At 39.8% G+C, this 288,358-nt stretch overlaps 3 protein-coding genes across 8 annotated transcripts; 1 reads left to right on the top strand and 2 right to left on the bottom strand.

Moving 5' to 3' along the window:
- Nucleotides 1-23,231: 23,231 nt before the first annotated feature.
- On the bottom strand, nt 23,232-51,664 carry PLPPR4 (phospholipid phosphatase related 4). 2 transcript variants are annotated; one of them, XM_068405712.1, is made up of 7 exons: nt 51,519-51,664; nt 36,847-37,032; nt 34,908-35,037; nt 32,975-33,170; nt 28,007-28,064; nt 26,584-26,757; nt 23,232-24,569 (listed from the first exon to the last, which is right to left on the bottom strand). In XM_068405712.1, exons 1-7 carry the CDS (start codon nt 51,594-51,596, stop codon nt 23,232-23,234), a joined length of 2,160 nt encoding a protein of 719 aa, XP_068261813.1. In that variant the 5' UTR covers nt 51,597-51,664. The 2 variants fall into 2 exon arrangements, with proteins under 2 accessions (XP_068261813.1, XP_068261815.1); XM_068405714.1 differs by lacking the exon at nt 26,584-26,757.
- Nucleotides 38,002-157,502, top strand: PLPPR5 (phospholipid phosphatase related 5). 4 transcript variants are annotated; one of them, XM_068405729.1, is made up of 10 exons: nt 38,002-38,087; nt 83,690-83,726; nt 88,189-88,270; nt 93,604-93,678; nt 112,568-112,756; nt 134,549-134,681; nt 136,924-137,174; nt 146,179-146,355; nt 148,006-148,125; nt 156,860-157,502. In XM_068405729.1, exons 1-10 carry the CDS (start codon nt 38,054-38,056, stop codon nt 156,890-156,892), a joined length of 1,131 nt encoding a protein of 376 aa, XP_068261830.1. In that variant the 5' UTR covers nt 38,002-38,053; the 3' UTR covers nt 156,893-157,502. The 4 variants fall into 4 exon arrangements, with proteins under 4 accessions (XP_068261830.1, XP_068261832.1, XP_068261833.1 ...); XM_068405730.1 differs by lacking the exon at nt 38,002-38,087 and adding an exon at nt 47,446-47,769; XM_068405732.1 differs by lacking the exon at nt 88,189-88,270 and having other exon boundaries at nt 38,043-38,087.
- Nucleotides 157,503-200,548: 43,046 nt separating this feature from the next.
- SNX7 (sorting nexin 7) lies at nt 200,549-231,469 on the bottom strand. 2 transcript variants are annotated; one of them, XM_068405727.1, is made up of 9 exons: nt 231,214-231,469; nt 224,627-224,809; nt 222,648-222,758; nt 222,065-222,229; nt 220,883-221,084; nt 218,768-218,967; nt 215,273-215,359; nt 209,190-209,342; nt 200,549-200,825 (listed from the first exon to the last, which is right to left on the bottom strand). In XM_068405727.1, the coding sequence occupies exons 1-9, from the start codon at nt 231,397-231,399 to the stop codon at nt 200,745-200,747; spliced, it is 1,368 nt and encodes a 455-aa protein (XP_068261828.1). In that variant the 5' UTR covers nt 231,400-231,469; the 3' UTR covers nt 200,549-200,744. The 2 variants fall into 2 exon arrangements, with proteins under 2 accessions (XP_068261828.1, XP_068261829.1); XM_068405728.1 differs by lacking the exons at nt 200,549-200,825; nt 209,190-209,342 and adding an exon at nt 209,716-210,452.
- Nucleotides 231,470-288,358: the final 56,889 nt, after the last annotated feature.

The following is a 288,358-nucleotide window of genomic DNA, read 5'->3' on the forward strand; positions in this document are numbered from 1 at the left end:
AAATGTCATCCAGTGCTTTCATAAAATTCAGTAGAAGGTGCAAGCATCCAGTGCTTTTGGAAACAAAGCTGTGCTTCATTAGAATTGGTAGCTAAAAAATAATTGCCTTTAATTGAACTGTGAATCCAATCTGGATATTTAAATGTGCATTATAATAGAGCCTGGACACCAGATGTCTGCGTGCCATTTGTGCTTTAAAATTTTGGCCTTTATAGCCCACTTTCAAAAACCCAGGTCTGAAAATGTGGAGAGTTTTTCTTAACTGGGAGAACAACCTACTAATCAAATATCTAAAAGTGGGCTTCCATGTTAGTATTCTTCAAATTTCAGACATTAAATACAAAGTTGTATCAGTATTAAAACAATATTAAAGATATTGAAATGTTAAAGAATATTCTTTTCATACCACAGTTGGGTGCAGTATAGTCATGGAGGTGTTATGGCAAGGTACCACACTGAAATATAAATGCTATTGTTACAATCCCATTTATGGCTGGTTTAAAATGAGCATTTATTCTTAACTCTTAAGACACCAAGGGTACGCACACACGCGTGCACACATATACACACAAAAAGCAGTTGCTAGCATTTGTAAAAGCGTCGAAGTATATTTTTAATTAAAGACTAAAATATAGTAATGTTTTTTTATTTTATTTTGTTCAAAAACAGCATCTCCATATTATAATAATTGTTTTGGTGCTTATATATGCTAATATGTATATATTATATGTATATATTTGAGGGAAAAAAGTAAGACTTCAGGACTTATAGAGGGCCTAAATCATATTCCTAATGCTGTGTTTGTTGATCTTTCTGGTGTATCTAAAGTTTCTTCTCCACTTTTCACTTCTATTACTTATAACATTCTTTACAGATATTGTTAGTGAAGCTGTGATAAAAGGTGGCAGTGGTAAATGATATCATTGATAGATTGTTGGGTTTTTGGGTGTATTTTTTTTCTAGGGAACTGAGATTAAAAACTCTTTGCTGTAAAAGTGTCCAAAGTACTCTTCTCTTCAACCATTGCTCCCAAAAATGGGCTTATATTTACTACTAGTGTTAATGGTGCTTCTTCTAAAAGGAAATTTTATCAAAATCATAATCAGTGTTTGTATCCCCTTTGCAGAGAGAATTTTGGAGTAGCTCCATCCACTGTCTTAAGGGAGCATTATACATCCCAAACACAATTAAAACTTAGGATCAGGTACTTCAGTCTGACAACTTACAACACTCCTCCTTAGCTACAACATTTTTCTTAGATTATCAGGGTGATTCTGTGCCCTTTGACCAGTGCCAGGAGGCTTACTGTTACCTCTTTTATGGAGAAATGATCAAGGTCAAAACCTCTGTATCTTAGTACTAAGACTGAACAATCTGGCTGCTAAATTACTTTTAACTTTCCACAATGACTTTGATGGAAATAATCATGGCTCTTAAGACATGCCAACCTAATATAATACTTTAGCTCTGATCACTCCTGTGGTTGTGAAGAAGAGAAGGGAAAACATGCAGGTTCACAAAAGCAGAAGGGAAAATGTTTTTTTCATTGGAGTTCTGGCTTTTCAAATGATTTTGAGAACAGGTGTGTACTGTAAAGAATTCTGTTTTAACTAGCTCTTATGTGTTTCCTTCTCCATAAGACATTTTAGCAACACCAAATGATTTTTAAAAATAATAGTTTTAGGCTGTGTCTTTATGAATGGGTGGATGGATGAATATCTGTCATTGCATATGACAGGCACCTACTCTTACAGAGCTGTCAGGCTTTTAGTGTTATTGTTTCCAAGAAAGACTGCTGTTGTTAGGAGAGTTCTTACAGTAGAAGGCAGAAGAGAAGGCATTTAAGAACTCTTTTTCAGCAAAGCTGAGGTTTCATATGACAGGGTACTAAGTAACTGAAGTACTCCTGCACTTCCATTTTTCAAGGCAAAAATCAACAGGGAGAGGTATCTAAATGAAGCTGACTGGTGGTGTGCTGGTGCAGTATTGTTCTGGTCCTGATTTTCCAGCCATGCTGCTTTAACTGAAGCTACTTAGAGTTTTCCATCTACTGATGGAAGAAAATTGTATCTATGAATTCTTTTCTAGTTTATGCTTGACTACCTCTGTATATCATTTCACAGCAGCCTGTTTATGCCTGTACGGAGGCCCTAGCCTGTCCTTCAAGGATGAGATCCATGGAGATACATTATGGAATCTGTGTGAGCATCTGGAAGTGCTTAAAAAGCTTTATATGTTAAATGTCATATCTAAATGAGCCATCTGGTCTGCCAAAGAAATAACTCACCTTAGTGAGTGTTTTATTTAGAACCACTGAATAAAAAATATTAACATGTTATTCCAAAAGCAAAGGAAGAACATGAAAAATCACCTTGAGAAAAACAGAAAAAAGTTTTAAGTGAAAAAACCACACACACACAACTAATATATATTAAGCTTGTTGTCTTCATTTTTTTTGTAATGTGAATTAAAGTAGGTAACCATTATGAGTTAAGATTTCTTTCTTTTTGCAAAAGCGAGAAGTATTTAGAATAGATTTGTCTGAAGTTTTGAGTCATTTTAGTGTGAAATTCACTACTGAAAAGCAAGAAGAAACGTAGTAGGCTGAAGAGAAAGAGGCAGAATTCTTCATTCTCACATTATGGTGTGGAAATATTCTGCTAGAAAGTGGGAACTTTAAATCATGGCTGCCTCCCTGTATTGAATGACAACCCACTGAAAAGTGTACTTCTGGAAATTATGGTACTGAATATTGTGGTCAAGACTGCCAGTGGAAGCAAGGGGTTAGGATGAAACTGGCAGCTGTGGAGATGGAGTAGATGGAGAGAGAAGTGAAAAAACAGAAGAGAAATCTTTTCAGCAGTTATATGCAAATGCTGCCTTTGTTTTGTTTTTCTGCTATGTAGTAATGAGTGACAAAGCCACAGGGAAAGCAAATGTGATTTCAATTCATCCGTTATGAAAACACATAAAAGTGTTTTTATCATTAGCTAATTCCAGTTAGAAACCAATTTAATCATAACTAAGACCAGTTAAAAGATGACAAATATTGAGTTTTGTAGTTATAACTACAAAAATTAATCCCATGACAGATGTGAATTTAAGATACAAACCTATGATGAAGATATTAAGTGTTTCGTTAAATTCTTGCTATGTATCATTAATTCAATTCTGAAACATCTGCTAAAAATGAAAAGGAAGAAAGGGTACATAAATGATATTGGTGCGTGGCAAGTTACCCCACATTAAACCAATATTCTGCACTGACAGTAGCTAATGGTGATTATGTCAGCTAGACCAAGGTAGAAGGTTACTAGACTTCTGTAGCAACTAAATCTGCATGTCTTTGCATGCTCTCCTTGTAAGACTTTTTTTTTTCTCCTTCTCTCTCTCTAATGCAAAGTTGTTACAGGGTTGCTGTAAATATTTTTGAAAAATATTGATTTAGCAGTCTTAATACTGAGTCTGTGCAAAAGACTGGAGGGTTTTGTGTTCACTATCTTAGACTCATTTAAAATAATCTGTTGTTTTTTTTTTTTTTCCCTCTACTTTTAAGTTTGTTTCATTAGGGATATTACAAAGTTTAAAGCTGCACCTGTAGGTCATCTTATATTGTGGGTGAGATAAGGCATGTGGTGGGCATATCACCATCCTCCTAATGGTGATTTCAGATGTATTTCCCTACAGTTGCAGGCTGTGGTTATTCTCTGTTACTCCAGTGTAATCTTATTGACACGTTGGACATGAAGAGTGAAGTTATTAGTTGGTGTATTTTATAAGGATGCTTAGCACTGGTGACACATGCTATAAATATGCAACTGGGATAGCTTCTGTTTGAGATTTCCAGACACATGAATGTTTTCCAAATAGGACTGACTGGATTCCTGGGAATTCTGTCTAATTTTGCAGGGAAATACTAGACAAGTTTTAGAAAAATAAACTTGCTCTGTTTCTTTAATTTGTATGAGTTTTACATTTTATCAATCATAGGACTGCACAGTTTATATTTGTTTTTAATCTAGTTTATATTTTGATGAAGCTCTGTCTTTTAACAGTAACTGGTTGAAGTAATTTTCTTGTAAATCCTTAATTTGTCAGGCACTCAACTGCTTTTAATATTGTGCTGCTGCTCCAAATGAGACACAAAAACAGCTTTTTAATGTTTTGTGTTTCACAAGTTGCATTTTAGAGGCTTTCTGCGGGAGGATCTATAAACAAGGTCTCATCTGGAACTAGAAAAGGGAAGTTGACATTAATATTCTGGTACAATCCTAAAGCAGTCTGCATTTTTAACCATTAGAAACTGTGCAGAAATACAATGTCAACTTTGCTCACTTTTATTCCTAGTGTCTTTCTTTTGAGTGCATTGCAATTGCACTTTGGAGTGAAAGTTATCATCAGGGTAACATGGTTCATCAGAGGTATCACATAATGTCTGTGTGAGTTTGTTCATTTGTAACTGACATGGATGAAAAGAATGAAAACAAAAATTATGGCTTTGTGCCTTACTTGTCTATGGAGAGGTGTGATGAGATATTTAAGGACAACTGTTTTATAAAGCCTTAATGTATTCATAGTGGCAGCTGCAGTTTTCTTAGAACAGAATAGCAGCAATGTAAGAGCAGCAGTGTTGTTTGTTTTGAAGGAGAAAGTTTTTATCATCTTCCCATCCATGACCAAACTGTAGATGACAATAAATTGCATAGAAAATGTCAGGAAATTGCATGGTAGATGTTCTTACAAGGGCTCAAATCAGGTACTAATAAAAGGTGGCTCTGATTTAGGTTATCACAGTAATTTAACACGGCTGAATTAAATCCAGTTTGCATCAGGCCCCGTGTATTACCACAATGACATTGTTTGAGAACCCTCTGAACCATAGACAGTTGAGCAGTTGAGATTTTTCTGACATTATTGTATTGATATTTCTGCTTGGTCTTCCATATCCTGAGATATTTTTCTTCATCAAGCTAGTCTAGCACTAATTCTTGTAACACTTTTGGTTTTCATTTTGAAGCTCCAGTCAGTCCTGATTACAAGATACACAAGCACATAGGATTATTAGTCTCAAAGAACTTTATAAATGTCAAGAAAACAGAATATGGTACATTAGACGTGGGTTGTGTATATCAGCAATAGCTGACAGGAAAGATAGAATTCCATAGGCTTTGCTTGTTTTACTGAATTACAGATTTGAAGAATGCTGAGGAGTGGTGGTGAGTAAAAGGGGGAGGTGAGACCTGGATTTACAGAAATGTTGATTCTCATATGTGTCTTGTAATAGCCAGCTGGTAGTCACAAACACTGGATGTATGTTATGCCAGGCTTACATTTCAGCTAAAGCACCTATAAAAATGTGTTGGTACAATTGTAGGAGGATACATTTTAGCTGCTGTTTTTGTATCGTGCTGTTCTTTGTAACTCGGAAATACTTGGTAATATAATTATTTCAGCCACCAGGCGGATGTGCAGCCATCTTTCCGTTCTGCCATCAGCCAGCCTGCTGCTACAGTACTGCCTAGAAAGAGATATTTTGCACTGAGCAGCCAATATCTTTCCTCTTTCAAACTGTCCAATCTGTTTCAGAAATCAATTCTTTTTCCTCAGACCATTTTGTGAACATGCAGTAGATATTTCCCATAGTCAAGCGAGCTTGTTGGGAAGGGCAAAGCTATTCCATCACAGACTGTACTTTTGCTTTGATCTCAAATAGAAATCTGCTTTTATCGTGTTCAGTAAGCTTTCTTTTTCTATTACACTGCACTGCAGTATTTAGAAAAAAAAATGCAGAGAATAAAAGCTAGGTACCATGGGATTTTCTCTTTCTTTCTGATAAGACACCTTCCCAGTAGCCTTTTCCAGGAGTGGAATCTAGAGAGCTGCTCCTGTTTGACTATGTTGACATATTCAGCAGTTGCACTTATATTTAGGGTAGTACAAGTCTGAAAGCTGCTTGAACGTCACTTAGACTGAGTTCAGGTTTTATCAGCTTTAACACTTTTTTTTGATGTTTCAGGTGCTTGTTAGTAATAAAACACAAGAAGTCATGCAGTAATACCAGTTAGTTATTATCTTAGCCATATGGGAAGGTAGAATATCTGTTAACTGCATTTCAGCTGTATTTTAATGTTCATTAGGACACAGTTTATGCAGCGCTTTATCCTAGTCTCTTGTATAGCCCCTGCATAGCATTGGGTAAAGTTCTGAATTTACATTTCATAAAGGAAGGTGTGTTTGATTTTGTTTTAATTTAGAACAAAGGAACTTCTAAAAACTTTCTCTACATAATGGAAATCCATAATATTTCAATTTTAGCATTTGATTTCAGGATTTTGAAAAGGTATTTCAAATTATACCCTGGAACTATATTTAGTATATCCTGAAGTAATGGGGCGGGGTGGGGGAGAGAGAAAAGAATAACAATCTAAAATAGCAAACGTATAAATTCAAGTCTAAACAACCATTGGGAATGTATATATTTTTAATAATTTTTTTTTAATCAGACCCTTTGTTTTTCTAAAAAGAAGTTTTGAGAGGAGAAATTAACTCATTTCGTACTGAAGTAACAAACGAGCTGTTAATGGAATCACCCAAATCAGAGGTTTGCTGTTTGAATCCTGATGCCATTTCAAGTGAACTTTTTAAGGCAAATGTAATTTACTATGTTACTGTCCTGTGCTCTATAGCATGATAGCAGACTGCCTACTTAAATAAAATGCTGTTTGAATGCTTCAGAATAGCCCTCAAGATTAATTTTGCTATATGTCTTATAAATAAAATATAAAAGTGTTGCTGCTATGTTCATTTACTTGTCAGCAAAACATAAAAAAATAGACATGTGCATTTTCATTTTTAATATTATAATTTAATATCCTTGACATGGAGATGATATATTACCTTTCCTGGTGACAATAACAGACCTTGGTGTCTGCAATCAAGGCCACTATTTCTTTGGGTTCAGCCTGTAACTTACCGGACAGAAATTGCCTAGAAGAGAAGTAGTGTGGTGGACCTATGTTGTCCAGCTGTCTGGTCTGGGGACCAGATTTGGGAACAGATTGGGGCAAGAAGTCTGTGTAACAATGAAGACGGGAGATATAAATCACCTGTTGTTGTTTCTCTTCCCAAGCAGAGGAATTGGCATGCAAGCCAAAGTTAATCATTATGTCTGTAAATCTAAAATGGGATTTCTGCAAAAATAATTACATTTAAATTGATTAAAAAATACCTACTCTGCTGAAAGTCAATACAAAGATTTTAAAAGGTAAGGAAGGAAAATACTGTATTCTGGGGTCCTTATGCCTACATTTTATTTGAGCTAATTACACAGAAGATGCAAATGTTATCGATAACGCATTATGAAAATCCACCTTTGAGTTTGCAAACTTGTACATGAACCCTGGGGCATCAACTTGTCATTGTGTGCTCAACCTTTTAAACTCCAAACAAATGATTAATAATAACAATAATATTGAGCTTTGTTTGAGTTGGATATAGAGATCTGTCCCGAGAACCAAAAATGTGTGTGAAATGAATAGCCACTAAAAATCACTGATTAACACCTATATTGTGAACCTTTCTGTCAGATTCCAGAAAACAAAAATCAGTAACATTTTAGAGAAAATAATACTCAGAGAGCTGCCAGTGTCATTTTACTTGTTAAGTGACTAAACAAAAGTGATTGCAGAATCATTGAGCATGAATCTGGTATAACAGCCACTCTCATTTGTAGGGCTCCATTGACTGCATTATAGTTACTTCAGATTGTGCTGGGTTAAATTAATTCTTAATTTGGCCATTGTTATCTGATTTGATTCTTAAAAGATCAAATATTTTATATTGTTTGCAAGATGGAAGACTTGTATTTTCTAGGCTTAGACAAAGCAGTATCATCTGGTGAGGCACACATTTGAATCGGGATTTCTATTGTATCCTTCACCTATTCTGACCTTCTCTAGTTTTACATTTTACTTCCAGAGAGTGGTGGCAATTTTTACTGCCAAAAAGCCCCAACATTGCAGTGTGGTGTCATGAATACATAAGCCACTACATGTGCTAAGGATTTTTGCCAAAGTTCTTAATGGCAAATGTACCCTGGTTTAATCCATGGATTTAGAGAGGTTAGAATTGCTTCTGATTACAGTAAGGAAGGAAAAAAACGAGTTATGTAGGTGGGGAGGAGGAGGTTATAAATGCAAGTAGGGTTATAAATGCAAGAGGGGGGACAGTTCTTTGATTTGAACTCATACTGTACTTATTTGTGCCAGATAGACAGCTCCTTGAATACCTTTATTTTGAACAAGTAGTCATTTCCAGACTAAGGGTGAGGATTTTTTTTAATAAACCTACCAGTATGTCCACACTATAACTGGAAAGTCTAACAATAGTATGGATACGCGTATCTGAGCTAGCATTAACCTAGCTCTGGCCCCCATACCTGTGTACAGACTTCATCGTGTTTTGAACAAATCTGTTGAGGTCAATGTCCTTGAGCAAATATTTGCACTGAAATGTACATTTCTGCTTTTTCCAGCATTTTCTAAAAGGAGAGATGGGGAAGAATGGGAGGAAGAACAGCAGAGGACTCTAATCCCCGAATAATATTCCTCAGTGATGACTATGGAAACAAGCTATGAGATGGGGTTTTAATTTTTATAATAGTCATCATGCTGTCAGCCTTGTCTTTGCTTGGCTGCACCCAACCTCTGACTATGGTGTAGATGCTTTAATGCAAACCAGTCTTTAGAATGCCATGGGATTTGTAATACTCAGTGGTAGATACTTCACTATGACTAATTCGTAAGTGTCTGAGTTCTGATGGGGACTCTCAGACTTTTGTGACTGAGTGACAAGCATAGCTTGAGAACTCAAAGCCACTGTGAGAAGTGTAGGTTTGCAACAATGCAAATGCAGACACTGAATAATTGTATAGAATTAATTTGGATTCATATTCAAACAATTCATGATGACAAAAATATCACTGAGCTAACTGGTTTATTGAGCTCACACAGCTTTATTCAAAGTTCTTTTCAAAAGCTGTTTCATTTGAGTTCAATGGACTTTGAATCAGATCTTCTTTGATACTATTTACCTACTTATATTTTGAGATTCAAGGATTTCCACATGATCTCTCAGTACTCTTCATGGTTTCATTCTTATGGCTGGAATGGTTAGTGTTGATTTAGCACAGCCAAATTACCATGAATCCTGAGTCAAAGCCAGTCGTGTAAGAGTGGGATCATGTTTTTGAAAGAGCAAACTCCTACCCTCCTACTTGACCAATGTAAAGAGACTTGGGCAAGAGGAAGAAACATTTTGTAATTTTGGATTTTAATGTTAGATGTTTCTTGTGTATTGGCTTTAGTAATTGCTAAATTCCATCTGATAGAAATGGCAAATAGTTTTATTTTCCAGCTGACAATTTCTTCATTGTTTCTAGTTTAAAAATCTGAGACTTTATGCATGACAGAGAATTAAGATTCCTTTCCTGAAAATGTAGTGACATCTTTAAAAACTTCAAGAAAGTTGAAAATGGAAATAGTGCAGCTGACTTCAATAAGCATAACCGGAGACAAGTAGAATAAAAACATAATAGCATAATAATTATTACTGCATAGTCGTTCTATCAGACAGTGTACCCTCTGTGAGTTTGGACTGGCTTGATTTGTGTGAAGCTGTCAGTGTCATAGACAGTACAGATTTTCTTCAGTGTTTTTGTTTCTAGAGTTTATCTAGAACAAGTCTAGGGATGCAGAGGAGTTTTACACCATGATCCTCAAGGACAGACAGGTATTTAGGTAGTTACTTTGGTAAGTATTAAGCTTTCACTCTTTTGAAGGAGGATATAGACATGAAGATTTCTTCAGTTGGGGAGCAACAGCGCAAATAGGGGAGCCTTTCTGCCGTCACTGAGTAGGAATGGATATTGTGACAGAGATCTCTGATACCAATACCACAGTGAAGTAATGGGTGAAGTGAGGAAATAAGCTTGAGATTGGTGCTAAAATTAGCAAATGTGGGATGGAGATGTCAAGTCTGGAGTCGTCGTACTTCTCTGTAAATAATTTAATACTAAAGTAATGTCTTCTGTCTGAAAATAGTTAATTGGCTATTTTATAGCAGCAGACTAACCTATTCAGAAATAGAGAAGTTTGGTGTTTTTTTACTTTGTATAGTAGGTGACTCTATACTCCTTATGAATACGTGTATCTGTATGCTGAAATCAGAGTATCTAGACTCTTAATGAAATGTATCCTGAATAATTTTCCACCTTTTGACTTTCTCAGAGGAGTTTAGAAACAGAAGATGGAAGTGTTGCTAATATAAGTGAAAGAACAGATGAAATTTTAGTTATGTTAAACTGACTCAAGTTATTAGCTCTTATGCTAAGGGGGAAATCATGGCAGTGCAGGCCAGGCTTGGGGACCTCTTGTAGCCAGCTGGCAGTAAGTAGACATTGAGAGTCTTTTTCACCCTCACGTATGAGGACATTCAGACAGTTGAAAAAAGCTATGCCAGGAGCTGTATTTTGGTTTTGTTTTATAACCAGAGATACTAACAGAGTAAAGCTTTTGCTGTTGAAGAATTGTAATTGTAATAATTGCAATAACCTTATATGGAAGCCCAGGACTGACTCCTAAATGGGAGACTGGCTTTGGAACAGGGAATTTGGAACAGAGAGATAAACCAGCCTTTGAGCTCCTTGCGAAGAAATGGATGGGAAATTTATTTCAGCTTTAGATGTCTCCCTCACTTTAAAATAAACCTTACTGCAAATCTACATGAAGTAAGTCCTGTTTTGAGTTTGAACCGTATTTAAGAAATAAGTGGGCACCTGCTTCTCTCTTCACTGAAGAGAGAGGTGATTTAACTCCTCTACAAGTCCTCAGGCAGACTACTTTGGCAAAATCATGCTTGTCACTTTAACAGCAATGTACTTATGGCTGAAGTATTCCTCTGCCTTCGCCTGTACAAAGCCCTCTACGTGTCAGTGTAAACAAGAGCAGAATCTACCTCATTCTTGATTTAATAGGAAATGCTGAATTGCTTAACAGGAATTTTTTCCTGTCTCCTTCCCCACTACCCTGCTAGTAAATTAAGAAATCTGCATGCAAGAATGTAAAGAGTGGCCTCATCAGCTGTAGTGAAATAAAGTACTCTGAGATTTCCTATACTGTTGGAAGAAAGACTTGTTAAACCAGACTTGGTAAGAAACTCTTTGCACTGGAAAACAAAATACCACTACGAAAACTAGTACTGAACAAAAATACAGAACTAACTAGTTATAGGTAGTAATATGGCATTCAAGGACAGGTCTCTGTCAGGAGTAAAATTACAGAATCTTGATCATATTAGTGTGGGCATAATTATATAAGAATTCCCATGGATTGCAATAATGTAACTTGCACATACAAATATTTGGTCTGCTGGGCTGCTAGTGGAGTGTTTCCTGTACAAAGATTGCATCTGGGCTTTTGGCTGTGTCGTAAGGCAATGATGGGGATTTTAACAAAAGCCCCTTCTTTTGCATGAGATCTGTATGATGGGCCTAGTGCTGTAAGAATTCAGTTTTGGGGGTCCTGAGAGCATTAGCATTCAGTTATACATTTCTGTTACTGATGGAACAAAGCAAAGTGGCTTTTATTCAATGGAATTTTCCCCATTTTTCATATTTTCCCTCTCCAAAAAAGCAGAGTTATGGCCTATGGTCCCAGGACCAGGAAGTATTAGCCAAGTAATTAATAACAGCAGCTGTCAATGAGAGAAAAATAAAGTTGGTAAATAATGTTCTCAAGGACAATACCTTTTAGTTCAGAGAGCAAATTGAGCCAGTTTGTCTTTTTATCCTTGTTGCTTTCTTTATATTTATGTGGAAACACAGACCATTTTACAACTGAATTTCCTTTGCAGTGTCTGCCTCATCCTGAGCACTGGAACTTGGACTCCATTCTCATTCCTTCGTCCCTTGAAGTAGCTTCCTTTTCTGTGTTCTTGCTGAGCAAGTTATCCAGCCAATTGACCCCTTTCCTCCATCAGACAGCTGTGTCTTCTCCTTTGTCATTCTGGGATGCCACACGTTACCTGCGCCTGCCACTTGTCATGTTTCTTCCACAAGGTAAAGTCCAGGCTAAGATGCGCTTCGCAGGTTTCCATGCAGTCAGCTATATTGTCTCCTTTTCTGCTCTTTTCTAGTGTTTCCTCAATTGAAGTCTGTTTCCTGTTTCTAGTCTATAGCTTTAAAGGACAAGGAAGCAAAATTAGGCCAGAGACCTCTTAAAAATTCCCATGCAAAAGCTCCTGTTGCTGAATTCACAGTACACCCAGCACAGTGAATCTTAGGAACCTGTATTCTATCGACAGTTTATGTGTTATTTCGTGTTATTTCAGCTCAAACTAATTTATTCACAAACATGGAACAGAAGCCACTAAAATGTGAAAGGAGGGAATTCTGGAACACAGATTTATTTTCTTCAGTGTAATTTGATCCTGTTCCCATTTATTTCAGTGGCTTTAGATCAGGCCCTATTGCTAATTTCTGTTCCATTCAGTTTCCCTGGTAACGTTTTATTTTTAGCATCATTATTCTTCAGAGATCTGGCATGGAGGGTTCATTTTGAATATGAACTATTATGATTTTATTTTAAATGTTTAATTTCATGGGCAAAATTGGAAAAAAAACCCAAACCCTCAGCTGTTCCACAAAATATCTATTTTTGTGGAAGATTTTTGGAAGGCAGGTTGTTAAGCATTCATGTATTTTTAAATCTCTTAAAAATCATTATCCTTTTGTACACTAGAGGTCTGTTATTCTGATTTTTCAGATCTGCTATCATAGCAGGCCCCAAACTGTCAGCAGCACAGTGATTCTAAAAATAATTGGTGTAGTGGAAAAGGAGAAATACTTCTTTCATTCATTTTCAGCACTAGTCACCTTCTCTCCCTGCAAACTGGCAGGACAGAAGTAAAGAAGCTGTGGAGATTGTATCTCTTTCCATTTCTAGGTTCTATTTAATGACATATACTTGTATAGTCATCTGAATGCCTTGCCTAAAAATTTCTTCAGTCTCTATAAGGAATGAGAGTAGCTGAAATTCTTAGTTTGGAGACTCCAGCAATCATTACATAATGGGATTATAGCTGGAGGTTGCAGATTTTTTTTGCTTTTTTCTCCAATATTACCTACTTGTCCATTTGAAATCGACACAATGACTCTGACTAAAAAAGACATGTAGCAGTTGCTAAGAAATTTTGGTGTTCGTATGTTGATTTAATGAATTAATTATGGTTAATTTTAACCCTTTCTCTTAACTGGGAAAGTGGCCAGCCTCCCTTACAAAAAGCAATGCTTGAGATCTTAGGCTGATTTAGAGGGAATGAAAATAACTCTAATAAATATTGATAGGGTGAAAAAGTAAAAAAAAACCATACAAACAAACAAAAAACCCTGCGGTCCTATGTCAATATAATGCTTGGAGTTCAGTGATACTACCTCACTGACAAAGAGAAAAATGTAAATTAACATTTTTAAGCTTTTAGTATTTTTCAAGGTAGTTTGGATTTAGAGTGCTGTTTGCCCATTAACAGATTAAGGACTTTCTGATTATGTCTTTCACTCAAGTTGCATAGGAAAGATGATCTGTCAGAATTTATTAGCAGATGAATAATTATTTATCCTCTTATGTAGGCTCCTATTTATAGTATTTTTCAAGCAAGTTCTCTCCTAGGGAGGGATTACAATATGAGCACTACATGGTGTGATGAAAGCCTTCCCATACCTCAGGCTTTGTAATTTCCTTTTATCTGAAATAATTGCCATAATAAGACATAAGGTCTAAAAAGCTCTTAGGGTTTTAACTGGAAGTCCTGTGCTATTCAGAAGATGCCTTGGTTACAAGCAAATGCTTCTATTTTCTGGCAATCCCGAAATCAAGGCTCTTCTATAAATGAAAAAGAACCCCTCATTTTCTCTGTTGCTAGGGAAGTGGTATGAGAGAAATAATCCTTCCTCTTCCTTGAAGAAATGACCAATTCATGTCATAAAATGTGTCATTCTCTGTATTTTTTTAGCTCTAGCTTCATCTGTCCAGTCTCAACTAAGTCTGAGATAAGATAGCCTGACAAGACTTAGATGCTAATTGATCCAATAAGATTTCATCACTGTCTCTTGAGAGGTTAAGTAAAATAATAAGAAAGTGGCTAGTTATGGCCATTGGCCCATCCCAGCTGCCATACCCAAGAGTAGTGCTAATGGGAGTTGATGGGTTGCTTTCTGTGAAATTTACTTGTTCTGTTCACACAGATACATTTTTTCACTTCTTACAGTGAGCAGGAATGAAAGGCTTTCTAAAAGAAGGAATTACTGGAGCTTACATAGTACAAAGGCTCATACAAATTGCCTGTCAGTCGATTGGATTTGATGGGCAGGAAAGACACACTGGTGAGAGAGAGGGTTAGTGCATTTGCTAGGTTCCAGTTAGAACATTTCTAATTTCGAGGTTTTGAATTTTAACACTAAGGGGAGAGCTGAAATGCCGCTGCTTTCATTTGTTAGTGTGGGTTACTAATTAACCCTTGCGTGCGTTGATGGTTTTGTTAGTGCTGATTATTTGATCTGCTCTGGAAGACACTCTCCTCTTTTAAAGCTATGTGTGGTGGTACTGCACATTATTTGCACTTCCCTTCTGTAGATTCTTGTTGTCCTTTCTGAGAAGGGAGAGAAAGAATGGAGAGCATTAAAAATAGTTACCTTGAAGCAGTATCAGCCTGCCAGAAGTGTGTGTCAGTCAGCTTTTGTCTCTGTAGACAAAGGGGCATAACGCTGCCAATGATTCATACTGCCAGTGCAGTAGGGCCCAATAGTGTCTCAATGGGCTGTGGTATAGCAGTTTATGTTGGGTTATGCAGTACCTTCCCTGGTGTCCTGGCTGCCAGCACATAAATGCTTGGCAGAGATTAGCCTCTAGGGTCACTTTTTGACATATATATTACGGCCATCAACATAGGTTACAATCACTATCTTTCTCACTGTGTAATGACAAACACAGGGAGAGATTGCACTTCCCAGAACATGTGCAATCTGAGGAAAAAGAAAAGTAATGATACGGTAAAAGGAAGAAATGGATAAGCACAACTTATTGTACGGAGTTGTAATTTTCATGAGGAAAGAAGGGACGGTACTAGGACATGGCATCAGTGCTATGGTGAGGAGTACTAAATAGTATAAAATTAAAAAAATACCTGATTTTTTCTAAAAGTGTTAAAGGAGAATGGAAGAAACTGGAGACAGCAAAGGTTTCGGGACCTTGTTTTCCCCTCTTGCCCTTGTTCTGTTACTTGTCAGCTATTTCCAAGCTGGTTAATCACTGACCCCTGCTACTACTACCCCAGATTTGTCATTTCCCAGGCTCTTATTGCTATCAAATTGCAAAGCCCAAAGCCTCACACACACTACTTATGCTAGAACAAGGAGAGCCAGGGCTGCACTGAGCCTGTGTGAATCCATGTGTTCTACATAGTCATACTAAGGATAGTGCATCTAGTTTCTTACTGGCAGTTATCAGATAATTCTGGTCATTTCAAGGGAATGTTTCTTTTTATTTTTTTGATCTTTTAGAAATTAATTTAATCCTCCTGTCAATCATATATGTGTCCATGTGTGTGCCATACTTTGACATTATGTCATGTCAGGATTGCTTACCCTGGCAGAGTTCTAAGTGGTAGCAGCAACTAGAAGATTTCCTGGAAGATTTCAACATATGAGGTTATTTAATCTTGGGTTGAATTGACATTATACATTTCCCCCAAACATTCTCAGGGAGTAAAGACATGGCCAACACAAATGGAAGAGTTTTCTTTCCTAAGATTCCTTTCAGGCAGTTAGGATCTGAAGACTCATAGATTTGAACTTTGTATTTAGTGGAGAGACAATATAGTCAACAGAGATGTCGCATAATATGTTCCCAGAGACCAACACTGCTGAGACAAAAGGCAGTCCGTTTCTGAGCAAGGTGAAGAGTCACCAGAATCAACTGGATGCTCAGCAAAATGTCTAAAAATGTGTATTGCTTCCATATTTGGAAAGTATATGTCTTAAAAAGACATAGATTGAAAGTACTTTCAACAGTTTTATGCTTAACATGATAGATCTGTGATATTCGTATCCAGAGGCTTCTGCTTGCATAGGTTGTTCTATGGTATTGGTGCCAGAGATGTAAACATTGCAAATATTTGAACTTCTGGATTAACAGCTTCTTAATTCAATTGAATTTCCTGTTCTGGAAAGACAAAAGATCTTTTCATTAATGCAGGAAAAAATTACTGCAGTTCACATAAGGTCAATTCATGCCTTTTAATACAAAGCAGCATTACTGTGTAAACTGCTGCCACTTGAATACCATTATGCAGTGAAATCCATGTAGGAGTGCATTTAAATGCAACACCTTTTTTTGGTCTCACAAAATAGAGCAAAACTGAATAATTTTCAAACATATATTTTTTTTCCAATTTAAGTGATATCATCAGAATTCTACCAGGAACTGGCAGCACTCAGTAAAGATCAATACTGTTGCAGAAAATTCTAACATCTACCAAATGTCATCTTTGTGCCGTAAATATAATACACATAACAGATATTACATCTCTCCCTGTAAGTTATTATACTACTAATTTGTTTCATGTAGTCAAATCCTTTTAAGGAAGTGGGCTCAGAATTCAGTGTATCGGTTATATATCAATGCTAAACTCTCTCTTGATAATCTAATGCTGCATAGTGCCATAATTTAAAAGCAGAAATGCATTTGCAGTTTACTATAGAATTATGAATAATGAGATACTGACTACCCAGAAATAACATTTCAGCCTTGAACTGTTGTCATTATTTTTTCTAAAAGTTAAATTTTAAAGTCCAATTTCTGCAGTGATTTAGACAGTGGCTTATTTTTATTTGTTCAGAGTTCATTGATTCCACATAAAGCTGTTGCACTCCAGGTGAAACAGGGTGGTAAGCCTTTACAAAACTGGCTATAGTAGAAGTTGAGATGTGCAGTGTTGTTGTGTGTGGTTCTGGCAGTTAGATTCCTTATGTACAAGAAATGACCATTGATTGGAATAGGAGAGATTGTCTTGCACTAGAAATATGGAATTTGAACTTCATTCTGTGGGAAATAGGTATAAAAACTGCACAAGTAAAGCACCCTGTAACTGCAATAGGGGTATTGCCTGGATAAAAAGTGAGGGATCAGGCACTATAGCTTGCTTTCATTTCTCTGAGGATGTAAAGCAGTCTGGACATTGATTAAAGCATCGATGAATCATACTTAACCCTTAATTTTTTAAGAGTTTTTCGTCTCTGGTTTTCTACTAGTTATTAAGTCCTGTTAGAAAGTATGCCAAGTCTGTGCACCTATGTTGTATTATATATAATAATTGATCATCATGTATCTGTTTCAGATTTTAAATTCTTATTGAACAAAGCAAGTTAGATGCAGTTTGTGGTATACTGCTGATTCATGGTTTGTCCTTAGTGTAGCAATGATGCAGTATATCTAGCAGCTACATTTGTTTCTATGGCAGCAGATCTCTTACCATGTCTGTCTACAGGTTTTTCTTTATAACAGCCCATTTATACAATCTGACGCTGCTTAGTGGCACGCAACTGCTACTGCCCAAATCACCATCCTTGCTAAAAATCCCCTCTATGAGCTTGGCCTGGCAATATGCTCCTTTCATGAGTTCTGAAGTATTTCAGTTGTGTTAGTTCCATGACCAGTGTTGAATAAGCTACTCTTCTTTCTTGCTGTAATTTTTCAAATTTTTAATCTTGAATTTCATAAAGTATTCATGCAGCTTTTGTATCACTTCACAGATCAAAATATGCTCTCATCAGTTCCTTTGGTTCCTTCCCTGCCCCCTCCCAATGACAAGAGCTTGGGGGGCTTTGTAAACTAGGCACATTTTGTATCTTAACTATGGGGGAAATTAATTGTTTTACAGTGACCCACTCTTCAATTATTTCATGAATAATTGAAGAGGTATTAAGAAAGCACTGATTGTACTAGTTATCTGCCTACTCTGCTTGATAAACTTCTTGTACAAATTTACAAATGATGATTTTGTGCTTTGTTAAGTGCTGCTTAATCTTCCATTTTGGAAAGCACCTTAAACATTCTCCTGACTCATTTTCTTTTCTTGGGTAAGTTATATGATATTTGCTAACTTGTATCTCAATTCTTCTACTTGCATCACAAAAAAGGTTAGTGAAAGGAGGACTCTTTCATAAATCTCATTAAAAATGAAAGCATTTTAAGAAACCTCTTCCAGTGGTCTGCCTTGGTTTAGCAGATGAGGCGTCTGCAATCTGTTACGCATACAGAGCTCACAGCATTTTGTTTTTTATTACCAAGCAGAATGTTATATATAAGTCTTAGCTGACCTGATCATTTAAACCACATGCTTCTCTTCCATTTTTCTGCTCGTTACTAAAAGGTGGAAACCTCCTTGTCTCTGGTAGTAAACCAAGGCATTAATTTGGCATCAGACCCATGGTAGTTATCAGGAAACTAAAGCCTAGAAGTAGTCAAAGCCTACACCTATTCCCCTGCCACGCTGGTGCACTCTCAGTGTTGGGAAATATAGGTTGCTGGAACCACTTCTGTGAAAAGTCTCCTCTCTGATAAAAGTGAAGAGAATTGTCTCAGACTGTACAGAAATATATGAAGTACCAGAGGACACTGCAACTGATACCACGCAGAGCTTTTAGCTAGTATTTCTTTTGAGCCTGGAAACAGATTTTCAGCCCCTGATGATGCTCTGCTAAAAAAAGTATACACCTGGCACTCTGCTAGTTATCTACACCTCTTCTGGTCTAAAGCAAACAAGTTCCAGGGTGACTGGCCCTCAGGGTGAACTACATAGCTCAGGCAATGAACATCACATGAATACATATATGAAAGAACACCAAAGGAATGCATACTGAAGACTTTGATAAACGTAGGCTGTACTAATTGAAAAAACATTATAGCTAGTTTTGGGGAAAATTAAAATCCGGATATTGTTTGCAAAGTATTGATTATATTATCATATACTTTACAGGTAAAAATGCGCAAAGCTATTGCTCCCAGTTGTATGATGTTATCCTCTTAGCAGACCTAGTTTTCTGGCCCCAGTACAGTGTAGGAACAGACATTGTAATCAACAAGCTCAGTTTGAAGCAGGAACAGAAACAGGAAAAGAATTAAATTCTGTTGATCACATCGCACCCTGATATGCTTCAGTCTCCTCTCAGTGATTTGGTGAGCGAGCAGAGCTTTCCCTTATGCATCATTTAGTAGCTGCAGAGACTTGACAGATCCACAAATCCCCATGACTCTCATTTGTCTCTGAGCATCACTGGAAAAGTAATACAGTTGGAAAAAGCTGAATGGCAGTTGGCCTTTGAAGGTAGGGAGATCTTCCTGGGGAAAAGGAAAAAAAAAAAAAGGCAAAAGAAGGGGCTTAGCAATGCAGCTGGTCCTGCAGAATGATCTAGCAGATGTGTCCTCACGTGGCCTAAAATTCCCAATTCACTTGCTTTCTTTTTTTATAAAATGTTTTTTGGATAGAGACAAGCTTGTCTGGACACTGTTCCTCATAGCTTCTTACAACTACGCCAGGTTTTGAGGTTTCCCACTGATGACCCCTTTTACGTGTCATCAGATACTCAATATTGAAAAATAATTTGGGGGGGAATGAGACTTTGCTTCACCACAGAGATGACTGAACATCAATGAGGAATTTTATCTTTATTTTCATGATGTTAGCACAATAAACTCACACAGTAGCATTGATCTGTACTTATTTAACAAAATACATTTATAGCAATTTACAAATTCTTTTCCATTTGAAAACATTGCATAACATTTTATTAAACACAATACTTTATATAGAGAATTCTCATTTAAAAACATATTTTATATTTGAGTATTTCTTTTCTCAGTAAAGCAGAGCTTAACAAAGAAATTCGTGCCTGTTAGCAAGTAAGAAAATCAGAACACTAAGAAGATGTCACCTGTCAATTTATTTGATTAATTTTAAATTAAGGTATCAGTGGAATGTAAACAGAGAGTAATTTTACAAAAGGCTCCTTATCAAATATACATGCAGAGGTCTGATTTCCAATGTATATATTATTACATTTCTGCTCTCTAACGTAATATAATTTGATAAGCCATTATTAAAAACAGTAGCCTTTGGCACTTTGAGTAAAAAAGAATATATCAATATTTATGTAAAGAACACAATTTCAATGATTACACAAGAGCTTTAAAATCTTTTGTTAAGAAATAGGAAACCTTAGGAAAAATATCACACTGCACTTGAAATAGTGCAGCAAGTTTTAGAGTAATAAAAGCAACTCATATGCCAATATATATCTGACTAAAACCAAGGAATAAAGAACAAACACTCCCACCAGGAATCCTGCTGTTTCCAAAACAGCTAAATTGCCAGAGGGAACATTTTCTCATCTTTGCTTTATTGCCATTATTCTCCATTTTGATTTTCCATTATTTCCAGGTTCATCTACTTATGTTCTTTTCCCCTGCACTTACAAACTAACAAATGATTGCATCTTATTTCCCTGCATTGATAGGCCAACAGTGATTGTGTCTTACCCATTCCTTTAAAGCTAATCCTACCTGCTTTATCATGTACCTAGACTAAACTAAATCCAAAGGGTTTTGTTCATGATAATCCAAGTGTTTGTAATTCCTAGGAACCTTGTACAAAATTTAATATTAAATACCAAGGACTAAAGATTCATCCTTTTAAAAAGAAAAAACAAATCTTGACTTGTAAATACTAGAGTCTGAGAACATATTTCTAAAAAATTATTTTCTTTTTTTTTTTTTTCCCCCTGGCATCTGTGATTATTTTTCCCAGCTAATGTGCCTTAAAGTATGTCTTCAACATACTGTGCCTTTAACATACACAATATGCTGCAACCCTACTGGTTAGCTTCTTACATGTAACCTGCAGAACACTTCCTCCCAATCATCAAATGTATGATGGGGTTGTCTTCTATTACTAGCAGGAAAAGTGTGGTCCTTTCCTTAAGGATCAACACTCTTCCACAGTACTGGGTGATAGGCAGGTGAGGGAAGCATTGCTTGACAGGGTTGGCTGACAGCACTCAGCTAAGCCTGGAGCACCTGTATAACTGGGAAGGTATATAAAGCTTTCCATTGACTCTGAATCCCTTCTTCTATACAGACTAGCAAACACCATCCTCATACTTCAGAAATTACTTACGATTGGGGTTGAGTTTGGGGTTTTGTTTTGGTTTTGAGGTTTTTTTGTGGGTTGATGAGTTGTTTTTTTGGGGTTTTTTTGTTTTTTTTTTTTGGTGTGTGTGTGTGTGTTGTGCTATTTATCTTCTTGAGCTGGGATAATTCTTCCTTCTACTTCCTACTTGGCTGAGGTAGGGTGGACTTTTCCTCAGAGTTCTGCGGGGTAGGGTCTGTAGACAGGTTCTGACTATGTAGTATGTATCTGGTTCTCTGATACTCTACACCAGAAGAGGACTTAGAGCAAAACACTCCTCTTAAGAAGCCAGAGAACAGACCTGATCTGCTACTACTTATTCAGTGAGGGGACTGCCAAGCTATTCCCTCCTGCTCCTAGCAGGGAAGCTGGGAGGTGTCTGACAGTAGTTCTCTTTCAGGTGGAGATAATGTAGAAGAGAATGAGGAGCTGCACTGGGTGAGCACTGCCCTTCACTTTAAGTCAGAGCTAAATGTAATGAGGTCTTTCTTCTACCATGCCCAGGACATGCTAGGCTTATTCCTTTCAGAGTTTATCCTTTCAACAATTTTTGGCAATGGAATTTTTAGCAGGCAAGTTCTTTTGTTATATTTGAAGCTCAATTTACTAAAATAATCCATGTTCTCTCAGGTGCAGAGACCCTCCATATTCTTAAATGGCAGTGGTGGGAAAAAATATAATGCTTAAGAAGGCTCTGGAGGGTGTCTCAAGGGAGGTGAACAGTAGTAGTGGCACAATGCAACACTTAGTGATTCTGCAACATCACGGCATTCCATTTTTAAAGCGAAGCATAAATCCCCTAAATGATGGTGACTGGGGTGAGAATTGTGATTGTTCTTGTGGCATACTAAGCAAGTGAGGTGAATGACTGCTGCTGAGTGTGAGCTATGATATTATTTACTGTCTCCTTGGAAGCTGGTCAGGAAAGCGGCCATTTATTTTTATTTACTCATGGCTCACCTTTCACATTTGCACATCTTGCAGTTATTGGTGTCCTGCATTATATGGTTAAAAACTAATAGAAAAATGGAAGGGTTGCTGAAGGACAGAATAAGAGGTTTAAAAATGTAAAATCGGAATTACTTGTAGTACTTTAAAAGACCCCTAAAAAAACATAATTTAAAACAATTCTACAAGTTAGCCCACTAAGAAGCATCCTCTTCATTAGTAGCACCTGTTCTTAAACAAAAGTTGAGCAGTAGCAGCAAAACTATTCAAAATAGATAGTTATTCCATTCTAATGGAATGTCACCCACACATTTTTTGTTGCAGTAGACATCTTAAAGAACTACACAAAGCCTTTGCAATCTTTGAATGTGACAGATCCACTATAACAAAGCTGTAAATATTTCCTACACTAAATGAATGCAGCCAGCATCATCATAGTATTAGCAATATTACTTTTAAAGTAACTGCACATCAATATGTCATGTGTTTGTAGAGGCTAATAAATATGCAGTTTTTCAAAACATGTAAAGTTATCATCAGCACCATCCTGTATTAAAGATTTGGTGCAAATTCTGCAAAGGTGAATATATACCACTGATACAGCCTCTGCTGTGAAAAATTCAGTCAATTTTGGACACGAATATAAATAAAATAAAAAGTTGGCACATTCAGGAAACAAAGTGTCTGTGTTCAAGACCATTATTTTGATTGACATCATCACCCTCAGATAAACGTTCTGAGTCTGAAGAAACAAGTTGCATGAAAATGTTTCACATTAGTTAGGTTCTGGCATTGTGCTTTTCCCCCCACCACATGCTTTCCACAGGCTCATGCACGTTGCACATCAGCAGTGTTCAACAACAGTTGGGCTGGCAGTCAGTAACTTGGCACATCAAAGGTAAATATCAGCTCAAAACAGAGAGAGCAGAACCTGTGTCAAGATGTGTTTACTTTGTGGTGGTATGGACCAGCTGATACATCTCCTCTCATTCCTTGTATGCTCGTGTGGGGGATGTGCCTTTATAGAAGATGTTTCTGGTGTTCTCTGGACTGCTCCCTCTCTCAGGGATTAAAATGATGTTACCTTTTCTTCGAAGTGTTGAGTCCCGGCTAGAAGAAATGGACAGAGTCTCTGAGCCAATCTCACTTCCCTCCACTGGTGTGACTCTTATCGTAGTGATTCCATGGTGGTGATGCTCACTGTTATCTATGTTGCTCCTTTTCCTGTCACCTGACCCATAACTGTCTTTTAAGGAGTCACAGCTCTCAGAGTCTCTGTTAAGATCATTTAGCTCATATGTCTGACGAAGGGTGACTTTTTCAGGACCTTTCCACTTCCATGACCCGCTTCCTTCACCTTCTGATGGCATCTGAAGTACAGGTCTGTTATTTTCTGGATGGGCCTCAACTCTGACAATGCTGCTTGGCTCATGATCTGTCAAGGTTTTATATCTGATGGCTCCTGTACAGGTGACTGTGCTTCCCTCTGAACTCTTTGGACTTCCCTGAAACACTCCTTGCTGCTTAGACATGGCTATTACTTGCATGATTCTTGGCTGGCTATTGCTTCTACATGCAACACTCTTCTCAGCAGCTTTCAGCCATTTAGCTCTAGCTGAACTACTTTTGGGCGATGTGTTCACGTTCTCCTGAGTCTCTTCAGGAATATGCACTAGCTGGGATGAGCCAGGACGTGACTGAATAGAGACCCTTGGCCCGCCGGAAAGACCTGAGTTGTTACAACCTGGTACACTGCCAGGTTGAATTTTCAGGTATTGGCTAGTTGGGCCATGATGATCGCCATTTACACCCACTCTGGAGGGTTCTGAGCTTGACCTAATTTCGATAGCCCTTGGTGGTGACTGGCCAGATTCAGTCTCTATTACTTGCAGTGACAACTTTCGACTTTCATTCTTGTTCTTCCACTGGGAAAGCAGCTGTTTGGAACGGGCAGAATCCATTGATGCGTGTATTGTTGCATTTCGTCTTGCTGGATCTTCCAAGGATGGTGTGTTGACTCTTGGCAAAGTGTTGCTGAAAGTAACCATATTTTCCTTTCCCATTGGGCTTCGTGGTGTTATTATTTCTACATCAGCATTTGCTCTCTTGATATTGGTCAGAGACCCTGAATCTCTGTGGTTTCTATTCAGGATACTTTCCGTACGGTGAGAGACAATGCCATCACTACTGCTACCATTTTTACCTGGCAGGATTCTGTTGGCATCTTGACTGAGGTCTGTCAAAGACCTGAGAGGTTCCCTGTGAAAATTTGGGTGAAACACATTCTCGTCGCTTGGTAAGAAGTTCCCCACAGCATACAGGCCCTGATATTTGAACAGAAGCATCAATGATCAGTTACAGAAAGAGACATTTTAAGGTATTTTAATTATATTCTTCTGCCTTTAAATAAATATTGAGTGATAGAATTAGTCCAGCTTAACTGACAGGGTATGCTCACTTTCCTTTCCTCACCAGTATATCTTTATTCCAAATTCTGTCCTCAGTTTGGTACATCTAGATATGTATGAAGTAGTCTCAGTAGGATAACTAGGGCACATAGTTCATGGCAATAAATAGTTGAGGAAAAGATTTAGCCTCCTTCAGTTTTCTTCATTTTATAAAGCAGCAGATACAGCTGAAGAAAGAATATTTTGTTACGAACATAACAAAATAAATGTTTGCAGTCTTCTAGGCAAAGCTATTTTACAGCTACACTAGTGTCTGCTTTGATTTACTGAATCTTGTTACAGCTTGAGTTGTTCTCTGCTCTGTGATTCTGCCCTTTCTACTGCATAATAACTGTGTAATACAATATCTACATGATAGAACAATTTATTAACTTTAAATCAATTGCTTTCCAAGCTGCGCAGAACTGTAACAAGATTTAGTTATAAAACATTTTCTTATTCAGCAGACTCACCGTAAAATGCTGTCATTTTAACAAGACTCCACTGAGAGAATATTCCACGAAAGGGTCAAATGCCTGACTCACTCACTGAGGTTACTTGTTCTTTACACTCCTTTCAGAGTTATTTGTAGTTTCACATTATTTCCCCTCCCCTTCCTCTTACTCGTATGTAGTTTTCAGGGAAGATTTGCTGATTACTGAGTATCCAGGACAATGTACTCTCTGATGTACGTTGTCATGCAACAGTATATGAAGAAGACCTAACAAAGAGCATACTTGTTTGTGGATTTCAAACATGGGAACGACAGCTCCATTTATGAGTTTACAATAGCTTAATAATTTGAAATAATATTCTCAGAGTGCCTTTCTGCTCATACTACAATCATAGAAACTGACTTTAGTAGCTCATGGGGCTTCTATTATCTACCCTGGCTGCTATCTCTTCTGCCACTGTGAAAGCCATTTTTCCCCCCAGTCACCTTTGTAGACCATCTGCATGTACCTTAGATTACCTTATCACAGAAAAAAAGAGGGATAGGATATGAACTTATTTTAGTATTATACTAAAATTCATCATTGACTTCTTGGGGGTCAAAACCATCCCACTGGCTGTTAAGACTCTTCTGTTCACCTGCCCACACTAGAGCAAAAACATTGTCAGTAGAAGTTCCTGATTGCTCACAGGCACCTGGGTTGACACTGTGCTGAACAGCTAGGGCAGCAACAGTCGTGTTGGAGACATACTGAGAGCAGCAAGCAAAAGCAAATGCTTGATGAGCTTGCTACTGACAGATACAAACAGGCCTGTCCTACATACTCCCTTACAGGACCCTTCCAAGGTGCCCCATCTGTTTCAACCCAGTACACAGCAAAAGCACAGGAATAACCTGGCTTGGGCATCCTCTTTCCCCTGCATAATTTCCCCAAGAGCTCCAAAGAATCACAAGGGTGTAATATTGCCTTTGATTTCTTGCAGATTCCGCAGTTTACTCCGCTGAGTTGCTGCATATGAATCCAACCATTTTTTTGAGATCATAAAGCTAACGTTGGCAATATAAACTCAGGCTGGCAACACATACCAATTAATCCAATATTTTTCTTGTGTTATGCTTGTAAGTGTTCAGTCGAAAAGACAACTATCTTTATTTAACGAAGCACATAATGTTAGAGCTGTTTCTGTATACAATGCCACACAATTATATACCACTTTGTGCACTGTTTCGGCACTTCTTAAATTAAAATACATATTTGCTTTTTCCTGTTTATTTTTTAAGTGATTACCCCTATCATCATCATCTTCAACACATTTTGAATATATTTTTAATTATGGCATGTGACCATGATGAAAGGTTTTAATAAAAAATACCAGTATTCTTATTAAAGCCTTATCAGGTTTTTTTGCTAAAACTTTAAATGAAAATTATATTTACCAAATAGAGAGCAATCCCTCCTCCTATGAGAAAGCCACAGTAAACATCGACTGGATGATTCTTATACTGGGTGATACGAGTCAGACCACATATAATTCCACAGATGATAAAAGCAAAGACCAAGAGTGGTTTCAGAAGTTTTGAGGAGTCTGTTAATGTAGAATTGAAGTACATCTTGAAAAAAGAAATAAACGAAGAAGCAGTTGAAGAAACTTAAATTTACCTAAGAGGATATTAATTTCTTGCATTCAATGTTTCTTTCACACATAGATCACTATTACACAGTAATACTGCAAATAATCGGTGTAATTTTATTTTACAGCCCTGTTAAAATTCGCTCACTTACTGTAGGAAGATCTGAAATCACAAGGAAAGGATTTCCAAAAACATAGGCAGTGTTGCTTATTGACATCAATTAGTATAAGGATTCTATGCCTAAATACTGTTCACAGTCAGAGCCTGAATGTTCTGTAACTGTGACTAAGGAGCCACCGCTTCTGAAATACAGAAGCCAGATGTCATGCCAGATGAAAGCAATAACCTGTTCTAACAAAAGCCACAACCAGATGCTTTAGAGAGCCATTTCTCAACTGGGGGCCATGATGTCACAGAGGTCACACAAATTAAGTGGAAGTGGTTCATCAGTATTACTGCAAATTTTGGGCTTTCCCTGAGCAGAATAAATACTGGCAAGCTCCCAGTACATGCACAATTCCATTATCTAGTTTGATTAACTGGTTGTTATTGTTGTTTTCCTCTGATTTTTACAGCATGAGTGATGGAATTATTAAAAAAAAACCCAAACTTCGAGTAAGTGGTCACTTATGCAAACATTGTAGCCCATACTGAAGAAATGTCATTGGTCAGATGTGGAAAATCAGCTGTGATCACTGCAGCATGTACTACAATTCCCTGCTAGTTACTGATGGTTTTTTATTCACTTGCTTTGCAGTAGCACCTCAGAGGCCTCTGGGAGTGATTGTGCCAATTCATCCATGCTGCAATTCTATGTAGGTCAAATGAAACTACATTGCATAAATGCCTCAAGTTTAAAAGCAGCAAGTCAAGTGAAGACAGCAATAAAGGCAGAAAGGTTAATTTGAATGGTAAGTTAAAATATCACCCTGTAAGACAGATAAGCACTGCATTTTATATGTGAATAATATGAGGCATCAAATATATTTTAGCATTACACATTTTTTGCTTCTTAACAAAGGATGTGAAGCGGTTGAATCTTTTCTGTATTCTTAATAGAGATGGTTTTATTTTAGCTGTGAGTAGTTTTATTTTGCTTTCAAACTGGTAGGATAAAAACTTGCATCCATCCAGGATATCTAGGCAACACATCACTTTACAATATACAGCAAACGACTTTCTGACTTTTGTCTTGTATAAAGGTAAATGAACAGAGTTGGTTACTCACCGAAATGTACACTGCTGCAAAGGCTGCCAGGGTGGCATGTTGAGAAGGGAATGACTTTCTGCCAAGGAAGGACACTCAAATTATGCTCTCAGTTCAAACACACTGTGCTAGTGTTCACTTGTAAAAAACACTGGGTGGTACGCTCATTTTCAGCTTACACTTCCTAAGCAATATATGATCAATCAGTAACATTTATTTTCTAAATTTCTTTTCTATAATCTGGAGAAAGGACCAATGTTAATGAAATGCCTTTGTTTTGAAGTAAATATTTAGCGTGAAATGCTTTTTGTGTACTAAGAAAAGCATGTGTACTAAGAGAACAGTGGGAATGAGCTAAAGATTGAATGCTTGATTGAGAGAAATATCTATACATTTATTTCTAGAAATAAACTTCCATAATGACTTTTCTGTAACTACCTAATTATACAACTTATTTAATGCATGAACCTTGATCTTATGATTATTCCCACTGACTTCACTCGGACTCTTTTCAAAGTAAGGACTCATGCACTTTGATAATCAGGCCCTAACTTCAGCAACTGAATTCATCATCTTCGTGCCCCTGCTTTGTTGCTCTAATAACGGGGGCATGACAGGGTGACATTCTTCTCAGAGAGGAGCAAACTATATCTTTATTTGCTATGTCTTCAGGTTTATTTTTTAAATTTCAGCACTTTATAACATGATAGGAGTGAATAGAGCACAAGAACATGGAGAGGTCATTTTAAGAGTTACTGGGCCCCTTCCTAAAGCCCAGAACAAGAGGGTAAATGAAAATATGTCCAAACTGTGTGAGACAGTAGGCAGTATCAGGTCTATTCTTGAAATTGCTGAGGGCCTTCTGCTCCCATTGAAAACCTGGGGACTTGAATGATGTGGATCAGGTCTTGAGTCAGAAACTACACATGAAAATTAAAAAGTCACAGCTTAGCTTCTACTTTTCTGACCAAGAAAAGGAGGTTTTGTTTAAGTAGCAGCTACACTGAACCATCATATGAGGCCCTCTAACATTTTAACATTATTCTTCTTACAGACCCATTTCAATCGTCTAAAAAACAACAAAAGAAAAGTGATGGGAACATGAAGCAGAGATTTTTACACAGTAGAGGGAAAAACTTAGGTGGAGGTGGATTCAGTAACACCTGTTCTATGGAGGACATCTAGTTCATAGCTTGTAGAAGCCCTAAAAAACTTTTATGACCTCTGAGCTCTAGAAGTAAGATGCAGTGAAGATATATAGCAGTTTATGTCTGTACATTTATCTCCTTAAAATGGCACGGATGTGTAATGTGATGTGCTGGCTGTCTTGGTGAAGAAAGGTATGTCTATCTTGCAGCCACAGCAGCCACTTTCACCTGAGAAAGCTCAGCTTGGGATAAATACTCGAACAATCGTTCAGCTTCGCAGATGGGTCTCGCCACCCTAACTGGGCTCCATGTACAGCCATTTTCCTAGCAGTACTTGAGTTACCTAGTTTAAAATAGCAAAGACTGAAACATAGTCCTTTACCTGTGGACAAAGACATTTTTCTGCAAAGCAGCAGTCTGCTTTCCAAATGTTTCCTATACATTTTCCCTTGTCTGTTCTAAATAACTCATTGGCAATTAAATGTGTGCATGTAGTTCAGTGTGAATGTGACACTGCTGACCTGAATTTAAGCCCATGGCTTCAGCAGGTTCATGACTGGCCAAGATGAAATCAGTATGATTCCTTTTTTGTTTCTAAAGACATACCTAAATTCTTCTTCTGTTTTTTTTTTTTTTTTCTTACCCCCACCCCAAAGAAACCTTTCACAAATAGAATCCCCGGGAAACAAGTTCAGGGTTGAGGACAGGAGGATAGAGACATGAAAAAAATGTAAATGTTTATAATGGCTAATCAGCTCCTTTACCCTGTGCAGGTTTTAGTGGAAGCATAAATCTACTTACAGTCTCTGTGGAGCTAATGTGTAGATTTCATTCTATGAACTTTAGTACTACTCAGAATTTAACGTGAATTTGATGGCATTTTTATAGTATATAAGATACAACATACTATATACTTATATAGTATATAAGATACTACATACTTATATACTACATTTATAGTATATAAGATACACTATGCTACAGCCAATTTTCTCTTTATTCTATTTTCTATTCATATACTTTCAGGGCAAGCACAGCATGTTACAGACTAAATGCACTCTGTGTACTCTCTAATGGTGACACTGCTCTTGTTCCTTTATTATCTTTTAATCTAAAATGAAAATAATTCAAGCTAAAAATATGTAGCTTTTTTGTATGGCTCTATATTGAAAAGGTGAACAAAGGTCTCCCAGAAAACACATCCCAAACTCGAGATGACAGTGTATCACTCCAAATGCTCATGCACGAGGATGTGGAGAGGGGGAATGACGATGAGAGAGGGTCATACTGAGAGAGAGTCATACTGAGTCAGAACATCAGCAATGATAGATGACAGAGAACTCACTGGAGATCTGAACAGAAATGACTGAAAAGACTCTTTGAAGATAAACAGAGGAAAAGATGGACAAAGGAAACCACTGGATATTTGGGGATGTTGCAGAAAATGATTTAATGTAATTAGCTGGATAATTATGTTTTTTATACTTTTCATAGGGGAGTCTAGAGGCAAATGTCTGGAGCCAAAGTTTCTGGGAAGTACAAATAAAAAATGAAGGCCATTAGCAATCTCAGAAGAACAAGTTCCTTATAAGCTGAAATTATTGAAGTCAAATTAACCTCCTGTGCTGGAGAAGTTATACCATAACTACTACAGTAGATGAATGAAGGAAGTATTGAACCAGTAGCAAGTGCTGATTGCTTTGGTAAAGTTGAGACAGGCATAAGGAAGCAATGAATTAATAAAGGAAAAATGCAATAAAATTGAATTAAGGAGAAACCGAGGGTGGTGCCAGAATATTATAGATCACCAAATGTATCCTCTATGATGGGAATAAATTTGAGATATCAATATATGGTCATCTTCCTAAAGAAACAGAAACACACAAAACCTGATTGCTCAGTCTTAATATGTTATGACTAATTTTGCTGGTTTTTGGAAGTGATGATATTTAAACTTAGGAGTGATCGGCATTTTTGGAATGGCTACAGGCAGCCAATTCAGAGCAGTAGGCATCATATTTGAGATGATAATGAAATGAATGAGATGTAATAATGAAAATTTTTCTGCCTACTCATGTGTAAATCTACACCGATTTCTCTGGGACACCATGTAGGTGTAAGACACTGGTTGCAAACATCAGGCTTCAACAGCAGTATCCCAGTAACAGCAAATGGTTATGGGAGAAGAGACAGAGAGGTAAAGGCTGATACAGTAATTCTGGATATGCCTTTCACCAAAATTATTGTCACCAAATTATGTGGGCCACATAGAGCTGCCATCCTTCATTCCAGCTCCAGATCCTGCCCACATATATAAATTGAAAAGATATGGCAAATTAATCAATGCCAATTATGAGCCTTAGCCCCCTAGACATATTTAAGACCAAATACATCAAATAATTTAGGGTCTTTAAACATCAGTGAAATTGGTTTGTCTCAGTGAAAGGAGACAGATTATGAGATTTGCTGGAAGATACTTACAAAGTGAATGATTTCATGATTCCCAGTGTGTCAACCATTGAAATAAATTGAAAAGCAAACAAACTGGGGGAGAGGTGCCTTAATATATAGACAGAACACTTTAATAATAACCGTGTGACAAAAATGTGATGCCACAAGGCATAAAGTTAAAACAGAAGCTAGCGTCTGGGGCTGCACACAGAACAAGAAAGGAGTGCAAAGCTTTAGTGAAGTGGATGTGGCAGAAGTATCCAGTATAACACAGCTTCATGTCTATTAATCAGGTACACAGAGAAATTATGCATCTGAGTAGAGACAGAAATTGTTGTCATTTCAAGCATTCTATAATTTTGCTGTAACTTTTTTGGAGAGCAGATTTTAAAAAGCACCAAAATTTTAAAGGACTGCAAAACATTCAATGACTAACAGGCAACAAAGGTCAACCTGGTGTGGAAAAGATACGGAGGACTACTATTGTATTCAGTGAAGAGCTTCATAATTTCTCAGTAGTGTAGTGCTTATATTTAGGACACTTCGTACGAGTGAAGTCCTTGAACTAACGAGTAGCAGATGTATTGGAACAGTACAACTTACTGACTTACACCTCCAGATTCTTTGTTTGAATCTATGATCTGTCATCAGTAATAGAATTAACACTATTTTATCACATCGAGCTTGTTTAAAATAAGATATATAGTCTGGTTTATATCTCAGCTCGACCGATATGTATGTCCAAAACCTGCTATTATAAACAATATTAATTTATCTCCTGGCTATCTAAGTAGGGAGGCTAAAGACTAAATGACCAAGGAGGATAAACCACCAGTTAGAAATACCATGAAAGAAAAGGCATGTGTTTGGGAACACACAGATTTGCACTGTTGTGGTCTTTCCTCTAATAAAGGGATTTTTTCAATGCTGTCAATATAAAAAACTTAATCAACTAGAGAGACAGAAAACAAATAAACTCCTCCAAAAAATTCCAAAACCAAGCCTCACAAACTAAGACCAAAATGCCAGAACAGTAAAGTATGTTATACAGAGGTCTCAGATAAAGTACTTGGGTGACTTCTTCCCCTCCTGTTTTGGGGAACTTACCCAGAGCCCGCTGGGAAAAGCAGTAGAAGTTAATATACATTAACAGTTGTATAGGAAATTGTCTCCTTTGAAGGAGACAATTGTAACAGCTACTAACAACTGTGCTTTGGAATCTGACAAAGAAAAACTGAACATCACTAAAAAGACACGCTCTCACCTTTGTTATAAAAAAACTGACAAAACTCATTCAGACTTTAAATAGAAAAAAAATCTTGAAACTGGGACAGAAAATGAAAAATAAAATGAATACTTAAAAATGTACATAATGAAGGATAGAACCAACCTTCCAGCATTGATAATATTGAGATCAGCTCCTGAGCAAATATCTTCGACAACATATGAATTCTCTGAGCAGGATACATTTAAGGATGTATAGTTAGGCTTGCAAACAGTCAGGAAATAGGGTGCCTGATATCCTGTTGATAGCTGTATAATATCAGTTACAAGAGCAGTAGAACAAAGACCAAACACATGAACACCTAGGAAAGAAATCAACAGAGCTTGTTAACTTTATTATATGCATAAATTAGATTAATTCATTGTGACAAAATACATTCAATGGAATTCTGGTGGCCTGTGTCATTGGACTTGAGAGAATTTAACTGAAGAATAAGATGTATTTTTTTTTACGAAAGATTGTTGCAAAGTTGAGTTCTTTAATGTAAAAAATGAAGATTATTTATGCTTGTTTTCTTCCTGTTGATACTTAACATTTCATTTTGATGGCTTGATGTCCTCCAGCATCTTCTCATAGAAGTGAACTACACTGGAGCTGCTTCAATTTGGAAAGCAGTTTTCTGAACTGATTAAAGGACAGCCAACTAGTTGAGAAGAGTATATGCGCTCATCCAGTCCTTCGACTTGCCCTCTGGGATACAGACTTTTAATAATGTGGACAGCCACTCATTAGAACACTGCTCTGAGAACCTGTTCTCTTTTTACCACCAGGGACCCATCAGCTGGCAATAACTTTGGCTAACTTCACACCTCTGATATTTCTTGAGTACCAAGTCCTTGTCACGAGTCCAAATACCTAAGTCTTTTTGGTAACTGATCAATGTTTCTGTCTGGTTAATAATGCCAAATTCACAAGGCAGTTGAAATCAATGGAATTGTTTTACTGAGCATTTTCAGCTGCTTTTCCCCTAAAGATTTACCTCTAATTCCCTGCTTGCATTCATATAAGTAAATTTATTTTTCATCTTAAAATAGAAAGAATGCTCAAGTCATTAAAATATGAAAGAAACTGCAAATTCAGAGTATGAATCAAGAATGAAATTAATGCATTTTTGAGCTTGTCTTTTTTGGTGATGAATGGGATGACACACAGGAGAAGTGGAGAGCATGGGGTATCTTTACAGTCCTCCTTGCTGATGTTGTAATTTACCATCCCCTCTGCTCACTTCCTCACTGCTGCTCTTAAGAGTATGCTTCACTGGTCATAGACTGTATAACCTCTCCTGTTGTTACCTCCCTCCTTGCCAGACTACAGAAACCTAGTGTATAGTCCTCCCCTACCAGGTTTTCAGTCTGCTGTCCTGCAGGTTGTCTTTGCCTAGGCTGCCCTCTCTAATGAAAGATTTCTGGACCAGAGAAAACCTTTCCTTTAGCCACTCACTGGTAGAGGAAATTAACTGTAAGAAGGGGAACAAAGTCCAATTGCCTTTTCAAGTTCAGTTTTCATAAATGACAATTAAAACAAATTAAAATAAAACAATTCAACATGTTCCTCTCTATCATTAGGTTGCCAGATTCTAGCCCTTTTTCAAGAGGTAGATATACACATCCCAGAAAAAGAATGTAAAATCTACTGAAAGTTTCTGACAAGTTTTTAATGTCATGCTGAATACTGTGTCAGGTGGGTTGAATCCTTATGATACACTGAAGACAGGCAGGGGAAACTATACACTGAAACCATGAAAAGGAAGCCAGCTCAAGGTGGGCAGAGAAGGAAACCCAAATTATTATTTTAGAAACACTGACAATAGTACGGGAGAGGAAAAGGAAAATGCAGAGTGTAGATGCTGCATTACTGAGTATGAGGCTGCTCTGTTGCTCCATTTGACAGTTGCTTCTCGCATGTTCTGGCAGAAGATGATCTATGCCAGTGACAGCCCTGCACTGTTCTGAAAGGCTGTTTCAGAGAAGGAAACCTGCATGGTGAAAACTGAACGTATATGGAAAGCTCTTCTTTGTGACTAACATTTGAAACCCACCAACAAATCTGACAGCTCTTCTAAGAAAAGAATTGAAGTTGCATCCTCCTGCGTTAATATTGGCCTCTGTTCCAATCCCATTTCTTCTTTTGGACAGGCAACAGTAGAGAATTCCTTCTCCTATCATTATCTGCAATGACAAAGGAGCCATTAAATTAAATGTAGTAGTTACTCAGAAGACACTGATTGAATTTAAAGGGCTGAAATATGACTATACCACAACCAATGTCATCCACTGACATGTACTCCCCTTTAAAAGATTTGTATCAATATGTAAACAGTCAGTAATGCAACTTAGCCTGAGTGAGGGCAGGCAAAAAGGTGGCACTGAAATTAGATGGAAGTGGCATACAGTATACAGTGCTCAGTGGAATTACGGTCTTGATCCACAGCTGAAATTTGTTGCTTCTACAATAAAAAAAGTAATAATTAGAAAATCTCGTCTCTAAAATAGTCCAGAGCTACTGCAATATCTTAGTGCTCCTGAGGTGGTTTTAGCACTCAGTCTTGGCCTCAAGCCTAGCAATCCCTAGCAGCTTCTAATTACGTGGCGGTTTGCTCTTCTGTATTTGTTTAATTTGGCTTAGCTTTTAAGCAGATCCACAGCAGTGGAAAAAGTTCTGTCCTTATGGTCCCTCTGAACACACCAGGCAAAACAGTTTTGTTTTTGCCACAGTATTTGGTGTTTGCTGCAAGCATCTGTGCCAGGAACACTGATAGTCTTAGCTCCCAGTTCCTAAATGAGCACAATTTTTAGCCTGATGGTTGTGCAAAATCCTTCAAAAATGGGTTCTAAGGCAACCAAAATCAAACACAGTAAGAAAAGTTCCATTTAAAAAAAAGACAAATAAACAAAAAACATTCTGGAAAGCAAAGCGAGAACAGCACTTGATGATTTTTATATGGGCATCACATTTTATAGATTTTGTAATTGCAAATTGGCTAGTATTAGAAAAGGAATGAACTGGTCGAATTTAAAGGAATTCAGAGGAGCTGGCAGCAGAGAAACATTTGCAGCTGGCCTTAGAGAAGTGCCTAACCAAGATGCACAGTCATTGTTGTCAGGGGAGAGAAGAGACCCTTTCATAAGGTTGATTCAGCTTTTTAGGTGCATGGAATCACCCACTCAAGGTTAAGTTCTCTCTCCATTTGCCAAAGAGGAGTGGTGTGAGAATAAGGTTCCTATCTGAGCTGCCTAAAAACAGACACAATGAATTCCCTCTAGGACATATATAAAGTCTTTAGATTTCATTTTAATTTGACACAGCAATTCCAGCAGCAACAATACTCACCTGTATCAGACAATTTATATTTTTTTTCTGTAAAACAGTGACCAAACTGCTCATACTCTGACAGGACATTTCCGTGCTGCTGAAATCATCTCCTTCCTTTGGGTGAAAGATTAAAGCAGCCTTCTTTTGCCTGCTTTTAATGACTAACTTGCAATTTAGAGGAGTCCCAGTGCTATTGGGGGAAGTGTAATTGATTTCGCTGACACAGTTGATATACCTCCTCACTGAGTAAAGCTAGTTCTAACAAAAGTGGCATGTTCAGGGCTGTAAATAAAAGGCTTCCATTTCCAAAAAAATTTTGAATTTTTGGTGTATCTCAGAGTATGGAGATGTCCTGTGGGTAAAAGTTCAAACATTTGTACAGCATAACAGAATGACTCCAGCTGTTCTCACCCAACTGCAGATGCTGTTTCTTAACCTTAATGCCCACAATCAGGATAGTATGAGTAGATAAAGTACTACAGGGAATGTTTTAAGGAGCGTGTCTCCTTCTGTTACAGAAGAGTAGAAGATGAATTTAAAATCCTACGGTAAATAGCCCGGATGACACTCTGCAGCCTAGCTGAAACCAAAGGAGCTATTCTCTTTATGCCAACTGAAACTCTGTTCAAAATCTTTAATAAGTGACAGTGGCACCTCAAACTTACCGTAATTGATGGTCCAGCAAAAACCAGACTAAGCAACATCAAGAAGGGAACAGACTCTTGTGTAGGTTCAATGTATGGCATACTCAGACTCTTGTCATAGCAATTAAATCCAGAGTGAACTGGCTTGAAGACATCAGTAAGTTCAAGAAAATAGAGGCTAACAACAGAAGATGCCAATATGGGCAACTAGAAGAGAAGAAAGCAACAAATTACTGTTTGGAAATGGAATAGCAATGCTTTTACAAAGACAACACAGTCTGTTAATAAATCTCTGTGATGTTTGCTATTTACATCTCACTGCTCCTTGTCATGTCCGTTTTACCATCTTTAAATAATTAATTCTCTAGAGATATGATACTATTCAGTTGATATCAAATAACCCTGTTGTCTACTAAGCTAGTCAAAATACACAATCCAACCTTCATCCCACATAATTTAGCCTTTTCATCTATGAATGATGAAAATAATAGATGAAATTAATAGACAAACTTCGATTTTTTTTTTTTTTTTTAAAGGAAGTACCAGGACTGCAGTCTCCCATGTGAGGCCTCAGCGTTGTGCTGTTCGTCATCACCCTTTCTGGTCCTTTAGCAACTCTCTGTCATGCATATCACACTGTTTATATCAAAGCCAGTTTGCATTAAGTTTCAAAGTAACAGTTAATGAAAAACAGTATCCAGTGCTTCCTTATAATCTAAATACGTGATGATATAGTGTTCTGCTTTCGCACATTCATTTTGTAATTCTATCAAAAAAGCAATTAACTTTGGCAAGACTCAGTTGTTTAGAACCATGATGACTGTGGTTCACAACTCTTTTATCCTCTAGCTGTTTAGTGATTTTACCCTCTGCAATTACCTCCAGTAATTTATTAAGAGTGAAGTTGGCCCCTCTTGGGATAAATTCACCCCAGCTTGCCACCAGCTCCTGAAAACACAGATTCAACCAGTAAGCCTCTGTGGAAGGAAGTCATTCAAGAGAAGAAACAGCAAAAAGGCATTCTGAAGCCACTGGTTTATAAATGAACAGAGAGGGCAGCTCTGCCGCCAGGGTGGGCATTGGGGCATTCAGAGGTGACCAGCAGTGTGTGATTATTCTCTGTATCCTCTTAGTAAATGCTCAGAAATGTTTTTTGTTTGTTATTTCCCAGAGTCCTCACCGAACAAGGCAACATTAGAACTGCTGCCTGCTCCTCCACTGAGATGCAATGACTCCTTCCCTGTGTCTCTACTGCAATGAAGGTACCTATGGATAATATGATGTGAACTGCCTATCTGCTGCTTTTGCTTTTTTTCTTTTTAAGATGGCTATCATATTAACTTTTCCTTGCTGTTAGCTGCAGCTGAAAAGTAAAAGCTTGGAACTACTAAATAGATTCACTTAGATAAAATCATAAAAATCTGATAAGGCTGTATCACATCTCTTGAGAAGAAAATCCTCCTCTTTTACATCAAGCACCTCACATTATGAGAAATAGGGATTGTCCTAACATAATTTCAGGCATACTTAGATTATATTGTTCTTGCAATGTTCAGTACACATTTACAAAAATAATTGATTGATTAAAATCAATGTCGTTCATCACATTCTACAATGGAACAAAAAAGCAGAGGTAAAACTGGATAAATATGTATATTGGAAAAATGATTAATAAAACCTGCTACATATGGAAGAGGGACAATGGTTTCTTGCATTAACTGGCCATTTTCAGATTTTTAAATATTGGGCTTTTAAAATGCAGACTTTTTGTGCATAAAATATAATTCTGGGTGGTTAAAGAAGGAGGCTTCTAGCTAAATTTCACTAAAATATTTTTTAATATGACTTAGTTTTTGTTTGAAAAGAACAGTTTATCTTTGATGTGCTGAAGGACAGATTTGAAGACGGTGACTTGTATCTTCAAAGTGTTCTAAGCAAAATCTGCAGAAGGTGAAGAATGGAAGAACTTTGCCCGTCTGGTTATCTGTGTTCAAGTTGATTGCATCGTAATGTTGCGTAGCATAAAGGCTGTGGTTGTGTAGAAAGGGAGGGAACATGTATTGGCATCCCTAAGTGCTATGAGCTTACAAAAATAACACCAGGCATCTAGTAAGTTTGCTAACACAAACATATATGTATATTTGCACTCACATACTATATTACACATACATATTATGTATAGCATATAACATACACAATACGTGATACATATTATGTGAATACATAATCTATTATATAATGTGATGCATAATATGTATGGAATAATTACATACAATGTAACTAAATTGAGTCCTGCTTCCTGCCCATCACAGGAAGAAGCCCAATTCTTTAGCGGGATGCGTTATATACTACTACTTCTCACTTCCTGCTGGATGCAGTCCCTGATGGACTATAACGCAAGCATGCATGATTAGTCAACATGGGCTAGACTGTTTCCAGCCATTATACAGATGTGCAGGGATGAAAGAGGACTTCCTTGAAGTCTTCATACTCTGGGAATAATTAAGATTGTTGTGGAACTGGGTGCCCTTCTCTCAACACCTGCCTGCACAGACTGTGGAGCTGTTTGGGATAAGGGGCCTCCTGACCAGAAGGCTGGCACAGTGCATGCTGCCCTGGTGTGCGGGGAGCTTGCACCGAGTCTCTGCTGCTCTTGCTGGGACTCTGAAATTCTGCACAGCATTTGAACTCACACGTATTGCAACTTCACTTCTGCACAGCATTTAACTCCTGAAAGCAATGTCTTTTATTATTAACTATTTGAAAGTCATACCTAATGACTTAGCCAGGATCCAGGTCCCATGGGGCAAAGCATCTTATAACAGGACACAAATCTATTCCAATGAGCTAAATGGACAAAATAGGCAAGGTGCCTACTGTCCTTCTTTTCAGAAATTATGCCCTTTTACCTAGATGTCCCCAAAGGTTCATTTCCTAGAACGGAAACACAGAGCAGGCAGACTCACAGAACACCTTCCACTCATAGAGTTTCATCTTCATTGTGTATTTTTCTGTTTCTCTAATGTCAAGAAAAGGAAAGCCTCTCCTTGAACAACAGGCTCTGCATTACCCACAAGTCCACCTCTCCTTTGATTATGGTATTCTTAGGCAGGCAACTGTTTTAAATGGGAATACTGAACTATCAAAAACTCTGAGACACTAAAATAAAAGATGTGGATAACTTTTTTTTTCAAACTACTGTATGCAAGCTATAATTTTATTGTTAATTACAAAATCAAGGAATCGTAAGAATTGCTTTTCACTTATGACTTCACAGCAGGACTCCCATATTATTTCTGACTGTAATTACCCATTCTGCTAAAAGAAAAGAAATAAATTCTAAAGGACTATTAATCTCCAACGTAGCTGCTTATAGTACTAATGAATAGTTTTATAGTCAATTTGCTATATACAGTATGTCAAATCCCACAGGACATTTTTCTCCCTACCTTTTTTAAAATACAAATATAAGATGCATCTTCTAGAAGTCTAACGTTTCTTAAAAAAAAAGCGCAAACATTTCTAAAATCTTCTAAACAGTATAACTGGCTATTTAATATATGAATATTTATGAAGTGTTCTGCTTAAGGCAGCAGTAGTTCTGTAATTATAGACTTCGGCTCCCAACACCTTGAAAATGTCAAATATAATTAGATGGTAGAATGTGTATTGTTTTAATTACAAAATGGAATAGGAATTTTCCTGTTCCTAATTAGAATAATAAAACCCCCAACCTCAGTTCACATATCTTGACTAATAAGTCTTTATACTCTTACTTCCTTGGTTGGCTAATGGAGAAAGATCCCTGTTTAGCTTGCAATTTAGACCTGTAAATGTAGAGTTTGACCCAAGAGGTGAAACCCTGTCCGGCTTAGAGTCTTACACTCAGGACCATAATCAGCATAGCTGCTGAAAAGGTTTGATTTGGAGTTTATTTGTGTTTTTTTAATTTTTTTTTCATTTTCTTCTTGTTATTTTCTTAAACTGTAAGTTAAGAGCCTTTATTAAGCCATAGGACTTTGCTATTAATAATAATGTTATTAATATTTGAAAAGATTTTGCTGTATTGAGCTAGGAATTGTCTAAGCATGAGAAAAGATGATCTCTATTCCCAAGAGCTCAACAAGGATGTAAATACCTTGAGACATTGTGAGGAGAAAGATAAAAGGTGAAAACCTCCTGTATGTTACATAATGCAGGACAAACCAAAAGAGCATTTGGTAGCACAATAACTTCTCTGAACTGATGGGACATGTAACAGATCTTCCTTCTGGCCAAGAGCCACCAGACATATATCACATATTGCAGAGAACTGAAAGAAGAGATGCCTGTGAGAGGAGTTCAGAGGTGGGAGACAACAGTTCTCAGGTTGCCCATTGCTATTCTGTGGGACATGCTGTGATTGCTCCTGGGGCCGTTTTGGGGTGCTCCTGGTTTACTTGTGAGGATTAAGATTATCCAGGACCCACAGTGCCAGCACAATTTGTTATTGGTCATATGACATAGCCTATATGTGGAAGCCACGCTGGTCCTGCCCAAAACCCACAAGTTGGCCTCCCCTTAACCACCAGGCCTAAACTTGCTGGGGCATCCCGAGGGAGATGGAAACGCTTCTGTTAAACTTCCCTATGATTAGTTTTCCATGCCTGCGAATGCATGAAAAGAGGAACCTGTAGAGCTGTAGCTCACTAAATGCAGTATTGTCATTGCTACTAACAAGCCACAGATTTTGTACTGAGTTTGCAAGGACTCAGGACTGGGGCTTGTCAAACATGCTTTGTCTGTACTTGTCTTGACCTACCTGGAGCTTTGTTTTTTGTTTGGTTTAATTGTAACAGCAGTTTTGCTAACAACCTTAGAAATTAGGCTATGCCTAATTTGTTTTACTTTCACATATCTTTGTATGGTACAACTCTGCATGATTTTTGTATCTATATCTAGTAGTAACAAGTAGTTGTTCTGTATAACATGAGCTATTTATGACTCTAGTGTAGCGCATCCCAAATCCTTTGTCAGGAGCACTATGACATTGATGGTGATTCTTCCTCACTCTAGGAAGCACTTGGGTTCATTTTTATGTTTGCTAACGCGCTTTTACACCTTGCTTTTTCTCTTTTGGTCTGTCTTTTCACATTACACCCCAATTTACTATATGTGGCAGGGGTTACATATGTTGGATGCTTGTTCTTTGTACTCTTTGTTACCCCCAAAATCAGTTTTGCCAGCTGCAGTTCTGCATTTCTTTATCTGACCATTGGGGCGAGTTGTTTATAGCCTTGAGGTCTCCAGTACCAGCATATGCCCCATCTCTTACCCTACACCTATAGCTCCTCCAGATTACGCTTTCTGTAATGCAGGAATACAGGTCTGGTATGGCAGCAGAGGTCCTGCAAATGGGGCAGAGGAAGGCCAAGCTTTAGCAGGAAAATCTTATTGGAGTGGATGGAACCCTAAATAGCACAAGGTTGTCCTTTGGATAGCTCAGTATCTGGGGCACTGACTTTTGTCTCTGGCCTTCCACCAGGCACACAACCTGTTGTTCTGAAGGAAACACTGAACTACTTGCTCTTGAGTGAAAATGTAGGACCTTTAACTTTGCTATTCCACAGGGTCTCTACAGAGCCCTACATTTCTAATTCAAGGTGCTCCCTCCCCTTGGAGAACTTCCAAATAATCAAAACTTCACTAACTCTGCAAGTGTTACAAGCAAGTCAGTACCAATCAGATATTGATGGTTTCTTAAATGACACCATGGAGACAGTGAGGCTCAAAGCAAAAAAAAGGCAACGAATAAGCACACCCCCTGCCGCCCCACTCCTTCCCCCCCCCCGTTTCTCTCTTACCTTGAAAGAATATGCAACTGGATACACACATAATTCAAAACGCTCTGGGAATCAGTAGCTTCTACAAATTCCCTTTCTCTAAAACTGAACACTGATAGTTATATATCTAACTCTTATATTTGCCAGCACTTAATTAAGAAAAGAGGACATATTTATCTTCAGGAGAATAACATCTTAAAATCCATGGGCTTTGTGAGAGTGCAACCATGGAGTGTCACATACTCAAATGTCTGAACCTGTTTTGTAGGCTGCAGTTACGTGACCTCTCTTTGCTTTGCTAAAATGCACTACAGGTGCTATTTCTTACCATGAACTCATACCCAGATCCTGGGGTGGTGTTGTAGTGGGCTGTGTTGTTGGCTACCAGCAGACACTCTTTAAATTCGGGTTACAAAAGTGATTAGCCTGGGCTATATTTCAGCCAGGCGAAGTAGGGGGAAAAATGAAATGCCTCTCTTGTAATTGTAGTTGAATATTGAAGTCACTGCTCAGAGAGCTGGCTGGAATGACTTGAGTGATTTACCTTGAGACGGGATGCAAATACAAAGGCTGTGGAATTGATTAGTTTTATCTGCCTGTATAAAAGATGGGCAGAAAAGAGAGAAGCAGTATGTATGTAGCTTTCAGAGGAAGTCAAGGCATGATTAGCCAGATGCAGAATAAAGATAGTATGATGAGCCCACCTGTCAAAAAGGGTTAAGGAATGCCTGATATGCTATTTGGATCTTTTATATTTTGTAAATAATTTTTAGACTTGGATGGCCAGGAAATTCTTAGATCCTTAGGCCGTTCTGCAACACTTCCACAGCAAGCAAGGCGTTCCTGAGCGTGGGAGCTGTCTCCTGGTGTTTCTCGTGTTTTCTGGGAAGCAGGGAATCTTTGTAAGCAATCAAGTAAACAAACAGGATTGCCTCAAAGAGACAGCTAATAAATGCTATCGGTTTATCCTCATGGAAAAAATAGCAGCCGAGTACCTGGGAGAAGGATGGTTTATTTAATAACTATGTTGTGTTCTCACTGCAAGACTGTGGCATTGTGGAAGATTCTATTAAAATGTGTTATAAATGTCAGTCTTTGTGCCAAAGAATTCATGGTCTAAATGACAAGGCACAACAGATGGATGAGAAAAAAAGAGGGCTGTGGTGGGCTGGAGGAGACAAGGTATTCCTATTCTTAGCCAACTACTAACAGCGATTGCAGCTTTCAACCGCCCTGACTATTGTCCTGTTGTACTTCACTGTGAGATTCACAAAAAACAGGAGGAGAGAATGGAAGGAGGACAGGTCCCTCTCATCCTGACAAGAATGAATACTGAGGTCATGACTATGATTGAATATGGTCAGGAAGAAGAAATGGTATCAGCCCAAATTCTGCCATTTTCTCTTGTTTTTGAGAACCCATGGCTCCTACTTAGCTACACCAGCGTTGTACCTTCACCCTCAGTGAGACTGCTGTGCAGGGCTGGGATTAAAATCAAGCACAAGCTCAAATGCATTGCAAACTGGGCTGTCATGAGGACTTTTGAGAGATAGTACTAAGCACAGGATGGCTGTAGAGCAGGGGACTTGCGTGACCTAAAAAGTTTTACAAACCTGACTTTTATGTTCTAAACTTAAGCCTCAGGCTTGTAAGAGGAGGCATTCAGGCTTTTCAGAAGTCTAAGATTTGCATCTGTAAAATGGCTTTTTGCTTTTCTTTCTGAACTCAAGTTTCTGCTGCTGCTTGTCCCTTTTTTTGGATGCAGGTTTCATCTGGCCCAAAGCGATACAGAACTGGTCTTTTCTCCACAGGATTTTTACCTCACCATTGTCCAAGTTTTGTGGAAACTAATTGCAGAGACACGATATGATGTCTTTCTATTGGATTTAATTTCAACTCACAGTTTCACTTCAAATCCCAGGTGTCATTGAAATCTATTATCATTACTATCTTGGAAAGTTAAGTTATCCTTATTTCCAGCATCGATTTTAGAGTTTAATTTAATTGTTCGGTGACTGCCAATTAGACGCTAGCTTTAGAAATACAACAGATATCTTCGTGCAACTTCTCAAACCTCTTGATCTTTTGCCAAATCTTAATAGAAAACCTCTCAGTATGTGTAAGACCAAAAATAGAGCTGATACATCAGTGATAAAATTCCTATTTATTTCAGAAATCTCAAAGTCACGCTGAATGCATAGTAATCCTAAAAGTGCTTATTTCTTTTTTCTTATAAATGTGTGTGAAGCAGCAATTACACAGGAAGAAACCAACAAAATAAAAATTGTTTAACAAAAATATTCTCAGGCAGGAATAATCTAAAAATATGTTTTAAATATTTCTATTTAATTAAGTATATGTGCTTGAATAGAAAGTAAATCCTTAGCCAGAAATTTTACAACACAAAAAATACCATTAATGCATTACTTTTCAGTGTGACTTCAAATGTAATTGATTATTAACTGTAATCATAATTAATATAATGAATCATGATTTTTGATTAAATCAATGATTAGTTATAATCAATGAATAACTACAAACAATGAGATGTAGGATACTGCATGTACTGTTGATTATGAAACTTCTTTTATGCTCCTGCTGCAAGGTTATGGTAAATCAAGAACATCAACACTTCAAAAACAGGCGGTTGTCTTCAGGTCAGAGTGTTACCAAACTTCAGCTAGAAGTTTACTCAAAAACCTCATCTCTAGGGGGCGAAGCTGCCAATCCCTACACAATACTACAATTTATTCTACTCTCTGAAACACACTGGTTTCCATACACACACACACAAAAATAATTCTGTGGGTGCCAACCCTTCCGCAGTGGCTTACTCCCATGCTGTTTTGCCACTTCTGAACTCCCTTTCTACAAATTGAACTTTTAAGTGACAAGATTATCAGTCAAGATACAATGTTTGTAACAGCTCAGCTCCTGTGTACATAAGGTCCCACGACAGGCTGTTATTTATTAATTTTGGCTGCAGAGTAACAGATTTTTAACAATTATAGAAGAAAATCACAGAGAGGATTATAAATTTTTGGAAGAGGTAATCATTTGGAAAAATCAATCCTTTAATTTCTAATGTATTGAGGCCTCCTTTTACTACTGGGATATTAGGTCAGGAGGATGGTGCAGGACTGAAAAGGGAGCAGGGCCTTCTTTTACTGTGAACCACTCAAACTCTACACTTACCAAGCAAGCAGTCAAACACAGAGAGAGATCTAACATGTGGCATTTGCATTTTTTCTCCCAGGACCTTGGCACAGGCCTGACACCTCCCTTTTTGTTCCCTTTTTCTGCTCATCTTGTGCCAAAAGCTGGTAGCATGCAGGCTGTACGGCTCTTCTAAAAGTATAGAAGTGATGCAGAGGATGTAATGTTGATGACTTGGCCAATGACTTATATAGCTGCTTTGAATGCATAGCAGCCTCCTCAGGCCTCAGATAGCCCCTTAATATTTTGGGGATGTTGGTTTTTAATGCACTGTTATAAACAAATCTGACATCTATCCTCTGTGAGTCAGCCACACGACAAGGTCAGCTCAATGAGCAGACTGCTAAGCATATTTCTTCTTCTTCCTCTCCCCTCACACATGGTTGACTCTTTTGAGAGAAAAAGCAATGTATGTGGAAAGTATTATGCTACTTCCACAGTGTGGGGATAATTTCATCTTCTACAGTTGGTGTTTTTTGTTGTGTCCCCCATGCCCCCAGCTAATCTAAGCATAACAGAAAACCTGTCTAGAGAGAAATGTGACTACACTGTGCCTCCAAGACACAGCGGTACAGTTTAACTCTTAGACTAGATCCAAACATCCTGTTCTTAGGAAGAAAGATTAAGCCCTATAGCCTACTCTCCCTCTACTCTTATTCTAATCACTGCACTCCCTTGGCTTTTTGTGTCTCTTGCAGTCACACCTCTACATGACTTGCAGGTGACAAAGTGCGTAATTTAAATGTGGTAGGTCATGCATGGCTGAACAGCTGAAAAAAATTCCAGATGTGACTGAGAAGTGGCACTGAGCTACCAAGTGATGTGTACAAACATTCGATGTTTCAAACCTAGCTCTCTCACTGTATGTTGGAAACAAAAGCACCTGGTGCTCAGACACAGTGAACATTCTCTACATGCACTTATTTCAATGCAAGCTGATGACCTCCTGCGTTTTTGCAGCCTGGAGTCCTACAATGGTAACAGATCTTTGTGCTTTCTGCTGGTGAGAAGTCCAGCTCCTCTGGGGAACAAGAAAAGTGGTCTTCTAGTACTGAAAGAAGTGTTTCCAAACAATCCTGGGATGATTAACTCCTGGCTGTGCTCTGGAAAATGTGGAAAAGGAAGCTACCTGTATCTGTATGCATGCATCATACACAAGTCTAGAAGACAACGTATGGAGAAAATTTAACTGTACAAGGGACATTGTCTGAAATGTCTCAAATTTTAGTCCCTGGAAGTTAAACAACCAACAGGTGAAGGCTGTGCCACAGGAACACAATTTAGCTGGAGAACACAACAAATGCATCAAGTTGCTTAGATAGATAGACAACGCCTTGGCCTTTTGCATGCCCACATTTGGGGCACCGGATGAAGCAATAGTGCCACTGACGTCAAAGGCAAAATTCATAGCGACTTCTGTGAAACCAAGATTTAAACCAGGAGTATTTGAAGTGGGATAGCATGGATGAAGACAGTCTTTTTTCTTCATCAAGAAGAAATGTATCTGTCTGTCCTGCCTCTAAAGTGTGAGGAACAGAAACTACGTAACCCTGGAAGTTTTCCAGAGTCATATTAAAATGCAAGACATCCGTATTTCTTCTGTAAGTGAATATACTTACGATGTACTCTGAATATGCTGAAAAGAAAGTCAGTTAACAAAAAGCAAAACATATTCCAGGAATACTAATTTTCAATATCTCCCAGAGACATGTAGACTTTTTACCATGAAAATGAATTCCCACTACACCAGAGGGACTATGACTTTTCATGACAAGTTTTGTCTTTCTTAGCTATGCAAATGAAGCTCAGATAACCCATACAATCTACAGAACCCTAAGTGCCACAAGCATAATTAGGAATAAAACAGGCCAAACGGCCTGGCATTGCTGATTACCACATGCTTCAGGTAAGCATGATGCACAGGCAATCTAAAATTATTCAGCTCTCAGGAGTGTGTGCTGATCAGAGGCTCTGCTAAGCAGAAGTATTACCAGTGTTTTAAAATAACCTCTAAAACATTCTTATGATACATAGGATAAATCATCAAGTTATTTTACTTTATGAATCATGAACTTGAAAATATGTAATTGAAAATGTGTTAAGATTTATTTCATAATGCTCATTTGTTTGCCTCTGATGTTTTTAGAGAATGATCCATCCACATTTTTCAGAAGCTCCATCTCTTTATTTTATTTGCTTTTCATTTCTATGTCTTCCAAAGCTGAAGCCTGATTCTCTTTTTGCTTTTCCTGTGTAAATGAAGAATAGCTCTAGTGATAACAATGATCTTAAGAGAGGCATATTGGTTTTATGTTTTAACTCTGTCGCTGGTAAAATCTGCTAGTTTGAATTATTCTTAAATTAGACTGAAACCAAAATCAGGCCCAGAGTATTTCTTTTGAAGTTAACCATCAGCTGGCCTGCATACATTCTACATCATCATATTTCATCCAATCCTGAAAGTTGCTGCCACCAAACACATTTGTTTACAGGAGTTAGTTACATCCGTAACACATTCTTAAGGATCTTGATAGCAGAAACCCCTCAGTGTCAGAACTGTATTTGTTTGCTGCTATTTCTAAAGATAAGGTCCTTCTGAAGCAGAGAATCTGTCTTTATGGGTTCTGCATGCCTGAATTATATTAGTTATTACAAATATTTTTTTTCTCTTTACCTGTATAATATATTTCATTTGTATAACACAAACACATCCCTTTCCTACCACTTTGGGATTTTGACTTCCTCCTTGACCCAACATCCTTTTTTCCATGTCTTTCCTTTTGTCTAGTGTTTGAGAGAAAAACCAGCACTTTTTTGTAATATATTTTCTAAACTATCTGCTTTTCCTTTGGCCTAGAACTCCTAGGTCTTGATGCAAAGTGGATGACAGCAAACCCTAATTTTCTTGTTTGAAGGTGCAAACTTAATGTGCTATGGTTTTTTCATTGCAATTCAAGGTGGGGAAGGACTGTCTGCTATGAATGGGACAGGGAAAATTACAGTGAATGAGTGGCAGAATAAAAAACATAAAAGAATTGACAGCATTCAGAGGAGAGATGCTGAAAGCCTGTTTCCCATCATCCATTCAACCACCATTCATGAAAGCAAAAGCTTTAAAATTCCAAGCACCTTAATTAAATGGGTAAGTTTTGTTTTTAAATAGTTGGCTGTTGTTGGATCGCGTTAGGAACTTACCTCCTACTTATAAAGAAAATGCACATTACATAGTAATGCCAGTCAACCACACAGGGCGACTCCTCTATCCCTTACACTTGCAAACTTCTCATTGCAATTAAATTATTAAATCCCTCTTCATGAGGTACAACTCAATCTTTAGTTCTCCTTGAGCCAATCACAATGGAAGCATCTAAGCCATCATGTCCTTTTTCTGATGCTGAAGTGCTGGCATCTGCCTGTGCTACAAAGCTCTAGAAAGGCATTCTCATTAGGCTCATTAGGCTCATTAGAGTTAGTGCGCATGTGGGTAAATGCAGGGTGGGTGAACACAAGTAACACAAGCTAAGTGTTTCTTTCTAACTATCATATGAATTGTTGCCACCCTTTCACTCAAGTGATTTGAGTAATCAACTAAAATGTGGGAAATGGTTTCAAATCCTCCTGCTGTTTAATGGAAGAGGGCTGATAATTCATCGAAGAGCTTCCTAATCAGTGTTCAGACTCAGGTGTATTGCATTCATTTTTTTCTCTTGATGTTGCTTTTACTTGTACTGAATACCTACATGTTCATCAGTTCAAGAGGGGCCATAAGTCTGCAGTTCCATAATTAGAACTTGCTCCCGGGGGAGAAGGGCTTGTGCAGGCTCTAGACTCTGCTCCTGTGACTGAATAACATAGAAGTTCTAAAAGTTCATTAGGAGACCATTCTGTCAAGTGAGGGCTCTGACTCCCTCTCAGAGCAGCTGGGTGTTGAAGAGATCTCCACCTCTTTTAGATCTAAACTGTAAGTGACTTGCTGAAGGTCTTAAGAGTCCATACCAGAGTGGAGAACTTGCCTGCGTCATGTGGGAACTGTACACAGAGCTCAGTCTGAGTTCTTCATTGCTTGCAGAATCCTTTACCTTATTCCTTGTAACAGCTACAGGGAGCTTCTAGGGGAACTACAAGTATGCAATTAATATTACATAAGGCAACTCCTTTGAGCCGCAGGCACACGTTTTGTGCTGTTGCTCTGTATTTCACCCCATCTTGCTGCAGACCAAAGCACAGCCCAGCAAACAGCACAGTTCTGTGTCTTGTAGGATCTCTACGTCCTCCCCTGCACCAGAGTTATGCCCAAGCTGAGGTCTCCAGCAATCTCCCTTCCTGTTTGGATTCCCAAAGCAAGGTAGCACAGAGAGTGAGGAAGACCCTACCTTTTTTTAGCTTCTCCAAGCTTGACCTCTCCCTCCTATGCAAAGCTAATGTAAGATATATGGCACAGCAAGCACCTTCCATTAAAGGGCTTTTCTTGAGCAGGCTTAATTACATTGATAGGATGTGTCTGACGCTTTCATGTAACCCGTCTCTGCACAGCTTTCCAGTTGGTGCAGCTTACTTTGGGTTAGCTCCTGACCATGGCCAGGTGCTTAGGGAGCACAGGGGACAGAGACAATACACTGTTACCTAAAATCCCTTCTACCTCCTAGAGAACCTCCAGAGCCCTTCAAGTGCACCTGAAAGAAAATAATTTTTGTTTTATATTTCACTCAATGTTTATATTTTAGTATTTTATACATTAAGTATTGTATATATTTTTATGCTTTTATTTAGCATACCAGTTATAGTTAACTTACTTACACCACATTTTACTATGAAGTTCTTCACATTATTTTCACAGTCTCTGAAGTAAGTTACATGGAGCCTTAAAGTGCCTCAGTCACTTCCCTGTGAGTGGGGGTCACCTGAAACACTTTGCTCAATCCATAAAACATTTTTATCTCCCTCTTACTGCTGCGCCATTAAACAAATTCACATCACACCAATTATCTTAAGCTTAAACTGTGTCTACTCATGATTGTACTGAGGTACAATCCAGGGGGGCTAAACGCCTCCAAGTGACACACCAAGCAGCTGGTGCCTCTGAAACTCCACCTGCTACCAGCTGAGCAGCCATAGCAGGTTTTGCTCTTTAAGATGTGCCGAGAACCTCCTTCCATTTTCAAATCAGACATTTTTAGCTCTGTTAGAGGAAGCACATAACGCAGGGGTCGGTAAAAACAGACCACTGACTGCCGTTTTGAGAACATTTCTATTTTCCTAAGCATTCCCTTACAAATGTGATTTTTATTCTACGACAGCAATGCGACCAGCGCTTGCCTAGAAGCCAGCCCTTCTTGAAACATGTCTTCCTCCCGAGAGGCGCCTGTGCACCCAGCACGATTTAGTTGAGCATCCCTTTCGTTTGCCGAGTAATTCTTAGCAATAATTCCCCCTTGAAAAGACAGCAAAGAAGAGGTTAATTATGCCTGCTCCTCAGGGGGGCTTCGGTGCTCATTTCGGTAAGGCAAAGCATCACGCAGGGATTTCGCACCAGACGGTGCGGAAACAGCGCGGAGGCCAGCTCCCTCCCCGCGGGGAAAGCGGCGCTCCCCGCGGAAACCCTCCCGCGCCCCCCGCCGCTCCCGAGGGGCCCGCTCCGCGGGGGCGGCCACTCACCTCCACGAAATAGAAGCAGGGCAGGAGGGTGACGCTGTCCTTGGTCACCTTGCCCTTTTGCCGCTCCTGGGCGGACATGCTGGCAGGGGCTGCGGGCGGCGGCCCCGCGCTCCCCCGGCCGCTGGCAGCCGCCCGCCGCGGGTCTCCTCCGCCCGCCGCCACCGCCCGCTCGCGCGTGCCGTGCGCGGGGCTGACGTCAGCCGGCTGCTGGGCGGCGGGGGGAGCGGCCCGGCCCCGCGGTGGCGGCGCGGCGCGGGGTCCGGCCGCCTTAACTCCTTCGCGCCGGCGGTGCGCGGAGCGTCAGAGCGAGCGGGGATGCAGGGGAAGCCCCGCGGCGGTGCGCGCAGGGCGGGGGCTGCCTGGGCTGCAGCGGGCGGGTGGCACACACACGTACGGGCCCCCCGGGACACCTGAGCAGGATCCCTGCAGGCGTGAGGACGCTCCGCGGGGGGAGTCTGGGGCTTTTATCTTGTTTCTGGGAAACCTCTCTCTGAAGCAGAGTAGTACAACGGCCGTGGGAATAGCATCCCTATATGGCCGATGTTCTCTTGCAAGTGCACTGTTTTTGAGATCAAATCGCTAATGACAGCTCAGCCCAGCCTCAGCGGCAGTCAGGGGGAGTGGCGTGACGGGACGGAGCAAAACCGAGCTCCCCGTGTGCGATACCGAGGAGTGTGATTTCGCTCATCTGTGAAGCATCTGGTTCAGTTCCTGCTACAATCTCAAAGAGAGCAGAGTTAACCCGAACAATTGTTTCCATGGCGAAATGTGTTATTTTGAGATCTTCTTTATGGATGAAAGTTTGCAGCCTTTTCTCAGGCAAGCTCCTGTCGATGTCAATGAGAGGTACCCTGGATAAGGCCTGCAGGAGTTCTCTGTGCGGGACAGCATTTTCATTCTTTTGTAGCACATTAATAATGTCTGCAAAGGTTGTCTGGTGCCTGTAAGCTTATATTTAAATTGCGGTGTTTAGCTTTAATGTTCAAGGCGAGAAATGTGACTCAGTCATCATTTATTTCTTGTCCCTCCTTTTTTGGGGGAACATAGGAAATAACCTGCTGTTCTGGTTCAGATGGTTGCTAGTATTTTGGCTGCTGTGGCCAGTGTGCGATGGCAATGGAGGTGAAGATTCTTACCAGCCTCTTTTCTTATCTAGCTGTTCTCCTTTCATTTACCCACAGAGGATGTGCCAATCCATGCTCTGCACTGAGCAGACAAGCAAAGAAGTTTCCTAAGAGGGTAAAGCAAAAACGTACTCCATGCCTGCAAGCAGGTGTGGAAGGCAAATCTGTGGTCTGACTCCAAATCGTTGAAAAAGACTTTTCAGAGCTGCAACAGGTTGCAAGAGTTGCCAAACCAACACATAGTCTTGTCCTAACCCTGTTAGGAGAGATTTCCAGGGTTTCTGCTGACTCAGGGTTGCAGGGGACTCATTGGTACCCCTGTGAAAGGGAGGTCGGGGCACTCCAGGCAGCAGAGGTGGCCAGGAGGGTTTCTGGGAGTAGAGAGCTGGGAGCAGAGGAGGTTTGTGCCAGACTATGAGCACCAAATTCCAGGAGATGATTTTGAGCGGTGTTGGGGTCCCTGGTAGTGGTTCCTACCCATCAGTGGTCTACCCTTTAAGTAAAAACGTCCCTTTTTGTTAGCCTTGCTGCTGGGTTATTCCAAGTAAAACAGCAAGAGTTGAGGAGCTGTAGCAAGACTTTACTGCTGCCAAATACGTAACTGTTATTGGGGAGAGTGGTTAATGAGCAATGACCACTTCGAGTTTCATTTAGTGTATCAGCCTCGCTTGTTCTGAAATCATGAATTTGGCTTGAAAATTATTAGCACACACCATTAAAAATTACTCAAGAGTGCTTTTTCTGCCTTCGTTTCACACACGATTGCTTCATTCTGGAAGAGCAGAGGGGTTAGGGTGCTTCTCTGGTAAAATGAACCAAGAAACTCACATCGTGATGGTAACTTCTAGAACACTGGCAAAAACCCTACTATTATTATATTTATTATCGTACTGCCTACAGGCCAATTAAGAGTGCAGCTGTGATAGTTAGGTACAGTAAAACACAGGGTAGTAACCTGTCCCTGTCTACAAATTCTTACAATACGTAAGTGTGTGGTGGGAAGAATGCAATGCAAGCTGTGTGATGACTGTAAGGGCAGGAAGAGTTGTGCTAATTCTCTGGTTTTGTTTCTCACTATTTTGTGAATGTACTGATAGAGGGAATTAGGAGAGAGGTTATCTATGATTTAGCTGAAGTGAAGCAACTACTTTTTTGTCAGTGACAAAAGAATTTCTTCTTAACAAGAAATTCTTCCCTTTTTCTAGTCAAATAGAGGAGGAAAAGGATCATAAGTGCCTGGGTCCCAGAGTGTGGCAGGTCTGCCTCACACTAGTCTAAAGGTGATACTGATGGGCAAGTACGGACACGGCTAGGGTGCATTTCCCACCCTTCTCTCTAGGCTTTCACTTGTTCTTGGTTGAGACTCGGCTGTAGCAACCACTGTCTCAAGAGTAAGTAACCAAGGTACAGCTAAGGTGCCGCTTCACCATTTCACCCTTGCTGTGCTGCCAGCAATGCATTCATAGCTTCTCCCTTACCTGCCCGAGCCTCAGAGGGTAGCACCTGACGGACTCTATGCAGAGGCTCTGTTATCTCTCTTCGTCTTGCAGTATCCAGAGAGGGCTGCAGTCATTTGGGCCTTATGTCCTGAACTAACATAATGGAGTAAGAATATTTCTTCTCTACTTCTCAAGACTGACATTTAGGTTCCTGTGCCTCTTTCAAGCATGTGTATATTGATGGAAAAAGGGAAGAATCCCTTGCTGAGTATAATGATATGGCTTTTGGATAAAGGGATACATCTATATATTAACACCTGGAAACACACAAGCCCCCTCAATGATGTTGCATTCAGCTCTTTTGACAGTTATTAGAAATTATGAGATTGATTCCTGTTTACATAAAAGCTCATTGGATTGCTCTAAAAGTATAAGCAGCCTTCAAATGGGTATAATATACATTTATATCCTTATTAAACTCCCTTAACATTGATAGAACAGTGTGAAATGGCTTTTGTGTAAATGAGTATCTCATCTGTATGATCTCCTAAAGGAAAATGTGTTAATGGTAAAAAATTCAGAAAACATCTCCTGTCAATTTCAATCAAGCTAGTCTTACAAGAAAGTGTGGTGGTGCATGACTTATGAATGCCTATTATCTATGTACAGGATCTGCACTAGCGCTGGCAGCTTTTTTTACCCACCTTCAAGCAATCTCTCTAACAGGAAAGTGTCATGGAAACATGTTAGCATAAAGTATAAAACTGTTTGCTTATGCTTTGCTTCAGCACAACCAATTGAGTTCATGGAAAAATTTAAAGAACTTGGGGAACTAAAAGACAAAATTCATAGATCTGGAGTATAGGCCTCTTCTGACTCATCTGGAATAAGATTTAAAGAAGAGGCATTTATTCTTCCTTCAACAAAAAGAAAACTTGGCCATCAGTGGGTGCCCCTGGTGATTCCAAGCTGATTTTTAAGAGCTCAGCTTGACACAAAACCTTGCCCCACCTAAAGAAGTATTATCTTTAGGTGAAGAAAGCACCATTCTTTGCACTTGTCAGGCAGACAGCAGCTGCCACAGTTATTAGAAAGATGAATTGAAATTATTTTCCAGCACAGTCTAGTGTGTTGGCAAAGCTGCACTGTATAAAACGTGACTGCAGGTCATCATCTCTTTATCCAGGTGCTCTCTTCTGCAGCAAAGTCTGCCTTTATTCCCAGGCTTTGGTAAGTGCTGGGCACAGGCAATGGCTGAGGTTTCACTGCTTCCATGGGAACAGAAAGCACACTGCATGAGCAGGGACTTGTGCTATATCACTGAATAAATCCCCTTGCAAAAGCAGGATGAAATAATTTGGGAAAGAATTAGAACTGGCCAAGAGCTGGTGGGCCTGTGGCTGTGCAGAGCCACTGGTCAGACAATGGCACTGGTGGGTTTGTAGTAAGCAGAAGTTTGGCCAGAGGCTGCAGGAGCAGCTGCAGTGGCAGTTACCGTTGCTTAGTAGCCTAAGAAAACCTGTTTTCCCTGGTCGCCACACAGTTTCCCTGCACAAAGGCCACTTCTGGGACTGTGTGAATGGATCAGGGTTAACTCATGTTATATAGATGGAATTTTTGGTTTTGTTTTTCCCACTGGGCATGGAATAGGTGATGTGCACTCACCATATTAAAACAGTAATCCTCTTCTGGAGAAAGAGTGGCATATGGGAACTGGGATCTACTGTGTGGAACGGACAGATGATTTTTGTTCTGCTTTGCTTGCCATGTCAGAATTCAGGAATGCAGCAATGTGTGTGTGTGTATATATATATATTCTTATTGTTTTCCCCCAGTCCTTCAGGAAAATGTCTGGTTGGGGGAATTTGCTGTGTGAATTGAAATCAGATGTTATTCCATAAGTAAATCTGCCCTGAGCAAGTGAGAGGACATTGCTCGTTTTACAGCCATCCATTTAAAAGATTGTTGTGGTCATAAAACAGATAAATTTTTACAAATATTTCATGAACAGGCTTTATAATCTTTGGTGCAACTACTTTAATGTAGCCTGTTACTTGGAGACAAGAGAATGGTGGCTCCCAGGACAAAGTCCATGTCAGACAACAAGGCAACATCTTTTCTAGTATCTTAACAAGGTACCCTACGTATAAACCTGGTCAATGTGATGAAAGGGAAAAATGATAGTACATAGCAAAATTGGATAGCTGAATGTTATCAAGAGCATCCCCTTAATTATTAACATTTGCATTAGCTTTTCACAAGTGCAAGATTATTTTTTCCTTACTTTTTCGCGTTAGGGCAAAATTTTCCTCTTTGACCCATCTGTAGCTCCCGTGCGAGCAGCACATAACACTCTTGGATAGATGGCATGTGATGGCACTGGGAGGTTCATAGTGGAACAAGTTTGAAACATACAAAAGAGATCCACAGTGCAGATGGGAGAGTTAAATTCTGCTTTGAAGTTGTATTTGCAACAAGCAATTGTTTCTCCACTATGCTTAATAATCTCCTGTCGCTGTAAAGCTCTGTCTTGTCATGTCTTTTTTTTGGCTACTAGATATAGGTCACAGCTTTAAAGTAGCAGATGACTCTGAATGATTCCTCGCTTTCCTGCTGCCTTTTACACTGCAGTGTTTGCTCTACAAATGAGTTTTACATGTTTTGCATGAGTCATGCTAGGATCATTCTTCTGAATCCATGGCTTTAAATACTACTTATGAACACATCTACATAGTATTTTGCAGACATATGTGCATGTGCTTTTTGGCCTTAGGTGAGTTTGGGGTTGCAAGCTATGTGGCTGAGGAAGCATAATGCTGGACAGTGGTTTGTACAAACTGCTTCCCCTTAAGTCAGATTTAGCACCAGGCTGAGTGGTTATGTGGCTTTTAGTGAAGCTGCCTTGTGGCTGGCTAATGTGGAATATGGGAAAAGGAGTTTATGTTTGTTATGTATTATGCTCAATATGCTTTTATTTTGATGCTACTAATGGAATATTCCTTGGTTACCTGCATACATATGGATTTAAGCTCTTAGTTACAGGTGTGAAGGCATGAAAATGTCAGAATGTGAAAATCCAGACTGTTTATGGGATATAAATGGCTCTTTAAAGCAATTTTGTGTAGATATTAATGAGGCACAAATCTGGATTTTATGCTGTGACCTGTCACAGAGATTTTGCTTGAATCTGGGCAACTTGCTTATCACCAGCTAATTAAACATCAGCTGTTTGGTGCGTGAGCTGAGGCAGAGGTCAAGTGAGAAACTGCAGTCATGCAATTAACAGTAGTACCTGTTTGTCTAAATGGAAATGCAGAAGTCCCAGCAGGAATCCTTTTTGCCCTGCAGTCTGTTTGAAATACCATGTCAGAAAAGGGCTGATATACATGTCTGACATTTTGAGGAGTACTGCTACAATAGCCTGTGTATATGAATCCATCCCTTTCTAACCACTGCACATATTTGCATCTGAACTTAGTTTTTGCCATTTCCAAGACTCTGATGTCATGTTTTTCTGACTTAAATACCTCTTTCTCAAAAATTTTTTTCTTAAAGGTAATATACAAAACCACATATTATTCAATACATTTTAAAATGAAAAAATGTATTCTTCAAATTCTGTGAACAAGACAAACTGTGTGCATGGCTTTGAGAAGGAAATTTAGCAAGTGAATGGTAAAAAACACAAGGATTGTGACTTTCATAGGAGGGTGGCAGGAAAAATATCTAAAATACTAAAATATGTGTTTTTCAGAGTGTTCTTAGATGTTCCAAATTCACAGAAGCAGAAATATTTTATTTTTGCAATGTTGAAGTCCAATGTTAACTTTCCTGTGAGAACATCAATTATTTTGGAAGCCTATAATCACAGTGCTGTTGGTTGTCAAGGGCACAAATTAGGTGGTCTCAGGACTGAGAAAACTCCTGTCCACCCACCATTAAATACTCATTTCGCTGTTACTTATTAAAACCCAGGCATAGAGCCCTACCCTATTTTACATGTGCACATAAATGCAGTTTTTAGGTACTTATGTGCTCTTAAGGCTTAGATGCAATGTGGAAAACTGAATGAAAAGCATGTCAGCTAAAAATGACTGCAATTCCCAATAGCACTCAATATATATCGGCACTAACTATTCATACTGTATAGCACCAGAGAACTCTACCACTGAACTAACAGAAAAGGGAAAACATGAAATACGTATTTTATTATTTGTATAACATTTTCCTTGAAAAAATTCTACATCATCAGGCGGCAGAAAAACTCATTATCAATAAATGTTATGCAGAAATAACACAGCACAAGAATCAGTCCATCTTCTTATTAAACTAAAAGTGAAAAAACTGGTCTGTGAATAAGTTGAGTAGAAATACTCTGATTGTAAAAACTAGTTGAATATTCACAGAGAGAATGTTCTTTATAAAATTAACATTCGGGCAAAAATATCAGAGGTTATACCATCATTTTGTATCTTGGTTCTGTAACGTGAAACTGAAGAGCTGTCAGGTGGCTTTCAGCTCCTTTGTGATCATGCTTAGAAAGTTGTTATAATCAACCATAGCTGAATTAAATGTGGAAAAGTTTGTTAACAGTGGGAATGTAGATGCAAACAGTCAAACAGAGAGCTGCACATAGTTAGCAAACTATCACTGGACAGTTAGGAATGAGTTTCCATTAGTGTTCGAATAAAAAGTTAGTACTTGGCTTATGTAGAGGATACATAGTGGAACGGTTCCTAGGCATTCAAAATTATGCAAATTCAAATGCAAAGGTTCTGAACCAGTTCTTCTCAACAACATCTGTGTGACATTGTTATAGTCAAACAGGTTCTATAGGAAGTAATTTGGTTCCATGAGTTTGGCTTTGGGATTTCCTTAAAGTGAGTCAAAATGTCCTTTTGTTGATCTGAACGTTCCCAGGGTGGGCAGGACAATATCAAGCTTTGCTCTCTGTTCCTATGTATAAATTTGCCCTTGTAGAATTATGCAGAGAAGCACATGAGCTTGTAACACAGATACAGTTTGTTTATTCTTACCTAAAATGTGGCTTCAGTGGAAATACTGTATAGTTTACAATAATACAGAGTTGAAATTCTCTGCAGTATAGCGATTACTCTCAGCCTACTGAAGTCAACTGGACGTGTGTCACTAAAAGACTTTAGTGACAAGTACACCGAGCTTGCTTTCGATCTGAGTAAGCAGAGAACTCTGGTATTTCCTGTTCAGTATTCGGGTTATTATGATTATTCATCTAAAATGCTGATGTAGCTTATCACAGTAAATGAAACACCTCATAATTTAAGATATTTATCCTTAAGGTATCCCTCTTTTGTAACTGAGGAATTGAAATATGAAAGACTAAGACCTTAACAAGACCTTAGCTTTGCTGGAATAGCTCTTTGATTAGATGTAGCTGGCATATTTAGACTAGTAAAAGCTCAATATGGATTCAGTGATATTGCCAGAAAAATTCTCTTTATGACTTTTCACTTGGAGAATAGGAATACATTATCCTAGCTATGAGACTTACTTTGTTGCAGTATAAAATACAACTATCTTTAAGGCTCCTGAAGTAAAAAAGTCACACTTCCCTCAACATAGTTACACAAGCAAATTTTGTAAGCTGTGCCATGGCAATTTGCCCGAAGGGAAGCTGAGAGCTGAACTAGTATCTTCTTGGCAGTGCCTTAAACCACTGGACCCAGCCTTCATTTCTTCCTGTGCCAAAAACTAAGGGCAAAGAATAATAAAACAGACTGAATGAATTAGCTTAATAACTGAAGGAAAATTATCAGAAGTAATGGCGACAGTAATAATGAGAAGATATCCATCATGTAAGGGGGTGATTTGTCTTGGTGCAATTCTTCATTTCCCCTGACTGGAATATCTTAAACACTTTCAAGCCATTATGAATTTTCTCTGAGTTTTAAGGATTGTAACTATTAGGCGTAACTTGCAGAAAAAATGGAGATGCTTGTTTGTAACTTGAGTAACGTGGGCCATATTCTACTTACAGGCATGCCTGTACAATACGCGCTTGAGAGTTAAATGGGTGGCATTTTCTATGATTGTACTCATTCATAACTTGTTTGTTTGGTTTTTTTTTAAATTCAATTACTGATAATTAATTCCTTTAAGTAAATGGACTGCTTTAATAAACAGATATTTCTACACGTGCTTGGGACCATATGCATATTAGGATATATAATTTCCAAGTTGTCAACTTTGTATTTAAATTCAGTCTTTCTTATGGCACTTACCTACAAAAATCTGCAGATTTTTCAGATAGCATTTGGGAGTAGGCAGTTATTGCTGATGGTCCCAGATTCAGTCCCCAGCTAACTGTCCTGCAACAGCTTGTTATATTTGCAGAATGTGTGGGAAATATAAGATGATTTTGCAATAGAGCAAGCAGAAGTGGAGGCTGTGTATCTGCTTGAGCTGTGTGCAGCTCACTGCATAGTGTAGCAGTAAGTTCTTATTTTGTGTAGATGCTCCAGTAAACACCAATGGTAGGATAAAAAGAAATGGGGAAGAGCAGGGAAGTAGACATACATGATGACTTAATTAATGCTTTTAGCTTCATGCTCTTCCATTTAGCACCTGGCTTTCCCTGGGTGGTTGTTGCTGAATTTGACAGTCTAGAAAGAAAATGGCTACATATTGTGGACTGGCTGGTGGAGAGTTCTCCTGCTGGTCTTATATCTCTGCACTGTGTCCCTCAGCCTACTGACACATCTCCAGAGGGAGATGTGACATCTTTATGGCTTCTGTATAATCAGAGAACTGTAAGAAAGCCCCAAATGAGGGACAAAGGCTTTGCTTATATAACTTGAGAGGAGTTAGTCTTTATCTTTGATTTTGTAGATGCATACACTGAATATAACACCTGCATTGATTACATGGGGCCAGCATCATTTAATGGAGTTGTAAACTTTGCCTAACTGGAAGGGTTGAGGACAGATTCTGTTGATGTTATGATCTATTCTTTCTGGAATGACAATAAACAATTTAATTTGTATGGAAAGCCAGTAATATATAATTGCAGACATAATTACAGATACATACTGCCAGAAGATTTACTATATTATATATTTGAATGAAAAAAAACACAGGCCAAAGTTGTCGCCTTTCATATCCCATATTTGAGCTGTAAGAAGATAAAACTTGCCCAATGCATAATTAAATGCATTATAAGGCATCTACTGGTTTGCTTGCCTCCTTGCAGTGTGGTACATGCATCTTTTTAAATAATTATGTGCAAGTGTGTAATACAAACCCACATTCGTTTATTGTTTGCGCAGCTCCAATGCTGCATGTTGGCTTCTGCCTGTAGCCTGACTAGATACATGGATTTGCTTGCAGGATTTTTATTTTGTTTAATTAAAAAAAGGATCTCTGAGTACAAAGATGAAAACAGGATTCCTATTCTGAACTTAAAAATCCATTTTTTTCCAGGCAAACTCAAGTCTCTCAATAGCTTTAAATAATTCAGCTTTGATAACTTCAATCATTCTGTAAAAAATTCCATTTGTGCTTTAATAATTCAGTATCATAAACTGTGATGTTTTCCACATTTTTCCAAGATCCCAATTTCTGTGTATTATAGCCCTTTTACTTAATGTTTTATCCATAAATTCTTCACTGACTTAGTCATTCAGATTGGATTGAAACTTATACCTCATTTGTTTCATAGCTGAAGTTTAGCAGCTTAGATATTTTAATGCCCCAGCAACTGTGAATAAATCAACTTTTCCAAGTTCTCTGTGGTCTAATGATTACAGAAAAGCTTAATGCTAAATTAAATCACATTGCCTTACTGTTTCTTCACCTGGTAGAATAGCTCCAAATGTCTCTACAACCTCAAAACCACAGAAAAAAAATCTTTTGTGACTTGAACATATGAAGGTGGCTCAGAAGAGGCTCTCCAGTCAGCCTTGGTATAATTGTATCCAAATGGGAACAGACAAGAAAGCAGGAAGCCTTAATTCTATTCCTACCAAACTCTGAAAGTAGAATGGAAATGAAATTGAATGTAAATGTACACAATCAAGTGACAAACAAGATGTTCTGCAGTGTGTCACTAAAACCAAGCAGATATAAAGTGCTGAAAGTCCTTTAGGTACCTGAAAGAAACAGATGTGTAACAGAGATGTTGCTTTTCTGAATGCTTTCAGTCACAAGAATCTTGTCCTGCAGTGTTTTCTGAAAGAAACTCAATTCCTCCAAGTAAATGATGTCCCCTTAAAATCATAAGAATTCTTCGTTTTCAGGAAATTCATCCATTAGTCTCGTCAGTAGTGGGAGTAAAATGGAGGCAACTTCTTTGATGAATCTGAATGAATGAATGCCTCATCCTCCTTGACACGCCTGCTGAAGGCTTCATCCTGCACCATGGGAGCTTTTCCCTTCTACCTGAACTCTCACTGTGTTTAGTAGGGCTCGAATGCAATAAACAATTTTGGAACTTGGACCTGATGTCTCTTGATATCAAGAGTTTTTATCATAGAGAAGTACAGGATGCACCCATTTCAGCATACATGTGGCATTAGCAGTGTAAGGAAGAGAGATGCTTAGGAAAGATCATCTGAATTGGTTTGAGAGGGGAGATGCTGTGTAGCCCAGGAAAATTCAGCTGCCATTCCCAGGGAGTTCCAACCTGAGGGGAGCCTGTATGAATTAGGTGGTGAGATCTACAAAAGGGGAGAAGCTCCTTTTGAACAATATGGAAGAAAATAAGAAAATGGCTTTCATGGACAGACAGACCTTTTGACTGGGTAAGTCAGCTGTCAGTTAACTGTGGAGCAAGGAGCTGTGCATTGCCTGAGCAAATCTTAGTGATTTGCTTTGGTAAAAACTGTTAATTGAGCTAAAAAAGTTATTTCATCCAAACACTTGTAAATCTATGAAAAGCAAGGCATTCTTCTTTGAAATATTACTTTAAAAAAAGCCTATAGCATTTTACATACTAGGATCTCAAATTATTATGCAGCTTAATTAGATACCAGAAGCAGTTTAAAATCTCTTTTCCCACTGTGGACAAATGGATGTCACCCAGCCCAATTTTCAGCAGTACCTCTGAATTGTACTGAAATAGAGTCATTTATTATCTTTAATCTAACTCAAATTAAAAAAGCAAACTGATGGATTTTGAAAGAGCAAAAGCCTTGCAAATATTTTCTTAATTCCAAATTAATCCAAATATACGATAGCGTTGTTTCCTTCATCTTTCCCGAGAGTCCATTTATGTTGTTTGAGGGATTTATTTGTTTGGGATTTAAAAGGCTTTGATAACAGAACATCAATATAAGCACTTATTTGGTAGATTGTAATTTTCATGTGTTTTTCATTACTATTATTTGCCTTCCGCCCTGGCAGAATGCTTTCCAGATACAAATTCTAATGATAAATAGGGAACTGTGACCAGTGACAAATTACATGTCTAAAAAGAAGGAAAATATATGAAGGAGGTGATATTTTTGTTACTGCTTAATACTTAATTTTACTGGTCTTTGAATAGGCTCATCTATCTCTCTAATGGCAATAATTTATTTCTACTGTTTTTTTCTGCATCTAATACACCACTTTGGCAACAGTAAAGTTTACCATTTTGATGTAAAATTCTACACTTAATTGATAATAATGAAATAAGAGTGTGGGAATGTTTCCTTTCATTCACATTGGAATTAAGTTCAGATAGTCTGACCTGCTGTTAGAAGACCCTAATGGTTATGAATTTCACTATAGTAGAAGTAGGGCAAGTAATCAGCAAAACTTTCTTATTTATGTGCATGCCACTTGATGAATATGCAGATGAACCATATCATCATCTTGGATACCAGATGGAAATTGTTTATGACTCTTAGATATGATCAGCTAGTTTATTTATGGTGCAAAAGCAAAATTAAAAGCAATGACTGCACCTATCATCTTAATTGAACAGGTTAAAATGCTACATTTTTAATCACTGTGATGTCAAGATTATGACCGCTCTTAAGATGATACAAAGTATTAACACCTTCCCAGGAGATAAAGTGTATCCATTAATCTGTTAATGGATTGGTGGCTGAACCAGTGAATATTGATCTGTCTTGGAATATAGATGTAAGGTTTGGAGATTTGAGGAAAGACGTGGTGCTCCAGAAGCAGTTATCACTGCTCACAATATGGGCTACACATTTCTGTATGTTCTTGCTACACATTTTTATATGTTCTCCTTTTATTTTATGCTCTCCAGATACTTGTGCATTTCTTATTCATGTCTCTTCTATATGATTTCCCCCTTTTACTTGCCATTTCACCATCCCAGTTCAATCACTCAACTTTCTACACACCTTTTCTTTCTTTTCTTCTATCTTCATGTCTTGTTCACTCCTTCTCACAGTTGCTTACTTTTCTTGCCTCCTCCCCCATCCTCCCTTCCTTAACTTTTTCTCTTGTCCAGCTCTTTCAGTCTTCCATTTTAATCTTCTCACCCTCTTTTGTTTACCTTCACCATGTCTATTTCCAAACTCCCTGCCCCTTTCTTCACAGTGCTCCACTTCTTTGCTTTTCCCTGTCGTGCTGTCTCTGGGGTGTTGCCAGCCAACCAGCCTTGCTTAGAGCAATAGTTAATCGAGACAGTAAGCAGAAACCAGGTGACTAAGCCCTCAAGTGAAGAGCAATATGACACCCTTCTCTCTACTTGTGTCTGTGCCCTGTGCTTACCATACCCCTCTAAATATTACCTGTACCAAGGTCATCGCTGCCTGTGTGACACCACCCCATTTTTGCAGGCAGAAGTGACGCTGAGGAGCTGTCCGGGGTATGGCGGGAGGTCCCATCTGTGCTGTCCTGTCCTGTCCTGTTCTGTCCTGTCCCATCCCATTCCATCCCATCCTGTCCTTGTATCTCTTTCCCCTTCAGTATTTTAGCACTGAGCTTTTCAGGAAAGTGGCTGCAGACATAGCCAGGAAGCCTCTCTTTCTCTCATCCTAGTAACTCCACTGCAGTCTGTGGGGAGGTATCTGTTGATCTGTGATGGGCTAATAGAATCCAGGATAGCAATCTCAAGGTGCTGGAGTCAGTAGGATGCTGCAGTGCAGGCAACTCAGACACCACTCCAGCTGAAGAAGATAAGGAACACAGTGAAAAGCAGTATCTCTTGTTGCAGTTTGGCAGAAAGAACATGTGGTTTCTACATGGAGATGGAATTACAGACAGATCACCAGTGTCCTGCTTCCCTAATCATGTGCCTAGCTAGAGTTGTCAGATATGCAGATATGTTGGGGTTTTTTTCTATATCCAAATCATACTATCCAATTTGATTGTTTTCAAATGTTTGGGAAAATGCATTTAAAATGTGCTTCTGTGCACTGCTATCAATATTATGAATTGACACTTACGGACACTTTTCCAGTCTGTTGACCTAACCTTTCATTTAGAATATACGTAATGGATATCTGGTGTATCAAAGATGTGGTGAGAGATATTGACAGGTACAAAGGATCAACCTTTACCTCTCCTTGATCCAAACAATACTGTGTTTTCATGGTCGTTCTCAGCTAAGTAATCATATTTCTTGCCTAGAATATTTTCATCATCTGTTTTAGGAAGTAACATCTCTACACAGGGGATTAGAAAAAGTTTGTCTATTTTTTAGTTTGCTTAATTTGTACATCTGAGAATTCTTTGTGTGTAGTTAATTTATTTCTCCATTGACTCAGTTTTCCCACTTGTTTATGTGACTCTTTCCAAGAATGAATGAAGAAGAACTATTCCTGAAACCCAGAAAAATGGGATTATAAAATCACCCTCCAAAAAGCGGGAGGGTGGCATTGGCACAGTGCATAAAACTTTTGTTGTTTCTTTCATTAACTTTGTTCTATGTCTTTTTGGATCTCTCATAAGCGCTCTATGCTGAAGTTTACGCTTTTGTAAAATGGGGACAATGTCCTTTTCAGTCTCAGGAGATGATACAAGGGTTATGTAAACCGTAATTAAATTCAGTACTGTGAGATCATTAGAAGAAAATCTTTTGTTATTACTGTAACTCTAATCTTTAAAGATACTCAGTTTGGTACAGTTTCTAACAACGTTGATGGGAATTAGAATTTTTCAGGAACATCTAGAGATGTTGGAGACCTAGAATGAACACTTATGATCTTTGCCTCTCTATGCATTTTGATTACAGACTTAGTACCCTTCCCAGAGGAGCTATGGGGATCCTCTAGTATATCTAGAATTTTTAGAATCATGTGTGATAACAAGAGATTTACCCCCTACTCCATTTAACCTCTTCCAATCGCGCAGTCACAAAATGGCAATACAGCAGTTGTTGGCTACTTCTGTGACTCCAGAAGAACAGCCATATGATATATAAAGTTCCTCTAGGAGACAGTGAGCCTGAGGTTGTACCTTCAAATGGATATTTCCATGGCTAGTATCTTTTTTAATGAAATGAGACTTTTTTAATGACACAAAGGGATGACTTTCATGTAGAAATTTCACAGAAAGAAAGAAATGTGGTTATTATTAGTACTGTTCTATGAATTATGTGTCACAGGTTTTCCTTTTAAATATAACACATAAGATTATTATATAAAAGTAATAATTTATCATCTTTTACTATACTTGAATTCTTAAGTACTTTTTTCCTCAATCTTTTCTGGGTCTCCAAGGAGTGTTTTAAAATGTGAAATGGGAAAGAAAAGAAATGAGGGTTGGCAAAGAATTGCTGAGATTTTTTCAAATGCAGTAGCTTTTTTCCAATTTGTTCCCATTATGGAAATGTGGTGAAACAGTAGTGTTAGCCGTGTAATGATCAAATGTCATGGAAATCAGTTCTGAGTAAGATCAGCTTTTGTGTTTTGGAAAATTGTATTGAATATGGGAGAAATGGAAGCTGATTCTTATCCAGTTTTGTAACAAAAATTATAATCACTTCTGATTTATAAAAAGTATGTCTAAAAACACACCTCTGGCATGTGTAGGAGGGCAAAAAAGAAGCACACGTATCTGAAGAGAAGTTTGCCAGGTTAAGTATAGTATTCCTATGTGGATTTTTACTTCAGGAGTTGTGTGGACTCTAGGGATAGGAGGGAGGAGAATCCCCACATGCTTTGTGGATGCAAGTTGCATAGATTTTCAGGTCACCCCTGCTACCACAAGATCTATAGTGAATAGGTTACTTCGTAAAAAAATGAAAAGAGAGACCATTTTTCTGAGTTATTTGCTGCTAGTTGACCTACCCCTAGAAAGAACATTTGCGATAAGATACAGAGCAGAGAGGTGCAGATTATACCTGATGTAATGTGGCATGCATTAATTTTGCATTAAATGCAAAAATTAAAAGGAAGTATTCATAGCTGTTCCTCACCCCTGCCCTCTCCCACCTCCTTCAAATAACCTACTCAGCCTCCTGGGAGTGAAATGCTGCTGTAAGCGCCACTTTTATCTGGAATGGATTTTACAGTAATCAGTGTAGCAGGACAACATCATTCCCTTCAATATTTTCCCAGTAAAAAGAGTTGAAAACCAGCAGCAATCGTTTGTCCCCACTTCCAGCTTTGAGTGATTAACCTTGGATGGGAGAATCATGCTGAGTCCTTTCCTCCAATGAATCCTCACCTGCAATTAAAATCCTGCAGATTGTATTAGTTACTCACTTATACCTGGCAACATCAATGCCTTCAAATTATATTGAGCAGACCCCTGCACTGTGCTGTTTGCCTTCTGCTGGTTTGTGGGAGAGTTATTGATGAGAGTTAGGCCCAAGAAGCTCGCCCTGTACAAGTGCCCAGCAGGGTGTATGTGGAAATGCTGGTTACTGCTCAGCTGGGCACTCTGCTGAGTCTGGCTTGTCTTGGCTCCCGGCTGGCCCTGCGCAACTGGGTTACACCTTCCATGGCTAAGTGGCTCCAGGAAGGCAAAAATGAAGCTTAGGTACCTGAGTGTTCTGACCTTGCTCCTTTGGCCAGTTGCATTAAGTTGTCTTTATTGAGATGGCAGAGATCTCACTGAGATGCCTGAGAGAAACCTTCACATCTTCAGTCAATGACCCTGGCCCCAGAATTTTCAGGCAATTAGGCTATATTTAGGGCCTGGGGACACTAATGGTATTTAGCAAAACAGCCACAATCCCTTTGAAAATGTGTTGCTTAGTAAATCATCATGCTGATCAAAACCAAACAAAAGTGTTTTGCTCCTTCATGTTTTCTTAGGAGTTAAAAAGAAGTAAAGGAAATAGTTTTGTGACTGTGGTCAACAGAAGTTATCCAATATTTCAATGGAGGTGATCCACCACGTAAAAACTGACTAACATAATCACTTTTCAGATTAGTATTGCACTTAAGAGGGAAAAATCTGGGCCCAATTGAAGTTAATGACTTCAGTCAAACTGTGATTTAAAGTATTTCATGAGGACTTACACTCCTTTGTCTCTCTAAGAAAATAGCTTACTGGAATGAATCTATGTTCCTTTTTTTTTAAGCTGAAAAAAGGATACAAGGGAGGAAAAAAGTTAAATCATACATCCATAAAGCTCATATTTATTTGTTATACATACAGGGCAGTTTTTTTCTAGAGTTGCCTGAGATTTTTAAGATATATTTTAAATGTTCTTTCTGAAATTTTGATTCATCTTTCAAAGCACCAAACTTTGTTATAATAATATTGGTATTTCCTGCCCCGCTGATATGGCTTACATCATTTCAGTACCATATAATGTCAGATCATTACTATAAAACATATCTTTGTGAGCAGAAAGAGAAAGAAAAACTCAAGAGTGGCATAGCCAGGAGAAAATGATTCTATCTCTCTGCGTGAATGAAGGGAAATGTCATCATAGATCAGACATTATGCACTACATATGCATAATGTATGTATTTTTTCCTCCCATTTTCTCTCAGTCAAGTCTGATTATGAGGGGAAACTAAAAAAGTAATGGACAACTAGAAACTGCTAGAATGCATTGTTATAGAATGCTTTGAATATTATTAAATGAATTAGTTATGCCATCGGGGGGGAGAACAGCTGCGTTCTGAACCAGGAAATAGCTTGATTCTGCCTTCATTTTGATTTTAATTCAGTGAAACTAGCGTATGACTGAAGTCAATGAACCTAATGAGTCTTTCAAAATATCTTTCTGTTAGGAACTGCTCAAAACATAACCACCTTGTGGGCAAAACCCATTAGAACCAAATATTGCTTCCCCGTGTTTCAGAGTAGCTCCTTTCGTTTTCAGTATGATTTGGGAACATAGCTTAGTGCTTTGTTTTTATGTGTCTCCAAACTATATATTACAGAAAGAAAAGGTTATCAATTCAGCAAATTTGTAGAGCTCCACAGAGTGAAGGAGCTGACTTAGTATAGTTGTAATACAGAAAGTCCATTTGGAACACTTTGCAGAACAAAAGATGCATTGCCTTACAGTGGTTATTTTAGAGCCCTATTTGCTGCATATTTTAGGTCAAGTTGTCTCATATGAATTTCAAAATTTGAAGTAGACAGAGGGCCCTGTAAGGCCATATTTCTCTGAATGTCCTGTGTGCTTGCCCCAAACTTGAGATCCTGGAAAACTGGGACAGTCAGTCTGAAGATGCACCACCAAAGGGAATATGTAGTTTGAAATATATATGGTTGTCTTCACCTTCCTCTGTTAGGGTTTTCCCCTCCTACTTGGAAATGCAAGGCTGTCTTGGCACCTATAACGCAAAGATCATTGTACCTCTCAGGGATATGTGCTGTGGTGAAAATATACGAGGTGGCATGGAGAATAACCGCATTTTATCATTTGTATAAAGTCTATTAATGCTGGAAAGAAAAATTGTCATTATGGAGTGTTCTATGGTCAACTGATAATTTTTTTATGCTATCAGCCTACCAGTGCAGTGATCTGTGTTTAATGAAAATAGCTGTAAAAGTTAAAAAAGACTCGTGGTAAAGCTGTATTAAACGTCTTTCACAGAAGAGAGGTAATTTTGCTACCTCCCCAGTGAGCTGGTAGTGTATAAGCCGCATTGTTCTTGGATGTCTCACGGGGACTGTGATTTGTCTGTTCTGTCATTCTTTGTAGAACAATACTCTCCCTTAGTGCTGTATTCTTCCATCTGGGCACAGACTAATTCTGCCCAAGTTTAGGCACTCAGTCCCCAGGTTTTCCATATAGTCAATGGAGAGAGTGAGTGTGTTTTGTGAGAGGCGCATCTCCAGGAGGTGATCCGGGTTTTAGGAGGACTGGATATACTCACTGAGGTTCCGCTGACTTTTGGTGAACTTGGAAGTTCCTAGCTGAGGTACTTCAGTTACATAACTAAATTTGGACGAATCCAGGCCTTGGTATGTATTTTATCGCTCAGGCTATGCCAGGAAAAATCTGTCTCTTAGAGTGTCAGGATTAATTTGAAAAGAATGCATCTTACATATATAGCATTAAACTAAGACCCACTGTGAGTTGCAATCTTTAGAATGTATCTTCAATTAATGTCATGCCAAATTATGTTTGTGGTGGAAACACACATATATGAAATTTCATAGGAAATATGAAATCACAACTTCATATTTCACAGACTGGAGTCCTCCTTGTTACAGCAGCTCGTGGTTGTACAAGGGTCCATCTGTGCTCCAATTCCAAAAGCACACCAGGCAAGACTGATTTCATGGCTCAGCTGGTAGCCTTTGCTCCACCATGGTAACTGGTAGTTTCGGCTCAAGGCAGAGACATTCTTCTTCCTTTCTCCAAAATGGAGAATTTTGTTCCTCATAGACTTCACTGGGACAAAAGACATGATAAACTTGTAGGGGTTAAGCTTCCTGTCCTTTCTCGGTAAGAGCTAGTTATTTTAACTGCACTCTAACGTTAAACTCCCAGGTACTAAATCCTGCCTTCTATGATGAAGGGTTTCAGTGCAGAGCTACATTTGCTCTGAAATATCTAATAAACTGTTACATTTCTTTCTCAGTAATAGGATAAAGGACCCCTTGAAAATTACTAACTTGGTCCTGATAGTTTTCTATTATTTAAAAAGGAGAAGAAAAATTTGACTCCCATTATCACGGAAAAAAAGCAAACCAAAGAGGAAAATCTGCATGATATGGCACTGTGTGTTTTTAGCACCTCTCATCCTTAGCTCTAAAATGAACTCTAAAATGCACATTTCCTATTTCAAATTGCTGGTTGTGTAATTAAAATAGATATTTTTACTGAGATTACATACCCTTTCTTTTTACAGTGCTATGGTACTTTAGCATATGACAGTCTTAAGTCCTGAATGTACTACCTTGTAAAAAGCTGTTATGACTGTATTCATCCAAAATCTCATTTGTGTATGCATAACTCACTATATAGCCTTTTCATGGCCTGCTCCAGATCTCCCTTTTTTTCTTAATAAAAACTAGTCAGAGAAGGATAGAGAAGCACATTGTGAAAATGGTGTGTTTAAAATCTTCCTGTTTTAATTAAAATAGGTTTCTCGAAATAAGTGGAACTTACAGGCAAAAGAGTGAGGAATCCCTGTTTGTACTAGTTTAGGAATAGGCAAGACTTGCAACATTCCCTTAACTTCACTCCCACCCCAATGCTGCATTTTCCCCTTTCTGTATTTTCTTCTTTCTGATCTTTCAAAATCAGCAGGGAAATAAATACACAATTGTCCTCTACCTGTAGTCCAAAAGAAAAGAGGATGATAACAATGCCAGGCATTGCATGGATACGTACATGTATGGCTGTCATGAGAAAGCCTGCTATTTCTGGCCTGTTCTGAGCTGCAGTTTGCCTGCGGTTACCGTTGTGACATCAGGGCACCTTCTGTCTCCATGTTCGTGTTTTACAGCACCAACAGTACAGTGGTCTGTCATATTACATGGGGCATTAGGGCAATTGTCTTTCCCTTTGAATGTTTTTACCTAGTGAACAAACGAATTTGCCACATGTCACTGAACATCGGGAGGAGTCAAATCTCAGTGTTTTGGACAACATCTCTACCAGAGAAAACCTTCATGTCCAGGGTACTAGTCTTAAATTGAGAGTTTCTGAATGTGATTTCAGCCTTACTAGAATTTCTGTTGAGGGAGGGACGATTGTTTTTTACAATAAATACTGAAGAACAAAAATCTTATTGATATATAAGATATCCCATATGCAAAATTCTCTAAATTTGGATAAAGCTGAAAACATTTATTTGTCAAGTGGACAATCTTGTAGAGAAATGGCATAAAGATCTTACAGAATTGAAAAGCAAAAATCATGTGAAATTCAGTAGGAATATCATTGCTGTCCTCTAGTAAATGCTACAATACAGTACAAAATGTATTAATATACATTAAATTCAATGGGATTTTCTCATGGGGGTTCGACATATCATCAGAATCCTTGGGGTCTTCTTTAGGGTTATAGCTACAGACAGCTTTCAGTTCAGATAAAGTCCGATGTCTGTATCTGTAGCTGCTGTAACTCAGTTGTGCACGCTGTAGGTGAAGGCTGCCCACGTACATGTATACTGTACTGGGTAGCTCTAAGCACATTCTTTCAACTAAGCGCACCCCTTTGTAACTTTGCCCTGTTTCATGTGTATCAATCTGTATGCATATTCGGGCACTCACAATTAGTCTGCTTGTTGGAGACCTGCGAATAAAAATATTAGTGTATGGGGGGAAGGGAAGGGAAGGATGTACAATTGTACATTTGTCCTCTATTGCACAATTGTCCTCTAATGTACAATTAAGGACCATAAAAATAATCAATGGATCTACCACTAATGGAGTAAATATACAGCGCTAAGCACAAAGAAACCTTGCACTTGTTTTTTGAGCATCTAAATATGACTGTAATAAAAAAGAAGTAATAATTGTTTGTATTACCCTCTAGACAACATATATTGCAAAGCACTATATAAACGGTGGGGTATAGACTCTACATATTCTTGTGAAGAGGGCTTGATTTAGAATAAGAGCTGATTTACTTGCAGTGGCACACTTCAGGAGCAACTGTACTGCAGTGAAGGGAGTAATCCCAGCACATACTCAAAATCAGGCCAGTCTGATTGCTTCTGTATTTCATGTTAGGCTCAATTAAATAGCTGTTTCAAATGTTTGCACTTTGTGGTGGTATTATCAACACCTGGAAAGGTAGTACTGCTCTTCTGTACTAAGGCTCAGCTTTGTCTGACTCCTTCAATGTTTTTTCTATAGCCTAGAGAGCACTCAGTAAAGGAGAAGACGGGAGCAGAGACTGACATCCAGGCATGTTTTTTTAAGAACATCTTTAATGAGAGAGAGAACAAGTATTTCATTCTGTTCACTCGAGCAGAACAAGTTACGATATGTCACTAATAGAGAGTGCATGGGCACGTGAACCCAGGCACACTTCCTGCTCTGCTGTCTGCTTTTTTCTGTGTGGTGGATGTTTCTCAGAAACCAAAAGGACATGAGCCATTCTATTTCGGTCCCTGAAGCTCCTCAGTGCAGGAACATCACAGATTTTTCTCTGATAGGAATAATGAAGATCTCCAGACAATGGTATGAACAGAAAACGTGAAGCCTATTTCTTCTCCTTTCAAGTCAACAAATATCTTAACCCTAATTTCAAGACAGGGGTTTGTATTTCCCATGATTGGACAAACTGTGCAGTTTCCCTCTTGTGTGTGGGCTGCCTGCAGCGCCCCTGGGTGCAGGCCGCAGTGAGCAGCCGCCTGCGTGCAGGGCTGGAGCCCTCTGCCGAGCACTGAGCTCTTGCAAACGTGATGGAGACATTGGTCTCCTCTCTCTATTTATCTGTGCATTTTTTTGTCATTTCAGGCTCTTAATTTCTTTTCGTGGTGCAAGAATGTGTCACGAGTATTTTTATGCATCTTCTCATCTGTTGGTCTGTGGGGTGTGTGTGCAGGGTGAGTGGGCAGGAGGCAGAGGCAGCGGGGCCTGGGCCCGGCCCTGCGGTTTGGGCAGGAGCATGAGGGTAAGGAGAGGGGGCCCGGGCAGCGCTGGGTAAAGCACAGTGGGCCTCGGCTGGCGCTGCAGGGGGCGAGCGAGGGCGGTGGCAGCAGCGGCTGGGACACAGCAAGAGTGACACCAAGGGCTGAGTCCGCTTCTGGCCCTGGTGTCCGAACAGCCAAACAGGAATTCTGTTATAGGAGATAGAAATATGTCGCCTTTGAACGTAATTGATCTGTAAAAATCAATCAGCAGTGATCTGCATTCCTTCTTCCTCAGCTATGAGGGACTGTCAGTCATGTGTGCATAATCCTATTTCAGCTGGCGCCTGTGATCCCTGTTGGGATTTTCCACTGTATCGACACAGTGCGTTCTGAAATTCAGAAGTGAGTATGCATCAAACTTGCTCAGTCAAAAAAAACCCCAAACATTTGGGCTTTTTTTTTTTTTTTCCCCAGTGAGCCTATATAATCTAGAAGCAGCCACATGCTGTTAGAGCTTTTCATTTCTACCCTGTTATTTCCGGTGCTCCTTGCAGCAGCTGTAAGCAGACGGCCACCCTGAGCAGCCTTTCTCCGTGCTCGGAGCCCCGCTGTGGGCAAGCGTCTGCTGCCAGCCGAGCACTCTGCGGTGCCCTGGCTCTTCCTTTAATTGCCTTTGTTGAAATAGGTTTTCTTCAACAGAAGCATTTAATTTCAATAAAAGCATGTAAGGTAGTTTGTTTACATAGATGCCTAATGCATATTAAACTTTCCTAAAGACTCCTATTACTTTGCACCTGATTCTATTAATGTTGATTTAACAGGCATAAAGAGTAACTAATGTTGCCAAGAAGGACAGTAATACTTTTTAATATTTTTAATTACCTAAAATTATCTATCTGCTGGAAGAAATGAACCAAAGAGATTGAAATATGCAGTGAAACGCTCTTTAATGCACTGGGGAATTGAATATATTATAAGAACTCACATAGATGAAATGATGATTAGTATTTAGGAAGACTAATCACAGTTAAAGACTGCTCTACTGAGCATAGGCTGATATGCAACCTTACTGTGTCTCCAGAAATCTTTAGACGGTAGGACACAAAACAGACTTTACCTTTTTTGAAATCTGGTACATGTGTATTTGTATGGCTTACAAAATGCTTTTTGTATGCAATGAGTGACGGATTGGTATGTAAATAAGGAGACAAAGCATCACACAGCTGTAGCAAAACTGGATACAACTTCCCTGGAAAAATGGAATCTGATTTCTAGGGGCATTCATCTAACAGGATGAATCTTTGCAAAGCTTGCAGGATGTAAACAGTAATGTTTTTGCTGATATCAAGGGCTTAATGAATGGGGAATAAAGTGTACTGGAAGGCAATTTATGGGATTTAAAAATAAAATATTCTATATTTGCACATTTTTTCCAATAGGATTTTCTTCTAATATACAATTCCACACTCACAAATAATTTGTGGATTTTGACAGAAGGTATTTTCTGCAGTAGAGCTGTTCAATTCAATTTATGAGAGATATGATGCTTTTCCATATTGAACTTTATGTACATTTGCTGGGGTGTGCTTTGCATGCACCAAGAATGTTTAAGCTTTGAGGCATAAAATAATCAGCTACTCAGAATGGGAAGAAGGTCATCCTTCTATCAAACAGTTCATTACTGGAGTTTAATGTTTTCTGGAGCAGTAGTGGTTGTTCAGAAAAGACATAAAGCTAGATGGGTCTTCGATCTTTTCCCGTATAGTGCTTCTAATGTTCCTAAATTTGTACGGACAGTTAAAATAGAAAGAAATGTTGCAAATGTTGGTCCACACAAAACTTGCTTCCTTTACACAAAATGTTCCAAAGAAGGCGGTTGGCTAAATCTCCAAAGTAGTAGGATTCGGTGCAGAACATTATTTTTTATAAAAATGGAAAATATTAAATAGGTGTTCAGTAATATTTATCAGAAAAAATGATAAAGCATATTTCATTCTCCAGCCACCAAAAATCCCCTTGCACGAAAACCTTTTCTCTGAAAATAGAAATGAAACAGCAATTCCATTAAATGCACCAGTGACCAGTGTGTTTCTGCTGAGGTCCCTGATCTGTATTGCTATAGCACTAGGCAGCTATAATGCCCTTCTGCCTAATGTAGTCTCTCACTCCAAGCTAGACACCCAGGATGGGACTTAAGAAGATAGTTTAAAGAGGAAGAACTTAAACTGGTTGCTGAAATTTTTTTTTCTAACTGAAATAATGGTCAATAAGTGACCAAAAATAGGCCAAATGGGCATATTACTTCTGGTCAGGATAGAGAACAATTATTTTCATAGAAGTAATGAATTGTACATCCAACACCAGATGTACCATTACCATAGTCCTAGAGTGAACAGAATCTAACACTTCCCAGATTATGACAGCAGGTAAGGTGAGAATTTTATTCATGTCTTGAATGAATGTTAAAACAACTACTTTCCTAACATTTATTATGAAAATTCTCATTAGAAACCAAACTAAGAGGTCTTAGAAGGAGTGACTTCCACTAAACAGATGTATCACATATCACTTAAATTTTTCTCTAAGCTACATGCACATACAGTACCATTCCTGTAACACAAAATGCCTATCTGCCCACTATTTACCCATCTTCCTACCCCACTCAAACATGCTATACTATTTTGTACCGGATTCATCCGTCATAATCATGCTTGGGATGTTCTTCCAATAGGATGGGGCCAAACTAGGAAAAGACGTGCAGCTTGGTTTGAGATAGGTCTCTGAGCAGCCTATTAGCTGTGGGACATCATCACAATGATGGCTGTACTCTTGATGGAAAATTAGCATGTGGCCTTTGGCCTATGTGACAGCAGAACACAGCAGTTTGTATGGCCACAGCTGAGACCTCTGAGAAACAGAGGTACCTTTGTCACCATCTAAGTACAGAAGGAAACAAAAGGTACCTGGGAACATCAAGAGATGCAGGTATAGATAACAGTAATGGATGGAAGTACAAAAGACACAGGTACTATCTTCTTTTTCAAATTCACGGTCATGTAGCTATAGCCAAAAGATCTTGAGATTTTGTGTGAAGTCTTTCTTTAGCTGCATCCCTTATCCTTGGTTTCCTGGGAAAAGATTGTCAATAACAAAACTAAGGGGTGTTAAGTAAATGCGAAATACAGGTACATGGGGTACAAAAACAAGTGTTGTTCCTTGCAGTAATGCCTACTTGAAAAGTATGGCTGTAAAATTCTACAGAATTTGTTTTCAACTCCCTCATGCCCAGCTCCTCCCCCAAGATATTTCTACAGTACCATGGTATAACATGTTGGGAAGGAAACAACCTTGACAGAGTATTTTATTTTCTGGTAGTGACTACATTGACTATCTTTTTTTCTAGTAGAGATATTTCCTAATATGTGTCATTGTTGGTGTTTTTTTCTGGCTGTGTTTGTACACCATTCATAAAAATCAAGCACAAATGGGTCTTCTTATCGGAATTATAACCTTCAGCTTCCTACTAGCTTTTTACTACCTATGCACTCTGAGGTTTCTTTTGTGTACATTAGAAATAATGAGAAAAACTTATTATTCTTGGAAATCATCAAGTATATATTTACATAGCTTTGGATAATTTGAAGAAAGTAATTATACAAAGAACAAAGGAGAGACATTTTGGTAGAGATTGACTGGTGGGGAGGTAGTGGTGTGATGAGTGACGAGCCAGTGTAAGGTCACCCAGAGACATGCTCAACCTGATGGACCAGTGGTGTCAGCAGTACTCATTCCCCCATAAACAGATTTTCATTTCCTTTCCTCTGTCTTTTTTAGTCCTATGAGTTGCTGAAAAGGAGAAGTTAAGTGACAGTGGACCTCCTGGCACTTCAAATAGGTACACCAGGACATTTTTGCAGAGTATGCAGCAGGTAGGAATGGGCATAATGGACTATAGTTTGTCATGGTGATACTTATACATGTTTATACAGGTGCTTCTGAATTCATGAATTTTAAAAAAAGTGCTCCTGACATTGAGTGCTGTAATCAAGCAGACGAGTTCTCTGTCTAGCCTACCAGTCATATTGTCCAGTAAGAATGTGACATATGCAGATTTTCAGTACGAAGGAGGTTAAGATTGCTCATAAATTCATATCACGCTTGGAAGTGAAGGCAGGCTTTGTGCCAGGGTTCTGCAGGCAAAGAGTAATGGCTTAATCCATTCTGTTACATCCTCCTCTCCACTTTACATTACAGTTTTTCTTAAACTTATACCTACACTGTTCATAAAAATTCATCTCAGATTTACTGGATTTCAAAGATCCACTTATGTATTAATTTTTCTGTGCTATCCGTTTATCTGGTGATTCTGTAGTGTTGCTATTTTAAACCTGACATCATTTACAGGATAGATGTCTGTTGATTTTTAAATTATATGACAGAAAATGTAATGATTTTGGTTATACTTTTTGGAATGCTTTGTAAAGGCATTCAAAGAGAGACAGCAGCATGACTTACCTTGTTTCAAATCTCAGAAATATCCTAGGCAAATTAATATGGCTTTTACCTGCATAGTTCTCATCTCTTTTCTTTTGTCTGCTATATTGCCATCATCACCAGATAGTCTGAAGGCCTCTCAGGAGATTAGTGGGCCATGTAATTTTTTTTTTCAGAACCCATGACATCAGTTCATTCTGCCTCATTCTTTCCTTCAGGTGTGAATTGTGGAAGATGGGCATTATACAAGGGAAGCAGAGAGCCTACACATGCTCATGCTGCCTTAGATTTATCCTAGAGCTGGCAGTCCTCCTGCTGAACTTGGAGCAGGAGGTAGTGAGGCAGGTGATGGATGAGCATTCCTGTGGTAGTTCTTTCATAGCCTTCAACTTGACTGGAGAGGAGTTCTAGTTCCTTCAGTGAAAACCTGTAGATGGTAGAAAAGTCCATTGTGTCCCTGTGTTTATCCCCAGACTTACAGCACTTACAGCAGACTTTCACAATTTTAACCAAAGTGTTTAACAGTCTAAGAATGAAAGCTGAGACCCAGAATGTGACTCAGTGCTTTTGGGGGGATAGCAGGAAGCTTTGAAGCTTTGCAGTGGAGAAGAGCAAAAGAGTCTGATGTACTTGCTTTAGTCCATGTTGACAACGCTGTTAGATCTCTCTGTAAAGACTGAGCACTTCATTGCCTAAAAGTCATACGTAGAAGTCTACGAGGATGACAATATCTACCCTCTGTGAATTGACAGAAGCAGATATAAAGTAGAGCAAGAAAATCTTGCAAGAGTCAATTCTTCCTTCTGTTGTCTTGCAAACACACTTGAAAAGTCACTGTATATGTAAATAACAAACAGCTCTTCAGGACACCTTAAGGTAGCACTTCACTAACTAGTAAGTCTGGATGACACCAGTGTTAAACAACTTCAAAGGCCATTTTTTAAAAGGTATAAATTATATCTCAAGAAATTGTATCACCAAGTATTTGAAATTATGCACAAAAGTATACAAAGTGATATCCCCAAAGTAAAGGCACAAACCTGTTCAGAAAATAGCAGGATGTTGACATCTGTTTTTCTGCACGTTAAGGCCAAAAGTCCAATTCATTTCAGAAAAAGGAAGGATCATTAGTCTTTTCTTTCTCTCTTTTTTTTTTTTTTTTTCTTTTGAGCTTGGAAAGAACTGGGAATAGCAAAAATAAATCCTTATCAAGAACCATTAAGTTCTCTTCCAGAATCTTTCAAATACCACAACTCAAGTTATTCTTCAAACATCAGTGTCAGATTTCAGTGTCAGGTAGTCACCGCCTGTTCTATTATTACTACTGCTGCCTACCTTGAAAAAAGTCTTGTCACGGTTTAAAGCTGGGCTGGCGATTAAACCTGCAGCAGACGCTCTCTGTTAACCCTCCCCCCCCCACCCGAAGGGAAAGGGAAAGGGAAAAGGGAGAGAGACTTACGGGTTGGAAAGTTAAAACAGTTTTAATAAACCTATAATAATGAAAAAGAGTATAATAATATTGGAATAATCAAATATATACAAATATATATACAAAACCAAGATCGAGCTCCCCCGATGTTGGCAACGTCACCACCGGCACTGCAGGGCAGGCTCCGGGAAGGCCCAGGCTGGGCCTAGCAACGGTCGAGAGCTGGATTCAGGGATGCACAGATCAGGATCGGGGGCAGCAGGAAAACAGACAGAGTCCTCCTTGGACACCGGCCATAGCAGAAAGAGCAAGAGCGAGCAAGAGCGCGAGACCCTCGTGATCCCCCCACTTTATACCGAGAATGACGTGTATGGGATGGAATACCCTCGTTGGTCAATTTTGGGTCACCTGCCCTGTCTGCTCCCCCTTGCAGCTGCGACCCCCCTTCGGCTTTTCACTTGTAAGCAGTGAGGAATTCAGCGGTGACCTTGGTTTCTCTAAGAAAAAGTACAGCAAGAGCCTTACTGCACAACATCCCTACCGGTGCCTCAGCGATAACTACAAACTTCGAGCGTTATCAGTCCTGGAAGCAGACACTGTCTGCAAAAACATGCAGTTAGTTTCAGAAAGTGCAGTTATTTAGAGGAGACTTAGCTGTAAGTAAAAATCACTGAAAGGAAAATCGGCCTGGTTTAGGCCAAACCAGGACAAGTCTATTCACAATACATTCTTTTTAAAGATAGGCAGCAAGGTGTTAATCTGTCTTTCCATCTATCTCTTGTGCTGTTTTTGTTGCAATAGCATCTGGGCCTCAGGAACAGACACTATATTAATGTTAGTTAAAAGAAAAACCTAGAAAAAAATTGTGACTGTCTGAGACAGTAGGATGCATTTGTACCCTTTTTTACTGTGTGGTGTTTACCATTCCTGCATTTCTTTCAGGGAAGTTAGCCAGAAGCCTAGTAGAAATACAAAGCGTAGCTGTAGCTAAACTGAAGATGGATCATGGCTATATCGATAGTTAAAAACTTTTTAAAAGATCAGTTTTCAATACAGTGTGTGTGAAATTACGAACTGTGTGGTTAATTCTGGTCTCCTTCTATGACAAAGTGACCCACTTAGTAGATGAGGGCATGGCTGTGGATGTAGTCTATCTAGACTTCAGTAAGGCATTTGGCACTGTCTCCCACAGCATCCTCCTAGACAAACTGGCTGCCCAGGGCTTGGATGGGTGGACTCTTAAATGGGTTAAAAACTGGCTGGATGGCCGAGCCCAGAGAGTGGTGGTGAATGGGGTAAAGTCCAACTGGCGGCCGGTCACTAGCGGTGTTCCCCAGGGCTCAGTTCTGGGGCCGGTGCTGTTCAGTATCTTTATAGATGATCTAGACGTAGGGATTGAGTGCACCCTCAGCAAATTTGCAGATGACACCAAGCTGGGTGGGAGTGTTGATCTGCTGGAGGGTAGGAAGGCCCTACAGAGGGATCTGGACAGGTTAGATAGATGGGCCAAGACCAACGGCATGAGGTTCAACAAGAACAAGTGCCGGGTCTTACACTTCAGCCACAGCAACCCCATGCAGCGCTACAGGCTGGGGGAAGAGTGGTTAGAAAGCGGCCTGGTGGAAAGAGACCTGGGGGTGCTGATCGACAGCCGGCTAAACATGAGCCAGCAGTGTGCCCAGGTGGCCAAGAAGGCCAATGGCATCCTGGTCTCTATTAGGAATAGTGTAGCCAGCCGGTCTAGGGAAGTGATCGTCCCTCTGTACTCAGCACTGGTGAGGCCGCATCTTGAGTACTGTGTCCAGTTCTGGGCCCCGCACTTCAAGAAAGATGTTGAGGTGTGGGAGTGAGTCCAGAGGAGGGCGACCAAGCTGGTGAAGGGTCTGGAGGGTCTGACCTACAAGGAACGGCTGAGGGATCTGTGGTTGTTTAGCCTGGAGAAGAGGAGGCTCAGAGGTGACCTTATTGCAGTCTACAACTACCTGAAGGGAGTTTGTAGTGAAGTGGGAGTTGGCCTCTTCTCCCAGGCAACTAGTGATAGGACAAGAGGACACAGCCTCAAGCTTCGCCAGGGAAGGTTCAGGTTGGACATTAGGAAGAATTTCTTTTCAGAAAGGGTTATTAGACATTGGAATGGGCTGCCCAGGGAGGTGGTGGAGTCACCATCTCTGGATGTGTTTAAGAAAAGACTGGACATGGCACTTAGTGCCATGGTCTAGTTGACAGGGTGGTGTCAGGGCAACGGTTGGACTCGATGATCCCTGAGGTCTCTTCCAACCTGATTGATTCTGTGATTCTGTGATTCTGTAATTGCACAGAAGTCACTTTAGGTTGCATCCCTCTTTGCCCACACGGTTGTTCTTCCAGAGTATGCTAAAGCTTTCAGTGGTTCATTCAAAGGAATATAGGTCATTGCACATTTTCAAGTACTGCCATTGTCCCAGTAGTCTTTGTTAGCTAACCTAAATACTTTAAAAAATATTTCAGCTAAATATTTTTCCTTGTAAGTGTGGACAGTGTAATGATAATCTGAGCCTACACCTTTGTTTTTCCCTTATTTGTTGTTACTGATTTTAAATTACAAGCTGCTTACAGCAGTGACTATCTTTCCCTATCTGCCTGGACAGCAGCTAATACATTTGGAGTATTATTGAAACTTTAATGAATATTACTAATTATGCAACTTCTTTACAGACATCAACAGAGCCACATGGCACTGCAACATTCATTATCACAAAGAAACTCACATAGTACATAAGACATATGCGAGATGCTTTCCAACAGGGCTCCAACCCTCCTTCTAAGATTAGTCATTGAGTCATCTCCCAGTTTATTTAATCTTGTATTTCACACATGTTCCTTCTCTTGAGGCTGGAAGAATTCCATTAAAGACCAGATTAGCTATTCTTTCCCAGCTGGCAGCTCTTTGATGCTGTTCTTGATAGAATCTTGCAGTGACCTTTTTCAGCATGAGGTAGGATTAGTGGATTCTTCTGTTCTCCCATTATGACTTTTTATAGTTCAAGGCAACATGTATTCTTGCTCCTGCCACACTACATATCTTTCTTTCCTCCAGATCAGCTCTCATTACTTGCTTATTGACTCTTTAATGAAAAATCCCTAATCATCCATACATATCTGTTTTTCATGTTCTAAATGTGCTTCTTTCCTTATCCCTCATCTGTTATTTCCTTATCCATTATTTTTGTCCTTTTCTGATCTCTGTCATGATCTTCTGTATGATGCAATTCGTTGTCCTCATGATCCAGTCCCTGCTTATTTTCATTGCCCCTTCCTCTCTTCTTGTGGAGCTATCTACTCTTCTTTTCCCATTGGTGTGTCTGCCAGTTTCTTCTCTTTATTTCTCCACCTTGATCTTTCAGTTGGCTGTCTTTTCTCTTACCTTGTCTTCATGGCATGAATGGCTACTTTTCTTTTCTGGGTCTGTGTGTTTCAGATCCTCATTTTCTTCAGGGATCTACAATTTTTGAATCTTCCATGCTGTCTTGTCTTTTCTCCTCTGTCATGTCCTTAAATTCCCTTTAAAATCTTGATTCTATGTTACCCATGGCAACAGTCAGTTCAGATTCTGTGACCAAAGCAAGCACTGAATTAATTCTGCAGTTCTTTTCTTGTTTACCATATCACATAAAAATGGGAGAGATGAATTTTCTTACCTGGTGATTTATAACTCTCCACTAGAGCTGATGTTTGAATCCTTTTTCTTAGAGCTGAGCGAGCAACTCCTAAGGAACAACTCATTTGGTGAAAGTAACCCTTTTTTCTTTTTTTCCAGTTATCGAAAAACAGAATCGGTTGGATTTTTATAAAGAGTAAGTATTGGATGGTTGGTTAGTATGTACTGAGCTTTGGAATATTCTTCCCAAAACCTTTAGAGAAGAAAGCCAGCAATGGGCAACACGTATCTTGGACGATGAGGGAGGAAATAGGATAAATCAACTTTGTTAGCAGCCATCTGTGCCTCCCACAGATACTGCCGCCTTGTGCAAGAGTGATTAAAAACACATGAAACAATGCAGTAGGTTTAGTCTGAGGGGATGGCTTTGGAAACCCTTGGCAAACACTACTAGGAAGCTGCAAGCACCCCTCAGTCAGTAAGAACAGCCACTGATAAGCTCATCACAACATATGATTGAATGCTACATAGATTCAGAGCACCAACTAGCATGTCAGGGAAACTACACAGGCGTTACATATGGAGCGTGCACGTTATCAACTACAAAATTAGGAGTGAAATGCAGAAGTGGCTGTGATACACAGAAGGATGCTTAATACTTAAGCAGGGATGTAGGTGTATACAAGATTGGTTGATCTTGTGAGATAAGGTGCTGGTGTGGTTTCTCATGTCAGTAATACTAGAAAGAAGCTGCTTATCTGATTATACAGATCGTGGAGAGGACTAGTTCTTTTAGCAGAAGACTCTCCTACAAATCAGATGCATCTTGACCATCTGTTGCCAGATGGAAGTGTTCCTACTTCTGAATCATTGACTGCAATGACATATTTAGAAAATTCATCTTTCATGGATAGATTCGCAGCACAAACTGTTTGTGATGAACCTCACATACACATGCTGAGGTTATATTTTCTGTTTACTTGGCCTTAAGTTATAGTATGGCTATATACTCCTGTGAACATGTTGTTATTTAGTAGACAGCAAATCCTGCAGTTCACACCCACCCTTTGTGAGGTATCCCAGTTGCCTGAATAAGCAGTACATAATTTATCACTGAAAAATGCAAACACAACATAGTGGTCCTATTTCACTTTTATTTTGAAATCTGTTAATTTATTTGAGGAGTCTGTAGGATTCAGCATATGTACTTAGGTGGCCAGTGCAGGCAGTGTTTTGGTATTCAGGCAGGCCCAGAACACAGCCAATCGACTCATACATCTTCACTTACAGGTCTGTACTTAAATTTCCCCTATGGAAAAAAAAAAAAAGACATTTTTTCTTTCTTTTTTTCTTTAAGATATTTACTGTGATTTTTTTTTTTAGGGAACAGATTAAGACGAAAAAAAATTATACATAAACTAACTGTGAACTTTACAATAATGCAGTAAAATTTTAAGTCATTACTGTTTTAATGAAGTATCATGCTTAAGTTCTTTGAAGTTTGATTGTGGCTTTTTACACATATTATTATGCACAAATTAGGTCTTATGCAGAAGATGAAAACTGTCAGTGACTTTTATCTCAGCAGAAAAAATGTCAGGTTTTAGTCTTACATGAGCTGAAATAAACTGAGTTTATTTGGTCAGAAGGAAATAGAACAAATAAGTGGAATCTGAAGAAATAGCATATAGAGACTTATACATGCCAGCCTCCATCAATTTTGTCTAAATGAGAAATAATTGATAAACAGATTGTTGCGGTGTCATAGAGACTCTCACACTGGTGACATGGTGCACCTCTTTGGTTTTGAAAAAGAACCATCCCTGCTCCCATCTGTAGTTGCATCACATCTTTTTAGCAATACAGAATTTGCTTAGATAGTCACATGAGGAAAGTACTTAACATATTTTAAGATACAGTTTAAAGAAAAACAGCAGCTAAAGGCTGGGAAGAAAACCATTACAGTGTGTTCAGCCCAGCTTCCCAAAAATCACCATCAGGAATTCTGTAGATCAGCAGTTCAAGACAACTTGAGATGTAGCTATTATTAAATACAAATTAGTGTTGATATACATGTGACTGTAGTGACTTCTGCTTCTACTTTGTATATACTTTTAGTGAACATTAGAGCAGTTGATTTTTTTCTGGCAAAAAATATTTAGAAATAGCAAATTTAACAGGCTGGCATGTGAGCTAACTTTTAATTAGTACAAAGCGGAAATGATCCTTGTAACAGGAACGATAATGCGTGATATTTATATCTACTCAAAACTAATCAATAAAATAAATCAACTAATCCAATAAAAGTTGGATATTTGGCTATAATGAGAATTAAAAAATCAGGAAAAAAATGTCAATACTGAATAAATTTGAAGAAATGACAACATGACCTCACTTACTCTGTTACTGTTTTGTTCTAATAATACTGTTAATGAGACACACAGAAAGTACATTAATCAGCTGAATAAGTTTTATCAGCAGCTGTTTCACATCTGATTCCAGATGAAGCTATATGACAGATAGGTCAATGTCCATCACTTACAGTGGCCTGACTCTACATCCATTGTTGGTAGTGACTGTGACTGATCAGTCCCAGAGTTGAAATACTCAATGCACAAATGTCCCTGCAGATCCTATATGGCAAACTGGAAAGTGAATAGAGAAAGTGTGGCTGGCCATAAAGTACTTCAGGGAGTCTAAATACTCAAGTGAGCATTGAGTGAGGCAATGAATTGTGGGACAAAAGATGCTTATCATATGTAGGTACAGTCATGGATGCATCAGCAAGTTTGACTCACCCACCGCCTCCACAGCACTACCAGCCTTGACTGTGAGGGACTCTTGGCAGCAGTAATTCTAGTGTCAACAGTGTGCAACTAAAAAAAAAGTTTAAATTCACATAATTATGCTTTATTTGTGAATTATTTGTTCAGAACTTTTAGGACTCAAGACTTACTGGGTTACAGTGGGTTTAAAACAGACCCAATATTGCTACCCCGTTGCATGGCCTGTGTCATTCATACCTCACTGGCCATTGGTAATACACGGAGAGCTGCAGATGATTTTGCATTGCCTGGTAAATCCATTCCTGACTGCAGAGCAAGCTGCAGACTAAGCCTAGCTATTTAAAATACTCCACATATTTGAATATTTTGATTCTAAACCAGAGAAAAATGAAGACAATAAGACATTCCAAGATCTATATGGGGAATTATTCCAGACAGTTACACTGTACTAACTATTTTAGTGAGTACCTCTGCAGAGGTTCCCACAATCAGCTGCCTGACTGTGGGAAGGTGTCTTTGTAGGTACCTTCTGAGTGGTAAGGACTCCCTGTTATTATGGTAGAGGGTTGTTGTCACATCAGTGTTGGATGGGATTTCATGTCAGCACCAGGATTTTGCTCCTTCACTCCAGTGGGCTCTTTTTAAGTACAAAATTATAGGATTAACATTTGTCTTGATTTCACAAATGAAGTAATTTTATGAAACTCTTTTATTGGTTAATCCCATATTAATTTGCCTGCTTGCAAAAGAAGTGCATTCTTCCCTCATCTTCTTAACATAAAAATGACCTTGTTATTTCTGATAATGCAGCTTGTTGGGCAAAATGTAATCTTGTCGCTACGAATATAATCCAGTGAATCCTCTTCTTGCTGGTAACACTTTTCACTATTTGAACTCCTGTGGGAGCTTTTGATTTGGTGTTTGACAGGCTTCCAGGTCCTCCTAATGTTAATCTTCAGATAATGAGTAATCTAAGAAAGAGAGGGATATGGTTTCTCTGGTTCCTAGCTTTCATCTTTCATGGCAATAAGATTGTCTCTCAACACTGTTTCAACTGTTTTACAGGTTTTAAAAACTCGTTTTATTTAATTTCAAGACAGGAGAGCATTATTTATCTCTCAGTATCATCACAAATGTACACCCATCTGAAGGCCAGCAAAGAATGAAGAAACAAGAGACATTTGTGCAACATATGTGGAAATCACTGGGGAAAATATTGTGTTGGTATATGTTGCACTGCCTCCAATCTGCTGATAACATTCTCCTCCACATTTCATTTAATCTTGACCTAGATGTTACTGTCCGTTGGCAATCACTGATGGCCCAGCAGATGCTACAGGTACCTTGCTGACTGTGGATTAATACACTTGTGAGGTGGAAGATTATTTGGAGGAAGTGGCAAAGCGAGTAACTGCCCTGGGCTTCAGAGGGAAAGAGCATCTGAGTTCATTACTAAAGTTCACCAGCTAGTGGCACTCATGAATTTGCAGGTAGCAAAAGCAGCCAAGAGTGCCTTTTCCTGCTCTCATCAGGGTGATTCGCAATTGTTCCTCTCTCATGTGTGTCAGCTGATAGCAACATATTCTTGCACAGTTTAGACTTCATTGGCCTCACACTTTGCTTTTGAATATACATGAAAATATTGACTTTGATCTGTATGATCTGTGTCCAGGTTATCTTAAACAGTAATTTCTCCCCCAGCATCTTTACCATCAGCATGAGCTGTGTTACTTCTGTTCCTTTTTCCTGTTATGTACATAAGAGATATGTTTTGTCTCCTACTGGGGAGAATTGGCTCTCATGTAGTTCTTTTCTTACTCTGGCAGATCTGGAGCCTGAAAGGATCATCATTCCTATTTTTTCATTTTACAGTATTTTTATAGGAGAACAGCAAATTGGAAAAATGTCACATATTTGGCTGAGAACAAACTCCCCAGCATTTTACATGAAAAAGGTATAGACATTAGTGTACAAAAATCTCTGTTTTGTCACTGCTATCTGAAGATGAGTTCTTTGATATTCAGGTTACTTTAGACACCAGGCTTATCTCTATTCTGTCAGTTATTCAAAGCGCTCGTTTGCTGTTCATAGAGTTAGGGTTAGCTTCCCATTGCTTTGTCTGTCCTCTCTCCTTGCACCCCAAGATTAACACTAATATCAGCATCAGGGAAAAGAGACTTCTAATTACTGCAGCACCAAAGCTTAAAATGTAAGAGAAATCCTCATGGAGGAAGAGGAAGAATAGCATGAAAATGTGGAAAACCTAATGAACTGTGTTCTTCTAAAGATTATGCTGAATATATGTTTCAGTATTTCCACTGTGAATATGGTTCAGGTTATTACAATATTTTTCTCTGATTATTTTTCTCAGCCTTAGAGAAACTAAAAAATCAGCTAAAGCTGCTTCTTGTCAGTTTTAGGTCATATAAGAATTCTTTCTGATATAAGAACAGAGACTTCATTATCTGTGAAAGCCTGAGTAGAGTTTGAAAAAGCAGCTGTCTGTATGTATGCATGGAACAGAGAGGTGGCTGGAACACAGGTAAAAATAAAAAAGGGAAATCTCCACTGACAGTATTTTCCATGAGTAGCGTATCAACTACTGTAAAAGTTAACTTTAGAAAGTGGGTTTTTTTGCCCCAATGAAATCCAGTAGTGACAAGAGCTATATGAAATTTAAGTTGTAAGTATGAAACCAAGTTTGCTCTGTAAATATAATTCTTGTGTAGCTGGATGTCAGGGCTGTGCCTTTGTGCTCATCAAGGCAAGTCCACTGGGTAATGCAGGAACTCTTAGTCTGGCCATCTGCAGAGACAAAATAGCAGACAATTTGAACCAATGGACTAACTTGAGACAAAGTGGTTGACTGAATTCTTAGCCACCTTCACAGCTAAATGTTTGACCGATTGGTACAGGAACTATCTAGGGAATTTTAGACTGCATTGAAGGCTTTTCCAGGCAGTTCCTGCCATGCCCAGACCATTGTGTGTGTTTCAATGCATTGGTTATCAGCCTGGGCGGAGAATCTGGACCTTCCAGGCACTCCCCAGACGGTTCATCTTGGAAAATTGATCAAGCTATATATAAATATTCTTTAGCCCACAAACTCTTAAGCTCTCATGCTTTACATTCATGGAGTGCATTTGCCCTCCTTATGAAGAGATACTGATGATAAATAGATAGATACAAATGATACAAATGATAGATATAAATGTCAGTATCTCAGAGGAAAGTATCTTCATTGTTTTTGTTTCTCTTTCTCTTCATTAAAATGTCATCATCTTCATTCTCCATTACCTCTGTGAAGACTATATAGATTTGGCACATAAAAATGGTTTCATATAATGAAGATTGTTTTTTTTTCATAGCACAGTGACCTTATTTTCCTGTTTTCTTGACAAATTCAGCATTCCCCAGACACATTCTCTGTTTACCTTCTGGCAAGCCACTACATTTTTACCACACTGGGGACTAGAAGTGCTACAGATAGTTCTAGTCAGCTTTATTTGCATTTTAGTAGATTTTTTTTTTAGTTCAGAGCATATCTTTACATCTAAATTATTGATAAGTACTTTTTCCTTGGTGTAGGTGAAGTTCACCCATAAATGGAATGAGACAAATGAAATAGAATATGCCATTTGTATTTCTAGCTAAATCTCAAGTTACAGGGAAACCTGTGATGGAACTGAGATCTTGTAATAATACAGTAGTGTCTTATATTTGCCTAGCACTTGTATAACAAGCTATGGAAAATGGGCAGCAGCAGGCTCTCAAATTGCCTTCACACTGGCTTTCACCAAAAAAAGGACATGCCAGAAGACAGTCATACAAATGGCAACTGTGGATAATACAAGTAGTAAAATAGCAAGAAGATTAGGGGACTCCCTTTCAGAACTAAGGATATTTGAGTTCATTTTGTGGCTCTGGCAGAAATGTGGTTTTGAGTAAATCACTCGAAGTCACATTCAAGCTGTGAGACCAAGTATTTCCTCTTCTGTTTCTGAGTAATGTTGGAAGTGCTTAAACTCTAGGCATCTTACTTTTTTACAGTAAAAGTTGTTTAGAGTTTCCCAGAGCTCGTTGCTGATGTCACATCCAAAGAGGAGGTCCCCCTGTGAACCTGAAGTACCTGAGACAGTAGGCCTGCCTAGAAATTGCCTATAGAATTGATTTCCAGGCAAAATGCAGGGCGATGACTGCTTTTGGTAAAAACATTCTGCTGTTTTGGCCATGGTCTTGCTGCCAAACTCCTACCTTCTTTACACAGTAGCTAAAAGTTTAAAAAAAAAACCACCCTAGAAACATGAATGCAATTCTGTCATATTGAGGAGAGGTAATGAGGCTTCTTATAAATTGAATGGATTTTGATCCAAATGGGATCAGAAACACTGAGAGCATGTTTGCAACATCTGTATAAATTGAGGACGTTCAGTTTACAGCTATCAAGTGTGAAATTCACCTGTGGCTCACAACCAGGCATGTTTCACAGCTGCAGGGGGGTACCGCTGCTGTCAAACGCTGTTGTCCAGAGCTCCTTCTGGAGGTGTGTGCTTGCAATCTTCCAAAACCACAGAGAGCACAGATGTGAACAGGACTCCCTAGTCTAGCAGTGAGGCAGATGATTGGTGATGACATGTGGCAGGGGTAGGCTTGTCTGGAGAGTGATCCTGTAGCTTGCTGTTAGGCATAGCCCCAGAACAGCAGCAGGAGGGAGGCAGACTGCCTAATGCATACAGTGGGGTACTGCCAGAGAAACTGTTTCATAGGCTGCCTAGTAACTAGTTACATAAAAAGATTTCATATTACTAAAACAGAACAAGTTCTTTACCAAGAGCTATTTATAGAGATGCTTGTAGCATTTCAGCCATGCCCTCACAGATGGCTTCTTGGTGCCTCATTCAGGTTCACTCATCCTCCTCCAAACTCATAGCAGCAACCTCTGGAAAGGCAATTTCACATATAGTATGCATTTATCCTGTGTAAAGGGTGTTCCAGGCTCCAACCAGTATCCATCTCCATGTTATGGAAAACAAAATTCTGGGACAGGCCTCAGGCTTTACAGTTCATCCCCATTTTGGTGAACTGAGAGCTATAGGCATTGGCAGACACCCATCTGCAGTACTTATGCAACATTAACTAGAACATGTCTCTCCTTTGATGCTATGCTGGAGAAGATGAATCTTAGGCCCTTTTTGTTCTTGAGGTAAAATCTGAAGAGTGGCCATGTATTGGTCCTTAATGCTCAGAGATGGTTCTCTTTTCTTCAATGTTCTGTTAGCACTCAATAAATAATAGGTAACTGCTGAGTTGGTGTCTCATTAATGAGCTGAGCCTATAGTCCCAACGTGCAGCAGCTGTACACGTACATTTCCATGTGCAATATTAATGGTTGTATTATGTAACCGTGTAACAGAGTGTCAAGGAGTCTCTGTGACTCCTGCCTGAGTGAGGATTTGAATGGAATACGAACAGCAGGGTTTGGCCATGGATGCATGCAAGTAAATTGATCAGCAGCAGTGCCACCATTTTCCATTTGCGTGATAAATAAGTTCAGCCTTTAACAATCTGAGAGAGATTTCAAGAACATATGCCATACTACTTGCTCATGAAGCATTTTCTTGTTCATTGCTTTGGACAAACACAAGCGGAATGCAGATAACCACTGCTGTGTTTGGTAGCACCAAAGACTGGGGTAAAAATGGCCAGAGTGACAGGGTCCCAGCTGAAAAGCTCACAGCTCTCAGGGAGACCCCAGCTGGTGCAGGCACAAGTCTCACTGAACAGAGACTGACTCAGAAGGGGAGGGAGGCACAGTGTCAGACTCCCTCAGCCACCTTCACGAGGGGAGGAGAGCATCAGAGATGCTCAGTGCATTGCTGGGAGCCAGGCTGCACACACACATAGCAGAGTTCGTTTTTCCGATATTGCTTGGAACCATATGCTTTCTTTTCTCTTTAGTGTGCTGCCTCCTAGACTGTTCAGCCCCAAGCCCTGTAGGAAATACACACATGCATAGGCAGGGCCCAGGAGGGAGAAAGAGAAGAGTCAGCTGCAGCTTACTAAAGCATCAGAGGAAGAAAGGGAATCAAAGATGGATTTGGGAGGCCATGGAAGAGAGAGAGGAGGAGATGCAAGATGTGGGAAGATGTGCTACATGAGAGAAGCTGAATGAGGAAAAGGGAGTATGTGAAAAGGATAAAGAGAAACTGGAGGGGGAACACAGGGAGACTGGAAGGACAGAACATAACCAAGGATTGAATGGTGAGACAGAAAGGAAGAAGTGTAAGGGGCACAGTTGAGAAAAACAGAAGAGGGCTAAAGGGCTATTTCAGTATCTTTTAGGAAGAGCCTAGAGAGAAGCTTTTAAAATGAGAGTTTAAAAAGTTAAATAATCAAAGCAATAGTATTTTTTTTTTAAGGAAGAAGAGAGCAATCTAGAGGGGCTGCCCAGCATTTAGAAGTTCTGTAATTGTTGAAGATGCTAACTCCTCTGGAGATCTTAGTCTATTTACTATTCCAGTCATGGGCTGATTCCTAGGATCATTACATCCATAGTGCGTTGTTTTCTGCTCTTTTCCTGTGGCAGAGATTAGTATGAAGGTTTTTCTTCCAGGCGGTTATTGCTTTTTGCTTTGGTTTATTTTTAACAACAGATCTTAATTTCTTGCAAGGGAGTAGGAAAGTTTTTGTAGCTGTGGTGCTGAGAATAAATATTCTGCGGATCCTTCAGAACCAGAAATCTACTGTACTGTAATTGCAAGACATGACTTCACAGCTTGTAGTTCCTTCTAGTCCTGTGTTCCCATGCTTCTGTAGAAGCCTAGTAGATTAAAATATTAGTTTTGAAAACTTCTAAGCCTTCAACTAATGCCCCTTCAGCAAAGCCCTCTAGTACAAACTTTAAGAACATGCTTAAGTTTCTTCGAAGTCAATAGAATTAGAAAAGCTCTGCTGAAAAGAGATAAAGGATTTGTTTTGTTGAAGTATGCAGGAATATAATTAAAACAATTTTAAGTACAAATCATTGTATAGATACTGTTATTTGCAACAAAAATGGCTGGAATCGATTTAACAAAATAGTAAAATCTAAATTAACTTGAAGCTCTTTCATACTGGAATGTAGAAGGGCACATGAATAGTCCTCTTCCCTGTTGTAATTCTCACCATTCCCTGTTTTGGTACAAATCTGTGTTTTAAGCAGGCCTTTTATAGTTTGCTGTGGGCACATTATTCTAAACATTGCTAACTTCTTGCAGATGGACACAATATACTTTGTTTCCTTCACAGGTGAACACGATTTCAAACAGCAAGCATCAGTCTCAGAGAAGCTACATGATGTTGCCGTGCTTCGTATTAGTTGAGGTAAGAAAATACTGTAGATACATTGCTAAATTCTTGTGTGTATTTTTTAAGGAAATTATTTCAGCAGCAACATATTTATATTTTACCAACATATTTATATTTATCTCAACATGGACTGCTATCTGCTAGTTGGCAATCACTTGTGGCAGCTGTGAAAAAAATTTCTGTCCCCATGTTGGATTTTTTTTCTCCAGTTCTTTCATGAGAGGGAATGAAGGGGGGTCCCTACGCCTGCAATTTCAGTTTGAGTGGATGTTATATACTGAAGTGCCAGAATCCAAGAGAGTGAAGTACCTCTGAGCTGGACCCATATAGATATTGGTGGTTAAATCTTGATAATAATACTCCATCAGTCTAGAATTCTTCTAGTTCATCAATCTTAAACCACTTTACATTTGAGAGAAATATCAGTATTTTAATTTTAAAGATCGGGAGCAGTGGAACAGAAAGTTACTTTCATTGTTCAAGGTCATTCAGTCTGTTAGGAACAGGAGACATTTTGGAATAATGCATATTGAGTAACTTAAGCATCATCTAAACCAGTTTGCATTTCTTTTGTTTTTATTTTTGAGACTATTCTTACTGAGGCACTATAAACAATTCCTTTTCTTTACTCTGATGGTTATAGATCACGCTCATAGCAGAACTGACCCTGGAGATGCAGCACAGCATAGATCTATTTGGCTCTATTTGATCTGACTTTAAGGTGTCTCACTTCAGCCCCACCATGAACTCAGCAGAACTTGCCACCTGCAGGGATTTTGGAGTGCCTGGATGGCTCTATCCCCACTGTTAACCTAATCATGCTAAAGCTAGCTTAGCCAGGGTTAGATCCAGAGAGGTAAGGATGCTGCACAGCCATAGCTGTTTCTGTGGCCAGGGGCACACTCATTGCACTCGAGTGTGTGAGGCTATCAGCCCCTTAGTCCCTGTAGTAAATCTTGTGCTAGCATTTAGGTGTAAGTGCACTACATTGCAGTCACACAAGGCCTATGGTGTGGAAATGTCCCATTTCTGACTAGGTGCAAGCTCACTTCTAGAGAATGGACCGAACTATATTGTAACAAATATATTATTATATAACAATATAATTGGTTCTTGTGGAACCCAATAAAATATTGGTGTGAAGGAGAATGTAACTTCTTCATAGGGCAGGTTTTACACTGGTAACTCAGTTTAGGGAAGTTGTGCCCATTTATATTGGCAGAGGTTTTGTTCCCATTTCTCTTAAGGCATTTCTATATCCAAAACATTTGGATCACGTATGAAATTCAGGCACCATTTTGCTTATCTTTTAATGCATGGTAATTATAATGAAAAATCCTGATGGTTCTTCCAGGGTTGCCAGCTGATTTGGTATGGGGGAGCCTGAGGGAGATGATGAAGCTATATTTTGAGCACAATCTTCCTGACTTACTTGTGCACACTGGTGTCATTGGATTCTGTGGACTGCAGATCAAAGTAGAACATCCTCAGATAAACATTGCCTAGGCTGAGGGAGAGTGGGGGATTTGCAATTAGGCATTTTAATGCCTGTATTTTAGGCAATCTCTTTGGTAGCAGTTGTTCTGTGGGTTTAGTGGTGCTTAATATTGGACTTCAGAAGGAAAAGTTGAGGAGCATTAAGATTCCCCTGTGGATCTAGTTCCTAGACTCTCTGTGTCTTGGTACCCATCTCCTTACCTCACACTGGTACTGGGAAACCAGTGCTTTGGTTGCTGTAGGATGCTTAGATCCTTCTGTGACACATTTAGAGACATCTGATAAACGGAGAGTGGGGAGTGTCATAAATTGAGGTAGAATATAGCAACATGCCATGGAAAAGTTTTTTATGGTGTAAACATTATGACTTAAGTGACCTTTCCTGAAGAAATTTTCATTCTCCATGGAGTCTTTCTTCTTTGCCTTTTAAATTACAGTGGTTTTTTTATTAGCACATTTTGGAAGTTGCTTCCACGTGGATAGAAAATGGCTTCATTGTCTGGCATTATTTCTGTCACATCATTTCAGCTAGTTTTGTAACTTGGCAATTTATGTTCACTGTTTTCAAGGAATATTTGTAATCCACTGTGACACAAATTACTGCAGATCCACTGGCTTTTCTTGCTTGTGCTGTGTCACACTGAGACAGCATCAAGATGCATGACCTCTGTATCATCAAATCTAATGGCATTAGGGGATCCAAAACTCTGGTGATGTCATGATACTATTATATAAGTTTATGTCATGGAAGTCATTAGGGAGATGGTACAGAGCAGCTAGAGCTGTAGATGGGGATCAGGAGACATGATTTCTATTCCTGAATGTTGGGGGGAATTGCTTGGCCTTATTCAACTTCTGTCTCGTTATTTGTAAAATCTGAATAACAATTCTACACCCACATTTGATAAGATACACAGATAGAAGACAACAAATATGTTGTAGCAGTACTGTATTCTATAATCACTTGTTATTATAATTGTTCTCCAGGATAAAAAGGTGATCCAAATGTTGTAACATCTGTAATTCTTTTTTTTTTTAAAAAGCAACTGGATAAGAGAAGCATGCATTATTTGAGCACCTGGGTTTGGGTATTTGGGTGATGAAAAGGTCTGTGAGCTCTCTCAGCCTTCCTTTAAAAGCCTCATTGTATGTTCCTCACCTCTCTGGCAGAAGAAATTAGTCCACACACATATATAAAAGACATGATAAGGCAATAATTGTGCTTACACTTAGGCTGCAGCTGGAGAGCAAAAGAAGGTATCAGGTAAGGGTTCAAGTATCTGCAGCCATGCAGCCATACAGCCACAAACCCAAGTCCTCTATACTGATGAAAGGGAACAGAAGCCATGACATGCCAGTGGCAGTAGTGGTGACTGTCATTTGGTGGTGATTGCCTGTAGAGGCCTGATGTGTCTGCAAAGCATATAGGACTGGGCTGTCTGTCAGAGAAACTGTTTATTTGCAGAAGCACTGTAGTAACTAAGTGGCTGCGTGTGGCTTTGCCAGCCTGTATTTCAAGGGTTTTATTTTGCATGGAACACAGAAAAAATCCGCTTTCCTGGAAATCTGTCAGCCTTTATTGACTTGAGTATTATAGCATTTGAGCAGACATAAATGGGATACAGGGTATGACACAGGACTGTACGCAAGTCCTAGCTTGTTTCTCAGAGAAGTGTGTCTGAGATGCTGTTGCTCTCCATGCCACTGAACTCCTGGCAGCACTTTCTCCCGAGCTCTACAGCAGCCAGGAAGCAGAGGCTTAGCCCTCAGCCAGGGCTCGGCCGGCAGTCCTGGCTGGGAGGTAAGCAGGGACAGCACAGCATGGGGCAGCACAGCTAAAGCTATATGAAGGTCACTAAGTACCTTAGCCCTGGAAGGAGATGGGAGGGTGCTTGTTGGAAGTTACAGCAGGGAATAGTTACATACATGTTAGTCAGGTTCTATTTCACTCTCTTCAGAAAAATATGACATTTTAATGAGTGACCTGCAGGTTAGGAGCAAAAGAAAAGGTAGAGATAAGAGTGATTTACATTAAGGGAAAGCTAAGAGTAGTTTCTCTCTTGCAAGAAGGCAGGATAAGGTTTTCTGCATTTTTTAGAGCTTTCTTCCAACCTCAGGCTCAACTCTGCTAAGCAATCGTGTTACATCAAGACATTATTTGGTAGATCTGGTTTCTGTGCTCTTAGCCTTTCTAGCAATATTTAGTGGGATATTTTTCCTAACTTATTTCTAACCTTGGGAGAGAAATTATCTAAAGAGGTGATATACAGAAACTTTCAGTGGTAAGAAACAAGGGTCTCTGTAGACTTCATTCTTCTGGTGATAGTAAGCTCTATACCTTTCGAAATGTCAGCTTTTCTCTACAGAACAGCCTTCTAAGCTGCTACTGTCAACCTTTCCAAAAACCTCTATCCTCTTCAGTTCACAAATGATAGAAAAGATGCACCCGGGTATTCTGTCATCTGTTCCAGATACTTTCATTAGTCTAATTCAAAGACATGAACCTCTTTTTATCTGTTGATCCTAGTGGATGGAACTGGGAATCTGTATCTGGCTACCCAAGCTGGAGGAAATAACGTAAATTCTATAAAACTTTGAAAGCTCAAAAACTGAATCTGCATGGCAGAACTTGAGCTGTGCAAACATCTGCTATACGCTACTGCTGTCAAGAGCTTCTGATGGTTCAAGGCATCATTTATGCAGTCTCTTTTTTACTTGATCTTCTGTATCAGACATTGAATTCTTATGGTATATTGCTGCGCTTGTTTATTTATTGTTTTCCTGCTAGTACTTCTTCCATTAAAGAAATTAATGTAAGCATCAGATTTTGAGATTAATCTCCTCAAAGCCATGCAGTATGAGAAGTTAGTTTCTCCAGCAGTACCAGCTCATGCAGCTCTATTATGACAGGCTGTAAATTTAGATTCCAAAGGCCAGTTATTGTCCGAGGGTATTGCTCAATTTTCCTTTGACCTAAGTTTTCCCTACCTTGTCTGTTCTTATGCAAAATCTGATTTATTTCTGCTTCCTCTGGGATGTTTTAACTCATTGGTTCTTTAGTGAAGTATCTTTTTCTAACATGTATTCTGAAAACAGCTGTCCAGGTAACAGCTGTGAGGTAACAGTAGCTATCTCTCTTTAATGCAGATACTATAGACATGGCAGTTACCTGTCAAAAATGCCTGCTGGACTCAGTCTTAACTATCCTAAATCTAACTGTAGTAATCTTTTAACTACATAGTATCACCAGGTGCAAACTTCTGCTAATCTTGCACACTTTTGCAATTTCAGCCTTAGGCATTCTCCTACTAAAAGCATTAAGCAGTACTATTTAAACAATCTATTATTTTATCTGTTTTTTTCTGGTTTTCTGTTCCACTTGTGCATATAAATATACTCACTGGAATCTCTGGAGAAAGTATAATTCTTTCACCTAATATTAACTTTTAGAAATTAGTAAACTTACGTTTTTTGAATGCAGGAATTAGAATATTACTAACTCTGGCAGTGGGCAGATCCTTTAATATATGTACCTGTGAGAATATTGACTTCTATGTACTTCAGATACTCAAGAGTTACATTCATCAACTACCTACCTATATTTTGTGAAATTTACCTTAATGCATAAGGGACTTCTGACTTCTTAGCATAGAGCTCTGAACTGTGCTTAACTACGCTGATAGGCTTTGTCCTTTTTTAGTTTTTGTTGGGGATACGTTTTGTAGCAACACAGCAATGACTTTTTTTCATGCTTCTCAGGAGATCCTGTCTGACATTTATCTCTGCCTTGGTTATGCACTCTGCAGAGCTCTTTACACAATTTATTCTCCATTGAATTGTGAGCTTTCTTATAGCTGAGAATCAAGATGACTCAGACAATTTACAACTGATTCAACAGTAGGAGGTCAATTTTAGTTTCTCCTTTACCCTTTGGGTTCTAAGGATTTATTTTCTGCCTAAGAAGGACATTACTTACAATCTCTCTCTTGTGTAATTTTCTCAGCCTACCATTTTCTTCTTCTCTTTTTTCTTGTTTCCAGAATCTAAGTAGCTTGTCAACAGTCTTAAAAACTGGCCAGTAAGGCATTTAGTGTAGGATGCAGAAACTAGTTGCATACGAATGACTGAACTGCAGTTGTATGAATTTGTGGTGATACTGAAAAGCCAACAAGGAACTAAGTAAAAAGCATTTCACATCTCCCATCAAAATAGTCAACCTTCAAAATCTCAACTTATCGAACAATCTTTATTTTAATTCATAACTCTCAAGACATATTTTTTAACTATCAAAATATATTTTTTCTTTAAAACTAGAATTTTTTTTTTTGCAATGGACCTTAAAGATACTGCACTGAAGTGCAACACTAGACATGTGTATTGGAGTCTGCTCTTAGGTGAATAGAGTTAGAGTGTGGTTTCTGCTTCTACCAAGTATATTTGTTGGTATTAATTTATTTGTGCATTTATTCCCATTCCAAGACTTGTAATCCCCTTTAGGTATGCGGTAAGGTGCCTGATAACTTTTTTCTTCAATGTGAAATGAAACAGCACATGAACAGGGAAGTGCAATATTAAAATGTCACGCAGATTTGTTTCTAATAATACTGTTATATATTGTTGATCTTTTCTCCATGATTTAGCTCTTAAGGCTCTGCATAGCCACTTGAATGCAAAATGTAGGTCCTGAAAGGAATTACAGAAAGTATAAAGATTACGATAGCAGTTCTACCATAATTATAATAACAACAAAACCATCAATAATTTAAAAATATATTCAGCTGGTTTTTAATTATGTTGTAAGAAAATGAAAACTGTTTTAAAGTAACGCAGTGCTGTAAATAGCACGGATAAATGCAAAATGCCAGGACAGGATCAAATACAGACAGTTTTTGACAGAATTGAAGTTATACAGAGATTTCATAGGGAAAATAAAATAAATAAATAAATTGTAGCTGAAAACTCTACTCCATAGCTTTCAGTGACTTTGGCTGTCCTTGGTTTGCTGCTTGATGGAAAGCTGTTCCTTCAATTAGAAGCAGTCCTTTGTCTCGTTTTGACTTAGATAAAATATATTTTTAACTGTCCTGCATATTTCTTGGAGCATCTGAATGGGGGACAGGATTTTTTTTTTATAATCTTGCATTCTATTAACTACTCCTGGCTTATGACTTCAGATACAGATACAATCTTAACAGGTGGCACAAAGAAGTGGCTTTAGGGAAATTCATGAGATTTGAAGTAGGAAGTGAATTGCTTAGGCAGTTTTTGTCATTAAATTTGTCCAGGATGTTACAGAGAACATCTTACAGAGCAATTGTTGTGACTGACTGTCCTCTAGCCCCATTCCAAAAACAGAAAAAAAAATATTGGTCCTTTTAAAATCTTGCTGAATTTGATATATTAATCATTTGACAAAGAACATGGAGGGAAATAGATCTCTAGAAACGGGAGACGGGAAAGTCTCCTGTCCCAACAGATTTTTCTCTTCCTTTGTGAAAATAGAGGAGTTTACCTGCTCAGAATCTGAACCTTGTGAATATTATTGCCGTATATTGATTAGCCTACATTTACTGCACTGCTCATTTAAATAGCTTTTGGATAGAAATCATCTTACATTAAAGTAATTCTTTCACAGTGCTTTTCAGTTGATAATTTCAATAATTCATTTTAGTAACGCTCTACAATGAAAAATATATGTGCCACAATACATATCTGTTCCATCATTGATAGACAGGAATAGTCCACTGTTAGAAACAGTCCCCAGGGCGGCTCTGGCTATCTGTGTAGTATTTTACTTTCAAGAACAGCAACACATTTTATTTGACAATGCCCTGAAAAATTAAACTTCCAACCGTATCTAACAGGATGATAAACATTCAGAGAGAAGAGGATTTCAACACTAATCATTCACTGAGAGCAACGCAACTGAGACAGAAAGAACTGACGCTGAAGAAAAGCACTAACTATGCTAATGAAACTTTTTAATGTCTTCTACTGACGAGGCAAGCATTGGAAAGCTGCTACTTTTTTGAAATGGATAAAGCATAGTAATTCAATAAATGTTCTTTATTTGTAATGTAATCTTCCCATGCAATTTCTGAGCTTAGCTCTCATAAACCAGTAACATCCTATTAAGCAATGTCACTGTAGAATATAATTGTTTAAGGACTTGCATAATAGAGAACAAGATGCCAGTAAATTTCCTGCATGTAAGGGTTGTGTCAGTCACCCCAGGTGATGAAGAAATGAGCCACCTCCCCCTCTTTGTTCATCTTCACCTGCGAGTACTGAATGCAATTGTAGTAGCCAATAACATGAAGCAGGTACTGTTTCTTCTGCTTTTCATAATGCCCGTTTTACTTATAAGAAATAGATCAAAGCACAGGAAGGCAGGAAGAGAAGATGCCAAGGACAGCAGGATCTAAGAGAGCTATAATCTGAGGGAAACTAATCCATGAATGATTTTTTTTCTGGAATTGTCTTGAAGTATGAAGAGGCTTCCAGAATTTTTGCTCTTCTCTGATCCAATGACTTTTCCAGCCCTAATCATGAGAAATGCAGGGAGAAAAAAATTCCTGGCATCCAGTGAATGCGTTATGGTTTACCTTTCCTGCTGGCTGTCCTAGAAGAAGGGAGGGCATCATGAGTTCTGTGTCTGTTGGGTATGAACAAGGAGTTGAACTTTCCTTTCTCTGTGGGATGTTTTTAGTATGCTTTGTGGGATATTTTCAGACAGTGGAAGTCTTATTCTAAGAACTTGTGTAGCATAACTATCCCAACTGATTTATAAGCTTTATTATTCTGTATTTCTTTAAAACACCCACACTGGTGATATTTTTCTTGAAAACTGAAATGAAAAGATTATTTAGAAGTACCTATTCATTACATAAAACTAGTAAGATACAGCTACTGGTGCAGGATTAAATTGCTGTGTATCAACAGCAATGAAAATTTCTCCTTCCAAGATTTTTTTTCTATCTTTGGGGAAGATTATATGACAAAAGATGCTCTGCATCCCCATTTTCATTATCTTTGTTTATGGAGTTGCTACTTGCAACATTATTGTGAGACAGTTGAGATATTAAACAGAGAATGCATGATTAAAACCTGTGTGGATGATATGCATTTTTTAGAATCATACATAATATACCATACATGGTTTTCCTAAACTTATTGTTGACTTTGGCTGTGTAGCTAATGCCAAGGTCAGCTGGGACAAATCTGATATTGTTCCCATTTCTGTGGGATGACTTTTTTTTTTTTTTTCCCCTATCTGAAATTTTAAATGTTCCTAATGGAATTAAACACTGGGCATTAGGATCCCTGATAAGCTAAATAATTTGCTTAAATCCAATTTGGATACTGTCCTAGTTACTGCAGAAGCAGTATTCAGCATGCTGGATATTGGCATTGCTCTATGAAGAAAAGGTTAATGCCATAAAAATTATGTGTCCTAAGATGGTTATATCTTTTTAGCAACTGCCCACTCCATTTCGCAAAGGTTAATTTTTGTGCCGGCTTAGCGAGAAACTGATTCTGCAGCCCTTATGTTCTGTATTTAGATCTCCTACTGATTTTAATTTATATAAATTAGCAGAATTCTTATGGGGAGGAAAGACCAAACACTAATAATATTTTAATGTCTCTCTGTTTCTGAGGTAGTTGTACTTCATATTTACAGCTTTACCACACAGCAGTCAGTTCAAAGTAAATGAGCCTTATATGCTTCTAAGAATGATAGTTTATGGCAATGTGAAGAGTGTAAAAACTGCGTGATGCTTTAAGGCTGTAAGAGTAAAGTCACTAGGCGGTCATAAGAGAAAAGAGATACTGATCTTAGTTCTGGCAGGTATCATTAATCCTCTCCCGAAATGAATCCTGAAGATATTTTATATTCCTTGAATCTATCCCAGTGATATGGCCTTCTTACCCCTGTACCACCTGCCAGGCCTATGAAGAGCCAGGCTGCCTATGCATAATCAAGCTCTCTTCATATTGTGCTGCTGTCACGCCAGTGTACTAGCTGCCTGCGTGAGCTGTTGAGCTGCTACCTTTTAATCCTTTTGCTCTGGCAGGAGCCTACAGAATCCCCCACTTACTGCATTTTCCCACAAGAAACCTGTAATTTCAACTTCTGATGTTCTTGCCAGCTCTGTAAATATACCCTTGCACAAATCTCTCTCTCCCCACTTTTCCTTCTTTAATCATTTTTTCCCACATGATCACTTGCCACTTCTTTCTTTTAGTACAGTCGGTTGTCTAGAGTTAAGCTGGCTAGCTGGATGAATAAGGCATTGAATGAGTAAGGATTTCCAAAAGCAGTGATCAAAGTAAAGAGTTGTGTATTAACCAAACAAGCATATATTTTGTTACATAATAATTTGACAGTGTCCCCTATTATATCAGTTATATTCATATTCTAATCTAATAAATTTCTTACCCTTTAGCCTAACAATTTGTTAAACACAGAGTATTTTTAAAAAGCGATCTCAAGTAAGTTAATTTAGCAAAGAGCCTGAGAGCTTTGGTTGTTAATAATTCACGGTACCAACGATGGCAAGTTACCACAAAGGATCCTCAAAAGCTGGTTTATTTATTATTTTATTAACACTCTAGCTCTTTATCTTTCCAGCTGCCCCTGCAGATCAGGATTCACTTCTCAAAGCAGCAAAGGCTATTGCTATGTCTCTCAGAAGTGACTTTTCAACTGTTTAAGTAATTTCCTTCCTTGCTGCCTTCCTGAGTCTCCTGCTAATGCTTGACAGCATACTTTTTGCCTGGAAGGTAATGATGATGAGAAATGATGACCAAGTCAAAGGAGTAGCCTCTCAGATTACTTTTTTAAGGACCAATCCTGTAACAGGTTTTCTGTAGCACCTTATTGGAGCATACACATATATGTATGTATAGGACTGTCCCTTTAGAAAGGGGAAAATGAAGAGATATCTTTGTTGCTACCAGTGTAAGTAAGTGGATGGGCAGTTTCACTTTGTACCAATTCACCAATTTAGAGGAAATAAGATTTTATTTTTAGATGTGAATTAAAATAATTGCAGTGAATCACCATTAGAATGGATTGTAATCATTAAGACTAAAGACTGCAAATCTGTAGGTTGGAGTAAATCAGAAGTAATTCACAGAATCACAGAAAAATTTACGTTTGAGGGCTCTCCTGGTGGTCCTGTACTCTACCCATGTGTTCAGAGCAAGGCTAACTTCAATTTTAGGTTGGGGTCCTCAGAGTCTTGTCAGTGAAGTTTTGAATGTCTCCAAGGATGGAGATACCTTGATAGGAGGAAAGTATTTGAATAGTGATGGATGGAAATGGATGCTTCCTGCAACGATTGTTTTTTAGGAATCCAGTCATTTGGAGAAATGCACTTACTAACTTCAGTGTGAGCAGGCCTAATGCCTTAAACAAAGGTGGTCTTTTTAGTCCTGCTCTGGGCTTTGCCTTGTAGCCAGAAGGGGTAGTGTAGAGGTGGTGTTCTGCAGAAGGTGGGGCTTCTCAAAGCGCAGAGGCATCTGTCCTGCACCGGCCATGAAAAACGTGGCTTTGTGAAACAAACCAGTGTAGCAAATTCCTGTAAGGTGTGTCCTCGCTGGCATGGTGATGGCGTCATTCACAGCAGTCTCACAGGGCTGTTCGAATGCTTTGTGTCTTTGTAGCTGACTACTTCTTGTCACTAGACTTTAAGTTTTCCACTTTCTTGAGTTTTCTGTCTTCACTGCATGCTCATGAACAAGCTACAAAAGAAAGGGCATTTTTCAGAGAAAGGATGTGTGTGAAAACATGAATGTACCATGAATGTCTTGATGTTGAACGCAAATGTGTGATACCCATGTTTCTTGTAGCTCTGTGGATTGTGAATGCTGCAGGCTACACGAGGGTACAGAAGAGCTGGGTTCTGGGTGATGAGTATTATGAATTGGACTTTAAATATTATTAATATTTAAAATTTTCAAAGTAATCTAAGAAAATAATCAGCTCTATTTCTAGCTTTCTTGAACAATCACCTAGTAGCAATGAATAGTGTCTGTAATCATGTTCGGTAAATTCTGTGGGCTTTCTTTTTTTCCTTTTTCTCCGTGGAACCACTGGCTAAAGGTATCCTGAACTTGCTCTTTCTATGCTTTTCATCTTAATTTTATGAAGTAATGGATAATATCCAACTTGGGAATGGGATTTCAGGTGTAATGCTAATGAGAAATGTCTGGTATAATTTGTAAGAACATAGTTCTACCGCACAACCGTGTGTGAGCTTATCCAGCAGAAACTGTCGCAGAGGATGTATTGGAGTCCTGCCAGGATGAGCGGCATATATTAAATGATAACCAGAGCTGGAAGTATGCAGTGATTATGGTGCCTAATTTATGATATTAGCCTATTGGTCTTTCTGTTTTCAGAGAAAGTTAGTAAGTGGATTAATTTAATCTTATGTACAAACTTGTGCTTGAAAGTAAGTACCTTTGGAGTCTTGTATACCTCACCTGTTCATGATAAAATTGCTAAGGGCCAAAGCTGGTTATGGAAAGAGATAACTCTGCAAGTTTCACTATGTAGCTGCCCCTGAACTGGGGAATCCTCGGTCTTGGAAGGAAGACCTCACAATTCCCTGCAGAGTCCCACACCAAACTGAGTCTAATTTCTTTTACACGCTTTTGGATGGTTTTGCCTTTCCCCTCCTCAGTATCTCAGAATATTTTATTCCCCAGTCATGGAATTAGCAAAAGATAATGATGGCAAGTGTGCAGAGCTAAAAATTAGCCACACTTATGTTTAAGTGTGGTATTTGAAAATGAGAGGGCGAATTCATCCAGGTAGAGACCAGGCTATAAAACATCAACCCTGCAAGCAGACAGGGTGTGATTTTTCCTGCAAACAAACAAGGTCTCCTTCAGTCGAAACAGCAGTTTATCTCCATCTCTCTGGTAACTTCAGCTGTTTCTTACAGATCTTTGAGCAATGTGTTTACAGTATGTGTAAAAGCACTGTGGACTGCTAGGGTCCAGGTCCTATAGGCGGCTAAGCTGTGGGTGAGGGCATAAGTAATCACAGAAAGGTGGCTGGATGGGCTGGCCGTTTCCTTCCTTCATACTTCTGTGTTTTCAGACTGATGAAAGTTTTATACTGACAAAGTAGAATCTTGAGGAGTGGGCACACAGTTGCTTCAAGCGCATCCCCTTAATGACTGTACAGAGTATTTAGCTGATAAATTGTGTTAATTAGTCTCACTATTTATCATAAATAAGGTACAAAAGAGAAGGCAAATTACAACGCAGCAACCTGCCATATTCAAATGAGTGAAATTAATTCAGTAATATGTAAAGGGAGTTTTAGGATTGGCCTATAAAACCTTCAGGCATTGTACAAATGTCAACTAATTTTGGATTATGTACAAAATTGGCTGTACAGATACATACACTGTACTGCACGGGGCAGGTCTGTGTGATTATTTTTTTTCCCGCTTGACTACTGCACCGTGAATAGGCTAGTGCTCTGCTTATGTCAGCTACTGTTCAGTTATCTGCTGCATCAGTCTTCCAAGGTATCGCTGATTACCTCAGAAACATGTTTTCTTTCATCAAAAGAAACGATAAGAATGATGATATTCTGTGAGAATGAGATGAGGAAGTTTATTCCAAAATCCTGAGGTTACTCATGTGATTTTTATCGAACCACTTTTGCCATAGATTGCCAAGTTTACAGTCAGTGTGTATAACATTGCAGTAACAAAAATGTGTCTACAAATGAAGATATTGCATAGCTGCGGTAATAATTTTCTAAGTGGTAGGCTTTTTCCTAAGTTTATCTTAGGTAAAAGTAAATAACCATTAGTTGATCTTTCAAATATCAGTGTTTCATTTCATTTCACATTGACAAAACTGTGTTCTGTATTTTTTTATTTTGACAGTATGGTCATAGATATGCTAATACAGCATTTAGTTCTCAAGATGTACAGGCCTTAGGTACATGGTGTCCTTCTGGCATCCCAAATTTCTGTTCTAACTTATGAGGAACTTGCATGCAATAATAATTTGAAGATACCAAGCAGTTTTAAGACAATTAATTATCTTATTGATGTAAACACTGACTAGGCAACTAATGTGCTGTGACTGCTACTCATTATATCAAACTCAATCATTTTGTTGTTGCCTTGTCCTCCTCCTCACTTGTTTCATCTCCATCTGCTCATTCTCTCATACACTTGCACTGCATTGTATGAGCTGCCCAAGCTCACTGGGGCAAAATGTTGTCTCCTACGGAAACAGGGTCTAGATCTACATAATACTGCAATACAAATGCAATGTTAATGCTTATGCTGCCACTAATATGACTTTTGTCTCCCTGTGTGACTCTTGAAAAGTATCATTCCTATTTTGGAGCTAGTTTAGCTACATGCAAGTGAAAGTTAAGAGTAAAATTGATCACATCTCACTAGAGCCCTTTAAAAGAAGGGTGCTAGCCTAAGCTAGTCATCAAAGCTTGTTTCATTATTGTTACAAGTGATATCATCAGAGGCTGGTATTTCTTAGGATGGAATGAATGACATTGCCAGAGGATGATTCATCCTGCTCTAATGTAGTAGATCTTAGTCACCTACTGGAGTTGTCTCCCTCTGTGAACTACACAGTAAGACCATAAGAAAAGCTTAGATTTGGTGCTAACTTGCCTGAACCATACTGCAAGTGTTCTGGGCAAGCCCCATTTCTGATTCTGTGCTGTGCTCCAACTGCAAAAAAATTATTTTTCTCTTGCATTATGACAGTCCTACAGGCACAGATTTTAGCAGTAAATGCCCTGGGCTTTATGACTTAAATCACTGAATATCATTAAACAATTTAATTAAACAATTAAAATGTACTTTTCGTTATCTCTTAACAATATCTGTTATTAAATACAGAGGAAGAGATCATTGTGTATTGGCAGAGTAAAGCTTGCATCAAATAACTAAGTATTATACAATGGTCTTCTAAAGTTTGGATGCAAGTAAATTTCTCTCCTGCTGTTTGCCAGATTAGGGGTTTTTTCCTAATTTTCTTCCTGGATAAAGCCAGGAGGTCTCTAAAGATTTTATTTCATTTTGTCTCTTCCCTGCTGCTGTGCCATCAACACAGATGCAATATTCCCTTCAGAAAGCGCTGGTTTAGTGTCGTAGTGTGGAGAAACAGGGAAACAGCCGTGGGGTTGACAGCTGCAGTCATTCTGATAAAGCATGAAAGAGGTAAACAGAAAGGTAAAAACAGTGGCATGATTTGATATCAGTTCTTAATTTTTCCCATTGAGAAGGCTTTGTTGGGTTGGCTTTGTTTCGTTACTGCTTTTTGCCATAGCAATGTTTTCTAACTAGAAAATGCTATAAAAAGTGGTGATGTAAGCACATGAAAGGTTAGTGAATTTGGTTTGGAATTGAAAATATCTCCCTGTAATGAAGGTCATAATTTCAAAGTATTGCAAAACAGTGCAGCTAAGGTTTCTCTTTGTCTGCCCCGCTTTACATTGCGTCTGATATTTAATTTAAAATCAAGTAGCAAATGAGAAGGACAAGATAAATCTATGAGGACTATCAGGGGAACTCCTGCTCTGAGATCAGTAGCACTATTCCCAAGAAAGTTAGTTTCAAAAACAGTCTGTCTGTCATCTGAGTTTCAAATGACAATTTTACCAATAGCCTTCGGAAACAAAAATTGTTGATTCTGGGCTTTTCTCTGTCATTCTGCTGTCATTGCATATCACTGATATAAATCAGCAGGGAATACTGTGATTGCAGAATATATTTAGCTCGCTGCATTAGTCACTGGGGATTGTGTTCTTGTGCTTCTATTTGTTTGATTTAATACATGTTTGCCTGTTCAACTGTGCAGCCAATAAACATCATGTTCGTTATAATAAAAAATGTAGCTCTGGTTTTACTTTATCAGCTAACTGCATATTCATGAAGGCAAGCCACTGGTGTGCAGGCTGTGCTTATAAAATACGTCTGCAACAATGGGAATTTGTTTATGAGTATTAAAATAAAGCAATATTTGGTATTATTGTCTTTTGGCTTTTGTAATATTCTAAGCATCTTGTGGAGCTTGGACCTGCCTTACCTATGCATTCCCAAGCATTTCTGCCCTTCATTATTACACCAAATAGTATTCTACATAGTGCAACAGTCAACTTCTATGGGAGAACAGTAGCAAGCATCAAGTGCGTGTGTGTTTTTCAGCTGGTGCAAGTCAGACAGAAGCTAATCCAGATTTTAACTTATCAGCTGCAGGAAACCAAGCCTTTCAGACTTGTTCTAAGGAAAAAAAATTTTCAAAATGGGAGAAGAGTAGGAAGGGGCTGCGAAAGGATGACAGTGCCAGAGCAGGCCTTATCTGTAAGGCCAGAAGAATAAATACACAGTTCATCATTATTCTCAGAAGCAGTCATAAGTTTACAGAGCTTTCAAAGAAAAAATCCATTGAAATTTTTTATACCTTCTGCTTTAAAGTTTCTGGCATCTAGCCATCTATGCTGTAATTGAGCCCCTTGCTATTCAACAAGGTGACCTGATGACTTTTCTCAGCTAGTGATCTTTACTCTAAAAACTGGAGGTTAGAGAAAGGGAATAATTAATTCCCTTAATTCCTCAGTGAAGCATCAAGTTGACAATCAATTAATTTGCCTATGTAGCACTGGGTTTTTTTGAATGAAAAACAGAGCCTGACATTTTCATGTTTTGTTTTTTTTTTTTTGTCAGTGATCTGAGTTGACGCAGATCACTCTGAGCTGACTCTGAGTTGACTACCAATGCAGCTGACTTTAAAACTCCTCTTTGGCTTAAATCCTGTATTCTCTAGATTGTAACTCTATTAAATGGTCAGTCCACCTGTAGTATTTGAAGCATGGGCACTAGATTGAGCCAAATAATACAAGTGAATATTGTATCTAATAGATTTATTCTGGCCTCTTGCACATCATGTTTTTAAATGAATGGAAGCTACATATTAGTGTCGCTGTTGTAGAGTAAGAGAAAAGCATAAAGACAAACTCTCTTCATTGTAATGCCTCTTAATACTTCCTTTAATAGTCTTATGCTTCATTTAATGTCAGCCACTATATTTGCTAGCGTCTGCGTATCAGCAGAAAAGACCAAGTATTCACGATACAGATGTATTCCTGTACCACTAGAAATGTTACTAATTTTGTTTAGCCTTAACGGGAGAAGGCCAAGGGCATTTTTTACTATTGTTTACATCTACCTAATGGTGGGGTGTAGAGAAGGGAGAGCCAGATTTCTCTCTCCAGGTTCCCAGTGACAGGAGGAGAGGCAGAAGGCCCAGGATTGAACACAGAAAATTCTAGCTAAATACATGAGAAAAATGTTTTACGTGTCAGTGGTTGGACACTGGCACGTTGTCTAGAGTGGTTGTGGAATCTCCATCCTTTGAGATACTCGACTGGACTGAGCAACCTGATCTCATGGGACCTGTGTTGAGTGGGTGGTTGGACTATGTGACCTATGAAGATTCTTTCCAAAATCTATGATCCAAAATCCTTCAGAGATTTTGATACTAGCTTCAAAAAAGTTTTGTAAAAACAGAACTTTTTATGTCCTCAAATTCCTATATGCAATAACTCCATTGGTATAGCTATAAATATAGCTATACCAATAATATTGGCTTGTAATAGCAAAATGCAGGAGTATTTTATTAGCTGGTTACTGGAAAAAGGCTGATTTCTCCCAATGCCAGTTTTTGAAAGAAATATGCCACCAGTGTTTCTCTGGGGTGTCCACTCAAACAGAGCTGAAGAGCCAAGTCTAGTGCTCATTGCAGTCCTGCTATTGACTGTGATCTTTAGATCAGGCCTTGTGTCCTAACAATGGGGGGTGTTTGTAAGCGATCTCCAGGATGAAATGAAAATTTTTATGTGTATGGTAATGGATATTGGACTGTGCTAAAGAAATGGGGGAGATGGATCCTGTGCTAGGCAGAATTCACCACAAGATGTCTCATGTCTCACTACGTATTTTTCACAAAGGTAGGGAGCTATCCAGCGATGTCTGGGGAGTGTGATGCGAATGCCATGATTTAGATTCTTCTGGGGATATGTTAAGAACACAAAAAAATAGACTGGATGTGGAATCCAGGCATGAGAGTGTGTTCTTCAAGGGCTGATTAAAAATAAATGCACGGAGACTAACATCACTGAACATGAACAAAATTCTCCAGAAAGGGGAGGAAAATGAACAGTTAAAGCCAAAGTACAACACTAGAAGAACGATTACGCAGGATAAAACAGGGCGATCAAATCTCATTTGTTATTTCTAACAGCCTTTGCTAACTAAACCAAGTGAAATCTGTAAGGCTGAGGTGTCCCTTTAAGGTCTGTTTGCCGGCCATATAACATTTTGGGGCCGGGGGCAGTACCTTTAAGGAGCTTTTTATCTTTTTATCTGTTGGCTTTGGGAATCCAGACTAGAGCCCCCACACGGGGGCATCGGGCACAGTCGTCTATTCTTAAGTGCATGTGTACGTGCCATATATGTATTTTTAAGTGGAACTCATTTGTGTTCATATATGTATGATTTCTCCCAGTACTGGAGCACACTCTCCTCTTACTCTGTGATGTTACTCGGGCGAGGATAGCTTCGTGTGCAGCCACCCATTTTCTTTAGAGCTGTTAAACGAAAGCTTTAAACGTTAATTGCTTTAATAGTTATCCGTATACAAAAGAGTACGTATTCCCGTTTTGAGGCCATTACCAGCCCGGCAAATAGCGGCGATCCGTTCGCCTGCCCGGGCACAGTCGGTGCTGGGGCCGCCGCCGGGCCGGGCAGTGCTGAGCGCCCAGCGCTTCCCGGCGGGGCCGGGCGGGGCGGGGCGGCGGGAGCTCGTCATACAGGTGTGTGTGCCGGTGTGGGGAGCGGGGCTTGCCGTACCCCTCCCCGCCCGCAGGAGGTGGGGAGGGCTCACCAGCTGGTCACGGTGGCGGAGCCCGGCCGTAGGAGCCGTCCCGGGGCCGGGGAACTTTCAGATTGGCCTTCGCCGCCGGTGCGGAGCCTCCCCCGCCCGGGCCGGGGTCCGGCGCGGCTGCTGCTCCCCGGGCGGGGCGGGGCCGGGCCGCCCCCTCTCGCCGCCGCGCTCCGCCCGCCCGCCCGCGGCACGAGCCGGCGCCCGCGCTGGAGCCGGTGCTGGAGCGGCGGGCCGGGCCCCCGCCTGCCCAGCCCAGCCCAGCCCAGCCCTGTCCTGTCCACGCTCCCCGCCCCGCGGGCCTGACCGCGCTGCCGGCCGCCGCCGAGCCGCCTCCGCCCGCGGTGAATGCCGCCGGGGAGCGGGCGGAGCGCGCCGCCGGGGAGGGGGGCTGCCGCGGCCGCCGGAGCCCACGTACATGCGAGTGCCCTCTCCACTCACCAGCATGCTTTACTTCCAGATGGTGATCATGGCAGGGACCGTGATGCTGGCTTATTACTTCGAGTACACGGACACCTTCACGGTCAACGTGCAAGGCTTCTTCTGCTACGAGGGCGCGTACCGAAAGCCCTACCCGGGCCCGGAGGACCGCAGCGCTGTGCCCCCGGTGCTCCTCTACTCGCTGACCGCAGGCGTGCCCGTGCTGGTGGTAAGCAGGGGCTGCCCGCGCCCCCACTCTGGCAACTTGGGCTGGACCGGACCGGACCGGGCCGGGCCTCCCCGCGGGCCCCAGCCGGAGCGGTGCCGCCGGCGGGGTGGCTCTGGGGTGGGCTCCGCGGGAGGGGACCCTCCGTGCTCCCGGCGCTGGCGCGGCCTCGGCGGGCAGCGCTGCCGGGCCCGGCCCCTGCCCCAGCCGCTGCCCACCCTGCGCCTCTGAAGTTTATTTTTAGCACCGATTTATGTAACTGCAAGTGCCTGTATTGCCAGCCCCGTTCGGCTCCTTTTGGTAAAAATAATCTTTTATTTTTGAAACGTGTGTCGGTTGCAGGTAGATGGGCTACCTGAGGGAAACCGGCTTGTTAGCAACCACTTACTAATATTTCACTCAGTACTAATTAGAAAACCCCTCTGTCAATTTATTTTTTTGAAAGTAAACTGGTATGTGCAAGGAATGGAGAGCAGTTCTGCTTGATTTAGTTGTCTCCATATGCCACAGTTACTGATGTGTGTGCAAACTAAACCTGTGTGTCTCTTACTGAATATGATCTGTCAATCAGGTTTAAACAGATGTATCTAAAATGAGACCTTATTTCATTGATTTTCTTTGAGGTTTTGGGAAAACGGCTAAGAGAGAAACGCAGTGAGATGTCTTCCCTTCAAGTTGTTGAATGTACTATTTGTGTTGTCAGATAACAAGGGCATTAGCATCATTTAATAATTCTTGTCCATGCTGTGGAGCAAAGACTGAGAGGGAATGAGATGGGAGTATTTAACCATCAGGAATGGATTATATATAGACTTGCTAGGTGCATGCATGGTTACACATACAGAAACTCCTTATAAAGAGTTTATTTTAATCGGCTGTAAGTATTAGAATAAAAAGAAAATTACAGTAAGAAGCAGCCTCTTAAGATAGTAATTATTAGTTTCACAGATTAATTCTTTTTCAGGAAAATGTAAAAAATTAGAGAAGAGAAAGATTCATCAAGGTGATACTAGGGTAATCCCAGACACAATTCCCTTCTGCATTGTAGCACCATGAGGTCTTGGATGGTATCATCCAACATGAAACCTCATGGTCAAGCTCAGCCTTAGTATTTAAGACTTTGTTCTTTTTTTCTAGGGGTTGAACTACATTGTTTGGCAAACATGTTACGTAGCCTTTTGGTTTCGTTTTCCTTTTTATTTTAACATCAATTTGTTGACCATTTTATTTACCTGTTTGTTTGTTTGCTCTTTTGAAGCCCCAAATGCTGTTGAGATTTTAAAAGGCTTTTTTTTTGGTTGGTGATGTTTTTCTATTGTTTGCATATGGTGTTTCTTTTGCTTTTAATTCTATTTCTTTTGTTTGTCTCAGGAAGTTATAAAGATTGTGTCAGATACTCATGCTGAGCATCTCTTTTTCCTAATGTGTGTCAGCAAAACGCATTGGTACTTTCCATTCATTTCCTGGGTGCTTGATAATTACGTCAGAGAAATCACCATGACATTTTGGTTTAGCAGTCTTGTAATTAGCCTTGCTAAAAAGCTAATAATAGAATTTAATGATATTTAACTGTGTTTCCTCTCCCAGTCACCAGTCTTTCAGGCAAATGACATGCATTGGGAGGTCAGGGCATGGAAAACAACATTGCAGGTGCCTGTGTTGCACTTTAAAAAAATTTTCGTTTTATTTTATTAAATGGAGAATTCAGCCCCTGGGAATGTCAGTCTCATGACTTCAACAGCATTAAGTACGATCATTAACATTATTAAATAAAGGCAACGTTTTTCAGGCTTCAGACAGAATTCTGATTCTCCTTGGGCAATCCTCCTGGACTTAGTGTTTACGAGGGATAGCTCTTGCTCAGTTGTGCAGGATATGGACATTAACTTTGCTTGTTCTTCTCATTGAAAGAAGTGGTGTAGGTAATATTTCTTCACCAAAGCAATTTGTATGCTTTTAGCAGTTCTTGAATTTCCTTCCCAAGATTTCAGAGGTGATTAGATTCTTTTCTATTTCATTTGTTTGTTGTCTGTGAAAGTTTGAACATAGATGTTCTGTGTAATTTTTGTTTTTTTTTAATAAATGAAACATAAAAAAAAATCGTGTAACAAAGCCGTATTTCTGCCTGTAAAGCTACAAAAGCAGACCAGTGAAGGAAATGGATTTCTATGAATGAAATTGTACTCTCTTTTTTTTTTTTTTCAAAATTACTATTGGCATGGAATATAGTTTATTAAATACTATGATTTGTGAGAGGTTTTTAAAAAAATTCCTCTTTTTGTTTTTTTTTTTTCTTCTTTCTGTTAGTTTGGTGTGTGGGGTTAATGCTGTTTCTGGAGTTTTGAGATAGAGCAACAAAGTGTCTTTACCTTGGTGTTCAGGGTAACTGTATTTTTTTTAAGGGGTGGAGCTTTTTGAACTGGAGCCATAGAGTGCTTCAAGGTAAACCACGTTCTCTTAATGTGACTCAATCATAGAATCGTTTTGGTTGGAAAAGACCCTTAAGATCATCAAGTCCGAGCATAAACCTAGCACTGCCAAGTCCACCACTAAGCCATGTCCCTAAGCACCACATCTACATGTCTTTTAAATACCTCCAGGGATGGTGACTCCACCTGACTCCAACAGGTCCCTGGGCAGCCTGCTCCAATGCTTGACAACCCTTTCGGTGAAGAAATTTTTCCTGATATCCAATCTAAACCTCCCCTGGCACAACTTGAGGCCGTTTCCTCTTGTCCTACTGCTTGTTAGTAGGGAGAAGAGACCGATGCCCGCCTTGCTACAACCTCCTTTCAGGTAGTTGTAGAGAGTAATAAGGTCTCCCCTGAGCCTTCTTTTCTCCAGACTAAACCACCCCAGCGCCCTCAGCCACTCCTCATAAGACTTGTGCTCTAGACCCTTCACCAGCTTCATTGCCCTTCTTTGCTCATGTTCCAAACCTGTAGAGGAATCCAGCAGCTGTCCTGTAGGATGAAGAGCTTCTTCCTTTCCCTTTTTCCAGTTGGTTTCCTAGCTTTTATGCAGGTTCCATGAAATGAAAGAGGATACATTACAACATTGGTTTTCTGTGTCCTATGGATTATCTCTAAAGGGGGTATGCACTGTTCCTTATCTGTTAAATCTGTAGTTCATTAATTCTTCCACTGGAGAGTTTTGAGGGCCCAAATGTTTGGGTTGGTTGGTTTGTTTGTTTTGTTTTTTTTTAAAAAAAGGCTGAAAACAACTGCAACTTAACATGTAACAAAATATATGGCCCATTCCAATGTTGAACTGTTATTTGTGGAAGGTCTCCTAAGTCATACCTTTAGGCACATGTAAAGTAATGACTTGAGTGAGTAGGTGTGTTTGCATAAGGAGCATTAGGCAGACTAACAGTAAAATGTTCTACAAAATGTAGATGAGGTTGAAATGCCAATCAGAAGAATGTAAAAGCCCTAAGTATAAGATTCCGTGATGGAAGAATGAGGCTTCCGTGGAGGCAGCACCCCTGTGGGCTCCATTCCTCCCATTTGTCTTTGTGACTCAGGGTTGAAAGAGTACTGCTGGCCTGTGCTCCTGTCCTTTTGCTGTCCGTAGCACCAATATCCAGAAATCTCTGGTATACTGAGGAATTCTTGATACACTTTTTTTAAATTTATTTTTTATCTTCAAGTCAAATGTGAAGATGACAAGAAATATGCTCTTGATTTGAGTCTGTTCAAATATGTAATAAGCAAAAAAGTGCTAGTTGAGAGCTCAGTGCTATTTAAGTGATTTCCCAAAGTGCCAGTTCTTGCTCAGTGGGCTGGTTGCTTTTTTAGACTTGTTATGACAGATGTACCTTGGGAAATATAAGTCAGTCTAATCCTTTAGCTTCCAGTAGCAATGATTTGTAGAACTGTGAGGCTAGTGTCCCATGTTTTCAGAATCTAGAGAGTGATCAGTTCTGCATTATTTCTTTCTGGTAGATCTTAATAATTGTGGCCTCTCTAAAATACTGTTAACTGTGCTCAAGGAGTCTTTTAATGAGTCCGCATGCTAGTATGGATTACTTAAAATGTCAAAACTTTTAAAGCAATAATTGGTGTAAAACTCAATGTATAGGACCTAAGACGTACAGACTGTTGTATAAAAGCCAGGAGGAGATAATGATACACTTTAAGATGTGTAAAAAGTTTTATTACGCAAATGTCGGGGTTTTTTTTATTTTCAAGTTACAAGCAGGTGATTACAGTATTTAATCATAAAATATACACTGTTTGCCTAGATAAATTCCTAGCATATTCATATTTTCTCTGTAAACCAATTAAAGACTAATTTGTTTTAGCATAATCCTCTTAATATCATCATTGAAAAAATATCTGCCATTCAGACATGAGGTATTGTATTCTATTTTTTTTGGTAGACTGGATGAATCTTTAAATTGGCACATCACAAACAAGGAAAGGATGTAAAAAATCAGGCGTTCTGTCTTCAGCTTAGCTTTAGTCAGTAACTTTCCGCTTTCTGATCATTTGAGGATCATTTGAAACCTGGCAAAAAAGACTGTAGAGATTCAACATCATTGTTCTTGTATCCAATTTACTGTACTCTGATGCTTTAAGAAAAACCAAGATCGTTCTGTGAATAATGAGAAAGAGAAGCTACCTTTTGAAGGATTTCATAAGTCTTCTTCAGTGTCTGCTGGTCTCTTAATAGTTCCAGGTCTAAGCAGCTCAAGAGTGGTTGAAGGATATGCAGAGACCTGAAGGGGATGCACCGCTTTTTTCCAGCACATAGATCTAGCTGATGTGATTGGGCATGCTCCTGTCTCGCTCTTCTTTTTGAACCTGCTAGTCCCTATTTTCCTTCTGGCACCTATGATTCCGTGTGCTGTGGCATCAGGGACTGATCTGATTTTATCAGGCTGAGTTTTCAAAATGCTCTTGTCAGAGTAGCTTTCAGTTAACCTGTAGTTCACTGAAACTATTCTGCTCTGATATAACTTAGTACTGTACATGAAGAAGGGTGCTGGATTGTGATCCATTTCTGGGACATCAAAATATTCTGTATTTTATTATAACTTAAACACAATTTCGAATTAAAGTTCTGGAAATGTTCTCTGTGAATTTGCTGTGCCAGGAATCTGTAAATTTACCTCATACTTGAGAACTCTATATGCTTTTTCATTCCTGACCTTAGTCAGAAAAAAAAGTGCTATCTTCACAAATGTTTCTTCCATCTATTTTAGGCTTATTATTTTTCTACTTCATGGCTGGTACCAAGTCACTTCAGCTTCTGCGGACACTTTGATACTATTGGAAAAAACAAAAGCACAGGGGCAGAATATAGAAGTGGCTTCTGTGCATCCTGAAGGAGACTAAGCTGTTTTGTCACTTCTGCCAGAAAGAAATCAAGGAAACTTGATAAATAATGCAAGGATGCACCGTTGCCAGCAGATCTGTGTTACAGGGCAAAAAATTCTAAGAATATGTGGTGGGGTATTCAAGTGTTCATTTTTATGTACATCTTCTAGAGCACGTTAGAGGCATCACCCATCAAAGTGTTCAAGCTGTCCTGGCTCTCTTTGTGGGAGCAATAAGGTTTTTTGCTAGGTAGCTAGCTGCAACATTTGAGCATCTCCCCATGCTGTTTTTGAAATGACAATGGTAATGCAACAGGAGGTTAGAATTGTACATCCAGACTCGTATGAATTGGGTAGACGAAAATTATCCTATGAAATCAAATGGAAATGGTTTTACTTGTATGAGAAACTCTTTAGCTTCTTGATATATGACTTATATCAATAATCCTGGAATATCTTTGATTAGCTAAAGCTTATTTACGTGTCCTTTTCTTGTTGGCACATTTGACAGCTGTTAAGACTTTATGTGAAGAAGGAATTGCCAGAATACTTTGTTTACTCTGTGATCATGTTCTTGAAGGGCCCATTTGTCTTCATAGTTCTGTTTCAACCTGCGTGCACAGCTGCAACATTTTTTCCTTGATAGTTTTCTTCCATTCTCACATCTTTTTTTTGGGGGTGGGAGGGAAGACATGTAAAACTTGTTGCTTTTTTTAATGTGCAAATGCTGGGGACTTCAGAAAGCCTCTTTTTTGGAAGGGGGGCATGCCAGCAGGAGATGTTAAAGCTAAGGGACAATTTATGTCATGCTCTTCATGAAGGGATAATTGCATTGCAACTTTACTTAAGAATAAAAAATAAATCACACTGTTAAGGTCTGCAGTAACTGTGTACCAGATGTCAATATTGGCCTGTTGGGACACACAGCAAGACAAATACATGGCTTGATAGTGTGATGCTGTTTTTATCCCAGCATAAAACCACTAATTCAACAGAGCTGTAACCAGGAGAAACAATAAAAGATTCAGAACCATTGTGGGTTTTCTTGGGAATTCTTCTTTATCCGTCTGTCTGCCTCTTGTGCTGCAATGGCTTACATGAACAGTGCCTTCAGAAGTTATGTTTGTACTTCCAATTGAATGTATAATTTCTGCTATGCTTCCTATGCATGCTGTTTAGAAACACTAACGATATCGAGGCCATATGCTTCATCCCTTGATGGGCTCTCTGAAAGTAAAGTGGCAAGCAGATGTGAACAAGGCAGTCAGGGTTCTGTTTGCAACAGCTGAATGCCTGCTTGTCCTATAAATGATGCACTTATGGTTAAGTCAGAAATTGTTAATCCAACTGATCCTGCATGATTAGGGAATTTGTATGCATTGTTTATAATCTAAAATAGTAGGCTTGGAGTAATAATCAGTTTCTCAACCAAACAATTTTTGCTCGTTGTACATCATGCAGGATTGAGAAGATGGGTGTCCATATGATATGTAATAAATGACAGCCATTTTAAGTAGCATTGTAAGTAGCTTTAGCTGTGTTTTTCAGCCTTAAAAGCAGCGTGATGTTTAAAAAGCTTTACAATGCTCTTGCAGCATCTCTCAGATGCATTGAAGTGAGCGATGGCCCAGCTTTCACCGTAAATGGTTCTTATTTAGCTGAGGTGTGCTACCTCGTAGATTGCACATAAAAAGAGTAGCTGAGGTGGATATACCACATCTCCGGTACTCAGAAAACACGGACATGTGACATGCTGTTTTAATGACAAATATCCATTGTGAACATGCTAGTCCTTAATATTCACGCATAGTACAGTGAACATGGTATTGGAGAGGGAGTAGGAAAGCAAAAGTTATAGCCCTTGCTATCTCTGATCAGCAACCTGGCTTTGATAAGATCACTTCTATTCACCTGCAGGTGGGAATATATTTATTTTCAATGTAAAGCACTAAGAAATCTGCAGTAGGAAAAATTACTGTATATGTTAAGATTTTTTTATCTACTGTTAATCTAAGAAATTGTTCAGTATCATCTCTTCAAAACTGAATCTCAATCCTGAATGCCCTTTACTGGGTACTGGGCAACATAACAAAAACCTCTGGATATACTGGATAAAAACTTAGCAGGCTGTGGATTCTACTTCTGCTTACCATTCTGGACAACATACACTGTTACCTGTAATTTTGCATGTATAATACAAATGTATCATAATTATCCATTGTATAATTATTATACATTATATATTTATATGAAAATTTCCTTAACCTTATATACTTATTAATGTGCAGCCAATTATAAATGCAATATCACAGAATCACAGAATCACAGAATGTTAGGGATTGGAAGGGACCTCGAAAGATCATCTAGTCCAATCCCCCTGCCGGGGCAGGATTGCGTAGACCGTATCACACAGGAACGCGTCCAGGCGGGTTTTGAATGTCTCCAGAGAAGGAGACTCCACAACCTCTCTGGGCAGCCTGTTCCAGTGTTCAGTCACCCTTACAGTAAAGAAGTTTTTCCTCAAATTTAAGTGGAACCTCCTGTGTTCCAGCTTGCACCCATTGCCCCTTGTCCTGTCAAGGGATGTCACTGAGAAGAGCCTGGCTCCATCCTCTTGACACTTGCCCTTTACATATTTATAAACATTAATGAGGTCACCCCTCAGTCTCCTCTTCTCCAAGCTAAAGAGACCCAGCTCCCTCAGCCTCTCCTCATAAGGGAGATGTTCCACTCCCTTAATCATCTTCGTGGCTCTGCGCTGGACTCTCTCCAGCAGTTCCCTGTCCTTCTTGAACTGAGGGGCCCAGAACTGGACACAATAGTCCAGATGCGGCCTCACCAGGGCAGAGTAGAGGGGGAGGAGAACCTCTCTTGACCTGCTGACCACACCCCTTCTAATACACCCCAGGATGCCATTGGCCTTCCTGGCCACAAGGGCACACTGCTGGCTCATGGTCATCCTGTTGTCCACTAGGACCCCCAGGTCCCTTTCCCCTACGCTGGTCTCCAACAGCTCTGTCCCCAACCTGTACTGGTACATGGGGTTGTTCTTGCCCAGATGCAGGACTCTACACTTGCCCTTGTTATATTTCATTAAATTTCTCCCCGCCCAACTCTCCAGCCTGTCCAGGTCTCTCTGAATGGCTGCGCAGCCTTCTGGCATCTCAGCCACTCCTCCCAGTTTTGTGTCATCAGCGAACTTGCTGACAGCGCACTCTAATCCCTCATCCAAGTCATTAATGAATATATTGAATAGAACTGGTCCCAGAACCGACCCTTGAGGGACTCCACTAGACACAGACCTCCAACTGGACTCTGTCCCGCTGACCACTACTCTCTGGCTTCTTTCCTTCAGCCAGTTCACAATCCACCTCACTACCCGATCATCCAGACCACACTTCCCCAGTTTAGCTGCGAGGATGCTGTGGGAGACCGTGTCAAACGCTTTACTGAAATCGAGATAGACCACATCCACAGCTTTACCATCATCTATCCACCGGGTTACATCCTCATAAAAGGCTATCAAGTTGGTTGAGCAAGACTTCCCCTTGGTGAAGCCATGCTGAGTGCCCCTAATGATCCCCCTATCCTTGATGTGTCTAGAGACAGCACCAAGAACAAGTTGTTCCATCACCTTTCCAGGGATGGAGGTGAGGCTGACCGGTCTATAGTTACCCGGGTCCTCCTTCTTGCCCTTTTTGAAGACTGGAGTGACATTCGCTTTCCTCCAGTCCTCAGGCACCTCTCCCGTTGCCCACGACTTAGCAAAGATGATGGAGAGTGGCCTAGCAATGACTTCCGCCAGCTCCCTCAGCACCCGCGGGTGCATCCCATCAGGGCCCATGGATTTATGGACGTCCAGGTTGCTTAATTGGTCCCTGACCCAGCCCTCATCAACCAAGACAGATTCCTCCTCTATCCTGACTTCTTCTGAGGCCGCAGGGGTCCAGGGCTCCTCAGGACAGCCTCCAACAGTATAGACAGAGGCAAAGAAGGCATTCAGTAACTCCGCCTTCTTTTTATCCTCTGTCTCCAGGACCCCCACCTCATTCATCAGTGGGCCTACATTGCCTCTAGTGTTGGCTTTACCTGCAATGTATTTGAAGAAGCCCTTTCTGTTGTCCTTGACCTCTCTTGCAAGGTTTAATTCCAAGGAGGCCTTAGCTTTCCTAGTTGCCTCCCTACATCCTCTGACAACAGACTTCTATTCCTCCCAAGTGGCCAGCCCCTCCTTCCACGATCTGTACACCCTCTTCTTCCACTTGAGTTTGCCCAGCAGTTCCCTGTTTAACCATGCAGGTCTCCTGGTACCCTTCCTTGACTTCCTACCTGTTGGGATGCTCTGATCTTGAGCTCGGAAGAAGCAGTCCTTGAATGCTAACCAACTATCTTGAGCCCCCTTACCTTCTAGTACCCTGTCCCATGGGATTTCCCCTAGCAATTGCTTGAAAAGGCCAAAGTTGGCCCTCCTGAAGTCCAGGGTTGTGATTCTGCTAGCTATTCTGTTCCTGCCAATATACCTATGTTTTAGGGGCTTTCTTCTTTACCAATAGTGTTTTTCCTTCTCTGCAGATGTTACTTCTTCCCTCTCATCCATGTATGGTTAAGGAGTATGTATGAAGGCATTTATTCCTAAACTAGGGTTTTTTGTTTTCTAAATAATTAAAAAAAAAAAAGCTATCAAGCACAGAAGTCAGTTAAGCAGTATCCTACTTTTGTGATTCCTTTTTTCTTTCTCTGTGTAACATTTGAAACACCCATTATTTTAGGCTGGTAAGTTTCTTGCTGTCTCTAAAAGGGATCTGAGTCGTATTTTTTTTTTTTTTGTCATTCAGACTCTGAATAGTATTATGAAGACTTTCTTCGGTCAATTAATAGTTTACCTCCTTGTAAATCAAGTATTAAATATTAGAATTGGTAAGTGGAACTCAGCTTTCCAGTATAGTTATTTTGGGTAGTAATAGGGATTTCTGTGACCTGTCCATAGCAATTTAGGGCTCAGACATGACTGAATTAATTCTGCTTAAAGATTTGTTAACCACGGGTCAGCTGAGCTGCAGCAACCAACCATGTGCAACTTGCAGCCTGAGGGAGCAGGAGGTGAACTATTTGAGCTTGACCTGCTTTAATTAAGACTTAGGCCAATACATGTTACCTTTTTGGATTTTACAGAGCGGGTGCACAGACTGTCCGTAACATGGCTCTGCTGACAAGTGGGGACTCACACGGTCAGACTGCTCCTGGCTGGTGTCTGAAGTCTGACCTCCCCATTCGCAGAAGTGCATGGCTCAGTGCATAAGTGCATCTCTGCAGAACATGTGGATGTGCTGGCGTTTCAGTGCATACTTAATAGTAGCTTGATCGTACTTACATAGATTGAGCTTGGTGTCCAGAGCCTCTCCACCGCTCAGTTTCTCCCTCTCCTGTTCCTGTGGTGGGTGGCCTTGGACCTGTTGGGGTGTATCTGGGCTCTGCCATGAGGCCAAGCTTTAGGCTGGTGCCATTGTGCATTCAAACTGCACAGACATGAGTCTGAGTGTCCGAGAGGCCTGAGGGAGGAAGGAGGAGCTTGTGCTGCATCATACTGTAGGCTACAAGCAAGCTCATATGAATGGTGCTCGGGACAGTGGGGCTGTTACGATGGTCCTCTTCGCCAAGTGCTCACGCTTGACTGAAGTCAGTGCGTCAGTCAGTTATGGGGACTCTTTCCAGAGCATTTAGCAAAGGCAGATGAGATGTGTAGGCAGACTGACCTTAGGGTACGTAAGTAGTTCGCAGACATCTGCAGCTGGCAGAATGAGTGTAGGGAGCTGGGTTGTGAGCTCTGTCAGGCTTTGCCTTGATGAAGGGATCTGGCCACCCAAGCAGGATGTGCATTTAGCCCTTACTGCCTAGCTGTCGAGTGGTAATTGTGAAACTAGGTTTCTCTGTAAAGCACGAGGAGATTTGTGCATGAAAAGAATTATACAAGAGCTAGATATGTACTAATTGTTAATTAATTGTCTTGGTATTGGTGGGATTTAATCACATGCTTCAGTGCTACTGGAAATGGCAAGGCTTTCCTGAGAAGGAATAGTGTATGTGAATGAATGTGGTGCTGATAGAATCTTTTTATGGAACCACATTCATTTTAAGAGTCAGTATTGCAGTTTTACTCAGTATTTCTTTTGTTTGTGAATTGTGATTGTTGTGTGATTAGAAGTAGAAGAAAATCATAAAGCAGAGACTACTTATTTAAAAAAGATCAATGTATTTACATATGTGTGTATGCACAGTGTGCTGCGAGAAAATAGGCACGTTTAAATGGTTGATTTGTACCAATAGTTTAGTTCACATGTGTTTTTAACCTTGAATGCCAGTAGCAAAAAAGTAATGCTTAAAAGAACTAGTTCACCACACCAGAATACCTGAAAATGTTGTCATATCACCGAATGTGTGAAAGCACCTTTCAACACAGCATACTTTGAACTTCTATTTCTAGTAATAACTTAAGTTGCTCAAGTAATGAGATTACATCCAACACTGATTAAAAACACAATATATGTACATACATTTACATAAGAATTATGTATTTTATCTAATACCACTTTATTGTCTTCACAGAGAAGACCAAATGCCAGCTCTTACAAAGTCAGCCTTGAAGACAGCCAATGTCAAAGCTTCACAAGATCGAAAATTTTTAAATAGACTCATTCATCCTTAAAACACTTCTCTCACCACTTGAGCTTTTTTGAAGATATTTGATAAAGCAAGCAACGTGTTTACTATTATTTTACAGTTCTATGCAAAGGAGGTGATCCTTTTTAAGGAAAACCATTATGCCCGATTTTATACGTGGAAGGAGATACAGGCACATATTGCAGAAGAGTAGCTGGGCTTACTTTGGCCTATAGACTGCAATTAGTTTTCAGAATACCATTGCATGCCTAAAAGAGCTGTTTTTATGCTCTGCTGTCTTCACAGCAAAGTATACAATCTCCCCTCTGTCTTGTAGGCATTTCCTGTACTAGGAATTTTTTGCTAAAATTTCCCACTCTTGCTGCTCCTATTTCAGCTCATTGGCTGCTGTGCTAATGAGGGCACTTGGGACTTCCTCTTAATTCAAGCACTGCATTGTGTAAACTACTAAACAGGGTCAGACAACATAGTGTTGCCAGCTGCACATCTGCAGCCATCTGGATTTGTCGCAGGAGCAGTAAAATAGACATTGTGTAGCAGAGTTGAAAGAGTGACAAAAGTGATTCAAATCATATTTGCAGAAAATCATAAAGTAAATGCCCTGTACTTGATCTGCAGGATATACAGAATCACTATTGAAACAGGCTTTCCACATGTATGTGTGTCAAATAAAGACAAATGGGATATGCTACTGCTATGCAATGTTCGGTGAAAAAGCTTGCTGGCTAATCCACTACCATTGCATTGTTGAGAGAAGAGGTAAGTAATTATTAAAACTTCTGATGCTCATAAGCAGTTCTCTGCTTCCACTTCTATGCCTTCATTAAGATTCTGTTTCTAATAAACACTTCAGTTTATTAATTTATTATAATATTCTTAAGGAGAAATAATTGCACACTGAAATTACAGCTTTCATGTCTGAGGAAAGAGATGCAGGTGAATGGTCGGTCACATGTTGTTTTGTATCTGGGCTTACTAGTTGTTTAGGGGGTGTCTGGAAGAGGGACTTCTGATCTCTTTTTCTTTCTAATCCTTTCTCACTGACCAGCATCTCTAGTGACCATTCAAGAAATAACATCATGGGTCTGCCTGAAGTCAGTGAAGCTTCAGAAGTTGACTTTGGTAGAGCCATGGTTTCATTCGCTTTGACTGTGTCGCTGAAGTATCAATACAAGTTGCAGTCTCTGCTTTTCTTTGGAAGCTTTTATTTGGTCGTTTGTTTCCTGGCTTTCACAGGCACTAGAAATGTGGATTAGTACTGTCAGGGTTTGTTACTCAGTAGTTTTACTGCTGGTTTTGTACTGAACATACATATTACACACAAGTAACCCCGATGTGAGACAGCTCAGAATAAAGTCATAATTCTACATCAGATGCTTCCCATGCAATGGCTTTTAAAGTGTTTTAAACTCATTTTTAATGACACCTGGATCCTTTGCAGTCATTGCTTACAATGTGAAGACTATAAAGTATTATATAAGAAGAATGACTTTAAGGTAATATGCTCAGGAGTGAGTGTTACAGTTTTGGACTTCTCTTTCTGATTTATCTGACCTGTTAAACTTCTTTCCCAAATACTAAGTACTACTCCTCTCTAAAATTGACTTGGCTTCCTAGTTTTGTTTTATCATCTTCTTGGGATGGCATTCATAGCTAAGATCCATTTCCACACTTTGGCTGAAGTATTGCTCTTAATCTAGAGTGCCATAGGTTTTCACAGCTAATCCAGCCACTGTTGAATTTAGTGGGGATCTTACCTTTGATTTCAACTGGAAAAAGATAATGACCTTAATCTGTTTGGTGGGTTGGCAGTTATACTGTAGCCTAAGATAATGGTAAAGGAAGAGATGCTAATACAGAGGCCATTATAATAGGAGTGCAGCTAGCTATGTGCTTTCAAAGAAAGCTGTTTTATTGTGAAGATAATTTTTATTAAAAAGTGTAGAATTGTTTTATTGAGCTGTCTATTTAAATTTATCATTATGAATCAAATACTAATTGACAGTAACAAGCATAAATAAAAACCAATTACGTGTGTATGTTTTGCAGACATACATTTTGCCACAAAAATCCAGAAAACAATTTTTGTGCAGTCTTACAGGTATTAATCATATGTGAAGCCTGTTTTTCTCATGGTTATATTAAAACACAGGGTGCTTATACTGGTACAGTGTTCGGTCCTTCAGTTTCAGTTGTTCAATGGCTATGGCATTTCAGTGAAAGTGCCTTTGCTTGAACTGGTCTCAATAATAATATCTCTGCAAAGTGTGGCTGGCCTTGAGTAGAAGTGAGATAGAAGTAAGACAGTGTGAAAAGCAGGAAATTCAGATATTCTCCTTCGTCTGAGAACAGTTGGCTTCAGTCATATACTGACTGTAAAACCACTACTTTGTGACCAGAATCTTTAAGAGATGCCTTTTATGTGATCAGTTTTTATTCAAAGAGGGATGAAAGACCGTTTATGTTGAATTTTGCAATTGAATGTTCATCCTGGGTAGAAGAGGGCAGTTGTATAAATCACCTAAGGTTTAAAGCATAAAGTAACATCGCTGTTGGAAATGATTGTTGGTGTGGGTATCATAAGCATTGTTATTATGCTTATCAAGGAATAATGTTTTCAACATGCACAGAAGGGTTAAGAAACCAATCTCCCTCAACAGACAGAACAAAGCACTGTTCTCTTGGACAGGCAAGAAACAAAGGGGTTTACCAAGGCCAGGCCATAAGCAACCACGGTCTGTTTCACGTGTATCACTTGAAGTCCAATAGAAGACTTCCTTGATGCAGCTGAGTGCAGAGCTGAACACGGTATATGGAATTCACCTTCTAACAGGGAAGATAAAACATTCAAAGCCCTAACATTTGTTTTTCCTTAGCAAATACTATGGTATTTTAAAGGTTGAAGCTAAGCACATGAAAAAAGAAAAATTTTGATGTAAATTTCTCTTTCAAAATCCCTTGTGAAATAATTATATGTAACAACCCTTTTCAAGTATCGCTTAGAGATCCGGAGACTAAAATTAGTTGATCTCTGGTCATATTACAACCCATCTTCCTAAAGAGGTGTGTTTGTAGAGTGAAGTGTGGAGCTTGGAAACTTTGGATAATGGCATCCTTGTTTTTGCAAAAAGAAAATGAGAACAACTTAAAACCTGTATGACTTCCCTATTACAAGAACCTTATCTGGAATATTTCAGCCTGAAGTAACTTTGCCTTTTGAAATGTGAATTGATGCTTTTAGAAGGCAGTTTTGAAATAATTATTTTCTCTTCTCACCATTTCCAGATCAAAATCACTAGGTTTTTTTAGATGTTGAGAATTTCTCTAGATTATTTTTTTTTTCTAGCTTTTGAGTGTTATTTTTTTTTTCATTAGAAAAGCTGGGTGTGTGGGCAAGGGTTCTCACTGAAGTCTGTTATCTACTACCTCTTGGAATGTGTTCACCAAGAGTACTTGTCTCAGTATTGTGAAACTGTGCCAGCAGTTAGATAATTTTGGAGCCAGGTGCCAGACACTTATTTGGCCCCCAGACTGCCATGTTAGCATTACTGAGCTTGTTTTCCTAGTGTCCTGGCCATTTCTGTTTCCCTGGAGAACTGCAGTGCAGAGCAGCTTCATCTCACAGCGATATAAAAGGTTTAGTAGACACGAGTAGGGGATGTAATGCCAAGCGCAGTGGGTAAAGCGGGCTGAATGTAGAGCGAATGTTCCTGTCAAGGCGGAGCCCGGCGGGGCTCGCATACCCCATGGGGTTGCTTGCTTGTGGAGCATCAAATGCAGGACCTGCTGTCGCATGCCAAGACGTGCCCTCTGGCCCTCTGTGGTAACAGCACGAGGCCCTTCTCTTAGTTACACTCAGAATAGTGCGGTCATGGTAACTTTTTCTCAAAATGATCTTTTACATAACCAAACTTCACTCCGGCATTTGTGTAATTCCAGCCCTGGTGACAGTGTGCTGCTATGCGGAGGCTTTGCCTGTTGGATAGCGCGGGCACGCTCTGGAGGAGATGCCGTTTGCATACACGATCAATTGCTCGGGAAAAAAAAAAAAAAGGGTGAAAGAAAAAGAAGCTTTTAGAGACACTGTACTTAAAATTATTTCATTTTTTTCTGTCATGTAGCAAAGTAATGAATGAAGATAATTCAGTGAATGATGAAGTTGTCCATGTCTCTGTGATTATGTGCTCATGGGGTTCACTTGAAGCTCCCTGGTTATAAATGCTTGGTTATTATGTGCCTCTTGCTTTCAAATAGCAATAAAGTCTTCATGAAGTGAGCAACCTTTACCATTGCTACATACTGACTATGTGTACAATGTGTTACAAAGAGCAGTAAAGAATATTTGTCCCTGTCAGAAGTAACAGTGTTTAGTAGCATAGAGCTATACTCTGCATTGCTGAGAAAGAGGAAAGCACATCATATTTGACTATTATATATATAATCTTATACTGCTTTTTTTCTTTTGTAAATGACCATGACCAAATATATTCCAAGAACTCTATTAAAATTTTGTTATTTTTCTCAAAAAAATGGCGAGTACATATTTTTAAAACAAAATTTACTGGAAAAAAAGGCTGAGTATTTTTCCCACATCTTTCTCTAGAAAAGGAATTTTATTTTCACATCTTTTCTCCAGACCTTCAGAAGCTGCTATGCAGTATGGTCCTATATCTCCATGCTGAATGCAAGGAGGGATATTTTGTATTTATCAATAGCAGACAGATTTATCCATGATATATTTTTTTATTTTCCTCAAAACTGCTGGTCATTTTTTACTATAGAAAATGTGGTTCTGTGCAGATCAGCCAGGGCATTTGCTGTCAGTTTAAGCACGCAAGAAGCAACAAGAACAAGAAAAACATGAAGAAAATGGCCTCAAGGGAAAGCTCTGCATAACGAACTTGAAATTACTGCTGGAAATTCTGTTGCTGCTTTTCCTGCCAGGGCTGTTACCTCACATAGCAATTTTAGCTTAAAGTGGAGAGTGGAGCTTATCTACAGCATCACTAAAGACTGAGGTTTATGCTGCTAGATTTTCCAAACTCTAGAGACCACTATGCTCTGTGGTATGTTGATGTCATTTTTAAAGGGGAAATAGGCCAGAAATAGCCCATGGTCTTGCTAAAAGTTAAGAAAAGATCAAGAACAGGAACAGCAAAACCTATGGAAGCCATCTTTTTAAAAGAAATCTACCCTACATGTTTTAAGTGGGAACTCATAAGTGAAATGAATGGGGAGGTCATGCGAATGATAACAATTTGCTGGGAGATACAGAGATCATCCCCAAGATTTTAGCTCCAGTTGCCAGCTTCCCTTCCTGCCTGATAAGGAAGTATGAGGAGGTTCATTCTAGAGAGAAAAGCAAAGCTGTGGACTGCCTGAGATGCTTATTCCCCAAAGGGACAATCCTTTGCCATGTTATTTATTGAAGATGGTCTCACAGAAGCCTTGGTTAGGGTTCAAGTCATGCCTAAATGAGAGAAATACAATGAATGAAAAGAAGTCAGAAGAGAAATTACAGTGCACTCTTCTTAACTTGGAAGTTCATAGGGGTCTTTTTAATGCAATAACTGCTTTTCAGTGTTACTCGTGTCTGAGCAGTTGCTCAAATAGAGATTATCAACCTTAAATTTCAGGATTTATCTTGTTTAAATGCATTAATATACCCTCAGATATCTTGTCATCCACATGAATGTTCAATTCTTACTTGAATCCTGGGTTTTTATAGGAAGTTACGCCATAGATAGTATTTCAGAAGTGCAGATGTAAGGTCATTTGTTTATATAGGTGCTGGCTGTTGTAAACCATACATGATACTAGGAGAAGTTTGTTTATGGAGTCAATTTACTGGAAAATCAACAAGGTCAGGGCTGCTTTAGCTCTTAATATTTGGAATGAATCAGGTTTGATGTTTCAAGTTGAAAAAGAGCTCAGACTTTGGACCCAAGTTAAGAATATACTGGATGGATGATTTTGGGAAGAAATACATTAGTAGTACAAAAACACCATGAAAATAAGTCAACTAATAAATAAATTGGGAGCTAAGAGGTGAAACAAGAAGAAATATTAATTTTAGATCTTACCCCTCCCAAACTCTGTTACTGGCTGTCGAATGGGTTGTCACATCCCAGACAGGATACGATTGCCAAGGAGATGGTTATGAGAACTTTTCCTGTAATTTAGATTTTGCTGGGCTTCCAAAAAAAGAAAGGATTATCTAAATGCTAGTTATGAAGTATATATTAATATTAAATATCTTTATATAGGGTGGTTTTTTTGTATAGTTCCTATTACACTTCATATTGTGAACCCAGGACTAAGGGCCTTCCCTGCGGTTACAGAGGGAAGCTGTAGTAGAACAAGGACAAGATCACTACCTGTCAGAGCTTAGGCTTATGCCTGTAGAGCAATCATTCTTGTCTTGCTCCTTCTTGTAACAGTTATGTACACTGCATTTTTATCTAAGGACTCTGAAAATCATTTATATATATCGTCTTTAGAATACTGGAAAGCCTACACTTTGTATTATTAGTCTTCAGGTGAAAATTGTTCTTTTCCTTTTACTTTACATACTGTAATTATATGTCAAAAGGTTTTCTTAGCCTTAGGGAAGGATGATCTCTGCTTTTAACATCTGTTAAAATATCTGTGAGCTAGGAATTGTAATATATAACATTCTTCAGGAAATCTATACCGTGATCTAAAGTAGTATGAACCTGTTAGACAGAAAAAGGTGAAAGATACTTCTGATATCCTCACTTTTTTTGTTGCAAATTGTATTTCTGTACCTGAACTTGTGTAGCTCGGTCCGAAAGTTTATGTTGTCAGAGTTTTCGGATACTCCATTGCAATACTTCACTGTCAGTTTTTGAATATTCCAAAAACATTTTGCCCCAAGATTTAGCCAAGAAGTACACAAGTAATTCTGTTATTTTAAATGTAATTTGTTGACTGGTTGCACCTTGCATATGCAGTGCAAGGGATAATGGTGGTCCCCATGCCAGAGAGAATACAGAAATTGTTCCTTCCCGGAATATACCAGGCATGCAAATTATGGTAAAGGGCAAGAGGGAGATGGCTCTCCCTTTCTTCTGCCCTGTAGAGCTGATTGTTGCCAGTGGTGCCAGAGAGAAGAAAGGGAAGGAATTGCACTGGGAAACAGAATCTTTCCTGGGACTTACTGAGACTGAAAAAGATTTACCTTCCATTTCTGAAACATCAATAAGCTGATTATTGAGATGAGCAGTGCTTGTGCTGAAGGATGGAGGAAGGAGAACAGCTTTAGCTGAGCTGCCAGTCCAGAAAAATACAGAACCTGTATTTATTGCCAAATTCCAGAAGGATTCTATCAAAGTAAAGTCACAGAAGCATAGAGATGAATGCCTATTGTGCTCAACGGCATATCCCACTGATTACTTCTGAGGGTAGAGCACTAGGCCTAGTATAGCAAAAGTTTTGTCTTTAGCCGCATTCTGTGTCATTCTGACCCTTGCACCTACATCCCCCCTCTAAGAGTATTTTCATTCAGCTAAGAACTTGAACACTGCTCCCTGCTGTTCTTGGAGCAGAGGGTTTTCTTCATCCAGGGCACCATCAAAGACAGGAAATGTAACAAGGAAAAATTGTTGCTGGCAGCAAGGACCTAGATGCAGCTGATGAAGACAGGTTGCTGGAAGTGAGGATCTCCTTTCCTATAAGTGAATGAGCAGTTCTTCCATTTGCTAACCCCTGCTTCCCTACAAACCAAAAAGAAGAACCTGTGTTCCTAGATCAGCAGATGCAGAGACTCTGTTCAGAGCTGGAGGGTTGAGCTTGCTGGCACACTTTCTCTTTGTGTTCTTGCAAGAGGTTGAGCACTGTATATCACAGATGCTTCCCTTGTGCTGGATTCTGCTTTTTCTGGAGTTTGGAAATCTGCAGTAATTTTACTGAAATTTATTTGGTTTGGCAAAAAAAACTCCACCCACCCAGTTAAATGCAGAATCTGACTGTGTTCAGGTTGCCTAGTCCTTGATGTGTCATTATTCCGGAGGACAGAAGGGAGTTACTGTGACTCACTGTAAAAATCTTAGTGTTTCAGTTCTCACCTTTATGAATCATATTAAAATTGTTTGTTTTCATGAAAGCTGTAGGGGTCATTGGGCTGAATTGTCATTGTCATGATTTTGATGAATTCAAGGTTGAGTTACATTTCATATGTGTACCCATAATTTGTTAATTATAGATGAAGAAATTGTACTTCAGTATGCTGAAAATTTGCTTGCATCAAAGTAGAGAGGATACTTGTTAGTTCAGGTATTGAAATTTCTGTTTAATCTAAAAATTCCACTAGGATCTGAAGCCAATCTAAAGTAATAGATGATGACTCTTTCTGTGACAAAATGAATTTTGCTTTTTACATGCTTGCCGCCACAGTTACTTTTGTTATTTGTGCCACATTGTTTATAAGAAGCACTTTCCTCCTCTGTGTGTCACAGTTTAGCCCAAAGTCATCTGTGTAGATCTACGAATAACTAAGGTCATTAATTGCATTCTTCCTGTTGACAACTGTGCTTATGAGCCCTCGCCAATAGTTTTTTCTTTGTAACCAGTGCTGTGTGTAGAACTGTTCAGACATATTGTGATATAAGAAAAGGTTTGTAGTTTCCTGTTAGGTCAAAGGTTTAGAAAAACCTAGGCAATGAATCAGATTTGATGGCATTATTTCTTATATGTGTGTAGTATTGAGACTTCAGTTTGCTGGTCTTCATTCCTGTTTATCAAAGTGTGATGCACCTATCAATAAGCTTTACTGCTTTTCATATAGAAGAGGGGAAGAGCCTTGCCTTTAAGTCCCACAGTGAATCAAAGTTGGAATACTGTGGTCAGTATTTGACCCTTCTACTCTACTCTTTTTGATCATACCTGTGCTACCTGCCATAAGGCTTCAGTGTCATAGGTTTAGATGGATACATGCTTAAGGCTTGACTTTGGCTATTAAGTCTCAGTACCATAATTGTCAAGAGTAAATTAACGTTCATGTTTTGCTGTACAGTTAAATACACATCTTAGAGGGGATATTTTCCATTTAAAATCTATGTTTTTCTTTTTTTATTTGTGATTTTTTTTTTATTTTTCACCAGCTGTATTGTGAATGATCTATAGACGTGAGAACTTTATTTATTTTGGTATAATGAATGTGAAACAGGCCATGCTTAATGTTAAAATATCAGTAGTGACACTTTGTTCAAGCATGAGGAACAAAGCTAAAGCCAGACTTGATAAACTTAGCTGGCAAAATATGAATCAAACCCTGTTAAGTACCTCCTGGCAAACTAATCCTGATGTGAACAGGAGCTCTGTTGTGATTCACCCCCACCCCTCCATGGTCCAAAATTTAGAGCTCAACCCTGTGAAGTGCTGAGTGTCAGTGAAAGCCATGTGGGAACTGAAATGTTCAGCATCTTCCAGGATTAGGCCTTTACTTTGATCCACATCTTGTGCATTATGCAATCTGTTATTCTTGAACTAACAGATTTCTTTCTCTTTCCCCCCTTAAAACTAGGTTATGCTATGTCGATTCCAAGTCCCGGTTATAGAAGTTTATTCTCTTTTAATGCAAATAAAGTAAAGCAAGCCATAAGACATATTTCCCTCATAATATTAACATATAGAACCTGGTTCACTTATGGTGTCTTTTGTGCTGGTTTGGATTTGTTTCCTTAAGATGAGAGAGCCATCTCTGTAATATTAGTATATTTTACTTGCTGTAATCTGATGTACCATTTCTCTCCCCTTTTTTCTCCTTCCCTAAGATTATCATTGGAGAAACTGCAGTGTTTTGTCTACAGTTAGCTACAAAGGATTTTGAAAATCAAGAAAAAACAATATTAACTGGAGACTGTTGTTATATAAATCCACTGGTGCGCAGGACCATCAGATTCCTTGGTATGAGCAAAATTAATGCTTTCGTTTTCTGAATGGTGAGAGTGATCAATTATGTCTTAATTTTGACCTGGGGAAAATATTCAGATAACTATACAACATTTCATGTGTAGTCTTAACTCAGGTCCAGTGAGTTCTCTTCTTTTGGGTAGCAGTGAATTTTCTTGGAAGTTTGGATAAAAAATAGTTGCAGAAACAGTAGTAAAAACAGAAAAAATTGGGACCACAAGGGGGAAAAAACAACCAGCAGGCCTGGAGTAGTGTGAAGTGGAGAAGGGAGATACCCTTGTGCCATACCTATAGTTGATAGTTTTCTTTGGGTTACACAAGCACATAGCAGCCAAAGTTGAAGACATTGGGATATAAATGTGTGTTTGAAGCCAAGCCCAGTTTAGGTACTTTCTTAGCCTGGAGATTGTATTATAGTCTAGTAGAAAACTGTACAAAATCCATGCTCCACTGAAGTCAGCTATAAGTCCCCCATTGACTTTAGTAGATATGAGATGTCATCCTTTCTACTTAGTTCGTTGTAAATGTGTTTGGAGGGAGAAGTACCACCATTCAAAATGTCTGTTGAATATTCCCAGATACTGCTTTCTAATATGTGCAGGGATGCCATAGCAGGGCTCAGTTCTGTTGTTTGCTTCTCGCTTATGGTTGTGTCTAAGAGAAACAGCTGGAGGAACAACGCCTTGGGGCAGCTAATCCTCCTGCGTGTCCCAGTTGCAGGGGGAGGGAGGGGATGTGCAGCTGTGTCTCCATTTGGAGTGTTTGTGTAACAGCCGTGCCTGCCTTCTGAGAGCGTGATTGCTTGCTGTCACACTGGAGTGCTAAAAGTGATTAAGAATGAGACTGTCTTGCATAGGTCCAGAGGAGGTGGGGAGTGATGATGAGGAGCTCTTCCTGCTCCCGTTGCTCTGTGTGTAATCAGTGCTCACGTTTCCTTCCCATTTGGTGGCCTCTCCTTGCTCACAGAAGCAAAAAAATTGGGAGCGAGGAAAGGGATGAACAATGGCCTCTGCACTGTTCTACCAGATGAGGCATCACCACCCATTATGCTCACAGAAAGTGACATGGCCACCTAAGTTGGGGCGGTGCACACCCTCGGGGCTTGCTGAAAGGGCCCTTCTGTTCAGTGACTCGACTAGGCACAATCCGCTGCTTACCAGTGTCTAGCAGCTCAGGGTGAATGAACATTAGTGCGACATTGCTGACCAGCGAGGATCTCAGAGATCATCCTCGGTCCTCTAGCTTTGCTGAAGTAAAAACCTGACCTTTAGAAATGCACGTTTCTGTGGCATCATGTCTACTGTGGTGTACAGCCATTAAAGTCCTCACGGTGCCCCATGAAATTGTGAACTGCCAAAACTCATGCTATATTCACAGTGAATTGAAGTATGGGAAAGGTAAGGTGATTTGCCTGTGGAAATACAGGAGGAAATCTGTAGCTCCAGTGGAATTTGAACATGCACCTGCTGGCTTTGCCTCCCAGTCGGAGTGCTGTGTTTGCACTTCCTTTTAGAGCTCATTTTCTGCTTCCAAAAACACAGAAAGGGACCTCAGAACAGCAGAAATCTGTTTTCTTTGAAGTAATCAGATACATTTCCATTCTAATGAACGAGCACACATGCTTAATGCCTTGCTGATAAGTTTGATAAACTCTTAGATATTGTGATTAATATGCCGCGCATAGAGATGTACCCAGTAGCAGGCAGATGAAGACAACTCGTGCATGGCAATATTGAATTATTCAGTACTTCAGCTTCTTTACAGCTGCAAGGGAAAAGAAGATGTTTGTCCAGTATGTTACGACTTTTCAAGTTACTTCTCCATCAGGGCCTGACTTCCTTTTTCTCAAGCAGGTTTATAGGGTGAAGAATTTGCCTCTGTTGCTTCTGTTTAGTGAACATGGGCAAAAGTTAGGTACGCATATAGCTAGCTACCCCGAACAGTGGAGATTCATGGCTAGGAGGCCTAGGGAAGTGGGCTACTTGTGCAAGAGGTGAGCACGCTCATCTGAAGGATGGAGAGAGAGCACGTGTGCAGGTACCTTGCAGTGTTGCTGCTGCGGTTGTGTAGGAAAATACCATCTCCAACATGAGCCAGGATCTTTAGGGTACAGTACATGTGAGGGTTTTTCATGTTCTTAAATGGCAGGAGCTGGTATCTTGCTATGATAAATACTATAATGTGTTGCCCTGGAGTGAAATTGTCAGGAAATTTAACTCTTTGTTTCCCTCTTTAGGAATTTACGCATTTGGACTGTTTGCTACGGACATCTTTGTAAATGCTGGACAAGTAGTAACAGGGAACCTTGCACCACATTTTCTTGCACTTTGTAAACCCAACTATACAGCACTTGGATGTAAACAGTATACACAATTCATCAGTAGCGTACATGCCTGTACTGGAAATCCAGACCTTATCATGAAAGCCAGAAAGACATTCCCATCCAAAGAAGCAGCATTAAGCGTATACGCAGCTGTGTATCTGGCTGTAAGTATATTGTACTATTTAATGTCACTATATTTTTGAGAACAAACAGCTCACACTGTGAGGGGAGGAGGGTGGAATGGGGAGATGATAAGACAACTATTGGCTGATTTTATATATGTAAATCTTCTATGAGTTACTGTGAGGCCTTTGAGAATTTGATTAATCGGACTGAATTCTGACAATTACAGATGTATTGGTTCTCTGAACCTTGAAGACTAAGGCAATGCTGAGAGAGGGCAAGTTGTCCAAAAAAGGTTATGGATTTAGGGTAATCAGAGTCTTGATTTACTTTTTCCCCATTTCCAGAGAATATGGGAGGAGGCTTTGTTGGGTGGTAAAGAATAAGGCTAGGGATTGCCTGTGACTGGCAGTGGTTCCTTTTGGTGTTCTAACTCAGTACAGATCAGCAGAATTGCACATGGCCATATTCTTTGGTGGTGTGAAGCAGAAGAGTGGGCATCTGTAAGTGTCTGATCTCTGCAGGTTTCTCAAGATCTGTGCATGTCTTTAGGTACCAGAATTGGTATTAATAGGTGCCTCAGTGCTCATGCAAAGTCAGTTTGGCTCTTATTCTGCAATGAAGTGGGCTACAAGACAGCCCAGCCCTTCTTCCTTCTCTCTTCTCTGATACAGGGAGCGATGAGCAGGGCTGGGATAAAAACTGGTGTTTACTGCCTGGCATCAGAGCTCTTCTAGAGGCTATTGAGAAGTGTGGGGAGGCAAATGAGAGGCAGTGTGACTAATGAATCTCATTTGAGTAACTGTGCAGTGCTGCCTGGCTTAGTTTGCAGTGCACATCATTCTAGTCTTAAGCAGAAACACATCTTGATAGTAAAGTTGTCCCTGGGACATGCCTATGGGAGTGTCTTACCTGACCTGCGCTGGTAATCAGAGTCCTTTGTAGCCTTTTGGATGGAGCCAGGGCAGCCCTCATAGTGTCAGTGGGAAATGAGGCAAGTGTGTGTACCTCTGTGGTCATAGCAGGAGGCATCCCTTAAATTCCTTCAGTATTTGAACAGCAGCCTGCCTATACATGTGTATGTACATATGTGTGCTTATATACAAATGTATATATATGTGTGTGAGTGTTTGAGCATATATTTAATGAGCTGACTTTTAATTTCTGATTGATCTGGAAACTGATACCTGCCAACATGGCAAAGATCCCAACCCCATCCACAGACAGTGTGTCAGATCCATGCTTCTGAATATGGTTTCAGAATCAGTTGCTTAAAATCTGCAACACTGACAGTAACATTTACCAAAAGTTCCTTGTGAGCAATGTCTATTTAAGAGATGTGGATCATCAGTTAGTACAGGCAAGTGTTATCTGCAAATGAGAGATGAGCAATAAAATTATATTCTAACTTGAGGCAAGTGTAAGACTCCTAATAGTATTGTCTTTATTTGGGGAGATATCTAAGGCTTTGCTTACTGAAACATATCTCTAAATTTGGTGCAACCTATTTTAGAAAATATTCAGCATTCTTCGTTTTAATTGCTCCTATTTTTCTCATCCATCTGTAAAGTTGGATTTCCACTGTTGCCATGAGTCACAGTAACTAAAGGAAACCAACTGTTCAGCTACTGCAAAGCAGGAAGGAAAATAGTATTAATATGTTTTAAAAGCAAAAAGTAGACATTAGTAAGGTCTAATACCTAATACCAATGGCTTTTGACATGAGCAAGAGTACTTTATGCAAACCTTAAGTTGTCTGTAGTCAATATACAGCTAACAACATCAAAAACTAAAACTGCTGTGATCTGGTTTATGACTTTATAATCTTTAAGTAACTGCAGTAATTAATATATCCTACATCATTACTGTATTGCTCTATGATGCACGATGCTGTCATCATTTAACTAAAGCACTATAAACTGCTCTCAGGATTTCTGAATTCTTATAGGCTGCCTAATGAAGTGAATTGCTATGATGTGTCAGCTGAGTTGTAGCTTGCAAATTTAGGTCCTTGATGCAATATTGGCAGTCTTCTTTTTTTTTTTTTTTTTAAAAATCCTGTTGCATGGTTGCAGGTAAAAATACTGTTTTATTACACACCAGGGAAAGAAATACTATGTTCCAATATTTAGGGTCATGTCCTTATGCTGTCATGATGTTTATCAGGATAGTTGGCCTTGAACAACAACTTTCTCATCACTATTCACTGGAGTAGAAGATTTGAACAGTAGCTTAGTCTTTGTATGAGCCGTGGTACAACAGTTATTGAGAGCATGGACATAAAGACCTCCATATATTACTCAGCTGGTATTTCATGAGCATATAATCTCTGATACAAAATGTGCTTTCTTTTTGGTTAACACAAATATTTGGGAGAGAGGGAAGGATTGTTACAGAATCCTCCCTGGACATTTCAGCCAGCTGTGCACAAAACGAAACCAGCTTAAAGACATAAACAGGCAACAAGCTGATCCAGAGTCCTTGCTCTCCGAAGAGGCGAAGTAAAGACTTGTGTGATTTCACCAATCAACCCATTTCAAAACAGTCTATGCTTTATGTAATAATTCCCCTATCTCGTTCTATTTAAGTGCAGCCATGTCCTTATCACCTAGCATCTGTGCATATTGTCTTGTTAACAAAAGCTTCTTTTTTCATGTAAGTTCTTGAGTCTTCCTTTTTTTCCCCCTCCCCTCTTTTGAGAGTGGGTGGCTGCTATGGTAACTCTGAATTCCTCTCCTGCTGAAAGTACAGTCTTTTTCAAACAATTGTATTGCTAATATTTAGACCTCTCTGTAATGTTTGCCTCTATTACTTTCTCTCAGTACCTATCAAGAAAGACTTAGCAATGGAAATGTTGAATGGCAGCACTGTGATTAGGTGTTTTCTCTACCCTGCTCCAAACACAGACACTTTCAAGGATGCATTACCTGTCTTCAGATTTTTAGGTTTATTTTTCCCAGTGTACCAGAGTCTTCAAAATGAACTACTTTAAATCTATTCCAAAATCTGTAACCAAGCTGGCTGCTACCTGTATTTCTCCTTAGGTTTCTGCTCAACTTGTCTTAGATCTTTTGTTTGTTTGGGTTTTTTTGCTTGAGTTGGGTTAATAAGTTGACTGCATCAGCTTCCAGTTCTTATCAGCATTAACGAATTCAACCCTTTCTCAGCTGGAACAACATCTGCTAACATAGGTATTAAGGCAAACGCTGCAAGTTTATTAAATAAAATATAATTGTATAAGCCACACTTTGGTATGCATAAGCTGACACAGCCTGGACAATTAGAGGTATATTTTGAAGCAGACAAGTATGCACATACTTGTTGTTTTTCCACAACTGAGACACAAAAATGAGAAGTCATGAGTCTTTTTTGGTTATTTTTCAAAGTGATATATGAAGACTTAGTCTATTCCCATGGATTGAAATATGAGACTTGTGACTGACAGTAGTCCTTTAGTGCTGCAGACCTAGGGGATTGGTCATTGCTAATTGTAGTTTAAGACAAATTTTAATTAATTCTACAAAATTTTGCTTTTTCATTGTTTTATTCTTACTGCATTTGACAAGAGCAGTTGGCAGCCAACCTGTCTGTAGGGTAGTGTTTGAACTTGTTGTTACCACATACATTTCAGCCTTGCTTTGGATTTGTAATGATAGAGGAGAAGGTTTAATGTCTTGATAACTGACGTAGCTCTTAGGTCTGTAGGCTGCTTTTGTTGCTTTGTGCTGTAAACCCTTGGCCTCAACTATGGCCTCAGGCAGGGCTAGCAGGTAAAGCGGACAAATAATTTTTTCCTCTCTGCAGAGCTTTTGTTGGGCCCGTGATCATCTTTTCTGCAAGATTCTTGCTCCTGGCATTCTGCTGCATTGTCTTTGCTGTTTACTGTGTTTATAAGTCACTGGGAAAAGACAGCAAGGCAGTCTGGGTCACAGTGCTGGCAACATGGTGATATTCTGATCAGTGTCACTCCTTGATCCAGTCTTTAGGTGTAGGCCTCGTCTCACCTCTCCTTCATCTTGAAGTGCCTGTTTGGCTCCTGCTTAATGGGCAGCTGGCAGAGGCATGACAGGGCTCACTTTGATAGGCTTTAGGAAGTGTTCAGAAGGAAAAGGAGTAGCAGAGCCACCTAATTGAGTTCGCTTTGTTGTCCATTTTTTGTTAGGAAATTGAAGAATTAAAGGATTCTTTTGTTTGCTTTTCAGGGGCAGTGTTAGGAAAGTGGAATTTCTTTTCAGTATCTAGTGCAGCAAGTAAAAGTATCCCTTGATACTGATTGTACAGCATATATCGCAGGTTTCACATATTGGGTGTATTAGTTACTTTAAGGCTGGATAGTAAAATAACATTACAATTCGATCCAGGGATTTATCTAAAGACCTCTAGATACTTCTTGTCAGTCAGTTCTTCATTACAATTCAATTGCTCAAGATAACAACTTCTATAGACTGAATCAGCATTAATTAATATTTGGTTGTATCTTACAGTCCTGGTACATTGAACGATACCTCTTTACTTCTCCAGTGGTTTAGAGTTACAACTGTGGGGAGTTCATAGTGGGAAACTTAATAGCAAGGTCCAGCATTTCTAGAGCTTTCTCTTCCTTTTGCTAACCTAGACCCCTGACTTTTGAAAGCCAGTTTTTGTCTACTATTGATTTTGTAATCAATAATTGCTTCAAAACTTATGGAGAAAACTGGAAGAGGCTTCAAAAGCGCTAAAAAAGTCTTCAGTGGGCAGTTGCAGAAAGGACCAGATGATTTGAAAATATGGCTTGATTTGCTCTAGAAATAATTTGACCTAATAATTATTAATCAAGGAAGCTGAAGAGCTTTTAGATTGTCAAACAGGATTCTAACTGAACATTGAACCTGGTTGTAGACTACCGTCCACTGCAGCCCACTACTTTTTCAGCTTTTTGATCTCCGAGTATCTCTTTTTCTTGTGGGTATGATGAATATTGAAAGTTGTGCATTCCTCAGGTGGAACATCTAGAACATTACTTATATTACTTGAATAGCTCAAGATTCTTTCTTTAACGATACCACATTATAAAAGCAAAACAAAACATGAGATAATTTATATTTGGAGTGCTGCCTGGGGTAGGTGCCTGTACAGTGATTCCTTCCTCTTTCTGCTTGTTGCTTCATGAGTCATTATTTCTGCCCACTAACGGACTGGTCTGTCTCTTTGTCAGTCCCCCAGACCATCTGCTTCAGGGAGGACTGAAACAGCAAGCATAGAGGGGATCTTCCTACCCACATCCCTGGGCCCCAGACTGATGAAATCAGCTAGGAAAATTAACCTCCCTCCTGTCTGGTGCACCCAGCCTGATGACTAGCTCCACTTTAACTAAAATGGGACTCTGGGACCTGTTACGTGTGTGTTTGTGTGCATAGACATTTGTGTGAGTGAGCCTAAAGATAGCTGAAAAGATAACTAGGAAGAGCTTTCAGCATAGCCCAGGAGGCCACTTTGTCCTGCACTTGACATACAATCCCTGTTCTTCTCTTACGTGTTTTGGAATGATTTTGTTTGCACTAGATTTAGGACATATTTCACATGAGTCAGACTTGCAACGTGACACTTTTGAAAGCTTTCCCAGTACAAGCTAAGTGCCAACATGATGATTATTCCTTATGTTATGACCTGAGACAGTCATCTCAGAAACCTCACAGGTAGCTTTGTCCGTGGTGGTGATGGTGATGATTTTGACTCTTTCAAATGCATATTTTCAAAACCACTTCAATTAGAGTTTTTCTTTCAATTTATGAGGTTCTCTGAAGACTTCAGTTCCAGCATCTTGAAGACTGAAGGTCAAATGTTTGCATTTTCCTGAAAATCTAGTAAATATTGGTATGTAGAACAATCAGATAACATCTGCCTCCTTGTATGACTCTCTACCAGTGTCTACTTGCTGGTATCTTCTCTATCTTTTCATGCTAAAATCTTATTTCAGGAAAAAGGAAAAGCAATAGCAGAAGTTCTGCAAGAGAAGATTCACCACTGATCTGATGTTTCAGGAGAACATGCAGCCTGCAAGATTAATTCTAACTACTGTATCAATCCTTGACCTCACATACAAAATCTCTGCTGTTGCTGTTGACTAATTTAAAAGATTTCTTTAATTTGATTCCTCCTCTCCCAATTTCTGTTCTTAAAAGGAACTGAGATGGAGTTGTTCAATAAACATCTTTAGCCATGTAAAAATTTATATGTTTTAAATCACTGAACTATTTTCCTTTGTTGATACTGCATTTAATGTTTATGAAAAGTAAGAGAAGAAAAATCCTGTCATCTTTTCCAGATGTTTATTCTTGGTCAATTGGTGGCTGTGCTGGTTTATAGCTTTCCTTCCAGAATCAAGAAGAAAACAACTGCTTAAATAGACTTCATTCTTAGTGCAAATCAGATCTTTGACTGAATTGGCTGTGTTAATATATTGTACTAGAGCTGCAAGAGGTCAAGTTTAAAAATGGACATCGGTGAATCCTGCCTTGGAAGAGTATACATTTGCTATGTAGAGTTTTGCAAATACACAGACTTTTCTCTATACTGTTTCAGGAAAAGTTTACCCTGTTTCTATCGATTCTTTAATAATATTTTAATATAATACTATTCTTAACATCAGTGGTATCTATTCTTTAAAGAAAAGATAAAAATGGTGCCTATGCTGGCAGAACCCTCAGGTTATTGTGAATAATGGGCTGGGCATGACAATCTTGACTGGACATATAGGAAGGGACTTGGCAAATAGAGGTCTTTGTTACTCACGTGAGGCACAGCATGAATCTGCAGTTGTTTCTGCTCACTCAGTGCTTTGTCTGAGTAGGTATTTGAAGGACATGCTTGATTGTAAAAAGATTCTGAGAATTTTCTGCTGAGCACTTTTCAGTTCAGCTTTGTATTAAAAATGTTAAAGTTTGACTGAAGTACTGCAGAATCAAATATTTGTATTATAATATGTTTTGACTTCATAAAAATTGAGATCATCTTCTTGGGCAATGACCAGCTGTTGTAGGTAACTGAAATATATCACTGAGACCTGCCTTAAACAAGCTACACTCTTTTTTGAGTTAATTTTTCCTTCTCAGTAGTTGTTTTGATTCAATATGCCACAATACAGAATTAAATGCAGGATAGCGTCCTGCCAACTTCCCTATGTCAACTTCACCCAAGCTGTATTTGAAATTTGGTGATCTTGCTGCGTATTCAAAATATTAGAGTATTTCCCCTAGCACTGGGTGTTCTAACATGTAGTGTGAATGTGGGTGATAGTGGTAGTATCCAGGAGTACAACGAGACTCACTAAAATAGAGGGCTGCTGAGTAACTCGGCGTGCACTGCTCTGTCTGTAGCTTGAAGAAAACCGGTGGGGCTAAAAAGCTGGAAATTAAAGTTGCAGTTATCTTATCATCATTCCACATGATAAGAGTAACTCACTGAAGAGAGCCTGCAAAAATATAAGGAGCTAAGATAAAAGGATAGTCAGCAAAGGGAGAAATGCTGTTTCTGAAATGCTCTAGGAGGAAGAGAGGAGGAATGTGGTTTGGAGATACACCCCAAAACTCTTTTTCAAACCTTTGCTCTGTCTGCATTAGTTGAAAGCTTGCTACTAGTTTGCTGTTCATCACGTAAGGTGCACTGAAAATCTATGTGTTGCAGTACTCTGCTGTGATTTAAGCTTAAGCTTTGATTTGTACTCTAAGCCATGGATCTATCTTTAGTGTTTTGGACAAAATTATGTCAGATGTTGCTCTTTTCAGACAAGCTCTGACCACTACTTCCTTCACTTAATTTATCGTAACTGTACCCACGCTTCCTAAACAACTTCTTGACTAGATTATTGCAGCACTTCATAACTGATTATCCAGGAAATTCAGCTGAAGTTTCAGACAGTCCAAAAAAAAAAACAGAGAACTGCCCATTTGTTGGCCAAAAAGGTACTGGTTCTTCAATGCAGATTCAACTGTTTCCCTTTGCAGTTCAAAGTGATGGCATTACGCACTTGGAGTCTCTAGTGAAACTCCATAGAAAATATTTGCATTCTTCAATCTAAAAACTTCAACTCTGTCCAAATGTGAAGAGTTTAGGGATTTCAATGGTTTAATTGCAGAAACATCTTCTGCAGAAAATAAATACTTTTTTCTCAAAAATCTTGTTGGTTGAAGTATAGGTTTTCAGGGGGAACTTTCAAGCAGCATTAATGCTAAGATTCAAGAGAATGGAAATCCGAAGACTTGGTATTCATTTCTTCCATTGGCCCCTCAGAGCTTGGAAAGTGCTGGCTTAAACCTAGTAGTCACTAATGCACCCTTAGGGCAGAAGAGCTGCTCTGTCATCAGGCAGTGCTTTTAATTCAGTAGTATTGCACAGGGTGAGTTAGGCTGCAAGCAGAGCAGATTGAGTTCTTGCAGTTTGATGCATAAAAGTTTCTGCATTTAGATTGGTTTGTGTGCTGGAGGGGATTGGTACTAAACATCCTCAGCCACCATCGCTGAAGTACAGGGGTGTATTGGTTCAGCACTGGTTGAAACTGTTACACATTATTTATAAAAGTAGGTGCTGGCATTTAGTTCAATTTTCACTGCTTTTTGACAAATCTCTAGTTGATCACATGGAAAAGGTGTGTATGAGGAAGAAAGGCATTTGCTAATAAAAACAAGTCCTTGATGTAGTCCCTTTCAGGGTAAAGATATTTTTCTATTATTGTCAACGCTGCACAGTGAAAAATCAGTCTCTTTACCTCTTTGTATAAATAAATGCATGGATTGGGAGTAATAGGATAGAATTATCTAATTTGCCTGTTCTTTTGGGGGCTTTTCAGGTTCACATAAAATGTAATTTTGCTCTGTGATCTAATTCTTTTTCTATATCCCTAGGAAAAGGGTGTGGTGACTATCTAGAGCTCTACTTTCTCGTTTCTTTACCAAAAAAAAAAAAAAGGCAAATACACATTGTCTATTCAAACAAAATGTAGAGATTTTTATCTACCAATTAGTGGGAGATATCTGTCAGTCTTAAACTTTCTTCCTTTCTAATTTTCAGATGTATATCACCAACACAGTAAAAGCCAGAGGAACAAGGCTTGCAAAACCTGTTCTGTGTTTGAGCTTAATGTGCTTGGCTTTCCTTACTGGAATCAACAGAGTAGCAGAGTATCGAAATCACTGGTCAGATGTACTAGCAGGATTTATAATTGGAATATCTATAGCAGTATTTTTGGTAAGTGTATATCTGTGTCACTTCTGTTTGAAAACATCAGTGTATAACTTTGTATCTCAAAAAAAAAATATTGGTAGTCTTGACTTTTCAGACAACTAAATGACAAAAAAGGGGTTTCTAATTTTTGTTTTTAATTAATTATCAGTTTCCTTAGTTATATTTACATACACTCAGAAATGTGAAGTCAAGAACGGTCTGATCAAATGGTCTCTTTTGACTTCCTTATAAAGCAGACTGTAGCATTTCAACCAAAAATTTTTGCATTAAGCCCCACTTTAAGAAAGTGTATATACTTCAGAATGATGTAGTCATGATTTCATGTATAAAGTATCAAATTCAATATAGTGATACCTACACTGATCAGAGAATAAGTAGCATTTCTTTTCTGGCTTTAAAGTAAGCCTATTGAATTTCTTTCATGCTAATTCAGGTTTACATTGAAACTTCATGTTATTCATGTAAACAAATCCTTGTTTAGCCTTTTCCTTTTCTGGAACCATGTTCCAAAACCAGATCTTTAGTTACAGTTCACAATGACTAGTGTCTGTGTCAGCTGCCACTAATCTGTTCATCACCTACACTGATAGCTTCAGTGCAAGATTATGGTAGAGAATAGTCACTGCTGTTTACTGCCTGCAAGTTTGTCTGCCTGGCAGCTTGTAATAGTACTAAATACGGCTTTGAATTTTTTCTCCATGAAAACACTTTTGAGCTTGATTCTTGGATCTCAAGGTCTTGATCTCAAGATCTTGGATCTGAAGACTTGGCTTGGCTGAGAACTCTCACAGGGATGGCTGAGGTGGGTGTTTTCACTCTTCTAAGAAATGTGAGGGCACCTTTAGGTCTCCTTTAAAATACCTGCTTGCACTTGCAAATGTTCCCTTCCACACAAAGTGTCCAGCAGTTATATTTGGTTGTTCATTTTTAAGAAGTTTTTCCTTTGTGTTTGTGTCACAAGTCATAAAAGAGACCAGAAATCTGTCCCAGCATTTTTTCTTATATTTTGTGATGTATGTTGCATAAACTCCTTTGAGTAGCATGACATCAAATTTAGTTATGTTTTGAAGAAAATACAATGGGCAAACATTGCTGCTTGGCTGGGCATCTGAACTAGTAGAAACACTAACAAACTGGTATATATCACATTCCTAAATCCCCATGTGAGAGTCATTGCTGCCCTGAGCAGGTTTAGAGTTTAATTCATACTTGGGGATGATCCTTGCCTTCTTATTCTCCCTTTCTCACTCTCCATTTGAGAAAGTCTTTGCTGGTCAAAACTTAGATGGTATTGGCCCTTCATAGGAATTTAAGGTTATTGACATGTTCTGCTGCACGTGCTCTGGACAGCTATTCATGACACTGCTAGTAATTGGTATTCTATTATTCAGCTTCAGTAATGGATTTGGTTTTAGATAAGAGGGTTTTTTTGGTTCTCAGATGATGCATGTAACAATAAATTGGTTGAAAATCTTTTGTCTTGAAATATTAATATTGGATTTTCTGTAAAACATGAACTTCACATTTCCGTGTTTCTACTGCAAGCTGTGACTAAAGCTGATGTCAGTTCTGCCTAATTATGGATGTCAGGATCAAAGCTCAAAAAAATTAGTTATTCCTTAGCTATTCTGTTTATCTTCTAATCCCTTCTAGGTTGTTTGTGTGGTAAATAACTTCAGAGGACGTCAACCAGAGCATGAACATTCTCATATGGATAATCTCGCCCAGATGCCCATGATCAGCATACCCCGAGTAGAAAGCCCTTTAGAAAAGGTAATGTCTGACTTTTTTAAAAACAATTAGATGAAATGTAGCTTTCCGTGAGGGATGATCCCAAACTATCTTGACAAGAGTGCCAAGGTAATCAGATTTAAAGTAAGGAGACATGGCAATGAAGGAGAAAGGGAAGAATTAATTCAGAGTCCCTCCTTAGGAGACTCTTCATGTCACCTCCAAGAACAATTGCTACATATCAGTCCAGTTTACTGCTGTAGCCACTGCTAAGTCCATGAAGTCAGGCTAAGTAAGAACTGAGGCCCTCTTTCCTTGTGTTACTCAAGTAAGTTTGATTAACACTTTGGCTGAGAGTCCACAGAGCTTGAAGAGCTTAGAAAGATAAAATGTAACCCCTGAGCCCAAGGGGTTACGCAATTCAGGTACCAGTGGCATTTATCCTATTTCTTCAGGGCATGTCCTCACACTAGTGTAGAGCATGGGATGCAGTCCCTTCTGGATCAACTGTGGGGCTTTTATAATCAGGCATCTGCTAGCACCGGGACAGGGCACCTGCTTGGAAACATTGAGGAGCCGACATCTGCTCTAGCAGGGCAAACAACTTAATGTGATAATAATAGAGAGTAACATGGGTCATACAGTAACTGCACAAAAGCCATGATATCTTGGCAAGGCAAATGGGATTTTGCACTAGGACATGCTAGTGATAGTCTCGTGGGTATGCCAAGACTTTTTGCATGAGTAGGTATCACGTTGTGTTTAAAATTTATTTTAGTTTCCTGTAATAAAAATTTATGTTTTTTGAAGATGATGTTGTGCTATGTAAGTGTTTGGTAAGATTATGTCTGAACAACTTTATGAGCAAACAAGCACTGAAATAGATAGCATAACCAAATAAAGAAAACATTTTAGGCATTTTTACTAGGGCGAAAGTTTGAACTACTAATTCAAAGTCTGAAAGCAATTCTACTTTTTCTAATGACTTTATCTGCCATTATTTGTTAAAATCTCTTGTGTTATGCCCATGTTTGAAGATAATAAACAATTCTACACTGCGTAGGGCACCCAAAGTATGTTTCTACGGCATTATTTTAAATCCAAATTACTGCTGGTATTTTTTCATATTAAACATAAGAAGAAATGTTTTTAACCACTTCACAGTCTGTCTTAGTCACTTGGAAGTGGTGGAAGTTGTCCTTTAGTAAGAATTGCTGCTAGCCCTGGGTTTGTTATTCATTTACTTGAAGGGAAAGAAGATTTTTTTTTTTTTCAGAACGATCTAACATGCCTTTTTGAACCAAATGTCTCTGAGCTACTTCTGCTGATATCTTGTCATAAGGAGGTCGGAGTCTCATTTGCTTGAACAAGCATTTCAATGATGAATGTGTATCTATCTTCAAAATAATCCATTCAGTAAACTTTCTGTAAAATGTCAGAACAAAACAAGATGTCAGTTGGCCTAGGACATGCCACATTAATAAGAGCATGTCTTATTTACGTGCTAGGGTCTCCTGCAATAGAAGCAATTTCTGCGGCTCAAAAGCCATCATAGGCAATAAATGTATATTCTCTGGCTGTTGAAATTTTTAATTTTTTTTCTGGGGATAAAGACCTCATGTTAACTTAGTGTTTCTACCTGATTTAACACCCTCTCACTCATTATGAGCAATGTTCTTTTTCTGAGAATTGGGCTAGGCAAGATTGAGGTGTTGTGGGGAAGCTAGGGGAGAGTGTGGAAGGGTGGTGACAAGAATAATGTTTGCTCTGCTTGAGGATGACCTCTACCATTAGTGAACTGCCCAGGACTCTATTATATGAAAGAGCTTCTTTCCTTCTGAACCCATATTCCCATGGGAGTAGAAGGTAGCTGTTTGCTGTCATGGAACTTCTCTCTAGATAATTAAATTGGAGACTGCCAGCAGGGTGTTACACTTGGTGAGATCTTAGTGTACAGGTTTGTCTTTGTCTATGTTGCAAAGCCTTTCTTCTTTCCAGACAGAGAGCTTGAGATGGGAGGATGATGTGGAGACTTTGCTATTTGTTGGGAAATGCTTTCTTCTGTCTCCACCCTCAGAAAGTTTAAAATTGAATTAGCAAATACTTGATGAAAAAGTTACTTACATGTGAGTGCTTTAGGTGTTGAGTTTTTGTGGACTTTTTTCTTTTTTTAATGTTTAGTCTAAAGTTTTAGATAGAAGCCAGACCTTGTTAAATAAAAGGCACTAAGAATAATATTTATGTGGAACTAAGGTCTAAATTGAGCCATCTCAATTAACTGCCATCACTACTAGAATTATTAACTTAGTCTTTGCTTTTTAACTCTCTTCTTATTTTACATCCTGTGGTCTCCTCTGGAGAGAGAGAGGTGCTAAATAATTTGTGTGCTATACTTGCCTTTTGCCTACTTTAGCTGTGTGCAAGTTACTTTTCACTACATTTCAGTTTGGGCTGTTCCAGTTCCATATTCTGAATGCACATACCTTTATTTACATTTGGCTTATTTTAAATGTGTTTTTCCTTATTCTCAGTCTGCAAGCTCCTGTGCCAGTATTAAAGTCAGCTTACTGTTAAAAATTAGCTACTAAGAGTAGCACAAATCCTGACTGACTGAAGTTATCAAGGACTAGGGCAGTGCTAGCATGAAGCAATGCAACTCTGTTATTGGTATTTAGAAGTAATAACAACTGGGAGCGAGAAATTCAAAGATGCTGTCTTAAAGAATGACTTTGTTAGAAATGCCTACCAGATGGGACCTTGCTCATTGCAGTTTTGTTATAAATTTGCCTATAAATGAATAAACACATGGTGCATCACACAGACCTGGAAGCACCTTATTTTTGTGTTTCCAGATCTGCTACTTGCTATTCCAGTGCTTTTTCCTGCTGGAGAACGAATGCTTCTGGCATGCTTGGCATGCTCTCCGTGCTGCTGCTGTCTAAGTTCTGGTGGAGGTCAAGAGCTACATTTGAAGTGCACTTAAATAGGAATATGTGTACTTGTAATATTCTGAATTGAGCTGCTGCTGGTTAATGACGAGGGTAGATCACTGTTTGCATGACACTTCTGTTTAATTGTGGTACATGCAGATGATTAAGCTGTTCTGCATGGGTACCCACTTCTCATGCACTCAAATAAGCCATAGTTGCAGAGTGTCTCCTTGAAGAATCCTTGCCAATGCTGGCTCAGCAATGCAGACTTATTGCTTTCACCTTAACAACATTCATTCTCAGAATTAATGAAAAGAATGAAAGCCAAGAAACCTCATCATTCACCCATCTGCTCCTTTTTCTTCTCTGTCTCTGACCTCCTTCATCTCTTACAAGACAATTCGTGTTTCAGTTAGCTGGCACCCTCCTATAGAGAGGAGGCGCTCTTCCTACCACAGTCAAGGTTAGAGACTCCTGTTCTTTTGCAACAGTTACTGGGAAATAGGGATATTCTGGGTGGTACCTGGAAGAGTTTGAAGTTCAGCTTCATCCAGTGCAGTCACAAACTATTTCTTCTGTTTTCTGTTTCAGGGGAGACTGACATTATTTCACGCTAAAGTCACCAGAAATTGGCCAAGGCTTACAGAGGGCTTGTACACGTCTTGTAGTAGCTGCTGACTCTCCTAGTCTTTTTTTAAAATAAGTATTCTAGCTTTGAAAAAATCAAATACAAAGGGAACATGGAGCATTTTAGGATTAATTGAGGCAGTAGATAGAATACTGAGGTAAGAGGTTTTAGGAGGAAGCGTTGGGTTAGCAGGGACACTATGATTCATCTCCTGTGGGATGAGATGATTACTGTGCCTGATCATCAGTACTTTCTGTAGCTGTTCAATATTACTTATTTGCACAGTGGGTTCTCTGCAGTGTTCTGCTTGACAGCTAAGCTGCATTTATCCCCAAAGCCTCTGCTTGGCATTCCTTCATAGTGCTACTTCTGTCAGCAATGCCCAAACCATGTCCCCAAACACAGTAACTGTTCCTTGTTATGATGGAGTTTCTTATACTTCACCCATAGGACTGACTCTGCAGCATGACTGTGAACTAGAAATGGATAGTTTAGGGTCTTTATAGGTTACAGTCGCTCTCTCTCTCCCCCTTCTTCTCTCTCTCTCTTTCTCTCAGACACAGCCATTTCTAAGTTTTAATGGTGATAAGCATTTGGAATTCCTCTCACAATATGTGACATTCTTGTTGCCTCTCATACCAATTGCTAGTGACTATCAGGGTTAGTTGTCTCAAAAATCTTGTTCGGTTTGACAAAAATCTTGTTGGGATTCTTGTTCTATTGTGTATGTGCCAAAGGTAATGGTGGTGATAAAACATTTTAACAATAGTAAGTAGAGATATTGCAATGGATCCTGATAGTATTTTAAGACTGAGGAAGCTTCCCCCTTCTGTTTTTAATGTATAATGTTTTTTCTATTTACTCCATCTTGATTATTCACGAGACATAGAATAGCTTCTTCACTGTCAGAAAAGGGTATTTTTAATTTTAATTCTCAGTGTTACTGCTTTTTCCTTGGTCTTAAGCATTTTGGTACTAAGAAGTCTTTCATTGGTATGCACACTTGTGTACACGCAGCGTGGCCTCGTGAGTCCGGTCTGGTCCCTGGCGCTCTCCAGGGAGACTGATCGCCTGTCACCGAGCTCACAGGCTAAATGCAAAACACAGAGATGTTTCAGCTCATCATGCTATGGGCAGATGGGGGAGAGGGTTTGTGTCTATTTCTGTTGCTCCAGAATATTTTAGTTGAGAAGTATCTAAATACTGTTGTGCTTGATGTCCAAAGGTGTACATAGGAATCCATACAGTGTTTTAGTACATGTATGTGTGTCTCCAGGACAGCTTGACATGTGCTTACATTAGCTTATAGGCAGATTTTCAGATTTCTCTTGTCATAATGGTTCTCTCTTGATAATACAGTATGTTAGAGGAGATACAATACAACATAGTTTCACACACAGAAACACATACCCGGGAGAAACAGCTTAGAAAAGACCATAAGCAATTTTGTTTCAATGTCAAGCATTTGAATTTGCATTCTCGTCCTACTCTTCTGCTTAAATCTACTTCTGGGGGACTGTACAAGAATTATTTCTGTTTGAATGCAAACTGTGGTCACCACATCTAACATTCAAATAAAATAATACTTAAACATAGAAAATGGAACAATATATTCAGTGTGACCTCCTCAAATATACATGTTGTAGGTGTTACAGAATCAAGGTATTAGTAACAATCAAGAAGATCCTTTTCAACAAAACTCCCTCAAAGCACGCATCATTATGTTCTTCTCCTGGATATCAGGAACGGACCGTTTTGAACGCCTTCATATAAGGCAATAAACGTATGTGCGCAAGAGCGCACATGAGTGTGTGTGTGTGGAATTGAGGCAAGGGAAGGTGCAGCATGGCAGCAGCGTTCTGTGCAGGTCTGCAATGTTTTAAATGGGGAATTTCAATTGAACTCATTCTTTTCTCTAAAAATGTGATTCATTCAGTGAAAGCATAAAATATACTTTGCTGAGCAGGAGAATTGTATGATAACATTATTATTATTATATGATAAATTATAATTTTCCTGAACTACTACAGTAGTATTTTTCTGTTTCTTTTAACAACCTCCACTGTGTGAATGACTACAAACAATTTTTCAAATTCCTGTTTTCAAAAATGGAAACATCTTTTTAGGATGATGACTGTTTCTGAATATTTCTTGCTGTATTCATGAGAGCAGAGCAAAAAAATTTCAGGTAAAAAATATTTAATATATATAAAGAAAAGTACAAACCACAAAAAAGTTGTCATGGCTTTTTTCAATGCTTTAACATTATAGAGTCATTTATAAACAGAAATTAATTAAAATCTTAACAGAAGATACACAGGTACAGATCATTTCCCCCCAGAAACCTGCACTCAAGGCTTAGCCTTTAGCCTTTCATTTTTCTGTTAGTGGTGTGAGAGCATGGTTATGAAGCATGCTTTGTTCATGTGATGCTGGCACCAAGCTGATACTGTCAATTTAGAATGAATAATACAAAGCTGGCATGCCTGTCTCTGAAACTGCTGCCACTGAGCAGACCTTCAGCATATTCTAATTCTTTTGAGTACTGTAGGGGAAATCATTTCCCATGGAGTTGGAGAAGCTGAGGTCTTGTGCATGGTTTTTTGCTTGTCGTCTGCATCTGTGTGAATCTGTTTGCTGATGGTGGTTAGCATCTCACACTGAACTTTGTCACAGTAAATCTAAGCACAAGTAAGAGAGCATAGTAAGAGAGTTGAAGTGCAGTTATTCAAGATGGATGCTGTTTGTGGTTTTTTTTTTTTTCTGTAAAGAGTCTCAGCAAGACTTATTTGTAGTTTTGCCTGAGAGAATAACATATGAAAAAGCATGACTACCCAGACAGTTGCATGAATCTCTGTCAGTGATTCTTGCCGTCAGCAAGTGATCAATTTTGACCGAGTTATGCATCACTCTGCTGAGTCCAGTGGAAATGAATTGACAAGTCTTCACTAGGGTCTAAATCGATAGCTCCGTGATCGGTAGCTTAGCAGTTCTCTCTGAGGGTTTATTGAGAAAGGGGGATTTTCATCTGTGTTATTGTATCCCATGCTCTGCATGTCCTTCCAAGGACTGTGTCCTGCTCGTTTTGGAAGTATAGCTAGCAGAAGTGTAAACCACATCCTCCTTTCCTAAATAGTAGTTATCCGGTCCTGAATTAATGCCACATGAAAAAGCATTTGGTTCTCTGCATCACAGACAAATGTGTGTCGCTTAGAGAAAGGGCTAGCATGTAGCAGGACTTGAAAGAACTGATTAGAATAAATAACGAGGATTTTATTTTCCTCTTAATTCCTCATTTTTAAACCATCTTGCTTATCAACAAAGTGAATAATTTTAGTCTGATGCTAGTTTAAGTTGACAGGATAATTTTCAGGTCTAAATAAGGAAAAGTAAAGTAAATACTGTAAAGAAAATGTCATAATAGCCTCACAGCAACTCCAGAGTCATTGAGGTTGCCTAATGTATCGTCTTTCCTGTACTGAAAGAAGAATATGCTTTGAAATGCTTTGAAATATTAATGTTTTGTTTTCTAATTAGGAAATCTAATTTTGCTTTTCTTCTGCAGAATCAAAATCTGGAAACAATGACATTTGCTAATATTGTTTACTGAAAATGTTTTCAGAGAAAGTTGTACAATAATTCTTTTTTTTCTAATGCTTTTTAAAAATCTGCTGTCTATAGTTTAATCATTGTTATTTATTTAAAATATATTTGTTCTGTTTTGGAGAAGAATGTACATAGATGCTTACTATTTGGTGGTGTTCTCTTATGAAAGCTGTCATAAAATACAGCAAGAACATTGCTGGAGCTAAAATGCGTATTATAGGGGAGGGGGAAGAGAGCTCCTCCTCCTGGACACAGTACAGTTATGGCACAGTGAGAGAGGGAGCAAAGGTGCCAGCCTTGCTTGGAGAGGGGGAATAAGAGGCAGCTCTCCTGTGCTCCTACTCAGGGTACTTCTAAATTCCTTTCTGTAATGTGAAAATCAAAGATGCCTGCCTACCCCAGTACAGGCTGATAGACAAATGTCCAGGCAGTTTAAAGAACTGAGAGATACAAACTTGTGTGGTGGCTGCTGTTTCTCTCCATCACTTTCTATGGTGTGTGATAAGGGATTTTCTGAAGGACTTAGAACAACTGCCCATAAGCAAAAAAAGGGAGATCTATCCCACTATCCATGAGTTGCCTACATCCCACCTCCTCTTCAGCTGACACCTCCTCTCTTCTGTCTTTGGTCTGCTCCAGGAGGGGAGGTGATGAGAGAAGTCTGCAGTGCTTTGCATGGTATTATTTCCCTCTGTGCATTTTTGTGCTGGGGAACAAACACGTGGCTTAACGTCAAGATTCTCTTTATTAATTTTACACATTGCATGTTTTACAAAAGATGGTGGCAGTCAGGGGTAGTGTGTGCCTAAAGGGAACATACAGTTCCTTTGCATCCTGCACATCACTGTGCAGCTGAGTCTTCACCTACCAAATGTTTGCAGAGGCGCTTGCTTAGGTTAGAGCATGAAAAATTAGCAAAGCTCTTTGGGATGCTGCAGTTTTACTGTGTAGAGTCACATGTAGTATATTCACATTCTGATACCCATCTTTGTGTTCGTAAGAATTGTCCTGTTGAAGGAAAGAGGAGAATAACATTGCAAATGAAGAGGACACCATAGTGATTCTGGAAAAGAAATTTTGAATATGAGTTCTCAACTGCTGAATGCAATTTTGTTGTAGCATTTCGCTACTTGATTCTGTGCCATCGAGCTCATGGGGAGCAATTAATCTGTAAAAAAATGCAACATTAAAATTGTACTAATATTGAAATAGAATATTATAATCTCTCAGAATCTGTCATTTTAATTTCTAGGGATTTTGCTTTAAATTATGAATAAGGCAGCAATAACAGTACAGCTAACTCAATTATTCACATTGTTACTTAATTTTCAAAACTCCATCTAAAACTGAAATATTATAGAGCCATCACGCCTAATTACTTTGTTCAGCATACTTACATATCCAGTCTTTCAGCAGTTAACAAAGAATTACTATGGGAGTGAGTGGAGCACTGCAGTGACAACCAGCTTTATTTACATCATCTTGCAATAGTCTCCAAGTGTAAGGCTGTCTCTAAAGCACAAGAGGCAAAAATTTTCACAGTGGCATCTGATTCGATGATGTCTGTGTGGTTTCTGGGTTTTTATCTGTTTGTTTTTCCTTTAACTTGTAGAACCACATCACGGCCTTTGCAGAAGTCACATGATGTTGACGCTGATGTATATTCACTCCATTGGACTTCATCTCTTTTCACAGCCCACACACGATAATTGCAGTGTATCAAAAATAAGAAATTTTTAGAAGTCCTATTTCTGACTTGATTTTTACATCATTAAAATGATACCAACATTTTGAAGAATTCTTAAATATTAGAACGTCACTTTACTTTCTAGCAAAAATATTAACTGTTTACTTTTTGATGGAATGGGACAAACTGAGCACTAAGTACATTTATCTGACAATACCCTCTATTTTGGCTTCTCATTGTTTTTAATGGTTCATGTACCTATTCCAACAGTACTTCATATTTTGATTTGACTTTGACTTTTAAAATCTACTTTTTTAATTCAGCATGAACTTGTTTCCATTTGAGGCTATTTCAGTGTATAAAAACTAGACAAATATTATGTTCTGTATGAAAATGCTGTTTGCACATTGTATTACGCTGTATTCCATGTAAGATATCATTCAAACAGTATGTTATATGTAAGACTGGTGCTTCTGCTTTTGAAGAGGAAAAAAAATGCCAATTTTTACTGTAATAAGTATTGTATCATAAATAAAAGTTTATTTATTTGGGTATTTTCCTGACATAATTGTAGTTGAATTGTTGTTTTGTAGTTCTTGAATGTCTTGGATGATATATATGTATCTACGTTAAAAGAAATGAAAATAATATAGAATGTTTGATCATCGATATATTCTTTATTACTAATTATATCCCGTGAAAGGTTAAGGGCTCCATTCTTAGCTCAGCATATCTGATTGGAAGCTGTACTATTCATAAATCATTTAAACAAATTATTCAAGAAAGGCTGCATCTTCTCGTATTTGTTGTACACTCTGGTATTATGCTGGGAGAACGAGTGCTAAGATAAGAAGAGGGTCACTGGCTTAGTGAGAAAAGTGCATATGAGTTTCTACTCTCCATTTTCATGTTGAAGCACTTATGGAAAACACAAAATGTCTTCACTAATTTTCTTCAGCTTAAGTGACCAGCACAGGCAGACTTTCTCTCTACAAATCTTTCTATCTCTGTTTGTGTTTCCAGGCCCTATTCTTGCAAAAAAATCCTCTGTCAGTCTGTGTGGTGTTGACAAATTGATTTTCTTCAACATCAGGCAATGTTATCATACCTCTCTTATTGCAGTGAATGATCAAATTGAGCCTCCCCTTCAAAAGACTGTTCTCTGACTGCTCATACTGAAGTTGTCCTATAAAAATTGAGCATCAAATGGGTCTGAATATTGTAGATGCTGAAGATGCTCTTAACATCTGCCAGAAAGTTTTCCTCTGGCAACGGCTGATACAACACTAGCACTTAGGCACACTGAGAATAGTAATGTTCAGTGCGGGCTGTTGAACATTCTGGGCCTTAAATTTTCCATAATTCAGTGTATTTCCTGGGCATTAATTATTGTTAGAAGATGTTGGAAACATAAGGCTGTAGAATCGGGTATATATTTTATATGATGAATTTTAATGCATTCCTACATAGTTGTTCAGGTAACACCTGGTTTTTACTTTTTATTTTAACCTCTGCTTTCACTAAAGTACAACTACCTAAATAGTGCTTGGCAAACAGGGCAAGGCCAAGTCATCTTTGAGTGCCATAGAGCGTATCTCACGAGGTCATTGTGCTAAGCTGAGAATTAGAGAAAAAAGAAATACATCAGTGGGGAGAAAAGCCCTAGAATAGAGCCCTTAGCTACAACATTACTTAGGTGATTGAAAGTCCACTTTTATTAGACTATCAACTGTGTTTACAAAATTGTAGTAGGTCCAAAGTTTATATCACCATGTTAGGCACACTTACCCTTCTCTTAGACTAGCTATTTAGGGTCCAAGGTACTAATGATTTCTCTGTGTGCAGATTTAAATAAAATCTTCACTCATTTTTGCATGATAGCAAACCTACATTTTTTAATATCTGATTTATAAGATTGCCAAGAGATTCTTTTATGTTAAAAGAGATGACTCTTTTTCAGTGTACTGTATATCATCAGCTTGTAACTGGTCTCTTTCTCTCTCAGGATCTTTCCCAGTCAAATATTTGGGTTAAATTTATCATATTATCTCTGTGAACCAGCAGTGAGAAAACAAAAAGAGAAACACTCTACTGTATAATGTATTTTTAAATAAAATAATTTTTCATTCATATGTAGTGTGGTTTTTTTAGATATCTGCTCTAGATCTATTTTGGTTGATAGTGTACATATAATGAAATGATGATTTTAAGTCAACTTCATTGGTGATATACTTTCACAATTAACCAGGAATTCCCACAGTTAACTACGTTCCCTTGGAGGTGGTTCTGGTGAAATTGAAAAGCAGGGGAGGAAGAGCTGTATTGCAGAAGAGTCCACAGCCTATTGGTGAAGGAGTCTCCCCAGGACATGGACCGGCCAAGCTCCAGACACTACTTTGATTGATTTTCAGAAGAGGCAAGAATTTACATCTCCCACACCTGTACCTCTCCACTGCCCTGGAGCTTGGGCCTTCGCTCTTCCATCCTAGACCTGAAAAAGCTTTCAGCAGGAACAGTTTGCCAAAACAAAAGTAAGTTGGTGTTTCCTGACTACAATGGCTTTTTGGTGGTTGCTTTTAAAAAAATCCCAGTGAGGAGCCTATGACAAACAAGCATCATCCCTCATTCAGGGAATATTCTGGTGCAGAGTGGTTCCTAGTAAAAACACTGTGGTTGAACCATTTCAGTGGGTTTGAATGCAGCTGGTTTTATGGTCTTTGTGGACCTTTTCTGTGTGTACTTCAGTGAAACAGCGCCACTCTATTTGTAAATGAGATGTTTAAGAAGTGTCTCTAACGCTATGTGCTGCTATGTTCCTAAAAATGGAATTCATAGGGCATATGGGGACACCAGCTGGGCTTGTATCCATACCATTTTAGCTTCCCTTATATGTATTCTGCTGTTCGTAATCATGAACTGCATAAGACATACGGTGATAGCATCTGGGCTCACATCTCTTCAGCTTTTAAAAATGTTCATTTTAACAATATGTATTAAAAGAGGATAATGTTGGTATTTTTCAGCTGCAATTTCCTTTGCTGTTGCCTTCTAATTTTGTTGCTGTCCAAGATCACAATGAGTGTGACAGTCCATTTGCACATTATGTTAGTAGGGAGCTTTTTATACTCTTCTGAAGTCTTATTTTGGTATTTCTGAGGCTTGCCATGCAGAAAGCAGAATGCACTATGTTTTAGGAATAGAAAACCTTGAGTCTGTTTTGATCAAATATATTCCTGGCCAATCTGCATAGGCTTGGCCTTGGGGACACTCAGGAGCATTTGCAGGTGCAAGGGCGAGCAGACCCCCAGACCTCTCAGTCCTGCAGCACCTCCCTGCAAGCACACCAAGAACTTTCACCAGGCTCTGCCTCTGACAGCTGACTTGGCCCCAACACACCACTCCTTCGTGGTGTACACCAGCACTTTTCATCCCCCCTCAAGTACCTTTGAGAAACTGGACAGATCAGGCAAGATACCACACCCTCACCCTGAAGCATACTACAAGCACGACTGCAGCTGGAACCAGCAGCTGCCCAGTTCTCACTTGGACAAGTGGAAAGCTGAATGAATGGGGACCTATCATGGCTTCAGCTCTTGGCCTTCTCTTCCACTTTTTAGGCCTTTTGACTTTCAGGGACTTCCACAAAGGACACTAAAGGAAAACTTCACAGTTTCTCTGCCCACTTGAGCCTCCGCTGCATGTCTAGGGTTGTGCCAACTTTACTCTTGCTATTGGCCACCAGGGACTTTCCACTAAAACAGTGTTGCCTTTTTGTCATCCTCCCTTGTGTGATGATGGCTGAAAAAGCTCCTTAGAGTTTCCAGGCTTGACCTGATGTTCTGGGAAGAGGAAACTGAACACCCCAGAAATACTCCTGTTAGGGTGTGAATTGGAAGCCCTAGCATGACTGTATGATAAGCCTGATTGTTTCCACAGCACTTGCTGAGTTGCCCTGCCAGGGTACGACTTTTAATAGGTTTGCCTTTGATACTAAACTGCCTGTATTTATCTCATCATGAAGCCCCAGTCCACTTCCAACACAGAGGATTAGGTACTTGATTCCCTGCTCAGTACTGCAGCTTGTTCTTTCTCTGTAGAGAATCCTAGGAAGGGCAGCGTATCCTTAATGGTACCTGTCCTCAGTGTCTGATGAACACTATCCCAGACAAGTTGGTGGTAAAATAGCTTTATTAAGGCTAGCCTCAAAGATGCTTAGCTCCCACTTGCCTAAAAGGATATAATGATCCAGGCATGTTTGATGATCACTCTAGCTGGAGACAATGTAACTGGCTAGTGCCCAGGCTCTGACTACTTTTTTTCTGAAGATGATGGTGACATCCAGTTCTCTGCCTATCATATCCTTGAACTCGATTTCTTCCATTCCATTTGTCAGCTCTTAATACTACATTCTGCTGGGAGATGTGATATTCTTGAGGCATGAGGGGAGAGTGGGTGTGTTCATCGGCAGACCATTTTAGATACCCTTACATGTTTTCTGCTCTTGGTGTGTTATCACTAGCTGTGTAAAACATTTGGAAGTAAGTTAATCTAATTTAATTAGGACAGTTTAATTCTGAGTAAAGCATACACCCAGAGGTTTTATATGATTCTAACTAATCCACAGCAAATCTCTAGCTAATTCAGATAAACCGTCCTGAATTGTCCCCCGTGTGGACAAGTCCTAAGCCTTTTTTTTTTTACCCCCAGAGGAGCTCTACTGTTGTAATATCTTCCCCTAGTGACTACAGCCAGAGCAGCAGGTGACACCTAGTTTCCTGAAGTGATCATATCAGCAGAATAATCATCTCTAAATTATGCAGCTGCTAGTGGCTTCGTTAGTGGACTGGATGCAGAGGACTGTTCTTGTACTCTGAAAGTGGTTAAGAATGGGCACAATGGTAATCTCCAACTGTGGAATTACTGAATCCATCCTCGAAGATGGGGACTTCAGTAGAAGCCCCAGAAAAGAGATTTAGTCCCCAAAGCCAAATTCTTTGCACCAGTGTTCTCATCTGAAAGCATTCAGATCTAAATAAATAAATAAAAATAAGAAACCAAACCCTTTTCCTGACAAATCTGTTCCTAAATAACAATGTTTTACTTAAATACATACTCTCTGCAGCTACAGGGGACTCGTAGCCTTGCTAGCAATATGTAATGTGGTTTTGAATGTGAGATCCTTGCGCTGTGAATTCCTAGAATTGCTCTGAAATAGGCAAATAACCCTAAAAAAGACAGTAAACGTCTACAACTGTAAAATAAAAACTAAAGAGCTACAAAATGAGAAGGGGATGAATTTCAGAAGCAGGAAAAATGCCTTCTTACACTCTAGCAAATGTGCCAGTTTGAGGTAGATTTGCTATATTTATCTAACTTAAATCAATACTTTAGTGGATGGCATTTCTACATTTTTTAAATACTGCAGTAGAAGAGAACTGCTGCTCTTAGTCTGCTGTTTCTGCTAAGAAATCATCTGCTGTTTCATCCTCTCGCTACTGTTGCTTAAGGAAGCAGCTACTGTTCCTTCCTTAGCAACCTCTATTTATACAGCAGCGACGGACAACTTAAAGATATTCTATTCAAATATTCTAAAAATAAGTCTGGTATGATGAGAATGAAGTGCTTATTTAGGAAAACAAGAGAAAAGCCCCTTTTGCTCTCATTGAGGACAAGGGGCTTGAAGCTAATCCTAGTAGGAAACACCAGGAATAAAACAAGAGCTTTGCCTTTTGGCAATACTTTGCATTGTTGTCAAGACAAGGTGATAGATCTTTTTTGAGATTAATGCCCTTTTTTTTCTGTGCAATTAGAGAAAACTTTATAAGGATGTAGTCTTGGAGCATACAGTCTTCCAGAGAGAAACAGAATATCCTTGGTTTTGTATTATATTTATTCTATGGAGTTGCACTCAAACACAGTGAGCACCAGTGTAGAAGAGGGGGCATAGAAAGACTAAACAAACTATATATTGTCAATGGAGGGTGAGAATTTTCCCATGCTGAGTCTTTTTAGGAAAGAAACCAAGTGAGTAGGGACTTGATGTCAGCTGATCATGTGACAGAATTATGTCACCCAGAATCTCCTATGGGAATGTTGTCTGCTTATAATGTATATGTTTCAGTCAATTAACATTTTGCTTAGAAGAACAGATAATCATGAGATGTTTGATCTTCAGTTCTTTGTCAGATTAAGAGAAGACGGTACTCCCGTGGCATTGGACAGTATGCTGCTGCTTTTTATTTGCTGCCTGATGACCTGCGTTCCCTGCATATTTAACATAAAAGGCTATATTGTGAATTACTGAATGAATTTTTCTTCAGGAATGTGGTGATCTGCATGTAGAGGTTAAGAAAATCGCTCTCATGGATGTAATTTGAAAATTGGGATTGTACACTCACTTCTACCTGTATACTGCTATAAACCTGAAACTAAAAGCTTCTTATAGTTGAGGGGAAGGGTCGTCTCTCCAGGCTCAATGGAAGAGCCAGCTTCTACAAGTCTTGAGCACCGTGGTGGGTCATCTACAAGGCTCTTTATGACCTGCTTGATCTCAAGTGTGTGATTTGATTTCCAAATGCACCATTCCACTATGGTTGTGGTTTCAGTTGGAAGGAAGGAAGATTGCTGAGAAACATACGTGTCAACACAGAACAGTACTAAAACTTTCCTCTTCATCCTTGCTGGCCTTTAATGTACCTGCCCCTTTTGTTATATGGGTCTGTGCTCTGTCTTCACTTTTTCACTCTACTTCTGGCATTTGTCTTTCTCATTAAATGTTATATATTGCTCTGTCACACTGTGTAATAACCAGCAAGTGTAGTTGGACTTTGCCAACATAAAATGGATTTTTCAGGTGCAGATATGAATATGAAAGTAGAAAAATGTGGTGAGCTACCCATTATTTTAATGAGATTGTGTCAGAAAAAACAGAGGGTTGAGGAAAATTTGATAATAAATGTGAGTGAGATAATCTAAGCTAAAGGATTAAATCTGAATACAAATGGAATTTCAAAGGATATGACGTGTAATGACTTTATAGACAGTGGATGAGAACTTCCTGTACAGCTGGTAAAGCAAACGGATCGTACTAGATTAATTCATGACACTGCAGATCCTGCAGATAGTGGTCTGATAGTCATGTTTACATGGACAAATATGGCCTGAATTTGTGATGGGTCACAAACTAATGGGAAAGCAAAGATGTGCAGGGTTGTGTGTATCATGTCTTTTGCAATATAGCAGAAAAGAAAATTGATCAAGAAGGGACTAGATACTGCTCTTGTCTCTTCTGGTTTGTGTAACTCCGTGTGGGAGTTAGGGGACTTGTTCCAGATTTAAATAAGATACGTAGTGAGGGGTGGGAGGGGTGGTTTTGTATCTTTTTATCATTTGCAAATCAGACCATGTGTTAATTCTTTCAAGTGCATGTGATATTGGGGAGCAGCACTCCAGATATGACAAGTGACCCTTTCCAAAGCAAGCTTCTTGTGTGGAGCTACTCAAAGAAAATCACCAAGAAAGATTTACAGGAGACAACAGGAAAATCCCAATCATCATCACTCCCCTTGAGCCACCTTGTGTCCTCCTGCTTTGAGAGGTCCCCCTTCTGAAACTTGTAGCCCACCCTGATCAGGCTTTGAATTAGACCTCAAATGTAGGCCACCCAGTGCGAACCCAGTACCTTCTCTCCTGTGCATCACTCCTCTGCTCTCGCCCCAACTCCAGCCTGCACTCACAGACCATTAGCAAGGCTTCAAGCACAGCTTTTGCTTTAGCTGTGAGGAGGGGACAGGAGAGCTGCAGCTTCCCCTGTTGTTGCTGTTCTGCAGCTAGAGCTGAGATACACAGCCATGCTCTCTCCTGCCGGGGTGAAAGAATACCAAATGTCTCTGACAGGACAGCATACTGTCAGAAACCAGGCTGTAGTCTTGGTTGCTGATGAGTATTTGCATGTTTGTGTTGTTATGTTGGTATCGTTCTTCCTGACAGACCTAGTTGTGACAGGAGGCTCCAAGCTTACGTAGATCAGTGGTTAGCCCTGGAACAGGGAAAGGCTCTTTCACCTGCCAGATGGAGAGTGGAATTATCATGTGAATTTATCAGCTATGTCTCCCAGAAGCTTTAAGATGTCCTGGCATAGCCCTTTTCCAGGACAGTATGTTATCAGAATAAGCTTTCAGTCTGTCATTTCTTATTCCTTGAGTATGAGATAGATGTGATTTCCATTCATTCTCTGTAACAGATGCCATCTTTTTTTTCATTTGCCAGTTTCTTATTCTTGATTACTTTCTGAACTTATTCACTCTTCCATATTGGTCTTTTATTGCTCTCATTACCAGATGGCATAAAGAGCTTTGCAACATACATTAATCTAGCTTTAAAAATTTTCCATTTCCCTTCAGTGCCATTCCTCTTTGCTGAGTTTTACACTTCAGCAGTGTTTAAGCATGTCATCTTCCTCATTGTTTGGTGTTGGTTTGCAATTTAGCATTTGGCTTAGAATACATCATAGACAAATAGATAGCTTTGCCTTGCACTTTTCAACACCTAGGCTCCCATCTCCCTGTGGCAGTGGTGGAACTATGACGTTCTGCCGTTTTGTGCATTATTGCACATGAGTGCTGGTCTCAGTGCAGAGATACAGGCAAGGAGAAATGTGAGACTTTCCAAAAGCAGGGAGAGACCTTCTGGTCCAGGCAGCAGTGTCTTCGTGTCTCTCTTGGCCCAGTCACTCATGAGATTGAGGAAGCTCTGTCACAGGCAGGTGTGGTCCTTTGGGAGCCCTGTACTTGTGTTCAGTGGTATTGTCACAATAACAGCTGTATTTTGCTGGTTTGCCCATACACTTCTGTTTCTGTATCAGCAGGGTCAAAGCGGATTAAGTAGTGCCAGAAATGCACAGGCTCCCTGACACTTTTTAATTTTCTGTTGTCTACCTCTTCATGCAAGCAGGCAACATGCTGGTATGTCAGTGCAGGTATCACCTCATCTGTTTTCACATCCATCCTTCAGATACGACTGACCATGTTTTCACCAAGGAAGCAACACAATATTTACTCTCTTTCCTCATCTTCCTTCCTCTAGTGACTGCCCCACTACTGTTAGTCCCTTTGACTTTAGTTCTATTTTAACAAAGACCAATAAGCAACAAAAGTAGCACTGCTTTTGACTGTATTTGCCTTCTTACTACATATCTGGCTACAAGTGTGACGTGATTTATATCTATTAGACTGTAGATTCTTTGCACCATGAGTTGTCTGTATCTGGGTCTGAAGGTGCCTCATCAAATAGAGCTTTCATCCCAAATAGGACCTTTAAATGTCATCCATGATTATGTCTATAGACACTTTTACCTGTCTAGGAGACATTTGGGATCCAACTGCTGAGCATAGTATCTCCAGACCTGGAACAGTGGACATAGCACTGAAATGCTCCAGCCAGCCTGTGAACATGAAAGAACAGGCCAGGATATACGAGCGTCTTTTATGCTGCTGAACTGTGCTGCCGCTGACTTAAAATAGAGATTACTGTGAAAGGGGGAAGGCATGAAAACAAAAAAAAAGGAGAGAGAAAGAAATTTAGCTACAGATTTTAAGAGCTATTTAGATACTAAGATTCTGAAGAGGAAAAGTTGCTTACTGAAGTAATTAAGCGTATCAGACAAAAAATTACAAAAAAAATCCATCGAAAAGGGACCTTTCCAAATATTTTGTCGAAGAAACCATATAGACACAAAGAAATGCAAATAGATTTCTGCCTTTTTTCTGAGACGAAGCCTCTTGCTGTGCCATACTAGGCAGGAAATCACAGTATACAGAAGTATAAATTGACTGTGTTTACAGACTATATTCACATAACAGGGATATGTTTTCTGACCTGTTGTTCCCTGAATGGAGCTCATCATGATCACTATGCACAATGAAGTGAAGTTTTGCTGAATATGGGTGTGCAGCCAGGACTTATGATATCAGCTAGATAAAAAGCAGCATAGGAGCTTGAGGTGATGGCTACTGAATCCGTCATTCACTGATTCCCTTATCACACAGCCATGCTCCTACAAAGAGAGATTATAACCAAATCACTCAACTTACAACCTTAGCAATAGAAACTGCCACTGTTGGTAATAGCATTACAGTTTCTAATTACAGCAGTTGAGAGGTTTCTAGATAAACGAACAGGCAATTTAGATGCAGTTTGACTTTAGGGGTCAGAGTCCTGATGTTTCTTGCTGCTCATTTATTTCTGGAGGGGTCTAGGGGAAGGATTTGTCAGGCAGAGGCTGAGGGGACGTGAGAAAAGTAGCTCCACAGCTGTGCAAGTGCTAACTCAGCATTTTAAATAATGATGTAGGGCTCCATTTATCAGATTAGGTACTCTGCCTTACAGGACTCTGTAGCTATGAGAAGGTGCTATAGGAGGATTCACACTCATCATCTATTAAAGGAATTGGTCATTGTGGTATTTAAAAGCAAAATCATGGTAAGAGAGCTTTTTTTCATCCTAGTATAGTCACCTGCTCCCTGCTACACCTGCCCAGCTCATGGATATTTCTGAAACACCTGTGAGACTCCAGAGAAGGGAAAGTTTGATTTGAAGGATCTGAGGGAGTTTTAACATTTTTTCTCTGAAATAGTTGCGTTGTGCATCTTTTAGTACCTTGCCTCAAAGTTAGCCTGATGAACCAAAGCTTGGGGAGTAGAAGTGCAAGATCATGCCAATGGAAGAGCTTGGCTTGAGCTGCAGATAAGTAAACCCTTCAGAATTAGTGGAAGACAGAAAAATTACTGGAGACACATTGAATTTTCTTGAAACTTTAAAAAATAATGCATTTCTCCTTTCTGTTGATTTACTAGGTAGTCCTGTGGCAAAGACCAAACATAGAGGAAACACTTAAAGCTGTATTTCCTCAAAACAAAAATACCATTTAATAGTTGTTTTATTTTCCTGTGTTCTTATTTCTTTCACCTGACACAATCCTAAAACAATTGAAAAAATCCTTCAAATATATGCGTGTTTATAAGATACTTAAACAGATGTATAAAAACAGCAGGTGATTTTGGCTTCCTGGATGTTGACCAGTGTGGTCACGCAAGTAATGAGAACACATTGAAGTTTGACTAGTTTTTCGGCAGCCAATTTGATTCTTACATGTTAGTTTTGATAGAAAAGGGCCTGGTCCCTTGGCTGGTCTTCCCTGACTCTAATTAAAAACTGCTTATTGCCCTGGGGAATCCACTCCTCAGGAAACTTGTGCTTTGCAGCAGCAAAGAAGCAGCTATTAGAAGTGAGCATTGCTCTTGTTTCCATTTCTCTGTTGTCCTGGTCTTCATGTCTCAGCTAGTATCAAAGAAGCAGGACCTTCCAGACAACAGCAGAAATAAGATCTGAGCACGTCTTTGTCTTCTCCTATTCTTCAAAAATGGTGTTGTAAAGGTCACCTTTGGTGCAGATGTAAGTTTGTAGCTATGTCTTGTTTCCTTTTCTAAATGGAGTTTAGTCTGAGTTGTAGTCCAAGATCTTAGCCATTTTGATGAGAAGATCTGTAGTACATTTTGTATTCTGCCTGGCTTAATTTACTCTATGCCACCACAAGACTGATCTGGTTTTCACTCCCTGTTCTTCAGTTTGGTGTGGTGTTGCTGTGCACCACTAAAACAGCCGATCCAAGGGAGTCACTGGGCAAAAATGGTAGTGACTAAAGAGGCTGTCTGTCCTGGGGCCAGGCACTCAATACCCAGTGACGCAGTGCTGGACGGTGGTCTGGGCTCGCTGGCTTACGTGATATTGTTACCAAAGTCCTTGGACAACTTTCACAAGAATGATAGATGCAAAACTGTGTCCAGACTGTTTTTTGAGCATGAAATTTGCCTCATGTTTACCCTGTTTGGAAACACTTTCCTGAGCCACGAAGGAGAACCGTGAGGAGAAATATTACAAGGAAAGATCCATCTGTGAGCCAGGAGAGTCATAAATTGGAAAAGCAGCTAGTTATGTACTGTGTTTCATATTTGCATATTCCGTAGCCTGCTTAGCAGTGCCTTTCAGGGTTCGGTTGAAGTCTGTGGCAGAGACTGGTGGCTAAGGTGTCTCAAACCTTGGTATCTGTCGTACCATAGAAAACAGAATTAACCAAAGGATAGTGAAAGAAATACATGAAACATATTATTGTAAAGTGTGAAAGCACAAGGGGGAGAGGCGGGGAGTACAGAATTGGGAATATGGAAAGTGTGTTTTAAGCGGACATTCAGTCTGGCACGCACTGAATATAAGAATTAGTAGCCTGTGCTTTGAAAGTCATTCTTCATAGAAAAATCACATTCTAATTTGTATTTTGTATGGAGTTGTTCTTTATTATTTTGTAAACTCAAAGAAGTTCTCTAAATGCTTATTAGAAGTTATGTTACTTTTAAGGGTGTATAATTTTATTTGACAGCTATTTTTATACTGATGGATCTCTTTTTGATTACTGTAATCTTCTATTTAGGCCTAAACAGATGCTATTAGAGCTATTTTAGTAGAGGTAGCTTAGTAGAGCTATAGCTGACTTGGGCTTTTCCAAACTGTTGGTAGAAATTTTACCTTTCTGTGTCCTTAGGCCAAAGTTTTCAAATGTATTTTAACTTTCAAATGTTAGCATTTTTTCAAAGGTATTAACTGTCTGCATCTACATGAATGTGCCTATGTCTGGATGAAGCAGTCTAATATTAGGCTGAACACTTGGACTGGGGCTAATGTACTGGCAATTATGAGCTGATGCTGGAATGACCCTACAAGCGTCAGCTTGAAAGTCTTAGTTTTTTGGCTCTATGCGGAGAAATATGATTGCATAGGATGCTGAGCCGTGGAAACACATTACTGTGGGACAGACACAGCAAAGGGCTTCCAGACATGCTGAGGAGCTCAACTTGAGATTTTGGATTTGTCTCAAGCTCCTGATGAGCTCATCCGACACAGCCAGCAGGGACTGAAAGCACTAAGTGCCTCATCACTGACTTAGCGGGGGCAGAGGCGGCCCAAACAGTCCATGCAGAACAGATTAGCCTGGAAAGATTCCCAGGAATGAAAAGTATAAAAGCAGAGATTATTCCTCATTCCAGCAGGATGGTGGAACAGACAGGCCACGAGTTCACCCTTCTAGTGTGTGCCCTGAGCATGGACATGGCAAGAAGTGTTCTCTGTCATGGAGTGGCCTCACTTCTTCCTGCTGGGCATTCGGGCTGGCTGCAGTGCCAGTGCTGCCCAGCCAGCTCCTGTTAGGCCATCAAATAGACTCTGCAGGAGGCAGTTTCTTTGAGCGAAGTAAAGGTGCTTATATACCATAGCTGAGGGATTTGGTAAAGAGTCTGTGGAAATCAAATGTCAAATGCTTTAGCTTGCAGTGGGAGTTCAGTGGATTAACTTTTGGGTGCCTTTGAAAAGCACAGTCTGTGCTATTCATTTGAGAATTTTAAGTGGCAGATGCATGGATTCTGAAGAGCCCTTTCTTGAAATCATAGTTTCTGCATTTTTAAAATCTAACAAGCCCCTTATTGGAATATTGCTTCTGAAGCAAAGAAATCTTCATTTTGTCTCTACTGTGTATTAAGAGATTTCCCATGCTTACAGGGCAGCAGGAAGGAGCTAGGCAAAGTTCAAGCTGGGAAACCTAGTTCTGCAGCATACAGCCATCATGCACTTAGCATGTGTTATTTAGTAATATTTCTGCCCCTACTTGTCTTTGAATAAACCAGAAAGAAAACAGCACAAGGCTTAATTTGCCAGTACCTCTGATGTTGACTCTAAACTTCCAGTTTAGATGAACATCTTTTGGAAGGAGGAGAGAAGAGAGAAGAAAAAGTTTAGAGAGGTGAGTTGTTTTTTGTCATGTAGGCTGAGGTTTTGGTTTTTTAACATAGGTTATCTGTGGAAACCTGGGCAAGTCACTGGGAAGGGAAAGCCTGTGACTCATCCTGCAGCTAGTGAGCAGGCATCTAAGAGGAGTTACTGGAGGATGGATGGCCTTCAGAGAACAGAACACCCTTCGTGCTTTAATTGCTTACACATTGCAGCATGGATGATCATTCATGTTTTCCCAGTGCCAGCAGTTTTTCTTAGGGTGAAATAAAGCAATGGCTCCTACATGCAGGGATGGTGATTTTCAGGGCCAGATTGGTAACTCTCACGATGCTTCTGAACAGGCGATATTTAACCTACTCTAGAGCACAACCTGGATTTTGACCATCCTATCAGTTTCCCATGCATCCTGAGTGGTTGTCACATGCCATCACGATTCAGTCATGGAAAACGTTTTTCCAGTATTTTAAAAATGCATACTTAAATTTGGTTAAATGAGGTCCCTACCATTAGTTCTTGAGAACCATGAATACAGGTCCAGGGCAAATTTATCAAGTTACAAACCATGGAAAAACCAAATTATTAAATGAAAATGCTATCAGGCATTAACTGTGAAAGCACCAATGGTTCTTCTGTAATAAATTTATCTTTGTGCCTGCAAGTAGACTTCTAATGGAAAAGAATTATTAAATTGTGTTTATGACATATGGCATTTCCATCATTCCGTTGCAGAATAATACTCACATGTTAGAAAAAATCTGTGTGATTGCATTTAAGCATAAGAATGTTTCTCTGATGTTCAAGAGTTCATTTTAAAATTAAATTTTACAGCCCTCACCACCATTCATTCACAGATCCTAGCAGGCTTTTATTAAAAATACTTTCTAATGTATTTGTGATAATTTATGCATCTTTGTCCAAACAATTGAACATTTTATTTAATTTAGAGAAGCCTACAATGATTAAAGTATGAAAAAAAAATCATGCAAAAGCTGAGCATCTTCTGTAATGCAATTAATATAATGAAATTCCTTCTGAGATCAGGGGTAGAACCTATATGTATATCTTATTTTTGTCATTTTTTTCAGGTAACAAATTAAACTTTATTAAAATATTTTACCTACAGAGTTATTTTGGTTATCCTTTTCTAGTTTCTATGCAACCTACCCATTGTGCAGTAATATAATATCAATAATACATGATATTTTTATTTGGTAATGTGTACACATTTAAAATAATGGAAGAACAGTTCTCCAGCACTCATCGATGATTCAGTGCAGTGCTCCAAAGTGTACTTGCAGTTCAGTTCTCTTAATATAATCTGCAGCTGTTATAGTGGTGCATTGTACATTTGCAGGCTGAGATCACTTGGAAATAAAAACAAGATTTAAAATACTTCTACGTAGTAAATAAGCAAAGAATGATGTTCTTCATGCTCTTTACTGCATATGCTTTTTCCTTTTACAGGTTATTTCAGAACACTTCAGGGTCTACCTAGTAGTTTATAGATAATAATACCCAATTAAATTATGTAGTTTTCCTCCACACATCACCTCTGTGAAACAGTCTGGTGGGTGAGGAACCAAACAGAGCATGTGGAGGTTTTGTTTTTATTGACTCAGTGTCAATAAATTCCCTTTGGTACCAAATTGCTGCCAACTGAGTAATTCTTTTTTTTTTTCTTTTTTTTCCTTTTCCCTTCAGGAGTTAGAAAACAAAATTCATTTTTTAAGGGGGCTGAGAGTCGCAAGAACCTTATGTGCAAGAAATGAGATGGGGAAATTATCCTTACTCAATCATGCACCTTGCACACTTTTTACAGCTATTTTCAACATAACTGAGTATTTATTTTAATGGTTATTGCTGACACTTGTGAGTACTGTGTACTGTTCATAACTTCTAACTATGTCCGCAGTGCACCCTCTGTGCCCGTGGGTATCACAACAGACTTCTCTCTTCTTCTACGAAGGTCATTTGGGGCTTCTGATAGCTAATTTTTCCACCCTGGCGATTTCCCTCTGCCTCCCCTACCTTCCTGCTGGGGTTGGAAGCAGCTGTGTGCCGTGACTCGAGCTGTCACCCATCCGGCCGTCCCCTTGCCCTGCCACAGCAGTGCAAGGAGTGGTGTTCAAAGGACATCCTCCCACTGCTCCCGGGGGCTTGGAGCAGTCCTGGTGCCTGCACTTCTGACGGAGGGGTTGTCATTTCAGCAGGAATTGTGGCCCCCACAGTGTTCATTAGACATTTTATTGGGAAGATCTGAAATACTGTATTGCAGAAGTCACATTCTGTTGGGAAGAAGGATGGTTCAGAGAAGTTTCTGATGGAATTGCAAGTTGAGGTTCACACTTTTCATTTCTGAACTTGGAACTGGGCTCTTTATAGCTGCCACTCCCCCCTTTGTGTGCTTCTCAGGACAAATGTCTTTGATCTCTGAGGCTTTTCTCACTATGGGCTTATTTTGTTTAGCACACTGTGAGGGGCTTGGTGCTTTGCATATTTTCTAATAACTGCATTTCCTTTAGACAGATTAGACAACACTGTTGAAACATTTTTTTTTCTCATGAGCAGCAGCATCTTCTATGTCCCTGATTTCTGATAGATGAGTAGTCAGGTACCTCAGACATTTTATCCTGTGGCTCTGCACAGTGCACTGGCTGATGCTGGAACTTGGCCTAAGTGAAAACAGAAAGCGCAGGACTGTGTTGAAGCAGGTTTCCAGCCATTGGAAAACCCCAGTGTTAAAGCCAGGCTTTTAGCAGCACTGTGCTCAGTTTCACAGCTGTAATGTGACCGTGTTGTTACCTATCTTTCCATGTGTGTACCTTGCTCAACAAATGAGGCTATAGAAACAAAAAGGCATTCTCATTAGGGTGCTTGGGATTTGCTTCAAGGAAACAGAAGCAAAATGTTTCATGGAGAAAACTGAATATATCTTTATCAAAGTGTCCTGGTTTCATTGGAATTTTGTTTCAGTTTGTGGCCAGCCATGGTGATCAGGGCCATTAGCAGATAAATCCAGGGCAGCTGACCCAGGGTGGCCCACAGATGTATTCTATAGCATTAACAATCAAGTTCACTATAAAAGGGAGGGCTTGCTGGGCAGAGGTGGGGTTGGTTTTGCTCTCCTTTCTTCTGGCCCCCTCCCCTCCCCTCCCCTCCCCTCCCCTCCCCTCCCCTCCCCTCCCCTCCCCTCCCCTCCCCTCCCCTCCCCTCCTTCATTGCTGTGATTGCTATTCCTGAACAACCTGCTGCAACCCTGTAGCTAAGTATACTTTTGTGTCGTTTGTGTTAGCAATTATATTGGTTTCTTTATTTTATTAAATCTGTTTAATTTTAGGCCATGAGTCTCCCTCTTTTTGCCAATTTCCATCCTCAGTTGGGGAAGGGACACTGGGTGAGAGAAAAACTGCTATTGTTTAGCCCTGGGTGTGGGCTAAACAAAGACACAAAGAAAAGGAAAAATATTCAGAGAAACAAATAGTATGTGTCGAGTAGTAATAATTTTGCAAAATAGACATTTTCTTCCAAAAGAAGCCTAAATCTAGTTCAGTGTAGCAACAAGTAAAAGAGGCCATGGGGAAAGTAAGCAAGTGAGGAAATGAGAAGCTCCAGCTCCTCAGGAGCTGTTACTGTGTGTACAAAGGATTTTTTTCTGTGAGACAAGCTTAAAACTGATGACTTTTAAAATTAACTCCAGGCATCTGTTACCATAGGGTTTTGCTGAAGCTAAGAGCTTAGTAAGATTCAGAAAAATAAATTAGATATATAGGTGATGGAAATGTTAATGATTATTGTAGATAGGATTTCAGGCTACTTACAATACAATTAAACCATTAGGCTAAGGAAGCAATCCTAGTCCTGAAGAGAGGACTTCTCTAGGATTGTTATTTCATATTTGCCCTTATCCAACCTCCTGTGAAAAATCCAGTGCTGATACCCACCGGCAACCACAAGCTCGACTAAATGGATCTCGGGTCTAGTCCACAATTACAAATCCTCTCTCAGCTCTTTTATATCTGTGAATTGGCTACAGATGACTTAATAAAAATGTTTAGTATTTACAGTTTGAACTGTTTGGATTGGAAGTGAGCAAATCAGTAATGTGGCGTCTTTTCTGCTTTCTGCCTGGCTAAATATACAAACACTTCATAAAGACAGATCCTTGGTTTGGGCTGTTTTGTCGAGGTGCTTTTGCTTAGTAATAAAGTACAAGGTGATGTCTCATTGTAATGGGGCAATGATGTTGGAAGTTTGACAAACATGATTTGTGTAAATAGCAAATGGTGTATAGATTATAAACAGCTAAGGAAAATAACATAAATCATAGCAGGGCATAATGTAAGGAGTGGATGTTGGAGTCATTCCCATGGTATTTTGGTGCCCTTCCCCTTGACTTTTGAGTGTTAAAGTAGACAAGATACAGTTGCTCTACATGTAGCAACAAGGCATGCAAATACCCCTTGTGATTTCTATTTAAGAAACACTTTAAGTATTTGTTTAATAAGTAATAATAGGAAGGTATTAATTTAAATATGACAGGTCATGAATGAACCTGTAAAGAAGTCAGGTGTGGGCATCCTCTGATCTTTCTATGGTATGACATTTGACATTATTTTGATCTATTAGTCCTTTGCATATGTTGCAAAACCCATCTTTTATCTCTGTCCACTGGGATAAACAAGTGTGGGAGTGGGCTGCAGGCTTGACATGGACTTCTTTGGATTACTTTGAACTTTTTTTTTTGTTTAGCATTGCTACTTCTTAAGGCTTGTTTTCTTTGCCAGATAGAATTCCTTCTAGTATTAAAAACTATGGAAAACTTTTTTTTTCAATTGGACTGTGAACAGTATTGAATATTAAAGAAATTACAATACATTGAAAAGACATTATTTGTTGCAGTGCTAAACACAGAGAGACAATAAACAATTCTAGAGATTACAAGAATGTGAATCACTGAGAAGAAACATGTCAAGACTGTGGTGCAGTTAGTGAAAGTGTGGTTTGAGGGCTAGAGGTGTTTAGCAGTTGGTAGAAATCAGTTATAATCTTAATATTCTTTGCAGTGGTTTAGTTTAAGTTGTGTAACATTTACACTTGCTCCAAAAGGAAGACATGTGCTGTGGAAAGAGACTGGATCAATTTTTATATTGATCTGCAGTTTACTCGGGGGTTTTGACTGCACCAGGATCTGATGCTTTTCCAATAATTCATAAATGAAAAGTAATAAACTGCAGTAAATCTGATTAACCCCAAACCTAGTTTTAGGAGGATCAGTAGTATTTCAATAAAATAAATACATTGTTATCTCTTCCACTGGTGTTTTTCATTTGGAAAGACACAGCTATGTGAATATCCTGTGTGTGAACTGAGCAAATCTGACTCTGTAACATTTTAGGCTTATTGTATAACAAATAGTTTGCCACAAGACCCAAGAGGATGATGTTTTGGGGCAAACTGTTGAATTCCTGTGGGTTATCATTTTGATGTGGTTAATTACATGTACAGTTGGAAGCTTAAGGAATTCTGTTCCTTTCAGCAAAGATTCATCAATGCATGAAATTGTACAAAGCCCCTTGGATTTTCATACGTGAGATCTCCTTAGTTACTGCATTTCAAAAAACCTTCCTGACTTGTATTTCTCTTTGTAATTGTCTTTGTTATAGGAAAAGTAGTGTGTTCAAAGGCAATCATTTAATTTTGATAACATCAGAGCTGTAATACTATTGTTTCCTTGCGATCAGATCTGTCTGTTTCTCTTAGGTTTTCCAAGAAGTATGTTCCCGTAACAAATGCCATAGGCTGCAGAATCCTTGATGTTGAGATGTTGCTCTGATTAAGAGAGAGGCAGACAGCAAATTAGAAATGCTGATCTTCAGATGCTGAGCTGGAACTTTGATTAGTCACTAGCAATAAATACAAAAGTCATATCAAAATATCTTCCTCACTCATAAATGAATATTATGTGTCACGCCTGTCTCTTTTGCAGCAATATCTCCTGTTCTCTGCAAAAATGACCAGCAGCTAAAACGTGGCAGTGGCAACAAGCAGTAAAGAGTGGTCCATGAAATATTATGTCAATTATGTAAGAATGAAGGACACAAAATAATACATATGTCAAGTGCCTTGCATAGACAGCAGTAGCTGCAGCTTACCTGGGCCAATCTGTTCGATATTCCTCTCCCAGTGTATACTGTTTCATAATGGATAATCTGGTCTATGTGGCATCTCCAAAGCCCCATTCAGCTGTGGAGTCTCTCTCAATGGGGTGCACAGGCCAATATCAGCATGTTTTTCAGATGCTTTTGCAAGTGATCTCATTGCTGCCAGACCTGCAGGTGGTGCCTGGGGGCATGCCGGGTGGGAGCTGCAGCTCCAGGCTTCCCCTAGCACTACCCGGGCTGGAGCACAAGGTGTGTCTACATGGAGAGCTGAGGCAGGTCCATAGGAAGAGGCTTTAAAGTGCCAAACTACCAGCCATCCCCCAGCCCTCTGGGGAACACTCCCCACCCCACGTCCCCCTGCAGAATAGGTATGAGGTGCTGGAGCCTGAGCGTCTTCCTGAGTGTCAGGAAGACATGAATCTAGGTGAAAGACCCTCTACGGGACTACGTGAACAGAAGCAACCGAGTAAGAGGGTTGCAACCAGCTCCAAAAAGGAGAAAAGAAAAGTAATTGTTATAGGCGACTCCCTGCTAAGGGGAACGGAGGGCCCCATATGCAGGCCAGACCCGACTCACAGGGAAGTCTGCTGCCTCCCTGGGGCTCGGGTAAAGGATGTTGCCAGCAGGATTCCTCAACTGGTGAGGCCCTCTGACTACTACCCACTATTAGTATTCCAGGTGGGTAGGGATGAGATTGAAGAGAGAAGTCCCAGGGCAATCAAAAGGGACTTCAGGGCCCTGGGGCGTTTGGTAAAGGGGGTAGGTGCGCAGGTGATATTCTCTTCAATTCCTTCGGTGTTTGGTGAAAATAGGGAAAAGACTATGAATGTACAACAGATTAATATGTGGCTAAGAGACTGGTGCCGTAGGTGGGACTTTGGGTTTGTTGACCACGGGGCGGCTTTCATGGCACCAGGCCTGCTTATGCCGGATGGGGAACAGTTGAATCAGAAGGGGAAAAGGGTTATGGCCCAGAAGCTGGCAGGGCTGATCAAGAGGTCTTTAAACTAGGTTCGATGGGGGAGGGGGATAAGACCAGGGCAGCCACAAATGAACCTAGGGGTTACAGGCCTGTGTTGGGGGCAAGGCCGCTAGCCCAGCTGAAGTGTGTTTACACCAATGCACGCAGTATGGGCAACAAACAGGAAGAGCTAGAAGCCACTGTACAGCAGGAAGGTTATGATGTGGTTGCCATCACAGAAACGTGGTGGGATGACTCTCATGACTGGAGTGCAGATATGGATGGCTATAGGCTCTTTAAGAGGGACAGGCGAAGCAGGAGAGGCGGTGGGGTAGCGCTGTATGTTAGGGAGTGCTTGGACTGTGTTGAAATTGAGGAAGATGGTGAGGATGACAAGGTTGAATGTTTATGGGTGAAGATCAGGGGGAAGGTCGGCAGGGCGGACATTACGGTGGGAGTCTGTTATAGACCACCCAACCAGGATGAGCAGGCGGACGAGGTGTTTTACAAGTGGCTGTCAGAAGCTGCCCAGTCGCCGGCCCTTGTACTCGTGGGCGACTTCAACTTGCTGGATGTCTGCTGGAAATACAACATGGCAGAGAGGAAGCAATCTAGGAGATTCCTCAAATGTGTGGAGGACAACTTCCTCATGCAAGTGGTAAATGAGCCCACTAGAGGAGGGGCCCTGCTTGACCTGTTGTCTGTGAACAGAGAAGGACTAGTGGGAGATGTGAGGGTCGGTGGCCGTCTTGGGAGTAGCGACCACGAAATGTTTTCGATAGTGGGGGAAGTAAGGAGGGGCAAGAGTAGAACTTCTGCCTTAGATTTCCGGCGGGCTGACTTTAGCCTGTTTAAGAGGCTGGTGGACCAAGTCCCTTGGGAATCGGTCCTGAAAGGCAAAGGAGTCCAGGAAGGCTGGACGTGCTTCAAAAGGGAATTGCTAAATATTCAGGAGCAGGCTGTCCCAGTCTGTAGGAAGACAAGCCGTCGGGGAAAAAGACCGGCCTGGTTAAACAGAGAACTTAGGCTAGAACTTAAGGAAAAAAAGAGAGCCTACTTGCTCTGGAAGAAGGGTCGGGTAACTTGGGAGGTCTATAGGGACGTGGCCAGGTCGTGTAGGGAGAAGATTAGAAGGGCCAAAGCTCAATTAGAGCTTGATTTGGCTGCTACGGTCAAAGATAACAAAAAAAGCTTTTATAAATACATCAACAGCAAAAGGAGGGTCAAGGAGAGCCTCCACCACTTGCTGAATGAGGAGGGTAGTGTAGTGTCAGGGGATGAGGAAAAGGCAGAGGTGCTCAATGCCTTCTTTGCCTCGGTCTTTAATGTCAAGACCGGTTGTCCTCAGGAGACTCGGCCCCCAGAGCCTGAAGTTAGGGACGGGGGACTGTGTGAACCTCCCGTAATCCAGGAGGAGACGGTTAGTGACCTGCTGTGCCAGTTGGACACCTACAAGGCTATGGGCCAGGATGGGATTCACCCCAGAGTAATGAAGGAACTGGCAAACGAACTTGCCAAACCACTCTCTATTATCTACCGGCAGTCCTGGCTAACTGGAGAAGTTCCAGCTGACTGGAAATTAGCAAATGTAACGCCCATCTACAAGAAGGGTCGGAAGGACGATCCAGAGAACTATAGGCCTGTCAGCCTGACCTCGGTGCCAGGCAAGGTGATGGAACAGATCATCCTGAGTGCCATTACACAGCACATGCAGGACAATCGGGGCATCGGGGGCAGCCAACATGGATTCATGAAAGGCAGGTCCTGCTCGACCAACCTGGTCTCCTTCTATGACCAAGTGACCCGCTTAGTAGATGAGGGCAGGGCTGTGGATGTAGTCTATCTAGACTTCAGTAAGGCATTTGACACTGTCTCCCACAGCATCCTCCTAGACAAACTGGCTGCCCGGGGCTTGGACGGGTGGACTCTTAAATGGGTTAAAAACTGGCTGGATGGCCGAGCCCAGAGAGTGGTGGTGAATGGGGCAAAGTCCAACTGGCGGCCGGTCACTAGTGGTGTTCCCCAGGGCTCAGTTCTGGGGCCGGTGCTGTTCAATATCTTTATAGATGATCTAGACGTAGGGATTGAGTGCACCCTCAGCAAATTTGCAGATGACACCAAGCTGGGTGGGAGTGTCAATCTGCTGGAGGGTAGGAAGGCCCTACAGAGGGATCTGGACAGGTTAGATAGATGGGCCGAGACCAACGGCATGAGGTTCAACAAGAACAAGTGCTGGGTCTTACACTCCGGCCACAACAACCCCATGCAGCGCTACAGGCTGGGGGAAGAGTGGTTAGAAAGCGGCCTGGTGGAAAGAGACCTGGGGGTGCTGATCGACAGCCGGCTAAACATGAGCCAGCAGTGTGCCCAGGTGGCCAAGAAGGCCAATGGCATCCTGGCCTCTATTAGGAATAGTGTAGCCAGCCAGTCTAGGGAAGTGATTGTCCCTCTGTGCTCGGCACTGGTGAGGCCGCATCTTGAGTACTGTGTTCAGTTCTGGGCCCCGCACTTCAAGAAAGACGTTGAGGTGTGGGAGTGAGTCCAGAGGAGGGCGACCAAGCTGGTGAAGGGTCTGGAGGGTCTGACCTACGAGGAACGGCTGAGGGAGCTGGGGTTGTTTAGCCTGGAGAAGAGGAGGCTCAGAGGTGACCTTATTGCAGTCTACAACTACCTGAAGGGAGGTTGTAGTGAAGTGGGAGTTGGCCTCTTCTCCCGGGCAACTAGCGATAGGACAAGAGGACACAGCCTCAAGCTTCGCCAGGGGAGGTTCAGGTTGGACATTAGGAAGAATTTCTTTTCAGAAAGGGTTATTAGACATTGGAATGGGCTGCCCAGGGAGGTGGTGGAGTCACCATCTCTGGATGTGTTTAAGAAAAGACTGGACATGGCACTTAGTGCCATGGTCTAGTTGACAGGGTGGTGTCAGGGCAACGGTTGGACTCGATGATCCCTGAGGTCTCTTCCAACCTGGTTGATTCTGTGATTCTGTGATTCTGCGATTCTGTGAACACGCCTGGGTCTCATGCAGGGCTGCACCAATGCAGGGAGTCTTACAGAGCCTTGCAGGGTTGATCACACCTGAGCAGCCACACAGGTGGGAGATCACCAAGGTGGGAGGCCATAATGGCTGGGCCAAGATGTCTGTTTAAATGGACTGTTGTCCTCCTCTGAGTTGAAGTACTGTAGCATGGAAAGCTGTAACCTGGAGTACTGTGGCAATGAATGGCTGTGCTGGCGTGGAGGGATGATAGGCTGTGTAAGCTTTGATGCCATAATAATGCCCATAAGTATAAATGAGCTGTTGATCATAGCAATTATATGAACATTGATTAATTATTTTCATAGTGCTTTTCAGCTATTTTTTATATTGCATAACTGAGTTTTAACAGATCCCTAATTTCATAAGGGATCTATTTGGATCTATTTTACAGTTTAATTTTAACCCTAACTGCTTGATTTACTTTCTAGTTAGTAGGAAATCCATCATATACTTAAAGAGCAAGTACTGTACATTTTGAGAGAAGAGGAAAAAAAAGGAAACCACATCATCCACATAAATAATGAAGTTGAACCCCTGATTTAAATTCAAAGCTCAATGCAGCCTTAACTATAGAGCTGCAGCTGGCACTTCATAATACAAACGCTTAAGTGGCCTGTTGAATTTATCCTCAATGTCCACAAATGAAGTTAGAAACTTCCTTTAGAGCTTCACTTCTGCTTCAGTGCCTGCCCATGGTTTTAGATCTTCTGCAGGCTTCACAATAGCCCTGTGTTTCCCTGGCTTCGTGGAAAGTGACAGCAAACCTGCAAACATCCTTCGTATTTAGCTCTCTGCAGCTGTGCAAACAGCACAATGCATTTTCAATATTCTGCTTTAAACATGCACATGGATAATTGAACTTCAAAGCAACAGCTCTGCTAATTCTTTTATGAAGATGCAAATTACTAGTGTGACTTCTCACCAGACTGGGAGCTTAATGGAACAATCAGTCTGATCTAAATCCGCCCTGAGGCATGAGCACAGTTGGGGGTATTTCTGCGAGTCTAATCCATACTTTACTCGCTGGCAGGGTACAAAACTAATAGTAGCCTGGAGTTAGCAAAGTTTTCACGTTCAAATCCCAATACTCAAGTTACTTCCCCTCGTAACCTACATTATTTCAGGAACAAGGGCCTTGATTCTGGTATTATTTGCAGGGATCAAGCACGAAGATAAAAGTTTAACCAGGGGAAAAAAAATCAATGCCTTCTCAAATGTTTAGTATGGAAAGATGGAGTATTTGTTAAATTCAGTGTGTTCTCTTTCAGCAAAACCATGCTCAATGGTTGTTAAAGTATATGGTATATTTGGCTCCAGTATGCATATTTCTTGGTATATTTTTTTAAATGAGCCTTAACTTGATAACTGCTTGACATTTTCTCCTCTGACCGTTACCATTGTACAGCCAGCTTTTAAATGAAAGGCTGAAAAATACATTAGGTGCCTCAAAGGCAGCCAAAGCAATTTACTATCTTGCTTTCCAGTTCACAGAAACAGATGTGAAGGTTTAAATTCTAGCTATTGGGAAGTCCAACTCTAATTAATTCAATATAGAAAATTAAGGCCGAAAAGGAGTAAATGGCTTCAGTCATGCCTTCACCCTTTTACCTATCTTCACATACGCCCCTAAAATGAGCTGCAATAACACTTTTTGTTTTTTAAAAAAAAGCAAGATATTGTGAACACTTGAAAATAAGTGCAAATTTTGACTGCAAAATGCAATTTGAATTTCTGTGGAAGGCCACATAAAGACTTATGGCCTATATTTCCAAGTGCTGGCAATTTGTGATACAAGAAGAGAGTCTTTTTTTCAGTAAGTGCTAAGGATCTGTGGGCTGAAATTTTATACCTTTTAAGGTCTCTCCATCTGAAACACGTGTGTGTGTGTAGAGGGAACTGTCTAGCTGTTCTGCAGCCCCAAACATGGCTGGGTTTTTTACGTGTTTTGACAAGTTGCTGACTTTTCAAAGGAAATACAAACAGGACGGCTGTGCTGGTTTTGGCTGGGATAGAGTTAATTTTCTTCATAGTAGCTGGTATGGGCCATGTTTTGGATTTGCACTGAAAACAGTGTTGATAATACAGAGATGTTTTTGTTACTGCTGAGCCGTGCTTAGCCAGGGTCAAGGCCTTTTCTGCTTCTCACACCACCCCACCAGCGAGCAGGCTGGGGGTGCACAAGAAGCTGGAAGGGGACACAGCTGGGACAGCTGCCCCCAACTGACCACAGGGATATCCCAGACCATATGGCATCATGCTCAGCATTTATAGAGCTGGGGGAAGAAGAAGGAAGGGGCATGTTCAGAGTGATTGTGTTCGTCTTCCCAAGTAACCGTTACACGTGACGGAGCCCTGCTTTCCTGGAGATGGCTGAACACCTGCCTGCCGATGGGAGGTAGTGAATGAATTCCTTGTTTTGCTTGGCTTGTGTGGCTTTTGCTTTACCTGTTAAACTGTCTTTATCTCAGGCCTCAAGTTGTTTTCTCAGTTTTACTCTTCTGATTCTCTCCCGCATCTCACCAGGGGGGAGTGAGCGAGCGGCTGTGTGGGGCTTAGTTGTCAGCTGAGGTTAAACCACGACAGTCCTTTTTCATGCCTAACGTGGGGCTCAAAGAGTTTGAGATAACGACAGATTTGATTGGAGTGTGCTAGATCAAATTTATAGCTGTCATTCCTGTTTAGCTATTAATCGGCAGGCTCCTGTGCTTGCCATGGGGCTTGCTTGCCTTACTGTAGATTAAAGTCTAGTTCTCATTAGTGGCTGCTTTTTGCTTTTGCTGCTTGCTGTACAGCTGTACTGCTTATCTTACTCTGCTGTGCCTGGGAGCATTTTGATAACAGCAGTGGCCATGCGCCTGGGCTGGAAGATGGCCAGGGCATCGCTGCTGTTCCTGTGCTGCTGTACTGGACAGGCTGGAACTCCAGCGTGAACTCGAGTTGGGGGGACTGTGACCTTAGATGAGTCCACGTGGGAGCAGAACACCCCAAAGCATCTGTGGCCGTGAACAAGCCCACGCCAGAGCAGGTACATCTCGAAGTGTCTGTTGTCGCAGTGATATCTGTGCCACAGCAGGTATACCTCTGGAGGGATTGTGGCCCAAGGATAAGTCCACACTGGAGAAGGTACACCTCGAAGCATCTGTAGCTGTGGAGAATTCTATGCTGCAGCAGGCACACCTTGAAGCATCAGCGGCTGTGCATGAGGCCATGCTGGAGCACTGCAAAGCGTGTGGCCATGGATAAGCCCATGACAGAGCAGATACACCCCTGGAGGAGCTGCAGCCATGGGTAAGGCCATGTTGGAGCAGGTGTCCTTCTGAAGGGACTGTGGCTGTGGGCAGGGTCACACTGGAGCAGGTATATCTCTGAAGGCATTGTGGCCCATGGAGAAGGCCACATGGGAACAGGTGGACTTCAAAGTGACTGTGGCTATGGGTGAGTCTACGCCACAGCAGGTATACCCCTGGAGAGACTGTGGCTCATAGATAAGGCTCCACTTGGAGCAGATACACCCCTAAGGGACTGCAGTCTGTGGATAAGTCCAAGCTGGAGCAGGGGCAAGGGGAGGAGTTCATTGCAATGTTAAACCCTATGGTCTGGTCCAAAGGGACCAGGGGTGGAGATTATAATGGAAATACCTTTAAATTGTTGTAACCTGGGATTTGAGATGCATGTTATAGGAATTACTATAGCAGGAACCACCTGAACCAATGGAGGACAAGCCTTACAAGAAGCAGTGCAAGTGCTTACTTGCCAGCTGGGGTTAAACCACAACAACGGCAAAGGGTGAAGTGTGGAATGAGAATTCTTTTTCATGGGGTGGAAGTAGCAACAGAGGTACTCCTGGCAGCTCATTAGTTCGTACCTTACTTGCACTATTGCTGTGCAGCACCAGTTCTGTGCACCAGAGCCAGAGTGCCACTGAGCTGGCACAGAAAGCAGGGGCTGGACATGGAGTATGTAGCGTGTACTTATTTATTCATTATCTCTTTTTGCTCTTCTCTCTACTCTTTGATCAGACACTCTCTGCATTTTTTATTCTACCTCCTTGTGCTCCATTTCCCATTCTTTTTTTCTCTACTGAGTTATTTCCTCTAGGTCTTTTTTCCTGTTCATTTTTTCACAGCATTTTTGAAGCAGAAAATGCATCAAAGGTGCTTCGAGTTTGAGCTGAACTTTAAAACCTACAGTCTTTGAGGGACTTCAGGGCTGAGGTGGATTCACTTCCCTCCCTGGTGAGGAGGACAGGGTGGGCCTGGTATGTCCGGCTGGTCAGGCAGCCTTGGCAGGTGGGGCAGGTACTGTCCCCAACAAGGACCAGAACAAAATAGGAGCAGTCTGGTGGGAGCCGCTCACCCAAGCGAAAAAAGCACCACAGCCTGCCACCTAACCACTGCCACCATTGCTCTGCCTCACTGATGGAAACACGAGTACTTTAAAGATAATCTGAAATTTTCCAAAGCCTCAATATTTGGTACGTGAACAAAAGAAATGCTGTGAGTGATAGAAAAAGCCCACAGTAAGAGAGATGCTCTTGTAGTGTCTTACTAGCGAGCAGCATGGAGGTGAGCAATGGTGACCTTCAAACGCTGCATGGAGACAATGATGCAGCTTCTCTGCTAGGGCAATACCATGCAAACCACTTGTGTGAGCTAGGGAGAGGAGGTGGGAGGTGGTGATTCCCCGTTCTCTCCCTGGGAGCTGGCACAGGGGCAGGAGCACAGGTGAGTGTCTCACTGCACACACATGTGCTCTCACCCCCTTCCAGGAGTTTACAGTGCCACCAAATTATCCTCTTAATAGAAAGGAAATGCTAAAAGCCAGTGCAGCCATGTGCAAGCACCCCTGAAAGACGTGGCCTGCTGGCACTTCTTTAAATCTGACATTTAAAATTGCTCAGACAGATGGAACAAAAGTATGTAATAAAATGTGACATTTTATTTATCATCTATATTTTTAAGTGAATTCTTCTGATCACTCGCACTGTCAGTACCACTGAAGGCAAATCAGATTCTGACAATTTGCAGTTTATAAAAACCAACTCCAGGGGTCAGATACAAAAACAATAAGTAATAATTAATTGCAGGATACACATTCATCCATGGAATCTGGCTACAGTGGGTGACAGCTCACCCTAACAGAAAAAAATGATATGATTCCAAAAAGTCACAGCTTCTGTAGTCAATCACTTACAGACTACTTCTCAGTACCAACTGGTCTACTTTGTGGTCTTCCTTATATATGTTTCTACGTATCAAGGTTTTATTAGAAATTCAAAAAGAAAAAATGTCTTCCAAGTTAGTCACACTTGTTTGCTTTGGTATGTAACAGAGCATCTTCTCTCTGTCCTCTTCAAAGCACAGCTCCATTTGATACATGCTGTCTCTCCCTCTTGGCGTTTCACTCCCTGCTGCCCTGGACGCACTCCCAGAGCCTCTGCAAAGCACAGGTACAGCTGGAAGCTCCCACAGACTGCAGATAGCCACACTGATTTACCTTCCAATTTTTTATTCAACAGTAGCTAACCCTGAGGGTCAGCACTCCCCGCTTAGCATTGCTAAGCGAGCCCTGATGCTTTGAAAGATTGCTCCCCACCCCTCCTTTTCCAATTTGGTCAGGGACTTCAGCAGCAATTATATCACTTAATGTTCATTTAGTGCTAAATTGGGAATATTAAGCAGTAAATGATTGAACTTTTAAGTAGCAATTAAAAGCAGCTTCCTCACTGTAAGAGAAATGTCATTCAGAACTAACTTTATATCTGACAGTATTTTGCAAACAGCTTTACTGCATTTTATAGGTGACACTTTTTGGGGGCCTAGCCCTGAGTTTGCGATGACTACTTGCTCCTACTACAAACATGAATAGTTTGCATCCCTAGGACATACCAAAAATACATGCGCAGAGGTAAATATTGATTCCACTGTAGCAGCAAGTAGAAGTCCCAAATTCAGAGCAGAAACGGCTGTGTTAGGTGCTTTATCAACAAAACAAAAACACACCCTGGACTTGAAAGCTAGCAATCTAAGGAATTGCAATATTTGCATAGATGCTTACACAAATGCCTGGAAAAAATAACCATGCTACTACTAAAATTTGTTGTCACTATTTATTTATGGCACCAATTTTCTCACCAAAGTAGCCAACAAAGTCCTGCCGCCTGTTTATAAGGTGCAGAAATGAGCTGGAAGCTGGGGATACAAGGGATGGGCTTGTCCAAGGATCTTCCTTTGAGGATCTCATCAACAGAGGGATTTATAGTCTGGGACGCTCGCTTGGAAACGGCTGTTGCCCCAATGAGAGCAGACAGTGACTGCAAACTCAGCTGCCTGCAGATGGGGAACAGGGCAGAGGACCTGCTGATCCTGCCAGATTTTGGACTCCTGAAAGCCCAGCCCCTTGCTCCCCAAAGTGTGGCATCCCTCATCCGAGTAAACACAGTACCCAAACCCTGACTGCCATTGGTGGCTGAAAAATATGTGGCTGAATGTAAGTGAAGCCTCTTGTTTGCATCCCTCCACTCCAGGATCGATGCTGACCTCTCACTGCTGCCAGCATCGATGCTGCAAGGGAAATTCCCCAGCACTGTCGTTGGTCTTAGTATCAGTGTTATATCTTTCAGGCTTCCTGAAGGCTAGCTATGCAAATCATACGTACAACATTTCACTTTTAAGGAACTTGTCACTTGGGGTAACCTATGCTGTTTGCTGTGCTGAGGAGTGAAGGGAGTAGCTGGATGAAGACAGTGTGGGCAGCCCGTCGGCTAGTTGAACAAGCAGCAAGCTCCTTGTAGATAGCACTCTGTTTGACCACTGACTCTCATGTCCTTTCTTTCTAAGTAGTCTAAAAATATGCACTTATTTGGTGGGTGGGTTTTTTTTTTCTATATCAGCACTTTTAAGTGAACATTGAGGAGTATTTCCAGGAAGCCAGTTTCAAGTGGGGACATTTTCAGCAGGTGCACCAAATGCTGCATCAGAAGAAGAGCTTCCATCAAGGGACGGTTGGATGAAAGCTGGGTTTTTGCCACTTGGGTTTTCAGTTGCACCCCTGAACAATACACAGGCCAAGAATTATTTGCAAAAATTATTCAGCAACACTTTTCAAATAATGAATATTTTAAGTTAATCATTATGGGCCATACTTGAATAGGAAAAGAGGCAAAACGATACATTATTCATGCAGCTTTAGCACTACTGTAATAAATATTACATGGTTTTGGAGTGAAATTAAGGGTTTTGAAATTAAGAAAGAAATTAACTATGAAGGAAAAGCACCTGAAAGTTGGAGAAGGTGAATACACAGATTGGAGATATGTGAATAATAATGAAGAGACTAACAGGAGAAAATAAAAAGGATGACAATTACGAATCACTTTGGGAGGCAAAATACTCTTCCTCTTTAGTTCTTTCTCTACAGAGAATATACAAACTTCTCGAACTTCCTTCAGCTCTGTTTAAAAACAAAACAAAGAAAACAAAAGAAGACCCCCTAGAGTTAGCCAGGTGGGAACATACCTAGGTCTGGCTAAAGGGAATTATGTGGGCCCTAACGTTTGGAGAAAAATACCATTTTTCATACCTAAACATTCTTAGGTTTTTGCTTCCTGGTCTGAATTCCTTCTTTTTTCATAGCAAGGGGTCGGGGAACCCCATGGATCTTCATGTAGAGGCCGCAGGCGTTGCAGATTTCAAATAACATGTTACTTTTATTTTGCTAAGTGACTTTTCTCACCAGCTTAATACTGAATTAGGACAATAGGATTGTATATTTTTTAAGGACAGAATCCATAAGGCTTCTGTTGTGCTTCAGGTAGGCACATTCAGCAGCATTAGCTGCTGTGCCATTAAGCATGTCTGAGTGGTCAGTCAAATCTGCTCTGACATACTGCATCAAGTAACAACATCATTAATTCCTTGTTGCTGTTTTGCTCAGGTGTGGTGTGTACAGGTTCTCACTAGTCTTATCAGTTGACTCTGCATTTTAACATTTGAAAAATTATTATTCTTTTAATCTTATTTTTGCATGAGTGAGGGATTTAACCTTTTTTTTTCCTTCCAAATCCCTTCCTATTTACCTTCCTTTTCAACAGTAAGTAGAAAATGGGAGAGAAGAGAGGAAACAAGTTAAAAAACCCCAACATATTCCAAACAGATTTTGAAAAAACTGATTTTTCTAACAGTGGAAATGGAGACACATTACACATTTTTTCCCCATTGACGGTGGACTTGGGCTTCTTTTAACCTCAGAAATAAAATATTAGAATGAAATGGTTTGTTCATCATTTCCGTAAATGTCTCATTTACAAAATCTGTCATGGGCATACTAGTCTCCTCCTCATTGGACATTTACCAGCCTTGGCATATCAATCCATCTTTTGCACATCTGCTCAGAAAATGTAATTAGTTTTACCCATATGCTGCAGAAATACATGATAAAACTTAAGAAACAGAAAAGGCCAAGGGACTTGACAGCCTTTCTCCTTTCTACTGTGGGTATTTTGTCGAAGACTTAGAAAAGTGAGAAGCTTTTCTGGCCCTCTGCCATAGGGTAGGGATATCACTGTGTCCTAAGCAACTTCAAGAGATTAGGCAAAAGCAATTTATAGTTTATTCTAATACTTTTGGTTCTATTCGCTTGAGAACAATTATTTATACTGTAAAAAGATGTAATATTCCCCAAATAGTTATACCTTTTTCCCCTGGTCATTAACGTACTTATGAACTTGTCCTTGCAAAGAAATGATAAATAAGATGGACAGGGATCCTCATCTGAAGTTTTGTGACATGGGATACCCAGATGAGAAGCTCTTGCTACACAAGATGACACTCATATGTAGCAAATGTGGAAACTCTAAGCTTGTTGATCAGCTTTTTGACAGCCATGCTCAGTTTTGCTGGCAAGTGGCAAAGGAGAGAGGGACTACAATTCAAAATCAATCTATGCCTCAGCAACCAAAAGCTGGTTCAATGGCATCTTCATGCCACTTTGGCTTGTGGGTAGAGCTGTTCCATGTTCACCAGTGTTCAGCCCCTGCTTTCAGTGGCCATGCCTCTGCAAAAGGGCCAAGCAGTGGGCTAGTGTAACTCCATTGGACTTTACTCAGCTACAGTTTCTGAGGATGAACTTCTTTACTTTGAGGGTGGCAGAGCACTGGAACAGGCTGCCCAGGGAGGTTGTGGAGTCTCCTTCCCTGGAGATATTCAAAACCCACCTGGACGCAACCCTGTGCAATATGCTCTGGGTGAACCTGCTTTGGCAGGGGGTTGGACTACATGATCTCCAGAGGTCCCTTCCAACCCTTAACCATTCTGTGATTCATTCTGTGATTCTGAGGATCCTCTAAAATTTGCTTTTTTTGCTAAGCAACATTAATTACCTTGCATTCATATTAGGCTCTTCTTTCTTATGACACCATAGTCCAAAGCTATAGATACTGGAATAGAGCTGTTATAACTATGATTTATCCATTATTCCCAGCTTTTTGAAAGTTAACCCCAAAGGATGAAATATGCTCCAGATACACTGTAGTTCCATCTCCATGGCAAGGGGTTTGCAGCTGTTCTCAAAATCTGGTGTAATGAAACAATAGTTCAGTTTTTCCTGAATGGTACATTATCAGCCTCAGTTGGTGGCGTGTTTAAAACCCAAGATTACAATTCAATTCACAAGAGATTTGACCTTTCAACAGGACCTCACCATCACAGTGTGGAGCAGAAGCCACTGGCCACTAGTTAAATGATTTGGTACAAAACAAATTTGGAAAATGCTGAATTCTGTCAACTCTGATTTCTTGTTTTCTTACTGAAATCCAATGTGTCACTGTTCACTGTCTGAACTAATTCATGGTGATTTGGCATTACAGAAACACCATTTTAAGTTCATCTCTGACACACCATATTTAGTTGTTGTGTATGTTGTTTAATGGCTGTACATTTTTCTTAAAAAAACAAAACAAAACCAACTTTCAAATTATTAGCATTCTTTTATTTCAGTAGGGGGTTCAAAATCAAAGCTGCTGTACCTCCATCCTCCCCACTTTTCTTTTAGGATTAATTTGGAAAAAAGAAAAGCTTCCTAATTATAGAGATTTAGCTTTCTTTATAAACTGGCTATTTTAAGATCTGTTTACAAGATCACAATATGAAACATCATTCAAAAACAGTGTGAATTGATTACATCCTTCTGAAGAACATGTAGCAGTAGAATATGCATTTGTAGCTGTTACACTGCCCTATAATTAAGGCTTTGTTGCTTCTTTTCTAAACACGTGTTGCTGCTGCTGGAGAACAGCTGAGATACTTATGATGAGACAATGGAAAATGCGCCCCCCCCCAAAAAAAAAAATCACCCCCCAACCTTTTAGAAACAAATGGCAGAAACACTGTGGCCACTACCAAATATAAGAGTAAGTCAAGATACTGATTATATTTTTCTGCTCCAGTTTCTTTTTAATGAGGAAATTTCCCCCGAATACTATTAATAATTTGAATGTTGCTTAATTGGGAGACTTCATATTAGAACAGCTGAACAGAGTCTTTGGTCTTTTCATTCATTTCCATGGATTCTGGATCACAGCATGATGATGGAGTGGTCAGCAATCACATTGCGAATATTCACGTATCCTGGGATGAATGAAGAGACCAAAAAACAAGAGGCACCATACAAATACATTTGCATGGTTAGAGTTACTCAGGGATCTCAAATCTGTTCTGAACTGATCTCACATTTTTTAAAAACTAAAATTAATACAGAAATGTTCCTTGCACTGAGCAGCTCTCCACACAGATGAGTGAGCTAAATGTCAGCTGCCAGCTTTATGGGCACACGACTGTGCCATGTGACACTGCACTGGCCATTTTATGGAGTTACACATGTGTTCCTACATCTTTGCTATAAAACAGCTGTACCACAAATAATGAGTCAGAACAATCTAACATCTGGATCTGTGTTATTGGAGAGGGGCTTCCAAGGAAAATCTTCACAGCCTTGCAGTTTATTTGTTCTGAATAAATGCTCTTGATAAATGAGATGACATCTTAAAAAGCAGATATGAAATAATATTGTTTTCCATAAAGGTCATCCACAAGACAAATGCTTCTAAGGGCAGATGAACATATATAGCAATAAGGTTGATTAGCTTTGTCAAGTTGCAGACAATGACTTTAAGCAGTGAAGCCAGAATTCCCATAGCAACCCTCCCAAATTTCAGACACAACACACATCTGGTGTAGGTAGCAAGCCATGTAAAGTAGGAACAGGAACATTTTGAGTTAAGGGTTAAAAACTAAGCTAAATATAATATAAATCACAAAAGCAAGTATTCTTCTAATTGTATCCAAGGTATTTTGTTCCTTCCATACTATTTTTGATTTTCTATATTCTGAAATCTATGTATAGACTGCAATCCAAGTGACAGATGAGAGTTATCTTTGTAACACTCCCAGAATCTCTTTTAAGTAATGAGACAAAGTACAATAGCTCCCTTTGCTCCTCAGCTCTCTCAGCACTGGGGCAGTGCTGCGACTAGGAGAACCGGGGTTACTTTTCGCCAGTGCCTGCCTGGCTCCCAGCCCTCTGCACCCTGCTCTTTGCCAGCTCCTCCCGCAGGGGACCATGTACCCTGTCCTAACCTGGCTGTAAAAGCCCTTATTAAACCTGGGTGAGGTGCTCAGCAGGTGAACAGGAACCAGTGTGGGATCTGTAGGAAGTGGCTTTGCAGCTCTTATGGAAAGAGGAAAAAAATAATCAGGGAATGTCTTCTATTGGCGTGTCTGCATTTTAGCCAGATAGGGCATGGCTTTTTTTACCTTGGTGAAAAGAAGCTGGTTAAGACTTGCCAATTTGACCCAGTACTGCCTTTCTGTATCAGATATTCTGGATAGGGCTGATGCTGGTCTGTACTGAGAGTCTCTCTGCTTCAGCAAAAACTCCGAAGTGAAGAAAAGGCTAGTATTAAAAAAAGGTTCTAGGTTCAGTCTTCTTCTTTATTTGCTGTACCCATATGTGACAAAATGAGGCATAACGGTATTTGTATAATATTCTAAAATTCTTTAAACAATTGTGTGCCATAGTGCACAATAATCATCACAGAAGATTATAAATTAGTTGCTTTTTCTTTTGCGCCTCCCTTTTTATATTTCTTCATTATTTTTCGTCCCTGTAACGATATGGTAACAAAATGTGTGCAATCACAGGAATAAAGCAACATGCTGGAAGGCACCAATAAATATTGAAGAACTTACTTTACTATGTTAAGCTGTCACAATTGATTTGCTTATAAAATTTGCACTGTCCTGTCAGTGAATGAACACATTGTCTCCAAAGAGCTATTCTCACTTACCTATTTTCTCTCAAACCCAATTACAAATCTTTCTCTAGCCCTGCTTTAGCCTTGCTTTTTATGTCAGCAGAGTATCTGCCAGGTTTTTTTGTTTGTTGCAAAAGGTACTGCTGGTGGACAAAAGTAGGAGGGGATGTACTAAATTCCTGTAATAGTTTTTCCCTTCCTAGAATTACTCTCAATTTTCACTTTATTTCATAGACTCATAGAATACTTTTTAGCTTGAAAGGGACCCTCATAAACTTCCCTCTTTTGCTTTTATTACATAGAAACTTTGGACTCTTGTGCTGCAAATATTGAAGTATCAAGCAGTAAAAAGAGATGAAAAAGCATTAGCGATTCTGAAACTTCAATGAGCTGCTGCTCATTTAGGTAGTTCCTGCCAGCTTTAAGGGCTCAGTACCAGCTTTGTGGGGCCTGAGCAAGTCTTACGGGCTCCTGGGCAGGAGGTGCTAATGTTCAGAGCAACTCTGGCTTTGCCTTGTGACCCAACAGCCAAATAATGCAGCGCCTGAGTGAAAAAAACAGTTCTTCACTTAGAAGCAAGGAGCTTTGTGATAGTTGTACTCATATGGAGCTTCTTGCTCAGCTCTCATTTTACATACTATTTTTTTAACTCCTGGTGAAAGCTTAATTTATTATTTAAAGGAATGCAATTCCAGAGTACAAATAAAAAAATAAATGTCTTATTTCTTTTAATTTGCAGAAGAGCCTGGTGAGATGCTTCACTTTCGTGAAAAAGAAAATCATATTATAACATTGCAACCACTTATTTTTGATTAAAGAAGTTAATTCAAAAAGGCAACTTAGTTGCTGTTTAAGCTGACATAATGTTATCACAAGACAATTGCTTAAAGAACAGTGAATCTTCCCCACACCATGTAATCAATGTTGCCTTGATTCCAAGGAAACCAATTCTTAGTTTGGCTTTGACAGTTAATGGCTTACTGGCAACTCTTGGTTAATTAATAATGCAGACATAATAATGCTTATTCCTTAACTAACCTTCTAAGCAACACAATTATCAAAGGAATTATTTCTACTGAAAACTCAGTGTCATGTCACAGTCTAGATCAAGAATTTTAAACCTCAAAGTAAGGCTTTTTGCCTGTAGGAAAACTAATACAATGGGTTTTGATAATTTTTCTGATTGTATTTTAAACAAGGACATCCTTTTACAGTTCTGCATTTCTTTAATTGTGCATCTACCTAAACCAGGATATACCTTCACTTGTCAGGTCCCCAAAACCTCCCAAATCCACTGAAAGTTTGTGGCTGTCCCTTTCAGGTTCGGAGGAGCTGTTGCCTCTCCCTCCCAGCAAGGCACAGCCACTGCCAACAGTGGGGCTGCACCCAAACACTGGTGCAGCTTTGAAAAGCAATACAGTATGTTTCTTGAAGGAGTTTAAGGTTCAGTTTGTTGGCCAACACTTCTTTTAATCACTCTGTATTCAGTAAGCTGCCTCTGTGGAATTGCATAGATAAGGCTTTTCTCTCTCCACAATGATGGCAGGGCAAGAGTCAAGGTATGAGAAAGCCAATCAACGGTTCATAGCTGGTTCACACAGTAAAAGCTTCAAAGATGTGCAGTGCTTTATAAATGTTTTGCTGTCCAGGTGCTTTCTGCTAAGGCTGTACAATTTGATTCTCTAGTCACTCAAGTCAGTCCCACCAGCTAGCAGATAGGAGCTCCTCCATTTGTCAGAAAAGGTTTATTTAGTCATTTTCTTTGAGTAAACTTAAAACACATCAGAGGAGCCTATTACATACTCCTCTGTCCTCATCCATTCTTCACGAAGCTGCAAGGGAATGTTTGTGGCAATATGGTGGGCAATGCTGATATGTAATATTAAAGTGTGATTTGGGCATATGAAAGAAAACCCCTTGATATTCCTCCTGGCCTGCAAAGCTCCTGCTGGAACGTTGGTTTCATGATTAATTTATGCCAGCATTATCCTTATTTCAGTGATGCTGTCAGTGAAAACCTGCCCATTGCTATCAAGCAAATTAAAGAATTTCAATATATAAAGCCCAAATCTTTTTGAAAAGTCACTATTTTGGGTGCAGGCTGAGAGCAGCAGGGGCCAGCAGCTCTTTTTTAATGCCCGTATTTATTTCCTTTTTCTCTGGACATGCGTGTTGCCACAGATCACTTCTCAAGCGATGGAGTCTGCACCAGGCAACCAGATAAAATCATTCAGTGCTTAGAGCCACTGATGTCTTACCCATACAAGTCATCTCTGTTTTACCTTTATTACCGGCAATTGGCACTGGCGACAGCTCCCCTGTTAGGTAGCCAAGAAGCTTTTTGTTCTTGTCTTTGTGTGTTTTTTCAGTCTAACAAGAGAGAGAAATGCATCACAGGCCCTAGGTATGAACCACTGTAAAGGAGCAGCATGTTCTCAATAACTGACCTTTTCTTCTGCCTTGGAATTGTTTCCTCTTTATGGTCAAGACACAGACCACGATGACTAAACCTTACAGCCCTACAGACTGTGCAATCACGCTTCTCTCTGAGGAAGCTGGTTGTGGTTAGCCAGAAGCTGGGGTCTGCACACTGAACACTGAGCAAAAGGAGGCCTCTTTTCTTTCTGTTAAATATTTGTTTGACTTGTGTTTTCCAAGCACCTGTACATATATTCAGAATGCTGTAATGGGCACTTTGAAACTATTTGACCAGTAACTCGCAACTACCTGCCAATGGTCCCGTCTCTGATGCTGGGCAGAAAGGGCGTCACTGTGAAAAATTGAGTTGTTGGGCCAAGAAAACACACACGGTCACATTTTCTCTGGCTGCCTGAGGAAGCTGATAAGCTGTGCCGGTTCTGTTCTACACGTGGTGATTATCTCGCTGGGAACTGCAGGTGCAGTTTGAATTTTCTATTTTACAGTAAAACACTAATGTTTTTAAAGTGATCTCACATAAATTTGAGAACAAAAACCACACAACACTGGATGGGAAACTGTCTACCACTCAGAGCTGTTGTTTCATGCTCTCTGCAGACAGAAACACTAAAACATCGCACCATTTTTACACTGGTTTATTTTCTTGAAGATCAGATTTGCCTTTTAAGTGTTTCATTAATTTCAGCCTTCAAATCTGCAGAAGTAAGTTGAGGCCTCCAGAAGGCCTCCGAGGCCTCCAGAAGCTCATAGCTTTAAGTGGCTGAAAGTTGAATTCTGGCATTTCAGGAATTATTGATAAATAATTATTTAAATTATTTATCAAGCTGTACAAAGCTACCTGAAAACAGCAGGAAGAAAATCCAGTAAGAATAGGCAGATTGATTTTGAGTAATTGAAAAGTTTAAGCACTTTCTAAGCATTAGCCTAAGGAAGGTGAGACTCCATAAAAGAAAAATCTTTGGAAATAGGTCTAAATACACAATAGACTTTCTAAAATTATAAGTTTCAGAAGTACTTACATGACACAAAAAGGACAATGTTTGATTGTACTTAACAATAGACCTTGGGTTTGTATGATGGTTGTGCTACCAGAAAATAAGAAAAATAACAACATGGTCACAAGAAAGCCTCTATATAACCGACTACTGAAGTCTTTCCCCCCATAAGTTATGGCCTAGCTAAAGAGGAAAAGAAATTAAAAGTAAGTCATGAACATAATGAACCGCAGCCCACGTTTTTACCAAGGATGCAAAATCTCCGATGGTGTTTCTGATTTCCAAATGTCTCAGAGAGCAGCTTTCTTCTCCGGCAGAACATACAGGTAGGATCAATGCAACACACATTGGCATTCCCCATCTCAGCTAACCAGACATTACATTTTCTTAGAGGAGCCTAAATTAGAGGCATGATATTTAATTTTTGGTTACACTTTGTCCTGGTTTTGTGGGGATAAAATTTATAGAATCAATCTTCTGTTACATTTTCGTTTAGTTTGTAGCCAGCCATGGTATGGTGATCAAGGCCACTAGCAGTTAAAGCCAGGGCAGCTGACCCAGGCTGGCCCACAGCTGTATTCTATAACATTAATGGCAGGTTCACTATAAATGGGAAAGCTTGGGGGAAGGGGAGGGGCTCTGTTTGTTCTGATCTCATCTTGCTTTTTCCTCTTTCTCTTTTTCCTTCTTCTCAAGTATTGCTAATCCTGGAGCGGCTTGCCACCACTCTGTGGGTTAAGTATAATTTTGTGTATTTTGTATTAGCATTGATATTGTTTTTCTTATTTTATTAAATCTGTTTAAATTTTAACCCATGAGTCTCCCTCCTTTCCCCAATTTCCTTTCTCGGTTGGGGAAGGGACACTGGGTGACAGAACAACTGCTTATTGTTTAGCCCTGGGTGCGGGCTAAATGAAGACACACTTAAACATTCATGTCCTTCCAGGTAAGCCTGTTCAAGCTCAATTTCTTGAACTTTTGCTTATATGGTATTTGGAGTATTACTGCTGTCTGTCTTGTTGGAATCATGTTTATAAGACTGTACAGTACTAAGAGATTAGGAGCTAAAAACAGCAGGCAAAATTGACTATTAATAAATGCAAATTAATGCTTGCTGGAGAAAAGTCAATTGTCCTATATATACACACACTGATGGAAATTAAATTATTTAGTAACCTTCAGAATAGTTCTTAATGTTAGTGGACAGTTCTGTGGAATGGCAGCTCAGCATTCACTGGTACTTTAAAAAAAATAATTAGGAATTAGTAGGAAAGAATGATGAAAAAATCAAAGCATAGTTATGACAACATGTAGATTTCTGGTGTGCCTGCATTTTGAACACTAGTTGCAGCAGAACTAGAAAATATGGAGAAAAGCAATAACAGTGAGCACAGATGTGAAATGCCTTTTGTACAAGATGATATTAAGCTACGGCTTTTCCTCTGGGAAAAGAGGCAGTGCTTGGAAGAAACACTAGAGGTTTGTAAATTCTTGAGTGGCACAGGGAAGACAAATAGGAAACAATTGTTCATCTCTTCTCACAGTTTAAGAGGCAGAGGACATTACCTGAAATTATTGGGTAACTCGTTTAGGAAATCACAAAATGAATTTATTTTTCCTGAAAATTAAATTGTGGAATCCACTGATATTCAGCACGGTTGTCCTGGTTTGGCCTAAACCAGGCCGATTTTCCTTTCAGTGATTTTTACTTTCAGCTAAGTCTCCTCTAACTAACTGCATGTTTTTGCAGACAGTGTCTGCTTCCAGGACTGATAACGCTCGAAGTTTGTAGTTATCACTGAGGCACCGGTAGGGATGTTGTGCAGAAAGGCTCTTGCTGTACTTATTCTTGAGAGAAACCAAGGTCACTGCTGAATTCCTCATTGCTTACGAGTGAAGAGCCGAAGGGGGGTCGCAGCTGCAGTGGGAAGCAGACAGGGCAGGTGACCCAAAATTGACCAACGAGGGTATTCCATCCCATACACGTCATTCTCGGTATAAAGTGGGGGGATCACGAGGGTCTCGCTCTCTTTCTGCTATGGCCGGTGTCCAGGGAGGACTCCGTCTGTTTTCCTGCTGCCCCCGATCCCGATCCGTGCGTTCCTGAATCCAGCTCTCGACCATCGCTAGGCCCAGGCTGGGCCTTCCCGGAGCCTGCCCTGCAGTGCCGGTGGTGACGTGGCTGACTTCAGGGGAGCTCAATCTTGGTTTTGTATATATGTTTGTATATATTTGATTATTTTTATTATTATTATTATACTTTTTTTTCATTATTATAGTTTATTAAAACTGTTTTAATTTTCCAACCCAGAAGTCTCTCTCCCTTTTCCCTTTCCCTTTCCCTCTGGGGGGAGGGGGGGGGATAACAGAGGGCATCTGCCGCAGGTTTAATCGCCAGCCCAGCTTTAAACCGTGACAACGGTAAATACTAAAAGTTTAGATGGAAAAAAAAGATAATAAAGCAAAGGGAAAGGCATTAAGGGCTATTAAGCATGTTGATAGAAGCTCTGATGTTAAAAAAATCAGGAAAGATACAATGGGAAAAGAGCGTAGTCCAGCCACATTGTTCTTCCGTGCCTCCTGCGAGCATCTGCTGCCAGCACTGCTGGACAAGACACTGCGCGGCACAGCCCTTTGGCACCTCGCCACCCTCCTCCTAACACAGACTCGCCTATCGTTTGTAAATTGTCCAAGGTGGGAGAGATGCATGCTTCCTGCATTATTTCAGAAGCATCTTAACTGCTATTTTATAGCTGAAGAAAAAGAGCTGAGCTTTCATTAATACTTCATGAGGGCTGCATAAGAGCAGTCTTCCTTGCATTGCTGAAAAGGCCACGCTGGTATTCCAGGTCTCACTTGCAATCTAAATTTATTAAGATCAAAGCCACAAAATGACTTGTCTAGCTTGGACAGGTCTACAGCCACCCAAGTGCAGCCATGTGCTCAGGAACTGACCCCTGCAGCTGTGAGGTGACTGATGAGCAAGCTCACAAATTACCACCACTAAAGGTGAAGGAGATGGCTGAAGCCCTGCTGTTGTGCAAGGCCAGAGCCATGGTTAGGCTGTCTCTGATTCCTGCACCTTGTTGTTTCCACATTCAGACTTAGGCTTGCTTAGACCTTAACTACCAGGGAGCGCAACTGCAGGAATTACAAGTGCAGATTGACAGACCTTCTGGGTGGAATAATTCGATGACTGGAACACTTTAATGCATATTGCATGAGTGAAACAGCTAATCATTTAAATGTAAAACTCTCTTTTCCTTTCTTAGACCTTTCTCTTCCACACTGACTATCCAAAGAGGGAGGAAGTTAAGGATTACAGGAGGGTCAGCCATGGGAGTAAAAGGTTTGATCCTGCCAACTCCTAATGGAAGCTCTTGTGTTGGCAGGATCAGTGCTCTAATATTGTATCATTGTAGAAACAGTCTGCTTCATGAACTGTCAGTTTTTTCTTTATCCTTAAAAAAAATGTCAAATTGAAGATGTTTAATAGACATGTGAATACTGCAAACTGGAAACTGAATTAACAGTACTTTAAAGCAGCATTAATCTCATAGAACATGTTGGGCATCTTTCTGTACTACGTTGCCATTGCGTGACTAGCACAATCTATTAAAATAATCCTAAAGAGCTCCTTGAAGACTATGCTAGGTAATTTTACAAGTACAGGAGATTACTGAACAAAAACAATATAACAAGCACACTGAAATACTTAAAGACTAGGATACAGAATGAAGACAAGCTTTCCTTATTAAACTTTTTATTAAAATGGAGCTATTTTTACATATTTAAAATACTTTATATCCAAATTATGCAATATTTATGAAAACGTATGCAAACACTTGCATAAAAATATGTAAAATCACAGCTAAGCAATATAAAGCAATATATAGCATGTTCCAAAATGTATTTCAGGACTAGAATACCTGAGTTTTCATAAGCTGGTTTCCTGCATTTCACTGATTTTTAACAGTTAAATTTAATAATGTATCTGATCTTGTATAAAGCACTTCTTTGGATGGGAGAAACTGCATGGAAAAGGCAGAGATCAAGCAGAGATGTTACTCAAGGCCTATCTTCAGAATCTTCTTCCACATGAAGATCCACTGTCTGAGATGCTAGGAAGGACTCCCATGTAGCAAGGCACTTAAAAAAAAAACAAAAAACAAAAAACAAAAACAAAAACAACCACCACATATATATGAATATAGCAGATAGATTTCTGTGAAACTGGTAGCCAAGGAGAAAAAGAAGGAGAAAAAAAAAAAAAGGCAGAATACATACGCATTGTCACAAGCTGCTTTTGTGGGACTATGGTAAAAGGAAAATATGGTTTCCTAGGCAAGCTCAGTGATATGCAAAATGTTAGCTAACATGCTGAGTGAGCTGTAAAGGTCACTTTTGCATAATGACAAGTTCACAGTGTGAGCATCGTAATTGAATGTGTTAGCATGGAAGATGCAAACATTAATTATGCTCTTCTTTAATCTCTCCCATAGTTACAGACAAAGATCTCTTCCAAATAGAAAGCATACTGTCAGGCACAGTTCCCTTGTAATCTCTGTGGATTCCTACTGTATACCCAATTTTCTTTCCAAGTTAAATTAAAAGAGTTTTTTTCTAAAAACACAGTGAATTCATTTTTCCCCTGAGTAATGGGAAAGAAATAGGACCAGAAAGGCAGGGTGTAGGGAAACTGTCATCCTTACAACAAGTGGCATTTCTCTCCTTATGGAAAAATGTATTTGTAATTGTACAAACTCATTTTTTTTTTTATTTGAAGCAGCAAGACTGTAGGCAGTAAAGTGAAAAACAAAAATCCCCAAATGACTCTGGTTCAATTTCGCATAAATGAGTATTGGCAGCTTGGCAAACCATTATAAATCATAGATTAGTGTTGAAAGTCATGGCAAGGCTATCACTAGGTAACCCATGGTGTGCTGATGCTTGTTACTCAAAGTACCAGGCTTCTACTATTTCAAGTCTCTCATTAGAACAGGGCAGGCAAATTCATGCAATAATTTAATTGTTTTGATGCTACTGAAAAAAAAAAACCTCAAAATGGACATGTTCTAATAAAATTTTGACTTATATGCTCATATCTATTGCTCTTGACAATGCAGCTTATTTACTACTTGCTGTACACAGTTTTTTTAATGAAGAAACTGAAATATTCACAATAAATAAGTCTTCTGAAATTTCTCATGAAATATCTTCTTTAATATTAAAACCTGGACAGCATACTCCATTTATCTGAACTTTGAATCAAATCAGTACCCTGAAAACAGCATAATTTCCTAAGTGAAAACTGTTGCCATAAGGTATTCAAGCCACAGTAATTTGCTGTGCCCAGCTACAATGAAATATCTAGCATCCATTTGTCATTGCTTAGGAGACACAGAAAATACGCTAGCATTCATGCTGCTTGAACTTACAGCCACCTAACTCTATCTCATTAGACGTTTCTAGTGAATGACTTCAAAGCTCTGCCTTTAAATACGTAGACTTCATCATATTACATTAAAGAGCCTACGTCCTGGTATTACTGCATATCTGTGTGTGATCAGATGAGTTGAAGGATCTGATAGTCATGAATAATGTTAAAGTATAAGCTCAAAGAGCAAAATGAAGAAGACACACAGGATGACTGGAGTGGGGGGGATCCACGATGACACAAGGATGCAGAATCAGGGATACTCATAAAATTATGGGTGACAAAAGTAAGAAGAAAAAGCAAACAGAAGTCAGCAGTGATTATGTCTCTGAAGACATAAAAAAGTAGAAGATGTGGGTCTGCAAGATAATGTGAGAGGCTGAAACAGCTGACTGACCTAAGAGATCACAAAGAAAAAAGTATGCAGGAGCTTATCTCTACATAGGTTTTTGGTTGTTATCAGACATGTTAGAGACTGTTCCTGTTACTCATATATTGTCCTCCAGACTATGGCAATGATGAATCTACTCCCCCAATCTTTCTTTTCTGATCTTGCTGACAAAATCCCCAAGTAACTTCTACTGCTTTTGCATACAACAACATTATGCTGCTGTTCAGAGCGCATCTAAGGTTTGAGTTACTGTGAAAAGAGAGGAATAACAGCATAAGATTCATGTTGAAATCTGCTTTCTTCATTGCCTTCTTGGAGAAATGTTATTTTGGAATGGTAAATATAAAATCAGGGAGACACAGTGAAAATAGCGCTAGCGTGAACAATGATCTGCAAGTGTTGCAAACAGATTTCTGACTTAAGAGGTCTTTTTGACCTTTTGTATAAAGCCTTGAAGGTTTGATCATTAGATTCTCCCCTGCTCCACGTGACACTGTGGCAGCTGAGTTCATCTGAGATGCTTGAGCTGGAAGGTGGCATCTTGGTTTTAAAATGGCAATGAGGCAGCTGCTAGCAATGTGTCTTCACTGTGGTGCTCGGACTCAGATTTCTGGTTGCTAAAGCCCAGCCTGGATTACCCTCCTAAGAAAGCTGCAAGGCACATCTGTTTTCCTAGGCTTTTTCTAGGTGTGGGTCAGGAAATGATCACTGCTTCTCAAAGAGTCTTTTGTGGGCAATGACTGACGTTTTCTTTCTGAACCACAGTTTAATTTATACCATGTAACTCCATGTTTTGTCATTCTGTAATTTCAGTAATGTGAATTAAAATATATATACTGGCACTGGCTGGAATGTAAAAATGGCTTTCTGTTATCTTTGCAACACTGAGCCAAACTGCACATGTTAAAATGCAATCACAGTGGGTTGCTTAACCAGATAGATACAATCTACTGAAATCTTTCCAGACAAAGATGCAAAGAATTTTCTTCAGTTACACAAGTTATTCAGTTTTTAATTTATCCTTGTTTATGTAACCAAAACACATTTTCCAAAATGTAAGAGCAATGGTGGCTCATTTCACTGTCAGACATCACAGTGCTGCTACAGCTGACAAGTTTCATAATTAACCATACCAAAACAAAACTAGGTCTCTGTGCCTTAGGCTCAAGCTTTTTATATTGCTAAGCATGAACTGCATAAATGACACTTTGTTACTGATGTATACTTCAGCATTATTACAGAATGATTTTACTTCATTCTCCTGGGAGGCTGAAAATGGAGATCTAAATAGAGGATCAGCCAGCTTTCACAAAGGAGACAGAAAGGAAAAAAAAAAAAAAAAAAAGAAAAACCAAACCCAGGAAATTAAATGTGCATGCATAGGATTGAAATTCATAACCCAATTACTTGTAAAAGCCTGGTGGAAGACATAAAAAAGCCTAAATACACAAAATGAAATAGCAAGAGCTTAAATAAGGCTACTTTACCTAAAATATTCTGATTACTACTGCAGGTCACGCATCTGTTCTGCAACATCGTTTTTAGAAAAAACAGCAAACAGGTTTTCATATAGTACAATCTCATATCTAACTAAAAAGGAGATATAAAAATAGAACGTGTAGTAGGGATGATAACAGAAGCAGTGTGCCACATGCCATGTGTGTTTCTGTTCCCGTTCCCTGTTTTCCAATGTTGATAACTTAAAAATATCATTTATGATGGCACTTTCTGGAGTAGAATCTGAAAATTAAGAGTTGTGTGTGTGTCTGAGACAAAAAATACTTTTGTAGTTTCTGAGTGCAAGGAAACAAAAACTAGAGTGCACAGAAATAGTGATTCCCACTATAAAAAAAGAGTCTTCCTAAAAGTATTTAAAAGAAATTTTTATGGTTGAAGTGAATGAGGGTTCAAAGATGGATCCTGGCTTTGAAGGGACAGTCAGAGAGACAAACTGGCTCAGCCATGTGGGAGCTTTTGAAAATCACATGGAAGTTTGTTAGCTAAATTCCCAGGCATTGCTAAGGTAGGATGTGATCAACATGCATGAGCAGCTAACTTTTTGCTACGCAACCAAATGACTAGTTAAATGCATCACTGCAGAGGCCTCTAGGGCAGACAACACATCTCATCTGTTTTTCTACAGCTTTTACTAGATAGAGAGGTACATAAGGGCTTCAGAGTTAGAGGGAAGTTGCTGTAATGGGGAAGGAGTATTCTTTTGCCCTAATGAATCTTTTGGATCAGTTTATGCTTGTACAACAATGTAGGTCACAAAAATAAACTAAATTATGCTTGAAATAGTTAAGAAAATCAGGAAATTATTTATATCTTTGGAAAAGAGTAAGTTGTGTGAATACCAGCAAGAATCTCACTATATCAAAGATAACTTTAGCTTTTTATCTGATTAAGCTGCAAAGGTTTAACAGGATTAGTTTGACATGAGAAAAATAAAATTAGAGGCTACATTTTAAAACAAAGGCTCATCCATGCACAAGAAAAACCATGTTCTTTCAATGCCAAAACTAATTAAATATCATCCTACATTATGAAAAAAACCCAGTCTTCCTGCATTTACTAGAGTGCCTCATGAGCAGTGGAAAACCAAACTCTGGTATAATTGCTGGATTTATGATGTCTAACTAGTCTTTGGATCGGGCTGCAAAATCTAGCCACTTATTTCGGTGTTTTTTTCTGAATAGAATAGGTTAATAAAGTTCTTTGCTGAGAAAAATTAAAGTGTTTCTTTTTTTTTGATGCTGTAAATATCCTAGAGACTATAGTAAACACATGAGAAAAAAAAAAACCACAAAGGAAAAGTTTAGTAAATGTTTAATTGCTATTGCTCTTTGAAGCCAGAGTTCAACATTGCCTGGTTTAGTTTTGCTAATTTGTACCAGGAACACTTCAGATGTGCTAGCTAAATAATAATACCACCACCACAAAAACTTTGTATCTTGTTTTGGTTTTAGTAATGCTGCCTCTTTAGGGCTCTGCAGAGTATCTATACCCAACTTAGTGAAAATACTCCTGCTGAGAACCAGCTTTCTCAGCTGTAAGCTCCACCCTGTGGACAGTTTGTGATTTCAACTGTTTGGCAGGTGCCTCTTCTAGACTAAGGTGTGTTATTTCAGACAACAGCGTCACACCTAAGGCATGGGGAAAATGAATAAAATAAATGGCACGGTGTTAACACGTGCTTCATGCAAGAACTTTTCTCTGTAAGGCTAACAAATCGATGCTATTTACTTCAGAAGTAGGAGTAAAGTTCTGAATTTTTAAAAATTAAAACCTTTTCATATTGTTTCAGAAAATCGTCCCTATTTTAGCAATGCACTTACAGTCAATATTAATACAGTATGTTATTGGCTTTAAGTGTGGGTGGAATACAGAGAGACTTAAGCATGTATTTAACTTTTTTTTTTTTTCCCCAGAAGCAGAGAAAAGGAAGTAGAGAGCTCCATGAACTCTTGAGACCAGCTACAGGAATACCAAATGATTGGTCAGTCATGGTAATTCTTAACTACTAAATGATATTATATTTAAATGTATTATAACATAGCTTGTACATTATCGCAGGAAAGCCTTCATTCTCATAGGCCTGCATAGGAGCACTCTGTAAATTTGCAACACTGGGCTTTAATTAATGTCTTTGTTACCACAGCATTGAGAGACACAAAGAGATTGGCAATTCCACAGCTGTAGAAACAAAGGAACACTTCTTATTCAAGTATATTAAATGCAGATAACTGGAAGGCTACAGAAATACCTCTACTTGTTTTGAATTAGTAAATTCGGAGAAATATAATTACAGGTAACACTTTAAAGTAGCACTTCATGTAACATGATCATTAATTCGGCTTAAAGGAGACATACTCTTTTATGCTAGCTAAGTGATGCTTGACAAGTTGACAGCAGAATACTTAGGCAACTACAATTAAGGGAAAAATCCAAACAAATGTAAGGTCGTACTTTCTCCATGTTGTGACAAAGAGGAAATAACATTTTAGAAATGCTAGTGTACTTTGACACACTGCTGTGTTGTACTTGATCACACTGGCTTTAGTTTTGTACAGTCTTGAAGGACTGGATTCTCTACTGCAAAAGCCACCAGAAAACATGAGATGTCTGTCTCGTTACTCTCTAGTTCTCAGAAATTTAAGGGATGCAGAGAATGGCCACTAACAGGAATGACTCCTGGCTAGGTTGTGTGCCTGGGAAATGAAGTCAGCAAGACTGGGGAATAATGAGGAGCACAGTGAAACACTGCCATAGAGAAGGGAATGGGACTCTGCTTGTGGAGAGGCAAGAATAGGATTTGAATGGGGGGGGGTGTGGAGGAAAAAAGCTGTGGAAAAGAGGAGAAGCAGGTGGTGACTAAGTTAGAAAGCAGGAGATGATTCCTCATTGGAGATGGACAGAAGAGCTAGGCAACTGAATCATATCCATGGCATCCATGGTGCCTAGGAGCATGCACAGAACATGCTTTGGGGAAAAAAAAAAGGGCAATATTTACAGCAATAAGATGAGGGATGCTACAGCAAGAAAAGGCTTAGTAAGCATCAAATGGTGCATCAAAAGCATGAATGAGTAATTTAACCTCGGACATGTGAGAGAACGTCAATGATGCAAGAGTGAACAAGTGCAAAACACTGTAACAGGCACTGTGTTTGTGCATGAGTTTAATGAGTGAGATTCAAATTATTATCTTTAAGGTAGGAGTTTGTTTTCTACTGAAAGCATAAAAATCATATTCTGATTCTCAGGTTTCTCAGATTGCCTTCTTGAAGTGAAACAGCAAAAGCAGATGCCAGGACTTCTTTTTCTGCTGTTTTCAGGAGTGCATTACACACCTGTAGTTTGTAATAAAGGGTCTCTGACAGTGATCACTTCTCCAATAATTAACCATCAGCATTAACCACAGGTCTCAAATAAACATGCGTATTCTAGATCAAAACTCCCAATCTAATATTAATTTTATCAAATTATCTTGAATATCGAGATTAAGATAATGATTTTCTGATAAAACAGAAAAAAATTGGTAAGCCTTCACTTTGCAAACAAGGAGTGATACTGTTAGCACAATGTTTTCTATTATTGCAACCGCTGCAGTAAGATAAGGTATTTTTTTCAAAAATCTAGATCTACTGAGATTGACAGCAAAAACCTTTTATGCAGATTTCAATATTCAAGAAAAGCACCAAGAAATAATAATGTCTCAGTGTAAACAATTTTTTCCAGTATTTTAGAGGCTATTTAAGAAGAACCTCTGGCAGGTACAAAGATAGCAGAACCATTTTCTGCAGTTTGTGACTTAATGATAGTAATTTCATGTACAGTACGAGCTTCGGCATTCTGAATTACAATTCTAATTCAGCAAAAAAGCACTTCTAGACAAGCAAGAGAAACAAAGAATTATTTGTGTGCTTTAATTTAGCTAATCATTCATTAACAAAATATGCCAATATATTTAGCATCGGTTTAACGTACATATTGATGATATAGAAGTCGGAGATCATCAATAACAGAAGAAAATGTGAGAGGATGCCAAAAGCTTGCTGCCCAATTTCAGAAAATATTTTGATCTTAATATGTAACAACAGATTGTCAATGTCCATGCATCTCACAGACTGTACGTTAATTAGACTTGATGATCAAGAGCTCTGTCTTTTCAATTATGCTTTAACAAAATGATTTGTAAAATCAGGACACTGTCATTGGCTAATGGGCAAACCATAAAAAGTTCAAAATACAGGATTGGAAATTACAGATGTCAACATATGTCTGAAAATTTCAAATTTTTGATTAATAGAAGGCTTAGTGTATTCCATTTTTTTTCCCAGAATAAGGAGAAATTCTTTAAAAAAATTTGAGACATCTGGGATATTTTCAAAATGTGCATTTCAATCAACAACATGCTCCCAATGAAGAAACTTCACAGAATGCTTATCATATTTTGTTACATGTTTTCAGTTCTTTTTCTTAGTACATATTCTTGTAAAAGGCAATTCTTACCAAGAATATTAGCTGTGGCATTTGAGTTGAAAATAAAAATCTAATTTCAACCACTTTTCTTTCTTTCTGAAGTAGTAAGTTTCAATTATAAAAAGATTCAATTTATTAACTGTACACACTTGCAGAATTTATATTTTTAAAATGTGCAGGAAGATTTTCATATTGAGTTCTCCAAATTGTATTGTTCTTCTTTATCCTTGCCAAGTCTGACTATTTCCTGAAAGACAATTGCTTAGAGAAATAACGAGGACTTCCTGAATGTGCTGTCTGAGATGTAATCACATTTAAATGTTTTCCTCATACAAGATCATTCACACAAGTTTGAGCTTTCCAGAGGGCTTCTTCATGCACTTACAGAAAAAGGTTTCCAAACTGAAATATAGCAACTGACGTTGAACCGAAAAATATGTTCCAAATTGTTGTGGTTAGTAAAACAAGAGTGCCCTCTGTCGATGATGAACTCAGGATCAACCACTTGGGAACAAATAAAATAACGTTTTGCTTGGAACGTGTCAAATTAAGGATAACTGCCTCCCTCTTCCTGCCAAAACTGATTCTGAAGTTAACACAGGTTTGAACTAAAATGCAAAAATTCCTCTTTACAGACAACCCATGGACTTCTCCACTGAAATAATCAATGAAAAATTAACATTGCTATGAGAAAGTGTTTTACCTCTTCATAATAACGAAGATTATTCTCAGCCACATTGGTGAACGTTGATCTCATATCACACTGCATGTTTTGCTTCCACCTGTCCCAATCTGCTTTCAGAGCATTATTGGCACATTCAACTTTGTCTTCAAGTTTTCCAATCTCTTCTGAGAACTAAATATGAATTGTAAACATTAAAAAATATTAATGAAGTCACCATTTCAAAAGTGATTGAACTCAAGTGATTGTAGTGCAGATAAACAGAACTACAGAACCAAGGCTGGTATTTAACTTAGCACAGAAAATCATTCCCCAGTGACAAATTTAAATTTTATTCTTAATGAATAACTCAGTACAATTTCTGAAATATTAATAACAGAAATTCTAGACCAGAATTAAAGTGTTGCTGAAGATATTTTTATTTACTGAGAAGTTACAGATTCTGTCATCTCTTCATTAACACTTGACAGTAATGCATCTAAAAAAGAAAATACAGAGGGCTTTTCTGAAGCAGAATCAACTACACAAATTAGATTTGGCCAGAAAAAATGAGAAAACCCTGACAGAACCTTTGATAACCTCAGGAGAAAACGGAATGGGGAGAAGACAGCAGAAATCAAAAGCACAAACTTTCTGATGTCTTGCCTGTCACCCTGCTATCTCTTCTTGTGAAACTAACCTCTGTGTGACCATGTGAGGGAGAGAGAAATATGGAAGCAGAGAAAGAAATTAAACCAAAGGACTTCTGCTGAGGAGAAACTCTTTCACAGTGATCCAGATAGATATTGTTTTTTTCTAATTACTGTAGATGTGTAAAGTGAGTTTTCAGCTAATGGGAAAGAGTAAGTGGATAGAGACCCTCTCTTTAATGAGTCTTCTAGTCCTCTCAATAATTTTGTTACCTATTGTCATTTGCTAATCAGCTGTGTCAGTTCTGGCTGGCACCCAGTCACATAACAAGGTACATCTTCTGCACCTACAGTGCAAATTCATCTGCTGGGACCACATGGTGACTGTCTGCAGCAGGAGGGAGGTCAGGCAAAAACACCACCAATACATCAAGCAGGAAAAGTTAATCTCCTTGTATTGTTTCCATTGCAACTCAGTTCCCGTACACCTTGCGCCTCTTCCTTGTATTCTGCTCTCAGGCAAGTTGTTTTTTCCTCATGCAACACCCCTGTAAAGTTGGATATCTCCTAGTGCTCTCTGCAGAGCTGGTGCTTTCATTGAGATGAACCACAGGATTCCAGGATTAACTTCCAGGGTTTTCAAGGAATGCTTATGCTATTGGGAGAATGCAGAAACGTCAAAATTCAGAGCAGGACGTGGAAAATCTTGGTGTGCAGCCTCCAGGCTGAACCATGCATGGAGGACAGTGTTCCAGTGCAACAGCCGGCAGTGCTGCCGCCATCAGACACGAACTAAGCAGCATGGCCTGAAATGGTCACAGAACTGGAGCCCAGTGCTTAATTCACAAACCACAGATCCCAATTCAGTTTGACATACTAGAATCCTTCAGCTCTTAAAGTAGCCAAAAACTCCTTAGCTAGTAAAACTGAACATTTCATCTGAATGGATTTTCTCCATATTGCATGATACATAGATGAATAAACATTTTTAGTTAGACTTGATTTCTGCACTGATTTTCCTTGCCACGCTTAAGGAATTAAGGAAATACTGGTTATTAATCAAGAACAAAATGCAAAATATTATTTCTACTTTACTGAAAAGCCCAAGTTCAATTATCTAGCCAGACCAGTAATCAAACTATGGACAAGGGTAATTTCAACTACCAACACTGTATTCTATGTGGAAAGGTTAATCCAAAGTTTAAATGTGGGGAAATTACCTTTGAAGGCATTACAGGCAACTGGATTCAGTATCTTGGGCATGACCCAAGTTAATTGCCTTTCCTTCAAATACCAAAAATGACTACACACAGAATATTGAAAACAGTGAATATTTTTAGATAATTTGGAGTAGGAAAGGCAGTTGGATCCATTTTCTGCTTTTGCAAGAAAAAAATCCCTATATGGGAATGAGCTAGGCTACACACGTAAAGAACTTCTCTGACTTAGAAGTCCCGGCTGTAGCAGCTTCCCCTTATCTCATTCTTCATCTCTTTAAGACATTTATTTTACAGTTTGTTTTTGTCTTGCCTTTCCTAGGAACTACGAATTTCTTCCATGTGGACAGGCAGACTCTGTTCTACATCCCTGCCTGCATATGCGGTTTAAACATCACCTGTAAAGCCTAAAAGAAACTGTGTGTAGTGTCAAGGCAAGGGTTGGACTTAAGGTCTAAAGACAGCATTATCCCATGCTTGTCATCTCAAGTGGAGAGGTTTAAGATCCAGTTTTTCACGACTGAAAAGAAACAAATGCCACCCTCTTCAGCTGCCATGACAGCAGAAATCAAAGAAGAATGGCTTGGTCTCAACAAAAACATCTACCTAGTCTGTTCCTCATTTACAAGGTGTAAATTGTTACAATTTATCCTGCAAATTAAATATGATTCTGAATCAATTTTCTTACATTGATCTTACTGAGGCGGTTAGTGTGATAAATTGAATCTCACATCAGTGATCCCCAGAGAAGGACAGCACAGTGCTAATTAGACATCGGACCATGGGACAGGAAGGCGGGAGCCGGACACTGCTAGGGCAGAGTGCTACCAGACGTGAACAGTGCGACCTGTAGCCAAAGAGACTTGGCCCAATAGCCAAATCACCTGGTAAGTAACACAGCATTTTACACTATCTAACTATGTGAATTAGCATGAATTTCTATCTGCTACATGAATTAATCCTACAGCTTGGTGATACTAACCCTTTTTAGCCTGGAGTTAAAACATAAGATATATTCAGAATGTGATAGATTGAGCATTTCATCTCTTTACTACTCAGCTTCAAGCCTGAACACTAGAATCCTTAAGTTAGCATTTAATGCTTATCTGGTTCTGTCAGAGCACATTATACCAACCTTTTGTCAGAATTACTATTAGCACTGGTGGCAGTACCAAAACTCTTAAAAACTCCCAAATCACAGAGGGATGCACTAGCATTGCTGTGTATGCCTTCAGAATGAAGTGTGGGAGCAATGGAGCCACAAACTCCAACATCTTTACAGCCAGAGCTCTGGAGGTAAAAAGTTTTAGATAAGCAGGAGGACACCAAAGTCCTCCCAAGTATCTCTTCTCAGAGCCTGCATCCAAAATCAGAGTCTTCAAACCTTCCATACCCTGAATAACTGCCTTCTTTGTGGACTAAATTTTGGAGTCGGAGACAAGGCTTTGGCTTTTTAGCAGTACCACAAGCTGCTTTGTAAAATCCCGAAGCACAGCTTAAGAAAATGTTTTTTGCCAGCCCATGAGCCTGACATCTCATAAGGTTTAATTTGTGATTCCAGCCTATTTCAGCTGCACTGACCTTGGGGATGTTTTGCATTCTCCTGCTGTATAACCTCCTGTTTGTTAAATCATTTAATGTTTGCCATGACCAATGCTAAAGATCTCACAGCCTTTTATAAGCTCTAACGACAGTCTGAGATCCCTTATCTGTGGTGGAAATGTACTTCAAATGAGATTAGCGTTCATGCCACTCATTGTCAGCAGAATTTCTGGCTACTAGATTGCACTGACAAGTTCAGCCTGACATCTATGAGATCATTCGAAGCTACACGAGTTCTGCTTAGGAATAGAAATGTGCAAATACAGCCAAACCCAGTGTTTGACACCAATTCCAATAACAGTAGCTGTGATATGACCACCTTTTACTCTGAAATCAATCTGGTTAGAAATGTCAGCAACATAATTCCATACACAATAAAAATTAAAACAGAATAAAATTATTAAGAAAACAGTTAAAAGTTACTTGAATGGTTAAAAATAGCAGTACATCATTCTCTGTGGCAAACTATTGTTAACAGAAAAAGCCTTCAACTTCTAATTAAGGAAAAAGTCTTCAGGATACAGCTGCCACTCAGAGAACACAGGATTTTATGATCAGATTAGAGTAACAGACATCTGTTTTACTGCTCTCATGAGACTGCAAGGAGAATCAGGCTCTCAGAACAGGATTTTTTTAAATGAGTAAGAAATAGAGTGGTTGGAAAGATAAAGGAAATATCTGAACACCTGGGTAATCACACTGTCCAAAGGCTTTTACCAAAACTGTAAACACAGTTTTGGAAACAGAGAAACAGTGAAAAAAGACCGGGTTGTGCAAACTGATCTCAAAATTTTACTGGAAGCAAGTACAAACATCTTATTATGGAGTAAACCATTGTCAATATCAAATCAACGTGGTACGATCAATACTATGCTAAAGGAAAAATATTCCTTTTTGTCTGTAACAGTTCAGGAAAAGAGGATGCATGCACCTTGTCTGAGGACTTCATCAGATGATAACAGAAATACGTTCTGAAAAGACCATGTCCTGCCAGGCAATGTTCCCTTCCCTACAGCGGACAGCAATCAGACTAGCCACTAAACAAGCTGTCTGAAATTGCAGTTCATCGCTGAATCTCTCTGTGCAAATGTAACTGTTTTTAGCAGGTTGCCAACAAACCATACAAATGGGAAGTACTGATTAAACGGGACGCAATATTAAAAACTTGATATAACTAGCTGCAAACAAATAACTTGTGCAATGACGTATAACACTCCTCTCTGCCAGAATAAATTCTTAGGATCACAGAATATCTCAAGTTGGAAGGGACCCATAAGGATTATTCTTAATGTATACTGTGCTTTTACATGCAATGCAACTAATGCGTGCTGCCAGCACGCGGGGCGCCCATGGTGCGGGGTGCTGGGGACACGGGCAGGCTACAGGAGGAGCCCACAGCGGGTCTGCCAGTGCCCTCACAAGGGAATAGGGCGGCCGGCAGCCAGGAGAGGAGTAGGACCTGCCATTGGTACCTCAAGTTGCAGCCTAGGGGCCTTCTCCAACTTACCATCCTCTGTGCATTTTGTAATATTCAAACTTTATACGTAAACTAAGGACAAAGGACAGGAGAAGCAGCAGAGGAAGCAGAGAAACAAAAACAGATTAGAGAACACAAAGGCAGTGAAATGAAAGGACAATATAAGACATAAGTAAACAGAATTTCTACTTCAGGAAAAAAACAAAACCAGAGTATTTACTTACTGTCCCACTGCAGTACATAGAGGCAAATTGTCACAAAATATACCATAGCCATTGTAGATATCAGACAGTGGTAATATATTCTTATTTATTCAGCTCAGTGACAAGAAATCAAATACAAATATGCATTTCAAGTGCCAAAACCTATCTAAAAAGCTCATCTTTACATGCCAGCTAATTACAACTACCTAATAAAAAGTATCTGAAATGTCAAGGACTTTCTCCTTTGATGTACTAAAAAGTTATTATTTAATCATTTTTATATATTATTTACACTGTATAACACTTTGTGTTAACACTGTGCTAAAAGGACATTATTTAGGCTGGAGAGTTAAACAATCAAAAATTTAAAAAATGCCAACACCCATCCCAGAAGTTCCTTTTAATTGGCCCACTGGGCCTGGCTGGTGGTTTGGGGGATGCCTGCCCCCATGGGCTACCAGTTACCACCTGACTTCACTAGAATGAATGAAGGTGCCATACTGGAAGTATAAAACTATCCCTGGGCCCAACCAGGTAAGACAGAAACCTGAAAGAATAGAATCCAGAACGTTTTACTTTGAATAAGTTTAATGAAGAGCTTTGCTCAGTCTAACCACCTCCTCTCCCTCTCCTACATCAATGGAGCAGCAGCTACAAAACCACTGCAGCAAGGCTTACTTTCTTTTAACTCCCAGCGTGGAAGTAAACAGAAATGCTAAAAGTAAGCTGCAGTACAGTCCACAGCGGTCACCCACTGTTCCCAGTAGCCTGTCTACTGAAGTTTTGCATCTTTCTCACGATTGCTTTTGCCTGGCACACACAGCTACAAAGACCAAACTTTTCAGACTAAGTAAGAGAATTACAGACCCACCATCCAGTTACAAAGCATGGCTTCAGAAGACATGCTTTCTTCAGGGGATCATCTTTTGCAGTTAGAATAAGTCCTGGAAGATTCCAGCTTTCTGTACATACTCACCAGATCCTTTTCTGTCTTTTTATTGGCTAAAGCATCAACTTTGGAGTCAAGCTCGCCTTGAATTTGGTCTCTCCTTTTCAAAACACCCTTAACATAGAAGAGAAAAAAAAAAGAAGTAAACTGCACCAAATTTTAGCCATCTGAATGAAAACCATCGATCAACTTGGCTATTTAATATATTAAGCAAGATCACAGAATGATGCCATTTAATAATTTTGACAATATATGTACTTTCCTCAAAAAAAATCTTAAAATCATGAAGACTTATTTTTCAATACCCGTATTTTATCTTATGAGTTTTTCAAGAATCTTAGTAAATCCAAAATCAGTGCCGCATGAATCTGCCACGCACAATATCATTGCTAGTCATATGAGAAAAACTGCAACAGCGGTTTACTTAGTATCAGCTCAACTTACTATATATTCATATTTTAAAACAGCAACATGAGTTTGCCAAATCTCATGAACAAAAGTATCTTCTTTGAGTAAAAGTTACAATATAAAGTAGAATAAATGACTAAAAATGGTACACCAGGCATTATTGAAATTGTGACTTTAATCTTCAATATTATTTTGTAAGTGCTAAACATAGTTCAGAAAAATCAGATAAAATTATCATAAAAATGATAGATGTTCTAACATTGATATAGGTGCTTATTTTCAGCATATGTAATTACTACCTCCTTTAAAACTGTCTTATCAGGTATTGGATTTTTAGCATAATGTCAAAAAATAATTAGAAAGGGGAAGGAACGTCACTTGTTAAACTACAAAACAGGAACGGTATTACAGATTAAATTTCCATTTCCGATGCTCATTTGCTCTGTGACCTTGACGAAGCCTTACAAATTTCTCTTTGCCTTAGTTTCCTCATCTGTAAAAGCACACTCAGGTGTGTTTATCTCACAGAAACATTGCAAGGCTTTAGTCCTTTAAAAAAAAAAATCAGAAGCAGGACATATATAATTACAAATCTCAAACACTTCTTTTGCATGACCTTACCGCAACCGGTTTTACTGCTTCTTCTGCATATACTAAAGGGATTTTCAGTATTCCCCTCTAGCATAGGGCATGTTGAAACAGCACAGGGCAGAAGCAGCTCTGCCTTCTCTAGCTGTCTTATTTGCCTGAGTTCTCTTTGAAATCTTGTCACTTTGACAAACACAATAGAATAATTTAGGAGGTTAATTTTCAAATAATTTTTCAATGTTTCTTTTTGAACAAGTACTCACTAGAAAAAATTGGTAAATCTGACTTTGGACAACTCTGAGTAATAGATTAGCAATACATACTAATGCTCATAAATCTACATTTTAATAGCTCAGAATATCTTTTGGTTAGATAGATACAGAAAATGTTTAGCTGTAAGCATAGAAGCAAAACAAACATTTCTGGAACAGCTTTCCTCCGTGTTACAAATGCTTTATCTTTTTTTTACTATTTCTTTTGCCTATTTTAAAACTTTTAATGACTATTTGGGAACTTTTACCACAAATACTCCTTAAATTACAAGATAAACACAATTATTTTAATATTAACATGCTACAGCTACAGACAAGTGCTGACTTCTAATGGTAAACAGAGGGACTGTGTTTTTAAAACATATTATACTTTTACAATTCTTTTGTGTAATATTTAACGGCACCCTGCCACAAAAGCCTCAAATAACTGTATGTGGACCCATAATGAATTTATTGCTGCAATTTGTACCCTGAGGCAAAGCAGTACTCTGCACTCTCCAGATTTGTTCTGTCAGTCAGTTAGGAAGGAGCCAGTCCAGATGTAAATATTTTAGCTATGAATTCATCTCTTTCCCCAGTTTAAGGCTGAACTCCCAAGACTGGAAAATACAAGGATTGTATTGTATTGACCACACCTTCTGCTGCACATTTGTGCCTGATCTTGGCAGCACCGCACGAAGGTCCCTGGGATGAGGGGTTGAACACACCTCTGAAAGCAGGTTTTACTAGTGCATGACTTCCCCTATTGTATTTTTAGCATGACTAGTAGTTCCCTCTCCAAACTGCGAGAGGGAGGTAAGCTGTAGGAAAAATAAAAATCCATGGCGAATGAATGGAAACACTGTAGAACAGGAATGAGCTAGTGGAGGAAGACTTCCCTCCGGACAGGACCTCATGGCAGCCTAATGCTGGGCAACATCTACTTATAACGTGTGCATGAAGAACCAGGTTGTCACTCTGGGGTTTGTCCACAGAAACCTCTCTGTGCTCTGCACAAAAGAGAACACCTAAGAAAGGCTGAGCCAGGCTGCAGACTGGAAGGCGATGGGCAGGCAGCATCTCTTCAATAGCATGAAGGCTAGGAACGCTCGTGGGTAACACACTTAGAAATTCTGAAAAATAAGTTTGGAAGTGGGGGAGAGGAAGAAGACCTGCAAGTGCTAGGACGGTAATCTCTTCAGACCTTTAAGAAAAGCAGTACCTACCCTCATCTACCTGCATGTACATGTAAATAATGAGGCCTGTGAGATACAGGAGATTTTGTATGGCCCCTCTTTCAGTGAAGCTTTTTTTAAAGACAGCAGTCATTGCAGCAGTAATTCTTAACCTCTCAGCAGCTAAGCCTTACTGAGAAACTGGCAATGCTCTGCACGTGCCAGCAAAGGCTCACTTAACTTGTGTCTTGCTCTACCCATGGTCTGTAACACACTCTTCAGCCCCTACTCAGAAACCACTGCAGCAGGAGCTGGGTTCCCAGCAGAGAGGCAAGAACAGATACTGCAGCTTTCATTGCTCAAAACTGAGACAAAGAGGAGTTTGTACACAATTTCTGCTTTCTGGAGGCAGCAGAGTGGGAATTATGACATGCTGAATTCAGTTACTTAATTATGTTGATTATCCATCAGCACTGACTTTATGAACTCTGTAGTCAGATTTTTTACATTCTCTTCAAGTGTAAGAAAAATACATACATAAAAGGAATGGAGAGCATCAGCTTATGGCAAAGACTAACACATGCTTATATAATGGCACAGGGACTGGAAGTTCCCTGCTGTTCTGGAAAAAGAAAACATAGTTTAGGAACATCTCCTAGAAAGGGAAAAACCTCTCCACTCCTTTTCCCCCACACCATCTGTTACTCAATGAGTTCATATTCCAGCAGTGTCAGAGGAGGTCTTTCTCAGCTGTTGTTCCCCAAACCTTTCTGTGTTCCTGCCTCTCTGCTACAATGCAGAGCTCTCTGAAGACAAAACCAGGCACTCTCTTGCACAGCTACCAAGGGCTGCCTGCCATGCAAAACTATCACGCTCTTCTCATCTGGAAGGGGTGCCTCTTGCCTGATTAGCAAGGGAAACAGGACCAACCAGATTCCCTGCTAACGGACAGCTATCCTATGCTGTGTGTGTTTAGTAACCACAGTAAATAGAGGGACTGCCAAATCACTTTCATCAGTTACAAATTCTCTTCTAGAGTTTGTCAATGGACTAAGCCAAATTTTATATACAGCCATAAGTAATCCTTAAGGAAACCTTACCATCAGAATTTCACTGTAGAGAACGTATTCATGTAAAATCGGCAGCAGGTTTTCTGAGAGCCCTGCCATTCGCTTCTCTGTAGCCTTGCAACACTTGTCGATGCAGCAGGCAACACCTTTTAGGGAGTCTGCTATATCTTCTTCGGATGCTGACCAGAGTGTGTGGATGGGGCCGTATTCCTTCATTTCATTAAAATACTCTTAACAGGAACATATACACATTAGTCTTTTGTTCATGAACAGATGCCTAAGTGATACTAATTCTAACTTCATATTTACTGTGAGCAAAGCAAGAGGCTGAGGCTAATGTTTAAATTTGCTCAAATGACCAAGATAAGTAAACTCCAGTTCATTGTTTATGAATAAACTAATCAATTAATGTATTGTAATTAAGTAGCTCCTAGGAATCTATCAGCAAAAATGCCCCAGTCATTTCAAAAGGACACACATACTCAGGTAGACCTGAAGAGTTGTATTCAGATCACCCAATGACCTGAATTACTTCATGTTGTCTTCATACAGAGGGACAGGAGCCATAGTGGCCATGGGCAGCAGCTGGTCTGACTTGCTTCTACTGCTGTGAGTTCTGAAAGCTTTTGGGACATACCTGTCTCGGTTATTAAAACTAGCAGCCTTGGTATGTCCCAAAAGCTTCAGAAGACATACTGAAGTTCATTCCAGTTCTGCAGATGTCATCTCCTTTAGTAGTTTCTATTAATCTAAACATAAGGATATCCACTAATTATTTCTCCTATGTCTCTAGGGCATGTGATAGTCTGTAAGCAGAAAGAAGGCCCAGAATTCACTGTGCCATTTGGTAGAGCTAAACTTGGGCAAGGCTGGGTATGACCTGGAAGCTGCATGTTCACAGGAGTGTACTGTGGACGCATTGGTCATGTACTGAAAACACAACTTCATCGCAACTGAATTTATAATGAAGAAATGTCCAAGAAAAGATGCAAAGCAGCCGTGTGGCACGAAGAGTGTAATGTTTACTTTGAGATTAATTGGACAAAAAAAAACCTCCATGGAAGATGTAATTAAGAATCCCATGTTAAGCTACTGCAAGCAGGAATGTTCTCTGAATCACAGCTATCAACAGTTCATATCCACAACAGTGTGACCCTGCACATAAGTGTTCTGCCATGTGCTATTTGGAAAATCTAGAAAGAAGATATAACCTGCAGCATTTGGGAGCATGTCAAAATTCATAAGGTTTTCCAGGAAATATTTTGGCACTGATGCCTTGAACCTACAGACCTCAGCCAGCTATCTCCACTGAAATGAACAATATCAAAAGGAATTCTTTTCACCAACATGTATTTTCCTTTTATAAGATCCCTCCAATTTAGTGAGGACACGCTGAGATCTGGTACTGCACAATAAAGCACAAGGGCACAGTTATTAAAGAACACAGTGCAGTTCTTCAGATTATATTATATAGACAATAAAATCCCTCAAGTGCTGACCGGTGCAAATTCTACTGAATGGCCTAGTCTGAGGTCAGGGTCAGTCTCAGAAAGTCAGTAAGCCAGTGTTCCAAGTAGGTGTGCAAACTGCTGTTACTTAAGGAGAAAATTGAGATTAAGTCATCCTTCTTAAGAAAACTCTAACAGGCACAGTTTCCCATGACAGAAATTATGGCCAACAGTAAAGCTATTAAAAAAAAATAAAATCTACTTGGTCAACACAGAAAAAAAGGTGCAGAATGAAACCAAAAAAGAGATGTTTAGAGATCTGGAATCTAGGCAGCACTATGCCAGTACGAGACAGCACAGAAAACTGACTATTTACATTCCACTGAAAGTACAAAACAGAAGGTCATGCAGCTTTCCAAAAAGCACAAGTAACAACATAGCCATATTTGCTACGTTTTCTTCTTTCTAAGTTCCTTATCAAGTAATTCAATGACATGTTAAAACTCTTAACAACTTACTAAAACAAACTTGAAGGTCTGCCAAAAGAATGACCATTACAAAAAGCACAGTATAAACACAAATCTCCCTTTTCCCCTGCTTGCTGGAGAGTATTTTGCCTGGCACAATGAAAACTAATTTACTTTTCCAATATATTAATTTCTTAAATCAATAAAACTGATACTTGTTTTCTACTTACCCCTTTCTTCCTTGTAAATTCTATGAGCTATTTTGTCTAGTACGTTTATTTTCTGACTAAAAGTTTCCATGTAATTGTTCATTTCTGTAAACATTTCAGGACGATTTTTAACTCCTCCTCTTACTGAGGATGCCACAGCTCTGACAGTCTGTCCCATCCTGCTCAGCAAACCGGGACCCTGCTTCTTGTGTGAGGAGAGTTCCTATAGACAGAACAAGCCATGTTTACTTCATGTACTTTTTAAAATTCTCTGAAAATAATGCATACTTTAAAGCTTTTTTTTTTAAAAAAAAAAAAACAAACCAAAACTACACACATAAGCCTCTGTGTGTCTTTTTAGGGTATAAATCTTACTTTAAAATTACTAGGCCAGTGTCAGAACCATACCTGTCCTGTGCATGTATTAACTAAACCTCTCTGGGCAAACACAAGCATGCTGTGTGTCATGCTCTCACAAGAGTGATTAAAAACTGCAGAGAACCTTTACCCTTTCATTCCTTAGGGCGAGTTAGCTAGTTTGCAATTTAGCCTTTTGAACAGGAAAGCAGAGGCAATGATTGCAGAAATAAGTCATTGAGAAAAGCAAACAATGTTCCTACTGGAAGAAGTAATCCATCTGGGTTTTTTTGTAACTCTTTTTATATGCTGCTAGAATAACCTTTGCTGAAGTTCAGAGGCTTTTCTGAGTACAAAACTCCTATTTTCAACTGGACTCATCTTGCAAAAATACAACAGGAAATTCAAAGGCTGTACTTTTCTTTTATGAGACCAGTATAACTTTAAAAAAAAAAGCAGATGAAAAAGACAGTGCCATGCCAAAACAATAATTAATTTAACATACTACTTTTCATATAACCTTGGAAGCTTATATATATATATATATACCAAAAAGCATGCAGAGTTGAAATATTGTGAATTTGCCACAAAAATCCAAAAAGCAGCAACAAAAACTGCTTTGGAAGGTACAGCAATATTTATCGCCACATGCATGATTACCAAAAGCACAGAAGAAAAGGTTGTCTCGGGGATGAATATTTCATAAATCCCCTGCCGCCTTCTGACAATTCTGTAACAAGCCGTGGGAGGACACTATTGAATACTGAACTAGGGAGACTCCTGACATATTCTACTAGCACAAGACGTGGTTTCACATAACTGTAAATAAAAATAAAGTCATTTTACCCAGGCCTGCGCAGTAAGAAAAATTTTGAAGTCTTCATTAAAAGTTAAAGTTGGATGATCAGCAATACGGTTCAAAAATTTATGTAAAGCTTTTCTTCGAGTCTCAATGAATTCATCACTAAATCGTTCCACCATTCCTTTCATTATGAATTTTTCAGGCAATGGCTAAGGAAAAAAGAAAAAATATATTGCATAATTTGCATAATATTCAGGCTATTGTAATAGTTCTTTTACTTACTAAAAACCATCGGTATTCCTTGTAGAACCCACCATGCAAAAACCAAATTGTTATAAAGATATCTCATTCAACAGTGGTATAACATGGTTCTTGTAGCACACAGTGCAGAAGAATACAAGTACAACTAAGAAAGAAGGACATAAATTACTGCAAATGGCACAATTACAAATGTAAGAAATACCTTTATGGGATTTTTAATTATCACATATGTATAAAGCTAATGAAACTAGGTTGGTTTAACATTTGTGAGATTTCAGAAACTGAAGAAAGACCTCAAACATCTCTGTATAAAACTGAAGCCATCTTATAAACAAATAAAAATAACTTAAGTTTTAGCAAACAAACAGGAATAATCAGTGTCGGATGTGCTTCTTCAAGTTTGCTCTTCAACCAAAGGAAATCCTGATATCGTCTTCGAACTTCATATTCACTGGAGTCAAATTCACCACGAGATGTCTAAAAACCAGAGGCAGAAAAAACAGACCCAGGTTAGAATACCAGAAAAAAAAGAACAAAATAATTTTAATTTTGGAGAAAACTGAGTACTTGAAGGAAGTACATACATGATTCTATTTTGCCCATGTTATTTGCTTGCTGGTTTATAAAGTGCAATGATCAACTACTTGAAATGATAAAACACATCCCATTTTAGAAAGAAATCAAAGTTCTGTTGTAAAAAGAAAAAGAAAAGCAAGCACTAAACTGCACACAGAGTGACTTGTCATAATTAGCCTACCACAATGTTTTCAAAAGATTTCAATCATGATTTTAGTGTGGCATTTTTCTTTTAGCAATCACGGTTATGTTCGTTACTTTTAGCGCACTTCTTATAAAGTGATTAGTAATCTACGAGTGAGGAAAGTCCATTTTTTAACATTCTGAAAAAAAAACCAAATAGCTGACATCCACCCTCGGGACCCATTGACACTAGTCAACAATTCCCACATTCAAAACATGAAAACTTCAGCATATCATAGCAATAACACTCCCTGCGCTGCTTAATGGATTCTGCGTTCCATCATCAATTCCAGTTTTGTAGCCCGTTGTTAGAACTTGCCAACAAACCTTTAATGCCTAGAAAAAAAATGCTTATTACAGTGTTGCAAAATTGTCAGACCATGAGATTTATTTTATCACTGCTCTGTCTTCTAGAATCAAGCCACAAAGAGCCCGTGTTTTCATTAATGTGTGCTGCTTAGCATTCATTGTTGCACAGAGATTTATAATGTGATGCAAGTAAATTCTAAAAACCTCAAAACACGCTTTTGTAATCTAAACATTTTCAGGGTTGAATAAAAATTTTTCAAGGTATGTGGAAGGAATGCTATTACTTTATCATCAACAACCAGCATTTCAAATTAAATACGATAAGAAAGGATAGAACAGATAAAAAAGCAAAAGCAATCCACCTTACAGCCCTTCCATACTTGCCTGAAGAAAAAAACATTCTCTCATCTACAAAAACACGCATAAAGTGAATATTACTGTAGCAACCTAATGAAGATAGCTCTCTTCCTACTCTTTAAATATTTTATGAGGAATTGATATCTCCTCTTATTTAAGGATGAATAATTCCCATTTGAAAATTTGGTTTTAAATGAATCTTTTAAAAAGAACTCAAAGTAAAATAAATTAATAGTGCCATTCTCAAAATGCAGCCTGCAGAATATTTGCTGGTAATCCCAGAAGAGCAGGCTAGTCTCACAAGGCTGACTTTCTTCCTTATTTCCAGTAAATAATTTGTATTCAGGACAGCTAAAAATAGGCTTAGTTGTTTCCTAATATTACTTTTTCATTGCAGAATTATGGCAGTTTCCCCAGAAATCATATGCAACTGTAAATGGGAAACAAATGTCCATGTGATAGGAGATGCTGTAATTACAAAAGAATGGAACTGAAAGACTTTGTAGCAGGTAACATTTATGCAAGACAAAAGACTGCTAGCCTGCAAGTGATCCAAAAGTCATAAATACTTGGGCTAACATAGTGTCTTTGAATTGCATCAGTCTTACTGCTGTTTCATATCCCTGTTGAAGATCACAATAGAAAATGTTATTCTCATATAGAACTGATTTGGCTTTTGAAGAATTATTAGCTATTTTCTCAGCATAAAAAACCTAAGCACCTGTGTGTGTAGACTTATACTGATTTTTTTTTTTCAGAATCTACTACACAGTTTCATATGGTTTTAGTGGTCTATAACTCATGGCAAAATCAGAGTATGATTTAAATATAGTGCTATCCCAGAGAATGGCATGCAAGAGGAGTGAAAGTGCTACTACTGTTATCAATGTAAGCCATTATAGCCATGAGCAGATGCTTACCTTTGTGACTACTCTGTATGTAATAAATGTTTCAATGGCTGTAATGTGGCTTTCAGGATCATCGACTGTAATGAAGAGATCTCTTAATTCTGGTTCATCTTCAAATTTATACTGGTTTATCATTGATGAGGGGGATATTGGCATTGAAGGACTGAATGAGTTTACCTCAGACAGTGATGTATCCTACAGATAAGACATGAGAACATCCTTATCAATACATATTTATATACAAACACACATGCAAACACATACGTCTCAGATGCTAAAATGGCAAGTTTTAAAATTGTCTGGTAAAACAAATAAAACGTAGAGCAGATGAAAGAATTATATAGTACATGGCAAACCTATTATCTTTTTAAGTATTTGCTTCAGTGAGGATGTAAGAAATAAGAATGAGATTTATTCTAAAACTGATGAAAGAGCAAAATGCTACCATTTGACAAGAATGTTATGCATACCTAGAAAGATAACTTGCCTATGAATGCTAAAATTAGTTATGAATCCAAACACCCAGTAATTGTGTAGGATAGTTACCAGCTTTATTAAAATTGTTAATAGCCAGTTACTCAGGACTTAAGAAGTTTGAATTATCTCTGATAACCTCAACAGGATGGATAAAAAATGATGACTTTAAAAGAAAACAAGACAAAATCCAAATGAGAATTTTTATTGGAATTGGATATTTCAGTTTGTGTACATTTTAAAATAAAGTTTGAAATGGAAAACTTTTACGGAGACATACATTTAATCGTTTTAAAAACAGCAAGTAATGCAGTACAAATTTGTCGCTTAATTTCTAAAAAAAATCAAACCACTGTTTTGCTGAAGTGGAAAACCACTTTTTGATAGCATCAACCACTTCCACCACCAGCTCTCTAAGAATATGCCCCCATAGCAGCTGCTTCTGCTCAGTGCATTCAATGGTGATCACTCAAATGCTGAGAAACTGAGTGGAAATTAGAAACAGGCAAAATAAACCTGTCGTTTTCTTTCTTAGATGCAAGTCTGGATGAGATCTACTAACCTAAAATCATGAAGGATACCGTGACTAAGAAAAAAAAATTAAATTCACTAACTAAAAGAGCATAATAAATTAATAAATCACTAAAAATTATAAATTTGGGTGTCCTGGTTTCACTGGGATGAAATCATAGAATCAATTTTCTATTACATTTTGTTTTAGTTCGTGGCCAGCCATGGTATGCGGGTTTCCATGGTGATCAAGGCCATCAGCAGTTTTGAGTTAGCCAGGTGCTTAAACTATGAGGAGCGAAAGCCAGGGCAGCTGACCCAAGCTGGCCCACAGGTGTATTCTGTAACATTAACATCACATTCACTATAAATTGGAAAGTTTGCTAGGGATGGCTGGGCTTCTTTTAGTTCTGTCTTTTTGGTTGTTCCCTCTTGAGGATCTTGCTGCCACTATATGGGTTAGGTATAATGTTGTGTCTTTTGTACTAGTATTGATATTGGTTTTCTAGTTTTATTAAATCTGTTTAAATTTCAGCCCATGATTCTCTCTCCTTTTCCCAATTCCCTTTCTTGGCTGGAGAGGAGGTCATTGGGTGATAGAGAACTGGTTATTGTTTAGCCCTGGCTGCGGGCTAAATGGAGACATTGGGCAACTAAAATCAACCATTATGTTTTAAATATTAAACATTTTATATACTTTTTCTAATATATCCAATGCAATTAAGTATTTTTATAACAAACTTTAATCTGTTTTCTGAAAGTGTAGTTAGGCTACACTAACTAGTAAGTAGCAAAGAGTTGCCCTTTCCAGTGCCTCACTATGGAGCAAGGAGAAAAGCAATGCTGCTAGAGAGAAAACTCTTCAGATGGCAAGAGTGGAAGTGTGGGAGTCCACAGAAACTAGAGACACAGTATCATCCCAAGGCCAATCTCATGGGAGTGCAGAGCGTGCCACTACAATGCTGCTTAGCTTGGTGAGAGCTGCCTTTTTCCCTTTGAATTCAACTGGATCTAAACTTTCTCTGGAGCACATTCTCCTCTCTTGTTCTTTTCCTGCCTTAAGCCTCATTGCTTACTGCCATCCCTTTCCCTTGGATTTATCAATGTACTCCCCCAAATATGGAGTAGAAATTTATATTGATAATTTTGCACAGAAAGCACTGATGTACCAGTTCTCCTCCCATCACTTAGGTACAGTTCTTTGAACAGGGAGACAAAAGCAGGACAGAATAGAGGCTATGCTTTAAATATTATATAGCTGCTTACTTGTACACACGTAAGTCATTTTGGTTTTACTCAGTGTGTCCCTGTGGATGACTTCTATACTGGTATCCAGCCAGCATTTTCCTGAGTGGTGGAGGATAAACAGAGAAGCTATTTTCACTGCCTGCTAGCACTATCTGACCATGCTCTACATGAAGAATGAGGACCACTAGCTCAGAGCAAACCATGCGATACAAAGCGCTGAGACAATGGGAAATTTCCAGGGAAAGAAAAATGCATGGGAGCATGTAAGGGACTTGAATGGCCATATAACTTGAGGAATAATGTCTCTGCAAGGCCTAAATTGGATCAAGGCAAATGTGTTTCATATTTTCTCATTTTCCATGAGTCATTAATAACTTAATGTTTTGTTCCTCCTTCTAGGTTGCTACTAAAAATTGCTCTATAAAGGCACGTTTCTGAAAGCATGTTTTTATATGGGAGGGCTTATGAATATGTGGTTTGTGAAACAAAACATCGCCAGTAAAAATCCATAGAATAAGCAGGTCTTCAGTTAAGTTGTAATACAGCCCTAGTGTTCATCTGCACATGAATGAACACATGTGAGTTTTAAACAAGCATCTGTTTCTCTTTCTTTATCCTCATGATACTTCAGGTTTACTTCCAGCAGTTCTTGAAGTCTGTGTGACACAAATCTGATGTCACACAGAAATGGTAAAAAAGATTATTATTTTCTATACAGCTGTAATTTTGTGGTTGGAACTATGTTTTTGTGTGCATACAGATGAGAGCAGGAGTTTTGTGGCACAGGAAAAACAGACAATTCTTATAGCTCTTGGGTTGTGTAACTTTTTTTTAAAAAACTTTTTTCCTCTTCATCTATGCAAAGAGAATCAAGGTCCTGTACCAGATAATGATGTCCTTTCCCACACCTCCCCCAGCCCCACCTACCCGCAGTGCCCCTTCTCCCTTCAAAGCCCTTTCCCTACTGACAGCAGGCAGCAGAGCTGTGTGTGCCAATCAGCAAACAGGTTCATGCATTTTGATTTACTGGCCAGGAGACCAAACAGATAGAAAATCAACAAGCCCCTGGCAGCATGAGGGTTTTGTTCGGGGTCTCCTTCTTCTAATACTTGCAGTTACCCTATCTCATGCTCACATTTGGCTGTAATGGGTCAGTAAGACTCCAAAATAAGTAAGGGAAGGAAAACACTCATGCAGCAGGAGCAGCCTCAAACTAGGCTGAGTGGGCAGCTGATCCTGCAGCTCTCTGTACACATTAAGCCGGGGGGGTTGCCTGAACACCACTCCTTCCCAGACCATAGATCAGAGTGGCCTCCATACCTCATCCATTCATCCCTCCCTCACAGCAAGGATCCAGAGCTTGCAATCTTCTGAGGCCAGGGATCCAAAGCAGGTCTGAAGATAAAGGACGTGGTGGTGGAGTTTGTCTTGTAAAAGACTAGCTTAGTTGTTGGAGCATTCTTCAAAGAAGCAAAGAGTTTCAGGAAGACAGAATAATTCCTTGGCTGAAAAATTCACTTATAAATCAGTCTCAAATCCTTCATCAACTTGTTTTTGGAAGAAAAATTAGCCTCTATGCAATTCTGAAGTGGCATGTACATCTTTTCCAGAAATACCATTAATTAAGTTTTCTGTAATTATGGAGACAAACGCTATAAAATTTGAAAGAAGAGCTGCTAAAGATTTTAGGTATTAACCAAAGTGCTGACAGCTCTGTCAAGCCTAGGTCACCCTATCAGTTAACAAGGAAGGCAAAGATTAACTGAATGGGTATTGCAGTCCATGTGGTACTCTATACTTTGAAACTAATGGAAGAAAGCAGGTTGAAAACACTGTATTTGTGTGACTCATAACTCAGCCGCACATTCCCCCCCCCCCCAGTTAGCTGTGCTACAAAGACCTCAGAACTTCTTCCATGTAACAGAAACTAGGATAAAGTGAAATGCATGTCACACAGCATTTCATGATATCAGAGTTGCCAAAGAAGATGCTAGTATAGCATATACTGATAGCAAATATATGATATACTATATAGCAAAGAAGAACATTTGAGGTATGTCACAGGATACTGGCTCAATAGTTTATGATACTATTGGATTAAATGTCTATGAATTTTCATAAAATAAAAGCCCTGTGTTTACATTAGGGTATTGAGGTTGACAATTTTTAAGAATCTCATTTTTCACCATTTTGGTAGCTGGTACCTTTCGTTGACTGAACTGAGAAAAATGAAGTCGATGTCAGTGTCAGGCACTGAACACTGCACTGCCACTGCTGTCCTGCTTGGCCTGCAAATGCTACACCAATACCTTAAAGATAGTGGTGTGAGAAACCCCATTAAGGTACAATTTAAAACAAGGTGGTCCTGCAACAGTACGCTAGGGAAAAATCGGTTTTACAAAACTTAGTCTGAAGCTACATTTGGTCTGTCAGTTTCCCTTGAATATATGGAACATGAACAAATGGGGTGTAATTCCCAATCAACCTCACAGATTTTCATCAGCTCAAAAGATCAGCCCTCAGATTGCACCTGAGAGCAAACTGTGAATTTCTGGTCTATGCGCAACCACTAAATGCAGGTGTCCAAGCTTTGGAAAGAATGCTGTATTTTCACATAGTACGACAAATTTCCTTGTTTTCAGGAATAAGTTATCATGTGGCATGCATTAATAGTAGTTAAGATTTAATATAAGTACGAAATATTTGGCATGAATCCAGGTAGCAGAAACTTAAAGATATAGATATTTGCCATATAACAGCAGTAACTTGTATCAACTACACTTGTTTTTATTTATTACCTAGGAGCATTGCTCTTGACAAACAAGCAGCATAACTGTTGATACACTGTATTGATAGGCAGATACGTACATGCAGAACTGCCTGAGCTTACCTAGTAAAAGCAAAAGGATTCAAAGTGAGAAACAACTAAAATTATATTTTAGCACTGCTTTTGCATGCAAGGTCAGTGAATCATTTATCTCCTTATGTCAAATCAAGATTGTTGCTTTTCTAGAAAATATGATTAGCCAGACCCTAGTTAGGCTTCAGAAAAACACAGATAACTTGGTGAAATTTTGCCTGACGTCTTGCATGTTACAGATCATTAAATCACCTAATAGTTCCTTCTGGCCTTAAAATCCATGAATTTCGGGAATTTTACTATGGTCAAAGTTTAAATACATAGCTCCTAAGAATGAAGCTCTTATTGCAATGTTTTTATTCATGCATACCAAAAAATGTCTCTCATTTAAAGAAATATAAAAAATACACAATTAATTCATCTGACAATTGGTTCTACTGAAAATACATTTGGTGTCACATTTTCAAATAGGAAACAAAGCTGCTATTTCTCACCAGTGCAACACACCCTGTCACACAGCAGTTCAGAAGTCTTAGAAGGTGAGCAGGGCCTTAGCCCCCTATACATAATTTTTCAACCTATCTGTATGACCTTATTTTAGATGCTGCCTTGGTAAGGCCAATAGATCCAAGACATGCTCTCTTCTTTAATGGCTGAGAAGGCAAGAGGTAAGTCTTGTCTTAATCAAATCAGTACAAAATGAGAAACAATATAGGTGGCAGCCATATCGCACTTCACTTGTTTAATTAAAATCAGCAATATCGGCGAGACTGGCACCCACGTACCTAGCTGCTCTGTGTGCTTTCAGAACGTGGATGCTGATACATCGTCAGTTACAGTCACTTTCTTCCCTTCATCAAAATACAGATGTTACCTTCTCGAACGTCCTATGTGAAAGTGCTGGACTTGCCTTCGTCTTTTAAAAGAAAACTCAAACTGAAACTTGGAAATATTTATTTATACTTAAATACAACTGCAATTACTAAATGCGACTGTTTATTTCATTTACAGATACATATATGGTACATGAGAAATGTGATGATAGGTTACAGCGAGTCCAGATTACTTTGCAAATTTAAGGTAAGAGCAGTTATGACTTGCACAGCTCGTCTGAAGCAGCAAACCCCCCTTTTCGTGCCCAGGGAGGAGCCACCCGGGGCTCCGCGGAGCGGGCCGGGCTGCCTGGGGGCGCGGGGCTGCCTGGGGCGGCGCTCGGCGGGCCCCGGAGCCCGGGCGGCTTCTCCTCGGGCGGCGGCCGACAGCCGGACCTGTCCTGCCCAGGCGCGGCATTGCCCGGGCGCAGGGATCGGAGGGTGCCCGGCCAAGCGCGGGGCTGCCGGGCAGAGGCCGCGATCGCTGCCGCCGCCCGGGGCGGGGCCGTCCCGTCCCCCCGCGCTGCCCGGCTCGCCCGGCGGGACAAAGTGCCGGCAAGGGAGGGAGCTGCCAGCAGCCCGCCCGCCCCCGGCGCGGCCCGGCCCGGCCCGACCCAGGGCGGGCGCTGCCGTACCTTGCTGAACACCTCCAGGTCGTCCTCCTCATCGTCCAACGCCAGCACCTCGGCGGCGGCGAGTAGCGGCCCCCGGGTCGCGCCGGGGGCACCCGCGGTGGTCTCGGTCTCGGCCCCGGCCCCTCCCCCGCCGCCGGGGGGGGGCGGGAGAAGCGGCGGTCCCGGTACCCGGCCCTCTGATTCCATCCTTCCCTGCGAGCGCGGGCGGCGGCCCCGCCGGAGCCGCTCCCCGGGGGCCACAATTGGCCGCCCGCCGCTCCCCCGCCCGCGGCCCGCCCCGCGCAGGAGTAGAAGCGGCGGCGGCGGTGGGAGGGCCGCCCAGCCGGGTGGGGAGGAAGCGGAGCCGGGATGGGAGGTGACTCCCGTCAGGCCCCTCGGAGGGTGGCAGGACTGCGGCTGGGGCCTCTCTGTGGAGGCTGCCCGTGAGGGGCGGGGGAAGGCGGCTGCTGCTCACAATGCCCACAGACGTTTTCGTGGGGGCGTCGGGCTGATTATCGTGTCGCCAGCTCCCCGCTTTGGCCACCTCCAGGGTTGCTGAAGGACCGGGCGGGTCGGCCGGGGCCGGTGAGGCGGGGTGAGCCGCCCTTGGCTAGCCAGCCGCGGGGATGGGCTCGGGAGCCTTGCGGCTGCGGGGCCGGGTCACTGGGAAAAGCATGTGCTGTGCCTCGGGTCGGAGCCCGGTGGGGCCACACAGCTGCTGGCTTGTGTCCTCGGGCGGCCCGGGGGCGCCCGGCCCGCACGGGCGTACCCAGCTGCCCTCCTTCCTCCGGTCGGTCTCTTTCTTCTTGGTGGGTGCCCAAGCTGCGCACCCCGTGCCCCGCCACCGGGGCAGCAGCCTGAAACGCCTTGGTTCTTGCCTCGTACGCCTTGGCCAGCCGTGCTGTAGCTTGTAGCTGGAGGCTTACTTGCTTATCCTGCATTGTGGGGCCTGGTGTGCTTTCTGGTGTTGAGGCCAGAGATTAATTTGGGGTCAGAGATTAATTTCAGGTCAGAGATTTACTGTTCTCTGTTGTCAGAGAACAAATTGACGCCACATTACATCTGAAAAGGAGCAGAGAGAGGGACACCGAACACTTAAAAATAGTAAAGCTGCAGAAAGTAAAACCATCAGAATTGAGGGGTTTTGAAGTTGCCAGTGTTGAATAGGAAGTAACGAGCAGTGCTGCTAGTTTCAGGAGCCAGGGATGTGCAGTAAGCAAGCAGGCAGGTGGAGGGAAGGGAAGGCTGGGCTGACCTGCGATGGGGTTCAGGGCTATCTCCTGTGGTGAACACAGGATCTCCTCCACAGTGCGGGGCGAGGCACCAAGGCCTGCGTTTGCACAGTGTAGAACAAGGCAACTCTTTACAGGCTCCATCTGAAGTGAATGGGAACTTTGTTGTTAACGTAGGCTTCAAGAGTCCTGGGCGGGTACTTAAACAGGCAGATAAAACGTCATCTTCGTGTGCTTTGGTTCCCTTGCTGTCGAATTAGAAAAGGCAAACCCCGTAATCAAATGGAACTATTTTGAAAAGCGTTCATTCGTGAAACACTCCTGGCAGTTGATGAGGAAATTCATTTGGTATTTCATGCTTTTCAGTGAAGTCTTGAGCCACAACTTGAAAGAAAGAGATAAAAGTGAACACTAAATAGTTACTGAACTGTGCAAAGAGAAAAAGAGTATGCCTGTGTAATTACAGAATGTATAGCAAGACATTTTCATGTTTGTTTTAAAAAGAAAAAAAAACAACCCAACCTAACATTCAGCGGGGTCTGTGTGGGTTGGTGGCGGGGGTCCCTCCCGCAGGAGCGGTCGTGCACGCTGTGGCCGACAGCTGTTCGCTGTCACAGGGCCCCACTCCGCGGGCAGCCCCCGTGGGGGACAGGAGGGCGCCTCTGGGTGCACGAGCGCTCACTCGTGCAGAGCACGTTTCGGTAAGTTAAAATAGGTGCTTTCTGTAGTTTTACAGTAACAACTGGCCCCAGTGTGAGATCCTCGGGCCTCTTTTCCTTCCGACCCTGTGTAGGTTGTCTCTGCCCTGCTGCTGTTTGCTGTGCCCCAGCTGTGTGCCTCTGAGGAGCCTCAAGGTTCTCTGGTGCGCTGCCTTCCTCGCAGGCTGCCACCGGCCCTCGGCTGGGTGCTGCTCACCTCCAGGCTCTGCAGGGTGCAGGCTGGGGTTCCTTGTGGTGCAGGTACTTCTCATCCAGCGCCAAGTCTACAGCTCTCCCCACCTCTGCATCTTCTACAGTTCCTTTGCAGTGTCCTCACTGCTCCTGTATCCTCTGGTTACCCTCAGGTTCCAGATACTGATGAAAAGTGAATATCAGAATATACATTTTCTACTGTTTCTACTCTGTCCGTTGTTCATCAGTGATAAGTGTAGCTAGTTTGTTTTCTGACTTTATATGGGTGATGGATGAGTTTTATTTGCTCTGGTTTTGCCTTTATTTCACTGTTTCTAAGTGCCACACGTTGTCAGAGGCCTGCAGGTTTTCTGAATAGAGTAAGTACATACAACCCAGATAAGGCCTGAGTTTTTAATATGTCTGTATTTAAATTCAGGTCTTTTACTTGTGAGGCAATAACAAAATAAAAGAAAACTCACTGAGGATCAGAATTCCAGACAGCACACATCAGAGATGATAAATAAGGGACAGCAGTCAAAGAAAGTGTAAAGCTGGTGTACTGTATCCTTGAATACTAAGGCTGTCATCTGGATCATACTAATTTTTCAAAGTTTTACCATTCTCTTGGGTTCTTTATTTCTGTTTGAGAGAAATCTCACAAGATGCTTTAATTGGATTTTTTTCTTATTATAGCTTTTTATTAGCTCATTAATCAAGCTTAACAAGACATATTTTTAGATTCCTCACTGGCAGTGCTTATCTTTCTGTGCTTTATATTTGAAGTAGCAGTCTGTGAGGAAAAGGTATTCATTGTCCTTTGCTCTAGGAAAGTATGCATTACATTTAACAGTTATTTGGAGTTTAAATCATGGCAAGGACCTGTGCTAAAACAACATAGGAGACTGTGCTGTCATCACTTTCACCTGCCCTCCCCACCCTCTACCCCAGTTGTCCCTAATCTCTATTGAAAGAGCCCAGGGAGTAAATGTAACTTCAGGGCACCTTCCCTCCCATGCTGAGTCCCAGTGGGCTTGCCAGCACCTCTCCCCCTGCAGTAGTTAACAAAAAGAGCTTTTTACAGACTCAAGAATTTGTTGCTCGTTTTCTGCTGCAGGACCAGAGACAACTTTAAACAGCTGAATAATTGTGCTGTTCAGAGGTATTGCAGGTTAACATGGATACAGAGCTACGCTTACCAGAGGGAATTTACAGGTTTCTCTTGTACTGTTATTTCAGAAGTGCGTTGCTGTAGATCTTGGTTATTCTTCATTTCAACGTGTGTATGTGCACACGTATGCTGACAGGGTCTGTGTTTCCTGGATTTACACATTTAACTAGAGACATCCTTCCCTGAGCCTGTGGAATTAGCTCTTGGCAATAATTAAGGGTCAATATGTCAGATGTTGTTATGCCATGAATGTTATTGCTCCACTTTTTAAAGAAGTAGCTGTTGCACTGAGACAATAGTTAACAATATTTTGCTAAATAAATTTTAATGTTGTGTAAAATATGGTGTTTTCTAAATACCTATACAATCTTCATTAAATACTCAGCCTTTCCAGGCCCTCCTACTCAGGAACACCGAGTGGAGTATTCTCACATGCCAGGGCTGAGCTGCAATTGCCTCCAACTTTTATTTATTTACTTAAGCCCAAAAAGCTATTTTGTATTACAAAAATGTCAATATTATTCCTACTTGCATTTTCCCTTTTTCTTTGGTAAGAGTGTTGATCCTAGCTAGTAATCCCTTCCAGAGTTGCTTTTTCTTGAACAAATTAAATTTACAAACACTGAAGCAGAACCAAGCTATTCCTTCACTCTCATGTGCAGCCTGCATGTGATCCCTTTAGGCCACAATACCACTTTGAATACTTAATGTTGACTTGTCGAGTTTCACCAACTGCACAGTGATACGGACAGGATTAAATTGTGTTTTATTTCATTGGCTCCCTAGCTGGGTAGTAGCAGGGTATGGAGGGCTTGTGGTGCTTTACTCTGTTCCACCACTGCAGTGCAAATAATAAGCATATTAGTGAATCTGCTGACATTCAGCACCTTGGCGCAAATGAGAACATTTTTCTAGGTCTGAAATGCATTGTCAAGTAGCGTTCTTGTCAGGGTTGTGTAGCGTATAAGCAGAAGTCATTATGTTTACACCCAGAAGATACTTTGATGGTGAATTAAGGGCTGACCTTAATATCATATCATTTATTAAAGCAAGCGTTATAGCAAGCTCCACATAACAGCACAAAATAAGGTTAACTATTTGTGTTCCATGCCTGAACTGGCAAAGGAGTCAGAGCATTAAAGCTCTCAGATAAGTTGTGAGCTGCTTGGCTTTTTCGCTGCCCACGTGTCTTAGTTAGAAGGTCACTGTTAAGCTCCTCTACTTTTGTTGTTATTAGTTTAAGTTTAGAATGTGCTTTAATTGGAATATTGTAAAATGATTTATCTGTCAGACAGTGGATATCCTCCAAGTTTATTTTTTTCGGAGACTATCAGACTGTCCTTGCTTTCTGACTGCCCAAAGGAAATTACGATGTAGTGTACTCATAATCATGTTATCTCTTATAGCTGCAGATCATTTTTATGACATTGTAGACGTACAAAGCCCTGATCAATATCTAGAGACTTGCTATCCTTTTAAGTTATGTGACTCTGCCAAATTTTAGACATGAAAATATTCCAGGTGAAGCGTTACTGGGTTTCATAATTTTTACAATATCTAAAAACAGTTGCCAAGCTTCATTGGATATGAAAGCATTGATTTTCTTTTTAATACTTTGCACTGTTGTCAGATAAGAGTCCATCTGTTCTAATCTAGCATTGCCTTTTGTGCTGAAGGAATGATTTCATGTTTCCAAATAATTGCTGCTGTTCTTGTTTTTTGATGGATAGTATATTTAGCAATCTGTACTTCATAGCATGAAATATTAGAGTATCTCCTAGTCCAAAAGTATGCAATGAATATATTAATATTTAATATACCTTTAGAGGTTTATTGAATTAATTTGATATATGAATCTGAATTCTTTCTATTTTTAATTTTCTTGATGCCTAGTTTGGGAACTCTGAACATTAGGTAAAAGGAAACAGACTAATACTGGACCTCAGTCAACCTGTTTATCAATGACCAGGTGTGGTCCTGTTTATTAAATAACTGAAAAGAAATGACAGTGAGTGGTATGAATGTTACTCATTTACAGATGTCCGTTTAGAACCCATTTAAATTGAAGAATTCTGTATTTCAGCTGTTGCAGTGTAATGCACAGGCTCTGAAAATACTGTGCAGACCTATGATCATTGTTTGACCTGTTAGGCACAGGGCTTGCTGTTGTTTTGAGGATTATTAGCCTTTACAGAATTGCTTTATAAGGACTTAGCAATATTTTATTGTTCACACATACTTTCAGTGACCCTAAAAAACTTTCCCAAAGGGAGCTGACAGGTAGGTGACCCTACTTAAATCAATCCAGGAGGCACATTGTGGTTGAATTAACCCTCTGTATTCCTGATGTTTTCATAGATTTATTTTTTTTTTTTTAGACAGAAACTTTCTATGCCTCTTATCTTAGTTTATTACTACCAGGATGATTATTAAGAAAGTTTTTATATGAAAGGTTTTTTTAGTCCTCAAATTCACACCTGAACTATTTACATAAAATTGGGATCTACATGGGACCTAATTAACTCTCTAATACTTATTGATAGAAAATGATATGTATATAGTAGTTCATAAAACACGTGGAAAATTGATTCTACAGCTACTCTGCCACAGAAGCTCTCATTTTTATCTTGTGTCACTGAGCTCTTCTCTTCCATAAAACTCTGTACGATACTAATTGTAAAGGACAGCGATTCAAGGTCATTCTTGCTAAAAACTACCCCTTTTGTTCTACAGAGATCAGGAAATGTTAAAAAACCCCATCATCATAATGCAGAAATAAAGGTATGGTCATGGATAGTAGATTATGACCCAGAGGAAAGCATGTGAAGGGTGCAGCTGCAGAGAGGAATTTTAAGTGATGTATGTGAAACTGCCAAAATGAGAATTGCAGCCAAAGGAAGCGAGCCAGCAGTCTAACTACAATCGATATCCAGGTTAAGTAAACAATTACAGTCTGTCGGAGTTGGAAGGAAAACCACACCGCCTGACAGGGTAACTGCAGTGTCCTCAGGTGTAAATTCTGAATTTACTTCATGGATACCTTTCTTGCCATTTACACAGAGCGTAACTGATTTTTTCTCGCAGCCTATCAGGCAAAGGCTGCTCTCAGTTTATGAAGAGCTGTTAAGTCCTTGCAAACAAATGATGCATGTCAATTAATAGTGGAGGTTGTTTTAAAAATCTGGAAACCGGTGAGACTCAGCAGTGACCAAAAGAGAAAAGTATGTTATCAGACAAAGTGATTAGACAGGGAAGCAGGATTATGAATAAGTAAAAAATACAAAGGAGTAATATTAGGATACTTTGTGAGCCCTGAGCTTGCCCAACATAGAAGACATCAATCCTAGAATGGAAACAGCTGTGTTTACAACATTTTAGGATAGTTTCCTCATTAAATATTAGAATGTGGAAAAGCCCTTGTCTGAAAAGTTCACAGCTGGTCCAACAGAAGATACTTCTTCTCCTTGCAATATTTGCTATAAAGTTGCTAAATAGCTCAAAATAGTTTCAACACCATTAAGAGAGATTCCTAAACCCAAAAAAGAGCTGAGAGAGTGTCCTGGTTTCATGAGGATAAAATTTATAGAATCAGTTTTCTGTTATATTTTGTTTTAGTTTGTGGCCAGCCATGGTATGGTGATCAAGGCCATTAGCAGTTAAAGCCAGGGCAGCTGACCCAGGCTGGCCCACAGCTGTATTCTATAACATTAACGTCAGGTTCACTATAAAAGAGAAAGCTTGCTGGGGAGGGGTAGGACTCTTTTTGCTCTCCTCTATTCTTGCTTCCAATTTTTCTCCTTCTCAAAAATTGGCATCCTCGGAGTGACTTGCTGCAGCTCTGTGGGCTAAGTATAATTTTGTGTGTTTTATATTACCATTGATATTGATTTCTTTATTTTATTAAATCTGTTTAAATTTAACCCAGGAGTCTCCCTCCTTTTCCCCAATTCCCTACCTTGTCAGGGAAAGGCCATTGGGTGATAGAACAACTGCTTATTGTTTAGCTCTGGGTGCGGGCTAAACAGAGACAGACAGATTTATAGATGAAAGAATAGTTTTTATATTTTGGCTTGATCTCTTACCACTTACTTAGGCAAAACTTCTTGCGAAACCTCAAAATTTTTGTGACAGCATACATAAATATGAAACTGATAGTATAGCAGACAGCTGATATACTATTATCCCCTTATTTTATATTTAACCCCTCCCCCACAAATATCTTTATGCTTTAAAAATATCAGTTGCTCCTAGTGGACAGTAAAGTGCTGGAGAATATTTGTTTCCCTGTGCTCAGAACAGATGAAATGCAACAAGCCACCTACTGCCTGTTCTCACTGCGTGTCTTGCTTAGGATTAGCTAAGGGATGTAATGTATCTGGTGGGAATACTCTATAGTGAATGTGTGAGTGAGGTGTGGCACAAGTACACAGGAGAGTAGACTTCATTCGTTTTGTAGCCCAAAGAATAATTTTTTTTTCATTTTATATCCTCTTAGCATATCTTAGTGTCTTTGCACTGTGTACAATTTTGGAGACTCTGTCTTCAAAATTGAGAAGTATTTGTCTCCAAATACTGAGAAGAACCATTACCAAATTCTAGAAGAGAATAGCAGAGGAAAAAAATTAAATTTCAAGACTTTATGCCAAGATATAATTCAAGACAGAGCAACTTTGGACAGTGTGGTCAGACTGCAGCTGCAAGAGCTCTAGATCAGACAGGGAAGGAAGTATTCCAACAGATGTGATTTACAGTAGCAGCACAAGCAGTCATATGCTTCCTGCAGTTTTCTCTTATTTAATAACTATTAGTAGTTTTGGTTTGGGTTGTGAGAAAATGAGAAAGACCAGATTTGTCTGTGTCTTAGAGGGGAAACAATGGGATTAATTAGATCGCTGTTTTATTCAACTGATTTTGCACTTAAGTGCTCTCCTATCACGTCATCCCTAAGACATTGACCCAATGGATTCACAAGAGAACTTGTGTTTAAAATTAGGTCTGTGGATGGACTGTGGCATTGAAATACTGTATTCTGGTGAGTTGCAGTGAACTCTGTAGTTAGACAGCACTGGCAATTGTTTTCCACTGAGAGAAAGAGAAAAGTTAGGCAAGATGAAACTGCAGGGAAGAGTAGGTGTACCTTCCCAGCTCCTAGGAATTAAATCCCTGTCATATTAGGTGAAAGCTTAAATACACAAAATTTCGCTTCTTTATTCATCTTTCTAATAAGCAGTTGCTAGAAGGATGCTATAGACTTAAGAAAATGTAAGGAATATGGGAGAACTTGAGAGGTGTGTAGTACAATATTTACACTTAAGCTACTCCATACTGTGAAAAAGTTTGGAAATCAGAGAGGTCATTTTGTTCTACTTTAAGTGTCTAACTGTGCTTTCCTTATCTGCGAAGCAAAGCTGCATGCTATTTTTGGCTCTACTGAACTTCTGAAGCCTTAACAGAATAATATGTGTTTTTTCTATGTCGTATCACTTAAGACAGCAAATGACTATCTGCTAGATTGCATTTTTCTGCCTCTGGCCATGTATGCTGCAGTAGTTGATTTGATGCTCTGTAAGAATTCCTCTTTAAATTGACTTAATAATTTATACTACCAAATTGTTCACATTTCTAAACTGTGTATGAAACCATTGAAACAGACTAGAATTTTAGACCGGTGACCTTTCTTGTTCTCATGTGATATACACAAGGAAAACAGCAATGAACAGAGAACTGGTGGAAAGGGTTCATTTTCCATATGCAACATCTCTGAGAGCACTTTTGGGTTTGCTCAAGGGGAAACTCCAGTTTAGCCATTCTAGCATCTCTTAGACTGCCTTTTAGATGGACAGGCTCTGTTGATGTCAGACTCAATAGCTGAGTGTAGGGGAAAGGGTTTCAGTGGTAAACTTATCTGTTTGTGAATCAGCTGGGAATTACTTCAGCTCTTTAGCAGCTTGGAATAGCTTAGTAGGAGTGCCTTCATGTGAATTTGCATATCTGTGTTTCGGAAAGCCATTCAAGCTGCCAGGAGGAATGATATAAGATGTGGGAGACTTTGATTTGATTCCCACTCTGCCAAAAATATATAATTCCTGATAAGCTGTATGGTTTCTGTCTAAAGCCCTAAGCTGATAAGGCAACACAAGTATTTTGAGTATAGTGCTGGAGCATGAGGTGGCCATCCTTACCTTCAGCTATCCTCTCCGCTTGATAAGAGTGATTGAGTAGACTGGAGCAAATCTCCTTTATCTGTGTGCCTTTTTAGGGCTTTATGAGCATTCCCCAAGAAGATTCATGATTCCTGTGCTCTAGCAGAACCAATGCAAACTACTCAGAAGGCAACAAAAAAATTGGCGTAAGGTTCCCACGAAAATGTGCTGCTGGTGTGTGGATGCCTTTTTAACTTTATCCTTAATTTTATATGCACACCTGAATGCAAATACATGCCTGATAGGAGTGGAAAGGAGACAAAAGGAAACAATAAAAGCAAACTATGAACTTATACCCAGATGAAAAAAAGTTTGAATAATCCTCTGGTTATGCAATATATTTAAAAGTATGATCTAGTTAATAAAGCATTTTTTTCTCATTATTTTTGTACTGCAAAAAAGCAAGTAATGTACAGATCAGTACAGAAGCCAAAGGAATGAGTCTCCAGTAAAAGTATGGCCTGAAATACTAATGGCTATAAAACAGAATTATGCCTATTTACAAATGAATCAGTCAGTTTTTAGGTAACCAAAATGCAGAGTGGAATGGATACAAATTATCTCACAATTGATCAAAAGGTAGATAATGACATGTACTGCTGCATACTGAGGAAGCTGAAAATAAGGAAATAGCATTGTTAATCTGCCTCTGGGGACTGAGATTGGCATAATTGGTAAAATGAGTCTGAAACTAGGAAATGAGAGGTAAGGCTGAGAGATTTTTGGACTGGCCAACCTACCTCCTGTAAACAGAAAAAGGGAGTTCAAGTGTCTTCCAATGATGGTGGAGTTAGCAGTGAGCAGAAACGTGGGCAGCAAGAAGAGAAAATAATGGTCTGCATAACAACAGGCAGGCAGGCTGGTCTGGTCCAGCTCTGCAGTGTGAGGGATGGATTCCTTGTTGGGGCTTGTTCTGTCAGCCCTGCACGCGTGCATGCACCCGAGGGAGACACAGTGTGCCACCATACCTGCCTCTCCTCTGCGGCTGGCCAGGGGCAGCTGTTTGTACAGCTGGGAGGGAACGGTTGGGTGTTTGGCCAGGGGAGTGTCAGCCGACCCTGCTAGAGGGAAAAGCAACAAGCCAGGGACGTTCTTCAGGGTTTTAGTTAGGTGCTATAATCAGCAGAAGGATTTTGATTAATCTGGGTAAAAATTGATGGTCAGGAAAGAGTAATTAAAATGTTTGTATGCAAACATAATGAGTTAGACCAGCAAAATGTGGGATGTTAGGATTACAAGAATGTAGTGGAAAAACAGCTGTGGAATGAGGTGTGATAATCAAAAAAGATAGAATTGCACATTAATTTATGAGGCAGATTAAAGAAAGAAGTAGCAATAGTGTAGCTATGTTGTTTGAATCAAAAGTGCTTCAAAATCAAGGAATGATAGTTAGAAAAAGTCTATTAATTTTGTGAGTCTGTAGGATATTGTAGGGTTGGATTTGGTTACTAAAAGGGATCTTTGTGTTTAAAGCTCTAAGTACTACCAGGAGTTGTGACCATATGGATGGGCAGCCCCACATATGGAAGTATTTAACTTCTTCAGTATAACCTGGAGAACAAATGCTAATAATACTGTATTTCTGCAGGTAATAGCTGACAGTTTCTTCGCTTCAGCGATAAGAGGCCAAATTTAAGGTTTTATTTAAGTAATGAAGATATTCTAGATGAGCTGATTGAAGAATCTATGATGTGTGATTCAGATAAATGACAAGAGTAAAACAAATAGGTATGTAACTGAGGATTTCAAAGCTCAATAACTCTATGGATGTGAATGATTAAATAAATCTACCAAAGAAGCTCAGAAACTCAAATGTGGAGGAGGTCTGGAACTTTCTTACTCAAAAGTTTATAAACTATCTGGAATTAATATCCAGAACAAAGAAGGAAACATTGTAGAAAGAGTCTAACTGGGTGAATAGCCACATACTTAAAAATAAATGAGCAGAATGAAAAAGGATTGCAGAAAGGACTGACAGACAAAGAAATCTATGCGAAAGAGGTAAAGAAGCATAGGAATAAGGTGAATTAAACAAAAGTCAAGCAGAGCTAGACCTTGCACTGGATATTAAACATGATAAAATTACCCAGCCTTAAGCAACCAGTTTCAGAAAGAAACCCTAAGAAGAACATGGGGTCACTGTTCAAAGATTTAATGTCTTACCCTAAGAATTAAGAAAATGCTTTATTCTGTCTTCATTAGAAATGATGCTGCTTACTGTGGTGGGAAATGGAGGTTGCCTAAGAGGAATGAGTCCACAGGCTTTAAAATAAAAATCATTTCAACTGAGGTACAAGCAAAACGGAAGCAGTTCGATGTAGTAAAGGATGGTGATCAGGAGTTTCCTGACCAGAAGGAGACCAGCTCATGAACTCTTGTCTCTGATACCAAATGATAACAAATATACAGTGAATAGGGAGAAGGAAAAATGATCCAGGTGGTTATAAGTGCATTAGTCTGACCTTGAGGCTTGAGAAGAAATTTTGAAAGGAACCCTTCCTGTACCTGCAAATGCATGGCTGAGACCAGCTTTGGTTATCAGCGTTGGACCATCGCAGGGTTGCTGGTGTTAGCAGCATGCTGCAGGCACTGCGCACATGCTTACCCTCCTCAGGGACTAGGCGTTCTTAGGGGACTGTTTACCCCACCTGTGGGCTGAAACACTTCTGAACAAATCATACCTTTAGGTAGTATTGGACGTCTTTTTTTTTTTTTTTTTTTTAAGTGTCTGAGGATAGGTCAGTCTAGCATTTCTTCTTAATTTTATGACTGTAACTTAATTTTGTTATGTAATGTGCAGATCAAGATTTGCACAAACATGGATTTCGGTTGTAGGCTACAACTTTCTCGTACAAAGTACCAAAACTTAATATAGGTGCAGAACACAGATTATGGAGTTTCTGTGAGACTGTCCTCCAATGGACGTATGAATGCAACCTATTCTGTTAAATGATCTTAACTTTCTTCTTCAGGATGAAAGAGAGAGAGAGAGAGAGAGAGAGAGATTGTTAAGAACATGCTTGAATCTACAAAGAATTTCCCATAAGAACCAAGTCCACTAGATGAATTTCAAGTTTTGCCCTGGAAGGTAAGTGCTTCAGACCTCTTACTAGCACTAAGCATAAACTGAGTTGTAAATTGCAATCTGTTTAGAAAAATTAAATTTATTTCTAAATTATATTTAAGCAGTGGTGGTGTGAATGATGTGAAAAACCACAACAGACCTTTCCCAATAGGTTCACTAATAAAGGAATTTCCTTCTTGACCACCAGAACCAACAGCCTGACAAAAAGCATCCTAAATACCACATTTTCTGTACTACATCTACAGGGACTATGAGAAAAATAAGCTCAACCCGAATATCAGAGAGCAAATCACTTACATTTTGCGACCTATGCTCTTCCCCACCCTTTGGGACTGTCCGTTGGACTGAGGTTTGAGCAGTTCTTCCCAGAACTGAGAGGAGGAGGTGGTGGGCATTTTACTATTAAAATGCTTAGAGTGCTTATACTGTTAAAAATAGTGCTGGAAGAGGACTGTGCAATGAATAATAAGTTTAGGCAATACTGATAAATTAAAAATAAAACATGGCTTTAGAAGTTGCTCAGAGAGCTTGTTTAATCTTTTAAGTTTTCCCAAAATTAAATATCAAATTATTGGTAATGCCTGGCATCCTTTGTAGGAATGTAGTTCAGATACACTCATCAAAAGAGCTCATGTCATTAGATAGAATGATTCCGGTAGAATTATTTCACACCATTGGTATTTCTTGGCAGACTGACGAGTTTTCACTTGACATTGCTGTAACCCCTAGGAAAGAAATTGAGTCCTACCTTTCTGTGAATAATTCATTAGTGAGCCATCACACTGAAGTATTCCAAAGAAGTATTCCCTTCTTTTGGGGGAGGAGGGGGAGGGATACCAAAGCTACTTTTTTTTTTTTTACTTTTTTTTTATGCTATCCTGCAGTCTTACCACTTCCTAAGCATTCTTCTGTAGCAAGCTTCTCTCCCAGCAAAGAACTAACCCTCAGCTCTGATCTTTTGGTCTGTAAATTAACCCATATTATTTTTCCAAAGGGTTCTGGAGCAGAGCAGTGGAAAGCTGCTGATGCAGCAGAGCCTTTCTGAGAGTGCTGGATTGTCTGGAACTGGACAAAAATGCCAGTAAATCAAACTCTCTCTCAGAAGTCCAGCCAAGAAGCATGGCTGGCTGTTTAGTAAAATGTGCTAAAATGTATTTTCTAATGACCAGACAGACTGACCTTGTTAGCAGTGAGCATGCAGACCACATATTAAACATCTGGCAGATCCAGGATTCTCCAGGCTCCTCTTTTGTGGAAATGTGGTCTTTCATATTTGATCAGAGAATGAAGGGTTCAGTGTTCACAGGCATGTTTAAAGCATTGGTAAAAATCTTTACACCAAGTAGGTTTGTCTTATTTTTGAAGTGTAAAAACCCTGGATTTTCCATTTAGCTGGATAAACATTCCTATTGCTAGTAATGAGTTTAAGGAGCATAGGTTGAAACAGAGGACACTGTATGGCATATTTTTCTTATTTTAGGTAAGCCTTTCTTAGGTGTCCTGTTTAAAGGCTCTACTGCTGACAGGTTTTTTTTCTAAAATTTTATCAATAGCAGGTGTTCACTTTATTCTTTACTTTTTCACTTCTAACATGTATTTTTTCATGTCTGCTAGAAAAGCTTGGCTATCAGTTTAAAGCATGTTCTTGATAACAGGTAGGCAAGGGCTGGATGAGCCGTTCTTTTATTCTTATGTGTAATACCTTGGGTATTCGAAGGGCTCTTTAGGGATCCCTTCCTCTAAGAAGCTCAAATAATTCCTGGTATTTTATTAATCTGTCAGAGCAGGGGTTGCTTCTGAATTTATCTTGGTATTTCTGTCTGAAACAGCTGTGCAGCCTATGCTTCAAATTGCCAGCATTAAATCAACAGTTTTCCTCCTCATTCTTCATCAATTTGTCATATAGATAAGCCTGCTACCTGCACTAGCAATCTTCCATTATCCACTGTTCTTGCTGGTTTCTTCCATATACTTCCGTCAACACCCACAAAGGCTTTTTACACTCAGATATATTCTGTCTTTTTCCCTTTGGGTTTTTTAACTCCACTGCTTAAGAAAATGTCTGCAGATAGCTAATGACTCTAAAAATTGAACATGTCATATAACTTATTTTGCCGGTGATATAGCTAGGTGGTTTGGACTTCAAACTATTGAGATCGCATAATGGAAATTAAAAAAATGGTAAGTCAGATAAAAAGAAAAAAGTACACAAGAGAAAAATGCATCTTGATGATTTTTGTTATTTATGGAATCTCTAGCATCCAAATTTCTTTTCTAATTGCTGAAACTGTACATGCTGAAAATGTACATTTGAGCAGCATAAATGAATACACCATACCCTCCGTGGAGTACTATGCAGAAAGCGTCCTTCATGATCAGATTTTTACCCCATGAAATTTAATCAGCATTCAGATTCTTCTGATATTTTCCTTGTCCTTAAATGTGCTTGTGACATGTATATGTAACCTCCATAACTAAGATGTTCTTATTTGCATTGTAAGAGAGTAAAACATTTCCAATGCCAGTATTATAATGAATACTGTATTTAAAAGATCATGCCTCATTTTTTCTATGTGCTGTATCAGCAGCAGAGTGTTATAGTCTGTCCTGATATTTCACTGTATAAATTAGCTAAGGAAGGAAGAAGAAAAACAGCAGATATAGAATGTGACCTGTTCCAGATCACAACACACAACTTCGACAGCATGAGAAGTAGATTCCCAGTCCAACCTACTAAATTTGGAGTCATCAGAAATGTAATCCTGATTTTTAGGAAAAAGTGAGGGTTTTGGAATTGGCTTGAATTTTATTTTTATCCTTTTTGTGTCTCTCTGCAGAAATAATTGTAACTGTTTACAATGCCTGTTGTAAACCTAATTGAAACTGTTTTTAGAAACTACTGTTTCCAGTTGTCATTTCAGTAATGTTTTTCTAAAATGGAAAAAAATGAAAACAAAATTTTTGCATAGGAAGAAAGACATTTCAAAGACTTGCTGCTTTTCCTCCATTAGAGCACAAGCGCAAGTTGAAAAGGGGCATGTGTTTTACAGTGTGTAAACTCCATGTGTGGGCATGTTGGATACTAAAAAAAGAACTGCTAGACTTTTGTACAAGGAATAGATTTATTTGCAAAGGAAAAGATTAGCAAAATCACCAAAACACCTGAAGAAAATTTAATTCAGAAATAAAACAAATGTGAGACTACTCTAGAAATGTCTGTAATTGTGCAAGGTGTTTGCAAATAAATACTTTAAGAGGTGTTTCCTCTTTCAAATCAGACAGAAGCTGCTGATTCCCTCTGCTTCCCTATTGCTGCTGCACGTGCCCCAGGCTTTTTCCTCTAGTGCAGCTGTGCTCCACTGAAATAAATGGCACTTCCTGGGGACTACATCTTTAGTTACTGATACAAGAGTCATTGTAATGTGCAATGAGATATTTCAATAATGCTTTCAAATGGCTATTAAAACACAACACTGCATAATAAAATCACAACTGCATGGTTGCAGATAGAGCTACCAGTGACACAGCTACCTACGTATTATTCCCTTCAAAGAGGAGCTACTAGAAAAATTGTAGGGCAGCAAGGAAAGGCGTAAAAAACCCCAGACAGCAATGTAGTCTCACTGCTCTCTGTCTTTTATTCCCAGCTCCCTCCCAGTTTTCTGTTTTGGTTTGCAATCTCCAAAGTACTGAGTTTTCATAGCTCAGCTCATTCATTGCCTCACATCACCAAGTGATGATTCTGATTCGTAGAATAGAAATCAATAGGATAAAGAAAAAAGTTAAACAATGTTTAAGAATTATAGCAATAAGTTCCCTTCTCTTTCCTGGTGTCCACAGGTAAATACTAAAAATGAATTGCATTAAAGTTGGTTTTAATGCAGCACATGTTGCTGGCTTCTCAGGACCTCATCTGGGGCAGGCAGGATTTATCTGCCAAGGGCTTTGCAGCTGTCAATCTCAAAAGTGGTTAAGGACTCCTTGCCTAACTCTAAGTACTTGTGTGTCTCAGGTAGGAAGCCAGTGTATCAGGGGATTGAGATTTTCAGTAAAAAGCAATGCACACCTCTTGGGGCAAGTAAATAGGGACTTAAAATTCTGCTGGGTGCTTGAAAACTGAGCCCTACAACAGCCAGCACTGTCTGGCCCTGGGCTTTTTTCTTTTCATGTTTTTGTGCTTTTGGTTTTGGTCATTAGCTTATTCTGCCCTTAAATACAGTTTGCAGCTTGTCACTTCTTTTTTCATTTGAGGAGCTAAGCTTATCACCCTGGACCCATGAAGTTGTGTCTGTAACATGAACAGGAAAATTGTAGCACTTCAAACACCAGCATATATTGCAAGTGGACCCTGTATACTCATAAAATGTTAGAATTTAGGATCTTTACAGTGACAGCCATGACTGCCTTGTTTTAACGTCGTGCTTCTGGAAAATCCTTTCCCAGCCAATATTCTTTAGCCAGCTGTCCCTTAAAGAGAAAGGAGACACAGGTCTTGTGTCTGAGTTATTCCCTCTCCAGCTGGAAACATTGCCTATTACATTCTTTGTTGTATTTATTACAGAGTATCTGGTACCTGCTTGAGTATACCAAGACCACGTATTTGTATTGCTTTGTTTGTATGGTTGATTACATTTGCCCAATGGTAGATAATCAAATCTTTCTGAAATCTCTTATTTTTGCAACAATTTCAGTCTCATCTTGCATTCTGTACCGTTTATTTTGTCATCAGAACTGTTAAAATTCATAGTAAGTACTTTGGCACTCTGTCTATTTGTTAGCCAGCTTATTTGGGAATAATTATGGTTATCTTGTAGGTATTTCCTGCATGGGTTTTTTTTTAAAACAAAGCATTTGTCTCTACACTGTTTGAGAAAATCAGTAATTGAAATCTAAACTGTATGCTGCTTTGATAGAAAGTATATTCTGGTTTTGTTTTCTGCTTGGGGAGGAATCGGGTTTCATCTCGAATGGTCGTGTATTCTCCCTCTGTATTTTGTTTCTGGTAGGTTGTTCTACAAGCATACAGAGTAGTGTTACGGGATAAAAACCTGCTGAACACATCCTAAATATGTTTACACGTGTATGTTCTGTAGATATATAGATTTGCCAGGTTAGAATATTTGCAATTTAAATTGTAGTTTTCTTATAATTTGGACAGGATTTTGAAGTGTTAGAGAAGAAATGTCTGTGTTTACCTTCAACTGATTCTTCGCATTAGTTAAAGGAAATTATCCTCATAAAGATGGCTGGGAAAAACAATCTCCTTTGATTCTTTAGTAGCTTAAAGGTGTCACTTAATTTCGTCTCTTTCTTTTTATATATATATGTGTGTGTGTGTGAATACAAAGACTGAAGATTAACATGTTTGTGAAGGTTAAATGCTGCTGGAAAGGGGACAGTGGGCAGTTATTCAAATTCAGCATAATTGAGACTAGAGATGCAAACAACTGCTTTTAATATCAGTAGCGGTACCTGGTTTTCTTTTGATGATTTGTGTGATTGCAAAAATATGTGATCTTAAAGATGAAGCTTTCTTTGGAGCTGTTGAAATCTTATAGTTCACATTTCTGAAAAAATCAAATTACGTCTCCTTATACTTAACTAGAGAGAGCAAAGTGCTTTTCACATGCAGTATTGCACTCAGCACAAAAACAAATGCTAATGCGACTATCGGTACAGGACCAAACTTTATCTGAGATCTGGGGTGTTGCCATGGCAATTCCAATTGTTGGAAAAATTCTCTTTTGTGCTTCATTCTGACATTATATTGCAAAATGATGATTATGAAGAAACATGCAACCCAAAAGAAGGAAAAAAAAAATATTTTTTTGAAGATGTAAAGCATACTTTCTATCCCATTTACTTTCTATGGAACACCCCGTGTGTGCCCATATTGTTATGAGCTGTGTTTTTTTTCAGATACAGATACATTTTTATTTCTCAAACTGCCATAATAATACTGAATATTATTTTTCTAAAATGTAATAATCAACATAATAAGGAACTCGGAGACATATATCCCATTTCCTATGCAAAATATCAATTTCTAGTATATTACACTGCTGATGTGGACCTCTCTGTTGCTTAACAATGCTGCCTGTGTTAGTTGAAGCATATCTAAAATACAAAACTCGCCTGTGTTATTTATATGTATCAACTATATAATATATGTATAGTATAATAAGGGTAGCTCATAACATCAATAGATCAGTCATTTCTGTTTCTAGGTATAATATTGTTTTTCTACCAATACATCTCACTGTGAGAAAATTGATATGGCTATTACCTATTCCTTGCTAAATCAGTATACAACAAGCTTTAAATAAAAAAAAAACACACAATACTTCCAAAAGAGAAAAAAAATGAAGGGATAAAGTTAAAATGTGGTTTGTGCTGCAATTCACACTGAAGTTTATTGTGCATTTTTTTTATGTGGGAAATACATAAAATGGGAAGCATTTCCAGTAGAGAACTAATTCTTGCAGCGCTGCATTGCTGCTTTATAAATAAATCATTGGCCTTTCTCTATTGATCACTGGAACAATCCAGTCGAAGAATGCTGACTTTGTGCAGCCCTTCTCAGGAGTGCTGGATTGGGAGAAAAAGCCAGATAAGTGGGACCCAGCAGCAGGGAATAGGGAAAACTCCATACTGGTTAGGGAATAGGTTTGGTGCGTAAAATCCAGCCCTTGATTAGTTTCTTACCTTCAAAAAAACCTGACAAAGAAGCTGATTTCTACAACATTTATTTTCTTTCTCTCTTTCTTTCTTTCTTTCTTTCTAATATTAAATGTAAGATAATACTAGTTATAATTATTGGGTGCTGAAGATCTAAGTGTAGTGTATTGTGAACATACTCAAAAAGAGTTTTCCAATTAAATCCAGTCTTTTAATGATCCCAATTATAATATTCATTTGTCAAGAAATAAGGGCTCAAGTCTTCCATGAATATGTTGAATTAATAGACTCTTGGAAGTAGTACTGCATTCCTGTGAATTGAGGTGGAATGTGAATTTTAGTTGGTTATCTCAAAGATCACAGCTTGCCAATCTGACAATTTTATGTTGTCTGATTTGTCAAGATTGTGGGTATGAGGCCCCAAGGCTTTTCTGGGAAGAGGAGCAGGCTGTTACAGCAAGGAGCTGAGAAATGCTATCCAGGTTTGCATGTCTGACCATTCTGATCAGTATTGGATCTCAGAGGCATATACCTTATAAAACATGGCTTTCGCTGATGCCTGTGGTAGGTGTCCTGTCAAGACTGTAAGCTCACACTGTCATTATCCAGAACTTCCAGCTGGTTCTAGAATATAAATTTCTTCTTTTTCATAAAATAAGACTTACTGGTAGATACAGGGCTCAGCTGATGGCAGGTTATTAAGGGCCATGGTGATGCATTGCTTTTAGGGTATGTTGTCATCACACCAGTTTTTTTCTATTTCCCATTAATTACGGATACTTACAGGATGCAGGTCTGTAAAATGTAATTATTTGTTCCACTGGGTGTTTTGTCTCTTGTGTCACAATTGGCGGCAGCACGTGCTCACCCTCTTCTCACCCGATGCACAGTTAGCTGGCTGATAGGCAGCAAAGTCTTAGCAAGCTTTCTTGAATACAACAGAGGCATACGGTGTTGAGCAGAAAAGCTCAATATGAGGGACTGCGGGCTTGAATGCATGAATTGATCTGAATTGCTTCAGTCACACGGGGGGTGGCCGGGGGTTTCTGTTCCCCGTTTGCTGCTGGCGAGGGGAGGCCGTGCGGCAGCGTGGACCCACCGGGATCGGCTCCCTGCTGAACGCACGCAGTTGACAAACTTCCCCCAACTTGAACTCTAAATCTGGACCAAAAGGAATACAGGGAACAAATCCAGAGGGAGAGAAACAGCCTAAACGTGTCGTGGTTGCTCCCATGGCAGAAAGCACCTGGCAGAGCCCTATTTTCCTTTGGGCTGGCAGCTGGTAGGCTTTCCCTTCCTTCTCCCCGTGTCCAGGTATCGGTCCGCTCATGCCTTCTGCTAGTACGCTGAAAGGCTTGTCATTAACATGAACATAAATGTCGTGAAGTATTTTGTGGTGTGAAATAATGCAATCTACTAAACAAACAAAACACCCGGTGGTGTTATTACTTCTCTTGACCGTCCCCTCACCCAGCCGAAGCGGAGCCCGGTGGCTGCCCACTAGATGACAGTGTTGTATAAGGACACATTCGGCGTAATGGCTTAGACAATAACTAATTTACTTAGAGAACATGTATGTGTATAATTAGGAGTCATCAATGTCTTTCTTTTAAAATAAAATAAGTTTACCATATCTAATTAGATATTTCTTAGAAGATGGTTTTCATTCTAATTGGGTGAAGCTATGCTACTGGTTTAAAATACAGCAAAGGGTGTATTTGTATTCACTTCCAGTTTCCACATTTTTTTAGTCCTTGCAATAAATGAATCTGATTACACCTTTTAAGTCGATGTTTTCTCAAACCGGTATGACATAAATGATTGTTCTGTCATTGTGATTTTACTGCCATTGTTTTCAGTGTGTGAGGTTTGTGAGTGATATCTCTCTTAATTTCATTCCATCTTTCCCCATCCTCCTGATTGTGATCTTGAATCTGCATGTTCTTTCCATCCAAACTGAAGTAATCTATTTAAAGAGCCAACAACTGCCACCACGCATGACTCTGGCTTGACCATGACACCGCAGGCTTTCCAGCAGCAGTGAGATCAGTAATCCCCAGCTAACGAACGAGAGCTCCAAAATGTCTGTTGTGCGGGGGGTTCGTTAAAAGCTCACATTTCCTGTAACTGAGTGTTGCCAATGGAAAATCTAGTTTTTGCAGGTGTCAGACTAAATTCAGCCTAGGTAAAATTCAAATTCAGTGCTTTTCTATACAGAAAATTAATGCCTTTAAGCTTGTGTGTGAATTCAGAAGGCACTGGCTAATCAGTGCCGTACCTGGCGTGGACAAGGCTTACGTCCCTTCCCAAAGAAATGTCATTAATGCCTGAATTTGCTTCACCAAGTGAGTTCTGGATATTCCCACCAAAATGCTGTGTCACATGCCAACGTAAGGACTACGCTCAATTTACAGTTCTGGATCTGTGAGAGTTGTGATACAGGTGGTCTTCCTCAGATCAGCTCTGGTGACGGCAGGCTGGGACAGCCACCACTTTCACCTTGTGAGTGTTCCCATCAGTCCGTTTCTGCAGCTGTCTGACATGTGAGCCACTCGTAACTGTGTTTCCCAATTATGACTAGAGCTTGTCTATTAAATCTTGATGGCATCTTTTAAATTAATTTAAATTCTCTTCTGAAAAAAACTACTCCTGCAACAAAATAATAGCAAAGTCATTTTAGAATAATTTTCAAAACACGGTTTATAACTACATTGTACCTCAGAAATAGCTTGTTAACTATCCCAGTGGTGCATGGCTTTCTCTGCTATATCTCATATACAAAACTATGGGCTGTTATACAAAAGTCATATCTCTGTCTTATTTATTGAAGTGTTGGTTCACTAAATAAAGGATCTCAACAATGATTTGAGCTGGCTGAAAACCTGCTTGGAAACTGTATATTTCAGCAAAAGGTTTTCAACAAGCTCTATTTTTGAAGCTGAAGTACTTCAATTCCCAATGACCAAATTCATTAAAATATAAATTAGCCTAAAGAAACAGATGAATTACAATGGTATATTTGCATATCATATATTTGGTGTGAATATAACAATTTCTTCCTGTAGACTAAGAGCTACTGCAATCTTTACAACCCTGTAGTTGAGTAAATGACTATGGGGTGAATGAGGAAGCAAAGAGGACAGGGGTGAAAATTATTTGTACTGAATGGGAAAGAATACTGCAGAATTTTGCAGTCTGAATTAAAACCTATGTTAAACCAGTTTCCTCAACTAAGACATATCTTAGCTAATAAATTAATATAGGAGGTATAGCCATGTCTCAGTACTCTAATAACAGAAAGGGATTTAAGGAAATGTCATGTTTTGATTGTATTTTCAGAATTGTAGATAATTAGTGATTATTGCAAGAAGGGTGAATATGATCTAAGAAATAAAGGTGAAGAGCAATCAGCCTGGATGGAATTAGAATGCCTTATCTCAGGGGAGCTAAATGATCCACCTGCAGTGAAGACCTTGGCATCCACAAAAGGCAGCAACAGAAATTTCTCATAAAGTTTGACCTGTTGTTCTGTAAGTAATATAGCAGAGACTCCAATACAGAGTGTCTTGTCAATTCCTTTTAATAAATGAAGCTGAACTGATACAGCGGCTTGTGTAGTTCCTGTGATCTGTACCGATTCTCTGCTCTATGCCTTCATGTGTATTTCCGTGAATTGCTGATGCACTTGGCCAGTGAGTTTTCTGTGACTTCAAAGCCAAGCCTTTCGCTTTGCCGTGTATAAAACATGCCCAGAAGCTGGGTACTGAAGAAAATAAGTAGGGAGAAAAATATTGATTTTAGATGTCAGGATAATATAAGAAAAATGTTTCAAAAAAAAAAAAAAAAGGAAAAAAGCCCATCTCTCCTTCATTTTGGATTTTTTAAGTTTCTCATTTTGTTGCCTAGAGTTTCCAGAAAATTCTTTTGTAGAGAAGCAAATAGCTCCATGTAAATGCAAACAACTGCAAATATTTCATTTCTAACTTCTAGAAGGTGCTGTGATATTGGAGAGTATATCCTTCAGAGATGCTATTCTATATCACTTCAGCTTTCCAAGGGAAAGGATGAAGAACAGATTGGTTACTCTTCAAGAATAACGGGCATCAGGTTTATCAGTGGCTTTTTTAAAAGGTTTGTTGCTGACATCATAGTGCACAAACCTGATTAGCTCTGACATAATTATCTTTGTTAGCTTTTGTGATGTAACTCAATGTATGTCACTGTGCATCGCTTTATACACGAAGTAGTGTTAGGAAGACAGTCAAAAGAGCCAAATAGTCCCAGATTTATGCCCTTTTTAGAAATGACTAAAACATTTTGAATCCTGTAGGTCAATAGACCTATATACTTCTAAATCACTTAGAGTATCTTTGAAAATATGACCTTTAATACAGTCCTGTCTTTCCAAACAGCTTCAGGGGTCATCCCAGAGTTTTCAGATAAATTTGGAGTCAAATAAAATGAGGAACTGCTGAGTTCAGATTCAAACTGAGAAAGAAGAAATCACAAGATGTGAAGAAAAGAAAGTTCCAGGACTAAAGCTTTTCAAAACAATTGGATTTTACTGTATTATCATATCCCACGAGTTCTTCAGTCACATGAGAACTTGAAGCATGTAAGTAATCTAATTGACTAAGTGTTACTATTGCTACTCTTTAGGAAAATGTTTCAATAACTCATTGACCTGCAACTGTTTAAATTTATTGTCTAAAATATCTTCCTCCTTTTTCTTGATATTGTCAAATTTTTCATAAGTGAATGAATTTTTAATATTCAACTTTGTAGCATTTGAAACCAGCCTGAAATAGACCATATTATGAGAGTTTTATAAACTTCATTTAAACTGAATCCAAGAAAATGAGGAAAAAAGTATTGCAGATGAATAATTTTTAAGGGATTGGAAGGAAGAGACACCATTATGTAAAGGAATGTTTAGTATCAAAGCATATAAATAGCTTTAGCTGACAGCAGAACAATAACTTCAAAAGATCACAAATTATTCTCAAATTTTAATAAAAAAGGAAGCTAGATTTATTCCATTCTGAAGATAAGAAAGGGTGGCTTAATTCTGTTCTTTAAGCATTTTTCAGACATGCTTAACTTTTGATTTCAATGTTTTTAATCCTGATTTGCACTAATAAAAACTAGGTGCAAATGAGTGCTGATGAGTCTGTATTGAAGTTAAAGGAATAGTTAAAAATGCTATAAATATTCATTTAAATTCAGAAATGAACTCCAAATTGATCATGTCTATGACTGTTTGTGAATTTGCTCTCTATAAGCATACAAGCACTTGAAATTATCTTTCATGAATATTTGCAAAAGCAAATTTTCAATTAGACTTTTCAGATACTTGCAGAAAATAAATTTTCAGTGATATATTTTAATTGTGAGATTTGGGTTTCACATCATGTTGCCTGGTATTTGCGATCTATTCTATGGGACTGCATACCTGAAGGACTTCAGGAAGGTTTCGGCTGCATGGAGTGCTTTGGAGAACCTTTACCTTGTGAATTGCAAGATTCATCAAGAAGCAGAAACAAATTAGAAGATATAAGAAACTCTGCAGATTTCAAATTTCTGTTTGAGGAATTTATTTTTTTTTTTTAGTGTATTGAACATTGTACTTCAGCATAAAGTGAATCTTAGAGGCCAATTTCTTCTCACTTGTGCTGTTAGGAGATTGTCATTGGCAAATTCAGTGACTATGTCCAAACAAAATAATTTTAAGAAAGTGGTTTTTTTTTTTTTTAAACCATTTAAGACACGAGAATCATGATAGAATGCAATGGCTGATAGTTTGGAGTAACTTAGAAAATGTGGTGTACATGCAGTGGCTGTCATTGGAACTCAAAAATGTGATGTGTGGTTTTGATTAGAAGCTAACTTAAAGTAAGAAGCCTTATGTCTAATAAGATTTTTGTATAAATCAGTTCTCAAGTGTATCAAGTTTAAGCAGTCTTGAGTGTGTCGTGTCTTGCAGGAAGACCTGAAGCCGAAAAGGATGTTCTTACTAAGGAATACGATAGAAATGACAGTTCAGCAGATCTTCCATAGCAGGGGAAGAAACCCATCCCAGTGGGTGAGGCGGGAGGATGGGACGTGTCCTTCTCGGCACGTTTACGTTTGTATTCCCAGAAAGAAGGAGAGGAAGGAAGGATGCCTGACCCCTCCGAGGACCCAGTGGGATCAGTTCTGACCTGAGCTGCAGTGCATGGGGACGCTGTGAGGAGAAGCCGCTGGCAGCCCGCAGAGGTGCCCGCAGGACCACCCGGGCTAGCCCGGAGAAGGTGAGCTCATCCACCTTGAACAAGGGAAAGGTGCTGCTCAGGGTGAACAGCCTGGGTGAGGTTTGGGCCCGTAATTGCCAGCCCACTGTGCTGCTGATGTTGCAGGGGCTAGGAGAGGTCCTTACCGATAACTGCAGTCTAGAAACGCACTTATTCTTTGTAGTTTGGTTTTTATTTTGTGAGTTTATCCAATGTCATGCACAAGAGTCTAGCCACTTACTTTGTTGGACTAAATGTGTCCTGATTTCATCTTCTACCTTGTCAAGTGAAAGGCGCGTTCCCTATGGCTGATTCAGGGCACTTTCTTACTTGGGGAGCAAAGAACTGAAGTACACACTGGCACACAGGTGTTCCCTCGGAGCAGGGCAGTGGTTTCCCATCTAGTTACTAGAGTCAGCTTAGAGGGCAGGTAACAGGCAGTGCTGGGTCAGTCTCCGTTGGCAGGCACAGCCAGTGCCTCTAACAAGTGGCAGGCATGGGGGAGATGTTTATGATGCATAAGGTACCCTAAGAGGGTCGTACAGCTCAAAAGAAATCAGATCAGGTTTCTGAAACTGAGACAACTAAATTATTCAGCATGAACAGTCTTCACTTGCAAAGGTGCTGAGTACCTTGAATCCCATGTTCAGATATACTGCAAGCTACAATATTATTTATTGGAAGAAATTTGTGAGTAATTTAAAGCCAGGGATTATTTGGGGCGTTTTCTGAGTGATTTGTAGGCAATTTATAAACAAGAAAAGAAGGATGAATAAATTGTTTTGTTATGTATTACTTCTTCATCTTTAGTTTTGATAGCGAGGGAATCCAGCCCCAGTGCCTAGAAGGCACACATGCCAAGGATTGGATTTCATGTGTAAAAGCTATACAATGTGGTAACACACTTGTACTGCATATTCAGTTTTGATACGTAACCTTTAAAATAAATTGGAATATTCTTTGTGCCTATACTGGCACACACGGAGAGATCATAAACAATAATTTCATAAAGGTCACTTCCTCACTGAGCACTTAGAGCTCATGGCAAGAGCAGTATAGGGCTATTAAAGGACTTTTATGCTCCTATTTTTTGGTGGGTGTTAATAGTTTTGCAGCTTTAAAGCTCTGTTTAATATAAAGGCTCTGTAGTCTTTCATGCCATGGGTTTGTCTGTGCAGCCCTGTGCCATGGGCCCCTGTGCTGCCTCCCCTTGCTGCAGGGCTGGCAGCGAGTGCCCGCGCTGGCTGTAGGGTCCGGGGGTTACTCGAGGAGGCAGCATGACTGAGGCTGGCAGCATCCTTCCTGCTGCGAATGAAGGGGAACGTGGCAAGATGCAAACTGCGGAAGGCTGCTGACTTTTTGTGTCAGTAGCATCTCAAAACAACCAGGTATCTCACCTTAGCATCCTCAGGAACCTGGGCCATATGTGAGTGCCAACAGCAGCTGAGGCACCTGCACAAGGCGAGAGGTACCAGGTACCTGCTGAGCTCAGTCCAGCTGCATAGCACGTTGCTCAGCTGTTCCTGCCGTTGCCTTCAAAGATGCTAATGAAGTTGTTGCTGGAACCATTTTATTTTGGTCCAGTGGAAAACTTGTTCTCTTGGTCTTGCTTGTCTCCCGCAAAATATTTTGTCTCCGATGAAATTTTTGGAAGCTCATAGTCCATCCAGCCAACATTAAAACCAGTTATATCTTCTAGTCTTTAGAAACAAAGGCACATTTTTTTACAATCTCTCCTTATACTATACCTGCTGGGCTGTTCTTTCCTGTGATTGACAAGATAGCCTAAATCAATATCCTTTTATTTTCAGGCCTCTATTATTTTAAGGAAATCCACATCTGTCTTGCTGACAGTTGGTGTAGGGGAAAGTTACTCCCCACTGTAGTGGCATCAGAGGACACCTTCAGCAGGGTAAGTGGAGTCTATCTGGTGTCATTAAAATAGCCCCTGGCCTGTGAATGTGTGTGGCGTTTGGGGACCTCTGCCCACAGGGGAGCCGAGCAGGAGGCTGAGAGGGTGCGTTTTAACTCTGAGGAGATGTTTTCTCTCCAATTCTGCCTGCCGGCATGAGGCCACTGTAGCTCACAGAAAGAACGGGATGTTTGTAAGGATATCAGCAATACGCAGAGGTGTCGTAATTAGCAAACACCGCAGTGTGCCTGGGGAAGGGATGCTCGATATTGCAGACACGGCCTCTCTAGCAGGCAGAGGTCGGTGCTGCCTGCTGCGGGAGGCAGCTCGTCCGTCTGCTCGCGGGGATGCTCCTGCACCTGCTCTGCCGCGGCTGGAATTACCCCAGTCGCAGACATGGTGCTATGCAGAGCCGGGGCCGGAGCTGGGGCAGCAGCCTGGGTACCTGCCGGCTTCTGCTGCCGGCATCTGTGCTGCTCTGGTGTTTGTTCAATACCTAGGAATTTTACTTAAAATTATTTCCGTTCTCTTTCAGTGAGAAGCCCTTGAATGTATGATTCAAAGCTTTGATTTTCACTTCTGTGGAAGACCCGTGCCTAGCATCAGTCTGTGATCTCAGGGAGGTTACATGCACTCAACAGCAGAGATGTGTCGGCCCAAAAGTTTAAATTACCCAGGTGATTCTTATCCTGGAAAATCTCTTCACTAGTTGTGTGGGTAAGCTGATAAAAATCAGTATTTCCCAAATTTAAAATATCAGATTTTTTTGCCAACCCCTCCTGTGTGAGCATGGACAATCCTATTAATAGATTGTCTGTTTTCTGGGATTCTTAATAACTCACCTTTGCATGACAGAATTTTAAACAAAGTCATATTTTCTATGGTATTATGAAAGTATGTATTTGTAAGTTTTTTTTAACGTTACAAAATGCAAATCTAGATTTATACTTATCTCACATCACTCCACAAACTCTAACTGTTCTTTCCTCAAGCTGATGCACTGTGGCTAGTAATTTTACTCCTCTGGCAGTATTTGTCTGACCTTCCCTATGGGCCCTGATCCCTGAATCGAAAGGAATTTTTTGTAAGATACTACATAATCTTCCCAGAAAAGGGGTAGGGCTTCAATCTCATAAAAAGGAATAAAAGATGTAATTTCCCTTGTCATTGATAAACATCATTTGTAAATGAACCTGCTTTGTGGAATGGTGAAAAATGGTCGGAGCAGTTAAAAAACGCATCGAATACGTAGAAAATATATTCCCATAAGAAAGAATATAAATTTGTAAATGGGGAATACAAAATGATTTTTAGGCATTAAATTAACAAATTAATTTGCCTGACATTACCTCCAATTTACATAGCAACCATTTTTCACATTTTCCATGTAGACCATTTTCTATGTTCTGCTGTGACTGAGGGAAAAACAAAGCAGCTGAGTCGGTTAAGGCAAGAGGAAAACATCCCAAAAGTCATTTTAACTCATTCCAAGAGTTGTGCAGTGGGCAGAGATTCAGGGAATGACAAAGGCGTGCACAGAGGGAGGCAGTGGTGCCAGGGTAACAGCTGGTATCTGAAAAAGCCCAGTTTGCTGTTCCCGTCAGTACTCTGCAGGGAGGCTGGGGTGGAGCCGCTTGCTGATCAGGCCAGGCTCTGGCAAGGATACTGCCGTGGCAGTGCTGGTCTGAAGCTATGGCTTGCGAGGCCTCAACTGGTTGGGATAGAGTATAGCAAAACCAGATCCTACCTCCACATTGCCACAGACAGGTGGAAAGCCAGTTCCTCACTTGGCCTCATGGACTCCGTGGGAACGGCTGCACCAAGGAAAGGTCTCTGGGGCGGGCTTGTTTCAGTTCTGCTCGCATGGTAGACATTGTCACTGGGCTAGGTGGACCCATGTGGGCCCATGGGTATTCTCCTGTGTCTTCTATCACAAGAATCTGAAGCAATTTTTTTTGCTTATGGCTCTTTGTTTCTCTATTCTTTCTGAACACTCCAAAGCTGAACAGCTGGTAAAGGCCAAAGATAGATGTTTAAGGCACCAGTTCCACAAATAAACCACAGCACGGTCAAGTTGTGGGATAACAAAATCCAGTGTGTTTTGGTACAGGAGGACCCAGGTGAACATCTCTGCATGTGCAGCTAATTTGCACGGAGTCCAGCTCCTGAGCCCCATCGAATGGCCAGGAACAGCCACAGGCAGCAGCTTGTTTTGAAGCTGGGGATGGTGGCTGTCTGGTTCCTCCTCCTCCCAGTGCATCCCTCCCCATCTTCTTGGTGAGGAGAGTAGGAAACATCTATTTACTCTTCCTAGATCAAGCTGTAACTAGTCTATAATGAGACATACAGGTATCCTTTCTTCCTACTCAGGCGCATAAAAAACTGAGCAAGTTTTTCCAGGCCAAAAATCTCACTGAGTTGAGCCTTGCATGGTGACACTAGGTAACCAAAAGCAAAGTGCAAATATGCCTAAAGTTCAGGACCTCAATTCAACTTGCTATTGTAGGGACATTTCAGACAGAGGATAGAGAATGATACATGAATCCAAAAGATGATGTATATATAAAAAGTCTAATAAATATTTCTGATTTCTTCCACAAGCAGTTAAAAGAAAGTTCAATAGCTCTGCTATCGTGTTCTGTTTTGACATTGAAGTTCAGTAGCAAACTATGTGAAATTGGCTTTTCACATTAACTGTGGCTAGGGTAAAGAAATGACAGTGTGAGGATATTAGGAAAAGAGAAGCAGAAAAATAAGTTGCCCATTCTCCTTTCTTTCATCTCTTGCACAGTTTGGCAGGAAGCTTGGGAAGGGGCTTTTTGCCTCTTCAGGGAGAGACATAAACTTGGACCACACAGTCTCAAGCTCTGCCAGCTTGTCATTCAGCTCATGCATTCAAGATGTTGCATATTAATAGCTCTCCCTGATGGCTGGTGGATAGGGGTCTCTCCACCTATACAAAATAAGCCTCTTGGCACAACAAAGAACAAAAGAGGCCCACACAGGAAAAAAAAATGCACTTGCGAACTGGTTTGGAGAAACTCTGCACAGATGCTCATGTGCAGATGCATATTTCAGATGTTCTTTTCCCTGATTTGCATGCAGCAAAATCACCTGTTTTGCTGCCTAGGAGTCACAGCAGAAATGGAGAAACACCTGTGTGAGTTCAGGTTTTTTTCCCCTATGAATATGATTTCCACAGCACCCTTTTTCAATTGCCCTTCCATGCAGCCCTTTTCAATCTCCCTCTTGGACATGCCTAAGCCAGCAAACACAGGGTGGTACTTCAGGATGGAGACAAAGCGTGAACAGTGCAGGGAGCTGTACATGGAGAAGCGGAGAAGGGAATGGGCGGGCGAGCTGGTCGCTCCAACTCTTACTGTATGGGTGTATTGAGGATGCTGAGGCAGGATGGGTTCTGGCATGGCTGAAACAGGAGGATGAGCTTTCAAGACTGGGGTGAAAAGCTAGCATTCCTGATCTGCAAGTGATCTGACACTCAGGACATATGTAGTCTTACCTGAGGTCTGGTCAGGGGATCCAAGAAAATTAACCAATCTGCTTCCCACCGGCCCCTGCAGTGTGCCGGGTACCATAAATGTCTGCTCTTAATTCTCACACTGAGCTCTACAGGCAGATCCTATGTACGCCAGGGGAATAAATTTCCTTTGTGCTTTGCTCCATTGTAGCTTACTCCAGTGGCAGAAAGCACAGCTCAGTTCTAACCACGTGTTTTGTAAAAATGAGCCTCAGGAGGGGAAATCAGGGAGAGGGTTGCTTATACGTGTGTGGGTATCTGATGCAATCCACAGCGTGAGCCATGTTTTTCTGGATATTTCAGCATATACTGAGAATGACACATGAGCAGTCCAAGCTATTTTCAGAACTGACAGTTTTTCTTTTCATTCCAACAACTGCTTCTGCAATACACTAGAGTATGCAAAGTGCTTCAATAAACTTTTAATTAGGAGTAGGAGTAACAGTGAAACTAAGAGAAAGCTCTAGCCAAAACGAGAGCTGACCACAGCTCATACCTGTTTTGCAGGTTTTAATTAACTTTTTGAAAGAAATCGCACACCTTGGCATTTGTTGTTTTGTGATAAGGTTGAAAGCAGGAGTCCTGAAACAGCCTAAGACAGGCTGGTTTTCTGATACTCTTGACCCAGGAAAGACCCAGCAGAAATCTGCTCTGATTGGAGTCATGGGCTAAAGGAGTCTGGATACATTTTGATCTGAGATTTCAGGTACTTCTCTAAACCAAAATATTCAAAATGTTTGAGGATTTTAAAAAGCCTAAAATCTTCTCAGGTCCTTACAACAGAGAACAGATTACAAGGAGTCTTCAGGTAAATCTGAGGTGGATTTTGCTGTAGTGGCTCTTTCATACTCTTTGACTGAAGTCTGCTGACTGACACCAAGAATGCAAATACACTGTGGAAGGGGTCTCTGTTTTTTCTTAAGCTGTCTAAATCAATTAGGTGTTTGAGGCATGACGGTGTATTTCCTAAGAACTTAAGTTCTTTCAATTACCCTCCTGGCAAAAGTAACCAGTCCCTCTGGAGTTTGCAAAGGAAGATGTGTCCCACAGAGCTAATGCTGTGTGCACTACATGTGGAAAGATATGTTTAACAGAAGATGAGAAATTATAGATCAAATAGTGATGTGGAAGCCACTCTCACAAACAATGAAGATCATTCTGGATGCACTCCAAGTATCATGACTATTCTTTAATTTCATCTCCAGTCCTGTGTCTGCTTAAGATAGTGTCAAAGATAATAACCTCACCAGACAGATACAAAATACAAAACTGAAATTACGTTGCTCAATTATTTTGTTTACTAGTGGTGTTAAACTATTATTTTTGTGTGAATCATGCAGGACAGCTATGATTTTTACCTTTAAACTCCTTTGAAAATGCAGCAGTTTAGCATCAATACCTATTTCTTTCCAGATTGTGTTATATGAATGAGTTTGATAGGAGTCACCATGGTGAGGAAAGGATAATGGAATTTCAGGTAAGAGTCCTTCATAACGAATTCATTCCTTACACCATGTTAACACCCACACATGGAATTAGGGACCTTTGTAACACAATGCAACAATTTGCTAGAAATCACAAAACACCAATTATAGAATTGGACTGAAACTGACTGCCAAATCCTCCGTCCCTGATAAAAGAAGGATAAGTAAAGCCATGCCAGCACATTTTAATTCCTTCCTAAAAATTCACCTGGGTCTGTTGTGTACTTCCTCAGTGATACAGTAGAATGACTGCAGTGCTATGTGTATGACGTGAAATGCAAAATAAAATAAAAATTAATAGGTCATGAACAGCAGTAAATATGAACTCAATTTGGATCATATTTATTTAAATAATTACAGCAGATCGTTAACTTTGAGAACCTCCTGGTTTATGCAAGTGAAAAAGGAAAGAGAGTCAGCTTCTGTATTGCATATTTAGCTTGATAAAAGAAAGCAAGCCTGTATGGAAGAAGCATGCGACTGAGGTTCCTCAGCTGATATTTTATAAAAGCACAATTAAATGTCAGTATTTTACAAAGAACCCTTAAATCCTCAGACTGAATCCTGTCTGTTTTTACTGGTAGCAGAGTACCAAAGTGTAAGCAGAACTGAGCAGGATCTGACTTTCCATCACAGACAGTTAATAATTAAATCAAACATTATATTCAACAATAGAACATATGCATCAGCTTCTTTCAAATTGCATTTCCTTCCTGTTAGATCCATTAGTGTAAACCAGACTGCCTTTAGAAAACCCCTTATTGCTGCTGTCTTTCAGCACAGTTCCTGAAATGGATAATGTGGTGCATATTATGGGCAATTACACAGAACTCCCTAGTGATAGGGTTTTAGAGTTTCAGAATAAAACAGCTGGAACTACAGGGCTGTAAACTAATCTGAAAAAGAGACAATAGCAAGACATTTAATGCACATTGTTAGAACATGGACAAAGACTAGATGTGAAATACTACATATCACCATACCTACTGTACCACACAGCATCGTCTCTGCAAAATGCTGTTTAACTCTTGAAAGACAAGACAGTGAAAAGCTAAAGACTTTGCCATGAACAAATGCACACACAGCTGTATAACCCAAGCTAATTGGAAACATTAAAGGAAGAAGACTTGATCCAGAGCCCTGGTTTTCTCTTAGTGTTAGTGGATTTTGAATCAAATCCAGAACCCTATTCAAAAATTATAATTTATTAATGAATGCATAATGAATATATACCTAGATATGCTAAGAAACTATGTCTCCATCCCTCTTTTACTGTTTCAATGCACTCTGAAAATTTATCATTTTGGATGTGAAAATTACGTTTGCTCTTGGTTGTATCAAGACTCCAGCTACAATACGTAGTGCTTGATCCTCCATCAACTTAAACTGACAGCAAAGCTCCCATTAATTTTAGTAATACATCAGCGAATTTTTAGAATAGCACATGCACCATTTGGAAGCACAATGACCATGATTACATGTGTAATCACAGTAATTGTGCACACAATTACTGGTTGGGTATCTAACTGCCTTTCAAAAATCAGTTGCTCTACTCGCATGTACACTCACAGCAGTCGCTTGTGCAAATACAGTGCAGCCCAGAGCATCCCTACCTCTGTGCTCACCACTGAAATAATACAGAATAGGTATCTGCCTGTGGCAGTAGGTATGTGGGATAGAGAAGCATATGTTTATATTGCGGTGGTGTAAACAATAAATAAGAAAGGAAGAGAAATGGTTGCAGTGTCTCTTTGGGAAAGTAAAAATGTGAAATTACTTCAACTAATTTTTCAAAAGGACAGAGACTGATTTTCACCAGCTCCTTTCTTGTGATTCTCCTTATCAGCAGGGTCCAGCAGGCATCAGCAAGTTAGTGTTTTATAATGCTGTGGCAAAATGATCAAATAATTTAGCAAATAACAGCACCATACTGAAATAAAATAAAATAAAATAAAATAAAATAAAGCTGAGTAAAATTTTGCAGCTTAAAACATTTAGAAGGCAATTCAAATTTTCAACATAGTGTGCTGTGAGTTTCTTACATTGCAGAACCTGAAAATCAGCGGTTGTGGCTAGCTCTAGTTTAAAAGGTGACTCCTTTTGCTCAGAAGATTGATATTTATACTCATAGTGGTATAGAAAAACACATCCTCTGTAGATAGTGATAAGACTTCTGGTTCCATCCTTTCGCTCAGCAAAATGGTAGCAGGAGAAAATTTGACACAAACCGTTTTATGCAGCTGTCCCTTCCAGTCATGGCTTCCCTCTTCCCCTGGAGAGCGATGAGTCTGCTTTCCTTTTCCAGTAACAGCTTTGCGACCCGACATTAGAGGGGAACAGGGAGCTGGACTCACTCCCCTGCGAGTCTGTGTGAGGGAAGGCTGGGCCAAAAGTCAACATGAAGGAAGATGTGAATTAAAAGCCAGGGAATACCCCCTTCCTGGGGGAGAAACGAACCCTCTTTTAGGGGATACGCACAGGAGGGGTTGCGTTAGGGTAAGCAGGCAGCACAAGGTCTTCAGGAATCGCCTCTTGCCATGTGGTGACAGGCCATGGCGCTGGCACCGGGGGCCGTGGGCGGGATGTGATCCTGCGCAGCTCATGAGCACGGGTGCCCCAACGTCACCGCCTCCGGCAGCCCTGAGTCTGATGTGAAATGAAGACGTCTTTCCATACGGAAGAATGCTAAAAATGACTATGTGAACTTTTTACTAGGCTGCATGTCACCAGGGAGGGGGAGGTGAGGCTGGGGGGCCTTTAGTGGCCTGCACCTCATTTGTTCACAAAGCAGGGAAACTTTGTAAAATTTGCTAGGGTGGTGTAATGATTACAAATTACAAACGCTGTCTAAATAATACCCATATATGAAATAATATAATGTTTGGCAGTATTTGGGTCTCGACTTCCCTTGTTTTAGAGGTTGGGATTTTGAAGCTCAACGCCATATGGGATTTTAGTCCATCGGCCCCTCCTGTTAGGGTTTGGGAAGGTTGGCCCTGGGCTCTGGTACACTGAGGAGATGACAAATGGACAGTCTCTGTCAGGCAGAAGAGGGAAGAGTGTTCAGATGCTTTGAAAAATGTTTGCTCTGCTACTAGAAAGCTTCAGCACGTTTTCTCCAAACGATGTTAGCTTTGTTGTTGAAGACAAGGCCGGGCAGCACTGCACGTGTACTCGACTCTGCTTCCTGGTGTCTCAGAGTCCTGTGGTCACGTTGGCTTGACATGTTGTGAAATAGCTTTATGTGAGTTAATCCAGATGCCTCTGCACAAATAACTACTAAATAGTTTTTTAAAACTTTATTGTAGTACTTGACTCTCTGCTTGATTCTCTGCAACCATTCTGCTGATAATTGCAGCAAATTTTGCTCTTGATTTGATTACAGTAAACATGAAGTAACCTCACTGAAGTCCAATCAGAGGGAATTTCAGCTCTGTACATTACTTTGGATCTGCAGTCTTGTACATAGGAGCTGTGCAAGTGGACTGAATTCAGTATAAAGCATTAAACACTGTCTCTTTTGTAATTAACATTAGAGAGCTATATGAAGATTTGAAGCTAAGAAATCCCACAAGCCCTGTAGAAAATGTTTCTCTTTACAGATCTAAAGTGTTATTCAAGGGGATTCACCCTAAAAGACAGAGAACTGCTGGGACATGAAAAATATAAAGCTCTAAGACTGTTTGTTGGAGAAAAGTTCCCTCAGAAGTGTGCATTTAGTCTCTGATACCTTTGGTGATACATGCTGCCTCGCCTGCCATCTCTGCGAGTGTGGCCTCACTTTCACTGTTATTGCAACATGCGTCAAGCGAAATGAAAACAGAAATTTGGAAAACGATATAATTAACCTACTTGTGAACATTAACCTTAAATATCGTGCTAATTATCTCACTAATTTAATCACTGCAGATCTCAAACTTGCTTCTTAAATATTTAATTCTGCAAATCGTTTTTGATACAGAGGTGTGGACTGCTTTCTCTGAATGTAAGTTACTCTATAAAAATCTTTGCAAAACCATTGTATATTCGCACTTCAGTGAACAAACCCCGCTGTCAACAAGACTTTTAATGGCAATCACAGAAAATGTGCCCTGAGGCTAAGAGAGATAGTGCCCTGTTATTTTAAAATCTAATGAACATACTGTGCGAGGAGTATACCAGGGTAAATTTCTGCCTGCACATCTTCAGGTTTGATTCCATGGGAGTCTAGACTGGAAAGCTCTGGTTTTCCTTGTTTCTTTGGTTGCGATGCAGCTGTATGGTTGTTTCTTATCTATTCACCTCTTGATTACTTGAGTCACTCAGAAATGATGTCCTTGATCTTCAACCCTTCTTATCAAGTGAATATTTTGTGCTAAAAGTAACCTAAAAAGTGTTTAGATGCTCCAGTTACAATGCCGCCCAAAGTGGCTCTAATTATTCCTGAGAGGAAGCTTTTGAATTTGGGAGTGTTTGTTGAGAAGATGAAAGCTCAGTGTTTGTTCCTGCTTCCCCCACGGGAAGGGCCTGTGCTGGCACTGCCTCCTGCAAACACCCACGGGCTCAGGGGAGCACAGCAAGGACGGGGCGCAGGGATGCCTCCCACTGCTGCGGCTGGGAGAGCCAACGGCTGGGCTGGAGATGCCGGGGAAAATCCTGGATGGCGGGGACAGCCAAGCCAGGACAAGCCATGGAGGCTGGGGACACCTGAATCCTCTGTCCCATGGGAGAGTGAGGGCTCTCTGCAGTGCAGTGCCTCCCGTCCCTCTGTCCCTCCCTGGGGGCTTCAGCCAGCCCCACGTTTCAGGCTGTACCCACATGGCAGTACTTCTTCAATGTTATTTTCTTCATTTTTGTTATATATGCCTCCTTGACTGAGGAAGGTGGTGAGAGATTGGGGCTGACATTGTGTTTCTGCACCATAATTCTTCCTATCAGGGGAAGGTGCAAAAGCATGCTAAATCCAGGTGATTGCTCACGGCAGACCTCTGACAGGAGCTATTTGATTAGTTAGGTGTCCATACAAATATCTATTTGGGACTATATTATTACCTTATTATGTATTATTCAGAATTTCATGCTGATTGCCTCTATTTATTTATTACGCACTTACACACAATTCATACTGTTTAGTTCAGCCCTGGCAATAAGAAAGAAATTTCTGTGAATTTAGCTGAATAAAGCCGTGTTTGTTCTTGTTAGTCATCAGAAGTCTGGTTCTTTCTATGCATTATCTCAATTTCTGGGCATTTTTTCCCTTCGTTTACTCCAAAAATGACTTCAATACTAATGAATACTGAAAGACAGCCAAGACAGGATGAACTTTTGGACAATTTATGCAAACGCGACAGATGAGAATAGATTTACTATAAACATGTCAGGCACAAAAGACTTGACTGCTTTTTAAATACAGTGGTACTGTAAGAGATTTATGGATATTTTCAACTGTTCATTAAAGAGAAAAATATTTTTAAACTATAGGCACTATCCTTTTATCCATTTTTGCCTTCCAGGCTGAGTGCAAACCTTTGATGTTTTCTCCACCAAAAAAATAAAAGTAGTTATGAATTTATTTCTCCCAAGTACTTTCATTTTTGTGTCAATTTACAGTTTTTATTACATTCCTGGCAGTCCAAATTATGGTGTTTGGAGAGCAGCTAGAGTCCACAGCTCTGAGATTTCTGAAAAAAGGGATGAAGTTCACTTAATGATGCTTTCTGGCCACTGCCTTTTTTCTTCTCCTTTGGTAATAAAAGGTTAATCAAATCTATGAATACTTTAACTGCGTGCTTGAGCAACCAACCAATTAAAGGTTATTCTAATCTAAATGACTGGAAGCCACCTGAATTGAGAAAGTTAACATGCAATAGCTAGTACCTGCTGGATCAAATTAATAAAATGGAAAGTCTTAGACATGAAAATCATGTATAAACCTAGTCCCTGTAGTTGACCGAGGCATCAATTCTTACCGCCAGACAGGCATATACTTAACTGCATATTTTCAGAGTCTGCTTCTGTGCCCTGATAAATCAATAGTAAGCCATGCTCTCAACTTCAGTGCAACTGAGGTTGTTGTCAGTCAATGATTTTGTGAGATAGGATCGAGATATTGAAATAGTTCCATGGAATTATCGGATTCTTTCTTTCTAAAACAGTCTTAAACTCATATAAGTAGTAAGGAATTTCAGTGTGAAAATATATGCTCTTGCATTTCTTCTTAACAACATCATATCTTGCCAAATCTCCTATGAAGTCAAACAGTGCACCAAAATTATAGCAGGAAGGACTGTGCAGTCTTGAAGATCTACTCTTGCACACTCACAGTGCTGACTATGCTGACTTCTCTTTTGAGAAGATGGAGAAAGATAGAGAAAGAGGAGATTTGGGTGGAAAATAACAGTTTTCATTGCAACCTTAGAAGGATATTGACAATTTTGTAGCAGAATGGTTTGAGCATTCTGAGACCCTTCAAAATAATGCAGGAAGCTTAATAAGGCTTCATTATGGAGAGATCACAAAAACCAGATAACTGAAAGTAATATTTTAACAATTTTTCCTGGACTTTTATTTCCAGCCTTTTAAATTAATTTGAGCCACAAACCAACACACATTTATAAATAACATAATGCAGTTGGAGATAATGCAAATGTCTTTATAACACACTATAGCTTAAATCATTACTTTTCATGCCTCTATTTTTTGTTCCTATATGAACAGGTCTGTGCTGGTCTACATTAATTAAATTTAAGTAGGATTTCTAAGGCCAGATCATCATTACTTCTGTGGCCCTGATTTAAATCTGCAGTAAAACATTTCTCCATTTAGTTTGGTGCTTTTGTGTCATATTTCATACACTAGTTATCTCTTAATTAAATCCATGATGGCCCACCAACACAGATTATTAAAATAACTACACTTTGCACTTGACATATTTATGAGACAGATTCATAAGGGTATAGACTGATACTTGAACTACTCACCGAGAAATGCTAATAAGATTATGATGAAGGTAAGATTAGAACATTCGTCTCCTTTTCTCTTCTCTCTTCTTTTTAGAAATTTATTTTTATAACTGCAATTCACTACTTCTATTTCAGGCTCTTTGATGTTGTTGTTTATACCAACAGTTCTTTCTGTGTGGATTTATTGTGGCAATGAAGTCTGGGAAACTGCTAATTTATATCACACCAGTTAAGTGCTTAAGTATGGTGTCCCTTGCAGTCTGAATGTTTGCAGAGGTCTGTGAAACCTTCACATGGGAATGACATGTTCAAGATAAGGAATATTAAGGAATTAGTCTATCTTTGGAATTGGGTGATGTAAAATATGGATAATCATGAAGTGCCACATTGTTTTACCTTTATTGCCTTACTCCTTGAGCAGTGCTGTTGGTGTAGGGCCAGCTGTGTCTGCTCCTGCATGAGGGAGGAGGCAGCGGCGTTGTGCCTGTGATCATTTACTGCATGTTGTTGTGCCAGGCAGAATGTGGCCTTGCCTGTCTCCCAGCTGTAGCACAACATATTGGCATGTCATGGGCCGTGCAGTTTGCTCTATGAGGTTTGACCATCACTGCAATGTTTGAAATTGCATGGATGTGTGGCCTTGGTGGTTAAGAAAGAAAAAAGGAAGCAAATCCACAGGTTGTGTGACTTGAAGTGTTGTTTGATGTATATGTTAAGACTTGATCATTTGTGTGTACAGATATCTTTAAATGACCGTCTTAGCATCACTTATTGACAGAGCTGCTAATATAATTTGTTTGACAATTTTTTGAATAATTTGGATGTGGAGGGTTCAAAGAACTCCACATTTGAGAAAAAAACGTTGCTAGAAGTGAAGAAGCTGCCAACTGAATGATGTAAAAGCAGCAAGGATTTCTGTCACTTTTCAGGACCAAGACATTCACATCCTTTCATGGAAGAGCTCCTGTACATCGCTGAATCAGCGGTCCCAGTGCGAGCACAAATGTAGAGGTCTCTAAGTGCATGCAGTTTGAAGGGTATTTATGTTACTGGTGTGATACGTGGTGTGGACTAGGGAAGTGATCGTCCCCCTGTACTCAGCACTGGTGAAGCCACACCTCAAATACTGTGTTCGGTTTTGGGCCCCTCACTACAAGAAAGACACTGAGGTGCTGGAGCGATTCCAACAAAGGGCAATGAAGCTGGTGAAGGGTCTGGAGAACAAGTCTTATGAGGAGCGGCTGAGGGAGCTGGGGTGGTTTAGTCTGGAGAAAAGGAGGCTCAGGGGAGACCTTATCGCTCTCTGCCACTACCTGAAAGGAGATTGTGGCGAGGTGGGTGTTGGTCTCTTCTCCCAGGTAAGAAATGATAGGATGAGAGGAAACAGCCTCAAGTTGTGCTGGGGAGGTTTAGACTGGGTATCAGGAATAATTTCTTCACAGAAAGGGTTATCAAGCATTGGAACAGGCTGCCCAGGGAAGTGGTGAAGTCACCATCCCTGAGGTATTTAAAAAACATGTAGATGTGGTGCTTAGGGATATGGTTTAGTGGTGGACTTGGCAGTGTTAACGATTGGACTTGATTATCTTAAAGGTCTTTTTCGACCAAAACGATTCTGTGATTCTGTGATATAGAAATCCAGATCTACATGATGTTCAGATTTTTTTATGCTAATATATCACTGTGCTTCATACTGGTATTTGCTATGAAAGCAACAAAAGCATCAAATGCTGGGATTTCATTTACAAATAAATACAATATTAGAGAGTAAGAATAATAAAGATATATTAAATATTTCATCCTCTACAGAAATAAACCAGCTACAGTTCAGGGAGCTTCACTAAACACATTAAATCTAACAAAATCACCTACATGTACTCCTGACAGTAGTAGAAATTAAAATAACTTGTTTCAAAAATCAGGTCCTATACATGAATACTTATTGGCAATTATTTCTAAGTTCTTCGAACCAAAGATAACATAATTTGATTCACACACAATGTTCTTGTAAACGCGGTTCAAACTGGGTTTTATATGCAGCTTACGACTGTTAATTGCCATTTTGAGCCTCACAGTAAAATAGAGTTCAATATGTCGCTTTTTCTGAAGCATTGAGAAATGTTTGAGAAATACTCATCTTAGTCTAATCAGCTGTGAATAGTTTATTTCTGAGTCCTATTTTTCAGTATGAGTGACTTTTTCTCAGAGCTTCTAAAGTCTCATCAACTTGTTATATTCATTTAATTAAGGAAATCTGTAACAAACTGGTAAGTGTATGTACCAACAGGCATTTTTGTTGTGTAAAATTGGCATATTTTCGTTGTGGATGTGATTGTGTTTGTTTATACTGACAGGTAGCCTCTACTAAACAAATCAATTTTTTTTTCTACATGTATAGATCAGTTTGAATAGCTTATAAACTGCTTTCTGAACTGCCTCTCTCCTGGTGGACCCATGACCAAGCTTCCTGGATTCACACAGCTGTAGCATTCAGGCAATTCTCATTTCTGGAAGGGTTACAAGTACAAGTGTTCTTCCGTGCTTCAGAGAGAAGGAAGATGTAATAGAGGTGTGACATACGAGAGTGTGGGTAAGAGACTGACTTTTTTAGTCACAGTTAACCTGAAAAAGGTCATCACAGTAGAAGATTAAAACACTGCCGCAAGTTTGTGGTCAGGATCTGCACGCCACAGAGTCACTGAGAGGAGCGCAAAGAGGTGAGCTAAGGGTGCTGAGTGAAAGTCCAGTCTCTGTGTCCCAACCTGAAGTAATTTGTTCTAATTTCTCTGAGAAATCAGCATCATTGGAAGGAAGTAGCTGCTAAAATAAAGAGCTCCTACATCATATATGCATTTTAAAAAAAACACCGTATATTTATTTGTTAATAAATCTTTAGAAGTCCATCATTCCTCCCATCATTATATGACATGAGGAACATTTTTTATTAAAAATAAAGAGAGATGCTGTGGGGATTGACACAGTATTTTTTTGTCCTTATGCTCAGACAAACTCTTCAGCCTCAGAGAAAAGGTCCCTGACCCTGGTCTAAAATACTGTCCAGTGGTTACGGGATGTAATATGAAAATCATCAAAACTGTCCTTGGCAGGATGTTACTTTCCATTAGTTGATTAAAATGGTTTATTGTTGCCTACAGCACCATTTCTTTATATGTATTTTTTTTACAAAGAGCAGATGTGCCCGTGTTTGCACTGCTTTTCTTTGTGTGGTTTTTGACAAATACAGAAGTGAAATCACTACCTGGGCAGATCCCCTCTGTGAAGTTTCAGAGAGGGAAAGGTGAGGGGCTTGGTGATGGGGCTGGGCTACCAGCCCCTCGGGGAGCAGCAGAGGAGGGCAGCATGGCGGCAGCACTCGGGGTGCACAACTCGGGGGGTTGTGCAATGGCAGGGAGGTGGCACTGCAAAGAGTAGGAGGAAAAGCACACAAACCTGCAAGCAGCAAATGCCCAGAGTAGGGCAAAACCCAAAATCTGGAACTGTCTGCCTGCCAATGCTGTATAAACTCTGCTCTGACAATAGCAAGAAGTGGGTTTTGGCATTTTTTCAGAATGACAACTCTAAAGTTTCAGTTAGAATATGGAAGTGGAGAGTAGCTGACCCTAAAATGCTAGACAAGGTTGCATCAGGATGAAACCTCACCTATCTTTCTGCTATTACAAAGAAAACTGAAAGAGTCCAGGTCTTCAAGATGAGTCTGAAATTTCTTTATTTTCTTGTTCCACCCATGTTTGGTAGGGGAGTTGAAATCTCTATACAAATACTATTTCCAAACCTAGGGGTCATTTCAAGCAGTAGTTTTGATACAAGTACCTTTCCATCCCCCCAGCACAGGTTTTTCTAAGGCATGTTGACATCTAATGATAATAGGGTCTTTCATTACAGAACCACAAATTATTGGGCATGTGACCTTATGTTCAATAACTATTTATTGGATAATCATGGGTTAATTACTTTCTATTGTTTCTGTTTTAATTCTATACATGCTTATACTATACAATTAGAGAAGAACACAGAGAAGCATGAGTAAATGTTGCTCATACAAAATGTTTCTATTACCCTTTACTTTTAAAATCGTTAATAGATCATTAGGAGATATAAACATAGGAGACCATGGATCATATTTGCATGTTAATGAAATCCATGAATTATACATTGTTTGCTATGGAGAGTACTAGAAACAGTATTCCTCCTTTCTAATAGCTATAAAAGCTGGCGGTTTCCTGGAGCACACATCACACCCCCTCTGCAATACCGTCTAATAGAGAGAAAGAAATCCAGCTCTTCAAAGCAATCTCTCACTAAATGAAATAGATTTGTTTGTGTTGCTTTGCAACACACAAGTGTGACAGTTCATTTTAAACAAAGTAGTTTTAATAATGTCATTACTAATATCTATTTGGTCATCTCTGAAGAACGGTGTTTTAATAGGAATGTTTCATTTTAATAAATGGCAGAAGAGGCAAGCTGCCCTGAGTCAGCAGGAAGTGGATATACACCAGAGAACAGGCTGATTGTGTTAGATTCATCCAGAACATTGAACAGCACACAGACAGTCCAAGAAAAAGCAACTGGCTTTATTCAAATGATTAGTCTTACTGCTACACTGTAGCACAGATTCACACATTCTTCTATTATTCTTTGACCTTCTGCCAAAAACTCCCACTTGAAGTAATAATTAGAATTAGTATTTCCAGTGCATGCTTCCATCTTCCTAACAATCAGTAAAGAAATGTAGCTTTTACAAAACATGCAGTTAATTAAACTTTTTTTTTGAACATTGTTTGATTAATACAGTTCCCCTGTGTTAGCCCCTCGTTGTGCCCGACTATCTCTACCTGATATTGGTGAACTGGAAGAAAAACACTATCAATAGAATGATTGAAATTTCAAAAATTTGCACTTTAAAATTGCTTGTGTTTTTTTCTTTCTTGTTTCATCTCTGTCTTGGAATAAAGTGGAAAGATGGCCATTATTTGTAATCCTGCTTTTTAAATCGAGGACAGTATGTGTATTATATAACTACTCTACAAATACCCTCAGCGTGAATATGAAGAACACATATATCAAGTGCTACAAGGTAATAAGTGAATTTCTAGGCAAGCTTTTTGAAAAGGTGGCTCAGCACTGTATTGCTTAATAACACTATGCAAATAGAAATTCAGATTTCATTTTTTTAATATTATTTCATGCTTTTTTACTGTCTGCCTTAATTATCCCAAGGCTGAACAAGTATAGTCTTTTGATTGATGAGAGTTCCACCCCTTTACCCACACCCCTGCAGATATGAGGCTCCACAGTTTAGTACCATAAATCACTGTGATTGTGCAACTTAACTACTGTATGATCAGAGATCACATACAGTGTTAGCCTGAATACGCATTCATCCTTCGTTATGAATGTTTTAGGGCTCAATTTATTATGGCTGTTTGGAGAAATATAAGTTTCTTCACATAAGAAAGCAATGCATTTTAAATAAGCAATTCTTTCAACAACTGGAAATAATCACAAAAGTCTTCTATTTGCAATCTTCATTAATGTGAGTTATTTCATCACGTTAGGAGAAATCCTTTCAGACAAAAACAACAATTAAACCCCTCCCCTCCCAGGCACTGACAGCTAAGAATCTATGGATCAGCCATTGTAGTAATTAACCACAATTCCTCTGATTTGTGAATTTCCAGATGATGAGGCAGGAAGCAAGTTACATCTTGGAGAAATTGCCCTCAGGAGAGAGGAAAAACTATTGCGAGGTTGACAGCACAACCTTGTACTGGCACGGTTTCCCTTCCTTAGTGGTTCAAGGAGTTCCAAGCACCCTCCTGTAAATCATCAGCTCACATCTATTTATTATCTTCCAGCCCAGTGCACAACACTATCTGTTACACATGGATACCAGCAATATTACAAGGTGGACTCAAGGGATAAGAAACAGCAAACCCTGCACACCTCCCACGCCTGAGTCACACCCGGTATAAAGTCAGGTTCTGTTCATAAAGTACACACTATTGTCAGAAACGAAACATGAACTATTGTGTTTCAGTGTTAGGTTTTTTTAAGCGTTTCACCAAAATGCTTGTTCTTATCTGCTGATACCTTTGTGTTGTTATACAGAGACAACACTTATCTGCATAGCAATGGGGAAAATGTCTATGAAAATACTGCTATTCATTCAATGGTGGTTGTTATATTTGGAGTAGGCACCAGCTACACTCGGCGATGCTTGTCCTGGAATATCAATAAATAAATCATAAAAGCCAATGCTTCAAATATTGAAAAATTCACACTTCAAACTGTTTTTTGAACTACACTGAGAGCAATGTCTCAGATTGTCCTTTTGCTTTATATGAACAGAGGAAATTCAAAGTAGGAGGAACTCTCTCCTGGGATTTGGCATAGGGGAGTGCCACAAACCATCAGCCTTCCTGTCTCTGCTGTGCCAGAGAAGCCTCTCCTGGGATGGACCATGAGGAGCAGACAGTGTGCCTGGGGAGTTAATGTGGCTTCAGATGAAATTATCTCCTGCAGAATCCATCTCGCCTGATGGTTGTGTGCATGCAAAGGAGCCAGGCAGTGGCGAGGAGCCAAGCCACAGCAGGGCAGGTGGAGACTCAGAGAAAAGTAGAAGCACCTCCCTGTGACTGTGTTGGGTTAAGTGAAGTTCCTTGCACCATAGACTTATGGTGTTGATGAAAATGGGACATGACAAGTCTTTTTCTCCTTCTGTCTGGGCCCCAAATTTGGTGAGAGAAAACTCATTGAAGTCCCCACCCTGTTGCCCACTTCCAGTGCTCACTGGTACGGGACGTCTAAATTATATGGTATCAATGACAGCTTTAAAAGGAGAAATGAGGGCAAATGCCCTTCTGAAAGGTACGCTCTAGTTCACGCACAGGTTTTTGGGCTGATGCCCAAGTTGCAGAATGAATTTCCATGGTTTGTATTGTGCAGGGGACCACGAGGCAATTCTAATGTTTTTTTTGCTTTTGCTTTAAAACCATTGAAAATAGCCAAAAGCTCAAATTAAGAATGGTATTTTGTAATTTAATTGTGAATGCAAGGCTAGACTAGCACTGGAAGTCACTCAGGTACATCTACTCAAGGGCCAGAAGAAAAAGCACTGCAGGTATTCAGTGCTTTATCTGATTAGAAAACAGCCTGGCACAGATGTGATTTCTGCTCCATATATCAAGCTATGGCAGGCTTTTGCTGCTTCATTATGAAAGCATCTGAAGTAAAATAGGTTTTGGAACATAAAAAATGACAAATTTGAAAAAATATCTATATGCCAGATGGGTGTAGGAAGAATCCTTGTGACAAATATATTATTAAGGGAATATGCATAAGGGAAGAAACTGTGCCCAGCTCTGCCAAGGATGGACAGGCAGGAAGGTAGCGTCTCACTGTGTCTAATGTATTCTCATCTAGTCTAAATCTAATTAATTATGTTGCATTGCTGACATAAAATCTAGGTACCACACACAGTAATGGTAAGCTGCATCGGGGCTTTGGCAGGACCTGACGACTGCTCCGCCCTCCCTGCGTGTGTTTGTGTTCCTTGAGGACTGCGGGTCAGAGTGACGACATCTCCACTGAGGAAAGGCTAATGCAAACAGGCAAGGCTTTCGCTGCACACCACGGGCGGCACGGCATGAGCTCATCCTCATCTCCCATGTTACCACACTGTCGGCCTCCTCCAAGGATGCTGCTCGGAGGGGTTTTATAGCAGACCATGGGTGCTCCAGCACAGCTCCTCCTTGTGCCTCGTGGAGAAATGGAAGCATTTCAGTAGTTGCTGACTTACTCCACTGGTGCTGTTCAATATCTTTATAGATGATCTAGACGTAGGGATTGAGTGCACCCTCAGCAAATTTGCAGATGACGCCAAGCTGGGTGGGAGTGTCGATCTGCTGGAGGGTAGGAAGGCCCTACAGAGGGATCTGGACAGGTTAGATAGATGGGCCGAGACCAACGGCAGGAGGTTGAACAAGAACAAGTGCCAGGTCTTACACTTCGGACACAACAACCCCATGCAGCGCTACAGGCTGGGGGAAGAGGGGTTAGAAAGCGGCCTGGTGGAAAGAGACCTGGGGGTGCTGATCAACAGCCGGCTAAACATGAGCCAGCAGTGTGCCCAGGTGGCCAAGAAGGCCAATGGCATCCTGGCCTCTATTAGGAATAGTGTAGCCAGCCGGTCTAGGGAAGTGATCCTCCCTCTGTACTCGGCACTGGTGAGGCCGCACCTTGAATACTGTGTCCAGTTCTGGGCCTCACACTTCAAGAAAGATGTTGAGGTGTTGGAGCGAGTCCAGAGGAGGGCGACCAAGCTGGTGAAGGGTCTGGAGGGTCTGACCTACGAGGAATGGCTGAGGGAGCTGGGGTTGTTTAGCCTGGAGAAGAGGAGGCTCAGAGGTGACCTTATTGCAGTCTACAACTACCTGAAGGGAGGTTGTAGTGAAGTGGGAGTTGGCCTCTTCTCCCGGGCAACTAGCGATAGGACAAGAGGACACAGCCTCAAGCTTTGCCAGGGGAGGTTCAGGTTGGACATTAGGAAGAATTTCTTTTCAGAAAGGGTTATTAGACATTGGAATGGGCTGCCCAGGGAGGTGGTGGAGTCACCATCTCTGGATGTGTTTAAGAAAAGACTGGACATGGCACTTAGTGCCATGGTCTAGTTGACATGGTGGTGTCAGGGCAACGGTTGGACTCGATGATTCCTGAGGTCTCTTCCAACCTGGTTGATTGTGATTCTGCTTTTGGAGCTGAGTTCCACGCCCCAAAGAAGAGGCCTAGACTGACCGGGAAGGCAGCTCAGTGCACAGCTCCTGGTGGTTGGCTTTCCAGTGAGGCAAGGGGTGACATCCATAGCTCGCCCTCCCTGGCTCCCCAGCTCAGGACACATGGGGCTGTGTGGGACAACACAGCAGTCCACAAGGTTGGGGGGGTACATGGTGCAGAGAAAAGAGGCTGAGATCTGGTGCCAGGAGGCTGCTGGACAGGCAGTGGGGCTGGGGGTAGGCAGCAGCTCTGGTTGTGCAGGAGAACCCTGGAAACTCCAGCTTCACAGTGTGGGTCCAGTGGGGTCCTTCAGCCCAGGCTGGTGGGGCCAGGCACCCTCCTGTAGACCCTCAAGGCAAGGTCACTGCCTCTTCCTTGGATGCAGGCAAGTCAGTATGTCAGCTTTAGAGTAAAAAAACCCAAAAGGACATGCATACTCTGACCAGTCCTACATCTGAGTGGCAGACCAGATCTGTTACAATCTTAATGGCAGCTGGAGGAGCTTCATGCAGATCTTACACACACTTGACAGAGGTCTCAGCCTTTGGTTCTTCCCAAAGATGGGATACATACCTGGTTTGGATTCAAGGTGCAAATGATCTAGCTATGATTAATGTGTTCAGAACTGAAACAGAAATGGAGGCAGGGAGGATGGTATGGCAATCTTATCATCTGGCTTCACATAATTTGATTTCACTGATGCCCCATCCACTATCTGATTGCTCTTTTCCTATTTAAACCCAGCCAAACCAGAAGGCTCTTGCTCACAGGCTTTTAGTACTATTTTATTTGGCAGTTATGGAATAAAAGAATTTCAGTATTGCCTCAGAGTTTCTCCTGACATCTATCACAACCAATCCAGCTCATATGTGGGTGAACTGTGTTTTGATCCAATTATAAAATTCTATTGGAGTCTTGTTACATTCTTATCCCATGTGCATGTTGAAAAATTCAAGAGCAAAAGAAAATTCTACAAAATGTTTCTCATTTACTGTAGGCTTGGAGACACAAAACTGCATCACACAGTCATTTGTGGAGGCTAATAGCAAACTAGAGAAACAACATATTCTTCAGGAAAAAACCCACCCTGTTAAACAGCAGCAAGACTTAGAGGGGGAATAGTACAATCTATGTGTAGATATTATTGTAGATAGTCTTTGGGGACACAGCCTTACTTTTGTTAATTGTAACAACAAGTTTGTTGGTGTTCATCACAGCAGTTATCATGACAAAGGATCTGCCAATTTGAAGACATTTCTGAAGATGCACAAAAATGACAAATTTGAAGAGAACCCAGACACAAAATGACCAAGGCAACACAGCTAACATCCCAATGGATTATAATGACTATAATACTTAAAAATGGAGATACTTCACATACTCTTAGTACCTCTATTGCAAAAATGCATTATTAAATCAACAACCCATGTGCTATTTAATTACCATGATGCAGAAGTTGATCTAGGATGTTTCTGGCTCAACACTTCCACTGTCTTCAGGCTACGAAACATAATAAAGAGAATGAGGTGTCTACCTTGCTCATCTGCTATAGAAAGCCATGCAGAGGTGTAGCTTCACAGAGTGCTGCTCCCAGGAAAGGAAATACACTTGCTCTAAAGCTTCGTGGCTCCACCTTGGTGGAGTCTCCCACACACCTACAATCAGAATCCCCACCCTAAACCTGTGTGACGAGGGAGATGCCAGGACCAAGCCAGCAGCCTTGGGCAAGTGCAGGTGGCCCTGCAGCCAAACCACAGTGGCAGTGCCAGGGCCAAGCCTGGACCTTAGACTTCAGCTGGGAGCAGTTCAGCCACGTGGAAAAGCCAACAGCTCTTCGAGTTTCCCAAATACTTCTCGTAATTCATCCCTCTCAGGTCTGCAGTGATCTAACCTGCTGCAAAAAATGTCACACCAGCTGCCCCCGAGAGCAGCTGCAGTGTGGGCACTGTTGGGGTGGACCTCTCTGTCTTGCCTGGCTGGGGTGAGCCCTCCGTGCGAGCCCTTAAGGCCACTGTGCTCCAAGGCAGCAGCAAGCCGGTGCCAGCGTCGGCCAGGGCACGGGCAGCCCCACATGGTGCTGGTTGCTGGTGCCCTGCACTGCTGGGCTGGCTCAGCCTCCCCACGCCAGCGCGGGGAAACACGCAGGGAGAAGCTGGAAGGGAAGCACCCAGCAGCGGCCACCAAGGCTGAGCGACCCAGCCGCTTGCAAGGGCGAGAGGAGGGCAGTGTGCGTGTGTGCTCGCGAAAGGTGTTGGATCATTCCCACGGCTGCCTGCTCTTGGTTACAGCAGTTATGCCTGTCTGTGATTCCAGTAGCTTAAGAGTTAGCCCTGTTTTCCTTATTTCCGAGGGTACAAGACAGGTTGCTGGTCTCCAGCTCTGGAACGCCGTCTGTGTTTCTGCACCCCGTGGGAGACTGACAAACATGGCACCTCTCCCCGTGGCTTCCCCCGGTCACTCTGAGCCCCATCATTAAGCTCTGCCACAGAAATCTGTTTAGTCACAGAAGCATATTGCTTCCATGAAGCGCAGAAATGTAATTTGCCAGTACTTACACTACAATATTAAATACTAGCATGTAGCTCTTTCACCTTTTCAGTTCTTTATAGCAAAAAATACTTGCTGTGAAATCCTGCCTCTACAAGGTCGATGATAAAATCTACATCAGCAACAGAGCAGCTTCTGCCCTTCCTATGGTGAGTGGTTTTATTAGTTTTGCGTTTAAAGCTGTTCCAATACATCAGTGCTTTCATTGCCAGTCCAGAGCGCTTGTACACTCACAAAGCTGGTGGAGAGCTCATCTCCATATTCCCTCGCCCTGGACTTGTCCCAGGCAGAGGGACAGGTAGGGTTTAGTGACAGCCCTTGCTGGGGTTTGTTCTCCCTGTGGGAATGGATGGCTGTTTCAGCTCTGAGGCAGAAAGCACTCCAAGTGCAGCCGTAAGCCACCACGCCTCACCCCAGGCTCCAGCCCACTGTAGTTAATCATTAAATAATTCCCCTGGTGATGTTATCCACTGCTGATAAATTACAGATTTCATTGTTTTGCCTGGAGCAGCTTTAAATTGTGTTAATTTCATCGAAGATTGACACTGGCTTTTATTTCCTTTTGCTACTGTTTTGTCCTGTAAAGGAGATGCACACTACAGACTTCATATTGCTCACATAATTGGCACAATAGATTTTTTTTTTCTTATATTTTGAGAAAATTGTAATCAGAGCCTTTCAAATACCAAGACCTTTTAGATCGATAAAATACTAATGATAGTGTATTCAAAGAGGAATATTACCACAAATCTAATAGCTTTTAAAAGAACCTTATTGTTGACCATGTTTGTTTTACATGTGATCTCAGAATGAGTTCTAATTTTATACAGCAGTGAATTTATTCCACCTACAACACACGTTTCTGACACAGGGTTTTCTCAAAAACTGAAGATAAAATACATTATACATCTTCCTGATGAGCCAAACTATCATCAGTCTGATTCTCTCTTTTGGCAATGGAAAAAATATCCCTAGGTAGTCCTATTCTGCTCACGCTGAAGAAAAGGCAGTTTTAAGTTAGTGGGATCTTGATCAGACCTTCTACGGCAAATTCCACCTATTTTGGAACAATGAACTTAACAGTTCGATGTGTATTGGATAAAGCATATGGAAAATTTCGGAGCTGTAATTTACAACTATAAAACTGATATTAAATGTTTTCTGTACCAGCAACAATGTGGTGCAGTACAATAGTCTGTTGTGGTAAATAAGAGAATGTTTTGATCATGCATTATTGTACCTTCCCGAGCAGAATGCTGAGTTCAACTAGGGAATATTGAATAAAACTTCAAAGCCCATCTGAGGCTTCATTGGTATTTTTAATAGAGGCCTCTCTCAATAATTTCACTGGGGTACCTGGGGTTTTTTTGGTGGTTTTGGTGGTTTTTTTTTTTTCTCTTTAGGCATGTGGTATAATGCAGGTTAACCCCCCACTTGTCTGTAAATTTGCACAGAAATGAAATGAAACAATAAATCAGGTGTCAGGTGCTCTGAAGCACTGATAGGTGTTAAGGGCCCTGATCAGCCTCACTTGGGACCTCCCACCCCACCCATGGGCCAGGAGCACTATTTAAGATCAGCCCTGGACCACCAGTTTTTTTCTGAGCAATGCTGTAGGAGTGCTGGTCTCCAGCTCCCTGTCTGTGGACCCTGCTGATCTGGACGCTGGCCTGTGTATGGACCTCCTGGCTTGGCGGCAGAACTGTCCTGTGACTAAGGACCTCTCTGGCAATCTCTGGAATGTGTCTGACCCTGACCTGTGAGTTGACCACCAAGCTTGGCCTCAGACCTGTCATCACCATGAACTTGCCTGATGTTGGTGGCTCATGGTTGAAGTTGCCCTGCTCTCCGTGTCAACTACTGTGGGACTGGCCCTAATACTGCCCTCAGCTCCTGCCTCCCTGTCCTGCTGGAAGAAGACATGGATTAGTCAAGGTAAATAAATCTGTTAATAGAGTTTACTTAACCTGGAGGAATCTGCCCTGCCTCATATCTCTGTCCCTTATTTTATATTAGAAGGCTGAACTTTCTTAGGAGAATAAAAAAGCAGCTAGATTTAATATCCCAGGTCAATTGCTGTGTCCAAGTCAGTTCATGTGAACATGGGCTAGTTTTCCATATTTAGTTTTCAAGAGTATTTGAGCCCCAGAAACATGGGGACAGGACTTGCAGTTCTTCCAGGGAAGCAGCTGGCTCAGGCTTGAGCTTATGCAGAGCTGCTGCTGAGCTCGTGCTCTCCATTGATCTTCTGTGCAGCCAAGAGCTTTCTGTGGTAATCAGTGCTGATCTGCTTGCTTACCTGCTTGACCTTATGTCTACCTACTCTGTGTGCAAACCTAAGTTATTGTTCAGGAATTTTATAAATCAAAACATGAGCCTCCTGGTGTCCATGCCTCCTGTGCAGGTCATGGTAAAAGAGAGAGTGTGGTAGTGATGAGGTGGTGGTTGATAGCTGAAAAGCAGCTGGATGTTTTATCTCAGTTTGTTCTCTTCAGGACAGCGTGTTAGGTGATGAGTTGATCCAAATCCCAGAGAACGTTTCAAGAGAAGAACTGCAGTGATTTATAGCAGAATGGATCAAGTTAAAATTCCCCTAAATACCTCTCCTCAATAAATATGCAGCTCTTGAGAAACCTGTGGCACTATTTCAGATGTTAAGCACAACAACTCAAATGTGTAGGCTATTTAAAGAACTGGAAGAAAAAACCACCTTATGTAGACTTTCCCCACTATTTGGAAGAAATATGGACAACAGTGTCATCTGTTTCTCCTATACTCTAAAGTATATCATTTTATCCAACTCTATACTGGGCTTGCTGTAGCTCCCAGAGGAAGACAGAAGAAAACTGCCTCCTGGTTTCAAGGATTACACTCAGTTCAACTATTGCTCTGGCAGATTTTCCAAATTTCCTCCAAAATGTTTTGATTTACGAACTCTGAAAAAAAATCTGTAATTTTTGCCAGATTCTGATAGAGTGATTTTGAGGGAGAGGAGAGTGTCTGCCCATCTGGGATAGGTGCAGTGTCTTTCTTCAGGGTATCTACAAGTTAATTTGGATGTGTATGTTTAAATGTAGTGTTACTGTGAAGGTAATAGAAAAATATGTGTCTCATCTCGCAAAGTTGTAGCCTGGAGCACCTGCCAAATCAGATCCTTAACACGTGGGGTTAATTGGCGTCATGTCTAAAAGTTTTTGTTTCCAACTGTTCTACATAGACTAGCCTAGCAGATTTAAAAAAAACCCTGTGGGTCCCTCCAAGCATTTGAGATAATATATTCTCATTTTAAAAGTACTGTTGAATATATATTGAGTAAGGGAAAGAAAGGCATGAAAACAAGACTTTGGAAGCAAGGCAAAAAGTCACAATGTTTGTTTCATGATACATCTGGGATCTTACCACCTGGGTAGCCTTGAGAAGCAGACTTTCCAAATAAAAATAGCAGGATAATAAAACAATAATAGTAAAAAGCTGTGGTGAGGTACTTCAAAAATCTACATTTTACAGAAGTGTAATCATGATTTAAAAATACAAAAACACTATGACTCAAGAGGGAGAGCGTGGGTGTTTGCTGGGGATGAGTCAAAAAAGAAGAAATTTCAACTCCAGAAAGCAAATGCAAAAGATGAAGCTCTGTAAGTAGAGCCTGCAAAAAGGCAGACCAAATTTATGCATTTGTTCTGCATCCCGAGTTCACCTCCATGCTATGCAGAAGTCATTGATTAACTGACATTAGATTGAAATGGGGCAATTAGACAGAGTAAAATGTCTACAGCATAAATTATACAAGAAAAGTGTCTGAAGAGAGCCTCCCCTTTGTCTTTAAGACTTGCCAGCTGTTCCTTTCCTGCCTTGTGATTTTCACCTTTCCAGATAAGCATATTCCTGTTCCCTAAATCAATCTGATGGAACAGAGTTAACTGTACATCACAGGGTACAGCTGTATATCCAGATACATTTTTTTAATAGGCCAGTCCTGTGGCAAAATAGCAGTGAATCATGTTAGCAGATGAAGAGGCTGGAGGGCAAATGATGCTGTGGAAGCACATGCAGCAGACATTGCTGCACACTTGCTTGGCCCTGATTTCTTGGAATGGTTTGTCATGTGCTTGAACTGAAGCATATGCTTTGGTCCCCTTTGTAGTCAGTGGAATCAGGTGTTCAGCCTTATACAGTATTGAAAGATAATTACAGGAGTTAGAAATCCTACTGTTTTCCAGTGTAAATAAGAAAGGTAAATCACTGATTCCTTGAAAAAAGAAAGCCTGGGCAGATCTGCAGCTATGCTGGCTCAATGCTCTTTGCTTTTAACAGTGCAAGGCTTGTTTTCATGCTTGTTCACAATGAGAACAATGAAAACTGGGATTTTCTTAGAAAGAAAATGCTTTAAGGCTTCTCTTGTGGCTGTGGCTAGCATAGTGTGATCTGGAAACACCTTTGTAGTGAATTTAGTTTGTTTGTAAAGCAAACCTGCTCTTTGCTGTGGTCTTGGGGTTGTGTGAGTCTCCATGCCAGTAGCATGCTTTTGCTACCTAATCAGCTGTGGGATACTTATGGGGCCACCTTAAGTTGAACTCTTCTACAAAAGCACAGAGTTGCTGGAGGTGCACACAAGCTGCTGTTTTCAGCTGCAGCTTTTCCAGACCACATCCACTTACCAAGTACAGACCTGGCTGAACTTGGTCTGGATGGTCACAGCTACAGCAGCATGAAAAGACCAGCTATAAAACCCAGGGCTGTGCTTCATTTTTTTATATCAGCACTGGGTGGGCTTTAGGAGTGGGGGTTTTGCTCAAGCATATCTTGTGGAGGTGTTTGATTTGTTCTCTGGGTTGTATCTTGCTCTGTGTAAGTCTGCTCTCATCTCCTCAGCAGTAGAAAAGGCAGTCTGCCCTGATACATGGGGTTTCAGAGACAGGCATCCTTAGCAGTGCAGTGTGCACTGAGAGCATCTGATGACTTATGACAGGTTTGGCTTTTGTCCAGAATAAGCAAAGCAAATCTTAGCATCCACCTGTTTGAACAACAGGCCAAAAGATCCAATGGCTTTGCTATACAATGTGCCCTGTGCTATGGGAAGTCAGCTGGGCATTAGGCATTTTCTGATCTTCCATTTATTCATGCTAGCAAGATTGATGCGTGAGTTCTTCACTGTAGAATAACAGACAGTTCACAGTGTGTCCAAATGAGATGAAGAACTGATCTTGTGTAAAGCCCAAGTTACTGTTTACAAAGTGGGGAGGGGGGAAATGAGTATTTAAAATAGCTATTGAACCCTCCAGACTGCTTCAGGAAGCATTCACTCTTCTCTCCTCTCCTTGTGTTGCATGCAAGATTTAACAGTGAATGGCCTTGAACTGGTGGTAGCTGCTGGATGACCTCTTCAGTTTTGCATTTAATGTTCAACATATTCTCCATGTAATTCAAATGGTATTTTCATCCATTCTTCTTCAGTACTTTCTATAGAAAGACAGGCTTGTTGTTTCTGTGTAGTTCTAGTGAGAGCCACCCAAATCTTGATGGTATCTTCCCTCTTACCTGCAGCAGTCAGCACCTGACTCCAATTTCATTAGCAGGACCACCTCAAGCATAGGAGTTCCACAAAGATCAGGGGTTTATTACATTTGTCCCAGTTTAATGTGCAGCACTGCTAAGCCCAGCCAAGCAAAAGAAAACAGGTGAACAGTTAGAGAAATGGCGTTTACATTACTTTTATGCTGGGCTTTATCTGACTTGTCAGACACCCACTTTATATTTTACAGACATGTCTCCCAGCCTTCAAAAATGCAGATTTATGTTCTTGAAAATATTTTACCTAGTCTGAGAGCATTTAACATTTCATAATTGGGTTGGAAGGTTGTACATATCTCACCCACTCCAATCTGAAGGAAAAGAGAAATGTTTCAATTTTTCATGTATAGATTGTGAAAATGTGAAGGCTGACTCTAACAATAATATATAAAACACAAGAGAAATGTAAACCAATCCAGTCACATAATATATGTGCTTGTTCAGTAATTTCTTGGTGGTAAGGAGTGTTCATACAGCACTGAAGTTAAAATATCTGAATATCATACAGACAGCATGATGATTTTGTACAGTGAACTCTTTTATAGCTCATTTGAAATGAACCTGTCAGTCATCATTAATGGTCTGTGAAACCCTATCCCAAGATGGTGCCAAGTCTTTCCCACAGAACAGTTCTATTGTGATAAGCTCTGCTGTGTTCACAGTAAATCAGGGAGTTTCACAACGTAGTTACATGATAAGCTTTGCTGTATTGCACAGTAAATGATTGTGTTGAACAATTACACAATAAGCCTCCTTAGTTTTTTCTTTATGGGAGCATCTCTCAGTAATGGATAAAAGTCAATATGAATGTTTTTCTCCCCCTTTTACCACCTACCTCAAATACAATTT

The sequence above is a fragment of the Nyctibius grandis genome, chromosome 8 (assembly GCF_013368605.1).
Source record: "Nyctibius grandis isolate bNycGra1 chromosome 8, bNycGra1.pri, whole genome shotgun sequence".
Classification (NCBI taxonomy): Eukaryota; Metazoa; Chordata; class Aves; order Nyctibiiformes; family Nyctibiidae; genus Nyctibius; species Nyctibius grandis.

What these genes read in the sequence shown, in the direction of transcription:
- PLPPR5 (XM_068405729.1), top strand. Translation starts at nt 38,054, where the DNA reads ATGACTCCTTCCCTGTGTCTCTACTGCAATGAAG. An exon ending in CGGTTGGATTTTTATAAAGA is followed by an intron (nt 83,727 to 88,188) that starts GTAAGTATTGGA and finishes TTCATTTTACAG; the next exon opens with TATTTTTATAGGAGAACAGC. An exon ending in CGTGCTTCGTATTAGTTGAG is followed by an intron (nt 93,679 to 112,567) that starts GTAAGAAAATAC and finishes CTTTACTTCCAG; the next exon opens with ATGGTGATCATGGCAGGGAC.
- PLPPR4 (XM_068405712.1), bottom strand. Translation starts at nt 51,596, where the DNA reads ATGTCCGCCCAGGAGCGGCAAAAGGGCAAGGTGACCAAGGACAGCGTC. An exon ending in TTGCAGCAGTGTACATTTCG is followed by an intron (nt 26,758 to 28,006) that starts GTGAGTAACCAA and finishes TCTTTTTTCAAG; the next exon opens with ATGTACTTCAATTCTACATT. An exon ending in GAGGGATTGCTCTCTATTTG is followed by an intron (nt 24,570 to 26,583) that starts GTAAATATAATT and finishes TTCAAATATCAG; the next exon opens with GGCCTGTATGCTGTGGGGAA.
- SNX7 (XM_068405727.1), bottom strand. Translation starts at nt 231,399, where the DNA reads ATGGAATCAGAGGGCCGGGTACCGGGACCGCCGCTTCTCCCGCCCCCC. An exon ending in ACCTGGAGGTGTTCAGCAAG is followed by an intron (nt 224,810 to 231,213) that starts GTACGGCAGCGC and finishes TCTTATCTGTAG; the next exon opens with GATACATCACTGTCTGAGGT. An exon ending in CATACAGAGTAGTCACAAAG is followed by an intron (nt 222,759 to 224,626) that starts GTAAGCATCTGC and finishes TCTGGTTTTTAG; the next exon opens with ACATCTCGTGGTGAATTTGA.